Here is a 288,358-nt window from a genome sequence, read left to right on the forward strand (position 1 = left end):
GCAATTATTGGTACTACCACAGCTATTGGATCAAGTACCCTACTACTATTTACATCACACGGACAAGTTAAAATTCTTCAAGGTTTTTTTGAAACTTAACGCACATTGAGAAAAATCAAACAAGTGGTACACATTATTAAATTCACAAAAAATAGCATAAACAGGATCAATTCTACCGTAGTTCGTCCGTCTGAAATTCAGTCTCAAGAACTCTCTGGATCTTAGGAATACAACTGGCACGTTCAGATTGATCTGCTCTAGAAGTGGCGGTAAATCGATGTTTCCGAGCAATAGTTTGGCCGCAAATAAAGCTCTGGCTGAGTTGCGACGACGCTGTAAGGTCTCCACTCCGAATAAACGACAGCGATCCTCATACGGTGGCAGGCGTGTTGGGTCACTCCACGGAAGCAATCGTAAACCAAATCTTACGAACCGAGATTGGATAGCCTCAATTCTATTTATCCAGCAGCTTGCATAAGGGCACCATACTACTGATCCTATTTCCAAACTTGAACGAACAAGTGCGTAATATAGCGATCGCAGACAGTAGGGGTCCCGGAAACCACTGGCGGCTCTTTTAATGAAACCTAAGTTCCTGTTAGGCTGGTAAACGGCTGAATAATGCGTACCGTCGGTGCCTTGTGCACGTGTAGGCATAAAATAGACCCTACAGTGGTTCATAGCCTCTTATTCAGCAACTCCTATTCCTACCGCCTCGTGGTACCAGCCGGGATACGAGCAACTTTGGTGGAGATCGGGTAACCAACCCCGGTGGAAGCCAAGGTCGTATGCTGACAGGAAAGGAGGGCTCTTTCGAGCTTTGTTGGCCCTCCGGCGAAACAGGGGGTTGGTGTAGCAGGCTTTGCAAGCCGTCACCACGAAAAATACTAAAGCATGGAACGAAGAACAAATATATTCTTACTGGAACAATCGGAATAGACCCACGCCACGAAAAAGGACTATGGAGAATCAAGGTCCGATTCTTCAACATAAGCATCATCAACGTGCACAGCCCTCACCTCAGAAGTACCGATGACGACAAGGATGAATTCTACGCGCAGTTGGAGAGTGAATACGACCGCTGCCCAAAACATGATATCAAGATCGTCATCGGGGATTTCAATGCTCAGGTTGGCCAGGAGGCGGAATACAAACCGGTTATTGGAAGGTTCAGTGCACACCAGCGAACCAATGAAATGGGCCTAAGACTTATCGACTATGCCGCCTCCAAGAATATGGCCGTACGTAGTACCTTTTTCCAGCACAGAATCCACCATAAGTACACCTGGAGGTCACCAAATCAGACAGAATCACAAATCGACCACGTTCTGATAGATGGTCGGCACTTCTCAGACATTATCGACGTCAGATCCTATCGAAGCGCTAACGTTGACTCGGACCACTACCTAGTGATGGTTAAGATGCGCCCAAGACTCTCCGTTGTGAACAACATTCGGTACCGATGCCAGCCTCGGTTAGATCTCGCGCGGCTGAAGCAGCCAGACGTCGTCGCAAACTACGCGCATTCACTCGAAGCTGCACTGCCGCTAGAGGACGAGCTGGACGAAGCCCCTCTCGAGGACTGTTGGAACACTATCAAAACAGCCATGAGCAGTGTAGCGGAGAGCTCCATCGGGCATGGGGCCCGGAATCAGCGGAACGATTGATTTGACGATGAATGTAGGAGGGTGATGGATGAGGAGAACGCTGCGCGGGCGGCCAAGATGCGCAGTGCCACACGTCAAAACGTGGAAAGACACAAACAAAAGAAGATGTAGGGAAACCAAATCTTTCGGGAGAAAAAGCGCAACCTGGAAGAGAATATGCAGAGTTGGAGCGGCTGCATCGTTCTCAGGAAACGCGGAAGTTTTACCAGAAACTGAACGGATCCCGCAAAGGCTTTGTGCCGCGAGCCGAAATGTGTCGGGATAAGACTGGCAGTATTCTGACGGACGATCGTGAGGTGACGGATAGGTGGAAGCAGCACTTCGACGAACACCTGAATGGCTCCCAGGCGGAGAACCATGGCGGCGGGGAAAACGATTTCGACGGTGCAACAAACGGGGAAGAGGTGCCAACCCATCATGCAGCTTGCAACGGGGAAGTTAAGGAGGCCATCATGCAGCTAAGGAACAACAAGTCAGCTGGAAAAGATGGCATCGGAGCGGAGCTTATTAAAATGGGACCAGAAAAGCTGGCCGTTTGTCTGCACCAACTAATTGTTAGAATTTGGGATACGGAACAGCTACCGGAGGAGTGGAAAGATGGGGTTATCTGCCCGATCTACAAAAAGGGCGACAAGTTGGACTGTGAGAACTATCGAGCGATCACCGTTCTCAATGCCGCTTTTAAAGTGCTGTCCCAAATCATTTTCCGCCGTCTATCACCAATTGCGAATAGATTTGTGGGAACTTATCAAGCCGGCTTCGTCGAAGGTCGGTCTACAACGGATCAAATATTTACACTGCGGCAAATCCTCCAAAAGGGCCGTGAATACAGAGTTCCCACGCATCATTTATTCGTTGACTTCAAAGCCGCATATGATACCATCGACCGGAAAGAGCTATGGAAAATCATGGACGAGAACAGCTTCCCCAGGAAGCTCATCAAACAGATTAAATCTACGATGGATGGTACGCAGTGCTGTGTTCGGATTTCGGGTGGATTGTCAAGTTCATTCGAATCACATAGAGGGCTTCGTCAAGGTGATGATCTTTCATGCCTGCTGTTCAACATAGCGCTACAAGGTGTTATGAACCGAGCGGATATCAACACGCGGGGCACGATATTCAACAAATCTAGTCAATTCGTCTGCTTTGCCGATGACATGGATATTATCGGCAGAACATCTGTGGCGGTGGCTGATAACACATTTTGTTATTGAGCAGATATTTTAAACAGTGGTTGTAAGATGAGTTTAATAACTGATTTTGGTATCATAACTTATTTTGACCTTAAAATGACTTTCGATATATTTCATAAAACTTTTTTTCATTGATTAAAGAGATTTTAGATTATAAATATTTTATAAAATGATTTTTTTAATATCTCATATGCTACTGCATTTGTTATTCAATACCTTAATAATACTAAAATATGTTATTCTAAACTCTGAATACAGTCATGTTATTGCTTTGTTATTCAAATAACACAAGTAGTTATTCTTTTGGCCTTAAAGGAGCAAAATTTTGATATTATGTTTTGTTATTTTACCAACTATGTCAGCCAAATCTGCCATTTCTGACAGCGTATTTTTTCTTCCGAGGGGCTCTTGAATATAGTTCATTCAAGTGTTGAAAATAATTTATATAGAAAATATTAAACTTAATTGAATGGAACACAATTACATCATATCGTTTTCCGATCCCTTATGAACTTGACCCTCCTATTTTTAGCATCACGGTGGAACAGTTAAAAAGCCAATATATATTAACATTGTAGCATGAAATTCAGCTATTTACTTGTTAAACAATCTAGAACTAGATTTCAACAATAAAAAGATGAGGTTCCACTTTGATTCTGTATTTAATATAAGCGTATATTTTTATAAACCTTTCTGCGACGATTTCGACAAAAACAATCGATATATCCCTCGGTTTTGACATCTCAGCCCAATTAACGACAGTCTTTCACTAAACGGGCTAAGAGCTTAGTGCAATTAGCGAAAGTTGACTGTATATTAAAAAAAGTTTGAAAGTTGAAGTTTGAATTTGAAGTTTGAAAAGTTCGCAAACACAATTTGCCTATAAAATTCATTTATTATGTTTCGAAATGACAAAACATTCATCAAAGGTATGCATGTTTTTTTACCTGATATGGAAATGAAAATGGTTTATGCAAAATTCATGCCCAATTTTCAATTAGCATTGCTCAACGTGTGTGTGCAACAAATGTGTGTCGGCATTTGGCAATAGAATTTTTGCAGCTTTGCAATTAGAAGCACCGTTGGGATGCAAAACTTCCTTGCTGTGATTTTTTAAAACACGAAGATCGATAGAAGCGCAGGATGCCGAAAACCTTGAACAATGATTCGGTTTTCTCGGAAGGATGATGATTTCCTCATTTCGCAAGCAAGCGAAAGAAAATAAGGACTTAGGCTCGGTGTGTGTATTGTAAAAGAGGAGAGAAAGAAAAAACATAACAGAACAAAAACAAAGTCCCGCTCGCTCGGTTCGGTCACTGATGATGGCAAACAAGTAAATTTTGAGAAATAGGCTGTTTTTGTTTTTGTTTTTGTTTTTTTTTTCTTTTTTTAAACATTTCGTCTCATCTTTGGATCAATGTAAGATAAGACGTAATTTGCATCTGCTTTAGAAAGTTGCATTGCCGGGTTAACGGGCACAGTGTGTATAAAGCTTTGCCATGCATTTTACGTTGATTAAGTTGAAAGATATATCGCTCTATTGTGCAAAATTGATGTAGACGAAACAGAAGCGGATCATGTTGAAAACAATCTGGCAGTTTTTGTGCACTGATGCCAAAACGTTGGCTTTAGTTTTCGCGTATCTCTTACTGTGCTGTGACTGTGAGTATTGTGCGTTCAGATAAAAAGTCTCTTTACGTCGCTGTTAACCTGGTAACTTTGCTTACTTCCGACGTCAGTTTTTATTTTCTGCCAACATTGGTACGGAACTGTCAAGCAAAAAGATCAACATTGCATCATATTTGGATAACTGTTTCTTTTGCGGATAGTTATGGAAAAATTAATAAGGTAATTAATGTTCATTATATTTATGTGCATGTAAATTATTCAATTGCAGAAACTCCTGTGAGAACAATAACGGTGATGAATATTTTGATTGCGAAGAACTCACCGATGAATATGGATTTAACATTCTCAGTGATGAAAATAATGCATCGCAGGAGAATTTCAGGCATGTTTATAGTTTCACGGCAATATTTTTTCAACGCTTTTACAAGAGCCAATTACGTCCAAAGGAATGGACTAGAAATAATGTTTGTGGAGTTACAGTCACTAACATCGTCGATTGTTTGTGAAATATCGGAAAGGAAAAAATTGAACGACAGGTTGAGTTTAATAATGAGGTTCCCAAATGGTCGGAAAATGTAATCCCCACAACAAATGAAGCAAACGAATTCATTACATTGCAAGATACTACCAAAAAAAGTTTTACACAATAGATTCTCTCGCTGCTAGAATCTGGAAAGCTAGAGGGTGGAAAGATAAAACTACGGATTTATGTTTATGTTTGGTCGCTCAATGTTGAAACTAATACTCAATATCAAGCCGTATTCTTCAGCAGCATAGACGGGGTGGCTCGTGCTGTTTCAAGCACTCGTCTCCATTCAACTCGGTCTTGGGCAACTCGTCGCCAATTTCCTAGTCGTCTCAGAAGTCGCAAATCGCTTTCGACCTGGTCGAGCCATTGTGCACGTTGGGCCCCCTGTTCCTGGTGCCGGTGGGGTTGTTGAAGAGGACTATTTTCGTCGCACAGTTGTCCGGCCCACCGTAGCCTGCTAACTTTCGCTAGATGTACGATGGGAGTCTCCCCAAGCAGCGCCTGTAGCTCGTGATTCATACGCCTCCGCCACTCTCCGCTTTCAGTTTGTACTCCGCCAAATATCGTCCGCAGCACTTTCCGCTCAAACACGGCAAGGGCGCGTATGTCCTCCGTAAGCAGCGTCACGGCTTCAAGTCCATAAAGAACTACCGGTCTAATAATGGTTTTGTACATTGTTAGCTTCGTGCGGCGGCGTATGCTTCCTGATCGTAGCGTTTTACGAAGGGCAAAGTAGGCCCGATTTCCCGCTTGGATGCGCCGCTGGATCTCTTTATTAGTGTTGTTGTCCGCGGTCACCAGCGATCCCAAATACACGAACTCTTCTACCACTTCTAGTTCGTCGCCGTCAACGGTTACCGTCCGTGGGAGGCGCGCATTTGTTTCCTTTGAGCCTCTTCCTTTCATGTATTTGGTCTTCGACACATTTATTTTTAGCCCAATTCTCCTAGACTCCGCAGTCTGGCGTAGATTGCCTCCGCCGTCGCAAAGTTCCTGGCAATGATATCGAAGTCATCTGCAAAGCCTAGAAGTTGGCTACTCTTGGTAAAAATCGTGCCTCGTTTCGATGCCCGCTCGTCGGATCACCCCCTCAAGAGCGATGTTGAACAGCATGCAGAATAGACCGTCACCTTGTCTCAACCCTCGTCGCGTCTCGAAGGGACTCGAGAGTGTCCCAGAGATGCGTACGAAACACATCACTCGATCCAATGTAGCTCTGATCAGTCGCGTCAGATTGTCCGGAAAACCGTATTCGTGCATTATCTGCCATAGCTTGTCTCGATCGACTGTATCGTATGCTGCTTTGAAATCAATAAAGATGTGATGCGTGGGCACGTTGTACTCCCGACATTTCTGCAAGATCTGTTGGATAGTAAAAATTTGGTCCGCAGTTGCGCGAGCCCCCATGAAACCCGCCTGATAATTCCCTACGAAACCTTGTGCTATCGGTGACAGCCGGCGTAACAGGATCTGGGAGAGTACCTTGTAGGCGGCGTTTACCAGCGTAATACCGCGATAGTTGCAGCAGTCTAGCCGATCACCCTTTTTGTAGATGGGACAAACCACTCTTTCCATCCATTCCTCCGGTACCGCGAAATAACCCAGTGTAGAGCCTTTGCTAGAGTTTCTCCGCCATGTTTATAAAGCTCTGCCGGTAGGCGGTCCTTCCCAGCGACTTTATTGGTCTTCAGCAGCCTGATTTCTCCTTTGACTTCTTGGAGATCAGGTGCTAGGACATCACTATCTTCCATGGGCGCTCCTAGGTTAATTTCCGTTCCGCCTCCTTCTGCGACTTCGCCATTGAGGTGTTCATCGAAGAACTGCTTCCACCAGTCGACCACCTCGCGCTCGTTTGTAATTAGATTCCCTCCCTCGTCCCTACACATGTCAGGTTTCGGTGTGTAGCCCTTCCGAGTTTGGTTCACCTTCTCATAAAACTTGCGCGTGTCATTAGCTCGGAATAGTTGCTCTAATTCTTCACGATCTCTGTCCTCCTTTTGGCGCTTTTTTCTCCTCGGGATCGTGGTCAACTGGTTCCTAGCTCGTCGGTACTTGGTCAGGTTCTCTCTAGTGGCAATACTTAGATAATTTTTCCAAGTATTTTTTTTCTCCTCCGCCGCTTGTTGGCATTCCCCATCAAACCAATCATTTTGTGTACTCCGAGGCTCAATACCTAGTGCCGCGGTAGCGGCCTCTCCGATGGCCGAGCGTATTCTGCCCCAACCGTCTTCGAGGTTTGAAGCACCTAACTCCTCGGAAGAAGGCAGTGCCTCATTCAGTACTCGCGCGTAGTTCTCGTCAGCTTGTGGGTTATCTAGCTGCCTGATGTTTAGCCGAGGAGGGCGGCTTTGACGTGTCCGGTATACGGTGGACAGCTTTGAGCGCACATGTACTGCTACTAGGTAATGGTCAGAATCAATATCCGCACCCCGACGGGAGCGTACGTTCGTGATGTTAGAGAAAAACCGGCCCTCTATGAGAACGTGGTCAATTTGGTTCATTGTACGTTGGTCAGGTGATCTCCAGGTGGCTTTGTGGATATCCTTGCGCGGGAAAAAGGTGCTTCGGATCACCAGGCCTCGGGAAGCTGCGAAGTTTATACATCGTTGGCCGTTATCGTTTGTGTCGGTGTGCAGGCTATGGGGTCCTACCACCGGTCTATACATTTCTTCCCTACCGACCTGAGCGTTCATATCCCCGATGACGATCTTGATGTCCCGTGACGAGCAGCTGTCGTACGTTGCCTCCAGCCTCGCGTAGAACGCTTCTTTCTCATCGTCGGGTCTACCTTCGTGCGGGCAGTGCACGTTAATGATGCTATAATTGAAGAAACGGCCCTTTATCCTCAATACACACATTCTCTCGTTAATTGCCTTCCAATCACTCACGCGATCCTGCATTCCGCCCAGCACTACAAAGCCCGTTCCCAGTTCGTTGGTAGCGCCACCGCTCTGGTAAAACTGGGCCTTTCCGCCACGGATCTTCCATACCTTCTCTCCTTTGCGACAGATTTCCTGCAGAGCTACGATGCCGAGTTTGCGGGGTTCCAGCTGTTCAATCAGCACCCGCTCGCAACCTGCGAAATTTAGCGATCTGCAGCTCCAAGTCCCGTGTCTCCATTCGTCGTCCTTATTCCGTCGCCTAGGTTGATGCCGAATATTCCGCTTCGAATATGCTTGAATGTTGTTAGTTTAAGTTTATTTAGGTGTGTAGCCGTACTGGGGCAACACTACCGAGTCTCATGATGGGCAGCCCCATCTTATAGCGCCGAGATTCATTATACCTCCTTCGCGGTTAGTATACGACCTTAGTTTCCACCGGGGTTGGTTACCCGATCTCCGCTAAGGTTGCTCGTATTCCGACTGGTACCACCAGGAGGTCGGGATCGGAATTGCTGGATACACGGAGAATAAAAATGTAGTTTCAACCATATTTATGGTTGTTTTACGCACAAACAAAAATTTCGTTTTGTTTCAAACTGAAATGTACGATTGAAATAAAAATATTTATTGTTACATCAATGTTAACTTCACATTTGAAAATACTTTACTTTTAATTCAAAACTGTTATTTACTTGATTCAAACAGAATCTCTTTTGGAAACAACAATATTTTCAGGTTGTTATAAAAATATTTTATTGAGGCTTAAAGCAACAATCATTTTGTTTGAAACAAACTGGAGCTTTTTCGCTCCGTGTAAGAGGCTAACGATCACTATGGGGTCTATATTCCGCATTATCCAGCCGTTTACCAACCAAGCCGTATTACGTGAGTTTATTTCCTCAAAGAACGTTGACAGAGCTGGAGCGCATTCAGTAAGCGATGATACTGTCTTAGCGGATGAACTACGAATCATCTGGAAGGACATTATAGTTCATGGTTTTTGTGGGCAAATTTTATTCATCCATCGCCGGCACACAAGCGGAATGAAAGGAAAAAGTCTACAACTCCACCATTGCAATTATCCAAATAATTTCGATGGATCGCAACAACTGAGCCAAGTCGGTTGGAGGCCGTGCATTGAGGGCTGATTGTGGCGCAACATAACAATAGTGGATGGCTGAGAAAAATAGGAAACGTGAAGCAGGTTATATCCAATACTAGAAAGTTGTTGGATGGAGCCTTGAGGAAAATAGAAGATTCGAAGCAACAAGATTTGGAGGATCAGTTGGAACCGAACTATTTAATTCCATAAAATTAGCTGGTCGACCGGAGGAAACCGAACTAAGCCGTAATCTTGCAGACACGGTTACTGATTGTGAGGATGTAGATCACCAATAATGAACCAGTTTTCACTATTCCATAGTTCTAAAATCACTCATTCAATTCGTTAAATTCTTTATTGCGTTTTACAAGATTATCTTGCCTTAATGTTTAAATCTAAGTTCGTTATATCCTGCTGTAATTGTTTTCTGGCATAAATATACCACCCAAAAAATAACCGCAATGCTCAAAGATTTTTGATCCTGAATATATTCTGAACCGGTGAATAGCATCACAAACATGTGGAAGTATTGGAGAACCTTCTCGATGTTCCTTTCTCAAACATCGCCTAATGTTCCCAAATATTATTTCAATGGGGTTGAAAAAAGGGCAATATGGTGGTAAAAAAATCCCTACGAAAAACTGAACCTTGTCGTGGTGTAGGGCTTTTTGACTAATCAGTAAATGAACAGCGGTTACGTTTAATTCTGAATGTGGGTATATACTATAATACATTTGTGAATTCAAGTGGGCGTCGGGGTAAAAATTACCAAATGTGATTGTTGAGCTGTTCATAAAGTGCCTTTATTCTGATTAAGAATAGGGCCAGCAAGGGGATCTCTGACAACTAGTGTTATTTAAACCAACCTCTTGGTTACCCTAAATCTATATAAAAAACGCCTGGAAACTATATGGATTGGGCCGGCTAGGAGCTTGATGTTGCTAGGGTATGGTGAGCGAACCCACCAGATCCAGTTGGTTCCAGAACAGGAGCCTACAACTAATTCAACTGATGACTAATGCGTAAAAAAAAACAAACATCCGCCCCTCTGGGACCGGTTGGGTTTGTCCCATGAAGTGGGTCATCGAGTTATTCAACAGCCGTTTGTGTCTTGGTTATGGATGAGGCATATACTGCCACTTTTCGCGTAACCGTCAGATTTTCTATGGAGTTCCCTATATAAATGACTTAATCGCATTTAACATATTTTTTTCTTAACAGAAATGTTAGTTAGAAGGTAAAGGTAAGCAAAAGTGAAAAGTACCTGACACACAACGAAACAAGTATTAAAACCGGCTATGGGGCGAATGCAATACAACAACGGAGCAGTAACAGTAAGAAAAATACCCGGAGATGGACATTGCCTTTTTGCAGCTATAGTGCATCAACTACATCGAGAAGAGATCGGCACTGATCAACACTATAGAAGAGTTGAAGTTATGAGGAAACAAGTAGTCGAACACATACGCGTCAACATGGACGATTTCAAAGCAACATTGCTTGATAGCGGAATGACTCATCTGGGATCGGATCCAGAATCGAGGATCTCAATCTTCCTTCAAAGGCTTGAGGAAACAAATGAATGGGGTGGAGAAGAGTCTATAGCGGCAACAGCTCAGCTACTGAATAAGAAAATAGAAGTGTACTACGAAGCAGGACCAGTAATTTCATTCAATCGACCGGGGCAGCGACAGGGGCGATCAGACTGACATACCGTTCCACTGGCATGAAATCGCGTTAGACGATAAGGAATCATTATGACAGCATAATACAAAGACTAAACACAATCAACAATGAAACTACCCTGGAACAGACTCCAGATTCAGGGGAAAGACATAACTTGACCCCCCCTGTACCACGAATCAGCGACTTGCAGAGAAACTGTCGCACTAACGCTACACAAATCAGCAATATATCTGGTATCCAATCCGTCAACTCCGCGCCACCAGTAAATCAAGATAGCAATAATTTCGTAATCTTATCCTGGAACGCGCATGGCTGTTCGGAAATAGAAAAGCAAGAAGCAATGGACCGCCACTTTAGTCAAAACGGATGCATCATAGTGGCGCTACAGGAAACGAGAATTGCAGAATGTACAATGGAAACATCTAACTACACTCAACCCCCGCTAATATGAAAAACAGCTCGTTCAGATAGGGCGAGTTAATTTTTAATCTGAATATTTGGTAACTCTGTTAATTTTCACACACGCGCAAGACGCGCACCCTATGAACTTGTTGTTTTGATTTGACGAAAACAAACGTTTTGAAAACATTTCAAACATGCGCGAATTCTAAAGGTTCGGTTTGTAGAAGACGAAATTGGCTCAGCAGTTTCGACTAAAATGGTCTAGAGATGAGGCTGGAGAGAGGTAAGTTGCATATGAGCTATATTGCCAAAGCTCCTGAGCAAGAGGAAACGCATTAAGATTTTTTGCTTTTTTTTAATTTACCGGTCAACTTTAACGTCAATTGTGTGTGACGCTTGATCGGTTTTTAATGTGAACGCATTCATACCACCGGGGTACAGATTAAAAATGTTCAGATTAAAGAAGGTCATTCCAACGGGGGTACACGGTACTATTGGTATAATGTTAATAGCAACAACGAGAAACGAGTCCACGTCGGGGGAGGGACAGCAATTCTTGTGAATAAGTCCATACAGAAGCAAAATAAATTTAAAAAGATTAGTGATAACTCATGCTCGTATCTCTGCGAAGTCTTCGGTCAATAAGTTTTAATCATCTCGTCTTACATAAGGACCGAAAGTCAAGTAGAAAGCCGCGAATTTTCCTTCTTATTTATTTGGTTAACCTTCCAGCGTCCATCGAGAAAAACACAATAATCGTCGAGGATTTGAATGCCCGTATTGGAAAGAAGGGCCTGACAACCGAAGATGGAACAGTCATCCGTAACAGCTTATTCCATGACTATTGCAATGCGAACGGAACAGGTCTGAAAACCTTCCTTCATGCGCTTCAGCTCAAGGAGTACCTCACTTTCAGCACGTCACCCTCAGTTATTACAACCTGGTGCAATGGCAAAACAAGTTCACAGCTGGACCATGTAATCATGAGCAAAATGGATTTCATGAAACTCCCGACTATTCGAGCTTACTACTTGATGGAAATAAAAAGTGACCATAAAATGATCGAATGCACACTACAAAAGGATGGAAGATCCATACCAAAACATCCAAGAGGTAACCAGCCAAAGAGGATCAAATTCGACTTGGAATTGTTGAAAAACAATGAGGAAATTCGGGGTAAATTCCAAGACTCAGTAAACAGAAACCTGGCAAGATCTCCGGAATCACTCGATATGGATAGTAATTGGAGCAACATCCAAACGGCCGTCTATGGAGCAACCAAATCAGTACTGCGTCGAAAAAGTATCTGGAAGCTCACCAGCGACAGCTAGCGGATAGAGATAACCCCTTACTGAGATCAGAAGCTAATAAAGCCAGACGGGAGAAGAAACAAGCATACGTAGATCATTTTAACGACAAAGTAAACGCTTTCCTGTCGGAAACTGACTCAGAAAATCCGCTAGCCCAAATGACCAAAACATTTAGGTTCATAAAAAGCCACCGGCAGAGAAAGAGCAACAACAACAAGAGGCGTTACATTCCAATACAAAAGTGGTGCCAAAAAATAAAAGAATCGTCTGACAACCACTCAAATTTCCAAATCAGCATGTTCCCGGAAGACGATGGTCGAGATGCAGGACCAGAGCCCACGACAAACGAAATCAATACCATTATCTGGGAATCGAGAAATAATTGCGCACCAGGGCTGGACAATCTTCATGACGAATTTCTGAAATACGGTACGGAAGAACTGCTAAACAGAATTACGAAATTAGTAAAAGAAGTGTTCAGATCGAATACCGTACCGAAAAAGTGGACGGAGACAGTCCAAATACCAATTCCGAAAATTCCCAACGCGCAGAGTATTGACGACTATAGGTGCATCACTCTATGCCCGAGCCTCTATAAGATCTACTCAAAAATTTTGCTAAATCGCCTTAGGGAACAAATTGATCCCATTCCAGCTTACCAAATGGCGTTTCAGCACAAACGCAGTGCCTCGGACCAGATTTTTTTTCTGCGATGAATATTGGATGAAAGGTGGAGAAAAGGCTGCAAAACAATACTTGTTGCACTGGACCTGAAACAAGCGTTCGATAAGCTGGACATTTCAAAAGCTGGAATGATACTGCTAGAAATGGGGGCTTCCAAAGCACTAGTAAACCGGATCATTGCCGCGTGTCTCCACGAACTCCGAGAACTCCAGTAATCAAAAAAAACGAAAGGGGTGAAGCAAGGCTGCCCGCTCAGTCCGCAGCTTTTCATTCTGATGTTGCATCATGTGATCATGACAATAAAAGAGTTCATGCCGGAACTCAAACTAACGCACGAAGCTACTATCAAACTTCCATGCATTTTGGGATACGCGGACGACCTGCTGCTGATCTGCAATAAAGAAGGCGACATAGAAAAGTTACTGGCGATTCTAGTACCGATGCTACATTCGATAGGGCTGGAAATCAACGTTAAAAAAACTAAACTACTATACAGGGATCCGGAGCTCACCAATAATACCGGTCCTGAGAAGATGGTAAAGATAGGCAAATATGAATTACCACTGGTCACGAATTTAAGGTACTTAGGTGCGCAAATAACGAGTAGCCTAACAAGAGGTGCCACCACATCGGGGAGAATCCAAAAAACTCAAAAAGCTTTCCACCTTCTGTACTCATTTCTCAGGGAACATCCTCTTAAGTGGTCAGTAGTGTCGAAACTCTACCATTGCTTAATCACACCGGTGGTCACAAACTCCATGAAAGTAGCGACGATCATTAAGAAGAATCGGGATGCATTGCGGAACATGGAGAACGAAATGCTCATCACTCTCCTTGGGCTTAGCGCAGATAAGGATAGCAACGTCCAGGTCGGAAGACAAAACGAATCAGAATGAAAATACGGAAGGTCCGACGCCGGACAGGCCTAGCTCGGAAAACCCGGAAAACGAAAGACCAAATGGAACCATGAACAATGAAAACGAGGATAATTCATCATTAGCACCGAGCTACTCGGGGGCCACACAATCAACAATAAAATCCGTATAGCTAGGCTCAACTTCTATGGCCACATAATCAGAAGCGAGCACATGGGGATTTCAAACACGGCTTTAGAGTTCAAAATTGTTCAACACTGACCCCATCCAATTAAACATATCATATAGTATAATAGTCATGCCTACCCCCCAATGCCCTCGCATCTACACTTAGACTAAGTTTATAATAACATCTCACTTACATTTTATTTTCTCTCTCTTTACATATAACCCATATCTATCCGGGGAGGAACGACGGAGTATGACTTAACGACCTACATTAGAAGAGAAACTGAAGAACAACGACAAATTCAGGTGGGGTGAGGAAGCACAGGAGTATCAGGTAAACCCTACAAGGTTAAAGGTAAGAGAAGGTAAAGTACTTCAGCGAGATCGTAGCAGCAATATATGCAAGAGTTCAAACAAACGCTAGAATTATTAGAAAGTGCAATAATTCTAAAAAGAAGGAAATTATGTTAAAATCAGTATCACCAATTTAAAGCCCAAATGTGTTTCCGACTCTTAAACAAGAAGGAAGAGTCATCCCACTACAGTAAACTTATTTTATTTTTGAAACCTATCTAAAGACAGTACTGGCCAACCAGTGTTCAACCGGCCAACATAGGCTAGTCCGTCTGGAGTACTGCTCTGCAAGATAGAAGTTAAAATTTAGTTTTTGGGTTGAACCTTGAAAATCAAGCTGCCAGGCAGCTCCAACTCAACACCCCACAAAAAAATGGTGGTAAAAAATCGATCGCCGAACGATCGTAGGTAACGTACAATATTGGCATCGCAATGGATTCTCGTACCATCAAGAATCCAAATAGAATGGGCACCTGGATATGTTTGCACCTTCTTGTTATTCAGGGCAAACTTCCGACAGCAATCGAAAAAAAAATTCTATTGAAGTGCCCTCTGTCCAGAAGCTTTCTATCAATCCACTAACGCCGAGAAAACGGCTGGTAAACGGCTTGGTAATGCGTACCATCGGTGCTTTGTGCACTAGACATAAAATAGACCCCACAGTGGTTCACAGCCTCTTACCAAGCAACTCCTACCCCTACCTCCTCGTGGTACCAGCCGGAATACGAGCAATCTCGGTGGAAATCGGGTAACCAACCCCGGTGGAAACCAAGGTCGTATGCTGACAGGGGAGGAGGGCTCCTTCGAGCTACGTTGGCCCTCCGGCGATACTGTGGGGTTGGTTGCGGGCTTTGCAAGCCGAACCACTAAAATAACCAAAGCAATGGACTCCGTAAGTAATAATAATAACTCTAATCGGAACAATCGGCAAAGACCCAGGCGACGAAAACGGACTAACGATTAGAAATTAGGAACATGGAAGTGTCGGTCTCTAAATTTCCTCGGAAGTACTCACGTGCTTTCTAAAGAAGTGAAGAGCCGCAAATTCGACATCGTAGCGCTGCAGGAGGTATGCTGGAAAGGAACGATGGTACGTACGTATAGAGATGGTCATACCATCTAGCAGAGCTGCGGCAATACACACGAGCTGGGCACAGTTTTTATAGTGATGGGCGAGATGCAGAAGCGGGTGATCGGGTGGTGGCCGATCAACCCCCGAATGTGCAGATTAAGAATCAAGGGCCGATTCTTCAATATAAGCATAATTAACGTGCACAGCCCTCACCTCGGAAGTACCGATGATGACAAAGAGACAAAGACGAATTCTACGCGCAGCTGGAGCGTAAATACGACCGCTGTCATGTCTTGGGCAGCGTCAAAATTATCATCGGGGACTGCAATGCTCAGGTTGGTCAGGAGGAGGAATTCAAACCGGTGATAGGACAGTTCAGCGCCCACCCGCAAACGAACGAAAACGGCCTAAGACTTGTCGACTTCGCCGCCTCCAAGAACATGGCCATACGTAGTACCTTCTTCCAGCATAACCTCTACCATCGGTACACCTGGAGATCACCCAACCAGACAGAATCACAAATCGACCACGTTCTGATAGATGGTCGGCACTTTCCAGACATTATCGACGTCAGAACCTATCCAAGCGCTAACATTGATTCGGATCACTACCTAGTGATGGTAAGGATACGTCAAAAACTATCTGTTGTGAACAACATACGATACCGCCGCCCGCCACGGTATAATCTAGCGCGACTGAAGCAACCGGAGGTCGCCGAAAACTACGTGTTATCTCTCGAAACCGCGCTGCCGGAAGAGGGTGAGCTGGATGAAGCCCCTCTTGAGGACTGTTGGAATGCCGTGAAAACAGCCATTAACAGCGTAGCGGAGAACGTCCTAGGCAGTGTGGCACCGAATCGACGTAACGAATGGTTTGACGAGGAATGCCAGCAGATATTGGCTGAGAAGAACGCAGCGCGGGTACAAATGCTGCGTAGAGCCACCCGTCAGAATGTGGAGCCATACAAACAGAAGCGGAGGCAGCAAACCCGACTCTTCAAGGAGAAGAAGCGCCACCAAGAGGAGAAGGAGTGCGAAGAACTCGAACAGCTGTACCGCTTTCACGACACACGGAAGTTCTATCAGAGACTCAACGGATCTCGCTCAAAGGCTTCGTGCCGCAGGCCGAAATGTGCAGAGATAAAGAAGGAGGTATCTTGACTGACGACCGTGCGGTGATCGAAAGGTGGAAGCTGCACTATGATGAACACCTGAATGGCGTGCAGGCGGAAGACCATGATAGCGGAGGAAGTGACCACATTGGTGCAGCAAGCGACGAAGATGTGCCACCCCCATCGATAAGGGAAGTTAAAGAAGCCATCCAGCGGCTGAAGAACAACAAAGCAGCGGGAAAGGATGGCATTGGAGCGGAACTTATTAAAATGGTCCCGGACAAGTTGGCCGGCTATCTGCATCAACTGATTGTCAAGATTTGGGATACGGAACGACTACCGGAGGAGTGGAAAGACGGGGTTATCTGCCTTATCTACAAGAAAGGTGATAAGCTGGATTGTGAGAACTACCGAGCAATCACTATCCTGAATGCCGCCTACAAAGTGCTGTCCCAAGTCCTCTTTCATCGACTATCGCCAATAGCCAATAGATTTGTGGGAAGTTACCAGGCCGGCTTCAAGGAGGGTCGGTCTACAACGGACCGAATCTTCACCCTGCGGCAGATCCTTCAGAAGTGCCGCGAATTCCGAGTCCCCACGCACCACCTGTTCATCGATTTCAAAGCCGCATATGATAGCGTAAACCGACAAGAGCTATGGAAAATTTTGAACGAAAACGGCTTTCCGGGTAAGCTTACTAGACTTATCATGGCTACGATGGATGGGATCCTGTGCTGTGTGAGAATCTCGGGTGGATTGTCGGACCCATTCGAATCTTGCAGGGGACTTCGACAAGGAGAAGGTCTTTCCTGCCTGCCATTCAACATTGCGCTTGAAGGTGTTATAAGGCGAGCGGCGATCGAAATGCGGGGCACGATTTTCAATAAATCCAGTCAATTTATCTGCTTTGCTGATGACGTGGATGCTGTCGGCAAAACATTTGAGGCGGTGGAAGATCAGTACACCAGACTGAAACGCGAAGCAGAGAAGATTGGATTGAAGATAAATACGTCTAAAACGAAGTATATGCTGGCGGGCGGGACCGAGCGCGACAGGGCCCGCTTGGGCAGTACCGTGGTAATCGACGGGAATGAGTTCGAGGTAGTCGACGAGTTCGTATACCTTGGCTCACTGGCAACAGAGGAAAACAATACCAGCCGTGAGATTAAAAGACGTATTATCAGCGGAAGTCGGGCCTACTACGGACTCCACAAACACTTGTGGTCGAACCATTTGAGCCCCCGTACAAAGTGCACACTGTACAAAACGCTAATTAGACCGGTTGTCCTCTACGGGCACGAAACGTGGACACTGCTAGAAGAGGACCTACGAGCACTCGGAGTTTTCGAACGGCGGGTGCTGAGAACCATCTTTGGCGGAGTGCAAGAGAACGGTGTATGGAGGCGAAGACTGAACCACGAGCTCGCGTGTCTCTACGGCGAACCAAGTATGCAGAAAGTGGTTAAAGCTGGACGGATACGTTGGGCAGGACATGTTGCTAGAATGCCGGACAACTATCCAGCAAAAATGGTTTTCGCATCAAATCCGGTAGGAACAAGACGAAGAGGGGCACAGCGAGCGAGATGGCAAGACCAGGTGGAGCGAGAAAACAAAAAAACATCCAAGAAAACAAGATTGCTAAGATCCCAGGGTACGGACATATCAGATATCACGAACGAATCTCGTAATTTCATTATCCCAAATTTGTATGGCTCTTCGTTCAATACATTTCCACGTCATTCCTGCCTCATGTAGGATGATGCATAACGATGACATACTAATGGTGATGGCAAACTTGATATTAAATCTCTGCTTTGCTTCTTCTAAAAACCGTTCAGGTTCCCGTTGGTAAAGCTCGACAAGCCATTGCCTCATCTCAGTACTGAACTTCTTGTAAACCTGCAAACGTTGTTTTCGTTTGTATACCCCATTGTGTTCATATTTAGTTATCCAATGGTCTATAGTAGGGGGACATTTTCCATATATTCCAGCAAGTTCATTTCTGGTAATTTCCAAAAAGTAATAGCCATAGAGCACATGATAAACAGTGTTGGGTGAAGCATGCTGATGGTGTACTGTTTGTCTGATCACATTGGCCATACCAAATCCTTGATAAAAATGTAAAACAAAATTTAAACATGAGATAAATTATTCTATCACAACTGCAGAATAATGTTATGTTTTGCCACTGATTGTCAAAATCAAGTTTGACAAAAAGGTCGGAAGTAATCTGAAACGTCGGCAGTCAGACTTCCGAACTCCAATTTAGTACTGGCGACACAATATTTCTAAAGAGAACCAGTATTAGTCTTTGCGTTCATCTACCGTTAGTCATGGCGTTCTACTCCTACTGCAACTTGACTAGTGACTCCGTTCGATGTCCTTGAATTGCAATCCCTAATGATTAAAATATTTTCTAACAGCGAATTCATAAATTAACCTGGGATCGTGGTACCTCAAACCCGAAATTTATTAACTATACGAGCAGTTTGACAGATCGACCCGTAAACCGTAATGCTAGACAGTTTTAACCTGCAAATGCAGTTTTAACCTGCAAATGTCAGTTTAACCAAGATGCAATCTCGGTTAACGAGAAATTAGCAGTCATTAACTTTTCGTCGGAAAGCCCAATTTCGGAAACAATTTTTGGGTTCAACAGCGGGGTTCTATTTGTACAAATGTATATACTGCATTCTTCTTGCCAATCTGAACACATCGAATATACTTTCATGAACAGAATTTTCGCTTCAAACAAAAAAACTGCTTTTGAAATTGACAGAATCGATGACTGCTAGTTTCACCTTAATTTATGAACGGTTTGACAGCACTTCGATTAAAACTGACTGCTAATCGACCTGAGCCAGGTTAATTTATGAATTCGCTATAAGATATTCTTACGCAAAACCCAAAGCACCAAAAGTGTACTTGCATAAAACAAGTCAAGTGACGTAAATACATTTGTAAACAATCTGTTCATCAACAGAAATAGACGTAGTTACGTTACATATCTCAACTGAATACAAGAAAACGCTATTTATCAACAGCAACCCAATCTTACCAATTCTGCCGCCACAACAGCGGTTGACAAACGCCAAAAAATACTCACCCCAAGAAATCAGCTCTCTCTATTTAGATGTCGCCTAGAAAGTAAGTATAGAAAACTTCTTATCACGCAACACGAACAGGTGAACGAACTGCAGCCAAACCGTCGATAAATTGGAATTTTGGAAGTCACCTTTTTTCCGAACGAGCGAGAAAAAATGCTCCACTTACTGACGTTTGGTTGTCAAAGTGCCGGTGCGGTGCTGACATGCTAGAGGTCGTTAACCACAGCACAGATTGTTGCTGTGGCTGTGATTGCTGGCTGCAGATGTTCTGTTTACCCGTTTACCTCTACCAGCGCAGCGCGGCCAGCCAGCCCAAAAATCAAGATTGGGAAAGTGGAATGCGCGTCTTTCGATGTGTTAAAGTAATTAACTTCGTCATGTTTCACCGGATCCGTTTAGCGGCGATAATTCACTTGCCAAACCACTATCACTTTGGCTTTGCTTTGCAAGCCCCCCCCCCCCAAGGGTTGCATCAATTTGGCACTAAGAAAGGAATTGGATACGTTTTAGCGTACGTATAGGACAGAGCAGAAAAAATCCGGATAACTTTTGTTGTTCGCTTTGCTAGCGGCTGATGCTTATTTTTTAATCATTTCTTTCTCAAAATAGTTTTACTTTAGTTTTTTATTACAGCTACCAAACACTTTGTCGCCGTAAGTTTTTTTTTGTTTCTTCTGGTTTCTTGTTTTTCGATTACAAATTTTTCGACGACGAGAATCACTTGTAATTTAATTAGCAAAAATAAGAACCATACAAAATAGGAACCAAAAACCGGTCTGTTTTTTGTTGTTTTGTTGTTTTGTTTTTTCTTGTGGAACTTTTTGTCGTTCGTTCCCTCTATAGCGGTGACACCGAGCAAAGGGAAAAGAAGGCAAGCCCGCCATCCTTGTACTACGTGTTTAAACTCTCTATTTTAAGGTAGATATTCTTTGTTGCCGTCCTAAGCAGATAATCGATATTTATAGTATGGAGATTAGAATGCGTGTAGTTCAAAGTCGTCAGGGCTATTGAGTATTTTCACGTTCTTTTATAGATATTTTTTGGTATAATATATAGAGTTATATTTTCAATTCTTTTGCGTTTCTATCTGGTTTGTATAGTATGCATCATTTTTTTTTATTTGCCTAAAAGTTTATCCTCAACTGCGGGTACTGGTTAACAGCTACAATCGGTACAGTAAAACATGGCAGGTACGTTTCAAAATATAGACTGGCTCCCCTGTTATTCTTTTTTTTTTTTGACTGTGTTACGTGTTATTTTGTTGATCAGTTTTGTTTGTCTATTTTTTTTCTTGTTTTTATATACGTTACAATTTTCAGTGGAGATTTGAGAACCTGAGCTTGAGGCATGCTTTGGTTTTTTACTATAATTATATGAATATTTATGTTCTTTTTTTCGGAAATCTCCTCTATCGGATGACGGTTACAATCTATCCCTTTGCTGATATTCTGTTGTGGTTAATTTATATAAAACATATTCCTGTTAGCAAACGTATTCATCTGTTGCTAACGCCATCTCATAATGACAGTATAAAATAAAGTTGTATAACACCCAGTTTATTGCATTGATAGGATTGTTATTTGTTTTGGCTTTTTTGGTGACGCAAACAAAAATAAAATAAAGACATTCCATTCCAGTACAATATTCATACAGCACCTTTTTATATCAAATTGGTCGCACACACAATTTGTTTTTAATAACTTTTACACCTCAAATAAGAGTTTCGTTAAATAAGCGACCTCCCTCCCCCTCCTAAAACGAGGGCATCTTTTCCTCTTGACCCTCAACAACGGTAGTCGTCCAATCCAATTGTTCCAAACCTCAAAAGTTTAACGCTCTGTGTCCAATCCAAATTGCCGTTCTAATGCTTTGCCTTGCCGACCCGCGTCCAGTCCAATTTGGTGGTTTTGACAAATGTTCAAAGGGAAATAAAAAAAACAAACCTGGAACTGGACGCCGAGCCGACATACACAGAGTTGCAGCAAAAAAATTTAGCCCACTCCAAAGGTAATCACTTTTTTTTCCAACATCAGTGCTTCTATTTGCTATAGTGTGCTATACTAATCGGCCAATTTATTCATTGCTATGTTAATTATTATTTGTGTTTTTCTTTGCGTTTTTTTTTACAAAATACATTTTCATCTGATTAGTTTGAAATTGTTTCTTTTTTTCTCACTTTCTCCAAGATAAAATAAATCCTAAATTTGTTTCCTATAGAGGTGTATAATATAGCTTGCCGCAGCTGCTAGCTGTTTTCTCTGCAAGCGGCCACTTTAAATACGCGTTAGAGCAGCATAGAATGTGTTCACGTTTCTGTCTATGTTTTTTTTATTGTACATGATACCTTGAATCGTTACTAGGAAGTATGTTTAAGTTTTTTCTTAGGTTTTGCAATTCCAAGCGAGATATATGTTTACTGATGGTTTGTTTGTGCAAGTTTGCCACTATTTTACTGTAATTTAAGATGGATTTCCGCTTATGTTTCAGTGTTCTAGTATTAATATGGTGTGCTTCGCAAAAAAAAACTTTATAAAGAAAATCTGAACAACGACGTTTCTATTCGTGACCTTGCTCCCAAAAACATTACTCTATCATAACAAATATTTTCAGATGCAACACAAATCATAAACTATTCGTTAACATTTTCTAACATAATTTCACCATTTATATTGATTAAATTCATCGGGTAATGCTCAATAAGCATTAATTCAAAAAAGTAAGTTACCAAAAACTTTCAAAAATTGGAATTGGTGTGTAGAAAAAGGTTTGGATAAGACTGCGAACCATTTGACGAAATTATTTAACTTTCAGATTCAAGATTCAACCGATTCAACCCTTCCGTTGAAAATAGCCCCTCAAACTCTAAAGCATAACTATTTTGATAGTTCGACAGTAGTTCCAAAACAAGAGATTGCACACGCAGGTAAGAAGAAAACGCCAACAGTCTTTATACTGCAGAATTAAGTATTCTTCTTTACCTTAGCATTTATTTTCATTATAGAGTCCAATAACTATTCATCTGTCAAATATGAAGTGGGTCAAAAGGCACAACATAAACTGAATTTAATTACTCAAGGGGCTTGATTTTAAACTACTAGTAGGTACAGATTTTTCTGACTATCCAAAGCGCTTTTTTATCTTAAATCAGCAGAGAAGCACCCCTTGGCATGAATGAAAAAGAAACAAAACATATGCGTAAAGCTTGATGTAAAGAACATACAGTACCGATACAGCAACTCCTATCCCTACATCCTTGGGGTACCAGCCGGGATACGAGCAACCTTGCTGAACCGGGTAACCAAACTCGGTGGAAACCAACGTCTTATACTGACAGGGAAGGAGAGCCCTTTCGAGCTACTCTGGTCATCTGACGATACAGCGGAATTAGTTGCGGGTCTTGAAGCCAGCGTCACTAAAAAACCAAGGATCTAAACAATTAGCAAAGACCCAGGCGACAAAAAGGGACCAACGATTGGAAATTTGGTCCATGTTCCTGTCGGTCTCTGAATTTCCTCCAAAGTACTCATGTGCTTTATGCAGAAGGGAAGAGTCGCAAGTTCGACATCGTAGCACTGTGGGAGGTATGCTGAAAAGGAAAGATAGTATACACTATCATATGTCAGAGATGGCCATACCATCTACCAGAGCTTCAGCAATTCACATGAGCTGGGCACAACTATTATAGTCCTGGGCAAAATACAGAAACGTGGTGATCCTTTCCAGTATCCAGCATAACCTCCACCATCGGTACACCTGGAGACCATTCAACCAGACGGAATCACAAATCGACAACGTTTTGATAGATGGTCGGCATTATCGGTACCGGCGTCGCCGAAAACTACACGTTATTGTTCGAAGCCACGGTACCGGAAGAGACTGAGCTGGATGAAGTCCCTATTGAGGGCTGATGAAAGGATTTTGAAACAGCCATTGACAGCGCAGCGGAGAAAGGTCGTGAGGTCGTGTGGCACCGAAGCGACATAACAGACAGAAAACTGTGCAGTTTAAAGCAGCATTACAATGAACACGTGAATGGCGTGCAGGCGGAAGAGCGTGATAGTGGAAGAAGTGACTTCATTGGTGCAGCAAACAACGGGGATATTCCACCCTCTTCGATAAGCTAAGTAAAGAAGGCATCCAATGACTGAAGAACAGCAAAGCAGCAGAAAAGGATGGCATTGAAGCGGAACTTATCAAAATGGGCCCGGACAAGTTGGCCAGCCGTTTGCATCAATTGATTGGCAAGATTTGCAATACAGAACGACTACCGAAGAAGTGGAAGAACGGGATTATTTGCCCTATCTACAAAAAAAGGTGATAAGCTGGATTGTCAGAACTATCCTAAACGCCGCCTACAAAGTTCATTCTCAAATAATCTTCCATCGGCTGTCGCCAATAGCCAATAGATTCGTGGGAAGTTATCAGGCCGGTTGCACGGAGGGTCAGTCTACATCGTACCAACACTTCACAACCTGCAGCAGATCCTCTAAAGGTGCCGTGAATTCCAAGTCGCCACGTACCACCTGTTCATTGATTTCAAAGCCGCATATGACAGTGGAAAATTCTGGACGAAAGTGGGTAAGCTTACTAGAGGATGCTGTCGGCAGGACATTTGAGACGGTGGAAGATCAGTACACCAGACTAAAACTTAGGCTTAGGCGCGCTTAGGCAGTACCGTGGTAATCAACGGAGTTGAGTTTGAGGTAGTCGACGAGTTCATATACCTTGACTCACTTGCAACAAAGGACAACAATACCAGCCGTGAGATTGAAATGCGTATTATCAGCGGAAGCCTGGTCTACTACGGACTCCACAAACACTTACGGTCGAACAATCTGAGCCCCCGTATAAGTGCACGCACTGGGTGCGTGACGAATTTTTGTAGTAAATTTCAAAAAACAATTTCTCATGCTTGCGAAACAATATTCAAATATATCTGGCAGCACTGAATAGCTTATACTGTTGAGTGTCAGATATAAAGCTTTCCAGTTATGTGTGTATTACTGCTTGAAAATGAGGCAAACAACAACAGTAAACAAAAGAGATGCATTCCTTTGTCACCAAGGTACAGAATGAATGTCGTCTTCCGCAGGCTTAAATACCAGCAAATTTTCAAAATATGTGCTTGAATTTGGAACAGGATGGACAATTTGACTGAAATATGTGCTCTGCAGTGTGGCAAACGGAGAAACACAACTAGTAATCGCTATTTTGCGGTTTGTTCCTCCAGCATCAGCTGTTCCCCAAAATGAGGTAAACATCATGTATATACACGCGTATTTCGTGTTCGCTAGTGTGGGTGCTTGATCTGTCAGAAAGCTCTATAAACAAACACTGTCGAGTCAACTGAAAGATGTCGAAAAAAGAAAAATCGGTCAGCCGTCGTCGTCTTATTGCGCGCCGAAGCAATCGTAAAGGAGATAGTTCGGTCGGTAAGTGTCGGAAAGAACAGTATACACTGGACCCCCGTTCGTTTGAACGATTCCTCATGCAAACTAACGGGGTTAGTTTTCAATTTAAACAACTGGTAACTCTACATATGCAGGAACTTGTGTGATCTGGTCGCCCTGCTCTTTGTTATTGTTTTGGTGGTTTGATTCAGTTGGAAGTTGGAAGCAGCGAATATTTCATTCTCCGATCGGATTTCTAACATAATCGTTGGGAAAACGCAATGTGAAACAGAATAAACACGCTAGATCAGGACAAACAAATCGCGTTTATGCGCATAGTCTGCATAAGCAAATGATGTCATGTTGAGAATGACATTTGAACCATTTTTAATTTGCACGTTATGCAAACCAACGGGGTGCAAATTAAAAAGTGTTCAGATTAAAAGCGGTCAAACGAACGGGGGTCCACGGTACTATATGAAGAAGGCTTGGGAAAGTGATAAGCTACCCTACACACCTGCCCGGAAGGCATACAAGTGCCGTTCCATTACCACTGAATGGAACAGGGTCAAAAAAGTGGAAAGAATGATTTAAAAGAATCCAGCGAGGTCAATGAGGTTCAAGGCTCGGGAAATCGGGTGTTCGGACTTCTCAACCCGGCGAGTAATGGTCAAAAACCTTGGTTATTAGTCGTATGCACTACGCAGAGGTTAAATCATGAAAAAACTGGAGAGGGCGATATAAAGCAAAGTAAAGCAAGGCTACATGCTAGATGCTACATTCCGTTATCGAAAGTTGACCTTCTGTTTTTTATACGATAGACTCTAACAGCCAGCTGTTAGAGTACCGGACACTTGCGGGGCCAGTGCTACGATCCTATTGACTCTAATAGCCTAACAGCCAGCCGAGATTCAAACATACGATGACTAGCTTATTAGACCTGCATCCTACCTCGATGCCAACTGGGAGGCTAATGCCTCCGTATTTCTCTGAACAAGGATTAAAAGTAACAGCCGATGTATACCTGAAGGTTCTGAAGGATGTTCTTGTCCCGTGTCCCGTAGATGAAGGCAGTTGCTGCTGGCCGTCATTTCATCTTCCAACAAGACGGAGCACCTGTTCATAATGCCAACAAAACACAAAAATGGCTTGCTGAAAATGTTCCGGAGTTTTGGGAGAAGGGAATTTGCCCACCATAGCAGTCCCGATATCAATCCTTTGGATTATTTTCTGTGGGGCGCCGTCGAGCGGCATACCAATAGGACGCCTCACACCACGCTTAGGTTGCTCACAGCTAAGATCATCGAGGTAATGGCGTCTATGGATCGAAACATGGTGAAACGTGTATGCGGCAGTTTCCGGAAGCGTCTATCAACAGTCATTGAAAAGGATCGCGATTTTATCGCGATGTTACGAAAGAAAATAAACCATATACTGCAAAAATTCTTCGCGCTAGAACACTGCTAAAAAAGCTCGAGCATCTCTACAGCAAACCCAATATTCAGAAAGTGGTTATAGCTGGACGGATACGTTGGTCAGGACAGTTTGCTAGAATGCCGGACAACCAACATGCAAAAATGGTTTTCGCATCGAATCCGGTAGGAAGCAGACGAAGAGGAGCACAGCGAGTGAGGTGGCAAGACCAGGTGGAGCGAAATCTGGCGAGCACTGGGTGCTAGGACCGAATTAGATGGAGAAATTAGGCTACGCAGGCCTTGTCATAAGACGTTAGACCAACTAAGTAGGTAAGTAAGGTTATGTTTGAATAACCGTGGTTCTTTTTGAAGAACCGGTCATTTGAACACTCCTTGTGAACCGGTTCATTTGAACGGCCGTTTGCCCATCCCTGATAGTGGTGGGTAAAACGGCTCTTTTGTGTGAGCGGCTCCGAACCGTTTGCTGCTGCGAACCGATTCAAATGAGCGGCTCATGGTTCACGGTTCGCTTGTCCGCCAAGATGGCAGTTCTATAAATTACAATTCACGAATCAAACTTCGTGTCACTTTCGGGTACGCTTAAAGAATCGTGGTTATTTTTCAAGAGCCGTTCTTTTGAACGCTCTCTCTTGTGAGCCGTTCGTCCCTTTCCAATGAAGGATACATCGTTCAGATTAGGCGAATTCATTTTTGATCTGAATATTTGATAACTCTTCATTTTCTCATGTGCGCCATGTTTGACCATATGACCCTGTTTGACCATATGAATTTGTTGTTTTGATTTGACGAAAACTAACGTTTTGAAAATGTATCAAGTATGCGCGAACTTTCAACGTCCGGATTGTAGCAGATAGGAAATTTGCTTGGTAATTCGGCTAAAACGACTTATTTTAGGTGCTTGAGAGAGGTAAGTTGCATAAGGAGCAAGATGGGTTCGTCCACGGCGGTTCTTCGTCTACTTTCCCGATATGTAAAATGGAAAAACAGCATTAGAACCAACTTTGATGCAAATTACATTTAAACTATTACTTGGTATTAATATTTAGGAATGCCTCTTCAAAATTGACGAAAAGACAATCTAAGAATACCATTATTTTTCACTATATATAAGTCCTGGTGGTTTTCCTACCTGTTTTTGAATATGACGAAAAGAATCTGCTGGACATCTATTTAGCACGTCACGCAAATTTTGAACAAAATCAAATCCCCCTCTCCCCCTTATCACATTTTTCAAATATTCTAGACCCCCCTGAAAAAGTACGTCACATGGCGACACCCCCTCCATCATAACAAAAAAAATAGGTTCCTACCTTATTTCAAAAGCTCTCAAAACTCTTCTCTCGTTTTTATCCATTTTGTTCCCTCCACATCACTACTACTAAGCTGTATGAATTGCACAAACGGAATGGATATCAACAGTGTTTTAATCCTTAATGGATTGCCTCACACTTTTTCCAGGTAATAAGCTGAAACTTTCCGGAATGTTTTGTTTTAGATCAACTAAGAAAAGCACGCAAAAATGTATTTTTAAATTTGTCCCTGTGCCCCGCAACTGTACGCTGACAAAATGCAAGCGCAAGGACCTCCAGGGGGGTGGGGGGATGATATGCAGTTTTATGTAGCTTTATCGTTCCCGAGAGGTTATAACCTTATAACATTAGATTCGCATCCAGAAATACTCTCATTGACGTTCTCGCTTTCATCGGTTTCGCCTTTGCCTTCCGAAGGCAAAGTTACTAGTTTGAGCTGACTGAAAATTAGCAAGACCTGTTATGTTTCCAAGGCTGTAATTTCGTTATATGAAGCTTTGAGTAAAAACAGGTCGATAAACATCGACTCCCCCCCCCCCCCCCTCCCTCCCAACTCTCTATTTTCATTTAATTTATTTACACTTTTTGTGGGAGTTGGATAACTCTTGCGTGCGACTCAAATCTGCACAGATTTTTGTCCATCATAGACGAAAGAAATCTCGCATATCACGAAGTGCTGTTTTCGTATGACAAACTCCCGCATGAAAAATTATTTCACTAAGAAATGTAAGAAAGGTAAACCAGGTGAACGACTTGATAGTAGGATAGTTCCAATAGAAAGATAGAATCGATCCAATCAAATTAAGGGGGGACCCTGCTCTGGAAGACCGAAAGATAATAGATTTTCGTAAAAAAAATTCAGATGCTAGAATTATAGTTAAGTGTTGGGGTATTTTGGTTATTGGTTAAGGTATATTTGAAGATATATTTTGTATTTTTTGGATACCAAAATAGTGATTGTTATGCTGGTGGCAGGTGGGCGCGTGAATGCCCTCTAGAAAATAGTTCGTTGCTGGTGGGACGTGCCGGGAACCAACGGAGTATCGTAGAATGGATATCAAGGATGATTTCGAAGGTTATGTTAATACCTAAATTGTTACGTAGCGGTTTTTGAAAATTCGAAAAATTACCAAAATGGCGGTAATTTTTCCAAAAGAAAGGTGTTTTTTATCAAAACTCGCCAATTGAAAGCTCATAAAAAATTAAAAAATTGAGATATCAAAAAACGGCTACGTAACAATTTAGATAATTCATTTTCACATGCTAAAAATTTTTTTTAGCCAAATCGGTCCACTAGATTCTGAGATACACGTACCGCCAGCTAAAGAAACATGGTTTTGGGGCAAACGCGTTCGAAGTTTTGTACAGCAATGGACTTCGCTTGAGGTGACTCCACAATATTTGCCGTAAGTTTTCAATGACATCAGATATCAAAAAATACATTTGGCATAACATTTCTAAAGGTGTCAGTTTGTCTGTGGTGTAAGCATCTCGAACATGCAAAAAAATAAAATTCGATTTTTCCGACTTTCGAGAGTAGGGTCCCCCCTTAAGCATAAGCATTCGATGCGCTGAATTTCACGATATACGAAGAATATTAAGATATTTCTAGTAATTTCACAGCTTACACTATAAAAACTGCCATTAAATAACTTTTCTTTCACTTAATTCCCATAATACGAACCAGTTGCGATGGCGGCGGCGGCGATTTCCATTATAGTTACTATATATAGTAACTATAATTTCCATCAGCTGGAAACTGAAAAAATTCGGCTTTTTAAGCTCCCTGTTGTTCGTTTCAGGCAGGACAGCAAACAGCACTTCATTTTGGATGGAAAACAGCACAAATTTAAACGCTACAAACGAAAAATAAATCGAATTGAACGAAACAAACAAACACAAGAAACCGCGGACACTTTTCACACTTTTTTTCTAAACACGCTGCGCGGCCGCGAGCGTTTGTTTACATTTATGACAGTGTCGCCAGCTTTGTTAATTGCAAGACCTAATCTAATTTCACGAATTTCACGACGGTCTAACGGATCTAACGGAGGCAACTTATCTAATTTGAGGATTTTTTGATTAAAATGCAAAATTTGATGTAGATTTAATGAATGCAAGATTTAATAAAATGCAAAATTTGATGTTGATTTCATTTTAGCTTATGCTAAGAAACGACGTTGTTCGGATTTTTTTTAAAGCACAACCTTCAGAAAAATTTAAAATACGGTAATCACTAGGAATCGCTAAGAACTAAAGTAAACACATTTACGCACATAACGAATAAGGCTGCAAATTGCACTGTAAACCAAACCAATGCCTGCCTGCCTGCTAGGAGTGGGTGCGAACAAAGTGAATAGGGGAACTGTGGGTAAGACGAACAGGTTAAGAAGAACATCTAATATAATACAGAGAACTTATGATTTACAAAACCTAAATACAGTTTACTTCAATTCAATATATTGTTTTCAAAAGCAGCTAGTAAAATATTTAACAAAAATTGTAAATAAAATTACCTATTTTTTCAATGCAGACGTTACTTAAAAAGGTATTAAATCGAAATACTTCATGTTATGGGTAACATTTTAGAATTAAACCACTCAAAAATCTTCATTTTGATGGCAAAAAAGTTACATCCAAAAGCAGAATCACTTCCAATTTTCAGTTTTTCTGTACTTTATCAAAATTTGAAAGTACTAAATGATGATGAGAACGTTCAGAAATCATGAGAAAGTAAGCTGGTTGGATGCCCATCAAAACATTTACGAATTTAAATGCTTAACTGGTAGAATCAACTACCTGTCCGTCTTACCCACCCTGTTCGTCTTACCCTCAGTTCCCCAACAACGAACAGCGGAGAAAATAAATTCAAACTAAGCGGAAAAACTATAACCCGGCTCAGCAGGCAGGCGCAGGACCGTGATGAACAAACGAAAGAAAGAGGTAGGTGGCAAGCAGAAGGTAAAAACAATAAGACGAGGAAATCCATCTTCGGATGAGAACAAAATAAAGGCTTTCTGAATGTGTAAACTCTAAGAAATAGAAAAAATAAGCGGATTTTTTTTCAGGTTGTTTTTTAATATTTTATATCAATTATGCAGCTCACTGCAACGTATGTATATTGAAACTTAACTCAAATTAATCGAAAAAAAATTAAAGATTACAGATAATCCTTAGCATTGGTTATGTTTTCTTTCTTTTTTTCTTGCTTTAATCACCTTCGTCATATTTACAGAGTTGTATTTGTTCTCTAGCTTATAGTAGTATAGTAATAGTAGCAGTAGACAAATGCGCTTCGGCGAGATATAATTTGCAATCAATTTGTTTGTAGTAATTATTATATACTATCACTATCACTAGTATCAATGTCAAAAAAAAAGAAAACTATGTGAGAAACAATAATTAACGATGACAAATAAATCGGTTCCAGGGTAGTCTATATTTACAAAATTCAATTTCATCATTTAACTCTTTTCACAATGTCCTTAAAGTAGTTCATTCTAGCAGCGAAAAAAAAAATTAATTAGAACTATATAAAACCATACACAGTAGTGAAACATTTTGCGCGGGCTAATAGATCTTGTCCTATTAACATTAGATGCAAATCGGGTGGTCAATAATAGGAAGTCAAGCTTTCCCGGCCCCCTGCCCTCTCTGACGACGGGTGGGGTTGGCGGGAAACTCAAGAAACGAGTAAAGAAAAAATAATCTGGGTATCATCTACCCATTATGTTCAAAGTTAAGTATCATCAGCGTATTTCATGGCTCTGCTGTTGTGTGTTCATCGTAATTCACCATCTCTTGTTGTTGTGTTCACTTTTTAAACTTTTCCTTTAAGATTATATAGTAGGTATCTACCGTCTAAATTTGTTTTCTATATACAGTACTATTCAAACTAATCCTAGGAAACGTTCATAGTTCTTGTGTAATGTCTATAATATATAGTTAATTGCTTTAAAAGCGTTTCATTGTTTTCGGTGTTTTTTTTTACTTTTCAATAGAAATGTTCAAAATCTATAGTTATACAATTAATAAAGTAATAATAGTTCAACTCTAGTAAATCAATAAGCTTGCCATTTAACCGTTCGCTTACTATATTATATCATATTTTATATATCAACTTTAACTGCTGTGTAGCTTGAGAGTTAGGAAATTCACTTTGATCAAGAAAAAGTACACTCAAAATGAAAAAAAAACAACGAAAAAAAAGAGGAAACCAAACTAGAGAAGATTAAGTGCAGTAACAAGCGGCAAGCGAGAGTTTGATAAATGCACTGGATAGTAGTTTCGATAAATGCCATTGACAATTGTTTTGGTTTTTCTCTTTACCAATCGATCGAGATTGTGAGTGTGTGTGTGTGTTTGTGCTGACAACTCTTTTTTGCTCTTCCTCACTTTCCGTTCTGATAGCAACGAAGCTCAGTGAGGGAGGGTGTTCGTGTGAGGGGTGTATGGAAGGGATGAAAAGTTAGCTACGTACTTACGTTAGCACGCGAAGAGTAAATACTATCGGAGTTCGGAGCGCTTCACTTGCTGCTTGAGAAGCTTGAGAGCGCACAAACACGTTTCGAAATGAACTTCTTCAGGATCTCGCTTGCCCGGAATCCCCGCCGTTTGCGTCCTCGAGGATTCTGCTAATCTTCTGCTGTTCTGTTATTTTGCTTCTGTTTATGCTTCTCTTTTTGATTTGATGGTTTATATGAAAAGATTGGCTTTTATCAAAGTAAAATGATGAAAAACTGGACAGCTTTCGACGGTATGCCGAAAATGCCGGAACTCAATCGCTAAATCTATCTAGGGAAGTTTGCTTACGCATACACGACGACGCCTTGGCTCTTTCACTCACTGGTTCTTCACCGGTACGTTTTTGCTTTAACTTTATGCGTTATACTCTTTCGCTCCCTCGCACGTTCATTCCGTTCGTCTCAGTCTGGCTGTAGCGTGTTTATTGGCACCTGGGTTGAATGTTGTCGCATCATGTCGCACTTAAATCTGAAATCACATTTGTTTCCACACGTCCTCCTCAAATCCGTTCGTCCGTCCGACCGTCCGTCCTTTGGGAACTTTTTCTTTACTCCATCGACCGCCGCTGCGAATGCAGTGAAGTTCTCAGTTGCCGCACTCGTGCGTATAACCGCTGCTGCTGTTTTCGCAGTGCGTTGAGCTGTTCCTGTTCGCGATTGAGCCGCTGACAGAGGTTGGCCGCCTCCCGGAGAATGTTCACCTTCGGAGCTCGCTCCTTTTCCCGCAGGGTCGGGATCTGTCGTTTAAGCTCTTCGAACAGATTCTTCAAACCGATCCGCCGCTGGCGTTCCATGTCATTGTGAAGGTTACGTTTCTCGAGGGTTTCCAGCTCTTCGGAGGAATCGGAAATGGGTTTCTTACCGGGGATGCGTTGCTTTTTGTTGCGATGCTGATGATGGTGCCGACTTTTTCCGCTGCCCGAGCGGTGTTCCTCCTTGCTGGGTCGCTTGCGCGAGTTCCCACCTATACTGGACGAGTGGCCGGGCAGGGGCGTGTTGGTGCCAGAGATTGTCGTCGACGAGGCGGGCGTCAAATAGTTCGGTGACATGTAGGATGAAGTGGCGTACTTGCTGGGACTGCTGGTGTGCGAACTGCCACCGCTAGAATGATGTTCGTTTGCCAAGTCATCGTCGCTGTGCCGCCGCCGGTGGTGCTGCGTACCAGAAACCTGCTGCTGCTGCTGCTGTTGCTTGCGGGCAATTTTGTGCGCCACCCGATTCTGCAGGGCGCGACGATCACGCGCCGTCGGATTCGTCGGCAGATTTTTCTCGCCTATCGAGACAACGTCGATTTCTTCCTCTGCAAAAAAAAGAGAGAAAAAAACATTAAGGTGATTGACTATTCGTTTCTTCTTGCAATCGGAAAGTCACACGCAGCCACAGCATCAGCCACACAATCATGGCGCGCGCACAAGCGTAAACATTCTCACATCCGGTCAGTAATACACACAGTCTATTTGATTCATTTCTCATACAGGAAACCGCAAAGGAAAAATTTTCCCACCGCAGCGCAGCTGGTTGGCCAGCCAACCGACTTGACCTTGGACCTCAGCTCAATTCATATCAGCGAATGGAACACGCAGAATTCCCCCTCACTCGAAAGGCCCTTTATCAACACCGCACGGATCCCGGAGCGTTTCGACAATGTCAAGAGATTATTCGAATTGTCTTATCACTCCCCCCGGCCTGGTCAGTGTGTGTAAACGAGCGCGTTTCAATCAGTTGTAGTTGCTGACTGACGAAAAATCCAATTTAATCCATCCATCCAGAATAGTGAATGGAATCTTTGTTAGATTGTTACCACTGCTCTTATCAGAAGTGTAAAATTGTCACAGTTTGACGAGGTTACGTGACAAAGTAGATTAAGATAAGCAACTTTAATTAATTTGACAAGTTTTTGTGAATAAAGTTTTAGTTTTAGTGGAATTTAGTATCATTTTAATCTCTTTTATCGTACAAGTCAGAATTTTATCGCAAGGTAAGCACTTAGGATCGAAACCGTTGACTGTTCTTTTTGTTGGATTGAGCAAGCCGTTCCCAGAGGCCGCCAAAATGTGAAGCAGATAGGGAATAATTGATTGTTCACTCTGTATTAGAACAAACGAACTTCAACTTTGGCTTTTCGTCGTGGAAAACTCGCAGTAATAAGGCGTCAGGCGCAGTAATATGGTAGCAAATACCATAACCACTAGAATCGATTCCGGTTCCAAAGAGAGCTTCCGGAGAAAAATGGGTCACATTGTCCTCAAATTTTTGCCCATAGCTTTTGAATGAAATGTCCGATTGAGAGACAATTCAACATTGCAATTCAACATAACCTATTGGACCTAGCGGGTAAAATTACAAAACACAAACACACAAGGTGATGACCCGCCGGAGGCGGTACATCGATGCCTAATTTCCCATCTGCAACCAACAAACGCAACACCAAACTTCAACGGGAAGAAAAGCGAGTCATTGACCCAAATTGTGTCAGTCCGGATCGGGGTGGCGGTACCGGTGGCGCGGGCCAAAAACGACGCGAGTTGGTCGACGTGGATTTTGCACCGTCGAGAGTGCAATCACACCATTCTCGCTCGCCGGCCCGCAGTCGGTCGGTCGGTGTGAAGTGAAAGGCACCCAAGCCGGATTCCATCCGACGACGGTACGTACGACAAAAGCAGCCACAGGGTGTGCGCGTGTTTACCACCCTGCTGCTGTCCCTGCTGCTGCCCGGGCCTGCCATCAGAATTTTTGTCGTCGTGCAGGGAAAAAGAACATCTCGGCGAAAAGGCACAACCGCTCTGTGTTGATGGTGGTGGCACGCGGAGAGTACGCAAAGCGGCGAACCAACAAACCAAAACATACTCCACAAAAAAAAAACAGTGACCACAGCAGCAGGTGAAACCGCGTCCGTCGCCGTCACCTTGCGCTGCCATCATCTCTCCCGTCCCGTGTGTATATTTTATCCGTGATCCTCTCCCTTCACACAGTTTCTATTTTGGTTCTCTCGATTCATCACAACTTTGAAAGTCGAAAAGTGTTCCCATTGATCGATGAAAGGAGAAAAAATTAAATCACTTTCCCAAACTGCATATACCAAAAACTAAACAAGTAGGCGACAACGACGCTGGGCTGCTGGTAATGGCGACTGTGACTTTAGAAAGTAGTTCAACTTTAATCCCCCACGTTCGTTCGTTCGGCAAAACGCTGGAGTGGGAATATTAATAAATCAAGCCGCCTGGCTGGCAATTTCTCTACACCCTTTCCCTTCGATGCGATCTGCATCGAACAGGCCCCAACATTCCGATCAAATTGCTCCAATTTCTTCACCGTTTGCCATTGCGCGCGGCAAGCAGTGCCCGGTTGGTGGTGTATTCGCACACCCAATCCGGACGAAAAGAAATTTAAACAAAAAAACCCAGTCCGATTGCGTGTGCGGTCGCCGGCCACCACCTCCGCGGTCTCTCTGCCGCTCTCTCTCAGTCCCTCCACCCGACCCGTGACCCGTCCGGGTAAGGCAGTAAGCGAAAGAGCAGGAGGAGCAGCACGCAAGTCGGCCTTTAAATATACATTTTCCGCCTAGCAACAGCGCGCGCGATGCGAAATTCTGCGCTTTTTCGTTTCGCATTTCTCGTTGAACTCCGTCGTTCCTCTTACACACGAAATTTGCGAACGACCCAACCTATACAACAAACCGACGATGCCGCACGCTTACTCACACACACAAGCGCCCGGCGGAGTGTAGCCGTTTTTTGGCAAACTCTCCGAAAAACAAACCGGTACCAAACAGATTCGCACTGTCCGTCGTCGACTCAACACTCGGCACAACCACTGTCCGCGCGCCGTTGCGCACTTGCTGCTACTCTACTATGCTACCAACAAACGCCACCAACGACGAAGCTGTGCTGCTGTGAGCTGAGGTCGATGAATTATTACGCCAAATTTCGCGAGTGCATGCATGCAGTGACTGGCAGGCTGGCGGCTGTTCGACTGTCACAGCGCACTGCACACACGCGAGCAATTTGCATTGGACTCTTCCTCATGGAACTAAATTAGGGGGGGGGGGGTAATTTTCGCCTCCTCCGAATCAGTATTCAATAAACATTATCAAATTTCAGCAGAAGAAATTCTGGAACAAGTTATTTAGTTATTTACGACACATCACGAAATTCCCCGGAATCTCTCACTCTGGCAGCGCTGATTTCATCCGCCCCGTGCTGTGGCTGTGATGCTGCGCGTGAGAAGCAGAGTAAAAACCCTCTTTTGCTCTTGGGAGAGAGCGAGGGAGAGAATCCGTCACTGTCGTCAGGACGCAGCCAACGTCAATTGAACCGGTCCGTGGCCCGATAGGGCGCGCGGAGCCAGCGGTGCGACGGCGAAAAAAACTTGTTTTCTGAGCCAGTCAGTGGTGTGCTGTGGTGTTGTACCACGCCTCACCTCTTCTCTTTGATGACGGGCGATCGACGGACCGCCACGTAGAAACGGGAACTTTGGCTGCAATTGCTGACTATAGCACAGACCGATGAGGACGACGACGACCACGGACGGAGGCGAGTGAAGGCGCGACTGGTGGCGGACTTGACAAATATGCCAAGAATTTCTAGCCACTCGTACGGTATCTCTGCAATGGTGGTTCGTTCTCTGTGTAGTGGTGCCTGACTGTCCACGTGACAGTCTAGCCGCCGTGTTTCTTGCGGTGTGTGATTACAGCTAAACAGAATGACTAACTAAAAACCGACCGATGGCGCGGCAAATGATGGCGGTTTGGTGCACGTGAAAGGAGCGAAATAAAAAGAATAGTTCACTACGTGGCACCGCAGCACCGCCGAGAACCCGTTTTCTGTCCAAGACCCCCTTATTATTACCGGAGGTTCAGATTGAAAAGGCGTCTAACGACGACGACGAATGGCGTTTCTTAGAATTTCAATTTCGTCAGCAGCTGCTCGCATGCGAAAAAAGGTATGTAAATTTTTCGGTAAACAGCTGCCAACAGCGACGACGGCGACGACACGACAAAAACGCCGTACTGTCGGTGCTCCATGTGACCGATGTCAAGGCCGTGGTACGATTGCCTATTCCACTATTGCATAAAATTTAAATTTTTAATTGACCTCGCACGACACACCGAAACAAAGCGCTGCCACCGCTAGATTCGCGGGGAGCGCGGACAGCCGAAAATAAACGTTAGCTGCTACTACACTTCTGCTCGAAAGAGCTCTATTAGTTGAGCCCACACTTGCGGTGAGGATGCTTTGTTCGCTGTGGGACATTCGGTTGTCTGGAGATTTTAATGGAGCTTAATAGTCGCAGACTTAAACTCAGACAAAACAGACAAATTTGCAGAGCAAAAATAAGCACACAAATACGTCGTTAGTGATTGCATCACACACAGGGTGCTGTGGTGTTGGATAGGGTTTTTTTTTTCTAACCACTCAGTTCAGTTGCGCGCCGTCTTGGAACAAGGACAGGGCGCGGTTATGGGCGATCGTTTCTGATTGATAATGAAGAAAAAATACTAACCAGCTGCTTTCAAAGCAGCACAAGTCGAGCAAAGTGAAAGCTGTCTGGAGGTTGAATTTTATGCTCAATAATCTGTGTGCACACCAACCAACAGTGAGCAAAGGCCAGTTGGACAAAAAGAAACCGATCACACCGATTAGTTCCTCCAATATAAAATGCCACTTGAGAAAATCTGTTGCGGCCGGAAAATGCGACCTTGATTTTTCCACCAAATCAACTGCGCGCTTGGAAAACAGGTTTGTCCTGGGAACCGGTTGTGTGTGCGGATTGCTGGAGAGCAGGGAGTTTGCTTTCACACCAAACGCGAAGCCGCCAAACTAGAGGGTCGCGAAAACAATAACGACGAGATTGTGGCCATCGAACTTTCCCATCCTTTCTAGGACGAGGGGACGTAGCGCGCAGACAGACAGACAGTTGCGACACGAGAGTTCGTGCAATTTTGCTAACCTCCACCATATTTATTAAAATGTTCCCGAATGCACACCAACATTTCCTCGGTGGACAGCGACGAACCGGTTCCGGTGACAGAAGCGGCAAGATGCTGCTTTTTGTTGTCTGGAGACGCCCTAATCCAGCAAGAGAGAGAGCAAAAAAAAAACATTCCACAACTGATTCTACTGCATTGCCCCAACCCGTGGGATCTTTCCGGTAACCAGAGAAGGATGAGTCAGACACGAGACATGTTTCCCTGCCGCAATCCGCAAGGTCTCTCCCGAATCTGCGTCTTTCGGTCACTCCCATCAACCAACCGAGTGCAGATGTATTATTACACCAACTTGTGAAATAATCATTCCCGCAGTTTACTACTACTGCTACTATTTTACCACTACCAGTGGCGGGAATCTAACACACCGCGGTGGGGTTTTCCCTGTAAACTCATCAGCATAGGAGAAAAAAAAACTGTCGAAGGTCGAATGAGTCCTTGGGACTGCCACCCATCATCCTAGAGAAATCACCAGTATATAACCCCCATCCCGTCGTCGTCCTGAGCTTAGCCAAAAGCTCTCTCCTCTCCCGGTCCTAGTACAAGGCTATCCGCCCGAAAAAAAGGGCGTCGGGAGTAATGAACTCCAAACCGGTGTGACCTTGGATGTCGCACACGCACTTCGGTAATAAAACCTTTATCCTTCCTCTTCATCCATCAAAGCATTATTATGCCCATCATAAAAATGGCTCAGCCACTGTGTATAAACCAAGAGCCACAACGTTTTACGACTTTTCCTAAGAAAATTACTTTTACTCGCTCGATAACGGGACACAGCCTGCCACAGCAGCAGCGAGAAAATTTTCCATATTTTAACTTTTCCCGCCAACGCACTTTCGCGCGCGCACACACAGGCAATTTCCGCCGACGACGGAGATGATGGTCCGCGTTTATTGACCGTCGGCGACGGCAGCCGGATTTCACAACGTACTTACTATCACACTGCAGCAGGGATGCGTGTGCGCATGACACTCGCTGTTCGGTTCTCTCAATTTCCACCGAACCGCGCCTTGTGACGTCACGCTGGATTTTCTCTACGATGCATAGGGACGGGGGGAGCAGAAGAAGCTGGCAGCAGGGGAGCATATGAAAAAGTAGCCCGAATGGGGAGCAGTATCGATTTTTCCACCGAACATACTCGTAGGTACAAGCTAAAGCCGCGTCGTATAGGGAATGATAGTCGACAGATGGAGAGGACAGGGGGGATCGACCCCCCCGGAAGCGCACGACATACACGACGACGACGACGACGACGACGACAACGACTACGTTGGGTGGCGGCTAGCTGGCTGAGTAGAAGCAGCGCACCGGAAGTACGGAAATGGGAGTGATGATAGTGCGTCTGTGCTGCTGCTGCTGCTGCTGCAGGGTCGTCCATAACGGCAAGGCGGAATCGTCTGTGTCCGATGTGGAAACCCGACAGGAGAGATATATAACTTCTTGTGCTAGGTAATGGCGTGATACGACGCGGTAGTGATGAAGAGAAAAAAGGAAAAAGGACGCCACCGGCAGCCGAGCCCAGGGAGGGAAGAGTTGAGCAACGGAATATCTGCATTGATTTTTTTTTGCTCTGCACAGCAACGATGCTTTAACTATTTATTTGGTAATGTAGTTTTCAAAAATTTTAGGAAATTATTATGGACAATTGTCCGTAGAAACGTAACAAAATTGAAATCATTTTGATTAGTTTATCGCAGCTTTTCGTCCAGAAATTTTCCCATTACTTTTCTAGCAAGCTTTACCTTAGGGACATCTGTTAAGTGCACCCCACCCAATATTGTCCACAAAAACTGGCAAAAAAGATGATTTTCAGGAAGGATTTTTCGCACTCACATCCATTCACTTCGAATTAGATTAAGCAAAAAAAAGGCTTAGAAAGGGTAGCAAAACTTACCGGAATCGGAGGGTGTATCGACGCCGAGCTCGTTTACGCTACAACTGTAGCGGTTCTTCGGTCTGGTGTAGCTGTGATCGCCGACGTGCGTGCCCTGGTGGTACTCGTACGCGGAGGATGATACTGGCGAGGAGGACGACGAAGAGGGGCTCATCTCCTGATGGTGAGCATGGGTGTAGCCGCCGGGCAGTAGATCGCCACCGTTACGGCCGCCTCCGCCTCCCTCACCACTACACCAACTGCTGCTGCCGTTGACATCGGACTCGGTTTCGCTATCCTGGCCGTCTTCCTTCAGCTCTTCCAGATCGTTCAGCAGGTCGGTAAGGGAGCCTATTTCGCTAGAGGCACGCGTTAGGTGTAAGCTGTCGCTACTGTCCTCTAGTTCTTCCTTGATCATGTTGATGATTCGGTGCGAAGACGCTTCGTCATTATGATGCCCATGATGAGCGTAAGGACGCGAGCTGCATCGATTGGTCAGCCGAAATTGATTGGAACCGATCGTACAGGTGGCCAGATCAATGTTATGCTTGAACTCCGGTGGATCGTCGTCCAAACTAAGCGGAGTGTCCGGTCGTGTATGCAGTGCCAACGGACCTTCCCGTTCCCGCAGGAAGTCTGTGGTTGAAATTGTTGGAACTCGACTGATTTGCTGCTGTTGCGGTTTGCTGCGGGGGTTTATCAGTAGTGATCGTCCCGCAGGAATCTGCGCTGTCTGAGCTTTGAATGGAGCTACTTTTTGTGTAACATTGTTGTTAATATTCAGAACCGAGCTGTTCGTCAAGATGGGCTTTTGTTGCGTAGCAGCGACATTACTGTTCAAACTGGCAGCCGCAACGGCTGTGACTGTGTTGAAATTCCCCGTTCCGACCGCAGGCGACTGCTCCTGAGCGTTGTCTGTGTTATTTGTACTATTGTTGTTCATTCGGCCGCCCATTTTTCCCGGGTGGCTCTGGTCGGCGCACGATCCGGACCACATGCAGTCGTGGTTCCGAATCTGCTGCTTAGAGGAAATCAGCTGCTCTTCCCAGCCGAATCCGTTGCTGTAGCTCTGCTCAAGCTCTGAGGCTTCGACGTTTAGGAATTCCAACGTCGGAAAATCCATCAGTTTGAAATCGAGACCGATTTCGCCCTCCAAATCGACCGAATCATCCCAGAAGGGCTCTGGTTTCTTGGCCAAAATCATTTTTACGTTCAGTTAAAAACTTGATTTACTTAAATCTGCTAAGCGTTTGTGTTTTTTTTATTTTACTTAAATGCTAAGTGCTGCCCGGCTGCTTAGCAGAGAGCACGCTTCTACGTTTGCGGGTGTACTTCTTTTGGGTTCACTTTATCACAATCCGGTCTGTAATCTGTATCACTTAATTAGTCTGCTGAGCTTGCAGACGCGTTTTTTTCTGCAAAGAAAAAAGAAACAAAGTTTAAAATTAAAAATTTGTAATTCGAATACTATTTCATAAAGTAGGTATCATAAGAGAAATTTAATCTTATCAGCGACAGCAGTGTGTACAAGATTTCATCCCATACGTCAAAATAGTGGGGTAAATTGGAGCATTGATAAAAAATTGAACAACCCGACAGTTCGACCTCGTTTCGATTCGTTTTTATTCCTCTGTGCCGCCGGCGGCGTTATCAACCGTTCGCATATTTTCGTATAGGTATAAGCAGAGCCTTGGTCACGCTCACACGCTCTTTATCTGTTAATCAAAATCTTCAATTAGGAAAGTCATGCTGAACAAAAAAAGAAACCGAAGCAATGAAGGAGGCGCGCGATGGTGGCAAGAAGAAGGATCTGTTTCCCACACCGTCATTTCACTCTGCGGGGGATTTGGCCGGACGGTGACAAGACAGCGAACTGCCGCTGCCGCCGCAGCGGTGGCAAGCTGAACGGGGCGAGAAATATGGATGTTTATACCGGCTTTTTCAGTCTCTCTTTTGAGTTTTGTGACCGAGCCGAGCAGTCACTGCTGCCGGGGCGGCTGCTGCTGGTGCTGCTAGTGCCATTAATCATTACAAATACACACTCGCACATGCATCGGGCTGGCCTCGTCTAATGCGGGCATGCGACCGCGAGTTGCAATAATAAATAGATTATGTTATTATCATTAACTTTGTACTCTCTGACTGACGGAGATTTGATTGGCAGCGAGAGGAAACGACGCCCCAGGCGGCATTGGCTGGTCTAATCGGTTGATTCGCTGCGCGAAATGAGGTCGAAAAATCTGCAATTTCATCCGAATAGTGCTGGTGGTAGTATCACAGTTGTAGTAATAGCCTACTACGAGCGCGATTCCGCCGCTACCACCGCTGACGCAAGCAATTTATTATATAACACAACCAGCCGCCGGCGGCGCTAGCGTTGGCGGCGTGTATTTCATCGATTTCCCTTTTGCTCTTTCGGGTGGCATGCGTTCCGTTCCGTTCGGAGGAAAAATTGGACGCCTCTGTCCTCGCCCACACAGTTCCTGCCGTCTTCCGGAACGAACCCAAATTCGAATGAATTGCAGCAGCAGCAAAGCAGCAAATGAAAGAGTCTCTTTGCTACCATACAAGGCAACAAGACGGGCCGGCTCCGCCGCAGTCCTAGTCAGTCGGTCGGTCGACCGGGTGTGGGACAACCATAGGTTAATCCTTTTTCGATGCTCGATGCATCGTACCATATGGTGCATGGTGCCTTTGGCACGCCGCACAATTCGCAAAGATGAGCATTTTTTGGGTCAACTGGCAGTCCAAGTGGTTAATAAACTAGCTGGGTAGCTCGCCACAGCAAAATGATGAAAACCAACAGGCTAAGGTTTTGTTTGAGCCGATCGGTAATATTACGGCACGCCCTGTTTTCTACTAATGTGAAATGTGAGTTAATAAAAATCTTATTTTTTTATTTTCATTTGCAAAATTACTTTGTTTGACATTGAGATAACAAATAAAATTAAACATAAGCATATTTGCTTCATTTTCTGCATTCCTTTTGTATTCCTACACATTTCTGATAAAGAAACAGATATGTCTGGTTCGTTTTTGCCAAAAAGAAATCCGTTTGTTTGGTTGCAGGTAAAGACAAAAGACATTCGGTGTCTGCATTGTATTCCAGCAAACTTATTTCTTTGAAAAAATGTATGCTTATCTTAATAACTAAAACTATAGATTTTTGACTTTCAGTTAACTGTGTAGAAATTTTTACAGTTTCCGAAAAAAAAACATAAAAAATAGTATCTTTAATTTAACCATCATTTAAAAAAACTTTCAGTTTTATTCGAAGGCTTTTCTTGAAAATACTAGTTAGAATATCTTTGATTTAGCACTACAATGATTGAGATTGATTCAGCGGATCAAAAATTATGAATTTTAAAATTTCCCAAAGACAAAATTAAAGCACTTTTGAATTCCAATCAGACACATTGAACACATTTTCACAAAATTGCTGGTCTATTATTCATGCTAGTCATAAAATCATATCTTCACGTCCTTTAGAACACATTTGTTAAAAGTGATTAGTATTTTGCCAACTATTTTATGCTTCCAAAATCAAACATTTTAACTAGAAATAAACTCGACGTATCAGTCCTGCTCTATTTGTTCTGTTCCATTGTCGTAACGAGATTCCCCAAAAAAAAATTTTAGAAAATTCTAATCATAAATTAAAATATTAGTGACTTAGTAGTCAAACCGTGTACAATTTGGTCGTTCTTGCTTGAGAAGTTTAGAAATCGTGACAAAAATTACTCCAAAGATGTTTTCAATTAAATTTTCAAACGCGAAAAGAGGGTAAGTTACTTTAAACAAGCTCGTGCTTCCTTGCAAATGTACCGAAAGTGACAAAAATAAGACATACCGTAGCATTTTGACACTTACAGTAATTTTTCAATAGCGGGCATTCGAAAATCAAAAAATTTGATTTGTGATCGACTGGTGTAAAACTCAATCAGAAAGTCGCTCAAAACATGACACCAATTTTAATGACGCTTGTTTGGAAAAAAAAACTTTCTACCTGAGACAGGTAGTTCTCCAAAGTCAAGAGCCAAAAGTGTTTGGTAGTTCATAGGACCCCGAAAAAATCATCAAATAAACTTGAAAGCAGCAAAAAAAATAATTTGAGGCTGATATTACCGGGAGTCACAAACTATGGATTATAGACACATTATAACACCACTGCAATTGTCAAAAAAATTATTAGGAAAAAAGTTTCACTTTAACATTGGCATCGCAGCATCCACTTATAAGCACTAAAATTCAAATCCAAAAAACTAAGGAAAAAAATATACGCACTGTGTCTTAATAATTGAAAATGTCAGTAGACCTATTTTTCATCGATAAAAAAAACTCATTTCGTCACCACTAACACCATTCTAGGCAACCAACAATTCCGTTCCTGCCGCCCACTCGATCAATTTAAGCCGCCCCAACACAAAACACAACCGACCGACCAGGTTTCAATTACACGCAGCACCCCCTGCTGACCTATCTGTTTATGTGGGGGAGCCTTCCTTCATTGACCATAAAAAAAACTAAATTAAGCCCTTTAGCTTACCTTAGACACTGGTTTAGTGTTCTCCTTGACGATGATCAATAGCCGCTGCTAGGCCTCAGCATCAATAGCTTGCTTATCCTTCTGCTGCTGCTGTTTGCTGCTGCTCCTGCAATCTATGCTACGCGGGCTGAATCAACAGTGCACTCGCGGGGTTCGTTTTTCACCACAAACCACCAACAAACGAACGACCAACGACAACAGGATTCGCTGAACACTGTGTTCCACTTCCTCTCGGTACTATTGTTTCGCCCGAATACGAAGTTTACGAATATTTTTCACACACTTAATTTTTCGCGGTCGCTCAGACGACAGTCACTTTTGGCTCGAACCGTACGGAACGATTGAGCAGAACGACCCTATTACGGTACAGTTAGTCGGTATTGTTCGATCTTTTGTTCGAGTTCTCCTCACCACAAAACAAGGCTGCTTCTGCTTCTGCTGCTGCTTTTTGTGACGAGAGTGTATCTGTAGCAATCTATTGTTTATCTTCGTGCGCTGATGCCCGAATCGCCGCAGTGTAGATAACTCAATTATTGATGATGATCCTCTACAACAAGTACTGATAGGCTGTGAAGGTATTCTTACCGGCATGACACCCTCGCACGATCAGGCTGCAAATTATATCCCCAAGCGCGCCCGCCCTTTCTGCTTTGTCTGGTATTGTTTTGCGCGGCCGGTACTTGGTCACTTTTGTGTTTGTCAGTTTAATTGTTATAGCACTTTTGACATTTATTTTTTTCACTTATTACAAAATCGAAACACCAAGGTCACACAGTAGACGTAAGCCAGAACTGTTAGTTTCTCCAACTTCGCTGCTGTTTTTGCCACTGGTGCTGTGTTGCAAGATGAAGATTTCTTCTGTAAATCTTCCCACTAAAACACTGCTCCGAGTAAACCGACTTTCATTTGCCACTGTTGGTACAAAACCGAAGGAGGTTAATTCCATCAAGAGAAGAAATCACTGCTTCCTTATTCGATTTCGAAAAAAAGCAGCTTAGCTTTTTTCCCTTTTCTTTTTTTCTATTCTCAAAAGGCGGGTAGAAATTCCCGGCCGGCGAGAAGCAAAATCCACGCACTAAACAGTAAAACGCGTGCTATTCAGATGCTGTCTGAAAAGACACTGAGCTGCTAGTTGGTGACTTGGTCGCACCGAGACTGGCTTCTTGTTTCCTCGCTGCTCCGCCGCTGCTGCTGACTGCTAGAGTGCTAGCTGCTAGCTAGCTTCTTTTACCGATCAAAGCTTACTTGAATTCAATCTTGTTTGGTTTTATACAAACCAAACACACTCACACTTAACTACCTACACTACAGCCGAGACGTTTATTCTGCTTCCTACCTCGCGCACGGTTTACTCTCTTTCGCTTTGAACCACCTTCTCACGAGAAAAAAAAACACTTGGCCGCGATGCTTTTGCAATGGTATGCGTGTGGTAATGATGAACGGTATAGAAGAAAAAACGCGACGAGCAAGCGAGAAAAAAGCCCACCACTCTGGCGCACTGTTCCCGTAGCAATGAAAGCGAAGGACCAAGCGACAGTATATTTTACGCCGATTCGCTCGCAGTCGCAGTCCCGTCCCGTAGTCAGTTCAGTTGTCACGCGACGCAAGACCGTCTCCCAAAAATTTTGTCTTCCTCTCGCACAATCTAGCTCTACAGACTACAGCACAGCCTTGGTGATTCACCGTAAAACGATGACGCTACGCAATCCACCACACCAGTTTCCACGTCGATCGGTTCAATCCAACCGTGTGTAAACTACTATTTTTCTGTAGTAGTAGTAGTAGTAGTAGTAGTAGTGGTTTAGTATAGTACCAATTAGATTGCCTTTTTTCATACCATATTGCGAGCGCCCCATAAAATCTACTCAATCTATTATCGTTTCTTTTCTTATAACCCTATACCCGTGTATGTTATCATCATAATCCCGTGATAGCGATCGCCGCGAACTGGAGATGGAGACGCCGGGCCACTGTTGCCGGGTGCTGCTGGCTAGTTTCTCACGTTACCAACACAACAAATCGTCACGCGCGCCACGCTGCTCTCGCTTATTCCCTACCCACTCACTCTTTCTATACAAACCGAACACTCTGTTGATGTTGTGTGTACCGACCGAGCCGAGTATGCCGGCATTTTGGTATATATTTATATTGAAGTACATAACAGCAAGCGGGACGTGGCGTGGCGTGGAAAGCTCGCGTGTAATTCAAGAACCTATACTATTGCATACCTACCAACAAAAGATAGCAACGAAAAGAGCTTTTCCAACTGTTCAGTTAGTAAACGTACGTACAAACCAAGGCACTGATCAATGGAAAGAACGTCTGGAAGGAAGAAGGGTAACGGGTATTCAGCTAGCGCGTGTGTAACCTGAAACGAGTTTGTATTGGATTGCCTTATATACAAACATAAATAATAACACACGTGTACAGTATTCTGACCCTGCTCCACTCGCTTCGTGGAGCAGCTCACTTCTGGGTTGTGGTGTTCTTCAAACGTAGAACAAGCTACCGTACCGTGGAAGGTGGAAGAGGTGAGTCTGATTCTCTCTTCTAGCCAGCACAGTTGGCGCTAAAAATCTTTCCGTAAGTGCACCTCAATTGGCACAATGGGCTAAAATAAGGCCATTGCAAATTTATTGTTAAAGTTTTTGCCACTGCTTGGAAATTTGGTTGCAAAATCGGGGGGCAAAAAATAATTTGTAGGATATACTTCAAAAATTTTTGACGTAGGACTACGTCTTACGGCAAGTTTTGAGATAGGGTGTCATTCCAAAAAATCGAAAAATGCGAGCGTCACGAAAAATGAAAGGTTTTGAGCGCTAATAGCTCAACGGTTTTCCAATAGATTTTCAATATTCTTACACCAATCGATCGGAAAATCTTCTAAGAATTGACCAAAATGAAGAAAAGTATCAATTCTTGATGTTGAACTATTGAAAAATTGAAAAATAATGAACCTATGTTTTACCAGAATTCTCGCTTCGTGATTGGTTGGAAGATTCTTTGCATTGATCTAAACCTATACAAATTTGATATCTGTGCTTGGGAAGTAAGCCAAAACAAGTGACCATGTTTCCTCATTTCAACAAGATTTCTTAATCTTAACACCGCGGTTAAACCTAGACCATTTTGATGTCCTTGCTTGAGAAGTACGCCAGAGACAAAGCCTCCTCGTGCCAACAGATTTCTTACGAACGCGATTAAACCTAGTCCAATTTGATGTCTGTGTTAGGGAAGTGTGCCAGAAAAAACGACACAAGTTCGTTGTCCCAACAGATCGCAAAATATTTACTGCGACACGATTTAACCTCGGCGAATTTGATATCTGTGTTGGAAAAATGTGCTACAGCTGTAGTGTTCGGTTATAATAGGACTCTGTATGAATACGCATGCTTGCCGTTTCATTAGAAGTATAGTGAAAAGATGTGCTGTTGATAAAATAAGATTGAATTGGTAAAATCTCTTCAACGATGGGTAATAAAAACAATCTTTAATTTCAGTAAGGTAGCAGGAAAGCAATAGTTTGTGTTCTTGATTTTGTTAAATTGTTTTCAAATGCACAATCTTTTGAGAATTCAACGTATGCAATGTTACTACTTTGATAAATGTTACATATAACGCATGTAGCATGTATATATGTTGCATATAGCATGTATACATGAAGAATCGAATGATTACAAGCATGAATACATGTTACTATCACTACAAAGAGACTTACGTAGTCCTGCGTCACCTATATATGCGGTCGTGTCTTGTACACAACCCCTCTGATTTTTTAGAGAATCAATTCCCTGTGGGCTCTACAGCGTGAAAAACTCTAAAAATGAGTGTACGATTGGAGTTAATGCTTCTAAAACGAAACAGAAATGGAAATTCGAACAATGAAATTTATGAAAATCGGCAAAAAAAATTCTTTTATTTTTGTCTTTCGTTTTGTAGGTTTTTGCAAATAATAACGTCTATATGAAAAGCAAGAATAGATTTAGTTTTCACTTTAAACATTTCACATTTAAACTTTAGTAAAAATGCTTAAAATATATATTTTTGTGGTCGAATAAAAAAATATCTTAGTTGTTTTTCGCCCACCCCCCCTTCAGGGGCCCAACGCCGGAAGAACAAAAACTTTATAAAATATTTGTAATTGCCTACTCTTTTTTCGAGTTCTTTTGGCGATAAAACCCACAGATACCTAAGGCCATTGTAAATAATTTCAAAAGTTTTTGTCACCCCCCCCCCCCTCCTTGGAAATTGGCTTGAAAAATCGAGGGACAAAAAAATAACTTGTAAGATACGAGTTAATTTTTGCCTTTCTACTATTCAAATATGTAGTATAAAGGTATAGAAATCACTTGGAAAACCGGAAATGGAAAAAAGGTCCTGCGGGCCGAATGTCATATACCATTCGACTCAGTTTCGAAAACTGAGCATTTTCTCTCTCTCTGTGTGTGTGTGTGTGTGTGTGTGTGTGTGTGTGTGTGTGTGTGTGTGTGTGTGTGTGTGTGTGTGTGTGTGTGTGTGTGTGTGTGTGTGTGTGTGTGTGTGTGTGTGTGTGTGTGTGTGTGTGTGTGTGTGTGTGTGTGTGTGTGTGTGTGTGTGTGTGTGTGTGTGTGTGTGTGTGTGTGTGTGTGTGTGTGTGTGTGTGTGTGTGTGTGTGTGTGTGTGTGTGTGTGTGTGTGTGTGTGTGTGTGTGTGTGTGTGTGTGTGTGTGTGTGTGTGTGTGTGTGTGTGTGTGTGTGTGTGTGTGTGTGTGTGTGTGTGTGTGTGTGTGTGTGTGTGTGTGTGTGTGTGTGTGTGTGTGTGTGTGTGTGTGTGTGTGTGTGTGTGTGTGTGTGTGTGTGTGTGTGTGTGTGTGTGTGTGTGTGTGTGTGTGTGTGTGTGTGTGTGTGTGTGTGTGTGTGTGTGTGTGTGTGTGTGTGTGTGTGTGTAACGCTTTTAATCTCACTCACTTTTCTCGGAGATGGCTGGACCGATTTTAATGTTCTTAGTGTCAAATGAAAGGTCTAGGTGTCCCATAGGTCTTTGTTGAATTTCATACTGATCGGACTTTTAGTTCAAAAGTTATGTATAAAAATACGAAAAATATGGGACTTCATTATCTCATAGATCGCTTAACCGATTTGAACAAAATTGATTGCATATGAAAGAGGAGTCTTGCAAACCCTTAACTTCCAAATTTCATGACGATTGGACTTGTAGTTTGAAAGTTACATAAAGAAATGTGAAAAATAGTATTTAAAACATATTTTTGTAACATATAAGCATCAATTCAATGAAAAACATCACACATTTTATTATTATTTGAAAATTACTGCTGAGATCTATCAAACGAAACCGAGTTATTTAAAATCGGACGGTTCATTCAAAAGTTATTCAAACTTTAACACTTAAGCACCGTATATTAAACCGTTAAAACGTGTGAAATCAAAACATATCAATCAAATGTTGATTGTATTCAATATGTGTGATGTATGTGTGCGTGTATGTATGTATGTATGTATGTATGTGTGTATGTGATGACAATTTGCAATGAAATTCAAGAAAAGTGAGAAACATGTCAATTGTCTGAAGTTTTTGAAGCCTCTTAGTGGAATACGAACTCTGAAATTAAAGAAAAGAAAAAATTTTTACCGACTAAATTCCACTATTTAATATTTATTCGCGACAGATACGTATACGCTTTGAAATAAGACACTGATGAAGCCTGCACGTCGTAGACGAACTACGTGTCTGTTGCAAATAAATATTAAATAGTGGGATTCAATCGAAAAGTTTTTTTCTTTTCTTTGATTTCACATTTCAATTGTCATTTTCTTCACTTGCACTTGCATCATAACCCTCTAACCTCATTCTAACCCTCTAACATTGTAAAAACGATGCGATCAAGCTAATCAAGTCTATCTTTTCATGAAAGTACATTCAAAAGAAGCTTAAATTTTGATTTTCATGCAAAAATTATTATCTGAAAGAGCGCCAGCTAAGAAAAAGTTCAATTTCTCTTTTTCATATCTAATGCTCTATTCAGTTGTTTTTTCTAATTCAGATATATTGCAAAATTGAAGTGAAGCAAACTAATAGTAGAATTTTGAGATTAATTAATTTGTTGTCGATATCCTTTTTCTTCAAAAGCGAAGTATAATAATAATTTTTATGAACTCTTGTTTTTCAAAGATGCTAACTTTTGAACGCATGGTATTAATATCAAAATATAAAAAAATCTACTATGAACCATATTTCATATTGTCAATTCAAAACAAGTTTCGTATGTGGCTCTGAAGCCCGAAAGTTAAGGCCGACCGATTATAAAACTAAATAAGGTGTTCATCAAGTAACATAAATGACGCTTAAAAGTATTTACGCACCCAAGGAAAGAAAATATAATTGTTCTACGCAATACGTTGTGAATTTCACTGGCAAATAAGGATTTTGAGTAATACGGAACGGATATTTAAAAAAATAGTCAAGTTAATTATAGATGTTCCTGAGAAATTAAATAATGATTATTGTGGCAGTAGAAAGGCTAGGTCACGCCGCTACGTGGATTAATTCGGGTTTTTTTTTTTTCATAAAATCAATTGTCTGTGGGTTCTACAGCCTGAAAAATGAGTGTACAAGTTGAGTTAATGCCTCTAGCACGAAACAGAAATGAAAATTCGAACAACGGAATTTCCGATAATCGGCCGAAAAATTTTTCTTTCGTTTTTGTCTTTTTTCGTAGATTTTCGCATGGAAAATAATAACGTATACCTATATTAAGAGCAAGAATAGATTTGGTTTTCACGTTAAAACTTCAAGTAAAAATGCCTGAAATCAATTTTTTTTGCTCGAATAAAAAAATCTCTGTTTTTTTCGCCCCCCCCTTCAGTGACCTAACACCGGAAGGACAAAAACTTTATAAAATATTTGTAATGGCCTAATTGATTTTATACAAAAAAAATTTACTCAAGCTTAACAATTTTTTTGTCCCCTGATTTTTAGATCCAATTTTGAAGAACGGGGGGACAAAAACTTTAAAAATAATTTGCAATGCCTATATTGATTTCATAAACCATATCATATACCTGACTGGGAGCGTGTCGCGCCAAATGGCCAACATAAAGGGTGTCCCACATCATATTGCACCACAAAAGAAGCGCTGTAGAAAATTACCCATTGGCTATTTTCTCTTGAAAATTTTTGTAGAAGTAGTTTAGAGTGTATTGTTTACATTGTATTTTTATCGCGGTCAGTTTTTCGAAAATTGGAAAAAATGGTGTCACCCGAAAAGCAACGGTGAATTTATTTTGCACAAACGCGTGGAAAATCCTCAACTCTCTCATCATGGATGATGAGACTTACCCCAAGTAACAATTCTAAAGCAACTTGGTTTTACTTGAATTTTATAAAGGTTTTAATGCGGTATTAATCATTCCCTCTGGGTTTATTGTGGTATTGCGTAGTACCAAGAGGATACGAGTCCAAATACACATCGCTAGCTAGAAAACCATAATAAAACTGTTAATAAAGCAAATTTATTGTGGTTGCTTATATTATCACGTTAAAACTTGCTGGCTACACCACGTCTCTTATAAAGTTACGATAAGTGTGGCGCAGCAATACAAAATTGCGCACCAACCAAAATTGATCTTATCGCGGTTACTTGTCAAACCAGAATAAATCTGTTAGTTTTATAGAGCTATTAAAATGGTAACACCCTGACCAGACAGTTTTTTGCTGCTATTATGATGCTATACCAAAGTTCAACACCAAAAACATTTTTTATGCGAAACCATATTGCCATATTCTAGTATTTTGTTTTAACTCGCAAACTACAATTCATCAAAGCAAAGTGTTTTGCAGAAAGAAAGTTATTGTCAATCGGTTTTCCTGTCAGAGGAAGTAACTAAAATGATTTTGCTAGAAATTGAGATTGACTAACCGAATATTTTCAATTTGTTAAAACAACCAGTTTTCGAAAATTGCAAAATTTCAGCGGCGCGCTGATTTTATCGACCTATCATATCAATATGCACGATGAAATTAAATGCGCACATGCTGCATACCAACGAAATTGCTTAAAATTTAATAGATATTCTATGGGATATTTTATTCTGGTCGCTATAAACCAAATCGTTTGGTATGATCTGTCAGTAAATCTTAAACTTTTCTGCTCACGGATGTATTTTCAAGTTGACAAAGCTAGCGAACTTAGTTAGCTTTTGCCAGAAAAGCGAAAAGCTTTTTTAAATTATGGCGATTGCTGTCAAGCAGCGAAAGCTTAACCGGTTTTATTGCTGCTTTCAGTAGAGCGTGATACGACTACTTGAGCTTATAACCTTAAGAAAACATTCTGAAGAGTTGGCCACTTGGTCAGAAAGCAGTTTTATAGCGGTCATCAGAAAGTTCTGGTGGAGCTCATAGTTTTATTAGCATTTTTATGAAGTTGGTCATGAAGACCACTATATAAACGTAATAAAACATGGAATTGTTACTTGGGACGTCAAGGCGTACTTCCGGCAGCTCCCGGGGCTACCCTACTTCACCGCCCAGCACAAGCGTGATATTCGGGAGGAAGTTAGGATGCAGGAAGTTTCAAAATATGCCAAGAAATGCATGATTTGGCAAGCGATATGCTCATGTGGCAAACGGAGTGCTCCGTTCGTGACTACCGGGACTGTAAATGGACAGATCTACCTCAAGGAATGTCTACAAAAGCATCTGCCTTCTCTGTTGAAGCAACACGAGGGTCCTACGATCTTCTGGCCGGATCTAGCTTCGTGCCACTACTCAAAAGATGTCCTGGAGTGGTACGAAGCCAACGTTACTTTCGTATTCAAGGACATGAAATTTTAAACCCGTAGAGCTTCAAAATCTCAGTAAACTCAACGTCACGGAGATATACCGAGACAAAGTTAACGGTTCACATGCGTTGTACAAAATACAACAGCGCGAGTAACGGAGAGTTAAAAAAGCATACGATTCCGTACCACACTCGTATCTCATTAGGGTACTGGAATTGCATAAAATAGACGGTGACATCATCAGGTTAACGAAGCACGCAATGAAAATGCAACAGTGCAACAGTGTTGCGGTCCCAGAACTCTCAGCATAAAAAAGGGGAATCTTCCAAGGTGACACCTTTAGTCCTCTATGTTTTGGCCTTGCGATGAACCCCCTTAGCAGAACACTCAACCGAACCAGCTATGGCTACAAATTGACGAGTGGGACAACGAAAACAAAAATTACCCATGCCTTCTACATGGACGATTTGAAGCTGATTGCGCCATTGCGGATTTATAGGCGATCGAACGAGCATTACGAGTATCGTTAACAAAACACCATTCACATCACCCTAAATCGGCCACCGAAAGAATCACCTTACCACGTATTGAAAGAGGAATAGGTCTAATTGATCTGTCAGGCACTTTGCGCCTCACGGATCCAACAGTTGCGGAGATATTTTATAGAAAACCAGAGCCGTCATGAAATATACCACACTGTTTGCAAGGCAGACCACGGGTTCAGCGCCCTGCATCTAGCGGAACGTGATTATCAGCTGAACTGCGTTCTTAAAACAGACCCAAAAAAAGATCGCAACGTGGACGCAAAAAGAGCTGCATGGGACGCACCCCCATCAGTTAGAACAATCACACATAGACAAAGCAGCATCAAATACGTGGTTGGTGAGAGGTAATGTTTTTTCGGAGACAGAAGCACTCATGGTAGCCATCCAGGACCGGGTTATTGCAACGAAGTCGATTGAGCATGTTATTGAAGGCAGGCCAGGCATCAGCGGAAACAGCCTACCTCAATCGCCACAATACAGTTTCCAAGATTGTGCACCAACAACTTGCTTTGATGCACAACTTGGTAGACTGCTACGTACCCCACTACAAATACCTGCCCCACCCAGTCCTCTGACTGTGTAAAGCTGTACTGGGATCACGGATGTGCCAATGCTACACAGAAATTGGGCCGTACCAGGACCAGATTTCGTGCACAATATTTGGTATGAAAAGTTCTCTGCAATCCATGGGCGGATGGCAGAACGCTTCAACATGGTACTAAGAAACTCCCAGGAGCTACCAGAATTCATCACTAAAGGGGTGACCTATCTTCTACCCAAAGATCGGAATACGACTAATCCCGCTAAATACAGGCCAATAACATGTCTTTCAAGCCTGTACAAGGTGTTTTCGTCGGTAATCTACCGCACTGTCTGTGAAGCAGACCACGAATTTAGCGCTCTGCATCTGGCGCAGGAGCATTACCAGCTGAACTGCGACCTAAAAACCGTACCAGAAAAGGTCGAAACGTGGAAAGCAAAGGAACTACATGGGACGCGCCCCTTGAATTAGAGCAAGCGCATGTAGACAAAGTGGCATCGAATGCGTGGTTGGTGCGAGGTGATCTCTTTTCGGAGGCGGAAGGCCTCATGGTAGCCATTCAGGATCGGGTTATTACGACGAAGAACTACCGCAGGTACATATTGCACAAAGATATAGAAGACCGTTGTCGAAAGTGCAATTCAGTGGGGGAAACGATCGAGCATGTGATTGCAGGCTGTCCAGCCTTAGCCGAAACGACTTATCTTGGACGCCACAATGCAGTTGCCAAGATTGTGACTTGAAGCACAACTGTTACGTACCCTACTATAAGTACCTGCCCAGCCCGGTTCTGGAAAATAGCTGCATAAAGTTGTACTGGGATCGTGAGATTATTACGGACGTCCTGATACGTGCCAATCGTCCCGATGTTGTGATCTACTACAAAAGGAGGAAGCACGTTACCCTCATAGACATCGCTGTACCGCTGGGTCGCAATGTCCAGTCAACATTCTCGGCCAAAATAACGAAGTACCACGACTTGGCCGAGGAGCTAAAGCAGATGTGGCACCTTGAGGACGTACGTATAGTTCCGGTGGTCATCTCAGCCACCGGAGTAGGGCTCTGTAGTCTACAACGTTCCCTGGAAGAGCTGGAACTGCAAAGAAATTTGTACCACACCACAATTAAACACAACTGAAGCAGACGTAACAAAAAAAAAATGTGAATGAGAACCACAGAGCCTAACCCCTCTTGGCATAAAGAAGCCCGAGGGTAGGTGAAAGTTTCCGGCATTTTTGCTGAGAAGTGCCAAAACTCAATAATAAAAAATAATAATGGACGTATCAGGCGGGGTTTATGGGGGCCCGTGCTACTACGGATCAAATTTTTATTATCCGACAAATCTTCCAGAAATGCCGAGAGTGCAACGTGACCACGCATCATATTTTCGTGGATTTCAGGGCAGCATACGATACAGTTAAACGAGAACAACTATTGCAGATAATGCACGAGTACGGTTTTCCGGACAAAATGACGCGGCTGATCAAAGCTACTCTGGAGCGAGTGATGTGCTACGTGCGCGTTTCTGGTACACTCTCGAGTCCTTTCGAATCGCGCAGAAGGTTGCGGCAAGGGGACGGACTGTCCTGTATGTTATTCAATATCGCTATTGACGGTGTGATCCGGCGAGCGGGCATCGAAACGAGAGGAATGATCTTCAGCAAGAGTAGCCAACTTCTAGCCTTCGCAGACGACCACGACATCATTACTAGCAACCTTGGGACGGCGGAGGCAATCAGTGCCATACAAATTACAAATCAATGCGTCGAAAACCAAATATATGGTAGGAAGAGGCTCCAGAGAAAGCAACGTTTACCTCCCACGGACAGTGACTATTGATGGCGATGAACTGCAAGTGGTTGATGAGATCATATATCTGGGATCTCTGGTCCCCGCCGACAATAATACGAGTAATGAGATCCAACGACGCATTCAAACTGGAAATCGAGTCTACTTTTCTCTCCGCAAGACGCTTCGATCTAGGAGCGTACGCCGCCGCACAAAACTGACGATGTACAAAACGCTAATCAGACCGGTAGTCCTCTACGGACTTGAGATAGTAATTTTGCTTATGGAAGACATACGTGCACTATCCGTATTTTAACGAATGGTGTTGCGGACTATTTTTGGCGGAGTACAAACGGAAAGCGGAGTGTGACGGAGGCGTATGAATCACGAGCTACAGGCACTGCTTGGAGAGATTCCCATCGTACACCTGGCGAATGAAGAGACTACGGTGGGCCGGCCATGTCGCAAGGATGCCAGACGACTGTGCAGTGAAATCCGTTCTCTTCAAGAGTCCCGCCATCGTGCTAAATGGCTCGACCAGGTTGAAGCCGACTTGCGTGTGTCGAGACGCGCAACAAACTCGCGACGAGTAGCCCAGGACCGCAAGTACAATGGAGAGGATTCTTTGATACGGCAAGAGCTAGCCTGGTTCTTGGCTGCTAAAGTAAGTAGTAATAATGAACGCTACAGAAGAGGATGAAGAAGTTTTTTGTATCTTCTAGTTCGAAAACAGACACTGATGAAGACTGTAAGTTGTAGGCGAAGTACGTATCTGTCGTGAATAAAATTAATGGTGGAATTCAAACGTAAAGTTTTCTTTAATTTTAATCTTAGTATTACTTAGTATTACTTACTAAGAGACTCAACAAGCTTCAGAAGATGTCTTGAAAAATTTTCTATCATCGTGGAAAATTATAATTTGCTCACCAAAGCTGACATTGTGACTTTTCTATATCACAAGAATAGCATATTTTTCCCAGTGTGCAAGGCTTTGCTAACATTCCAGGTATCGTAAATCTTGCAATCCTATGCCTGCAACGACTGAACCTAAAATCGGTAGCTACCTGTAACTAAAATATTTCCATCGGTTAGAAGAAAACTAAAACTTTAGGTAGTTATGAGGAACTAAACGATTTTTTAAAATAATCTCTACCTATCTGACTGAACATAAAATTGAATTTGGGTTTTGAGATTTCAACTATGGATCTACTTGCGGTCCCCCAATTTACCGCAAGCGAAAGCTCTACGGTCAACTAACACACGCAAGCACTGACACCGCCTTGGCATAAATTGGCCCGATGTATGCGTAGCTATATTCGGCCGGACCAAGAGATTGTACGAAGGAAAAAAGAAAGAGAGCTTCTTGCTTGCTTCTCCACTCCCTGAACTTCATAAGCAGATGCCGGCACATGAACAGTGCGGCCAGCTCGGCTGATGATTCGACAGTAAAAAATGTTGGATTCTTTCATTTACGATTGTTTTTAAACTAGGTAAGAAACAGCAGCAAGAATACTTTTATTAAATTTTATTATTTTTAAAGCCCGCAGTTTTGACACTTGTGCGCATGATGGATCTAAAAGTTTTGAACAAAGAGAGAAACAGTCCCAGACTACGTACACATCTCCAACCGGTTGCCTGCCTGGGCTGTTCAATCTTCGGTATGCTGTATGCTGTATGCTGCTGCCACGGTCAACCAGGCGGCATTTGCTCTGTGGTGTCTTGTATGTGTGCTCCATTCCGTACAATCTAATCTATGCTCGCTTGAAGCAAAGCGAGTAAAGATTCGGAGCGAGCATTAGAAAAGCATATCTAGGTAAAAAAGATTAAAGTTACTGCTGCTACTAGAGATGCTGCTGCTGCTGTTGCTGCATCTCTCAAACATCAAGAGTCGCGGCGGCCTTCACTCACGGAACTGTGCTGCGTTCCCCGTTTCGTTCGTCTAATCGCTTTTAGCCGGCGAAAAAGTGAAGGGCAACTCTCCGACTCCAACTCCATCGCTGTCTCGAATGTTTACCGTTCGCATCCCAACAGGTAATTTTGCACTTCGCTTCACATGCATTGGCTTGGCACACACGAATAGGCTCGGAAAAAGATCAGTGCCAGATACTTGTACCTACTACCTAACAGGCGCTTTTTTACAACGATGAATGCAGAAAATAAAAGTTTGCCGAAAGTTCGGTATGTCCCAATGGATTGTTTTCTTCTGTTAGAGCTGCCTTCAAATTACTTTTAGTGTATAATAAATTATACAGTTCTAAAATTACTTCAAAACATATGCTGGGTGCGTTTAAAAGTACCTATCTCATTTTAATATACAATTAAAAAACACTTGAAATTTTTTTCAACATGAAACTTTCGTCATTTGACTGTCCAACATCGCAAATCGGAGTTTGCTATTGAAAAATTGTTTCCTGACTTGGGCACGTCCATCTGGTTTCCGGTGATAACTATATGTCGTCAGATGAAGATCATGATGAATAAAAAAATATAATCGTACAATTAAGGACAGTGGCCAAACAAGGAATGCACCCTCGGGCAGCCGCTTCGGCTTTATTGGCGATCGCATTAATAATTAGAATAACACGTACAGAACAATCCCATGCAATAGTAGAGCTACCCTTCTGTAATGATGGAGATATGCTAGTAATTACACATACTCTTTACCACCCTTTTTGGTTTACCAACAGGCAGCGCACATCAGGGAGTCTCATCCTTTCTGAAGTTCAAAAACTGGTGCTGTACCTATGTTTTAGGTACCTTCCCACACCGTACCTGTAGAAATCATAATTTATCCGTTGCCCTGCCTGCCTGTTCAACTCAGAAAACTGAATCTATTTGTCTTCGCTCATAATCATCAACCACATGCCTGAAACGAAAAATGACAACCCGCTACTGCTGCTACTGTTTGAAAAAAAAAATAATTTAATCCTGATCATTTAAACTCTTCCACAAGCTGCCGACAATTGATAGAACCTTCAAAATAGTAACACCGCCTATCGGGTCTAGCAAGCCAATTAACGTCGGCCACGGACGGAAGTTACGGACCGCATTAGCACAAAAGACGGAGAGGGGAGTTTCCCGAATGTACAAAACAAAATATGATCCATAATTCGTCGACTACCATCGATTGATCAACCACGAACGATTCACGGTAGGTAGCACCCGCCGGCCAAACTATGGCGCAACCATCATCCTCATGCACGCCCAATATGAACTAATTTGGAGCCTATACCGGCGCAGCGCCAGCGGAGCGAAGATCTACCGCTGCAGATAGTGACGGACAAACGGCAAGTGAATTACCGAGCCGAAACTGAACTCCTAAGGTAGGAGGAGATATTAAGCAAGATAAGGAGCAAATTTATCACTAAAAAAGTGAGCACTGAGTTCATCGATGCCGAAAAGTAAGAGGTGTATTTTTCATGAGCAATTTATGATATTGTCTATTCACCCGGTTTTGGATTAGGTCAAAGGGACGAACCGAAACGGCTCGACAATTTTTTTTTCGGTGGGTATGCGATTTCTGGTCCAATGTCCAATAGAAAAAATCTTGTTACCATTAGTATGAGTCACACAATATGCGGTCAATTTCGGTAACCATTCTTGAGAGTAAATAATTTGGTCGTTTTTCATGTTTTTTGGTAATTCATATGTCCAAACTAAAGAGTTGCAATTGGATTTGTACGATTCAAATACGATTTCAAAAGGCTTCATTTACCTTTTATCATGGTTATTAGTACATTTCGGACTCGATTATTCGGGGATTCGATTATCCGGGAGAAAAAAACGTTTATTTTAATGATTTATTTCAAGGTTCAAACACGAATCGCTGATTTCTGGAATTTTAAAAGCAGTTTTTATGCTCAAAACAAAAGATATGTTCGCGAAATTTTTTTATTGTGTTTTTTGCGTCTGTCAGAAGATGATACATTTTCGTGAACATATGTTATTTAGAGCATAAAAATCGCATTTGAAATACCAGAAATCGGTGATTCGCGTTTGAACCTTAAACACAAATGTCATAGTTTTCACGTTAGATAATCATTCTAGCATGACAAATACTGATTCACCTCCCTAAAGGTATGAAATTCCTTGCAGATAATGGTATCAATTTTTGATTTTTAAATTGTGATTTATAATTCATCATCATTATCACAATCATCATCATCGTCATTAAAATTCACCATCCTTAACAAAATCATTATCATCATCATCATCATCAAAATCATCATCATCACGATCAACCATCGTCATCATCATCAGTGAAAAAAAAATCAAATAAGGAATTTTCTAATTTTAGGTCAAAAATAGAAAGCATTTATGAATCCTAAAAGTAAAAACGCGGCATACAAAAAAAAATTTGAACCAAAAATAAAACACATCAATGAAGAAAAATGGTAAGAAAAGAATTTTCTAGCTTAAGGGAGATTTAAAGGGTGTCCCACATCAAATTGCACCACGGAAGAAACGCTGTAGAAAATTACCCATTGGGTATTTTCTCTTGAAAATTTGGGTAGAAGTAGTTTAGTAGTTTACACACTATTTTTATAGCGGTCGGCTTTTCGAAAATTGGAAAAAATGGCGTCATCCGAAAAGCAACGTCGCCAATTTATTTTGCGCAAGCACCTGGAAAATCCCCAACTCTCTCATCACGAATGATGAGACTTACGTCAAGACGGACTTCCGGCAGCTTCGGGGCTACTGAACTTCACCGCCTAGCACAAGTTTGATGTTCCGGAACAAGTAAGGATGCAGAAACTTTCAAAGTTTGCCAAGAAATACATGATTTGGCAATCGATCTGCTCATGTGGCAAACAGAGTGCGCCGTTCGTGACTACCGGGACTGTAAAGGGCAGATCTTCCTCAAGGAGTGTCTACAGAAGCGTCTGCTTGCTCTGTTGATGCAACGCGAGGGCCCTATGATCTTCTGGTCGGATTTAGCTTTGTGCCATTGTTCAAAAAGTGTCCTGGAGTGGTACGAAGCTACGGGGTCACTTTCGTTCCTAATGACATGAACCCTCCCAACGCACCGGAACTAAGGCCCATCGAAAAATACTAGGCTATTATCAAGCAGACATTACGAAACATTCCAAGAAGGTCAAACCTGAGGAAGACAAGAAGAAAAAGTGGGTTTCCGTACAGATGAAGCTGCTGCCAGGTTGTACAAAACTTTTCCAGTGGAGTTAAGCGTAAGGTGCAAGCATACGGTTATGGTATTGAAGTTAAATAAAATAAATATGGGTCATTCCACGTGAAGTGTTCGAGCCCCGTGTAATCGACCTTCACGAATTTGAACCAAATTTCGCCAAATTGTTCGTTTTCGGTCAGAAAGCAAAAATCGAAAATTTGGTGCCTATCGGACATTCCCTCGATTAACGGGAGCTCCTACATTTTTAAGAAAAATACCCTTTTTTGTCAAAACCTCCTATTTTCTTTTGCTTATATCTCCGCAAACATTGGGTTTAGAAAGACACTATTTTCACATTTTTAAAGGAAATTACCCAAGAAAAAAGAAATTAAAATTTTTGGGATAAAATTGTCTTCATTGAGAAAAAAATGTAAATTTAGTTTTCAAATTGAGTTTAAAAATGTTTGACAGCACTGGTGCTCAAAAATAATATCTCTTTAGAATTCCTTGGATGATTTCCTATAAAAATGTGAAAATAGTGTCTTTTTAAGCTTAATATTTCCGGAGATATAAGCAAAATAAAAAAGGGTTTTGACAAAATCGGGTATTTTAAATGGAGGCGCGCTCCCATTAATCGAAGGAATGTTCGATCCGTACCAAATTTTGGATTTTTACTTTCTGGCCGAAAACGAACAATCTGGCAAAATTTGATTCAAATCCGTGAAGCTCGATTACACGTTTGAACTTTTTCTCAGTTACTTGGCATGGAATGACCCATATGCCAAAAGCTTATTAATGGCTATATTGTGTTGTCTGAAAGTTTTAAAAGAATCGGTCAGTTAGGTAAGTTTCTACAGCGTTTCTTCTGTGGTGCAATTTGATGTGGGACACCCTTTAATCAATACTAGAAATAGATTTATGACACCTACAAGTCATAAAATATGACACTCAAGAAAAGTTTTTAGTACCAAAAATATGATTCGATTATCCGGGTTGAAAATAAAAGTTAACACCCGGATAATCGAGTCCGGGCTGTATAGCCGCACCGCTACGTAACATTAGTTAGATGAATTGTTCTGACATTGTGAAACTTAATATTTTTTGAAACGATGGTTCTATAATTGATGAAGGGACGGTAGGGGAAAGATTGGACAAAAGGTAGGAGTCAAAATGACTACTTGTCAAGCGTAGCTACCAATATCCCCCCCCCCTCCTTCCTTTCCGCTCTTCCCCTCCTTCACCAAAAAATTTTCATTTCTTTCCCCTACCGTCCCTTCTTCAATTGTAGAACCATCGTTTCAAAAAAATATTAACAAGCAAATGGAACCAAATTTAGCATGTAAGTGGTTTTGTAGGCAAGATTTTTTTCTATGGTGAATTGAGACCCCTCTCCCCTTTAGAAAGCGAGTTATGACCCATCTCCCCTTTAAGAGGGTGGGCTTCCATACAAATGAAATGCAAATTTCCTCTCATCGCGAGAACTAATCAAGCAAATGGAACCAAATTTGGCATATGGAAATTTTAGATGGCAGAAATTTGGCATGTGGGGCTTTTAGGGGGCAGACATTTTTTCTATGATGAATTAAGACCCCTCCCCTGTTTAGGATGGGGGCTCCCATACAAATGAAATTCAAATTTCCTTATAACTTGAGAACTAATCAAGCAAATGGAACCAAATTTGGCATGTGGGAGATTTTGGAGTCTTGAATTTATTTTATGATAGAGACCTCTCAACCCTGTGGTAGGGGGATATGGACTCTCATACAAATAAAACAGAAATTTTTGCGAAACTCAAAATCTAATCGAACTCGAGAAATTCAAGACTCTTCCATAAAACATTAGTCAATAACAAGACCACAAAAACTATCTATAGTAACACTAGATCATTCAGGACGAGACGGCCGCGAGTGTTGCCGGCGACCCGCCGTCGGAAGCGCCACCCACTGGGGGGAGGCAACTCCCCGCAGAAATCACTACTGTCTAGGTTTATTTGTTTTCCTAGGTCTACCTGGGTTTCCTGGAACGAGCGGCAGCGAGTAAGGAGAGGATCGCGAAATGGTACTTTCCACAAAAAAGTTTTCCGTGAAATGGTACATTCCGCTTAAGGTTTTTCGCAAAATGATATTCGGCGAAATTTTGTACAATCATGGCGAATATTACTATCCACTATCTGGACCTGGAATGCTTTCATAGTTACGTAACTGCCAAAATGAATCATCTAAGGTTGAACTCCTCAGAAACTTGCGAAGCTCGAGATTGTGACAAAGATCATCCGATATTCATGATTTATGTACAACACAGGTTAATTTGTGGCAATACGAAGTTTGTCGGGTGAGCTACTGTGTTACCTGATTCATAACGAATATACGTTATATAAGGGGGAGGGTCTCGTAACTCACAAACTTTGTGGTTTTTCGTTTAATTGATCATAAATTCGAATAGAGTATGCAAATATCAACTATATAACATAAGAAATTACATGTTTACTCCAAAAATAAAAGCATGAGAGATTTTAGAATTTCGGAAATAGGGGTGCGTTATGAGTCAGGTCAGGCTTCCCGAGGCCTGGTGATCCGAAGTACCTTTTTCCCGCGCAAGGATATCCACAAAGCCACCTGGAGATCACCTGACCAACGTACAATGAACCAAATTGACCACGTTCTCATAGAGGGCCGGTTCTTCTCTAACATCACGAACGTACGCTCCCGTCGGGGTGCGGATATTGATTCTGACCATTACCTAGTAGCAGTACATGTGCGCTCAAAGCTGTCCACCGTATACCGGACACGTCAAAGCCGCCCTCCTCGGCTGAACATCAGGCAGCTAGATAACCCACAAGCTGCCGAGAACTACGCGCGAGTACTGAATGAGGCACTGCCTTCTTCCGAGGAGTTAGGTGCTTCAAACCTCGAAGACGGTTGGGGCAGAATACGCTCGGCCATCGGAGAGGCCGCTACCGCGGCACTAGGTATTGAGCCTCGGAGTACACAAAATGATTGGTTTGATGGGGAATGCCAACAAGCGGTGGAGGAGAAAAAAAACGCTTGGAAAAATTATCTAAGTATTGCCACTAGAGAGAACCTGGCCAAGTACCGACGAGCTAGGAACCAGTTGACCACGATCCTGAGGAGAAAAAAGCGCCAAAAGGAGGACAGAGATCGTGAAGAATTAGAACAACTATTCCAAGCTAATGACACGCGCAAGTTTTATGAGAAGGTGAACCAAACTCGGAAGGGCTACACACCGAAACCTGACATGTGTAGGGACGAGGGAGGGAATCTAATTACAAACGAGCGCGAGGTGGTCGACAGGTGGAAGCAGTTCTTCGATGAACACCTCAATGGCGAAGTCGCAGAAGGAGGCGGAACGGAAATTAACCTAGGAGCGCCCATGGAAGATAGTGATGTCCTAGCACCTGATCTCCAAGAAGTCAAACGAGAAATCAGGTTGCTGAAGACCAATAAAGCCGCTGGGAAGGACCGCCTACCGGCAGAGCTTTATAAACATGGCGGGGAAACGCTAGCAAAGGCTCTACACTGGGTTATTTCGAGGATTTGGGAGGAGGAAAAGCTACCGGAGGAATGGATGGAAGGAGTGGTTTGTCCCATCTACAAAAAGGGTGATCGGCTAGACTGCTGCAACTATCGTGGTATTACGTTGGTAAACGCCGCCTACAAGGTACTCTCCCAGATCCTGTTACGCCGGCTGTCACCGATAGCACAAGGTTTCGTAGGGAATTATCAGGCGGGTTTCATGGGGGCTCGCGCAACTACGGACCAAATGTTTACTATTCGACAGATCTTGCAGAAATGTCGGGAGTACAACGTGCCCACGCATCACATCTTTATCGATTTCAAAGCAGCATACGATACAGTCGATCGAGACAAGCTATGGCAGATAATGCACGAATACGGTTTTCCGGACAAACTGACGCGACTGATCAGAGCTACATTGGATCGAGTGATGTGTTTCGTACGCATCTCTGGGACACTCTCGAGTCCCTTCGAGACGCGACGAGGGTTGAGACAAGGTGACGGTCTATCCTGCATGCTGTTCAACATCGCTCTTGAGGGGGTGATCCGACGAGCGGGCATTGAAACGAGAGGCACGATTTTTACCAAGAGTAGCCAACTTCTAGGCTTTGCAGATGACTTCGATATCATAGCCAGGAACTTTGCGACGGCGGAGGCAATCTACGCCAGACTGAAAGCGGAGTCTAGGAGAATTGGGCTAAAAATAAATGCGTCGAAGACCAAATACATGAAAGGAAGAGGCTCAAAGGAAACAAATGCGCGCCTCCCACGGACGGTAACCGTTGACGGCGACGAACTAGAAGTGGTAGAAGAGTTCGTGTATTTGGGATCGCTGGTGACCGCGGACAACAACACTAGTAAGGAGATCCAGCGGCGCATCCAAGCGGGAAATCGGGCCTACTTTGCCCTTCGTAAAACGCTACGATCCGGAAGCATACGCCGCCGCACGAAGCTAACAATGTACAAAACCATTATTAGACCGGTAGTTCTTTATGGACTTGAAGCCGTGACGCTGCTTACGGAGGACATACGCGCCCTTGCCGTGTTTGAGCGGAAAGTGCTGCGGACGATATTTGGCGGAGTACAAACTGAAAGCGGAGAGTGGCGGAGGCGTATGAATCACGAGCTACAGGCACTGCTTGGGGAGATTCCCATCGTACATCTAGCGAAAGTTAGCAGGCTACGGTGGGCCGGACACGTCGTAAGGATGCCGGACGACAGTGCGACGAAAACGGTCCTCTTCAACAACCCCACCGGCACCAGGAACAGGGGGGCCCAACGTGCACGATGGCTCGACCAGGTCGAAAGCGATTTGCGACTTCTGAGACGACTAGGAAATTGGCGACGAGTGGCCCAAGACCGAGTTGAATGGAGACGAGTGCTTGAAACAGCACGAGCCACCCCGGCTCTATGCTGCTGAAGAAGAAGAAGTATGAGTCAGGTAACACAGTAGTCGCTTATAAAAATTTGGTTTCAAGATTTCACTAGAGTAATTTTCTCCGCGGTTTCTCAACTTTCGATACATGGACGACATAACTGTATACGGTAGGTCTACAGTGAAGCAATTTTAGTGACTTGGCAGTGCAACTTAGTAAACAAAATGACAGTTAAATATGTCATAGACGATGCACATAATTTCACTGTGGAGAACTCCAGAGAAACTCTGCGAATCCTTTTTGCTGATAGATTAAGCAACTTTCGGATTCTTCTCTATAAAAATCAAAAAATTCAAACCAGGTATAACAATACACAGATTGTCAAACTATAAACAAATATCCTAAAGACGCGGAATGAATATTTAGTTGCTATTGACCATCATCCAATGGTTAATAAATGAAAAGGAAAATTGAAATATGTTCCATTTTATTACCAAACCTTCCAACTAATGGCGTTAAAATCATATTCCAGTTTATCACCTTAAAAGTCGTAAAACTTTCACATCTCTCTCTCGACACTTTTCTGCTTCTTGATAAGATTATTTGTCTAGTTATAGTGTCATTTAGCCCGAAACACAAGCGCAATTTGCTAAGGTTTACATTTTTCTACCCAAGTGCAATAATAGTGTACAGGCCGTTTTCGGCAACTTTGGAAAGGAAAAATTAAAGCGAAATAAGCAACAATGGGTGTTCCCACCGCCCGGACCGGAGGATCATAAATGTCATTCTCACATTTTCATTTGATCGAAATCCAGCAGGCAAAACTATATTCTCTAGGTTTTCTCTTTAGTTAACTCAACACCGGTGATCTTTGTGATGCTTCTGAAAATGCGGAAATGAGGTACCTACAGAATGACAAGTGCAACGAATTTCTTCGTTTCACTTTGAGGTTTTTCGCAGTCGGGTAGCAGACGGTTCCAGGTAGTTCATTCTAAAATTTTCTAGGTAGACAGAAAAAAAGGATAGAAAATTCTGCAACTTTTAAAGGAACTTCAAAACAAAAACAAATTTTGTTATAATAAAAGATATCTCCGTAACATTTTAATGGAACTCGGTCAGACAACTGACAACGAATGGCGTAAACAAAACAACCGGATAAAAGATGATTACAATAACCGTGATGACTACTACACAACGCCACCATCACTGGACTGGGATGCTGCACAAAACCTACCCAGCAAACCGCCACCATATGCAGCGGCCCCGTTCGAGTGGCCGCCAATTTGACGGCTCCAATCATTCATAGGAAGATTTTCGCTGATGCACCCAAGTTAGTTGGGAATTCGCGCGCGCGCGCACACGCAAAGCAAAAGTGCACCATCAGTCTCAGAACAGAACTGCATTCATTGACCTCGAGAGCGAGCGGTTTGGCTTGTGTTACCGCAAATGACGACGACGACGACGACGACGATGACGGTGATGATGTATGTTGATGAAAATACTTGCCGGCCGGTACTTTTTGCAGTAGGATTTTTTGTTTTATTCTTCAATATATGTAATATAGATTCAGCCACCAGCGCAGGGTTTCGGGAGAGCGGTGTCGAGGGCGCTGCTGGTTGTGAATGCTTGGAATCGAGAAGTATTCACAACTGTGCTGGTATTTATTTTTGCGGTAGGCTGACCCGGAAAAAACGTAAAAACGCAAACAAACGTTTGCATTTGTACTACTGCAATTACTACTGCCTTTACTAGTACCAACACTGCCAAAGAGCACGATGCATTCAGGCCGTATGTGTCATCGTTCACTACGTGGATAATTTTTTACGATATTCATTTGCTGTCACATGCGGTGTAACGTGGTTGCAATGAACGACGCGGATGATGATGATGGTGTGGCAGTTTTGCGGTTTACACGTAGACAGTTCTACCTCATACCGATAGGTTTGTTTTTTATAGGTTTTGTTTTTATCTCTTCTTTATTTCGCTGTGTTGTGTGACAAATGAAGTTTTATGTTTAGACTCCGCAATATAAAGGACGGAACTCATTGTCGGAATGAGCAATTCTACGGGAAATCTTCCTAAAAAAAGCAGGAATTTTAAGTAAATATTTCTGATTTGAACTAAACTTTACCTACATATGGTTTTGTTAGACGAAAATATGCATCTTTCACAGATATTGGCATCATTCTTTTGACGTAGGACTACATCTTTCAGGAAGGTAGCTGGTATAGGGTGTCATTCCAAAAAATCTTTCTCGAAAAGTGGTCAGGTTTTGAACGTTAATAGTTTAGTGGTTTCCCGAACGATTTTCAATATTCTTACACCAATCGATTGGGAAATCTTCTAAGAATTGGCCCAAATGAAGAAAAGTATGGATTCTTGATGTTGAACTATTGAAAAATTGAAAATAATGAACCTATGTTTTACCAGAATTCTCGCTTCGTGATTGGTTGGAAGATTCTTTACGATGATCTAAACCTATACCAATTTGATATCTGTGCTTGGGAAGTAAGCCAAAACAAGTGACAAAGTTCTCTCATTTCAACAAGATTTCTTAACACCGCGGTTAAACCTAGACCATTTTGATGTCCTTGCTTGGGAAGTACGCCAGAAAGAGTGACAAAGCCCCTTCGTGCCAGCAGATTTCTTACGAACGCGATTAAACCTAGTCCGATTTGATGTCTGTGTAAGGAAGGTGTGCCATAAAAAATGACACAAGTTCGTTGTCCCAATAGATAGCAAATTCTTTACTGCGAGACGATTGAACCTAGGCGCATTTGATATCTGTGTTGGAAAAATGTGCTACAGCTGTAGTTGTTGGTTATAATATGACTCTGTATGAATACGCATGCTTGCCGTTTCATTAGAAGTGTAGTGAAAAGATGTGCTGTTGATAAAATATCCCTTCAACGTGGGGAACCATGGGCAATAAAAACAATCTTTAATTTCTGTAAGGTAGCAGAAAAGCAATAGTTCTTGATTTTGTTAAATTGTTTCCAAATGCACATAGAAATAACTCTGAAATCTATTGAGGACTGAACGTATGCAATGTTACTGCTTTGGCAAATGTTACATACAACGCATGTAGCATGTATATATGTTGCCATGTATGGATACATGCTACTTACGTAGTCCTACGTCACCTATATATGCGGTCGTGTCTTGTACACGACCCCTCTGATTTTTTCTTTTGATTGGAGCGGCTCACGGCAGTGTTTGATCATGAACTGGTTTGAAAGTTTCGGCACTAAAGCTAAGATGACATCACGAGGCTCTAGTAAGGCAACCCACCTTACTACGAACCTTCGATCCGGAACATTTGGCATTGACAAAGGTGACGAAATAAATAACTGCAGATCGCTGTGATTCGTGGGTGGCTGCCCTGACAATTAGAGCCCGCGAGAGTTAGGCATGGTAGCACTGTACTGTCGCAAATGCAAGAGTGGAGTAGAGGATCCGTGGCGGCAAGGTCCAGGTCGGTTGGGAAGCAATGTATAGACCGGTAATAAGGCTCTACCTTCCACTCTGTGTGGAGCCCGATGCTATAACCCTCGAAGACGGATGAAGCAGAATACCCTCGGTGAACGCAGCATACGCTAGGAGAAAAAAAAGCTTTTAAAAACTATCTAAGTATTGCCGCGAAGGAGAATTTGGCCAAATATCGACCACGATTCTGAGGAGGAATAGGCGCCAGAAGGAGAAGAGAAATCGTGAAGAGCTCGTGAACAACTATTCCGAGCTAATGAGATGCACAAGTTCTATGAGAAGATGAACCAGTCTCGTAAAGGTTACACACCGAAGACTGATACGTGTAGGGACGAGGATGGAAACCTGGTCATAAACGAGCGCGGGTGGTCAACAGGTGGAAGTAGTTCTTCGATGAGCATGTCAATGGCGATTTCACAGAAGGAGGTGCAATGGAAGTTAATCTAGGAGTATCTGCCAATAAGTACATCCATGTACTTCGTTTTGCCAACAGGTTTCCATCCTTCTCATTGCACATTACTGGCACCGGTATGCTCTTATTCGCCGTACTGTTGACTATTTTATAAAAACTCCTCGCGTCCTTCCTGACAAAACAACCTTCTGCCTCACTGAGCACATGTTCCTGGCACTCACACTTACGACACCGATGGGTTCTTTTCTCTGCTGCTCGTAGCTCTTTATATCGTTCTCTGTTTTGACGTGTAGCCGCAGTGAGCATACGATTCTTCTCATCTGTCGCTCTTCAACACTCAACACAACAACATCAAATCAACCTTTTCTTGGTCGGCTTGTTCCGGTACCCAGTACCTCAGTGGCTGTGCTTTTTAACACATCATGGACCCGCCGCCACCTCGCATCCAAAGGGTCTTCACTCATTTGTTGTTCAATTCTCTCATCAAGCTTCTGGGCATATTCTGTGGCTAGGGGTCAGCCCGGCGTAGTGGTTAGCATTCACGCTCCTCACGCCGAGGACCCGGACTCAAATCCCAACCCCGCAGAAGTCACGAATGACCCAAGCTGTTAAAGTGACTATAATCTTACAAAAAAAAATATTCTGTGGCCACGCCTTGCACCGGTAGTCGCTGGATGTTCAGCCGCATAGTTCTCTGTCTTCTGGAATTTGTTACTCTTGACAGCCTAGCGCAAATCTTACATATCACTAGGCAATGATCAGAGTCGATATTAGGCCCTCTGAAGGACCTGACATCTATGACATCAGAAAAGTGTCGGCCATCAATCAAGACATGGTCAATTTTGGGCACGTTTCACCATTCGGCTGTCTCCAGGTGTACTTTCGAGTATTTCGACGTGCCAAGTAGGTGCTACAGATTGCCATACGTCTCACCGCAGCGAAGTTCATCAACGTCTGGCCATTATCATTGGTCGTCGAGTGAAGGCTCTCTTTCCCAATGATTGAGCGGAAAACTCTTTCCTTCCGATCTGTGCATTCGCATCGCCGATGATGATTTTGACGTCATGTTTTGGGCACTCTCTATATGATTTATCAAGGGATTCATAAAACGATTCCTTCACATCATCGGGTTTGTCGTTCGTTGAAGCGTATGTACTGATCAAGCTATAGTTGAAGCACTTGCCCTTGATCCTCAACAGCAGCTACGGTCACTCAACGACTTCCATCAAATGACTCGTTTCTTATGCTTGCTCAGTACCATAAACCCAACGCCTGTCTCTGCTCTTTCGTCGCCACTGTAGTAGATATGCTACTTGAACGAAGCTTCAGCTGTTGGACCAGCTACCCGGAATTCCTGTTCTCCTGAGCCACGCCATCTTACTTCTTGGAGGCCAGCCATCTCAACGTTGACTTTGTGCAGTTCTCGAGCAAGTAGGCCAGCTTGTGCAGGCTCCAACAAGGTTCTGATGTTCCAAGTACCGAGTTTCCAATCAGAGCCCATTAAACATTGCCGTGTCTTATGCCGATTGTTGTTTGTAGGTTGTTCACTAGACCGCCTTACCAGGGCTGCGCTACCTAACCTCACAGACGGGGCTGCCACCTTAGGTGTAGCTGACGAGACACAGCATTTCGAAACTCTACCGCTCCTCTGGCGCACAGACGCTGTTTGGGCCGCTCTCTCTGGAGAACAAACTCCAGAGTGCAGAGGGCTAAGGCGCTTATGGCGGCGCCTACTCGCCTTCAAAAAGCCGTTAGGGGAGACTTGTAGAGCCCACTACGCATCTCCCGGCCCTAACGAGCTCCGAAGTACAAGGTTGCTGGCAGAGAGAGTGGAAGTCTGAATGACGTAGGATCTGTGGTGCAAATAGACGGGGAACGGTACGAGGTTTCCGACGAATTCACATATCTGGGAACTCTTGTAGCATGCGACAACGATATCACTCGAGATGTGAAGAGACGTATTGGTGCTGCAAATAGGACTTTCTACGCACTCCGTAATCAGCTAAACCCACGAAGTTTACGGATGCCTTCAAAATTAGCTATGTACAAAACATTACTATTGACGGTGGCCGTCTACCGTCATGAGTCATGAATGTTGCCAGAAGCAGATCGGCGTATACTTGGTGTATTTCAACGTAAAACTTTACGGTCACTACTTGGCGGCAAGAACGGAACACGGCGAATAGCGTAGACGCATGATCCACGAGTTGTACGAGGTGTAAAAATATGATGACATTGCACAGTGGTCCAGAAACGAAAGTTAAGTGGAAACTTACTTTTGCGGCTAAGCGTTTTATAATAGCTCCCTACAATGTTCAGCAAAGTTGTCCAACTCTAAAAGACAATTAATGCGAAATCAACGACTAAGTTCCAGTTTGGCTTGTAAACACATAATCCATAATAACTTTTTATAAGAAAGAGATAGGAGGATAACTTCTTCGACAAAGTTGTAGCTAAAGATTATATAAGTAACTTTGCCAAAGACATAGTAGGCATATTTTTAGGCGTTTCTAACTTACAGGGTGTTTTACAACAAGACCTCTCAAAAATCACTTTTTCGCTGATTTCTGCAAATGCAGTGGTTTTATTGCATCATAATGTTTTACAAAGTTGGTTATCTTATCAAAAGACATATTTTTGTAGAACATTGTATGTTGAAAACTCATACGTATAACGAGTTCTAACGTTTTTCCTGTGTTTTTTTAGTCTTTTTTGGAATAGAATATCTCAAAAAGGGGCAAACGAAAAAAATCAAACTTGGCCGTTTCTGAAAGCTTGGAGTTTTATCTCAAGCATATGTGAAAATAAAAAACTGGTTTTTTCTCTAACTCGAGTAATTTCAATTTAATTATTTCATGTTTGACCATTTTCTACTATGCAGTATTTTCCAATATCTTCTTGAAGACGATTGAAGTGAACATGTCAATAGTAATGTGTATCACACATAGGGTTGGTGATAAAGGTAACTAAAATACGTCTGTATCCTTCGAAGTGTAACAAGAGATAACTTTATTAATATCGTTACATAATGATTAACCCGATGGTAACTCATTTAATCGATCGCGTTTTGTACCCGAACCTAACAGTGTCGTTAAAAGGTATTTGGACACGACAGTCCTCCATCCTTTAAGCTGTTTGATTGTAGACAAATTTATTCATTTTTTCCTAAATTTATAAAATATTTTTTTATCAAATAAAAACTCGAGACCTAATCATTATCAATAGGCGAAAACCTTAAAATTCCTTCGAAATGTATATGCTAATGATATTTAATATTATATACAAATTACCGTGCATTTTTATGATAATTCTAACAGGTAAGCAATCATTATCAATTAGAGAATTCGAAAGTATGACCTTCATACTAAAAATAATACGATGGTATATGCCTAAACTAGTAAATCATTATTATGCCGGTATATACGTCGACGATCTATTTGAACTGGGACCATTCTGCAGTCGTTTCTTCCTCAAGCGCTCGGACCTTCTAATGCCTGTAATTAGATTATTAGATTGTGTATTATCCGTTCTCCGACGAGAACGGTTGGAAGAGGTTTCATTTGGAATTTCTAATAGACTCGGTTCTTCTTCATCCTCCCGCCCTCTTTTTAAATTAATATATACCATTTTTCTGTTGACTGATTTTTCTTTTTCTTGTATTCTTAGCTGATCCCGATGAGCGGATAAAATGTGTCCATTAACCGATACTTGAAAAACATTTAGTGATAACCTCTTCTCAAATTTTGCTTCTAACCATCTTTCTGCGTCTTTAATTCTATGGTTTCTGTACCACAGTTTATCGCCGGGTGTTAAATTTCGAAATTTATCTATGCGATCAACTTTGGGATTTAATACTTGCGCTGAATCGGTAGGACTAGAAACCAGATAATTTTTGTAGTAGTTTTTAGGATTTATAAGATCCAAGAGAATTTTTGGTTTAAACGACAAAATGTGCTCTGCTGGAGAAATTCCTGTTTTCGTCAGGCAGCCATTTCTATAATTAATGAGGAAATAGTCAATCTGCTCTTCAACACTTAAAGGCTTCATTTGTGATTCCAACAAAAACTTCTTTAGCACTTCCTTAACAGTACGCACACACCGTTCTGCTTGCCCGTTGCTCGCAGGATGATAAGGTGGACTTTTCATAACGTTTATTCCTTGTCTTTGCATAAAACTGACAAATTCAGAAGAATTAAATGGTGGTCCCCCATCCGTTACAAGCACATCTGGGAGTCCAAAACGAGCAAACACAGTAATAAATTGTTTTATTACTTTCTGTGAGTCAGTACCATATTTCATATAGCTGAGTTCCAACCATTTTGAGTAGCTATCTACTATTAGCAAAAATATCTTTTCCCCAAAATGAAAGAAATCGGCATGCACCCTAGAGAATGGTCGACTTGTAGGTATCCACGAAGAATCTGTAGCGTTTTTCGGTGTTACCAATGTACGGTTACATATTTCGCAGTGTTTTACAAAACGTTCTATATCAACGTTTATGCCATACCAAAAAACTGTTCGGCGTGCTAGCTGTTTGATCTTAACGATACCGTCATGATTTGAATGTAAAAGCGTGAGAGTGTTTTGTTGTAGAGATTTTGGCACAACTACTCTATTGCGAAACAATAAACAACCCTCAGAAAGTTCAAATTCGTGGGCTTGTGCTTTAACATTCCTCAAATTACGTTCCACGTGATTCGGCCATCCGTGAGAAAGAAAACCTATTATTTTTGAAAGAAAATTATCTTTTACTGTTTCACTCGCAATGAGTTTGAAATCCATAGGCATCTCTTTAGAAAAATTTAGACTATTTACCTGATCTTTATCAAGATCTTGCGGAACTGTGTGAGAAAGAGGAAAGCGGGAGCAGAAATCTGCATTTCCCATTCGGTTCGAAGGCCTATACCGTATTTCATAATTGTAAATTGATAATTCCATAATATATCGCTGCAAACGTGTTACGAATATCGAATTCTTTCCTTCTCTACCAAATATCCCTAGAAGAGGTTTGTGGTCAGTATAAATTACAAAATGTTGACCATACAGGTATTTATGGAATTTTTTTATACAACAAACTACTGCCAGGGCCTCGAGATGTAAAATGGGATATTTCCGCTGTGCGTCAGTTAAGGTGAATGAAGCGAAAGAAATCGGTTTTTCTAAACCATTCACTTCATGTGCCAGCACACCCCCCAGCCCGTATCCGCAAGCATCAGTAACAACAATAATTTCTTTACTGGGGTCAAAATATTCAAGCACTGTTGGTTGCAATAAATATTGTTTGCATTTTTCAAACTGTTCATCGCATGTAGCGTCCCAATTAAATTGGACTTCTTTCTTCAGAAGATTGTAGAAACAAGCAAGCCTAGTTGAAAGATTCGGAATAAATTTGTTATAAAAATTTATTAGTCCAAGAAATGCTTTTAATTCACTGGGGTTCTTTGGAGCTTTCGCTTTGGAAATAGTATCAATTTTATCTGGCGATGGCAGCAAACCGTCTTTGCTAATAATATGACCCAAAAAGGGTAGTTGCTCCACAAAAAATTGGCATTTATTTAATTTTACTTTGATATTTGCCTCTTTTAACCGATTTAATACCAGGTAAAGCTTTTTCTTACAGTCTTCGAAACTAAAGCCAGCTACCAGTACGTCATCTAAGTAGCAAGACACTCCATCGATGCCTTGAAGTACTTGGTCCATGACCTGCTGGAAAATAGCTGCAGACGACGCAGCACCTTGCGGCAGCCTATTATAGGTGTAAAGTCCTTTAATCGTATTTATTGTCATGTACTTTTTAGATCTATCTGACAGCTCTAATTGAGTATAGGCTCCAGCTAAATCTAGCGAACAAAATATCTTGCTTCCTGCTAGTGTGGCAAAAATGTCTTGAGCTAGTGGGAGCGGGTAAGTATTCTGTATAAGAAGCTTATTAATTGAAACTTTGCAATCAATACATAATCGTATATCGTTATCTTTTTTTACTACTGCAATTACAGGGGAGGCCCATTCGCTCGCTTTTATCGGGGTTATAATACCATTATCTTCCAAATAATCTAAATGAGCAACTACCTTGTTCTTCATACGAAGTGGCACAGTGTAGGCTTTTTTGAAAATCGGTCGATTTTCCTTTAATATAAGTTCACCTTGAAACCCCAAAATAGCCTTGGAAAAATCTTTGTTAAAAACAGTATCAAATTTTTGTTTAATTTCGTCAATTGTGTTTTGTTTTTCATTGTTTGATTTTAAATTGTTTACTGCAGCCGAATTTTGAAAATTTGACTGCCAATTCTCAAAAAAGACATCAAGCCAATCGCGACCAATTAATGGAGCGAAAAGACTTTTCCCTTCCAACACAATAAGCGTTACTTTTCCTATTTTATTATTAAGTGAAACTTCAACATATATATAGCCCAATATGTTTAACCTAGTACCATCTACCACTGATAATTTTCTATTACATTTCAAAAGCGTCAAATATTTAAAATACATATTGTAAATTGGTTCACTTATTACGGAAACTGCTGAGCCTGTATCAACTTCCATACGAAAACCTCTGCCATTTATTAAAACATTAATAAAAACAGGATCATTTACCTTAATTCCAGCGGTAATCGTCATGCATTCCAGATCATCCTCAGAGTCACTTGTCTGGGCTCGGTCAATACGCTTAAAGTTTGAACTCGTTGACGGAGATTCCACAGAATCGTCCAAGAACCGAACCGACTGCCGTGATCGCTGCAGCTTAAAACAATTCTTACGTACATGTCCACGCATCTTACAAAAACTGCATAGCACGTTTCCATTCCGCCAACTCTGTCTGGATGATGAACGACTACGATTCCGTTGTGGATACGGATATTCATCACGTTGCCATCTGTCAGGAAAATTGTCCCTTTTATCTCCTCTATATTCTCGTGATCTATGCTGGAACTGATCTCGCCGACTACGTTCTCCTAATCTATCAATTGCACTAACTCTTTCAGTTGGTTGATCCAATAGCAGAGATCTCTTTGCCAATTGTTCTCTTGCAATTAAAACGCGCTCAGTTTCTTGCAAGCTGGGTTCATCTTCTTCCATTAACCTGTCTCGTGACTTTTTGTCACACGTTCCAAATACTAAACGATCTCTAACTAACATGTCCTTCAGTTCGCCAAAACCACAGTTTTCTGCAAGCAATTTTACATCCAAGATGAAATCCTCAGCATTTTCATCTTTTCGCTGACTCCGTTCGTAGAACATTGCTTTCCAAATCATCATTCCGTCCGTTTTATCGAATCTCGTTTTTAGTCGTAGAATAATATCATTGTACTGCAGTGTATCTAAGTTGGTTCCCGGATAAAGTTTTTTTAACTCAGCGAATACAGCTGCACCACTAACCGTTATAAAAAGCGATTTGCGATTGGCAACTGGGACGTTATTATAGTTGAATACATACTGTAAACGCTCTGCGTAATCGCTGAAAGACGTTCCTGGCACGTACGGTTCAACCGATCCAATGAAAGTAGTCATACTGTTTAGTATTAACTATTTTTTCCAAAACGAGTCCTGATATGAGCAAACGAAAGTGAGTTAGCAACCAGTATTGATTGTTCTATTCAACAAAGTGATGACGCACTTAACCAGACAACGGTCGTCGATGCAAATTGCTCGAATCGACTTATTGTAACTATTGTAACCGGTACTCAAAGACAGATTATAGAGATTTGGTTAAGTCAAGCCACTCACTTCTCACAAATGGTAGCTTTCACTGTACAAAAGTTGATGATGAATCCTATTATAATAGCAGACAATAGATTGATAATGCCGATATGTAAAACGTGATGGCTTTCAATCTATATTCAATATATTATCTGTATTAATTTGATATGGTTTCCATATGCTTTCTTTTGCCACCAAGATAAGGAAAGTTTTATCCGACTTACAATTTTTCCTACGTTCTTCGTGTTTGAAGTAGCGCGCTCAAAAGGTATCCTGCAGCGGCTCAGAAACCGATCAGAAACACACGTGTCCAACGATTTACAGTTTCAATCCTTAGCAAACCAATCGGCTTAGCGAAATAGCACACTTTAAAACAAAATTTAAACCACTATTAAAAAAAACTTGACTTAATCTTCACTTCGCGGGTTCTTAAAATTCTCGTCGCCACTAATGTGTATCACACATAGGGTTGGTGATAAAGGTAACTAAAATACGTCTGTATCCTTCGAAGTGTAACAAGAGATAACTTTATTAATATCGTTACATAATGATTAACCCGATGGTAACTCATTTAATCGATCGCGTTTTGTACCCGAACCTAACAGTGTCGTTAAAAGGTATTTGGACACGACAAATAGTAAAAAAGAAATTTGTCGTGTCTTGACACAATTTCTTCTGATTGTCACGTAAAATAGTCTTCGAACTCCAGATATGACATCAGTTTTCTATCAGCACCAGCTGTTTTTGATAAATATCTATCTTTCAATTTTCATTATTTTGCAAATATGCTCAATCTACCATCAATAATGTTTTAAAATTAATTTTCAATAAAAAAGCAACAAATATTGGTTATTTCATACGTAATATTGTTAACTGTTATTTTAGTTTTATGCCATTTTTTAATAGCAGGTAAGTATATCAAAACAGGCAAAGAGGTAAAAGAGAAAAAAACCTATAGATCCTTTTCGAACTTCAACCACCTTATATCAGTATATCGTTGATTTGGAAAAAAGCGTAGTCATTTATTTGAGAGATTCAATAAATGTTTTGTTTTCGAAATATTTTATTATTGTTAGCAATATAATAATTTATTATATTAATAATTGGTTTGCGCTTGGTGGAAGCTCCAGAGTACGTGTACAATAAGAACGATTTTGTATTGCAATGACTGGATCGGACGACAGCAGGAGGCGTTTGAACACATCCTCCAAATTCGCAATCCGGTTAAATTTTCTGACGTGAAATTCCCTGAACTTACAAATACATTTATTTTGCGCTTCCTGTACCTCTTCGCTTCATAACCCTATGAGTTGTGCGGTGCCGTGGCCTTAATAATATCTGCGCCGTGTACTAACATTATATAGCTAATATGGAATTGAAAGGGAAATAATCTCCTAAACTACCGAATTACTTTCACGAACATTTTAGATACTAATTTAAAATAACAGTAACGGTACCCTCAAATCTTTTGACAAAAAACTCCAGGACTCTAATAGGATTTGCTTGAAAATGTTCCTCCTTTTTTACTACGATCATAGTCATGTTCCTGTTCCTGAATACGTATAAGACATCAATTTTGAAGACTTCTCAGCTTTCTGACACTAAAGTAATTTAAAAGATTACTTTAGACTAGAATCAGAAATGTCAATATAAAATTTAATTTCATGTGCATATATCCAAATGAAGATTTCCATGACTATTTGTAAAATAATGAAAATTGTAAGATAGATATTTATCAAAAACAGCTGGTGCTGAGCTCCATTTGCAGAGAGGACGATACGACAGTGATTATTTGAAATCCAGGATAACTGCTAACCAGAGTACAGTAGTTCTGTGGAGACCAAGGCCCTTCACTCTAAACCACCGTCGAACCAACTACGCGCGCAATGAACCAGCCTGCCACTGTATGCAGCTAATGAACAATTTTAGAAACATACTAAACTTAAACATGTCGTCTGATACTATTAAGAAAAAACTTTCTGACTATTTCTGAGAGGTCAATTTCATGTACACTAATACCACTGCATTTTATATTGTTTTGTATTTGGTATTATAATTTATATTTATATGTATGGATTGGATGACGGGCGAAGTCCATATATCTTGACAATAAACAATTGTAAAAACTACCGTTATAAAAACTTATTTGATGAATATTTCAGCAGTGGTTCGAAAACTAGCACAAGGTCAAAAAACTATATCTCTAAACTTATCCGGAGTTCGAAGACTATTTTACGTGGCAATCAGAAGAAATTGTGTCATGGTACGACAAATTTCTTTTTTACTATTTACATGTTCAAGAAGATATTAGAAAATACTGCATAGTAGAAAATGGTCAAACATGAAATAATTAAACTGAAATTACTCGAGTTAGAGAAAAAACCAGTTTTTTATTTTCACATATGTTTGAGATAAAACTCCAAGCTTTCAGAAACGGCCAAGTTTGATTTTTTTCGTTTGCCCCTTTTTGAGATACTCTATTCCAAAAAAGACTAAAAAAAACACAGGAAAAACGTTAGAACTCGTTATACGTATGAGTTTTCAACATACAATGTTCTACAAAAATATGTCTTTTGATAAGATAACCAACTTTGCAAGACATTATGATGCAATAAAACCATTGCATTTGCAGAAATCAGCGAAAAAGTGATTTTTGAGAGGTCTTTTTATAAAACACCATGTAAGTTAGAAACGCCTAGAACTACGCCTACTATGTCTTTGGCAAAGTTACTTATATAATCTTTGGCTACAACTTTGTCGAAGAAGTTATCCTCCTATCTCTTTCTTATAAAAAGTTATTACGGATTATGTGTTCACAAGCCAAACTGGAACTTAGTCGTTGATTTCGCATTAATTGTCTATTAGAGTTGTACAACTTTGCTGAACATTGTGGGGAGCTATTTTGAACCACAAAAAACTTTCCACTTAATTTTCGCTGCTGGACCACTGTGCATTGTGAAGCTGATCAGGCGCCGGCGTTACAGTGTGCTGAACATGTAACCCGAGTGACAAAAGAAAGGTCAGCGAAAATAGTGTTCATCAGAGAACCCGGGCGAGAGGGGTCAGCCCCGGCGTAGTGGTTAGCATTCACGCCTCTCACGCCGTGGACCCGAGTTCAAATCCCAACTCCGCAGAAGTCACGAATGACCCAAAATTGGTTAAAGTGACTATAATCGCTGTGTGCGATCGAGCAAGATGCACGGGCAGCAGGAGTGCAGGGTGACTGGAGACTAGCAGCCCAAAACCGAGAATCCTGGAAATCACTAATACATTCGGCTAGGATCCGCTAATATTGATTATCGGCCATTAAAGTAAAGTAAAGTAAGTATATGCCAATATAACAGCATCCGCACTCCTGATCACGAAAAGACTGACAAGAAATCGGTCAGCTAAATAGGCTAATAGCATCGCCGCGCTGGAGAGGACCGTCTACAGGCATAACTCTACAAATATGGGAAGAAACTACTAATAACAGGGTTCCACTGGATAATTTAAAGGATTTGGAAGAAAGGGAAACTACCGCAGGAGTGGATCGAAGGTGAGGTTTGTCCTATCTACAAAAAGAGCCTGCGATACATCATTCGTGCCTGGTGGCCTGATAATTGGATATCCAATGAGGAACTCCATCGTCGGTGTCATCAACGGCCGATAGCCACAGAAATTCGTGAACGTAGGTGAAAGTGGATCGGACACACCTTGAGGAAAGGAGCGAATGAGGTTTGCAGAGAAGCACTCGACTGGAATCCACAAGGACAGCGTAGAAGAGGCAGACCCAGAGGCTCATGGCGACGGAGCTTAGCCAACGACATCCGGGCTGTAGACGAGAACCTGTCCTGGCGATAGGTAAAAGCCATGGCGGGTAACCGTCAGCAGTGGAGATCTCTCATTTCCTCCCTTTGTTCTGCCGGACCAGCGGACATGGACACATAAGTAAGTAAGTAAGTAAGTATCTTTTTACTAACCTAACTCGTGTCATAGTTCCACTTGTTAGAGCGACACAGTTGCGACTCGATCTGGCGGCATTTCTTCGCCCTTCGCCGCTTTGGTTGCCACCGCGGAGAATGTTCCAAGCTCGTCCCCGACGTAGTCACGGACTCTCACGTGCGTTTTCTTTACACCGAACCGAGTTACGAAAGACCGAATTATTGCGCGTACTATTCTGCCAACTGACGTTTAGCCTCCCCATTACACACTCTTTTCGACATTGCACCATTCCGGTGCTACAAGAATTAAGCCCGAATATCACTGGCCAATTTACCCCTTGGTTTCCCAATCGTCATACCATGGACGTGCTCTACGATAGGAGTCTTCCCTCCTTTTTTCACTTGATCTGCACGATTTTCTGTGACAATGTGCAGAGAACGGTTCTTCGGAGGATTTTAGCACTTCACTTCATTTTGCGAAAGGAAACGAAAAATAAGTTTTTTCGTAGTCTTTCTTTTCACTTACCTGTTCCCTCTTTGGGAGCTACATGCGCCTTTTGCTTTACCGAGCCGGGCCGGGCAAATTTAGTTCTCGGGGTGTTCTATCGCCGAAATTACCCACGTGCTTGCGATGCGAATAGCCTGTGGAATGGCCTTCTCTACCGTGGCTATCGTGATCAACCGCACTCGCGTTTTTTGTTCCGCGAAAACGAAACGTGAACCGGATCTTCAGGAGCTTTTCACTGACCCGCATTTATGTTGTTTCCCGAAAGAAAAGCACGCCACGAAGTCCGTAGGATAGACCGAATTTATCGAGATCTTTTTCCGGAAAGGTTTTCTATCGTTTTGACGTGGGACTACGTCTTACGGCAAGTTTTGAGATAGGGTGTCATTCCAAAAAATCGAAAAATGCGAGCGTCACGAAAAATGAAAGGTTTTGAGCGCTAATAGCTCAACGGTTTTCCAATAGATTTTCAATATTCTTACACCAATCGATCGGAAAATCTTCTAAGAATTGACCAAAATGAAGAAAACTATCAATTCTTGATGTTGAACTATTGAAAAATTGAAAATAATGAACCTATGTTTTACCAGAATTCTCGCTTCGTGATTGGTTGGAAGATTCTTTGCATTGATCTAAACCTATACAAATTTGATATCTGTGCTTGGGAAGTAAGCCAAAACAAGTGACCATGTTTCCTCATTTCAACAAGATTTCTTAACACCGCGGTTAAACCTAGACCATTTTGATGTCCTTGCTAGAGAGTACGCCAGAAAGAGTGACAAAGCCTCCTCGTGCCAACAGATTTCTTACGAACGCGATTAAACGTAGTCCAATTTGATGTCTGTGTCAGGGAAGTGTGCCAGAAAAAACGACACAAGTTCGTTGTCCCAACAGATCGCAAAATATTTACTGCGACACGATTAAACCTCGGCGAATTTGATATCTGTGTTGGAAAAATGTGCTACAGCTGTAGTGTTCGGTTATAATAGGACTCTGTATGAATACGCATGCTTGTCGTTTCATTAGAGTAAGGTAGCAGGAAAGCAATAGTTTGTGTTCTTGATTTTGTTAAATTGTTTTCAAATGCACAATCTTTTGAGAATTCAACGTATGCAATGTTACTACTTTGATAAATGTTACATATAACGCATGTAGCATATATATATGTTGCATATAGCATGTATACATGAAGAATCGAATGATTACAAGCATGAATACATGTTACTATCACTACAAAGAGACTTACGTAGTCCTGCGTCACCTATATATGCGGTCGTGTCTTGTACACAACCCCTCTGATTTTTTACCATTTCTCTCTTCCATCAGTCCTGCACGTGACGAAACTACGTCCTCTTCGATCGAGGTTCAAAGAACAAGATAACAAGAACGCGTCCGGTCCAATGGAAGCTTCCCTCGACGATTTTCCCTCAATTTTCTTCAAAATTTTACGGTCATCTGGCGACAAACACAGACCGTCCGATTCAATGAGTATTATCGTTACAAAGTATATGCTGGCCAGTGGAACCAACGCCGACCGACGCCGCTTGGGCAGTAGTATAAGGAACGACGCCGATGAGTTCGAGGTAGTCGACGAATTTGTCTACCTTGGCTCACTGATAACGGCGGACAATGATACCAGCCGTGATATTCGGAGGCGTATTATCAGCGGAAGTCGTGCTTACTGTGGGCTTCACAAGTAATTGCGGTCGAGCAGACTAAGTCCCCGTACAAAGTGCACCCTGTACAAAACGCTTATTAGACCGGTTGTTCTCTCTCTGAAACATGGACAATGCTCGAGGAGGATCTGCGAGTGCTCGGAGCTTTCGAACCACGAGTGCTAAGAACGATCTTCGGCGGCGTACAGTAGAACGGAGTATGGAGGCGGAGGATGGACCATGAACTCGCACAGCTCTATGGTAAACCTAGTATCCAGAGGATGGCTAAAGCTGGACGGATGCGATGGGCAGGGCATGTTGCAAGAATGCCGAACAACTACCCTGCAAAGATGGTGTTCGCCCCAAATCCGGTAGGAACAAGACGACCAGGAGCGTAGCGAGCAAGATGGTTAGACCAGGCGGAGCTGGCGCGACATCTGGTGGAGAGTACACGATGTCCGACAAACTGGAGAGAGGTAGCCCACAATCGAGTTAACTGGAGAGTAAGTAAGTAAGTAAGTAAGTAAGTAAGTAAGTAAGCAAGCAAGTAAGTAAGTAAGTAAGTAAGTAAGTAGGTAAGTAAGTAAGTAAGTAAGTAAGTAAGTAAGTAAGTAAGTAAGTAAGTAAATACAGATATAATGCAAAAATCTTTAGTTTGGAATCGACATCCGCCAAAACCTGTTGCACCATCTTAGAATAAGTTTTAAGAAGCTGCAAATTACTTCTACTTTTCATAATTCATAAACCAAAAGAGTAAATATTTCATCCTCATTTGGTGGTCAAAAACAAAGGTAAAGGTTTAATTAACTAAGAGAAGTTCCAACTTTGTCATTTACCTGTTTCATGTAGAAATGCTCAAATAAATGTTATCGAACAACGCAAAAAAAACATATTTTTTTTATCTCCAGAAAGAAAAGTCAATCAACATTGGCGCTTTAAGTGGCACGTCAGCGAAACTAGTTGACATTTATCTCCGGGCGATCGAGTATTGCCGAGTCGCTTGGCAACACACGACACGATCGATCGGTCGGCAGAGTAGGCCTGTATTTAAATCACCAATTTTCCGCGCTGCGATTTTCGGCTGTCCGTGTCCCCCACCGTCGTCGTCGTCGTCGTCGTCGTCTCCAGGTTAGTAAACTTTTAGCCGGAGATAGCGACAGGTTATTATCAATTCGGCCAGTATGCAGTAACAACCCTCCGAAAATGAGCCGAGGAAAAAAAATAACGCGGATGTTCCTGTTGTTCTCTTTCTCCTTTCGCGCAAAGTGAATGTAGTTTTTCCAGTTCTACCGCCGAGGGGATGACGAGAGACGGGTCGCTGCTGAACAAGTTGATCTTAGGAATGAAAACAATACGACTCGCGTCGATATAGCCGCCCAGCTGGCAGTAGGAGTAATTCGAAACAACACTGGTGCGTCGGCTAAACTTGACGAAAAGTCCACCAGTCGACCGAATGGGTGGTGTGTCAAAGGCGGGTGCATACATGGTAATAACCTCCTATGCTCGTACTCAATTTGGAATCCACGGAGCTTGTTGGGTGGCTTGATTTTTCGATATAATAACAAGCGGTTCCTTTGGAATGTAAGTTAAAAAAATCGACACGACATAAAACAAGCCGGTTTCGAGAGATACCGATATCGCCGGTGTGCAAGAAAGGAGCAGAAACGTGTCCAATTGTGTGGCAAATTTGTACGGGCCAATCGGGCCCCGTTGCAGCAGTCGATAAAAAGCCATTCACAAAAAGATAAATTAAAACAACGCTACGTTGCAAACTTAGCTGCCGTCGCAGCAATTTGACTTAACGAGTGCAAAATGGCGCGAAATTGGCGGCATCCGTTATGAGTTGTTTCAACCTGTTCGCTGCTGTTGCCTGCGCCGCCGGTTGGAGAAGCCTGCACCATATTTGAACCAGTCGGGGTCAGCTCGAAGTTTACGAGGTGAAAGATCCTTCGCCCGGGAACGGGAAATTGGGTCATTGTGGGGTGCCGGCACTGAATAATTTAACCCCAAATAGCAGCGATGACTGATTATGGTTTCCAGCGGGGACTTGGCTTGGTCACTGCTGCGGTTGTTGCTGTTATCAAACAAGTTCTCTTCTTTAATTGCCACGCAAAACCTTCTACAAGTCGTCGGCAACATTATCAGTCCCGCGTTACAACTGCAGCCGATGATGCATGGATGCCATGGTTGCGAAATAATGCATGTGTGCATTTACGAGCACACACAGCAAATATAAACAACTCGAGCCGGTAGCGGCCGGTATATTCTTGGCCTGCCCCTCTCATCACCAACCCTGCGGCGCTCAGCGCGTTTTCATTAATGTCTAATTGTATTTATACACACACACACACACGTAGATGACGCACAAACACAAACTTACAGCAAGCAGTGTTTTATGATATCAAACAAGTCAGCAAGCTAGTCGGACTTCAACTTTGTATACGTCGTACGCCGTCGGTTATTGTTTAACTTCTCCGCGCCGCGCCGCGTCGCGTCATTAGCCGCCTAGTCGCTAGCCACCACCACCAGCCGGGTCAGATGCCGTACCGTACCGGTGCACGACGCCAAACTCCAACTGTGCGGGTTCCACCAGCAGCAGCGCAGCACACCCGAGATAGCGCGAGCAAAATTGCATACTGCCACGATTGACACCGATAAATGCGGTGCACATTGCTGCGGCTTTGACCTCGATCTATCATATCGATCGTGCGAAAGTCGATGGTTTGTGTTGACATTTCCTCTCTAGTCACCGTAACTATTGAGAAAATTATCTGTTCACAGTGCCGGAGTGTAACCCTGGATTTGGCAACTGCTGCTGAGCTGAGAGCTCGTAGACTGTGAAGATACAGCTTACTGACCTCATCGCGCCGCAGTCTGGCTGCTGCCGCACAATTCCTGTTCCGGGTCTTGGCCCGAGTCGAAATAGTCGAGTGTGAAAAGTACTTACGTACTACTACTTTTTAACCATTGCAGCAGCAAGAAGATTTATTCACTTTTAGAGTGGTTGTTTTCCTCGGATCCTCTTTCCAGTTTCTATATATGTATACAAGAAGCGCAGAAGATTACATTTCCATGTTTTTCGATTCACAGCTTTTTTTGCTGCCGTCCTGTTGCTATCGTCAGGTTGTTCCGGGTTATGCCAGAAAACAGCAATAAATCTTTCGGTATCGTGCTACGTTAACAAAGTTTCGGGTTTGGAGGAATGAACTTCGAAAGGGTGCATGTTTTGACAAAACATTCAATAATCAGAGTTTGCAAAACTACGACAGCTCGTTCTCGGAAATAGCTTAAACAGGTTGTATGCATGGTTGTATGCCCAATATTCGTGGTTTGCGATGGCGTTGTTGGCCCCGAAACTACAGAAAAGATTTGATTACTTTTGTGTTTTTCTTTTACGTCTGAACGCATGTGTTGAACGTGATTATTAGCGATGTTATATGATATGCAACGGGGTTATTAGCAATGTTGCAAATCGAGCGAGCAGCAAACGATGCCCACTCTTACGCGAGCCAGTGTGACAAGCAAAGCATCCAACGCTTATTTCACTAGAGAAAGCGTACGACGAACCACTGCTGCATACATTCTGCTACCTACACACTTGCGAGCGCAGAGCCTCGTAACGGAGATAAGCCAATGCCAATTGCTCGTGAGCGCGAGCGGTATACGGCCGCCAGGACAGTTTTTGCTTCACTTCTTCGTTTCCTCTTCACTTTATCCACCTCACGGCCTGGCTCACAAACACGGGTAAGAATAGTAGCACTCTCGAGCGTTGCGGCATCAACTGCTGGATTGCTGTGCGAGCAAAAGCAACGATTGTGGATACTAGTTAAACACACACTGGCACAGACACGTCGCGGTGCTCTTGCAACACTGGTAAATAGTGCTTTTCGTGGAACTCACATTTTTAGATGGTTTGGATTGACACCCTGCCTTCCCATTAGACATATTTCAAGGGGTGTGGGGGGGGGGGGGGGTCGGTAGCTACAAGGTTACCGAGCCTGCCGCGTGGGATCAAATTTTAGTACAATCAGACCATTCGATGTTAAGTGATTTTAGCATGGGTTTATTCTCAGGCCCCTCTGCATATTTCCTTCTTACTGAATTCTGCATTTACCAACGAAGAAGCCTACTGTCAGGGCAAACTATAAGAAAGGTACTTGCTCGAGGTGTGAATGAAGCCTCTTGTCCAAGGAAAAAATATAACTAGTCTCCGCACTTATTGGCTCTAGAGAGCGAGATTGGTTGAAAAGTAGTAGAAACGATAAAAGAAAAAATAGGACGAACACACCGACAGATAAATACGGATAATATCTTCAAGAACTGTGCAGATACGTTATGTGCACCCTTAACCGCAATTTGCAACTTGTCGCTGAGTCAATCATCATTCCCAGATGCCTGGAAGGAATCATTTTTGTTTCCTGTGTTTAAGAAAGGCGATCGCACAGCTGTGGAAAACTACCGAGGAATTACCTCTTTATGTGCAGGATCGCTACGGAGACTTTCGTAAATAAGCTTCTATTTCAGGAAGTAAAGTGTAATATCTCCTGTGACCAGCATGGATTTTTTCCAGGACGGTCGACCACCACAAATCTCACAGTGATCACATCATTCTGCATCCAGAACATGGAAAACGGCACTCAAATAGATACTATTTACACAGACTTGAAGGCAACCTTTGACCGTGTGGACCATGATTTGCTTCTGGCGAAGTAAAACGGATGGGTGCGGTACCGACCTTTGTAGACTGGCCGAGGTCATATCTTGTTAACCGGCGTCTTTTTGTGAGACTGGGCAGCACACTTTCGAATCAACTTTCTAATCGATCTGGTGTTCCGCAAGGTAGCAATCTTGGTCCTTTACTGTTTTCACTGTTTTTCAATTATGTATGCGCTGTGTTACCTCGAGGATGCAGAGTTTTGTATGCAGATGATTTGAAGATCTTCCTCAGTGTAAAGTCTAATGAAGATTGTCGTGAGCTTCGAATAGCTTATACAGGTATTTGGTCGTCCAGATTGGAAGCCATCCAGCGTAGATTCGTTCGATACACGCTTAAATGTCATCCATGGAGAAACACATTCGATCTACCTCCGTATCAAGACCGCTGTCGTTTGTTGCATATGGATACTTTGGAAAGACGACGGAAAATTGGAAGAGTCCTCTTCATTAGAAAGGTTTTAGTCGGCGAATTAGATTGCCCAGCGACCCTGGCTCAAATCAACATCAGTGCCATCCCAAGTTTTCTACGAAACAGAGAGTTTCTTCGACTGGACTTTAGACGCACCGAATATGGCCAGAATGAACCCATTCGTGTTTTGTGTTGTTTGTTTAACAGTGTATACAATTATTTTGATTTCCGTGTTTCATGTAGTAAATTTAAAGAACAACTGCTGCTCTCAAGAGCCTTCAATTAAGGGGACATAAACGACTAAAATTTTTGGAAAAATCATTATTTTTTTATTTCAGATTTTGATTCTGCAGTCTTTTCTGCTTATTTTGATACTAATTTTGTAATGATCCGGCCACGGGAAGTGGCCGAAAAACGATCATACACATAAGCATTTCAGTGCGGCGTGGAACATTAGCGGAATAAAACGAATAAACGGCGTGGAACTTCAGCAGAATAAAACGCCGCTCCTGTAAAATCACGGTTTTCAAACTTTATGTACCTTTTTCTCGGAAACTACGCAACGTATTGGACCAAACTTTTTGTTTTGTTTTGTTGGTAGTAGTTTGGCAAAGGCTTTTATAACTTTTGAGGTTTGTAAACGAAACACAGCCAGAGAAAAAGGAAGCCTGCAAGTCGTAGGCGAAATACGTATCTGTCAAGAATAAAATATACATAGTAGAATTAAATTGGATAAGTTTTCTTTTTATTTAATTTCCAAGTCACAGAAGGCCGAATCACGAAAGGCCAAATCACGAATAGCCGAATCACGAAAGGCCGAATTTTTTCGGAACGCCCAAATAACTATTCAAAAAAAAACCTGATTTGGCAAGTAGTTAACAAATAACTTTAATCAAACAAAAAAACAAAATAAGCAACACAACTTTTTACTATAGAGTAAAGATGATTGATAGTTCTTTGTTCTCCTTAGCGCAAATGAACTTCGTTTATGATAATGTGTGAGACCTATTTACCGTGTTAGTAGCAAATGTTTCCTAGATGATTTAGGAAGAGACGGCCGCAGGTCGCGAGTGTGCGCCGGTGAGCCGCCGTCGAAAGCGCCGGCCACTGCGGCGGAGCAGCCCCCCTGCAGAAACCACTTCTATTTAGGTGCATGCATTTTCCTAGGTTTACTGACTAGTAGGGATTATCCCTTGATTAAGCGATCGCTCCGAGCGAGCGATAGCGAGTAAGGACAGCTTGTAACCCACGTTTTTGCAGGTTGAAGGCCGCGAATATTTTCGGCCGAATATGACGTTTGGCCTTTTGTTATTCGGCGGTTTGTGATTCGGCCATTAGGTATATTATGCCATATGTAATCTCGGCCGTTCGTGATTCGGCCATTTGTGTTTCGGCCATTCGTAGGTAATCCATAGCACCATTCATTGTGAATTTGTGATAGATTGATTCGAAGTATAATTGTCTTTCAACTATCATGTGGGATGTGGACAACCAGTTAAAATATCAATCAGCTAACGTCCTCTAAATCTTGCTAGTTTCTTTCGACACTCTAGTTTACAGTTATTTGCATACTTAACAGAAATACAATTGAAACTATGCCAAGAATTGCAAAGAATTAACTGACGCAAAGCAGTAAATTAAACGTTCAAAAACTATTCTCGGATAAGACAGTCACTTATTTTGCTGCCTTTGAGAATTGCTGCGTCACGTCACATGCCCACATCTCCCTTCAGCCCTGTTTCCGTGTAAGACAACAGTTCTAAACAAATACTTGCAGTACATATACCCGAGCAGGAGCAAAATAATATCAAAATGTGTTATTGGAAATCGAATAACTCATATCAAAATTGTGGTCTTGTTTTGGCTGACATAGTTGGTAAAATAACAAAAAATAATATCAAAATTTTGCTTCTTTAAGGCCAAAAGAATAACTGCTTGTGTTATTTGAATAACAAAGCAATAACATAACTGTATTCAGAGTTTAGAATAACATATATTAGTATTATTAAGGTATTGAATAACAAATCCAGTAGTATATGAGATATTAAAAATTATTTTATAAAGTATTTATAATCTAAAATCTCTTTAATCAATAAAAAAATATATCGCATGTCATTTTAAGGCCAAAATAAGATATGATAACAAAATCAGTTATTAAACTCATCTTACAACCACCGTTTTAAATATCTACTCAATAACTAAATGTGTTATCAATGTATCTCCATATCTATTCAATAACAAAATATACCATTATAACACAGTTTGATATTGTTTTTATATTATTTTGCTCTTCGCTCCTGCTCGGGTACAGATACAATCCTGCACAACGAAAGAATGATCGCTCACTTTTCTGTGACGTATCACTTTCAGGGCATCAAATTGGACTAGAATCAATGTTTAAAGATAAAATCAGTCACAGAAAAGGGGTGGTATTACATTTTAACGAAATTGTTTACTTTCAGGACATCAAATTGGACTAGGTTAAATGTTCTAACGATAAAATCAGTCGAAGAAAAGGGGTGGTTTTGCACTCTGGCGTACCTCCCAAGCACAGATATCACAGTTTTGTTACTTTTTTTTGTAAAAGGAAACCATACTAAACAGATGGTGTGTTTAACTGTCGTCTCTGCCTGTGAAGTGAGGTAATCACGAAGAGAATGTATGAGGAAATTTGACGTTGAAGCTTTTCGGTAATTTTCACTGTTTATTGCTAATTGCTACATCTATTATCAATTGATTGGTATTCAAATCATCCAAATCCATTCATAATATGCAGAGCTATTGGCGTTCAAAATCTTTCATTTTCTTCGTGACGCTAGCATTTTTTGATTTGTTGGAACTACTCTCTGTACCAGCTTCCTTGCTGCGAGACGTAGTGCCACGTCAAAAAAGACGTATTTCCACATGGAAATCAAACAGCAAAGAATGCAAAACTGATGCGACGATAACGGACTATGGGCAGAAAACTCGGGACACGGAACTGCTGATCCGTTAACTCCCAAGGCAGTACAGGAGAGCATTGAAGAGCTGCAAGTTCGCCGTCGTTGCGCTACGGGAGGTGTACTGGAAGGATTCAAAACGTGCGTATGTACGGTCAGAGAAATAGTCATACCATCTACAAGACAGGCGATGATAGATATGAGCTACAGGCTACAGCTTTCATAGATACGGAAACGAGTGATTGGGTGGTCAACCTTTGAATGCGAGATTAAGAATCGGGGGCCGGTTTTCCCGCATAAGCATCATCAGCATGCTCAGCTCCCACCTCGAGAAATCTCAATCGTGAGGGAATTGGAGCATGTTTACGAACACAGCCCAAGATATGACATGAAGATCGTCATCGGGGATTTCAACAACCAGATCGATAAAAGGAGGAATACAATACAAACCGATTCTCAGACATAACTAACGTACTATACATTATTCCTATGGTTAAGTCGTAGTTGGAGCAACTATGTTCATCAGACCATGTCGTAAGGCGGACAGTCAATTGAATAAAATAAAACGGAGCGTCTTTCGGAATTTTTATATATGCTAATATGAATCTAAATACATAAATGACCACATATTGTCACTGTGATATTCAAGCTCGAGGTTTAAGATTGATATTTATTCCTATTGAGACTCTCCCCATCATCCCAAGCAACAATGTGAGTTTTATTGTACTCTTATGGTGGTTTTCATGACCAATTTTGGTCTTAAATGCCTTCAAAACAGTGTAATAAAAGCCAAATTGTTACTTGGGATGTATATTATCTTAGACGTATTTATGGCTAGTCCAACCCACTTTTTTTGTTTTTCAACCTGTCAATATCCTGCTCTGGAAACTTGGTTGAGACCGGTAATCTATAGTCTTCTACGTGTGCTTCTAGGCATATTGTCATATTGCCATATTACTTTAGTATCAACCTTGAAGGACTTTCATTTTTATATTCTCGTAGTGTAGGTTGCAGTCAAACAAGACCCCATGAAAGTCCAGATACTTGTATCTAGTCGAATGGAAAGAAAAATTCCAAAGTATTTGTTGCCCCTGTAAAGTCAATAGAAGATGTCTTGGAGATGAACTCCAAGAACGCAGAACAGATTAACGCGTCCAATAACAGCTCCCTTGATCCGGTAATTAAATGCGATAGTCACATTACAGCGCAGAGCTTATCCGGAAACCAGTAGAATAGCAATGTCGTTAAAGTATAAGTAGAATAGCAAAGGCCCCAGGTTGCTGCCATGTGGAACACTAGCAGTATTACACGTGCACGTGAAACTGTGGAGTCCTGCTTGACACAGTAAAGTGCGGTCTGAAAGATATAAGCTCAACCATCAAGTTACTCTATCAGATACATCCAGTTTAGAGAGCTTATACAATACCATTTTCGATGATTTACTATGCCGACAGGAGCCTTAGTATCTGTGCACACAACCTTAATTTGAGTTCCAGCTTCAATCTGCGAGATGTAGTAGTAAATTCCATCAAGTTAGCCGACACTAAACGACGCGGTAAAAAACCTTACTGGTCTACTGATATACAGTTTCTGAAATTGTTGAGAATTACACTATTAACGATGATTTCAAAAAGCTTTGATCCATCAGAAGCAGAAAGACCGGTGGTATGTAGTTACTTACGTCTTGCTCTTCCCTTTTTTACTACAGGAAACATGTGGAATTGTTTCCACAGTGCTATAAACTTCCGTTGCTCAAATGATTTGGTAAAAATCCGAATGAGGAATACGGCAAGAGCAATAGCGCAGTGACAGTGACATCGATGTTGGAGCAACTGTTTGGTTATGTTGAGCAGACGAACACTAAGTGATCAACCTAGTGGAAATAAAGTTGGACAGAGTCTTGCTATAAGTTCGAAATCTTAAAAAAGAAATAAAACTAATAAATTTATCAATGTTCAGCGATTTACATGTAGTTTATATGGTAACGACAGCGGTAAAAGGCAATTAAATTCGTGACTATTTATCATGTAACTCAACGGATCCCTCAATTAAAGGTAATCAATTTTCACTTCAACTCGAATAAAATCAACAGTATCGAACAAACCGGTTTGTACCGCGACAATAGGTGCTAGTACTTAGAAGTTTCCCACCTAATGGTTAGCTCTTAGAACGATTTGTTTATACTGCTGTTCGGTGCGATTTAATTCTACGAAGGGTGCATCGTCAACCGGAGAACAAGAGAGGGGGAGGGCGGACTTGCGGGTGTGAAGTTATGGCAACAATCGTGTACAAATAATTGGAACTTAACTTTACATCATCCAGTTATCGGCGCGGTGAAATCTTACTGATTCATGAGATTTGTCGATTATTAAGGTTGTTGAACAAAATGCAACATCCCGATGGAGCGTGATCAAGTTCTCATTTATGGTTTAAATAAGATCAACGTTGATAGCGTTCAATAAGTATAGAGTAGTGGTCCTCGACTTCAATCAATTAGCCTTCTCCGTAACAGAGAATATTTATAGTGTTTTTAATTATCCGTGCACAGTTACTACCGGTTACAACATTACTAGTGATTTATTAAGGAAACACACACGGTCACAAGCAATCCTGTGGAGGAAGACAATGCTAATTACTATGTGAAATGAATTACTTCAAACAATGTAGAGACTTTTGGCGCCATTCCCGCCCGCCCCAGTGAAAACCGGTTAGAACCGGTAAATATGTTTTTCCCCGAAAGTGAACTGAATCTTATGGATGATTCAACTCCGCCTATAGTTAGTGGCAGCTGCAGTGTTTTGCAGCGACAGTTGCGAAATTAAATCATCTCCCGGCCGGCGGAGCGACTGACCGGGTGGAGCGACTGATTGGTGGATGGAACGACGGGTTAGCAATCGCAACAGGACCACAGACCGGACACGCCTAACGGTTTCTTCGATATGTGGGATTCTAGGACGTAACACTGGTTTTGGTTTGTTAATCACATGATGATATGTCACCAGTGAGTCGATTTGTTATGACTGAACTTTGCAACGATAATGTTTTGAGCATAGCAGGATACACGTACATTACTGTTCGTGAAAGCGTTTTCAGTTTTTTTTTGTAACGAGCAACTAACTATTAAGAGAAAAGATATTAAAAAGAAAAGAAGATATGCTTTCGAGTCGCCAATGAATCATAAATGAGCAGCAAGTTTATGGGAATGGAAAACAACGGTTGTAGAATTTAAAATCCAAACAAATATTTTATGGGTAAATTAAACTGAGTAAATTACTTTATTTTTCAAACAATGCTGCTCAGTAACACATTACATTTTGTAGCTTTTTAATTACTATGTTTTACCAGATCAATATATCAAACTTCTCATCTACTATTCGTATTTTAAAGGGAAAATTTTAATAAATCGCCCGTTTAGGAAATTGCAAAATTTCTGCTCATCTTACATTCTACTATTCATATTCAAGTTGAGATCACGTTACGTAGTACTGTCATTATTTAGGTGAAATTATTTCTCGTTTCACTTGCTCTCTCTCTCTCTTTCATACAAAACCGGTTCAAAAAGTACCTTGGCCATGGTAGTCCGCTCGAGCGCTTGGGTTGAGTTTGATGAGTTAATATTTCTGGAAAGAAAATAAAACAAAAAAGTACAATTAAAACTATGTGCTAGAATTGCTAGCAGTGTGAAAATTTCATGAATTGTTCGTTCTAACTGATTGAATTTAAAACAATAAAACACATAGAGCACGTGTGGGTATTTTCGGCCTATTAAATAGTAGCTTGAACAATATTCATGAATTACGTTGAAACTATATTTATTTGAGACAAGATTTTTATGCCAACTGGTTGGATAACTTTTACTGAATATCTGAGTGCATTTTGGTCTTAATAAAACGCTTTCAAATTTGAGTTATGGTCGCGAGAAATTATGAAGTTGCGGGGGCTTATTTCGGCATGCGGCACCTATTGTGGTGTCGGTGTGGTTGGAATTTCCAACAGGATGAACGCGCCTATATGGTACAAACTATAACAGTTATAAAGGAATCCTCCAAATAACTCAATGGATGGTGCTGCGCGTGCACCCACCATAATTTCTAAGTTTCGCAATTAACAATAAAGCTGATTTTTGGCATATTATTGGGGCTTATGAAAGGCTTATCGCCTATCTGAAATAAGCTATCTCTATTTGAAGAAACCTGAGAAATTGCGATGAACAAACAGCACCACCCAAGGGCCTATTCGGTGGATTGCTGTACTTCAACAGCTGGTGTTTTTCAAGTGCAGCCAGCATACCGGCAATACAATTAATTTAGTATGGATTTTTACTCAATATGTTAGAAGCGTTCTTGACGCCTCCACCTCGCACATTGGTCAGTTTGTTTAGGCTGGAATTAACAACAGAGATGAATTTTCAGCTAGTGAATGAAAATTAATTTATATTTTCATATCAGAGGAGAATTTTGGCGTACCTCTTTGATAAAAAAGTAGAATTGTCCTGTGATACTGTATTGACAGCTGTTTATTTTCTGGAATAAGTACACGTGAACATATTTGTGTGTTTTCCAAACCATCATCGAGAGCGGATACAGCGACTGCTTCTATTTCGGCCTTATTACGTGCTAGTGGAGAAACAATACTTATTATATCTATTGAATACAAATCAGACAACTATTTACATTTTTGTGAAAGTAGTTATAACACATAAAAGCATATGAGTGCTACATACTTTTCAATATTGTTAAATAGCGGCAAAGTTTTTACTTGGAAAAGCGCTGCTAAGAAAAGGAATGTAGGCTGAATTAAGAAGCATGCTGAAAATACTCTGCGATCCCCTAGTTTGACCGTTATTAGTTATTTCAATATTGATATTGGGTTTGTGAACGACTGGTGAACGATTGGATAGATAAATCCCATAGTGGTCCTTAACCTCTTACCCAGCAACTCCAATCCCTACCTCCTCATAGCACCAGCCGGAATACTTCAGCGAAGATCGGATAACCAACGCCGGTGCAAACTAAAGTCGAATAGCGACAGGGAAGGAGGCACCTATGCGAACGCTGAGTTTAGCAATGAGGAATAACTTTGTTAGCCTTGAACGTCTGTCAGGGACGGCTCTTGGTAGCTTGACGATTCTTCAACCAATTGCAATTGCAATACTCTAGGTTATGAGCGGCGCACGACAGCGTGTGATCCGGAGCGGTCGGCTGAACTAAAATATGTGTAGTCTCGGAACTACACCTAAGATGGCAGCGTCATCACGAGACTCAGTAGCGTGGCTCTAGCAAGGCAGCCTACGATAACCTTTCCAACTACGTACAATCAAGGAAATTCGAGTCAAATAATTAGGCATGGACAAAGGAGACGAAATAAGGACATGGAATGCTTGGTACCTGAAACTGCACATTGCTGAATTTCATAGTTAGCCACAGAGTGCTGCTCGATCAGTTAGAATCCCGAAAGCTAAGCATCTTGGCATTGCAAAAGATCTGACAAAAGGCAAAGGCGAGAAGTTTTGGAGGTATCGCGGTGGCATGGCCCAATTTTACCAGCTTGGAACGGGGTTTGTAGTGATAGGCTGAATGCAGGATCGCATGACGAACTGGAAGGCGATCAAGGAGAGGATGTGCATGGTAAGGTTCTTCAACTACACCATTATAAACGTACACTGCATACGAAGGTAGACCCAACGACGAGAAGGAAGCGTTCAATGCACAGCTGGAGGCAACGTACGATAGCTGTTCGCCACGGGACTTCAAGATTGTCATTGGAGACGGAGATATGAACGCCCAGATCGACAGGGAAGCAATGTATGGACTGGTGATCGGGCCCCATAGTCTGCACAACGACACGAACGATAACGGTCAGCGATGCATCAACTTTGCGGCGTCTCGAGGCCTGCGAATCAAAAGCATTTTCCTTCCTCGCAAAGATATCCACAAAGCCACCTGGTATATGCCTCGCGAGAAAGCCGCCCTCCTCGCTTAAACATTCGGCAATTAAGCAACGCGCAAGTTCAGAAACTCTCCCATAATCTGTGGAACTAAGTGCTACGAATCTCGAGAACGGATAGAGCAGGATACGCTCGGTGGTTTCCCAAGCAGCAGTGTGAGTTTTATTGTACTTTTATGGCGGTTTTCATGACCAATTTTGGTTTTAAATGCCATCATAAGAGTGCAATAAAACCTAATTTGTTACTTGGGCTATGAGTTCGCAACCGCGACATTGGGTGAAGAAACCTCTAGTGCCCGAAATGATTGGGTTAACGGCGTACGCCAACAAGCGATGAAGAAAACAAAAAAGAGCTCGGAAACGCCATCTAAACATCTCCACGAGGGAGAATTTAGTCAAGTATCAACGAGCGCGGAATGAGTTGACCACGATCCTGAGGACGAAAAAGTGCCAGAAAGAGGACAGAAATCATGAAGAGCTAGAATAACTATTCCGGCAAGTATTGAGACGCGCAAGTTCTATGAGAAGGTGAACCAATCTAGTAACGAATACAAACCGAAGACTGATATGGGTAGGGATTAGCAGAGAAACCTGGTCACAAACGAGTGCGAGGTGATCGACAAGTGAAAGCATTTTTTCGATGGGCGTCTCAATGGCGATATAACAGAAGGAGAACAGAACGGAAGTTAACCTAGCAGTGCCTTCAAACGGTAACGCCGTGCTGGCTTCAGATAGCGAAGAGATCTGACGGGAAATCGGTTAGCTGAAGAACAATAGAGTAGCCGGCAAGGACAGACTCCAGACAGAACTCTACAAAAATGACAAACAATTCCTGGCAACGACATTTCACCGGATAGTTTTAAGGATTTCGGAGGAGGAGACCCCGCCGGAGCTCGGAGGAATAAATCGTCTTTCATCCCATCTGTGAAAAGGGCGATAGGTTCGATTGCTGTAATTACCGCAACATTACTCTAATCAACGCCGCCTACAAGGTGTTCTTATAGATTTTGTTGTATCATCTATACGTCATCATTCTCCAATGGCGAAAAAATTTGTAGGGCAGTATCAGGCGGGCTATATGGGGGTCTGTACTATTGCGGATCAAATTTTCCTCTCCAGCAAATCCTGCAGAAATAGGGGACTACAACATGCTCACGTATAATTTTGTGGATTTCTGGGCAGCATACGATACAGTTGAGCGCGAAAGGTTATAGCCGACAATGCCCGAAAACGGTTTTTCGGACCACCTGACGCGTCTGATTAAAGCTACCTTGGAGCCAGTGATGTGCTAGGTGCGTTGAGTCCATTCGAATCGCGCAGAGGGTTGCAGCAAGGGGATGGATTGTCATGAATTTTATTTGCTACCATTGAGGGTGTGATCCGACTAACGGGTATCAACACGAGAGGAACGATCTTCAGCAAAACTGGTCAACTCTTAGCCTTCGCAGACGACCTCGATATCATTACTGGAAACCTTAGGACGGCGGAGCGTTACGCCAGCCTAAAAACGGAGACTAGGAGGATTGGGATACGAATCAATATGTCGGCGATGGACTCGAAGTGGTTGATGAGTTCATATATTTGGGATCACGATAACACTACGATTAAGGAGATTCAACGACGCATTCAAACTGGAAGTTGAGCCTACTTTCCCTCCGTTCCGGATTCGCAGCTTTACCGGTATCAGCAATGTCTAGATCTGCTATCGTCGCAACTGACTTGCATATAACTCCCAGAACAGTTTGAACCTCTGCTTGCCTGATACGCCCATCCCATCCAGGTATCACCTTCTGTATTCTTCGTTGCATCCATCGGTTTCCTAGTTCTTCGTCCATGATCAATACAACATCACCTTCTTGCACCGATCGCACATCAGCGATCCATTTCGTTCTGTGTGTTATTGTTGGCAAATATTCACCCAAAACCGGTCTAACATATATTGGCACTGCTTACCGTTAATGGCTGTTCAGGTTGTTTTAGAACCGCTAGAACTGAGTAGAATAAAATGATTAGCCGTAAGAGCTTCACACTGCGGCGGTTCCAATGGAATGAACGGCATTCACCATCAACTCGGCTTCACAAAGAACTGTCCGGAAAATTTCTTCAGATGGCGTTAGTAACTGATTTAATGATTTCATTGCTGACTTAACGGATCTCACTATTCCCTCCCACGCTCCGCCCATGTGAGAACCTGTGTGATGTGTAACCTTCCAGTTGGCCTCGAGATAAGACTCTGGTCTAATAAGCCAGTCGTCGTATGTTCGAATCTCGGCTGGGAGAGGCTGTTAGAGTCAATAGGATCGTAGCACTGACCGCGCACTGTCCTGTATTCTAACAACTGGTTGCGAAGTCTGTCGTATGAAAGCCCATTATTAATCGCCTTGATCTGATCTGCAAGCTCCCGAGTAGCATCTACAAAGTTGGGCCCCTTATCCAAGAAGATCTGTAGAGGCACACCTTGTCGTGCTACAGTTCTTCTAATGGCCAGCATGCATGATTCCGTATTTCTCTGATCGCTAGGTACGTAAAAAATGCCACCCAACGTTTGGGCAGCTTTCGGCCTATTTTAATCATAAATGGATCAAAATAATCCATCCATCGCGACGTGACCGCACACTGGGATTTACGCGTTCCTCAGGCAGAGCTGTTGAACTAGTGGCTTAGTCTTTGGTATTGCGCACCATTTGCATTGTTTTGCGACGTTTTTAACTGTTGAAGTCCAGAAATGTGAAATTTCTGCCGCATTTCATTCACAACTGTTTGTGTGTTTTTATGACTATACTTCCGATGCTTCCAGTCGATAATCAGCTTCGTTCTGGTGCGATGCTTTGGAAGAATGATTGGGTATTTCGCATCTTACGTCGCGTATGGTGAATTTTGAATTCTTCCTGACATCCGAACAATTTTATCGTTGTCCAAAAAGGATGCAAGCTTTCTTAGGGGACTGCTCGGCTCCAATTTGATTACTGTTGCATCCGTTGTATGCAGCAGCTTCCCCAGTACAACAATTTCATCCGGATATTCCTCAGCTTGAGCCTCTCGCCAAAGCGTTCGCTCCGCACGTTCAAAATCTTCGCTAAACAACAACGCTTTTTCAGGAAATGCTTTGCTATTCCTATCCCTTCTACAGCTGACGATAAAATGATATACTCGTACGTAGACCACAGAACGCAATAGTCGCTCCCACTTGGAAAATCTTGAATTTTGGAAAACCGATGAATGTAAACTGGACGAAGTTCTTCTGAAATCTCGATAGGATCTTGCGGTTCTTCCGTGGGCCAAAACTCGTCCGATTGCACAATGGGCAAAAACGAGCTCGTAATCCCAAGAATTAGAAACCGCTGGTTTTGAATCTTACAAGATACCTATTCCTATGTAAAAAATGCAGGAAATCGATTGGTGATGGTTTCATCCTGGGCAGACTTCGAGAAGTGGTCCATTTTACCCTATTACCTCCAAAAATAGTGATAAATGCTAATTAAACAGTATAAAAACTTATTTGCCGCTAAGGAAATGAACTCAAATAGCTTCCAAACAAGCGGCTTCTAATTCTTGGGATTGCGAGCTCATTTTTGCCCATTGCGGATTGGTAGAGAAATTTTGATGCCTCGAACCACTGAGCAGTCGACGGTAACTCTGGGCCTTTATTCCACTTAGTGGCATCGTCTGCTACATTCTGTTTTCCTGGAACGAATTTCCATTCTCCTACGCTGCACAGTGGTTCAAACAGCGAAATACGTGATCGTGTGATATTGCGCCAAAACGTGAAGTTTTTCGCATGTAGTGTCTTTAGGAACATTTCTTGGAATAATAAGCCCCTTCTTGTGAGAGAAATCTTTGGGTGATTGATTCCCTTAGAAGTGAGATACGAAATTTATTTTCTCATATATTCGAGATACAGGTGTGGTACTTTCGGCAAAGTTGTTGTAAATATTAATACAAACAACTTTGTCAAAGACACCATACTTGTATCTCTTCATGGAAATTATCTATGAAGCGTTATTCGTGGACAAACCCTATAAATAGGCATAGGTAAGTTATTTGGAAGCTTTCCTCTTATTAATTGCGTCAAATAATTTTAAGTCTACATTCATTTTCGACTCGAAAATAGGCGAAAAATTGCTGGTAACATAACTTGTTAGAAAGAGATTGTCAACGTAAACAAAATGGCGCTTATTGCATCCGAAGTACAGTTTAATTGTTCTGTAAATATGACTGAGATGGATTTTTAAAACAAATATAACTTTTGAGGATACAAACGGATACAGTCAATTGACACTTGCTTTTACAGGGTTTTTGTTGTACTTTTAGGTAGGAGTTGTTTGATCTGCCACCATTTGCCACCTTGGGAAATATTTAAGCTCAAAGAAGTACTATTTTTCACCAAAAAAGCTCAAAATCTCCGAAATTTTGAAAAATAACATATAATAATGTTCTACAGAAACGTTGATTTTAGCAAGATAAACAACTTTCTAGAACACTATGAACACGTCAAAATTGACCAGAATAAGTCAGGGTTTAAAAACTGTTTTAAAGGGTTTGTCCACGAATAACGCTTAATAGATAATTTCCATGAAGAGATACAAGTATGGTGTCTTTGACAAAGTTGTTTGTATTAATATTTACAACAACTTTGCCGAAAGTACCACACCTGTATCTCGAATATATGAGAAAATAAATTTCGAATCTCACTTCTAAGGGAATCAATCACCCAAATATTTCTGTCACAAGAAGAGGCTTATTATACCAAGAAATGTTCCTAAAGACACTACATGCGAAAAGCTTCACGTTTCGGCGCAATATCACACGATCACGTATTTCGCCTTTTGAACCACTGTGCGCTGGTTTCCTCTAAGATTTCTCCAACTCTAACAGTCACATACTGACGGTATTTTCTAGTATCCAAGCGAATCCATGACAGAACGGTACCGGAACCGCTCCATATGATACAATTTCACACACTATTTTGTTCTGTTTGTCCACCGATAAATCTTTCTGCGATTCTAAACTTCCTGCTCCAATGCTTCTAAGCACTTTCTTGGAATTCGACATCCAGTTTCTAATTTGCTACTTCGCTTTAGCGTGCACGCTTTCACCCAGGTTTCACCTCGGTAGCTAACTGGATTATTTCTTCCTCCGTATCACGACTATCCAAATAATCGTCTACGTAGTGATTTTCCACGACAGCTACTTCTGCGTCGGGAAACTGCTTACTCCATTCTTCTGCATTTTTGTTCTTCAAATCCTGTATAGCACATGGAGAAAAGGTGGAACAGATAATTGCCGAACAATATAAAACTAGAAATGTTCTCTAACAATAAACTATGACTGAGTGTTAATAACGATTTCATTCATAATAACTATTCTTAATAGCATAGCAGTATCATGATCGAAAATGTAATGTTTGCTAGCCCGCGGGCCACCATTCCTACTTACTATTATTCCCCAAAAAACGATACCTTTCTACTTTTTATTCAAATTGGAATGATGATGGAACATAGCAAAGCGAAAGGACAAGTTCACGAAACCGCTATCGTGAGCTTGAAACCGAAGCGCTCGCTGGCACGAAAGTGGCTGGCCCCCGTGGCAGCAGGCTCTTTGTGGGAATATAAACAATCCATTCGCGTTAAACGGTAGGAGAGCCGGTAATGCCAGCCGAAGCAACAGCCGTCGCAGACCTTTCCAAGCAACAAGAACCCTTTTCTCTTAACACCACGCAGCCTCTTCCTGTCATTGCGCATATACGTCGTACCTGAGAGGGCAGGGCTGACGACGATGATGCTTTCCCAAAGTTCATTACTCAAGTTCAAGGACATCGTGCTTCTGCCACAACACAGTCATGATGCCGCCGTCGTCATCGTCTAGCTGGGAAAAGTTGATCCACAATAAGTGACTATAGTCACACACATCCAGCCGGTAATCAGACCCAGGCTAAGCCAAACCGAACCCTTCTCTCTTCGTCCCGTGGGATGCCCAGCTCGTCCAACGTTCTTGTCACCGTCGTCGTCGTCATAATCATCGTCATCGGTCCCGTCGACGGTTGATTCGAAAACTTTCCCTTTCTTTTCTTCGCATTCCCTTCGATGGTAAGAGTCGCGATTCGTTGTTTACTGCGATTGAATCCTTCCAGCTAGGCAGCAAATTTTCCAAAAGCAGCAGAAGTGCTCCCAGCGAAATTACGACTCGTCCTTTACGCGCCCGTCTACTCTAATGCGGCTTCGGACGGTTTTACCCGCGGACTCGTACGCCCCACTTTGCTTCCAGACGGTATCATGGAGTGGCGGTTTGAGTCGGCAGTTGAAATATATTCAATTTGATTGTTTGCACTCACATTTACCCTGTGGGTATTCTTGCTTCAATCTTCCCCCACCCCATTAAATCCTGACATCCCTTGCAGAGACGGTGCCCTACGAGCGCGCTAGATCCCCTAGCTCTCGCAAGAAGGAGTTCGGAAAGAAAAGGATTCCCGTTTCTTTATTGTTTGCAACGCGAGCCCGAACCATTCATTATAATTTTATTGTTATTCGTCGAATCGGTTTCCGGCAAACCAGCCTCTTTCCTACTGACACTGGCAGCAGTAGCCTGGCTAGCTGGCTGGCAGGCAGGCAGCCAGGGCGCGCTCAAATAGTCGCAGCAGACGACAATCAAAACGACGCAATTTTTCTTCATCCAATGGGTAATGTGGCGAGGTGAGGAATGACGCTGTGCTAAGTTCAAGGATTTAATGCGAAGTAAACTTCAGGTGTCGAAGGGATTTTTATTCCTTCGGTCGGTTTCTCGAGGGGGAGTTGATCTTGTTTCACTCGCAGTCTGTTTTTTTGGTCAATGCGTTGCAATGGAATTTCGATCGTCTTCTTTACAGCAGCATTGCTCATTTTTTTCAACGAGACTCTTCATTTGCGTTTATTTAAATTTACCATCGTCCGTTTCTGTAATCACCAACCCTATCGTCCCCACGTTTCCCCACAGAATATGTAGGCAAAATTTGTTTTTATCAAGCGTTGAACCTAAATATTTTAACTGCTGGACTTTTAACATTAACGTTGCTCTGTTTCAAACTATAGTCGTAAAATTTTAACTAGCCCTGTTACATCGTCAAATCGTACGCAAAATTCCTCGTCTTCAATAAATTGATACTATATCGAACTATTTTGCATCGTTATTTCGTTTGGCAGATTTCACAACTAGGCATGCATGCATGCATATATTGATGCACTTGTATGCTCGGCTCAGTCATTTTCCCAATTATCTTACAAATGAAAGTAAAAACATATTCTAGCAGCAAATAAGATGAGTGAAGTGTTAGGGTGATTTTTTTGGATTGAGTTATGTTGGAGGACACCAAAATAATTGGCTAGGTTTACTAGGTGCCCGATTTTTTTTATTTAGAGTGGTTTTAACCCAAAGGGTCATTCACCAATTTAGGTGCCTGATATATTATTGCCAGGTACCTGACAACACGGTAATTGGCATGGTGCATAAAAGAAAATAATCTAAGATATTTTCAGCTTTCAGTGCGTAAAATTTATAAGGAAATGGATGTTGGATAACCGGACATGCCCACAAATTACGCACACCCAATTTCCCAACGAAAATGATAGGAAATTGAATCGCCTAGGAAAACGATTGCTCCAGAATTGATATTGCGCCAAAGAAATTCATGTTGGCCTAGAAAATCGATATTTCCTCAGTATTTCCCAAGGTATTTTCCCAAGAATCAGTATTTCCTCAGGAAAACCGATGTTTCCCCAGGAAACCGATATTTTTCCAAGAAGCTGATGTTTTCTAAAAAAGTCGATAACTCTCCTAAAAATCGCGGAAAAGAGCGGACATTCGCAAATGGGTAAAAAATGAGTAATTTTTTAAGGGTGGTGTCCAACAAGTGGCACCCAGTGTCGCCAGCGCTAAGTGTTGTTTACAAGATCACTCTCTTCACGATTCTCACTTGGTACTGTCGTTCGCTCGCGTTTTGTTTTCGCTCTTACGCTGGGTGCATATTAGCTGTTGAAGTGTGTTGCCGAAACGCTCTTTGTGACAAAATTGGAACATTGAGCACATAGTGTGAGTGAATAACAGCCCTGGTAACGGCAATTTTTGATTCGGTCTCATTTGCTATTTCGTCCAGTTGAGTTTCGGCCATTCGTATGTAATCTGATTCATGCCATATGTAATGCACTTTTAAACTGAGTTGATTAGACTGTTTCCAAGCTAACGGCAGATTGCCTAACGTCCGTTATGCCTACCATACATTATGTCTTCGGCACATCCATTTGGTCCCTAATAGTCCCTGTAATTCTACCACAAGAGATCCAAGTGCTGATTATGCCTATCGTCCATTATGCATACCGTCCATTATGCATTTCATCCATTATGCCTATCACCTATTATGCCTAACGTCCATTATCCCTAACGTATTCATGCCTAACGTCCTTATGCCTAATGGGGTACACCCGAAAAAAGCTTTTTTATTTTTTTTATAGCTCGTTAAGGGATAGAGATTCACATTAGAAACGCACAAACGCGTAATTTTTGAAGCATAGTGTCTTTGGAGAAGTTTAATAATAAAATATAGCGCAACTTTTTGCACTATTAAGGTGACCGTGAATTCACCTATTAGGGTGAAACACACTTTTGTTTTTTTGAATGAGGCCATTACAAATATTTTATAAAGTTTTTGTCCTTCCGGTGTTGGGCCACTGAAAGGGGGGGGTAAAAAAAACGAGATTTTTTTAATCGAGCTAAAAAATGGATTTGAGGCATTTTTACTTGAAGTTTAAACATGAAAACCAAATCTATTCTTGCTTTTAATATATACGTTATTATTTTCCATGCGAAAATCTACGAAAAAAGATAAAAACGAAAGAAAAAATTTTCGGCCGATTTTCGGAAACTCAGCTGTTCGAATTTTCATTTCTGTTTCGTGCTAGAGGCATTAACTCGACTCGTACACTCATTTTTCGAGTTTTTCAGGCTGTAGAACCCACAGACAATTGATTTTATGGAAAAAAAAATAAACTCATATCCAACAAATTCACAGGTCTGCATCAAAAAAACTGCCTAGGATTTTTCAACTGATTCTTATAGATTTTTGTCCGCTGAATTCAGAAATAATAATAAAAATTGTCCATCACGTCACGTTTTCATGCAATACTTGTTGAATAATCTTGAAAGTTGGTTTTAAATATAAAGCAGTAGAAATATCCCGGATGTAATCTATATTAAAAAAAAAACTAATTTTTACACCAGAATTGTATTTATTAATCTAAACCCTTCCATATTTTGGAAGAAAGCCATATATGATGGAGAAACTACGGTGAATATTATTTTAAACCAGATTTGGTGCGCACAAATACACCCACTCGACTGTATTGCCTTATAGAAGCAAATTCGGAAAAAAAGTCATATATGAAACATTTGTAGAGCTGATTGCAATCTACAATCTACAATCTTTCTGACTTGAGTATTCCATTATTTTTTGTATTTACGCAGTAATAATGTTGCAACTTTATCCATAGCGCAAACAAACGTTCTATTTATATAACAAGATTTAAAGGCCGTTTCTATTATAAATGGAACAAATAATGCACTACTCTATTCAGCAAAATTGTAGATTATATTCAGTTCTACAAATGCTTCATACATGTTTTTTACAGATTTTGCTTCTGTGAGGCAGTTGAATGTGCGTAAGTGAGCGTACGTGAGTATAGTAACCCTGTGTTGAAGACAAAAATAAATAGTAAAGATAAAATATTTCAGCCCAGTAGTATTTTTTTCTGTGTTTATTAGATAAAAATTTACAAAAATAATCAAAAAGAAGGTTTTTTATGACGAATCTGTGATAATAATTTTCCACCTAATTTGTGACTTTTCCATATAAGAAGCATAATTTGCAAAAAATCTGTTCGTGATGGAGAAAAACGGAAATCAGCTTTGGATTCAGCACCCCCAAAAACATATAATTCACCTAAAATATCTCATGCATCTAAAAAAATAATTTTTTCTGCAGACCTGTGTTATTTTTTTGCCCCTCGATTTTTCAAGCCAATTTCCAAGGGGGGGGGGGCGGTGTGACAAAAACTTTTGAAATTATTTGCAATGGCCGAATTAAAAAAAAAAGTCCCGCCTAATCTTACATCGTGTACAAGATGCTAAGTTGCAAGATTGGGCGGGTGATATATGGGAAGTAACAAATTCTACAACTCTTAAAAATGGCCTCAAATTTGCAAATGATGACCGATTTGGCTGAAATTTTGACCAAAGTCTTAGGATTGAATATAAAACAAGTGATGTTGAGCTTAGGAATATGGGTCATTTTTAAGGTCACTTGAAAGACCCCTAAAGTGAGAATTTTTTTAATTTTTTAGTTAAATTTCATATTTAATTAAAAAAATTTCGTCTAACTTTTGTAGAACCATAGTGAATATATATATATATACTAGCTGACCCGACAAACTTCGTATTGCCACAAATTAACCTGTGTTGTACATAAATCATGAATCTCGGATGATCTTTGTCACTTCTCGAGTTTTGCAAGCCCCCCAGTGGGCGGCGCTTCCGACGGCGGGTCACCGGCAACACTCGCGACCGGCTCGTCCTGAATGATCTAGTGTTACTATAGATAGTTTTTGTGGTCTTGTTATTGATTAATGTTTTATGGAAGAGTCTCGAATTTCTCGAGTTGGATTAGTTTTTGAGTTTCGCAAAAATTTCTGTTTTATTTGTATGAGAGTCCATATCCCCCTACCACAGGGGTGAGAGGTCTCTAACTATCATAAAATAAATTCAAGACTCAAAAATCTCCTACATGCTAAATTTGGTTCCATTTGCTTGATTAGTACTCAAATTATAAGGAAATTTGTATTTCATTTGTATGGGAGCCCACCCTCTTAAAAGGGAAAGGGGTCGTAATACACCACAGAAAAAAAATTCTGCCATCTAAAACTCTCACATGCCAAATTTGGTTCCATTTGCTTGATTAGTTCTAAAGTTATGAGCAAATTTGTATTTCGTTTGAATGGGAGCCCCCCCCCCCTCCTAAAAAGGTAAGAAGTCCTAATTCATCATGGGAAAAATGGTTGCCTCCAAAAACACCCACATGCCAAATATGGTTCCATTTGCTTGATTAGTTCTCGAATTATGAGGAAATTTGTATTTCATTTGTGTAGAAGCCCCCCCTCTTGAAGTGTGGAAGGATCCTAATTCGCCGTAGAAAATATTTTTGCCTCCAAAAACCTCCACATGCCGAATTTGGTTCTATTTGCTTGATTAGTTCTCGAGTTATGGGGAAATTTGTATTTCATTTGTATTGGAGCCCCCCCTCCTAATGTGGGAAGAGGTCCAAATTCATCACAGAAAAAATTCTTGCCTCCAAAAACACCTACACGCCAAATTTGGTTCCATTTGCTGGATTAGTTCTCGAGTTATGAGGAAATTTGTATTTCATTTGTACAGGAGCCCCTCCTCTTAAAGTGGGAAGGGGTCCTAATTCACCATAGAAAATTTTCTTGCTCTCGAAAACCTTCACATGCAAATTTGGTTGCATTTGCTTGATTAATTCTCGAGTTATGAGGAAATTTGTATGGAAGTCCCCCCCTCTTAAAGGGGAGAGGAGTTATAATTCCTCTTATAAAGAGGGGAGAGGTCTCAATTCACCATAGAATAAATTCTTGTCACCAAAAAAAAACACCCACATGCCAAATGTTGTTCTATTTGCTTGATTAGTTCTCGAGTTAGGAGGAAATTGGTATTTCATTTGTACAGGAACCCCCCCTCTTAGAGTGGGGAGGGTTCCTAATTCACCGTAGAAAATTTTCTTGCCCTCGAAAACCTTCACATGCCAAAGTTGGTTCCATTTGCTTGATTAGTTCTCGAGTTATGAGGAAATTTGTATGGAAGCCCCCCCTCTTAAAGGGGAGAGGAGTAACAATTCCCCTTATAAAGAGGGAGGGGTCTCAATTTACCATAGAATAAATTCTTGTCACCGAAAACACCCACATGCCAAATTTGGTTCTATTTGCTTGATTAGTTCTCGAGTTATGAGGAAATTTGTATTTCATTTGTATAGGAGCCCCCTCTCCTAAAGTGGGGAGAGGTTCTTATTCATCATAGAAAACATTCTTGCCTCCAAAAACACCTACATGCCAAATTTGGTTCCATTTGCTGGATTAGCTCTCGAGTTATAAGGAAATTTGTATTTCGTTTGTATAGGAGCCCCCCCCCCTCTTAAAGTGGGGAGGGGTCGCAATTCATCATAGAAAAAAATTTTGTCTTCAAAAACACACTCATGCCAAATTTGGTTCCATTTGCTTGATTTGTTCTCGAGTTATGAGGAAATTGGTATTTCATTTGTACAGGAGCCCCCCCTCTTAAAGTGAGGAGGGGTCCTAATTCAACATAGAAAATTTTCTTGCCCTCGAAAACCTTCGCATGCCAAATTTGGTTCCATTTGCTTGATTAGTTCTCGAGTTATGAGGAAATTTGTATGGAAACCCCCCCTCTTAAAGGGGAGAGGAGTTATAATTCCCCTTATAAAGAGGGGAGGGGTCTCAAATTACCCTAGAATAAATTCTTGTCACCGAAAACACCCACATGCCAAATTTGGTTCTATTTGCTTGATTAGTTCTCGAGTTATGCAGAAATTTGTGTTTATTTTGTATGGGAGCCCCCCCTCTTAGTGGGGGGAGGGGTCTCTAACCATCACTAAAACCTTTCCTGGCCCCAAAAACCTCTACATGCAAATTTTCACGCCGATTGGTTCAGTAGTTTTTGATTCTATAAGGAACACAGGACAGACAGACAGACAGACAGAAATCCTTCTTTATAGGTATAGATATCCTGAAAGCTTATCCTCTAAGCTTTCCAAAAATGTATAAAAAACTTAAAATTGCTTGGAAAATTATTGAGTTATTCATGATAGTATGTGTACACCTAGCCAAATTTTGGGGGTGTTAGGAAGAATGTGTTTTTACGATGTACTAGGTGTGACTAACAACGTACACTAGGTCACTTGCAAAGTAAGGTACCCCGGGGCAAGTGGGAATACGGGGTAAGTGGTAACGAAGCTCATAACTCTCTTCAACCTCATTTTCTCCAACCGAACCTTTCTAGAAAAGAAAGATACAACTCAAACGCATGTATTAAAATTATAGATTATTTATAACAGGCATTCCAAACTTCAAAATTGGACTTTAAATTTGAGTGTTATTTTCAATTTGCGTTGTAAGTTTGACGCACCTTTCTATAATTGATATTTTGGCCACAGGCTTTACGTAAAAGTACATGTTTTTCTGACAGTAGGTAAACATAATGAGTGTATTAACAAATTGTACCCGAAAACTAGTTGTTTAATTTGACAAACGGCATTAAAAAAATGGGTCGAAATAAGGTCGGCATTTCAAAGCACCCGGGGCAAGTGGGACTTATTAAAAATAAAGTGTTTCAGCACAAAACTTCCTGTCTTAATACATTTTTTAGATGAACTACCGAGCATTTTCAGTTCAATTACATAATATTTATGCCAATAAAGCTTTAAAATAAAACCGAAAAGGACTAAACCAGGGGGGCCCAAAAAAGAAGCCCATATGCACAGCTTGTGAGGGAACAAACAGTTTGGTCACATTTTGGTTACACCTAAACGATGTTAATTGAATTTGGAAAGGCAAATTTGACATAATTAAGCAAATCTGCAACTGGAATTGAAACAATAAAGTGTTGTGGTTATTATAACGTAGCTCTACCGAGTTGGGCATGGTAGAACAAACAGATCATAATCGTATTTTTGAGCTATTAAACAATGTTTAATCCTAAATTACATCTCGCAAGAATTGGATACAACGACATGTTCAACTACATTTCATTACAATAATGCTTTACAGCGTAAATGCTCACGATCTGTGTTTTATATTAATTATAAAGTCGCCCGTTGTGATCTGATTTTGTTACGCTATTTTTGAATGAACCCTTCGTACAAATATTGTTTTTGATTGCTTCTTGCAATGCTTTAACATTGCTGTATATTAACTTACACAATTTATTATTATTTTATGCTTTTAATCAAATTTGAATATAGGTCCCACTTGCCCCGGTAAATGGGACCTATCGCCATAATTTTGAAAATTCTCCTCCAGATTCATTTCATGTAAATTGAAAAGCCTTTTTCGTAATTAATCCTTCGAAATGATACCACTGAAGAGTTTCTGCGCTGAAAGAATTTTGAAATAATCATAGATATAAAAAACACAGTGGAATAAACCCAAACTATGCATTTTTTGCATGTCCCACTTGCCCCGGTGTACCTTATATTAAAAAAATTTTTTTTGGCACACCGTGTTATCTGGGAAATTGATATTACGCCTTGGAGTTTACGCCCGCTGGACTATGGTTCACAGGTACATTAGTACCAGTGAACCACATGCCCTGGCGGGTGTTGTGGGTTCGAATCCGGTTATAATCTCTGATTATAGCTTGGTTCGACCCATGCACCTTCCAGCATTGGACAAAAGTTAGAAGTCACCACGACTACTTTGTTAAGGGGACATGGACGACAAGAAATTTTGGAAAAATTATAATTTTTTTATTTCAGATTTTGATTCTGCAATCTTTCCGGCTTATTTTGATACTAAATTTGTAATGATCCGACCACGGAAAGTGGCCGAAAAACGATCATACACATAAGCATTCCAGTGCGGCGTGGAACAACTTCGGCGGAATAAAACGCCGCTCCTGAAAAATCATGATTTTTAAACTTTATGTACCTTTTTCTCAGAAACTACACAACGTATTGGAATAAACTTTTTTTTGTTTTGTTGGTAGTAACTTGGCAAAGACTTTTATAACTTTTCAGTTTCGTAAACAAAACACAGCTTGAGAAAAACGAAAAAAAAGGAAAATAGATTGAAAAATAAAATTTTGTACTCTTTTTCTTTTTTCTCTAAATTCTCAAAATTTTTAGTCGTTCATGTCCCCCTAACCGTAGCTACTAATACCCGCCCCCCCTCTTACCTTTCCGCTCTTTCTCCATCATTATAAAAATTTTCATTACTTTCTTCTACCGTCTCTTCGTCAATTGTAAAATTGTAAAAGAACTACCGTTCCAAAAATTTTTAGTTATTTATATATGCCGGACTACATTTCAAAGTCAAGACAAAAAACACGTGGGTGGTCTAACCAAGTTTTAGTTAAATCCAATCTATTTACAGGTAGAATCATTTAAGAGTGTAGAAAAACAACGAGTGCACGGTTTCACTGAAAAGCAGAAGGTTGCAAGAGTCCTGCGGCTCAAGCGGCACGATGATTGTGAAATTCTGTTTCCAGACAAAAACATGTTTTTGCCACAGGATCACCAATCCTGTCAACAATCAACAAAACGACTGGATATATGCAGCACAGCTTTCTGATGTTCTTCGGAACACACTGGGTGTTTAAAAGTTCAATGTTTCCATGGTGATGCTATCAACCTGGTGTTAAAATCAATTTTGAATCCATTTACCATTTGCTTCCCATCGTCAAATAATACTACAACCATACTGCTTCCAACAAGATTCTGCACCGTCTCACCAGGTGAAAGTTACACGGGCTTGGTGTGGTGGACACTTTCCCGTATTTTACTTCTTCGAAAGAGCAGCCTGCTTCTTTGCTTGATTTGAATCCTCTTGACTTCTATGCAAAGGGCCATAAGCTAGACAAACTAGGTAGCACAAAAAGATTGACTGTGGATACGTTCAAGTAACGTTTAGAGAAGATTTGGGATGAAACGTCTTATTTTTGTGACCATTTTAACTTACTGACAGCTATTACTACTCACCCTGTATATTTCCACGGGAAACTGATATTTCACCAAGGAATCGATATTGCCCTGGGAACGGATTGTCCCAGGAACGTTGGACCCCTTTTTTCCTGGGTGAACTCATTACTGCGACCAGTATAGTTGATCTATTGTGATATCGCCCGGGTGTTTGCTGTATGACCTGCACTGCATTTCTTTTTGCTATAATCGCACACACAAATTGGGGTTTACCCTTCCTTCGAAACTTGATCTACTTTACCCAATTATTCCTCACTACCAGTACTATCCCATATTATAGCCGTCCGAGGACTCATTCGTTTCTCTGACCAGTACACTTAACTATAGGAGGAACTTTTGCACTGTCAAGAGTGGATAAATTTAGAATTCAGCATGAAGGAAAAGTAAATGAGGTGGGGAGGAGACCTGAGAATAAACCCATGCCTGAGTCACTTGACATCGAATGGCTTGATTCCCCTATTACTAAGATTCGAACCCACGACCACTCACTTGTCAAAGCAGACTCGCTAACCTAGCGGCTACGGAGCCCCCCTACGTTGGACCCCTGGTGCCGGTGGTGTTCTTGAAGAGAACGGATTTCACTGCACAGTTGTTCGGCATCCTTGCGACGTGGCTGGCCAACCGTAGTCTCCCAACTTTCGCCAGGTGTCCGCTTTCCGTTTGTACTTCGCTTATAGTCCGCAACACCTTTCGTTCGAATACAGCAAGTGCACGTATGTCCTACGTAGGCAAACTTACTGTCTGAAGTTCGTAGAAAACTACCAGTCTGATTAGCGTTTTGTACGTAACCAGCTTTATGCGACGGCGTACGCTCATTGATCGAAACGTCTTGTGGAGGGAAATATATAGGCTCGAGTCGCCATTTTCTCTCTATTAGTGCAAGTACCAGTGTAATGCCAGTAGCGTTAATTTCGCTGCCAAAACGATGGAAACACTGCGCAATTTCGTCGATAGGCGCAAGCTAGCCGTTAACCTGGCTGGAGGATTGGATCCGGCTTCTATGTCCAACTCAGATACATTCCAAATTCCATCTGGTACCGCAAGGCAGTGTGCTAGGTTCTCTGAACTTCAACATGTTTGAGAATGATTTCTATCTGTTGATTTCCTCGTTTAAATTATCTTTTGCTGACATTCTAAAGAACTTTCGCGGCATATCTTCCAACATCGATTACGAGTTTCTGCAGATGGATTTAGAAGCTGTGCTAATTTGGTGGGGTAACAACGGAAGGCGCGGCAAAAATCCTGTGTTGAGAATGATTACCTCGACTTTGAGTGAGCAGAACCTTTTTCAAATAGAATAAGATCAGACTAAACTTAATTTATGGTCCTCATGTTTCCAGACCTGATGGACGGCTGGATGGATGGATGGAAGCGATTTTTTTTTCATCGCTGAGATTTACACAAATAAATATTTAATCTCAGAATCATGCAAGAAAACTATTTTTTCAAATCCAACCGTGTATTATGATTGAGACGAGAGAGCATACCATACCAAACCAGCCGCTTCAAAGTTCTGATTTAATCAGAACCCAGAAAAAAACAACAATCTCAGTTTCAAATGGATAATTTCGTCTCGGGCAAGAGGATTCAACGCCGAAAGCAAAAAATATATATATGTACCTCTATTCCAAGAGCCATAAGTCTTAATTGAAAGTTCGAGAGCTACGTAGTGTCTCCGTGCGTCAGATTCATTCTTTCTTCGTTTTCAGTAAACCATCAGCCAGGCTGTGTCAGCTTCAGGGTTTGCCCTGGCAAGGCTGCAAGACGGCGATTACAAAAATGGAACTGCAGAGTGAGATAGCTTCTGCGTTGTTAGCTGCAACAGGCAGCCCGACAGGCAGGCAGATCGGACGAAAGTGCACCACATACATTAGTTGTTTATTTTTAGCCTAAAATGGTTATCTTGTTAATCGAATCTTACCGGTCTACGACAGTCTCGACGTTAGAAGAGATGCTTCAAAAGACCGGTGCATTTACTCGACAGAAAGGGCGGGAAACAAAAGATAGCGAATCTGCGATGATTTGTTCTTTTTCCTGGTACCTGCGCAGGGATGGATAAAAGGTTGAAGGGTTGTCAGTGCATTTGACAAAATACCGATAGCAGTAAGATAAATCGCAAAAATTCGTCGAATAGCTACAGCAAACAGTGAGATGACAAGCTTATCCCAGTTTATCTTTGACATGGTTGTTGCGATTATGTTTCATTGTGGTCTAGTAACTGTCTGGCAGGTTCTTCGTTCATCAGCATTGCCACAAATAAAATTATTTCTCGGTAAGGGGACATCTAAACTGCTTCATTTTACCGATTTTTTCAAAATTAGACACACTTTTCCAATAAAAATGCAAATTTATCTCTGGATCGTGTTACACCGCAAAACACCATTTTCACCGATTGACATAATTACCGGCGTCTAGCCGGACAGAGAAATTGCGTGCCATCAACCGATCCCGAAACTCGGAATGTATTTCACCTAAAACGAAGAACGAGAAACCCAACCCGACCGACGCTCCTTTTCCTTTTGCCGTCGTCGTCGTCTTTGTAGCCGGGAGTTTATCACCGACCGCATCGTTTATGGTAACCATTTTCCTCCCCGCGGGCTCTCCGGACTCGGGAGCATGCTGCCAATATAACTTTTACGAGCGTCTGGCTTTCGATTCTCCACCGAACCGACCGACCGACCGACCGGAATGTACGTCGTTGGTCTGCTCGAGAAGTTCGCACTTCTGCACCGGGTGGGAACCGTCGTCGTAAGTTCGTTCCGAAACATTCGCGCGCGCACTTACTCACATACACATACACACTCACATGGGTACACCACTTTCGTGCATTGACGAGTTCGACGCACTCTGATCCCAGTTCCCAGTTGGTCTAGACCGTCTCCGGTGATGGAAGTTAAACTCCTGTCCTGTCCCCGGTCTGTTGTCGTCTTATCGCAAATTGAAGCGAGAAAAATTGGCTTCAATTAATTGCAACTGTCTAATCAGATGACAGTCAAGTCAAGTCAAGTAGTTCGGTAATGTCTCTTTAATTGAGTAGTTGTCAAATCAGCCTTTCTCAACAAGAAAGGACATTTCGCTTTTTCTACTTCAACCGAATGGCTGGGAACTAGAGCCAGGCAGTGAATTTGAGCACAGCATTACAATCAATTTTGGAGTGCAGCCCTGCAACGACCGAAAACTATCGAAGCGAACATCTGACAGTCATATTCACACATTCAATTTCCCTTCCATACCAGGAAATCATGACTCGTGACTATTGGTCTAGTCCATTAGATCTATCATGGGAGCCGTTCTAGGTTCTTTGTCGCGCAAAATGTGCGTCAATGACTTCCGGTTGTTCCTACTCCAACCGCTGTTGGTACTCGTGTGCAATACACATAGACATGCAGCGTACAAAGATTAGAGATCACACTTCCGACAATAAGGTAAATCTTCGAAACGAACTATGTCGTGTGAAAGTCCTACTTTCGGCATATTAAGAATAGCTCCCCCTTTCAGGCTAAAATTTCAACCCTTTTTATGATTGCCAAAAAGAACTACACTAGAATCTCTTTTTACGTCCATTCATTTTACGTGATATCGTTTTACGTCCACTTTTTTACGTCCGAAATTTGAATTAACGTAATCTCGTTTTACGTCCGAAATTTGAAGTAACGGCCTCTAGTTTTACGTCCAAAGTTTGAATTAACGTCCTCTTATTTTACGTCCAAAATTTGAATTAACGTCCTATCGTTTTACATTCAAAATTTGAATTAACGTACTCTTGTTTGATTCACGTCCGAAATTTGAATTAACGTCATCTTGTTTTACGTCCGAAATTTAAATTAACTTCCTCTTATTTTACGTGCGAAATTTGAATTAACATCCTCTCGTTTTATGTCCAAAATTCGATTTAACGTTCTCTCGTTATATGTACAAAATTTGAATTAACGTTCTCTAGTTTCACTTCCGAAATTGCATTGACGTCCTCTTTTTTCGTCCGAAATTTGAATTAAGTTCATTCGTTTTACGTCTAAAATTTGAATTAACGTCTTTTCGTTTTACGTCTGAAATTTGAATTAACGTCTTCTCGTTTTACGTCTCAAATTTGAATTAACGACCTCTCGTTTAACGTCCAAAATTTGATTTAACGTTCTCTCGTTATATGTCCAAAATTTGGATTAACGTTCTCTAGTTTTACGTCCGCAATTTGCATTGACGTCCTCTTTTTTAGACCGAAATTTGAATTAAGTCCTCTCGTTTTACGTCCAAAATTTGAATTAATATCTTCTCGTTTTACGTTTGAAATTTGAATTACCGCCTTCTCGTTTTACGTCTAAAATTTGAATCAACGTCCTCTCGTTTTACGTCCGAAATTTGAATTAACGTCCTTTCGTTTTCGGAAGTAAAGGGAAATTTGAGTGTACCAGAATTACTTACCAATAACTTACAACATTCCTTATATACATTCCAGAAATCGATTGAATGTGGAAAACAAAACTTTTATCACCTGTCTTTAATTTTGTGTGGAATAATTCAACTCTACTACCACTTTTTACTATTCTTTGCATAAAATATCAACAGTTTATGATGATAGCATTTTATAGTTTTTGAGAAATAAACAAAATTTTCGATAATGCAATGGGGACACATGGTTTTTTTTCCTAACTGCATGGAAACTGGAATGTTTTGGGCAAGGGAAAATAAAAACTGTTTATTTTCTTGCCAGAAATGTCCTTAATTTCAAGAACAAATACCAAGCCTTTCCATCGCATTATCGGAACTTGATTTCTTAAAAAAAAATAAGACCACTTGGTGGATTAGTAATGAATTTGTCATTTGCGATGGAAATCGACACGTCTTTGGAACATAACTCAACTGCTTGGTAATGCTGCGTTAGTTGTTGGCCTATATTGGTAAAATGGACGATACTTGAGGTCATTCTAACTCAGAAAAGGCCACTCCAAGCGTCAGCTTGGCTGTAGGCACAAGGTTACCGAGTCTGCTTTGACAAGCGAGTGTTCTTGAGTACGAATCTTAGTAGAATTAGACCATTTGATGTTAAGTGTCTTTAGCATGGGTTTATTTCCAGGTCCTTCCACATCCTGCCTTCAGACTAAATACCAAAAAAAAGCAAAGCCAGGTGCTACTAAATACCACATATACCAATAATGAAGCCTCTTGCCCGAGTTATTTGAATGCAAGTTTTAAGAATGGTACTGGGTCAAGTTGCATAATGAAGCCTCTTGTCCTTGGGTAAATTATAACTAGCCTTTCCATCTCTTATTGGTTAAAAAAGAAGTAAACCGCACAAAAGGAAAAAAACAGAGTATTCATTCTACAGCGTTACTGCAAAAAGAACGAAATGCGGAATACAGAAAAAACACCTGGAGAATGTCACAATAGATCAATATACTAAGCGCAGCGATAATGTCCATACAAAAAAAAGCATCAAATGAAATGGAATGAGTTTACAAGATTTATACAAAATCTAGGAGCACTTTTAAATTTTAATACACGTCGCTTTTTACGCGAAGGATACGTCCCGCGTAAAAAAACCACGTAAATTTCGAAATTCGCGTAAAAACACGCGTAAATTCCGAAATTTGCGTAAAAAAACCGCGTAAATTCCAAAATTCACGTAAATAAAAAATAAAAAGCGACTTCAGCGTACATCTTTTTTTCACAGAATTGCTGAGTAAGCAGTATTAAGTTGTAATTGAGTAAAGTGTAAAGCAAAGCCTGTTACATTCCGTTTTCGAAACTTAACGGAACGGAACTGAATTGGATAGTATCAAAACGTCGAGCTTGCTCTTTTTCACCATCGCCAGTGCGGTTTTATTGCAGAGTTATTTGAGTTTTGGTAAACCCTAATCCAACGAGGTCTTTTATTGCAGTTTGAATGCGTCGTTAAGTCTTCTTACTCCCCTTCCCAGTTCACCACAGTTAATAGTCACTTCCGTGGCAGGTGAATGATGTTTTCTCTGGAGCCTCTTCTAACTATACATTTGGTTTCTAACGCACTGATTTGCAACACAAACTTCCTAGCCTTCATTTTTAGTTTAGAATAGATTGCTTCCGCCGTCTCAAGATTACTAGTAATGATGTCGAGGTCATCTGCGAAGGCTGGAATTTGACAACTTTTGCCGAAGGTCGTTCTTCTCGTATCGCCGGACAATGCCTTCAATAGTGATGTTAAATAACATACAGGACAGTTCATCCTCTTGCTACAACCTTCTTGCAATTCAAAAGGACTCGAGAGTGCCCCCGAAACACGCACGTAGCACTTCGCTCGTTCCAGGGTACCTTTGATTAACTGTGTCAGTTTGTCAGGAAACTCGTTCTCGTACATTATCTGCCATATCTGTTCACGCTCGACTGTATCGTATGCTGCATTGAAAACTACGAAAGTATGATGCGTAGGCACGTTGTACTTCCGACATTTCTGGACGATTTGTCGGAGCGTGAAAATTTGATCCGAAGTAGCACGGGCCCCCATACATATAGTCCGCTTGATACTGCCGTGCAAAATCTTTAGCTATTGGGAATGCTGCCCTACGAAATCTCCAGCTATTGAGAATACACTAACAAACATCCACTTTTTTGATAGTTTCTCCTACTACCAAACCCATGAAACTATCCAGGGAAGTGCCGTTACTAGAGGTTCTTGGCCATTTTCGTTGAGTTCTGCTGGAAGTTGGTCGTTTCTTGCGGGTCTATTTTTCTTCAGCTGACCGATTTCCCGCTGCATCTCTTCGAGATCGTAACCCGGCACGCTGTTATCGTTTGTAGGCACTCCTACAAACTCTCATCGTCCCTACACATATCAGGCTTTGGTGTGTGTTCATTACGAGATTGATTCACCTACTCATTGAACTTGCGCCTGGAATAGTTGTTCTAGCTCTTCACGATCGGAATTCGGATACACACCTGGACCTGGAGGTATCCAAATTCAGACTCTAGTCCTCAGGTCATGTTCGATTATGTCTTCATTGACGATCGACACTCTTCGGATATCATCGATGTACGACCTTTTGAGGAACCAAACATCGATTCTGACCACTGACCACTTGTCGTGCGTAAGATTCACACAAGGTTGTCGAACGCGGCGAAGGCTGGCACCGAGAGGACGCTGCGTTTCGTTATCCAGAGGTAGACGGCCGAGGACGTGGCAATGAAATGCGCTAAAAAGATTGATCAACGAAGTGCAGAATAGCAGGAAGAAAGGAAAGAAAATATAAGTAGACTGTCGAGGAACCTACAAGGTGTAAGGAGCACTTCCACACGCTGTCGAATTGAGAAGTAAGCACAGAGATCAGCCTGAATAGGATAAGAATTGTGCGCGATGGCTGTGGAGTTACCAACATATGAGGAAGTTAAGAAGGCAATCAGTGATCTGAACAACGGTAACGCTACGGGAAGGATGCCGGAGGGCTGGTTGGACGGCCTCGTTTGCCCTAGTATTAAAAAACAATATCGACTTGAGTGTAAAAACCTACGAAGCATTACACTGCGCAATTCGTATCCCGTTCTGTAGACTGAGTCCGTTATCGGAGCCCGTCGGAGTCCGTCAGCGAGTATCAAGCTGGATTTCATGAGGGACGTAGACAGCTTGCAGACTCATCATCTGTTTGTGGATTTTAAAGCGATGTACGATTTAGTCAAGCGAAATGAGCTGTGGCAAATAATGCTAGGGTATGGTTTCCGATAAAACTAGTTAAGATGATTCGTGCGACGCTGGATGGGTCAAAAGCATGCAAAAGATGACGTCGATATTTTCGGAGTTAACCGTAGATCAGTGGATGAGATCTTTGACCTTAAATTGGAAGCCTCGAGACTGGGCTTATCAATAACACTACAGAAACGAAGCACATGGTTGCTGGCAACGATCGTAAATATCCAAATGGTATTGGGGCCGAGCAAAGCAAAGCAAAGCCATGGGTATTAAACGTCCTTAAGAACTTGACCCTTCTTTTTCGACAGACTTCGGAGTCGGCAGCAGATTCTTAGAATATTTGCCTTCTAAGAATCTGCTCGGGGCTAGTGCAAAGATCCTATTAACTCTATAGCGGCACCGCTCAGTCGAGATTCGAACATACGACGACTGGCTTGTTAGATCAGCATCGTACCCCGTAGCTAACTGGGTGAGTATTGGGGATGCGGTGGAGTTGGATGGGGAACGATATGAGGTAGTGGAGCAATTCATATACCTTGGTGCGCTCGTGACATCAGATAGTGATGCAAGCCGCAAAATACGGACGGACGGAGTTGATTGACGAGTGCTTAGGGTTTTTGAGCGTAAAAATAAAAGTGGCCAGGGATATGAACCACGAACTGTGCTCATGGTTTTATGATAAGCAAGAACAATAGATTTTTCTTTCATTTTGCTATCCATTCTTTCATATTTCTTAGATTTTTAGGGATGGCCCAACCCATACAGCATGGTCCGACTTTGGCAACAGTTATGTTAAGCTCCGGAAGATAGGCATACGGAATTTAGGTTTAATGGATGTTAAACCATTATGCCTAACATATGTATACCTAGGGTACAGCTGTCAAAAATCGATATTTGATGCCAATTAGAGATCCAAGACAGCGGATGTTTATTACATATTTTCTTATTAAGAAGCTTTTCGGAATAAAGGTGCCTGTAAAACGTAAAAAATGGATCTTTAATCTTTAATGTTATTTTGAAAGTCAAGATTGTGGATAGTTATTCAATACTTTGCATTAAAAGCCCTGTGATAGTAATAATTTATTTCTCTGAAAGTTTAGAACTGAAGATGAAAACTGGTCCCGTACCTTACCTAATTTACATAATCTACAGTAAGAAGCAACTGAGAAAACAAGCAGTTAACTGAAAGCTGTTAATTCATCATCTACTTTAGGTGCATAACTGTCCGGTTGTAAGTACATTACTGTTACTACATCATTTAAGCTGGCAAAAGGAAAGTAAGAATATAATTTTTCATTAACAATTTATTCCCGTTATTAAGGAGCATAGCACAGTGAATTTTATTCGGCCGCACCACACATTCATATAATGAACAAACAAACAAACAAAAAACACTGCCCAAGACGAGAAATACTCGTACCCACGATAAACCGTAGTTTTATTGTGCATCATCAGACATGTGTAATAACATAGTGCGACAGCACATTTCCTTTCATTTTTTGCTCATAACGTTCGTTCTTCGCGTAAATACTGCCTTTGCTGCTGCTGGGCACTTTTTTAGATTCCTACTTAGGCATCTATTTGATGTCCTTCTCTACCGGCGAGGCCCCACCAATGCAATGCTAAAAATTCCAAAGGGTGTAATTAACGATAATGGACCTTGGGTGCATTTTTTTGTTAATTTGCTGAAAATATTTTTATTTTCATTGAGAAAGGTACATTTAAAATGGTACATAAGACTTTTTTTCATTTCAAGTAATTGGTAGGGGCGAAATTTTATGCTAATAAAAATCATGCAACGAACAGAATGACGACAACAGTGTCCCCAATAATGTCATGGTACAGTGTTACAATTGCCTGTTTTACTTCATGTTAATTCGGCAGAGGGGCGAAACAAGGGAAACTTTCCGCAACTTTTACGTTATCACAATAGAAATGCCAATTGAGAGTAGTGCAGCCAGTTGGAAAAAAACCGCCATTTAGTTTTTTTTTCAAAAAAAAAACGAAATTATCTTCCTAGCAACCCTTTAATATTTGAAGCCATATGAAATCTGTTAAAACTCTATAACTAGTATAGTAATTTCTCCATTCGCAATAATGCGTGCTTTCCATTCGCAGTGAAATTCAACTAGGGTAAAGAACTAGTTTTAAGCAGTCTAAGCGGGTCACTGATTGTTTTACCTTATTACAAGCGATGGGTTGACTAAGTGGGGGATATCAGCATACCAATCTTCTTGCTATCTTTAGTTCTTCAAGCTGTTACCATTGGAAGACACTATTCTTGAGCTAAACTTCTGATTTTTCGCTTTAAAAGTTGGAGCAGCGGAACTAATTTTGAACAGACCGAACCCATTTTCACCCGCAAGGTGCTTTTTTAAGCAATCCTGAAATCTGAATTTTTTTACGTCCCCTTAAAAAATCCCTCGAACTTTTCCCCCTATTCAGTAAGTTCGCGTTCCTATCCGCGACCTACTAATCGGCATCTGATGCGTAATCGGCATAGCCTATCGGCATAGATGCGTAAAATGCCATCTGTCTAAATTGTTTATCGGGGCATACACTCACCGCACCGTTCGGCAAACGGTATTCGTCGTCTCTTTTATTCTCTGGTGTTCTTAAGGGAAACTGCGAGTTTGACGTCTCACTCGCTGTTCATAAGGATGGCGGGAGAACAAAAGAGGTAAACATATAGCAGTACAAACGATCCGACTCAGAACAGTGTTGTCAAAGCAAATAACATTGAAACACATCGTTGCTTTATTAAATCACTGAGAAAATCTTCGAAAATTATTGAAAAAGCTGTCTTTTGTGTTGTTTTTAATAAAGAAAAATTAATTATGAACATACATTTCTCTTGAAAGTATTGAACCACGTTTTCACCATAGGAGGTTTCAGTTAATTTCAAACTTAAAATTCTTATTTCCAGAACCGAAACAGTGTCTTGGCAACACGATAGCTCATCAGTTGCGCTGCAGCTGCTGCTAGTGGTGAACAGGTTCCGTCAATTCAGAATTTGTTTTCAGTTTTGTTAGAAAATAATAAAACTTTTGGCTAGTGACAAAGCCTTAGATAATAGAAAAAAAGAGAGTGAATAATATGGTATGTGACAATTGAGTGCTTGACTTTCAGAGTGGTTGTAATCAGTGCTGAAAATTTGATGAATTCGTTAGTAGCGAGGTGGCGATTGCTGAAGAGCAGCTGAAAAATGTACGTTTTTGAACAACAATTTTTAATTCATCATATTTCTTGTCGGAAACCCAGTAAATTGTGTTTGTGTGAATCAAATGTATGGTTAAGTGATTTGTGAAGATGATCCTATCAAAAGATTTTGAAAATATGAATAAAAAAGTGCATTTTCGGATCATTTATGTTCAACTGATTAAAATAGGTAACACTGCTTAACTCGTTCCTTACCCTATGTGGTTGTCATGTACTGCTACCAGCTATTAGACATAGAGAAAATAAATTCGCTGGGTAGATATTACACCGTTTTTTAAGCTTGAAAATTTGCAGTAATTTGCCTTTCAGCCAGAATTGAAAGGTCATGGAAATTATCAATGTTAGTTACCTTAAAGTAGTCTCTTTAAACAATTGCTGAATTGTTAGCGCAATTGTTAGCAATCACTGGCGGATCCCCTATCAGTTGACAAATTCAGGTTGTTGCAATATTCTGATCCATACCAAAAAGCTCGTCGCAGCCGGGAGGTATCGGTTGTTATCATTATTTCTTATTGCGAAGGTTCTTTTTTGCCTTTGCATCAACAGCTACATAAAAGCATCCGTTGCGAAAATCTTCAGGAGAGAAGAGGGGAGGTTTGTGATAAAACTTCTCTACATATCTTGTCTCGATTGGTGGGTTAGAAAGGAAGAATGTCAGTACAGGGCCCACACGGGTATCAAATTCACCGTCTTAATGGATTCTGACGCGGCGGTAACCATTTCGGTGTATTGTTTTTTTTGTTGCCTTCGGTGCAGACGCAAATATTCGGACTGGCTGACTGACTGAGACTGACTAAGACTTTGATTTTCAGACAGACAGTGCGATTACAGGACAGGATTGCCTCTAGCACTCGAGATTATATAGAGAGCACCGACATTCCCGTATCTAAACTTTTTACGTATATTGTGGTTTTGCACGATGCGTCAAGCATGCGGCAACCTTCCTAGTGATTCAAGAAACAAATTTATGCTACTGCTGCATTCTGTGATTGCTATATGTCTGCGAAGAAAATTAGGTTCCATGCGAATTTCGCCAGAGTACTCTGGCTGGCAGTACCGTTTGAATCACTGAAAATCGCAACGCAACGCGAATGATTTGCTGCTACGCAACCAAATTACAATCACCCGTCGAAGCTGATAACGTTGAAAGGAACCATCCACCGCCTTCAAAATTAAGCTCTTATCAGGAAACCAGGGAACTCCCACTGAGTAATTTAAAATTGTGGAATGTGTTTAGTTTAGCTCCTTCACGCGATCAACATCATGTTGAATATAGATTCATAAGTGTACAAAAGTATTTTAACACTTCAATAGCATACATTAATATAATTATAATAATAACAATTTATGATTCCTTGTATTTTCACTTACTTGTTTTTATAGAGGGTACAGATCCTCGTTATCTGAAATAGGAATAAACAAACAGAAATACGTTTTAAATTAGCTTCATGAAAATATTATAGCGTAACAGTAAAACAACTGTCATTAAATATAGTTTTTTCTTGTAGATGTCGGGTTAAATAACAATCAAAACATGAACCCTAAAAAGGGCGCAAAACCGCTGTAAAAAAATAAAACTCTAATATTATATAAAACAGAGATCAAATTTTATATCTTATTAAAGTTCTATCATACCTTCTTATTATAGTCTAATCCCTCCTTTCAAATGCATAGTTTGATTTATAACGTTAATCTGAAAGAATGTTCGTGCGAAAGTTGAAAAAGTCATAAAAACTAAGAGCAAACCTGAGCACTAGAGAATTGATTCGGAATTTGAGTTTAAAAATTTGCATTTTGAATCTAAACATCTGAATTTTGGATTTAAAAATTATAGTTACAATTTCGATCCTTAAATTTTAAATGTTGATTTTGTCCAAATTTCAATTTCCAATTTTAGAATATCATATTTAAAATTTTATTTGCTAAGTACTTTCTATATTTTCACTCTTTTGTTTTCCCTTTTTTCAGTTTTGTATTTTTTGTTATTATTTCTTGTTTTCTTTGCGTTATACTCTCTATATTTCAATTACTCTTTACTTTTATAGATCTGGTTTTCAGTTTTCTATTTTTACCTTATATTTTCTATTCCATTTTCACTCTTCTCTTATACTCAACACTGAATTTTTTATATTTGGTTTTTATTTTATGTTTATCATTCCTTATTTTATAATCTTCATTCGTTCTACACTTTTATAAATCCTTTACTAAACTTCAATTCTCTATTTTTCTGCTGATTTTATTCTTTATTTCAAAAGTCTGCGGCTCGTTCGCCTTTTTCTATATTCCTTTTTTTCTGTTTTCTTTCGACAGTCTTTAATAAAGTTTCCAGCTTTAAGTTTCTTTTTTATACTTTATATTTTCTATCCTCCATTGACTGTCTATTCTCTTTCACGGCTTTTCAAATTCGTATTTTTATATTTCCACTAGCTGACCCGAAAAACTTCGTATTGCCACAAATTAAACTGTGTTGTACATAAATCGTGAATCTCGGATGACCTTTGTCACAATCTTGAGTTTTGCAAGCTTCTGGGGAGTTCATGGGTGTTTTAATATACAAATTTTCCTCATAGTAAAGTAGAAAACAACTCCCCTCATTGCTTAGCCTGATAAAATAAAGCGGATAGCATTTAAATATTCGCCATCATTACAAACCATTTCGCCGAAAACCATTTTGCGGAACACCAATTCTCGGTTGACCATAACGCGGAATATACAGTTTCGCAGAATACCATTTCGCGAAAAACCTTACGCGGGATGTACCATTTCATGGTAAATCTTTTCGTAGAAAGTACCATTTCGCAGGGGTGACCCAACTGAAGGAAAATAATAGAGGTCAGTAGATCTAGGAAAATAAATAAACCTAGATAGAGGTAATCTCTACGGGGAGCTGCCCCCTGCAGTGGCCGGCGCTTCCGACGGCAGGTCGCCGGTAACACTCGCGGCCTGTGGCCGTCTCGCGCTGAATTATCTAATATTACTATTGATAGTTTTTCGTGGTCTTGTAATTGATTAACGTTTTATGAAAGAGTCTAAAATTTCTCGAGTTCGATTAGTTTTTTAGTTACGCAAAAATTTCTGTTTTATTTGTATTAGAGTCCTTATCCCCCTACCACAGGGGTGAGGGGTCTCAAACCATCATTAAAAAAAATCCTGCATCCAAGACCCCCCACATACCAAATTTGGTTCCATTTGCTTGATTAGTTCTGGATGAGGATTATTATGAGGAAATTTGTATTTCATTTGTATGGGAGCCCCCCTCCTAAAAAGGTAAGGGGCCTATTTCATCATCTTAAAAAAAATTCATGCCTCCAAAAACACCCACATGCCAAATATGGTTCCATTTAATTAATTAGTTCTCTAGTTATGAGGAAATTTGTATTTCATTTGTTTAGGAGCCCCTCCTCCTAAAGTGGGGAGAGGTTTCAATTAACCATAGAAAAAATTCTTGTCTTTAAAAACACTCACATGTCAAATTTGGTTCCATTTGCTTGATTAGTTCTCGAGTTATGAGGAACTTTGTATTTCATTTGTATGGAAGCCCCCCCTATTAAAAGGGAGAGGGGTCATTATTCCCCTCCTAAAGAGGGAAGGAGTCTCAATTCACCATAGAAAAAAATTGCCTTCAAAAACACCCACATGCTAAATTTGGTTCCATTTGCTTGATTAGTTCTAGAGTTATGAGGAAATTTGTGTTACATTTGTTTGGGAGCCTCCCCTCTTAGTGGGGGGAGGGGTCTCTCACCATCATAAGAATCTTCCCTGGCCCCATAAACCCCTATATGCATATTTTCACGCCGATCGGTTCAGTAGTTTTCGATTCTATAAGGAACATACGGACAGACAGACAGACAGACAGAAATCCATTTTTATAGGTATAGATTTTATTACTTTATAATATTTAGTCGTCAAACTCTGTAATTTTATCTTAATTTAAACTCTCTCTCTCTCTCTAATTTTATCTATCTTTCTATCTATCTATCTATGTATACCTATAAAAATGAATTTCTGTCTGTCTGTATGTATGTTTCTTATAGCCTCGGAAACTACTGAACCGATCGGCGTGAAAATTTGTATGCAGGGGTTTCTGGGGTCGGGAAAGGTTCTTATGATAGTTAGAAATTCCTCCTGCCTGTACGAGGGGGGGGGGGGGTCACACACAAATGAAACGCAAATTTCTGCATAACTCGAGAGCTAATTAGGCAAATGAAACTAAACTTAGCATGTGAGAGTTTCCGGAAACAGATTTTTTCTCCCCCTCTAAAAGGGGGGCTCGCATACAATTTAAACACAAATTTCCTGCTAAATCCAGAACTAATCAAGCAAATGGAGCCAAATTTGGTATGTGACGATTCTGGAAGGCAGGAACTTTTTCTATGGTGGTTTGAGACCTCTTCCCCCCTCTAAGAGGGAGGCACCCATACAAATGAAACACAAATTTCTGCATAACTTGAAAACTAATCAAACAAATTAAACCAAACTTAGCATGTGGGAGTTTCTGGAGGCAGAAATGTTTTCTGCGGTGGTTCGAGACCTCTCCCCCTCTAATAGGGGGGTTCTCATATAAATGAAATACAAATTTCCTCATAACTCCAGAATTAATCCAGCCAATGGAACTAAATTTGGCATGTGGGGGTTTTTGGAGTCAAGATTTCTTTCTATGGTGGTTTAAGACTTCTCCCCTCTTTGAGAGGGGGATTACCATACAAATGAAATACAAATTTCTACATAATTCGAGAACTTTTTTTCTATGGTGGTTTCAGACCCCTCCCCCTCTAATAGGGGCTCTCATACAAATGAAACACAAATTTCTTAAACAAGTAAATGGAACCATGGCATGTGAGGGTTTTTGAGGCCAGGATATTTGTCTATGGTGGTTTAAAACCGGTCCCCCCTCTGGGAAGAGGGGCTCTCATACAAATGAAACACAAATTTCTGCCTAACTCAAAAACTAATCGAACTCGAGAAATTTTAGACTCTTCCATAAAATACCAAAAACTACCTTTAGTATCACTAGATGAATCAGGGCAAGACGGCTGTAGGCCGCGAAGATCGAAAGCCCCGACCACTGCGGGGGCAGCTTTCCCGCAGAAATCACCTCTGTCTAGGTTTCTTTGTTTTCCTAGGTCTGCTGGCCTCTATTATTTTCCTTAAATTTCACAATCTGAACGAGCGAGTAAGGAACTGTGATCCGTTCCTCGAAATCCGCGAAATGGTACTTTTCACGAAAAGGTTTATCTTCTTTTCTGTAGTTACCATAATTTACTTTTTATTACAATGTGTTATTCCTAGGTTTTATTTCCTTTTTAATTTCGGTTTTAAATTCCGTTTTTCTCTGTTTTTATTCTGAACAGATTTTTTCTCGCTTTTTAATTTTGTTTTTTTTACCTTTTATTTCCAATCTTTATTTTATAATCTTTATTCTCTATTCATCATTGTATTTTCTGTTCTCTCTTCACACTACCAATTATTTATGCTTTTTGTATTTTATTTAATTTTTGATATTTTTATTTCTATTTTTCATTTCATATTCACTTCATATATTATATTCTACATTCATTCTTCACAGGAAAGAATAATCCCTATTCTCTATCAGCTGTTTTTAATTCTTTATTTTCTTTTGACAAATTTTACGCCAAGTTCTTACTGGTAAAAAGGTATTTTAGCATTTCCGAAAATTATAGCACCTACAAAAAATGTCCTACGAGTGACTTTTAGAAAATATTCAGAATTTTCATAAAAAAAGCATTTTAAAAACTAATAATCAATCTTTTCTGAAGATAGATAATTATATGGAGTACACGTCTTCCATACATAGCAAAATGGTCAAATTGAAGGGAAAAAAGTTTTCCTAACAAAAATTTTTTCAAGCCCTTACCGGAAAAAATGGGACTTCAGTATTTCCTAGTTTTCGAGTAATATTTTTTATAAAAAATAAGAGAAAAAACTGCGCCTTTCCAAAAGTTAATCTATAGACCAATTTCGGAAAAACTAAGTATGAAAAGTTGCTTATTTAGATGAACTCTTTACACACACAAAGTTTCATTGAATTCTGAGAAGGTGCTGCCAACTCCATAGACGAGTCTATTATCCGTCTATTGCTTTATCGTCTATTTTCCCTTCGTAGTTTATAAATTTATTTTTTCTATTTTCTAATTTGTAGTTTTTATTCTCTGTTTGCTGTTTATTTAATTTCGATTTATTCTTTTATATTTACTCTCTACTTTTACTCTCTTTTTTAAATTATCTGGCTTGTAATAAGTCTTCGCTTAAGAGTCTTAATCTGTTATGTTCATTACCTTCTATTTCTGATTTGCTATTTTATTTTTAAATTCTTTATTTTCTGTTGTATTTTCTTTTGTCCATTTTCTATTTTCAACTTTCAATTTTCAAATATTTAAACTACATATTTTAAATTAAATCTTCTTTGTATTGTTGTCTTCTTGTTTTTAAATACAATTCTCTTGTTTTTGTATTTTTTATGTTCTATTCTTTATTTTAGATTTTCTTTTCTTTCTTCACTGTTATCTATTATTTACACTTAGGTTTTCTCGGCTCATGCAAACGATTAACCATTAAAGTCGATAACAACGTCTAATGTTATCTATTTTCTATTCACTATTTGTTAACTTCTAATATTATTTTCTTTCATTTTTTAACACAATCAAATTTTTAATCTGCTGTTGCCCATTTTTATTTTCTCTTTTACATTGTCTTTTTTATATAACAATTTTTATTTCTATATGCTATTTTCTGCTTGTTTTTTATATTTTTTTCGTGTTTTTTTTTATTTTCATGTTTTGCATTCTGAGGTTTGAATTGCGTTTTTCATAATAAGTATTTTAAATTTCATATTTAGCCATAGCCATAACCCGCGTGCGTTGCCTCACGTCTAACTGAGAGCGAATTAGAGGTACGCAACCTAATTTGCAATCATTTCGGCGAAAATACACTTTTTTGATGTAATAATCACTAGATTCACTATAACAGAGATAACCGGTATATATGACCAAAACACCTAAATGTACCTCTAACGCTATGTAACTCTACGAGTTGGCACTACGTTACTGATGCTTGTCTTTAATGGTGGTGGTACACCAAAAAGCTTGCTGCTAACGATGGCGCCAACTGATTGCCGTTGTTTCTACCGCACTAACCGAGTAAATAATTATCTATCATGTGCGCGGCAGAATCAAGGGTAGCCAATCAAAAACAATACTCTCGCTGAGTAAGTGTGTGGAGAATGGTAAAATTGGAAGAGCACAACAAAACTAGATAGTAGACTACTTAATAGCTGGGTGGCGCAGTGGTATAATGGAATTACACCTAACCGGCAATCGAAAGCTACGGGTTAGAATCTCACCTGCCGGTTCCTCACTCAATATTTTTTGTCTGTATATCGAAAAATTATCAGTTCAAAAAATTTCCTATTTTCAATGTTTGGCATTTGCAGATGAAAATAAAACATCATGCGTCTGCGTTGAACTGTCACAACTTGTTTCGTAAAAAAATGTATGTCAAACGCAAAAAAAAACAGAACTTTTGAAATGTTATATAACAAACCTAGTTTCTATAAAAATATAAAAACTTTTTGTTCCAGAAATTATAAACCCAATTAAAAAATTTTTCGCGGAAGCCTATCAAATTACTTTTTGTTTATTACCAACATTATTAAAATCAGATCAGTCATTCAAAGATTATATATTTTTAAAGAGGAGGTATGAAGCCAAAAATTGGTAAAAATGGTAATGCACCAAATAAAAAAAATGAACCAGTACACATAGTGCTTTTTTCATGGAATTGCCATATTATCATCTGCCTAGGTGGCGCCTCCTGACATGGAATGCGCCAGCTATCTGATAAGAGCTATTATCTAAAGTTTAGTGCACCGCCGCACTTTACGTTGATGATCATGCATTTCTTCATCCTTTCTTGCGCAATCATTGAAAATTCGAATTTGTTTCCCAGAATTTGTTTCTAACTGGCTTGTGGATTTAATATGTTGCCTCTAGTTCAACGCACCATTTGTAGGTATATGGTTGACACTTCAAAAAATAGAATCGTGTCATTTTCTTTGGCACTTCTACACACCTGGTAGCAATCCGTTTTACAGAGTCTAATGCAGTCTAATATTCTTAAGAATACAAAAGCCATGTTTCTTGTCGTCATCATCGGGTAGTTGCCGCCAAAGAATGGTATGGCGACGGTGGACAACTGTTCAAGCAGTTCTTTTTAGCGAAGAAATCCTGCTGCGGTCCTGTTTTGTTGCTTTTTAAGACTGTAAAGCCGAAAGAAACTCCATTGAGTTGTCATTATCTCCGCACAGTAGTTTTCCGTCTGCGACTTCATTGGTCTTACTATGTGCTTCCTGTAATAATAATTCATACCTCCCTTATGTAGACCGGTGTTCAATGACACCTACAACAGGACTCAACACACCTCAAGTTTGGGTGCTAAATTTTCAACCACTTGCAGTGACATAATCGAGATTGGTGCCACCGATAACAGGCTGATAACGTTGTCCAGGGTTGTCGCTGTGGAATTATATCGGAGCTTTACCAGTAGTTTTTCAGTGGGTAAATAAGTTTAACGTGATTTCAGTCTTACCCACTCAAACGACCAATTAGGACGTCTATCCTAAATAATAATAAATTCGTCATTCTCTACTTGTGCGGCTGTCGAACAAGATAAGTTACTAAAAATAAACTTGACAGTGGCCTCGAGTCATATCAACATTATAGTATGGGTTTGACAACGAGTCGTTACTCTGCAAAAACAAACTGATAAACATGTTTTAAATAATGTATAACCTAAAGCATTATAATAGGCCTTGGTGCTTTAAATTAAGCTATATCTAAAGATTATCGGCTTCATGGCCAACCCAAAGTTTACTCAAAAATCGAAAACCGATGTAGATATTCGCTGTGAGCCATGCATCAAAATCGTTTCGAATTCTTGGCAAATGATATCAACTCGCTTCGCAGAATTTCGTAACCTAGTGCAAACCAGTACACCCAGTCGGTAGTGACGAAGCGGTATATGAGTAAGCTGCATCCACAAACTGCATGCACCAGTGAGTGCAGTGGTGAAATACACGGCGGCGTCTGTCGGATGTAAATATAATAGATAGTGCCAGTGGGGCGTTACCCTGACTAAGCGTAATGTTGGCAATCTTTGTCTTCGATTGCGGAATCAAACGCAATTGTTATTGTTGGTTATTTTTTTGGATTCCAATAAACATTATATAAATACAATTAGCAGGAGAATGGTTTAACATGAAATTTTTGGAAATCCATATCTTAGCTGTGAATCTGTTACAAAAATTATAATCATTACAAAGATACACGAAATTTTGAATGTTCGAAAAATCCCGTCCCCATGACATAACTATAGTAATATTAGTCATGTGGAAACTTGAAAAGTCGGCAACACTGTTAAGAAAAACTTTATTATAAATTGTTTAGGCACATCCGCAAGTGCAAAGTGCCTTTACATTGGAAGCTCAGGCTTCCAAGAAAATATAATTTTTCTCTTGATTTTAAATGAGAAATTGAGAGTCGTTTGCTTCAAAACGGCGTTTCTCATGATCGGCACGGAGTGTCCAGTAGTAATGAGTGGCTTTTATGTACAAAAAAAGTCTGTATAATACAATGGTGTTGAAAATATTGAGGTTCATTCGTACTCATTGGAATTCAATCTATTTAAATCAAAATTCAATCTAAGTCAATCTAAACTGAATCCAAATTCAAGTCCAAGTCCATTCCAAATCGGTTTATTCTCAGGCCCCTCATTTTGCCCTTCCTTAATGCTGCATTCTATGTTATCCCGATAAGGCCTATTGACAGTGCAAAATGAGACCCTTATAGTTAAATGCACTGGTGTGCAGTGCCAGGGATGGCTATAATTGGGGACAGCGCTATCATGTGGAACAAGGTGGGTAAAGTAGAGAAAGCATTGAAAGAAGGGTAAAACCCAATTACACACAAGCACGCATGAAATTCAATAAGCATATCGCTCACTCAATAGCGATTATAGCAAATAAATGCAGTGCAGGTCATACAGCAAACACCCGGGCGATATCACAATAGATCTAACTATACTGGTCGCAGTGATGAGTCCATACAAAAAAAAAAAAAAATACATCCATTACCGCAATAGATCAAAATGATGGTCGCAGTGGTCTAACCTTTCGACAAAAAACTACATACATTCCAAATTCAACAAAGTGAGTACACATGTACCCAGTAAAACAGATTGCGATGAATTTTTGGTTGATCAATTAAGGGTTAAAATCCAACCCAAAATCCAATCCGACTCTTTTCTATGATGAATTGGGACCCCTCCCCGTTTTAGGAGGGGGGGATCCTATACACATGAAATACAAATTTCCTCATAACTGAATAACTAATCAAGCAAATGGAACAAAATTTGGCATGTGAAAGTTTTCGAGGGCAAGAATATTTTCTATGGTAAATAAGGACCCCTCCCCACTTTAAGAGGGGGGGCTCCTATACAAACGAAAAACAAATTTCCTCATAACTCGAGAACTAATCAAGCAAATGGAACAAAATTTGGCACGTGGGTGTTTTTGGAGACAAATTTTTTTTCTATGATATGATGAATTGGGACCGCACCCCACTTTAGGAAGGGGGGCTCCTATACAAATGAAATACAAATTTCCTCATAACTCGAGAATTAATCAAGCAAATGGAACCAAATTTGGCATGTGAAAGCTTTCTAGGGCATGAATATTTTCTATGGCGAATTAGAACCCCTACCCACTTTAAGAGGGGGGGCTCCTATACAAACGAAATACAAATTTCCTCATAACTCAAGAACTAATTAAGCAAATGGAACCAAATTTGGCACGTGGGTGTTTTTGGAGACAACAATTTTTTCTATGATGAATTGGGACCCCTACCCACTTTAGGAGGGGGGGCTCCTATACAAATGAAATTCAAATTTCCTCATAACTCGAGAACTAATCAAGCAAATAGAACCAAATTTGGCATGTGGTGGTTTCTGGAGGCAAAAATATTTTCTATGGTGAATTAGGACCCCTTCCCACTTTAAGAGGGGGTGCTTCTACACAAATGAAATACAAATTTCCTCATAATTCGAGAACTAATCAAGCAAATGGAACCATATTTGGCATGTGGGTGTTTTTGGAGGCAACCATTGTTTCTATGATGAATTAGGACCCCTTACCTTTTTAAGAGGGGGGGCTCTCATACAAACGAAATACAAATTTCCTCATAACTCTAGAACTAATCAAGCAAATGGAACCAAATTTATCATGTGGGTGTTTTTGTAGGCAAGAATATTTTCTATGGTATATTTTCTATGGATTTCCCCACTTTAAGAGTGGGGGGACCTCCTATACAAATGAAATACAAATTTCCTCATAACTCGAGAACTAATCAAGCAAATGGAACCAAATTTGACATGTAAGTGGGTTTGGACGCAAGATTTTTTTCTATGGTGAATTGAGACCCCTCTCTTCTTTAGAAAGCAAGTTATGGCCCATCTCCCCTTTAAGAGGGTGGGCTTCCATACAAATGAAATGCAAATTTCCTCTTATCTCGAGAACTAATCAATCAAATTTGGCATGTGGGAGTTTTAGATGGCAGAAATTTTTTCTATGGTGAATTACGACCCCTTCCCCTTTTAAGAGGGGAGCTCCCATACAAATGAAATACAAATTTCCTTATAACTTGAGAACTAATCAAGCAAATGGAACCAAATTTGGCATGTGGGAGATTTTGGAGTCTTGAATTTATTTTACGATAGTTAGAGACCTTTCACCCCTGTGGTAGGGGGATATGGACTCTCATACAAATAAAACAGACATTTTTGCGAAACTCAAAAACTAATCCAACTCGAGAAATTCGAGACTCTTCCATAAAACATTAGTCAATACAAGACCACAAAAACTATCTATAGTAACACTAGATCATTCAGGACGAGACGGTCGCGAGTGTTGCCGGTGACCCACCGTCGGAAGCGCCGCCCACTGGGGGGCTTGCAAAACTCGAGATTGTGACAAAGATCATCCGAGATTCATGATTTGTGTACAACACAGGTTAATTTGTGGCAATACGAAGTTTGTCGGGTCAGCTAGTACCATATAAAATCAATCTAATCAAATTTTACCCATAATCCGATCCAAATGGAATCCAAATCCCATCCAAACTGAACCCAAACCCATTCCAATTTTAATTTAAATCTAATCTAAATCTAGTCTAAAGTCCAATCCACGTCCAATTCTGAACCCAAACCAAATAGTAGTCCAAATCCGATCCAAATCCAATAGGTTCCGGACGAAATCTTATATATAAAAATGGATTTCTGTCTGTCTGTCGGGATGTTCCTTATAGGATCGAAAACTACTGAACCTATCGGCGTGAAAATTTGCATGTAGGGGTTTTTGGGGCCAGGGAAGGTTCTTATGATGGTTATAGATTCCTACCCCCACTAAGAGGGGGGGGGGCTCCCGTACAAATGAAATACAAACTTCTGCACTAATCAAGCAAATGGAACAAAATTTGGCATGTGGGTGTTTTTGGAGGCAAGAATTTTTTCTATGATGAATTAGGATCCCTTACCTTTTTAGGAGGGGAGGTTCCCATATAATCAATACTAATCAAGCAAATGGAACAAAATTTGGCATGTGGGTGTTTTTGGAGGCAAGAATTTTTTCTATGATGAATTAGGATCCCTTACCTTTTTAGGAGGGCCTTTTTCCCTTCCTGAGTATCCTCCCCTCTTTAGGAGGGGAATAATAACCCTTCTACCCTTTAAGAGGGGGGGCTTCCATATAAATGAAATTCAAATTTCCTATGAAATGATACATACCGCGGATGATTTTTCGCGAAATGGTATTCTGCGAAACTCTGTATTCCGCGTTATGGTCAACGGAGAATTGATGTTCGGCGAAATGGTTTGTAATGATGGCGAATATTTAAATTCTATTCACTTTATTTTATCAGGCTAAGCAATGGGGGAGTTGTTTTCTACTTTACTGTGAGGAAAATTTGTATATTACAACACCCATGAACTCCTCAGAAACTTTTAAAACTCGAGATTGTGACAAAGGTCATCCGAGATTCGCGATTTATGTACAACACAGTTTAATTTGTGGCAATAGGAAGTTTGTCGGGTCAGCTAGTACAATATAAAATCAAAATCTGCGCCAATTTTAATTTAAATCCAATCCAAATAAATCCAAATTCAATCCAGAGTTAATCCAAATGCAATAAAAATCAAATTCAACTGTAAAACAAGGATTGTTTTCACCCAATCTAAATTCAATTCAAAACCAAATCCATATTCCAATAATATTTGAATCCACCCGAAATCTCATCTGAAATCCAATCTATGGACCACTCCACGTCAAGTGACCGAGAAAAAGTTCAAACGTGTGCTTGATCTTCACGGAGTTGAACCAAATTTTGCCAGATTGTTCGTTTTCGGTTAGAAAGTTAAAAATCCAAAATTTGGTGCCGGCTGGGAGCACCTCCATTTTTAAAGGAAATACCCATTTTGGTTAAATCTTCTTATTTTCTTTTGCTTATATCTCCGGAAAGGTTAGGTTTAGAAAGACACTATTTTCACATTTTCAAAGGAAATTACGCAAGGAGTTCGAAAAAGATATTATATGATTTGGTTTTAATCACCGTGCACTTATGTGAATGTATTCAAATTGATCACGATCGGTGAAACCGATCTCACCGATCGTGATCAATTTGAATACATTCACAAAAAAGATATTATTTTAGGGGACCAGTGCTGCCAAATAGTTTTAAACTCTATTTGAAAACTAAATTTACATTGTTCTCTTAATGAGTACAATTTGATCTAAAAAATTCCAACTTCATCGTGTTTCGCAGATTTTTTTACGTAAGAATCACTGGTCGCTTCGAAGAGTTCTTTGCCGATCCCGAGATATAGCGCAAGCAAGTAAGCCCCTATTTTTTAAGTGAAACTAAGAGTAAAATTACTTTTTCTTGAAGCAGTGATTCTCTATGCAACGTAAAAATACTTTGCCATATCGTAGAAGCATGTATACAGTATATAATGAAGTATACAGTATAAGTATGAAGTATAACAGTATTGCTAACTTTGCAGTTTTTCGTTTGGATGATTATACTAAATGAGACAATAGCACCCAACGTTTACGCTACTGACGCAAGCTTAAGGCAAACAGCCGCCGTTGCTGTGTGAAGACATTCTGCTATCTACACACTCCCGAACACACAGCCTCGTAACGGTTTTCTGCATAGCCCACTTGCGAGGCAAAAAACTCGTGAGAAACCAGCTAAATACATCCGCGAGCCGCTATCCCTCACGCGCTGCGATTCAGATATCGCACAACTTTTTCTTTTCTTCTTCATCTTCGTCTTCGATTCTACTCACGGACAGGAGTGCGAGGCCTCGCGAGTGATCGATATCAGCCACTCGGGCTGCAATGACGAGCGAGAGCGACGACCTTGGCCGCTAGCTAAATACACTCTTTCAAAAACTCATCGCAGTGCTTGAATAAATAGGAGCTAGAGTCCGAAAGGGCGAAAGAGCTTAAGCCGATGTGTTCGTTAGGTCTTGAAATACTCGAACGAATTCTCCGTTTCAATTGTAACTTCAAGATTACCAATATAACATATTCTAGAAGAAAATCTCTAAAGTTTCTTAAACGGGAAAAATTTTTACGTCAAAAACGGCAAAATATAGAAAACACAAAGAAGCTTTCGGTTGCAGTAGTTTTCAATTATTTTTAATTAGCCGGAACTCAGAAGTTCAAGGTCTAACTCGACCGAATGCAAATGAATTTATTTTCTGTTATTGTTTGTTTAACGGTTACGAATTTTTGAAACAAGCGATATCCAACGAAAAAAATTTCCTAAAATTTTCTGCGAAAATAGGGGGCCCTGATTCACACTATTACAATTATTTTTGTAAAAATGTAAGGTTGTTAAGTTAACACATGGAATGGCTTGAATATCAATTATATCGATAAGGATATAATAAATTTCACCAGAAGATATTTAAAAAAATTATAAAATCTTAAAATTGCTGCCAAATACTGGGGTCAAATTAACTCAGCTATTGCAAATACACGAAGCGGTTGAGAAATAGTTTCGACCGCACCATGTAATCCTCGAGAAGCCGCGTCGCAAGCGCCATTGCCAACTTCTAGCTGGACGAGCAAGCTAGTAGAGTGGAGATTCGTTAAGGGACTTTGGCCATTCTTTTCCGGGTTGCCCTTAGTGCGCGAGACAAGCGCAGTGGCTAATGGTCTGGCAAATGGCCAGAGGGAAATTTTGCCAAAACCTATCATCAAGCCAACGTTGGCGTTCGCGGCGGCGCTAGCCAGCTCTACTTTAGTGAGCACCAGCAGCAGCCATGGCAGTTTGTGCATGTCAGCATTCATTACGGTTCACTATCCCCTGTTCCGTCAGCCAGACACGTAGATCTGGATTAGAAGAAAGATGACGAAGCCGACGGCTTTGGAGAACGGCTTACTACACATAAAGTTATAAATAAATTTTAGTGTGAATTTTCCCTGACTTTGTTCGGAAAGCGTTACGTTATTCATCGCGTCATCGTCCGGTGGTGTTATTACCGTGTGGCCACAAGTGGCCGTTAGATCGTGTGTTCCTGGTAAACCAACAATATAAATTGTCGGCTTTGGCGGTCGTCATGTGACTGCATCTGCTAATATCACAAGGACAATTTGAACAGCATTGCATCTCTGGGGATGACGTACCAAACGATTAGCGTCGTGCGGCGGACACCTTGAAATGACATTCAACCAAAAAAGCAAAGCCTTGGATATAAACAACTTTAAGGCTTGACCTTTCTAAATCGACACACTTTGCAGCTGGTTATTAGAGTACACGACAATTAGGGGCTAGTGCAACGATCCTACTGACTCTCTAGCAGCATCCCCCAGTCCAGATTCAAACGTACAACGACTGGCTTGTTAGACCAGCATCGTACCTTGACACCAACTGGGTGGTTGTCTTTCAACCAAAGACACGAAATATTCTCCCTTTTGAGGAACATAAAAGATTCATAGGTACTGCCGTGTCTAGACACTTGAAAATGGTGCAACTCCGACCCTTCGAAAGCATGTTTTGGCCTGGAACAATCAACTAATCGTAAGATGGCGGATCAATTTTTACGCAATTAATTTGCTTGTGGCAAAAATACTGATGGATTAGCTGAACAACTTCGGACTTCCGGGCTCGGACGTGGGTTCGGGTCATATGAATTTTTTTATGCAATTAATTTTATAAGGAAGACGGGTCCACGTGTTGTTTTGAAATGGGATATAAAATTAGACTTGAAAGTGAACTTGACATTAGATTATAATTTAAATTTAAATCCAAACTTGAACTTGAACAATACCCGTTTTCTTCATTTGAACAACTTGGACAGTTCCCCTTTTGTACTCTGCCAGCCATTTGTAAATCTGTCTTCTTCTCGGTAATCTCTAAATAGATACAAAGCCTTTTTTACGTTTTTGACCCTACGCCTTGTTCATAACCACCCTATTCCCCGTTTCAGAAATCCAGCCCCTTATATAACTGCTATCGTTCCAACTGCAAGAGAAATGCACCTGTTTACCCATTTAAACCTTCCTGCCCCCTTGTAACAGACCGTCTCCCTGTTTTGTCAACCCCCCTGCACTAAATTTTTCATATCAAAAAACATGTGTTGGATAAACGACGTTCATTGTAGAACCGTCCAGACGTTCCGGAATTACGGTGCAACATACATCCATACTCACGTTCCTCATCCCCCCTGTTGGCTCCTTCCCAGTCAGGTGCCCTTTCTACTACGTAATTAATTATGCATCGACTTACTCTATGAAAATGCCTATTACGGAAACAAAACAAAGGTTTTGTTTTCCATGTATTCCTCCTCGGTGGAAATCCACTCTTTTCTCAAAGTCACTTGCACAACTGCAATTCCAAGCAGCACACTTTTCGCACTTTTGGTTGCAGAAACTTATTTATGACTGAAATTAGTCATAAATGAATCGGGCATAACTGGTTTGTAACAACTGCGCTAGTAGGGATCGGTCTAAATGCAAAAGAATCGGAACCCCTTTTACTTATACCATCCCTGCGCTGATTCTTTTATGTTAAGGACTACGTGCGCCAAGTTCGATGAAGAACCGTCCAGACATTCCGTCCGTCCGAGCAATCAACTAGTATATACAAAAGTGAACGTGAATTCGTATGTATGTTCCGTCATAACTCCAGAACTCCTTGACCGTTCTCCACCAAACTTAGCACACATGTTCCTTGACATAATGAAATCAGCAGCGGGGGATACCCGACTAACTAGGTACCCGAGTGTTTTACTAACTAATTGGGAGAAAACAACAAGATTAAGTATTAGGCTACCAAATATTGCGGGTGGTGGTAGTTTAGTTAGTAAAACACTCGAGTCCCAACCGAGAGAGTGTGAGTACGAACCTCACCTACCATTACCTCGATATATTTTTGCCTAAATCGACATTTTCCAGTTCACCCAATTAATCATTCTTTGAATCAGACACTTCCTCCCTTTTCAAAATAGGAAAATTTAGTTCAAATTATACTTTGAATGAAATTGGACTCAAATTGATTTTGAATCTTGAAATTGGGCCTAAAATTAGAGGTGGAATCGCACTTGTAGTTGGACCTTAAATCGTACATGAGATTGGACTTTTATTCGAACTTGAAATTCGACTTGGAATAAATCTGTCTGGAAAAACTACTTGAAATGAGACTTGAATTCGGACATGCAGTTTGGCTGAAAATGAACCTGAAATTTAAAATGCATTTGAAATTGAATCTAAGCGCCCAGTTACGATGCTGGTCTAACAAGCCAGTCATCCATCGTACGTTCGAAACTCGGCTAGGCGGTGGAAAACCCCCACATGTCAAATTTGGTTTCATTTGCTTGATTAGTTCTCTAGTTATACGGAAATTTGTATTTCATTTGTATGGGAGCCCCTCCCCCATCTTTTAGAAGAAGGAGGGGTCTCAGTGCACCATAGAAAAAATTCTTGCCTCCTAAAACACTCACATGCGAAAATTTGGTATCATTCGCTTGATTAGCTGTCGAGATATGAGGAAATCTGTATTTCATTTGTATAGGAGCCCCCCCTCTTAAATGGGGGAGGGGTCATAATTCGCCATAGAAAAAATTCCAGCCTCCTAACACTCCCACATGCCAAATTTGGTTCCATTTGCATTTCCATTTATTTAGTTACAAACGTAGCAAAGCGTGGGCAAAAACGAGAGAAAAAACGGACGCAATTAAGATACGGCCTGCAGGCTTATAAAATACAGGTGATCTTATGTAAAACTTTCCGGAGAATCGCATGTTGCACACCCCTTTCCTGTTGGTCATCGGGAAGTGCCCCATTCTGCACATTTTCCCCTATTTTTAATATTTTTCACCCTTATTGGATTATTCCAAGCAAGGTTTTGAGAAAACAAACTACAAAAATCTAATAATTTTGTGTAAAAAAGTCTGCAGAATCGAATAGGGAATTCGGACCTGAAATTCGACTTAAATTGTACTTAAAAATGTACCTGAAATTGGACTCAAAATGAACTTGAAAATGTTGAACTTGGAATCTGCTTGGAAATTAAATTTCTAGATGTTTAACTAGAAACTGGACTTGAAATTCGACTTGAAATTGGATTTAAAACTGCGCTTCAAATAGAATTTCAAATTTTAAAATTGGACTTCGAATCGAAGTTAAAATTGGACTTGAAATCGAACAAGGAGTTGGACTCAAATTGTACTTGAAATTAGACTTAAAATAAAGCATGAAACTCAAGCGATAAGGCTTGTTCGCAACAAAATCTGGACACCTCAATTTTGCAATAAAACATATTTGCTAAAAGTTTAATACATGAAACAATTTTATATCATTTATGTGTGTATCATTAATAATTATCAAACAAATTACCGTTACTTATTTCGTCTGCATGAAAAATTGGCGAACTTTGAAGTTTACACTTGCCATGAGGGTCAGTGCAGACTTGTTGGCAACCAATTTAGCTTCGTTTGTCCAAGATTTTCGAAATTTATCTATAGTTGTTGCTTGTTGTTTGTGCTGGGACAGCTCTCTCTTCACCAAAGCTCAATACCGCTCGATGGGGCGTAACTTTGGACAGTTAGGTGGATTCGCATCCTTCGGTACAATATGGACTCCATTAGCATCATACCATTCCAAAACATCTTTGGCGTAGTGACAGGATGCCAAATCAGGCCAAAACAGCGAGGGCACATCATGGCTGTGTAGGAACGGTAACAATCGTTTCTGCAGGCGTTCTTCACGGTATATTTCCTTGTTAACCGTTCCCGTAGTGATGTAACTTTTGCTTGCTCGACCACAGCTGTATATGGACTGCCATACTAAATATTTTTTGGGGAACTTGGCTTTCTTCTTTGTTCTAAAATGCTCCGCAACGCCATTCCGTTTCATGGCAGTGTAAAAAGACATACCAGACCAGGAAGCTGTTTAAAGTCTTCTAGGACATACGTTTCATCGTCCATTATAACGCATGGAAACTTCGTTAAATACTCCCGATAAAGCTTACAAGCGCGTGTTTTGGCCGTCGTAGTTTGCTTATCATTACGGTTTGACACAGTCCTCACCTTGGTACGTACAGAAAGATCTGGTCTCCTCCGTAATATTTGTTTTACCTTCGCATCCTTGTGATGGTTCCTCAGATCCGTTTTTGTTCCACTTCCCTTCTGCCTAGCTGTTGTCAAGCGAGTATCGAACGATTTTAAAACACTGTGAACAATGCTTGGAGGAAATCCAGCTTGGAGGAGTTTTCTTAACGAGGGATCCGGATTTTCATTGCGACCGCACACAATTGCTTTTCGCACCTGCTCTTCTTTCGATGCCATTTTACGCTGAGCGCTTGTTATATAAACAAGTGTTACATTTTCAGAAAGAACAGACATACGTCTACCACTCTGCAAAATAGTTCACTCATTGTTAATGTCTTTCCGAAGCTGTGTGTGTTTAGGGGTGTCCAAATTTTGTCGCGAACAAGTCTTACAAGGAAAACGGTTCTTCGAAAATGCACCCCAAACCTGGCCGTAAATGCATTGTAAGGACACCGGAAGCCATGAGTAGTATTTTTTTATCTGTCAGCCCACGGACATGACTACTGAACTGCTGACAATGTTTGTCTTTCTCAGTTTTCGCTCATGAATTGCAGTGCAAAATGACTGCTCGACTAACCTAAAAATTGTCAGTTAATTTTCTTGCTCGTCATTGATATTTAAGATCTAAAAGTTTAGTGTTTTAAACTGCTTAAGTGATTCGCACGAATCTTTGGTTTTGGCAATACATTTCATCTGTACTAGAAACAGCAAAGTATGAGCAGTATATTGCATAAATTCAGGCGTATTGCATAAATTGAATTTCAGATTTCCAAGCACTGCACAGTGGTCCAAACAGCGAAATACGTGATCGTGTGATATTGCGCCGAAACGTGAAGTTTTTGGCATGTTCTAGAAAGTTGTTTATCTTGCTAAAATCAACGTTTTGTAGAACATTATTATACGTTATTTTCTGAAGTTTCGGAGATTTCGAGCATTTTTTGTAAAAAAATATTACTTCTTTGAGTTTTAATATTTCTCAAGGTGGCAAATGGTGGCAGATCAAACAACTCCTACTTAAAAGTACAACAAAATACCTGTAAAAGCAAGTGTCAATTGCCAAATGTTCGATGTTCTGACCCGCCACATAAGGGAGGCAGGCATAGTTATTAAGTTATTTGGAAGCTTTTCACTTATTAATTGCGTCAAATAATTTTAAGCCTACATTCATTTTCGACTCGAAAATAGGTGAAAAAATTGCTGGTAACTTAACTTATTAGAAAAAGATTGTCAACGTAAACAAAATGGCGTTTATTACATCCGAAATACATTTTAATTGTTTTGTAAACATAACTGAGGTGTTTTTTTAAAACAACTATAACTTTTGAGGATACAAACAGATACAGACAACTGACACTTGCTTTTACAGGTATTTTGTTGTACTTTTAAGTAGGAGCTGTTTCATCTGCCACCATTAGGCACCATGACAAATATTAAAGCTCAAAGAAGTACTATTTTTCACCGAAAATGCTCAAAATCTCCGAAACTTACGAAAAACTTACAAAAAATAACGTTTAATAATGTTCTACAAAAACGTCGATTTTAGCAAGATAAACAACTTTCTAGAACACTATGAACACGTAAAAATTGACCAGAATAAGTCAGGGTTTAAAAACTGTTTTAAATGGTTTGTCCACGAATAACGCTTCATACAATATTTCCATGAAGAGATACAAGTATGGTGTCTTTGACAAAGTTGTTTATATTATTATTTACCACAACTTTGCCGAAAGCACCAAACCTGTATCTCGAATATACGAGAAAATAAATTTCGTATCTCACTTTTAAGGGAATTAATCACCCAAAGATTTCTCTCACAAGAAGGGGCTTGTTATAGCAAGAAATGTTTTTGTTTTTGTTTTGTTTGCTTATAGTAACTTTAACAGCTTGGGTCATTCGTGACTTCTGCGGGATTGGGATTTGAATCCGGGTCCTCGGAGTGAGAGGCGTGAATGCTAACCACTACACCAGGATTGACCCCTACCAAGAAATGTTCCTAAAGACACTACATGCGAAAAACTTCACGTTTCGGCGCAATATCACACGATCGCGTATTTCGCGGTTTGGACCACTGTGCACTGGTTAAAAGGTTCCGGAAATTTTCTAAGGTGATGGTATAGGGATGTTTCTCTAAAACTTTGAAGGATCCATTGCTGTTCATTGAACTGGGTTTGAAATTAATGCTAAATATTACATCGATAATATTTTGAAGAATCATTTGCTTCGCATCGTCAAAACACGCTGCATCATACTGCTTTTAACAAGATTCTGCACCGTCTCTCCAGGCGAAAGCTACACACAGGCTTGGTGTGATGACAATTTTCCGTAATTTATTTCTTCGAAAGAGTGGCCTTCCTATTCACCTGATTTTAATCCTCTCGACTCTTATTGATAGGATGTAATCCTAGCCAAATTAGAAAGCACCAAAGGATTCACTGTGGATACTTTCCAGCAACATTTGAAGAAGATTTGGGGTGAAATACCTCACGATATCGGGCGTGCCAGCTGGTAATTAAAGCACGAAAGAGAAGGATTTAAATTAAACTTATTGACAAATGTCATGAATATACTCAATACGAAATGCACTAAAAATTAAAATTCATGCAAGCGTTTTATTTTCGTGATCATCTACTTCACTGACAGTTTTTACTACTCAGCCTATAACTTCAATTAGAAGCTGAGGTTTAAACCACGTAATCTGCCGAAATAATGGTCACAATACCGACCTTTAATCCACCCGTAAGGCAGTTCAATTTCATCCGACAGCTCGAACATATCTGGCCAACTTTATAGCATGGGAAAACCCTGCAATAATCGACGAAATTCATGCGCACAGTTGAACGGAATGTTCTACATTCGATTAGATAGTCTAAAAATACCAATCAGATCCGACCGACGCACCCCGCACGTTCCAAATTAGTTAATCTCTCAAGGCTGCAAAGTCTAGCGGCGTCGACCGATAAATTATCAACTGACAGATTTCATAAATTTCGGACGCCGCTCAAGGTGGCAGGATTGATATTTTTTTAATTCGCATATTAAAATGTTAAATATTGTTCTACCCACATCGAACCTAGCAACAATGTGGTACACACGAAGGTCTCTAATTCATGTGACTTTACAGAAGCTCTGCTGTCGTTCGAATAAAAACTTGCGCCAAATAAAAAAAAATGCTAGTCTAAACCGACGTGAAACAAATTTGCAAATTAATTTGGCCCCGCCATCGTTCTGACCCGCCACATAATTTATACGATACGGGAGCGACGGCCTGTGGCTGTGCTGTGCTGGTGGTGGTGCGCGCCCGCCACAATAGCGCTCTCTGTTCAATTTGGCGGGAAAGTAAAAACTTTCGATAATCATCACGAGTGAATATGACGTTGTTGTAGTAGCAAAAATTGACGACGATAGCGACGACAACGACGGCGACCACACAGTATGGAGACGCCAGGTCTGTTTTTAATCTGCTTATTTTTTTTCTCTTCAAGGACGACTTGATCGCGACGACCGACGCGATGGTGGCGAAATTGTGCTACCGATTGAAATACCACCCACCCATGGTGGCACCAGCAGCAGCAGCAGTGGAAAGGATGGGCTGAGTGGTCTATAAATAACCTGCAACAAGAGCAGTCGGTGGTTTATTTTTGCAACATGATCGGCGATATTAAATCGCAACCAGGAAGCTCCACCGTCTGGGCCGACCGACGACGAGGTGGGCGTTGAAATGTTGCATGAAATTCTTTTAGATGCCGCTGTGGGAATTAAAGAAAATGTATGGCATTTCCTCTAACTCATATTTTATTTGAGTAAGGCTTTACAAAGTCTAAATATTCTTGATTTAATTCAGCTTGGTTTAAACCATGGCATTTCCCTAACCATTAGTAGATTAGTAGGTTCGTAAGATTTTTTCAGGTTGCTTTCTCATTTCTTTACCCTTGTTAAAAAAAATTTGTCGAGTTTAACTATAAGCTCATGAGTATAAAGTAAGAAATTATCTAATACAATTACTAGAAAATTGCACCTTATCTCGTCAAATGTCCCTTCACTACCGCAGCCACCAGCAGTTGAACTTCAACGATAAGATTCTACATCTATATGCGATTAACACATTCCTCAGGGTAACTTTCCCACGACAACCGCCGAGCTGAGGCTCGTGTCCACCTCCTCTAACACGCTCTGGTCATGTGGGCGGCTACAAACTGCGACGCTTCTAAGAGTTCGCAACAAAGTGTCAATCTTCGCGTACAACACGACGACGCCATCCATACATTGTAGCCTGTTGCTTGATCCGATTCTCCGATTATCAGCCCAATGCAGTGGCAGTGGCAAGTGCTCACATCTTGTCCCTTGTCCTACTAACAAACTAACTAACGTACCACCACAAGTTGTTATTCGAAAACACCGGAAAAAACCAAACTCAGCTTGCAACGGACTGGTTGAGTTGCATAGTTGATAAATTGAAACCGGCTCGTGCATGTAATAAAAATGCACTCCTGCTTCAAGCGCTGCTGTTTACAATTACAACGGCTTGGTTCCCATCGCACGTGTAGCGACTTCACAGGAGGAAGTAACTGAAATGGAAACCTATAGGTACGTGACTTTCGCTGGAAATGGGTCCGAAATTTAGGAATATCACAGGTACACGCTGTATCCTAGAAGGAACGCCAGACCGTGCGTTTCCATTCTTTTTTGTGCTCACCCAAACTTGACACTTTCAGTTTGGTTTCTGATCAATGTTCTAGTCAATCGATTATAAATTCTGACCGATTCGCAAGTAATCTGACAACGTTTATGTGATTTATTGTGGAATTAACCTATACCTCACTGGTATATCCGGAAGCAAAAAATCCCTAAGATAATGAAAACTTCAACGATGATGATTAACACCTTAAAACCATTGACGTGTCCAGGGTGGAAAAATCATTCACACTGGCTATCGGCTAACTGTTTGGTCTCCCCCTCCCCTTCGGATCGATTTTGAATACGCTTGCGAGACTACCGGCAGTGGCGCAATATAGACTGGATTGGGTGCGCATGCACAAGTATGTAACTTAATTTGACCGAGCTCGATTGATAAGATAAACATTGATACGGCCAGACGACCAAGAAGTGACGCCGTACTACCGGGTGCTGTGGGCTGAGGTTCAGAATTCTTCTCTACTAACTGTTTTTTTGCAATTCATCAAATTTATAGAAAAATTGCAATAGTATGCTTAGAAATGATTTTTATTTTAATTGAAAATAGTTGAAATAAAACTATTATGAGGAGGAAATGTGAAAATATTGTATCTTACGTCCTATTTCTTGAAACGACTCAACTGACTTAGGCATTCTTATATCCTACTAGCTGACCCGACAAACTTCGTATTGCCACAAATTAAACTGTGTTGTACATAAATCGTGAATCTCGGATGACCTTTGCCACAATCTCGAGTTTTGCAAGTTTCTGAGGAGTTCATGGGTGTTTTAATATACAAATTATCCTCACAGTAAAGTAGAAAACAACGCCCCCAACTTCTAGAGTTATGAGAAAATTTGTATTTCATTTGTATAGGAGCCCCCCCCTCCTAAAGCAGGGAGAGGTTTCAATTCACCATAGAAAACATTCTTGTCTCCAAACATACCCACATGTCAAATTTTGTTCCATTTGCTTGATTAGTTCTCGAGTTATGAGGAAATTTGTATTTCATTTGTATGGGAGCCCTCCCTCCTAAAAAGGTAAGGGGTCCTAATTCATCATAGAAAAAATTCATGCCTCCAAAAACACCCACATGCCAAATATGGTTCCATTTGATTAGTTAGTTCTCGAGTTATGAGGAAATTTGTATTTCATTTGAATAGGAGCCCCCCCCCCCTCCTAAAGTTGGTAGAAGTTTCAATTTACCATAGAAAAAATTCTTGTCTCCAAAAACACCCACATGTCAAATTTGGTTCCATATGCTTGATTAGTTGTGGAGTTATGAGGAAATTTGTATTTCATTTGTATAGGAGCCCCCCCTTCTCCTCAAGTGGGGAGGGGTCCTAATTCACCATAGAAAAAATTCTTGTGTGTGTGTGTGTGTGATACAATCCATCGCCCGCTGACCGGCAGCGCTTTTATGTAAAAAAATTACTTGCATCTTTTAGTTAGAAAGTTTGTCTTCCTAAATGCAAATAATTTTAGTCCTGGCGATAGAAGGTGATAGCTCTATTGTTCATCCAACGACCCATTTCTAGAATGCCTGGATATACACGCACATTTCGAAGCCGGCTTCATAAACAATAAGCCCCGCATGGATACTTTTACATATCCACACTTCCAGAATAATTTTCATTATTCTGGCGCGTATTTAATTTGACAAAATCATAGTTATAATTTGAAACAAGCAGCATGCGAAGCTGATTTGAAATAGTTCTCTTCCATACATATACCGTTTAAGTTCTATTTTGGAGATATTGCATTAAACACGAAATTTCATTCATTCAAATTATCCGCTTTTATAATTTTAATCAAAATACAGCCGAAGAGAACATTTCAGTTGCTCAGCTACACATTTCAAAACTCTGCTTAATTATTTTAATTTTCATGCATAACAGCATCATCTGTACCGTAGCGCCACCTACATGTCAAACGAAACCCATATTCGTCAATAAACATCGAAAACATTCACCATAGAAAAAATTCTTGGCTCCTAAAACACCCACATGTAAAATTTTGTTCCATTCGCTTGGTTAGTTCTCGCGTTATGCAGAAATTTGTGTTTCATTTGTATGGGGACCGCCCTCTTAATGGGGGGAGGGGTCTCTAACCATCATAAGAACCTTCCCTGGCCCCAAAAACCCCTATATGCAAATTTTCACGCCGATCGGTTCAGTAGTTTTCGTTTCTAAAAGGAACATACGGACAAACAGACAGAAATCCATTTTTTAGGCATAGATTTGTATGGGAGCCTCCCCTCTTAGTGGGGGGAGGGGACTTTTGCCATCAAGAGAACCTTCCGTAGCCCCAAAAACCCCTACATGCAAATTTTCACGCCGATCGGTTCAGTAGTTTTCGATTCTAAAAGGAACATACGGACAGACAGACAGAAATCCTCTTTTATAGGTATAGATAGTAGGATCTTAGTAGCAAATACAAGCTTGATATTGTTTTGAAGCTATTTGACGAAACTCGTACACATCGAGCTTGAGCTTGACACGTTATCATAGAAGATGTGTTTCAATGGACACGCGTGATACAAAGTAATAACAAAGTATTAAATAACGAAATTCGTGAACGTAGGTGAAAATGTGATCGGGCATACTTTGAGGAAAGCAGTGAACGAGGTCTACAGAAAAGCACTCGACTGGAATCCACAAGGACAGCGTAGAAGAGGCAGACCCAGAGACTCATGGCGACGCCGCTTAGCCAACAACATCCGGGCTGTAGACGAGAACCTGTCCTGGCGACTGGTAAAAGCCATGGCGGGTAATCGTTAGCAGTGGAGATCTCTGATTTCATCCCTTTGTTCTGCCGGACCGGTGGACATGGACAAATAGGTAAGTAAGTAAGTAAGTAAATAGCGAAATTGAGAAAAATAGGTACAGATTAGATTCGATGTTAAGGTTCCAAGGTTTCTAGTAATGATGTCAAGGTCGTCTGCGAAGGCTACGACTTGGCTACTTTTGCCGAAAATCGTTCCTCTTACTTCGATGTCCGTTCGCCGGATCACACTATCAATAACGATGTTAAATAACACACAGGATGCGATTCGAAAGGAATCGAGAGTGCCGCCGAAACACATACGTAGTATATTACTTCCTCCAGCTCTTGATTAGCCGCGTTAATTTGTCCGGGAAACCGTTCGCGTGCATTAACCGTTGCATGCGTACTCGACTGTATCGTATGCTGTCTTAAAACCACGAAAATAAGAGGTGTGGACACGGTGCATACTCCCGATATTTCTGGAGAAAATGTCGGAAAATGGAAATGTGATCCGTAGCTCCGGTCTAGCTCTTCACGATCTCTGTCCTTCTTCTGACACTGTTGGTCACAGCGAAAAAGAATCAACTTTAAGTAGTGTGTATTCCTTCCTACGTCTACGTCGAGAACCGCCAGAGATACCGCTGGTCACTCATAGATACCACCGGATGCGGTCTGTACTATTGCCCTTCTCACCTGTCCGTCTGGAGCCGGACACTTGGCGATGACTCGACCTTCAGACCAACAATTTAGGGGAAGCTTCGGAACAACATTGATTACCAAATCTCCGATCATAATCGGACTCATCACAGTGAACCACTTGGTCCTACGGGTAATCGTAAGCAGATAGTCTCGAGTTCACTGCCAGCACCTGTTGGTGGTTGGTGGTGGTTTGTTGGTGAATGTTGTTCAAAGAGCTAGAGTTTGCAATGTTCTCGATTTCTACCAAATCTTTTTCTTTCGAGGTTCTGCTTTTTACGCTGCGGATTAAACGTTCCCATGCTCCATCTATGTGAGGTGTGATGGGAGGATTGAAAGACCATTCCGTGTTGCTCGAGATGAACTCGCTCTTCGGGGTGTTGTGGTCGACTTTCTCTGTTGCGTTCTGCTACTCCTTACTAGTAGCTCGAATAAGTTGCCCGATCACTGTGTAGATCATCGCAGAAATTCCTCTCCTAGCCATGATTTTTGGGATATCCATAACGCAGGATTCAGTAGTCAGTATGTAAGCCATCTGCGGGTGAATGGCACGAGTGGTTAAGCAAGTGGCGATTACCCCCCATCGTTTGTCTATACGCCATCTACTTGACACCGAAATAATCAACTTCCATGTGCGTAAAAAGTCGACTCTCGACTGAACGCGACCAGCCGAGCTGGAGTAAGATCACCCATTGCTGGAGGATGTGGCTTAGCGAGAAGGATTTTGCAGGGCTGACAGTCTTTCCGGATTTAACGATACGCTGCTTTCAGTCAAGGAATACGGTAGTATTGGAGTATTGGAGTGCACCGCCCTGGTAAAATTGGACCTTGCCACCACGGATCTTCCACATCTTCTCTGCTTTGCGACAGATCTTTTACAGTGCCACGATGCTAAACTGTCGGAGTTCTAACTGATCGATCGCCGAGTTGGATCGATCGAGTTGGATTTTGTTGATTTTTCTTAGTAGAAAGTTTTAACGGGAAATTAGCAGTCATTAACTTTTCGTCGTAGAGCCCAATTTCGGAAGCAGTTTTTGGGTCCAAAAGCGGGATTCTATTTTTAAAAAGGTAAATACTGCATTCTTCTTGCCAATCTGAACACAGCGAATATATTTCCAAGAACAGAATTTTTCTTTCAAACAAAAAAACTTTGAAATTGGTAGAATCGATAACGACTAATTTCACCTTAACAAGGGCCACGCTCAGTGATGGTAAAAAGTCAAAATCTCAAAACTCATCAAAAATCAAAATCAACTGTGAATCATGTCAACTGGATCCTATGCAGAAAAACTCGCACGTGAGTTTTTCTGTTTTCATAGCAAGAAGTACAAAACTCACACTTATTTCTTCCCACTTGATCACGTTCTGCTTTGCTTCAACTGCTACCCGGGGCTATGCACATATACATACAAATTCGTTGTTGAACAGCATAGGCATTCTGTCCTGCGAAACGTAGCTGTGAGTGAGCGTGAGAGAACGAATTTCTAAATAAATCGCAAAGTTAAACTGCAACACACATTTAAATTACATGTTTATCTAATTCCTATTAGGCTTTTACTTTTTAGTTAAGAAAATGTCGGTTCCCGCGAAGGAAAAATGTAAAATCCACCAATATATTTGCCATCTTAATTCATGAATGTGTGCGACATTTTTCACTGCTGATGTATTCACTGACGGCAGATTCCCTTTCGCACTCTGGTTCGGTTCTGGTATGAAATGATGCGGAAGAATTAAGCAAAATGCTTACAGCGGAATTTGGTACACATCGCATAGCTACAGAGACATTGCGTTTGCGTATAACAGCGAGACAAATTCATATGTGAGTTTGGCGCTTGTGATCAAGGTTGAAATTTTATGTGCTTGACATCTCATTGAGCTTTTGCTGCTACAAATTTCTCAGCACTGGTCACGCTACCAAGTCTCGTGATGGGGCTGCCATCTTGGGTGATGCCGAAATAACACATTTCGTAATTTGTAAAGTGAAGTATCTGGTGATTGATTAGATCGACCGAAAATTTCGTTATATGGGCCGAAAATATATTGGATCGTTCAATGGCAGGTGGGGCTAGCATCCACGGTCTTTCGGTTGGTACTCAAATGTATTGCTGACTAAACTACTACCGCGCCCTTATACAGTGGTAGACATTTGTTTAGTCGCACCTGATAAAATAAAAGAAACTGAACCAACTCAAATTCGCCCGAAAATATCCAAGTGGGGAAATATTGTGCTTTCCCACGCCAGAAGTCTGATAATTGATATTGGCACGATCTGAGATATTGTATTACAGCAATATAATGCATCGATCCATGTTTCCATGTAATCCAAGGCATGGTTATCTAAGCAATACCTTACGCTACTTGATTGGCCAGTCTCTAATCCCGATAGCAATTCTATAATAAAGAACCTTGGGGCAGGGCTGGGATAATCTACGTAGCAGTCAACAGTTTGGCAGCTTTTTCAGCCTTAAGTCAGAAATTAGGGAGGGCTGATATAAAATGGGCAAGGCATGGAAGCAAGCATTTGAAATTTTCAAGAACATTTAATTTTTCGATCAAATTTGGAGGTGCGGTTAAACGATTGTCTACCCTATTTTCACATAATTAGGTTATTTTCCTAATAAAAAGTGAGTACGAATCATTTTATATGAATTAATTTTATAGAAATAAACAACACATGCCTTTTGAAAGCAAAATGGAGCAATGGATTATTTTATTTCAGTAAACATAAAGGAAAAATAGCGTACGACTAATATCTCGAGTAGCAACTCAGAGATTAAAAAAGAGAAAACTTTCTATTTAACGACAAAGATTGAAGAGCTAGAATCATTCCGGGCTAGTGACACACCCAAGATCTAGGAGAAGCTGAACAAATCTTGTAAAGGTACCCCATAGAAACCTGATATGCGGTGGAGGGGAGTAGAGAGCAAAGTAGCAAAATTTCCTCGTATTTCAGAGAAGTAACCCAGGTAACCAATAAACATTAACAGTAAACAGTTTGTTATGATTCAGGTATTAATAAGAGGCAGTTTAGTTATAATTTTTGATTTTTTAACCACGTACGGAGGCTAATTTATACCAACGGTTGTTATAATATGATGAAATATATCAAATTAATAACAACTGTTGTTAGAAAATTTGATAACCAAATAACAAGATCTGTTATAATTTTGTTAGGTCCTCCTGAACCGGTAGATGCTCGCTAAATAATAAATAAGTAAGTCAAACATTTCGGTCAACAGGAGCGCCGTCGCAGTACAGTTTTTTGACGTAGGACTACGTCTTTTTGGAATACAGCTGGTATAGGGGGTCATTCCCCAAAAATGTCAGCGTAACGCAAAATGATGGATTTTGGACTTTTAACTTATCGGTTTTCCGAAATATTTCCAATATTTTTGCGCCAATCGATCGGAAAATATTCTACGCGTCGACTCCAAACATGGATAAAAATGAAATTCTTTGCTTCGTGGTCGATTGAAAAAGTGACAAAATTCCCTCGTCCCAACAACATTTAAAGTTAGACCAATTTGATGTCTGTGCTAGAGAAGTACGCCATTATCTGTGATGGGTTATTTGTTTTTCCAAATTTACTTATGATATTGCAAAGTCTTTTTCCATTAGCAATATAATTGGACTTACCAATATAATTGGTAAGTCGAAATTTAGGAAGCTGATACTAAAATTTATTGTCTATCGGCAATTACTATCAAATGCTTTTATTGATGACATATAGTATGATAATTATGAATAGAATAATAACCTGCATAATATGATATCCTAGTGCTTCGATGTTTTAATACCCAGACAAAAAAGTTTTTGAATTAGATCACATCATGCAATAGAACATTTAATTGTTAATTTATCACCAAAAATTATGACATGATGACCCTCCACTATACTTATAACAGGTGTTGTACAAATGGAATCGTATCATTCGTATCGTATACATTCTGTCCCTTTTGTGTATCAATATCAAACTGTTAACAGCTTGTTTCTTTTCGAATTATGACATACATTTATTAAAGAACCAGGCGGATATCCATAATTACCAAATCCTTAATATTGCGTGTTTGCAGGTGCATCAAAACGAAGCTCCAACCACAAAACAAACCACACCATTCGTTGAAAAAAATTAGGGAAATCATTTAATACAATATCCACCGGGCGGCGGTTGTGTCCTTACGCTCACCTGACCCCGCGCACACCGGAACTGCTGCCCGATGAGTAAGCGGTGCATTTTTAATTTCAATTTTCAATTTATTGGCCCCGAATCCCGGTGCACGGAAACATGTAATTAGAAGAAATAAACAAGCCCATTAATAAGGTGCGATTCGGGCCCGACACCGGGCGGTGACTCCCTTAGCTGGCTACCTGCTTCTGCGACCGCCGCTTCTTCACAGGTAGTGGCTCTAGATCCCATAAAGATAGACGAACCATGGTCGGTCGTCGTGGTCGTGGATTAGGCTTTACCGGGAGGCCAGAGCTCTACTAAGATGCAATTGGTCACGGTTTGCTGTGTATGATACGGATGGTGCCTAGCAACAGGCGGGCGCTTCTTCATATGCTTGTCAGGTACGTATGAATTATGACACATTATTACCACACTCTGCGGGTTATATTGACCCGTAGGAATTAATTCTACGTTATTAATAGCAATTCAAACCTAGAGCACATTAAGATCCAAATTACTAAATTTTCTCTCATTTTCGGTTGGTGTAATATAATTTGGTTCGAATATGATAGCCGCTAATGCCTTTAACGGAAAATTATCGTTGCTCGGCAACCGGAAATTGTACAAACTTCTGTGAACCAAGTCCGATAACGACCATTAGCGACGTTATCGGTTGGTTCAACGAATTGCCGTGCAAACCCCCTTGCTGTAATACCATGACGACAAAGCAGCCACAGGTAAATCCACCTCTCTGTGTGTGCCATTGCAAAATATGTACGAAATCATAACTAATCGCAATCTCTGTTGACATTTCCGCAGTTCTCAGCTGGCGACGAAGGCCAGATTGAACCATTGCGTCAATCGCAACCACCAGCCGCCGCAAGTGCGCAAAAAAGCCGAACTAATATTTAATTTATAAGACCCATTCTAAGCTGGCAAAGCCGAGCTATTTGCATGCGCCACTGCACAGAATTCATAGAAAACTGGAGCTTAGCGAAAATTTGTACGGGTTTCTGGAAGTCAAATATTTACCAGAGACTGCATAATGGTGCATTGAGCAACACTGAGCACCAACTAAAACGCAAACGTTGATCAAACATTTGTATTTGAGTTTCGTTGGTTTCGCAATTCGCATCGAAGCTTGAGGCTTGAGAATCTTTACTGTTCAGTGTAGATGGTGAATTTAAAACAATCAATGTAGAACCCCGCTAGCACCAAATCGTACAACAATGTAAGAAAATTATCGTAAATAACTCTTAACAAAATCGGAATCGTAACTAAAGCTTAATAAAGCGCGTCCAAGTTGATTTTTAGTCGTATATAATGACAATAACTGACACACACACGATTTTCAGCACAGAACTGTATAGCAGTATAGCGCAAATCGCGTTTAATCGGATATTATCGTATATAATTACTTATATAGATGCTACGTATATAATTATTTCTCGTCACGTATATCGCCTTCAAAATAGTACGGATATGCCAGTTTTGCGCATCAAATACTATTTATTAGCATGTATATCTGTACGTAATGCTGATTTTTTACTTTTACATATTTACATATAAAAGTGCTAGCTGGAAAAATCTCAAATAAGTCTTCAATTTTGTCCTTTATTTCAACAGTGCAATGAATGGTAAACTCAAAAAATCGAATTGCGGTCGAAACGTTAAGGGCTCATAAAAATTAAAACTGAAGATTACCGTTGATCGCAACCAGGCTCAGAAACAACACAACCATTTCGAGTTACGTTCGAGCTGGGTTCAAGGTGCAAGGGTTCTCGCGCGCACAAAACTACATAGCGTGATTCTTCGAATACTTCGCGCGCAGCACATCCTCGCCAAACCGCCGCGCCGGATCGAAAGTTCGCTGATAAGCGCGCGGTCAAGCAATAATGGGGATGGACTTCGTAATCTTGCTGCACTAGTTTCGAGTAGTGAAATGGACATTTCGACATCAGCCAACGACCGATCTTGAACTTTATAGTGCAACACGTGTGCACGCGGCGGGGCCAGCGATTAGAGCAAACTGATGTGCTAGTTGTATTAAACTATGTGCTGCTTGAGCAAATACATATTCTGCGAGTTCGGTTGATCATGCATGATAAGAAGAAAACGGAAATGTGATTAAATACATTGAAGCAGTTACCTATGAAAATGTAAAGGGAATAATAAAATTAATACAGTCGGAAATATTATTAGTGTTTAGTTTTAAAAATTGTTGTGATATTGCTTATGAGCAAATAAAAAAAAACTAAGCTCCGTGGTTTCTGATCGATAATAAAACAGGTCACTCCTTTTGTATCAATTTACTTGAGTTTACCTCGTCTTGTATCTCCCATATGGAAATGAAAGCATTTATACTGATCTAAAAGCCACTTTCGACCATATCGATCATGGAATATCTTTGAGGTTAGTTATATGGTTGAGCTCCTACCTACGTGGTAGAGTCTTACGTTGTAAGCTCGGTACTCGTATATCTTCGCAATTCACTAATAATTCAGGAGTTCTACAAGGAAGCAATATGGGACCATTACTTTTACTTTTACTTTTACTTTTTCGGCGACAATCCGCTTATCGGATCAATGCCGAATTCAGGAGCCGTCTCCACATTACTCGGTCTTGGGCTGCCACTCTCCAGTCGCCCCTAACACCCGCTGTTCTAGCATCCTCGTCAACAGCGCTCATCCAACGGGTACGGGGTCTGCCTCGAAGTCGTCGGCCTCTGTCGGGTTCTCTGCTAAATATTGTTTTCGCTGGTCTCTCATCCGGCATCCTTGCTACGTGGCCAGCCCACTGTAGCCTGCCGTATTTGAGTCGCTTCACAATATCCGCATCTTTGTACACTTGGTATATTTCATGATTCATGCGCCTGCGCCACACTCCTTCGTCTAATATGCCACCAAGAATTGATCGCAGGATCTTACGCTCGAAAACGCCAAGAGCTCGTCGGTCGCTCTCTTTCAACGTCCACGCTTCGTGGCCGTAGAGTACCACCGGGAGAATTAGCGTCTTATAGAGCGCGAGTTTTGTACGGAGTTGTAGGCTACGGGACCTCAGCTGGCTACGTAATCCGTAGAAGGCCCTGTTGGCAGCCGCTATCCGCCTTTTTACTTCCCGGCTCACATCGTTGTCACATGACACTAACGTACCAAGGTAAACAAATTCGTCGACCACTTCAAAAGTATCTCCATCTATCACCACCGCAGTTCCAACACCCGAAGGGCTACCACGCTCTCTACCAGCCACCATATACTTTGTTTTGGTAGAATTTATGATAAGCCCTATCCTCGCAGCTTCCTCCTTAAGATGCGTGTACGCATGGGACCATTATTGTTCATTTATTTATTTATTTAATTCCATTTGGCCGGCCGCCAGCACAGCTAGGGCTATATGGGCCGTCTGTTGATTATATCTAGATACAATATTATACATTATAATTTTCGAGTACCTAACCTAATAATAATAGAATAATTTTTTTTACATATTTACATTTTTTGATAGTTGTTTTTGAATCAAAGTAAATTAATTAGTTAGTTATGTTTATATAAGATCATACAAATCAATCTCTTTCATATATCGAAATACATTTTTAATATTTGCTAGATTATCTTTAAGAGTATCAACACCTTGAATAGATATTTTTTTTCTAATGGCTGAATATTTAGAACAATGGTTGAATATATGCTTGACAGATATTATTTGTTTACAGGAATCACAAATTGGAGGGTCTTCTCTAGTATATTTAGACATTAGATGGGAATGCGTATAGTTAGTGTGACCTAATCGTAATCTAGTCAAAACTACCGCGTCTCTTTTTCCAAGTGAATTTACACAAGGCCAATGGGACGTTGAATCCCGAATTTGTCGATATTTGTTGTCTGTAGTGTTAATCCATTTATCTTCCCATACTTGAGACACTATAAATTTCGAGTAGTTCTTAAAATCTTTTGCCAATATCTCGCCCTCTGGAATGGGTTGGAGCAATGCTTCTTTTGCCGCATTGTCTGCAGTTTCATTTCCATGAATGCCGATATGACTCGGTACAAAATAGAATTTAATTAGTTTGGACTTTTGGTGGCATTTAAAAACATTATTGTTCATGCTGTTTTTAACGACATTGAAATGGAACAAAATTTGGCAGGTGGGTGTTTTTGGAGACAAGAATGTTTTTGATGGTGAATTGAAACCTGTCCCCTCTTAAGAAGGGGAATTATGACTCCTCTCCCCTTTAAGAGGGGGGCTTCCATACAAATGAATTACAAATTTCCTCATAACTCGAGAACTAATCAAGCAAATGGAACCAAATTTGGTATGTGAAGGTTTTCGGAGGCAAGAATTTTTTCTATGGTGAATTAGGACCCCTCCTCACTTTAGGAGGGGGGCTCCTATACAAATGAAATACAAATTTTCTCATAACTCGAGAACTATTCAATCAAATGGAACCATATTTGGCATGTGGGTGTTTTTAGAGGCAAGAATTTTTTCTATGATGAATTAAGACCCCTTACCTTTTTAGGAGAGAGGAGCTCCTATACAAATGAAATACAAATTTCCTCATAACTCCAGAACTAATCAAGCAAATGGAACCAAATTTAGCATGTGGGTGTTTTTGTAGGCATTTTTTTTCTATGGTGAATGGAGACCCCTCCCCTCTTCAGGAGAGGAATTATGACCCCTCTCCCCTTTAAGAGGGGGGAAGGCTTCCATACAAATGAAATACAAATTTCTTCATAACTGGAGAACTAATCAAACAAATGGAACCAAATTTGGCATGTGAAGGTTTTTGGAGGCAAGAAATTTTTCTATGGTGAATTAGGACCCCTCCCCACTTTAGGAGGGGGGCTCCTATACAAATGAAATACAAATTTCCTCGTAATTCGAGAACTAATCAATCAATTGAAACCATATCTGGCATGTGAATGTTTTTGGAGGCAAGATTTTTTTCTATGATGACCCCTATTAGAACCCCTTAACTTTGTAGGAGGGGGGCTCCCATAAAAATGAAATACAAGTTTCCTCATAACTCCAGAACTAATCAAGCAAATGGAACCAAATTTAGCATGTTGGTGTTTTTGCAGGCAAATTTTGTTTCTATGGTGAATTGAGACCCCTCCTCTCATTAGGAGGGGAATTATGACCCCTCTCCCCTTCAATAGTGGGGGCGGCTCCTATACAAATGAAATACAAATATCCTCACTAGAGAACTAATTTGTTTTTGCTTTCAGATCCTGACAATGCTCCGGTGGATTGCTACGTACAGCCGCTGGCTCCAATTTATATCCTGTTTTTACTGATCTTCGTGTTTACCTCTCTTGGTTGGTTGCAAGTTTTGTAAGCCACCACCACAAAAAAAACTAAAGCAATGCACAAAGAACAAGGAAATTTGGACTGGAACAATCGGACCCACGCGATCAAAAAGCACTATGGATTGGAAACTCGGGACGTAAAACTGTCAATCTCTCAACTTCCAAGGAAGCACTCAAGTGCTCTCCGACGTATTGAAGAGTCGTAAGTCCGACGTCTAAGCGCTGCAGGAAGTGTGCTGGAAGAGCTTAACGGTACGTACATTCAGAGATGGACATAACATCCTCCAGAGCTGCGGCAAGTCACACGAGCTGAGTACAGCTTGCATAGTGCTAGGCGAAACGCGGAAACGTGTGATTGTGTGATGGCCAATCAATCCTCGAATGCGCAGGTTGAGAATCATGCATCGGGTCGATTCTTCAACATAAGCATCCACATCGTGCACAGCCCTCACCGCAGAAATACCGATGACGACAAGGATGAATTCTACGCGCAGTTGGAGAGTGAATACAACCACTGCTCAAAACATGATATTAAGATCGTCATCGGGGATTTCAGTGCTCAGGTTGACCTGAAGGAGGAACACAAACCGGTGATTGGAGGATTCAGCGCACACCAGCTGACCAATGAAATGGGCCTAAGATTTATCTATTTTGCCGCCACCAAGAACATATCCATCAAAACAGCCATCGGCATTGTAGCGGAGGACTCCATCGTGCATGTGGCGCGGAATCAGCGTAACGATTGGTTTCACAGTGAATGTAGGAGGGTGGTAGATGAGGTGAACTACAGTGCCACATGTCGGAACGTGGAAAGACACAAACAGAAGAAGATGCAGCGAACCCAAAAAACGCTACTTGGAAGAGCAGGAATATACAGAGTTGGAGCAGCTGCATCGTTCTCAGGAAACGTGAAAGTTCTACAAGAACTGAGCGGATCCCGTAAAGGCTTTGTGTCGCGAGCCGACATTTGTCGATATAAGAATTACAGTATTTTGACGGACGATCGTGAGGTGACGAAAATATGAAAGCAGCACTTCGACGAACACCTGAATGGCGCCCAGGCGAAGAACCATGGCGGAGGGGAAAGCGATTTCGAAGGTGCAACAAACGAGGAAGAGGTACCAGTCCTAAATATAGGCGAAGTTAAGGAGGCCATCATGCAGCTAAAGAACAAAAAATCAGCTGGGAAAGATGGCATCGGAGAGGAGCTAATTAAAATGGGACCAAAAAAGCTGGCCGTTTGTATGCACCGGCTAATTGTTAGAATTTGGGATACGGAACTGCTACCGGAGCAGTGGAAAGATGGGGTTATCTGCCCGATCTAGAAAAAGGGCGACAAGTTGCCGCCTACAAAGTGCTGTCCCAAATCATTTTCTCCGACTATCATCAATTGCGAACAGATTTGTGGGAACTTATCAAGCCGGCTTCGTCGAAGGTCGGTCTACAACGGATCAAATATTTACATTGCGAAAGATTTTTCAAAAGGGCCGTGAATACAGAGTTCCCACACACTATTTGTTCATTGATTTCAAAGCCGCATTTGATACTCATCAAACTGATTCAATCTACGATGAATGGTACATAGTGCTGCGTTTGGATTAACGGTGGATTGTCAACACTCGGGGCATGATCTTCAACAAATCTAGTCAATTCGTTTGGTTTGCCGATTACTATGAGCTTCACAAGCAATTGCGGTCGAGCAGACTAAGTCCCCGTACAAAGTGTATCCTGTACAAGACGTTTATTAGACCGGTTGTTCTCTAGGGCAGTCTCGGAGTATTCGAAAAACAAATGCTAAGAATGATCTTCGGCGGCGTACAGGAGAACGAAGTATGGAGGCGGAGCTCTATGGCGACCCCAGTATTGAAAAGGTAGCTAAAGCTGGACGAATACGGTGGGCAGAGCATGTTGCAAGAATGTCGAACAACTACCCGGCAAAGATGGTAGGAACAAGATGACGAGGAGCGCAGCGAACAAGATGGTTAGACCACCATCTAAGATGGTGGAGTGAGATCTGGTGGAGAGTATTCGGTGTCCCACAACCGAGTTAACTAAAAAAAACCTTGCTCAACAGGCTAGGACGGCAAGCCACTTAAATTAGTAGTGATTTTTGTAAGGTAACAGAACAGCAGTTGTTTTTGAGTTTATTACCTTGTTTCCAAATGCAGATCTTCGACAAGGCAACTATGATGTCTCGTGGTTTGGTTTTAAATATCTTTACGTAGCGTATCTTTAAAAGCGCGCGATTTAAATCTACAAATCCAATACATTCGTAAAATATCAACACTGAAGGCTGTTTCCCTCATACTACTGGACTGTAAACAGTAAGTTTGGAAAACGTGAATACCCAGAGATTGAGATTTCCTCCGTTGGGCTTAAGAAAACGTTTATTTTTTTCTCTTTTGAAAGGCAGAAGGAAAAGTTAGTTCATTTATTTGCTCTGAATACTCACAAACTTCGTTTAGGATATTGGATCCCAATATTCATTCAGGTACATTTTTTTGTGTTAACTATTTCAACCAGTAGCGCGAATCTTCTTCGGTAATTAACATTCCACTCCATTCTTCATTAACAACCACAAATTAGACCGTCCAAATTAGACGGACCCATATTTGACGCAGGACGATTTGTGTTCCATCATTCAAAATATTTAAAGAATGGAATTCATAGATTGTTGCAGGTAGATATATCGAATTGCAGCATACACTTTGACCTAATAATGTTAAAAACTTTAACAGAAACCTATACAAAGGTTCGCAGTTCAACATTCAATGTTAAGGGGAGGGACTGTACCTATAGGTGGTGCGCTGGTTTCTTGAGACAAAGACCCTTCTATTTTTTTTTTGTCAGGTCAGTCAATGAATTAGTACGCTAGTTCTGTATACACGATTGACACTCACAATATTGTGAAAAGTAAACTGTCACAGTCATAAGTTTTAAAATAGATAGTACGAGTTACTGTGAACTGTAACTCATGGTGGCCCGACTTTAACGACATCACCCTATACATATTATAAGCGAAAACAAAATAATGAATGGAAATTTTTTTCCTTCCTTTATGCAAATCGCAACCAAAACAGCTGCCATAATCGACAACAAGGAAACATTCAGGAGCCATGCAATGCAAACGGTAGAAAAACAACAAAACCATGAACCGTCATTTATGTATATGAATGCTAGACGAATTACTTCGGGTTTACTGCCGTTGCGTCAGGAATTAAACTAAATCAAAAAATTTCTACCGAAACCGTCAATAATCTAAATCCAACAGATTATTATTATTTGCCTGGCCCTGGAAACAAACGCGTTTCCCACTAGAGCTCGACCGCGCATTAGCGGCCTAGCTAGGAGGGACGTGTTTTAGTGACCTACTTTTGCTCGTAAAATCTCCTCTGACTGCCTGCCTGCCTTCCTATTTTTATCGATTTCGGTAAATCGCCATTATCGTTTCCATTTGCTTCCTTGACTTCCATTAGACCGACCGCTCGCAGTAATAAACAAATGAGATCAGCCGGCAAAACACACAGCACAGCATATGCCGGCATTCTGACAGGATGTAAACAATGCTGCGTTGTTACGCTGACCGCTACCAAAGACCAGCATACCTACAATCAAGTGTCAGAATTGTAAACAAAAAATTAAGATTCGAATGCCATCGCATAGATTATCGAGAGAAAAAATAGCTCATACCTGTCTCGATCAAAACAACAAAAGTCAGGTGTTGAAGAACGCCACAGATGTAAATACATTACAATGCTATCACGAGTAGTCTGCGTGAATCGTGTGCTGTGCCCTTCACAGCGGAAGAAATTGATGTTTTGTTCGGATTTTCATTTATTTTTTTATATTCTTATTTTTTCCGCGCCGGTAGCCAGCGAACGTAAAAGATTTTTAACCCATTATCTGGGTATGGGTAGACGGGAATAATAGGAATGGCGCTTTAGTCAGACGTAGTATTTATATGTGTAGGGGTGTAGGTAATTTCACCACTTGCGTAATTATATGGCCGAAATTACGACAAATCGCCCACGACCTTCGTGGGTCGCCATCCATATGACTGCCGAGTCGATTGCTGTTTGTTTACAAGTGTGTTTGACCCTGGTTGTTTTACGGCAGATAACTACTATACACTTAGTAAACCGAATTCATTCGTTTGTTTTGCGTCGTTTTATTCACCGGTCGGTTAGTGGATGAATAAGCGTTACTGTTTTGATACTGTGAAGTGGACTAGTGCCGAGGTTGGTTCGAAACGCGCAGTTACAATCTGCGTCGTCGGAATTTTACAACGAATTGCACTCCCTTGTTTACTAATAGCTGTTCAGCGAACTGCGCGGAAATTCGTTTGGGAACGCAGTATGGCCGATGACCTTCAAATCGGATCCACAATGGGCTGTACGTATCGAAATTCTGGTTCCTAAAGAAAGTTTGCCTCGGATATCGACTGACTGTGAGAAAAATATACCTATATGGAATAAATTTGATGTTTACAGGAAACGATTGGATTTTCTTTCGGGTTCATAGCGAGTGCAAGCTCGTGTTTAAATATTTTTATCCAATAATAAATTTTGCGTGTATGCTAATGAACTCATCGTATGAAAATGTGAGATCATTTGTGATATACTTGGGATAGTGAGGGGTGGGTTGGAATGGGATATCACGTTGCTATAAGATAATAAATAGAGTAAGCATTTGATTACGTTCCGCTACTTCCGTGCCAAGTATACAAAAGTATATCGCAATAAACTGGGAACCAGTTTATAGTGGGAGCCCATAATAACAGGACTCAAAACTGTTCATCCCTCTGGAGAGTATTTTCGTAGATGTTGTAGTCAATAATTGTGCTACGGATGCGATGGAACATGATTATCGCACATTTTCTTTAAGGCGATACCGAAAGTGGCTAACGTTATTGTGTTAGTGCGACAAACACTGTACTGTACATCTCATGTGTTCGTTAAAACCTAAACGTTTATTTGAATATTGCATTAGTATTGGTAACATATGTCAAATAGCGGAGCTTGCAAAAATAAACACACCTGATCCGCAGCCAACCGCACCGATTACAAACATCCCGAAATATGGTTTGTTTCCTTTATCAAGGCATCCCGATTCAATCAAGATTAACAGCAGCAACTGAATAATGCGTAGGATCACTAGGATGTCTAATTAATCCGCTTGCATCGGATTGCGTTTTTGATTCCTGCGTTTGCGTTTTGTTTGTTTACTTCACTCTAAGCTCATCGATGCGCTGAAAGTTGAAAGCTCTTTAAAAGCTCATTGATGTGACGAAAGTTTGATACTGTGTTGCTGCTTTTTCGGAAACCGCTAGTACAATGAAATATGTGCGCAACAAAATATCTATTAACTAATTCCAAATTATACATTGGCCGCTTTTGTGAACACGTAATGATCGATATGATTAGTTAAATTTATTTTCCACTAGCAATTATGTTTTTCTGAGCGTAAAGCAGATCGATGAATGGAATGACAAGTTTTAGGAAATTATAACAGCACTGGAAGCACTGATTCTGTGGCGAAAGCGTGCTCTGCCAATACAGATGCATTTTTAAGGTGCAAAAAAATACATGCTTCGAACGGTAGCCATTTATCCAGCCATCTTTGAGCCACTTTCGGTTTCCCCTTAAATAACTACAATCAAATCTTACGACCAATGACAATCGTGTATATAGCGTAGGTTAAGATACAGTTTGAGATCGTCAAAAAGCATGGATCCGGTTTCAAATTGAACAATTACGTCGTTTAAATATAAGATGAAGAGCAGGGAATCAAAATATCGTTGTTCATACACAGAAATAACCGACAAAAACGAAGAGCGATCAACTAATTATTCTCTGCCTATAAAACAAACATACGTAGCAACCAGAATGTATCACGATAACAAAATAATAGGACAAATGAATGTCCCTTAACACCACTCAGAAGGTCAACTTTCGATGCGAATATATTTTGAAACACACTCACTCTCACAAACGCTTGTTGTTAGTGATGCAGATATACAATAAAATATGTCATTGTCGTAAGTCGGCTGGTTAAAGACAAAAATTTATCAGCAACTTGAATAAAAAGACAGCAAAAAACTTAAGAAAAAATCTAACTTGCTTTGACCTAAAGTCTGGCGTACAAAAGTTACCAATGTTACCTTGGTAACTATCAAACACTGCCGCTGCCGACACAGTGTGACATGATTAGGAATGCTTTTGTTGCGTACAATACGTATTGCACACAGCAGTTTGTCTTTTCACAGGCAACAGTATAGTTGTCATGAAAAATCTGTATCCACGATAAACAGCTACGATAAAATGTAATTGTCCTAACCTCCATGCAATAGTGACAAACTTTCATCATACATTGTCGCAACATTTTGAAGTAGGAACAATATCTTTGTCTCTTGAGCGTTCATTATTTTTGATTCCCTGATGAAGAGCAAAGGCCCCATATTACCTCCTTGGGGAACACCAGATGTACTGGTAAACACAAATGAAACGGGAGAGTCCAGTTTGATTCGTAAGACTCTTTTAAGCACTTAATTTTTGTTCAGACTATGTGTCAGATGAAGTAAAGCGATAAATAAATAAATTAACTAATTAATCTTTTTTTGTTTTCTCCCAATACCAAGTAACAATCCGAGTTTTATTGCACTTCAATACAGGGCTGTCCTGCACTCATTGCACCTATTGTGCTAATTTAACTGTGACACCCCAACCAAGCAAAATTTGAAAACAGTAAGTATGGGGCATTTATAGAGTCAATTATTATTCACAAGCTGCTGAACTAACTATTGCTCTATCTTAAGTATTTTTGAATTTTGTCCGAATGACCGAAATCCAAATGGCCGAATTTCAATAACAGTAACAAGAGACCGCAGGAGAAAAGATTGGGTTAAAGGTAAATACGTCTAAAACAAAGTACATGCTGGCCAGCGGAACCGAGGCCGAACGACACCGCTTGGGCAGTAGTATATTGATCGACGGCGATGATTTTGAGGTAGTTGATGAATTTGTCTACCTTGGCTCACTGGTAACAGCGGACAATGATACCAGCCGTGAGATTCGGAGGCGTATTATCAGCGGAAGTCGTGCTTACTATGGGCTCCACAAGCAATTGCGGTCGAGCAGACTAAGTCCCCGTACAAAGTGCACCCTGTACAAGACGCTTATTAGACCGGTTGTTCTCTACGGGCATGAAACATGGACAATGCTCGAGGAGGACCTGCGAGTGCTCGGAGTTTTCGAACGACGAGTGCTAAGAACGATCTTCGGCGGCGTACAGGAGAACGGAGTATGGAGGCGGAGGATGAACCATGAACTCGCACAGCTCTATGGCGAACCCAGTATCCAGAAGGTGGCTAAAGCTGGACGGATGCGATGGGCAGGGCATGTTGCAAGAATGCCGGACAACTACCCTGCAAAGATGGTGTTCGCCTCAAATCCGGTAGGAACAAGACGACCAGGAGCGCAGCGAGCAAGATGGTTAGACCAGGTGGAGCGAGATCTGGCGGAGAGTACTCGGTGTCCGAGGAATTGGAGAGCGGTAGCCCTCAACCGAGTTACATGGAGAAATTTTGTTCAACAGGCTTTGTCTTAGGACGGCAAGCCACCTAAGTTAAGTTAAGTAACAAGAGACCGAATCACGAAAGGCCGAATCACAAATGGCCGAATCACGAAAGGCCAAACTTTTACGGAATGCCTAAATAGCTATTCAATAAAAAACCTGAAAACCGTCGCGCGCTTAATGAGGGGGTTATATGCAGTCTCCTTTTGTCCAGCGCCTCTATGGTTCAAAAGGTACATTAGTACCAGCGAGCCACATGCCCTGGCGGGTGTTGTGGGTTCCAATCCGGTTATAATCTCAGATTATAGCTTGGTTCGACCCACGCAACTTCCAGCATTGGACAAAAGGTAGGAGTCACAACGACTATTTGTGAAGCGTAGCTACTAACAACCCCCCCCCCCCTCTCACCTTTCCGCTCTTTCTCCTTCACTCTACAATTTCATTACTCTCTTCTACAGTCGCTTCGTCATTTGTAAAAGAACTACCGTTTCAAAAAATATTTAAAAACCTGAATTGGCAAGCAGGTAAAAAATAACTTTAATCAAACAAAAAACACAATAAGCAACATAACTATTTGCTATAGAGTATAGATGATTGAAAGTTCTTTCTTCCCCTAAGCGCAAATGATTCACGTTCCTTATAAGGTGCGAGACCTATTTACCGTGTCAGAGCAAATGTTTCCTAGATGATTCAGGGGGAGACGGCCGCAGACCGCGAGTGTGCGTCGGTCACTTCTATTTAGGTGCATGCATTTTCCTAGGTTTACTGACTAGTAGGGATTATCCCTTAGTTAAGTCCGAACGCGCGGCAGCGAGTAAGGACAGCATGTACCCAACGTTTGTGCAGATTGCAGTCCGTTAATATTTTCGGCCGAATATGACGTTCGGCCATTCGTGTTTCGGTCTTTTGTGATTCGGCCATTAGATATGTTATGCCATTTGTTATTTCGGCCATTCATAGGTAATCTGAGGTACAACTTTTGGTCATACAACCCCTTGACAGCAATAAAACTCACTATGTTACTTGGGTAGGGTCGGTACAGTCAATTGAAAAATGTCAATTAATGGTTCTGTTCAGTTGTACTTACATAATCTATGTATGTTGTCAGTTTTGTTACCTGGAATGAAAGTAGAAGAGAAAAATATTAGCATCTAAATAAATGTTTTTTTTTGTTTTGAACTGTGTGAATTATGTGAAAATTGAATTGTTGAGTAATCATTTATTTCCAGAAACCGTGTTTTTTGTTAGCGGAACTTCGTACTGAAAATGTGACTTGAATGAGGTCTGCGATACATGCTTTTTACCATCTGAACTCATATTTGCGTACAAGGACGGAGTTTGTTGGTCCCAAAAAATCATGCATTATTTACCTCACTTGAAGGTAAACTAATCCCAAGCAACAACCAAATTGGCCATAAAAACTTTCATAAGAGTGTAATAAAACTTGGGATTTGATATCCTAGGAGTAAGCCATGATAAAGTTTTATATTATTGGTTTTAAACTTTACTCGGGCAATGATTCCAATGATAGTAACAATCCCAAATCCCACTTTATTATGGTTTTTGTGACCAAAATAATCATAAATACCGTTATAAGACGAGATTAAATCCCAAAGTGCGAACGAAAACACTCGCTATCGATTTTCGTTAGATTTTATCTTAACTCGCTGGACATCTAGCTTTTGCTTACCCCTATGAATCCGACAGATTTGCTGTTCAATGTGCGGGATGGGGGCCAATTCGGACGTTAATAATGTTAGAGCTACTTTTAAACTTTTAATCGATTTGCTTTCTATCAATAAGAGAAATTCAAAATAATTGCTCACACAGGACTGGTTGGTGTGTACTATTATCTGAGTTACCGCCCTTTTTTACACTCTAATAATTCTCTCTCTCTCTGTTATTCTTTTCCCTTTGGTTTCGTTTGATTGCTGCACCGTTTTTTCTTCCTTGTCCACCGTTTGCTCTTATCTCTGTTTCTTCCCTCTTCGTTTTCTGTTCCATTTTTCGCCCTGAGTCCAGATTCTGATTTTGCCTTTTCTGAGTCCTGTTTTTCCTCTTTCCTCTGTCTCGTATTTTGTCGTTTTCTGTTACGTTTTGACTTTTTTCTTTTTTGGTCCTGTTCTCGCCTTTTGACGTCATTCCATAATTTAGATTCTATTAACCGCTCGGTTAGCTTCGAGGTACGATGCTGGTCTAACAAACCAGTCGTCGTATGTTCGAATCGCGGCTAGGCGGCTAGGTGATTAGAGTCAGTAGGATTTTTGCACAGGTCCCGTAACTGTCCTATATACTATCAGCCAGCCGCGCAGTCTGTCGGTAAAGAAAGATCAAGTCTTAGAAAGACGTTTAAGCCCAAGGTTTTGCTTTTTATCGTCACGAAAATATGAAAAATTTTGAATGTTAATAGCTCTAACAATTATGAAAGGATTTTCATGGTTTAAATATCGATCGACTCATAACAGATGTAGAAATTTGGTGATTTCTATTATAATTTTCCTTTTCAATCACGAATGAGTTAAAATTAACGAAAGCTATCAAGATCAAATGACCCCACCATACATTTTCTTCGTGATCGCCTTGCTTCACATGCAGGGATGACATTTAAACACACCAACTGTTTACTGTAATTTTGATTACTTTATTCTTAGAAAAAAAAATGACAAAGCACCCTCGTCCCAACAGGTCGAAGATTCTTTTCGACGTTCAAACTAATACTAATTCAGTATCTGTGCTTGGGAAGTGCGCTAGAAAAAATTAAGTCCTCTCGTTCTAACAAAATTTCTTAGGACGGCGTTAAACCTAGTCCAATTTGATGTCCTGAAAGCGAACAGCAAGTGAGCAACCAAGCCTATCTCACGCCCAGGCCCAGTTGTGAATATATGATGAATATATGGTACTACCACCTGCCTTAGCAGAACATCCGTTCATAGCAATGAGCCTATCATGTCAAAAAGAGTTGAACATATTCAACGATTGGTCATGCTTCCCAACTCTTGTATGAAGGGCCAAAAGGGAATTGGTCGATAAGCAACATCACTTACACGTACCAGGGATTTAGAGAATCTCCTTCCAAGTGCTAAGTCACCTGAGTCAATCGTTGAATAAACCGTCTTAATGCAGAATGACTCCAGCAGGTGGGGAGAAGAGCCCGCTCATTATCCACGATGTGTTGTTAATCGGGCCAAGATTAACCCTAGAAAGTTGACTGTTTCACTCTCCCTAGGCCCACCGCTTCAAACAAGTGCTCTGATGGTCCCTCCCTCTTCCCGATTCTAGTTTATTTATGAAATGTGGTATATATGGGTAAAAATAGAACAATCTCACCAGCAGTCCTTCGAATGGAATAGAGTTGCGTCCTTTTAGTTTCCATAAATGCTTCTAATAATTAATTTGATTTTTCTTCTGGTATCCAATATCCATGTACAGTATTATCAGTACTTGTGGCTTGAGCAGCACGTTCTCCTCATTGAAAGGGAGCTTTGTGCCTCTAAATGTACAGTATTAACACTCGTATTGGCCAAAGTTTTCACTATAAAGCAGTAAATGCTTCATAAGCTAAAACGAAAAAAATAATTAAAATAACTTATATTATGCTTACCAGATCGTGTGGCTCCACCTTCTGCCCAAAACCTCGATTATGAGATCAGGCAGCCGGGAACCACACAGTATCGCACCTCCTAGCTTGGCTACTCAATAGAGCATTACCGGGTATGGCCACGTGGAGGCGCTAGGTAGGGGCTTGGGATAGCTAGAGCTATATTGGACGCTCCTCATTTGCCTTCCCCATTTCATCCCCTCTCACGCCCAGGCCCAGTTGTATCCACAAACTGCTAGAATTTATTCAAAACTGATGTCTTATATGAAAAAGTGGTTGAAGGAATATTCATGCATATGACGTGATGCAGCAATTTTCAAAGTGAGGAAGAATTAGCAACTGTCTGATCAAAAAATTTAATTTGCATGCAATTGTTTATATACTTTCGACTGTATTGCTGTCAAATGTGATAAACAGATAACTAATAAACAGAGTGTCAAAAAGAACTATTAATATGCAGAGGACGTTAGTCAATTGATGATATTTTAACTGTCATAATTCTAACACGTTGATAGTATGTTAGTTGAAAGGCAATTTAGGAAAGAGAAGGAATAAGTTGTGCGTCCGAATGATCAATATTTTAAGCTTTGAGCTAGATCCTTAAATAAGTTGACATTCGTTTTATGCCAGTTACCTAAATGCGCTATCGTCGTCAATCACACCAGAAGAAATGTGATTACAACCTGATGAAACTCTTAGTGGAACTACATAGTCTAAAAACGAATAAAACTGATATATAGAGCACAGGCATTTAGGAAATTTAAACTTGTTTTCTTGTATCAAATTTGTACGAATATTTCAGAGCATTTATTACAAAACAGTAAGATAACAATTTACGTGACCAACATTTGCAACATATCAAGCTTTGTCGAATTGAACCTGTATGCGTATTCCTACGTTCTAGGCACAGAATGGCACTTCTTTCACATCATCAACTCCTTTTCTATCCCGATTTTTGTTTTCGTCCATTCCGTTCTTCCTCTTATTATGTCGTGCTTTTCCTCTTTTTTTTGTCACGTTTTGTTTTTCTTTTCCGTTTTCATATTTTTCTCTCCATTTTTTCTATCTTTTTCTGCCCCGTATTTTCTTTTTTTCTTTTCCTCCTCTTTTATCCCGTTTTTTTCTCCTTTTGTGTATCGTTTTCTCTTTTTCTGTCCAGTTTATCAGCTTTTTCTCATTTGCTTCATGGTTTTTTCTTCACTCAGTATTCTCCCTTTTCTCTTCCATTCTTTTCTTTTCTGCTTTTTTCTTTTTTTAGGTCTCTGTTTCGGACAAGATTTTATTTTCGTTTTTCTATTTTTTATGTCAGTTTTTATTCTTTTCATCGTGTTTCTGCTCTGTTCTATTCAGTGTGTCCAGTTTTTGTCACGTTCTCCTTTTTGCTCTTTTTCATTTTTGCACCTTCTGTCTTATTTGTCCTTTTTTGCTTCTTTTTTGGAGAACACCTCACGAACACTCTGTCATCCCGGGTAGGGTTTTTTTTGTACATCCGAAAAAGAAGTTTTACCCCTTCTCAGTGTTAAAAATTCATGATACAACCATATACAAATGTCACTAACCTGGTAAAAACCTCAGTGCCTCAGTGTATATTTAACAACAGAGTGAGCATCTTTCGATGTTTATACACAAGCGCTCTCTGTTGTCTATTTTACATGCAAAGTTTATTTGCTAGATCTGCATGCTATATTTTTATACATTAATATAATTTTAAACTACAATGATGCTTAACTTAGGCATTCTCTCTAAGCATACGAAAGCAGCAGAAGGGAGCCTGTGTAGTAACCCTACCATATATTTACCGGGGTAAAACAAGCCTTCTGAGAGCGCATAAGCATAGTGGAGAGAACACAAAGCCGCTCTACAACGAACTCACTTTTGTTTACCAACCTTCGCCCTTGGACTTGAAAATTGAACTTGAACCTTGAGAAAGCGATTTTCACATAGAGAACTCGCCTAGGGAAACAGAGTAGGTGGGTTAAATTCCCCGTTTCGGTAGATTAGATTAAGAACCACTGTATGGATAAAAGATACGACAGTTGCTTTCGACCCGTTCTGCCGAATGGCTGGCACCTCATGAAAAATGAGTTTAATTTTATTAATTCTAGTCTTAGGATCGTAGGAGCTTCAGTGGGCCTTGTAACTCACAACTAGTTCGGTCGGACTCTTGTTTACAGGGGCGGCTACGCACCAATGTACTGGAGGAGACTCACTTCCCAGAGCAGAACACACAAAGTAGAGCCTCACATGGTCTGATGGAGCTCAGGCTCAACCAGATTACCTCGGGCTTTTCTCTCCGAAACGTTCGTCCCTCTTAATGAACACGTGTGATGATGGCATTACTCGTCGGACAACAGCACATCTGCTGCCTTGCTTAATATGCCCGCACGGAATGTCTGGAACCATTGTATGTATACGAAAACCTGCCGCTTTGCGCCACGCTACTGAGAACGCGGTGAGGTTCTTTGTAGTTCGTAGCCAAACCCCGATTACCTAGCCGACTAAATACTAGACGACGGTGAATGTCTATTCGAAAATAGTGGTTTCTTGGCTAGCTTAACAAGAGCTCAGGGGGCTAGCTTAACAAGAGCGGTTAAATCACGGACAGCCCCTACTTTAAAGTTAGTATTACAAGATGGCTACCCTTTTCGAAGATTTAGCCGTAACAGAATACAACAGGGAACCGCTTAACAGTCCCAAGCCGTCGTCGAACCTTTTAACTACTCGCGCAATATACAATTATTCCAGACAGACTAACAAATATTCACTGGTGGTCCCAATCCTCTGGTTAAATTCAATTTTATTCGAGAACAGGCAACAACGATCCTCCCTCTTGATCGGTCCAACCATGAATGAATCTTTCGTTGCTCTGTCATCACTCTCTATCCCCTTGTCACACTCTTCCTCTGACGAAACCGGACACAGTGGTGCTGCGCTGATTTGACGGCGAACTAAAATTCACCGAAGCGACGTTAGTCGAGTTTTTTTCAGGATTTGGATTTTTAATGCGGTTTTTTGCCGTCTTTTTTCTGATCTGTTCAATCTTGTTTTTTCTACATCGACTCCTTGCATAGTCTTACATAACTTATTTTTGGCTGGATGACTATTTAACAGGTTTAGTGAATTTAGTATTAGTACATAAATAATGAGCCACAAAATTGTAACGAAAAAAGAAACAAAAATTAATGGAACAAACAATATTTGAATTTTGACTAATCCAGAAAACTATATGCATGCCTTGAACACGTATCGGACATTTTTTGCCGATGTCGTTGGTAAAACCCTACGCACGTAGGGACAGCGATGGCCCCATGCACGTGCGCTTTGCTTATGGAGACTGCTAATTTGTGGTTGTATTAGTGGTTTCCCGGTTTGAAAATCTCTACAACAGCACAGTGGGAAAACCACCAACAGGAACCATAAGACGGGTGTGCGCAAGGGTTTCCAGTAAAGCGAATAAATGTTTAGTTATTAGACATTACTTTTGTAATCATTTACGTCAATACAATATTCAATGGTAATCTTAACTAATAATTGGTAATCATTCATTAAACGTACTAATCTACATTCAGTACTCAACAGTGATGCAACTTTAAAGAGCAGCATGAAAAGAACTGGTTCCAAATGGCTGCCTTGAGGAACACCAGACTTATTAGTAAACATCGATAAAAACCCTGGATCGGAGTTTAATAGGAAGCACACAACCACTGGGTTACGAGTTCAACCGTTCAACCTGTTTCTTGTGCTCCATTTCCGAAATACACATCGATGTACATTTTAGAGCGGACATGAACGACTAAAACTTTTGAAAATTTCATTATTTTTTTATTTCAGATTTTGATTCTGCAGTATTTTCCGCTTATTCTGATACTAATTTTGTAATGATCCGACCACGGGAAGTGGCCGAAAAACGATCATACACGTAAGCATTCTAGTGCGGCGTGGAATAACCTAGACGGAATAAAACGCCGCTCCTGAAAAACTGCGATTTTCAAACTTTATGTACCTTTTGCTCAGAAACTACACAACGTATTGGAACAAACTTTTTTTGTTTTGTTGGTAGGAGCTTGACAAAGACTTTTATAACTTTTTAGCTTTGTAAACGAAACACAACCAGAGAAAAATGAAAAAGAAGACAAAATTTTATTTTTTCAGCGGTCTTTTCTTCTTCTTTTTCGTTTTTCTCAAGCTGTATTTCGTTTACAAAGCTCAAAAGTTATAAAAATCTTTGTCAAGCTCCTACCAACAAAACAAAAAAAAGTTTGTTCCAATACGTTGTGTAGTTTCTGAGCAAAAGGTACATAAAGTTTGAAAATCGCAGTTTTTCAGGAGCGGCGTTTTATTCCGTCTAGGTTATTCCACGCCGCACTGGAATGCTTATGTGTATGATCGTTTTTCGGTCACTTCCTGTGGTCGGATCATTACAAAATTAGTATCAATATAAGCGGAAAAGACTGCAGAATCAAAATCAGAAATGTAAAAATAATGAAATATTTAAAAGTTTTAGTCGTTTATGTCTGTTAAGTTCTCTGTATGAAATAGTTTTGATTAATTTCAGAAATAGAGAACATCGAGCGCAGAGCGCATAAAAATAAAAGAACCAATATAACTTCCCTGAGGTACCATCAAACGTATGAAAACAAAAACCGATTATTTTATCAGGAATGAAGTGTTGACTGCCACCCGCCCATGGATTCATAGTTGACGTAAAAGTCAAAATGACCAAAATGTACTCCCACGTAACAATTTGGATTCTATTATCTCTCTTATGATGACTTTTAAGACCAAAATTTGGTCATGAAAAACAACATAAAAGTACAATAAAACTCACATTATTGCTTGGGCTTTTTCGGTCCCACGTATTCTTAATGTATGTAGTATATATGCCCCATCAGACGTAACAAAATTATAACAAATCATGATATTCTGTTACGACGGTTTTTCTAACATGATTTGTTATAATTTTGGTCTCGTTAGTAGTTAAAATATCAAAAATTCTATCAGAACTTATATGCAGCTGTAGCAAAACATAACAAAATTTGTTATGTTTAGAACAAAATTATACCAAACTTTGTTATAATATATCTATCAGGTTTTGTTATAATTTTGTTAAAATATAGCAAAAACTTCTTTGCCTTTATCTGCTATATTGACATTTTATTTCGACGAAATTGTCAAAAATAGACAACTACTTTCGAGAACATTCACAAATAGCACAGAAAAAAACTTTCATACATTTTCAAAAATTGCTCCTCCTTCAACCGGGATTGAACTCATGACATATCGCATAGAATGCAACCGTCTTATCCCCTATACCAGAACTGCTCTTGAATGTAGGAAGATTAAATGCTTATATGATTTGGCTGATAGCTTATTCGGGGTTGTCAGTTTTTGATTCAAGCTGACTATAAATAGATAAAAAGCGTTCGGTGTTCGATCCAAAGTCGTGATCAAGAAGAAAAAATCGAATCCGTTTAAGGAAGCATAGACTTATTCAATTCTAAAAAATTGAATTTTTTTTATTAATTCATTCGAAAGATTAACATTTTAAGCATATGTGGTTGAAGTCGTTTGGATGAATTTCGAAAATTGACAAAGTTATAGCTATTTGTACTGCGCATGTCTGGAACGATTGCACATCGAATAAAAACTTCAATGCCGTTTTTCTCGAAACCAGGTTTTCAAAGTCGATACCATAAATATCTCAAGAACGGCTCGAGCAATTCTATTGCTTCTTTTTTTGTTTCAAAGCTAACAAAATTATCTAGTGTTTGACTTATCCGTTTTTCGATATTGCATATTATGTATTTTTAGAAATGTTTGAAGTCAATTTTTTCGACTAAAAATCTGATTTTTATGTTTGAATGTCTGTCATTTTGTTATGCGTTCGAATTTAAAAAAAAGGATGGGTCAAACACGAGATAATTTAATACACTTTCATGTCGTTTTGGAATTTTTCATTTCGAATAAGCCCTCGAGCGCCAATCCATGGTACCGCAATTCATGTTTTTTCTGAATGGCGTTTTTCAAGGAGTCGTAGGAGTGGGAGGAAGAGGTTTCCATATAAAAACAACATTGTTAATAATTGTCTAAAGTGCAATGTTTAGCGCGTTATCGAGAAAAAAATATTTGAAATGAGGCAAAAAATATGGTGCAAAAGGTACTATGTCCCCTCAATCCGTGTTGCACCTTTTTAAGAATGTTGCACGATGTGCCATCAAATACATAAGAAAATAAGGCCGTCAAGATTTTTTTGCAATGAGTCTTACGCGTATATTTCAGCTTTCGTGTCTATAGACTTTTCTGCTCATTTTGGCAGGACCTGACTACAGAAAAGATTAAAAACAACTACGAACTTAATCATTCAAATGATGCGTAAAAGAAACTATTTCTCAGTAACTATGTGACTTTGTACTATGACTTTGTGACTATGTAACTTTATAAACAAAACATAAACCGAGAATAAAAGAGATAAGGTTTCATTTTAGATTTCAGTTCCAAGCATCTAGCAATAAAATAAATGTTTCTACTATATGCCATTGTTGTAGCATTGACTAAAAAACTGTTTCTCTCATATATGCAATTCAACAATGACGTTCAAAAATAACTCTTTAGGTTATTTAAGCAAAGACTTCTGTCAATACGTTCTGTAATTTCTGATAATAAAGTACATACGGTTCCCAAAACGTGACTTGACAGGAGCGGCGCGTTCTGCATCGAGTATGTTTTAGATTAGACAATTTCTTAGCAACATGTGAAATGCAACATATAGAATGCGATATGTTGATAGTTCTTGCTTGCAATAATAGTGGAAAGGACCAACCGGCACCAAATTTAGGATTTTTACATTCTGACTTGAAATAAAAAATCTGCCAAATTGGGTCCAAATCCGTGAAGATCGATATATCTCGGATACTCTACTCTAATACGTATTATTTAGATTTTACATTTGCAATAACTTGAGAACGACATAAGAAAAAAGTTTATGAGACATAATTTGTTCAAAATTATGCGTAGAATTTGCGTAAAATTACACGAAGAATTTTATTTTAGCTCTACAAAAAAGCAGCGTAGAGTTGCGGTTCCACCTCGTCATACGTAATCATGATTCACACTTGATTTCGAGTTTTTAAAAGAATTATATCCACAAGTACTCAAGTTTTTGGCACGAGATAATTCTCTCACTTCTTGCATATACAACCATTTAGACAGATAAAATATTTCCAAATTTACATTTTTTACAGGCACAGATGTTCTTGTTCAGCGGCAATTCGTCATACGGAAACTGCATTTTGTCTTGACGAAGTTTTGCTTTCGTCCACCATGGACAGACACAATTGTTAACAAAAATTTATGCATGTATTCGTTATGCCGTGTGCATGAGCTATTCAACTGGCACCAAAACAATGCAAGTAGTTTGAATCAGAGCTTAGATATCGATGTTTTGACTCCGAGTAATCTGCTGATGTGCTGCTGATGCTCTTCGTCATATTCAAAGCGGATAGTAAAACCAAGAGGACTTTTATTTTTGAAAAAATTGTGAAAATAGTGGTTTTCTTTCATTATCTTTTGTCGATTACTAAGGGACAATGCATAAATATTGATGCAAAGTACATATTAGTATGAATGTAATTCACCTCAAAGTTAGTTATATTGCTTGTTTTTCGCGCCTATGTCGGGAAAGTAGATGAAACCATCCAGCACCTTATTTGCAAAGCTTTTGTTTCAGTGTATTTTTTTCTGAAAATGCATAAAATTTACTACAATTTTTCCTTTGACGTCATTTTCATAAAAGAAGTAGTTTTCGAGATAGCATTTTTCAAAAAAAATCTTATTTCTAAATACGCACTTTTTAAAAGTTACTAATGACGAAAAAATATGTTTCATGGAAAATGAATCCGTGCGTGGTTCAATGTATTAGCAAAATTTCGAAATCAAAAATAGTCAAGACAAACCATTACTAGTTGAGCTGGAATTGCTCTATATCAATTTTATAACAAATTTTGATATAATAACAAAATTTGTAATAATTCTGATTGTCTCATTAGTTTGTCTGATCAAAAATATAACAAATTCTGTTATTTCTATCTAATTGAGATATTTTTTGTTATCTTTTTGTTATAATCATTTACTCGGGTGCTCAATACTCAAACAATATTTGTTTATTCGAAAATATTGGAGCAATTTGGGGAAATAGAGCTACCCTGCCAATGGTTTCAATGTTGACATAACTCCTCACATGATCAACTAGCATAGTAACCTGTTTTTAAACAGCTTACCCAAAGCTATAGGAATAAACGTTCAACAATCTGTTTATTCGCATAAACTGGCGTATGCATTTTTTAAGCACAATAAACGAAAAATGAATTATAAAACTCCATCAGCTCTCGTTTTTCTAATAATCTCTACTAAATTGACAGATTATTTGATTGAAAAAGTTCACAGTTCAGACTAGGGTAAGGAACGAGTTAAGCAGTGTCACCTATTTTAATCAGTTGAACATAAATGAGCCGAAAATGCACTTTTTTATTCATATTTCCAAAATCCTTTGATAGGATTATCTTCACAAATCACTTAACCATACATTTGATTCACATAAACACAATTTATTGGGTTTCCGACAAGAAATATGATGAATTAAAAATTGTTGTCCAAAAACGTACATTTTTCAGCTGCTGAAGGCAATCGCCACCTCGCTACTAACGAATACATCACATTTTTCAGCACTGATTACAACCACTCTAAAAGTCAAGCACTCAATTGTCCAAAACCATATTATTCACTCTTTTTTTTTCTATTATCTAAGGCTTTGTCACTAGCCGAAAGTTTTATTATTTTCTAACAAAACTGAAAACAAATTCTGAATTGACGGAACCTGTTCACCAGTAGCAGCAGCTGCAGCACAACTGATGAACTAGCGTGTTGCCAAGACACTGTTTCGGTTCTGGAAATAAGAATTTTAAGTTTGAAATTAACTGAAACCTCCTATGGTGAAAACATGGTTCAATACTTTCAAGAGAAATGTATGTTCATAATTAATTTTTCTTTATTAAAAACAACACAAAAGACAGCTTTTTCAATAATTCTCGAAGATTTTCTCAGTGATTTAATGAAGCAACGATGTGTTTCAATGTTATTTGCTTTGACAACACTGTTCTGAGTCGGATCGTTTGTACTGCTACATGTTTACCTCTTTTGTTCTCCCACCATCCTTATGAACAGCGAGTGAGACGTCAAACTCGCAGTTTCCCATAAGAACACCGGAGAATAAAATAGACGACGAATACCGTTTGCCGAACGGTGCGGTGAGTGTATGCCCCGATAAACAATTTAGACAGATGGCATTTTACGCATCTATGCCGATACGCTATGCCGATTCGCTATGCCGATACGCTATGCCGATTACGCATCAGATGCCGATTAGTAGGTCGCGGATAGGAACGCGTACTTACTGAATAGGAGGAAAAGTTCGAGGGATTTTTTAACGGGACGTAAAAAAAATCAGATTTCAGGATTGCTTAAAAAAGCACCTTGCGGGTGAAAATGGGTTCGGTCTGTTCATAATTAGTTCCGCTGCTCCAACTTTTAAAGCGAAAAATCAAAAGTTTAGCTCAACAATAGTGTCTTCCAATGGTAACAGCTTGAAGAACTAAAGATAGCAAGAAGATTGGTATGCTGATATCCCCTACTTAGTCAACCCATCGCATGTAATAAGGTAAAACAATCAGTGACCCGCTTAGACTGCTTAAAACTAGTTCTTTACCCTATATGGTTTTGAACGTCTTCCACGGTAAAAATGCGTTTTCTCAACAATTATGGTGTTGGTTGTTACATCAACTATGCAACGATGGGCAGTGCAGATAGCATACAAAAACTGCGACATAATCATAATGTCGATCATATCTCTTTTCGAAAACATCAGGAAAACGGTTTCCAGTATATTTTGATATTCTTTCGTACATTTTCTTCAGGTATGCTTAATGTGAAAAATGAAGAACTGAAAATGATGTGAATGTTAATTGTGTAATGTTTCGCAAGGAATAATCGTAATAAACACAAAAAAAGCTAAACACAGATTCGTGCTCCCCTGCAAAGAAATGCTATTGACGCACAGGATGAGTGTAAAAAAAATTCCAGTATGTTCCATACGGGTTAAAACCAGTAGTAATGACATGGTCGGATTTTTCCGCGTTATAAATTAGCTAAGAAGCACGCATCGCTTATCGCTCGGATTAGAGGGTCTCCTTGGATCACCGATTGCTTATCCGCGAGCAGACTAAACACCCAAGGCAACGAGCAGCAGCAGCAAAACGGAACGATTAGACAGACAAAAAAGCGTCCGTCCGACACACACTCGACTCGAAGTGAAACCGACGACGTAAAACGAGTGATCATAAAAAATCATTCATGAAAGAAAAACGCTCTCATCACTATTCCGCACAATATGCAAATGAAAGAATGAATGAATGGGATCGGGTCCTCTTGACCACTCGCACTGCTGTATCGCATTCTCGCTTAGCATGCTAATAAATAATCTGTCCATTTTTTTATTTAATTTTTTTTTTTTTGAATAAGAGTAACGGTTCAAGGACGAGCATACGGTTATCGCTAGGGGCAGCTGTTAATTTTGTCAGATCGCAAGTCTCTCGCCGTTGCCGCCCAAACGCTCTTATCTTTGAAACATGTTCATATGTATATTAGCCGATTAGGCAGTTGTAAATGTGTAATCATCGGGTGCTGCTCGACCGACACACTGGGTTCAGGGTTGCGGAGATCAAACACGAACGGGAAAAAATGCGTCGCTTCAATCTACGCTGACAGTTCCTGGTTTGCGCTGCGAGGCGAGCGAGACCGAGAGGCGAGAGCGAGCGAGCAATTGTAACTTTCATTCCCGTTCTTTCTTTCATTCTGACGCCTGACGCTGCGCTACACCAAGTGAAAGTTTATGTTTATGTTTTTTTTATGACTTTATTGGCAACCCGATGCAGCTTATCTTACAGCATTCCGCCAGCCGGCGTTGATCCGGTGGATTGGGATGCTGTCACGTTTACGCGGCCGAAGTTATCACACCACAGCCGGAGTCTTTTGTTATGATTTTTTTCTTTCCCGTGCACCTCAAAGTAATTTCGTTTGTTTCGATAGTCATTCGGGTTGGCCACCCTTTTAGATTATCCTCAATTTGAGGGCGATTTGGTAGACTTAAGACCATCAAGCTGAACCACCGTCGTCTGTTGGGCTATAATGTACGGCTCTATGTTTACTGTGGTTTCATATGTAAGCAATATCTATTCACGGAAGACGGTGCTTAATAGGGGCATAACAGTTAAACCAATCACACTTATGAGAAGGTTTTAGCCTTTTATAATGTTATCGAGAACAATCGTAACCGATTTATGACTGAAATCATGTGACAGAAATGCGTTTCATCCACTGTATCACTCGATTTCAAATTTAAAAAATCTGATAATCAAAGTAGTATACTAAAATAGTTTAAAACAAATTTTACAATATGCCATGTCGTACCGTCTTTCTGCTACAGTTTAAAGAATTTTAACAACAATAATTACCCCTATTGGCATCCTGATACCAGCTCTGGTCGGCCTTTTTGACTAACTCGTAGACGATGGAAACATTTTTCCATAAATTACAAGCAAGGCAATGAGCGAAAAACGGCATCATACATGTAGTAACGGCATGTGTGTAGTAAAAATCGTGCTTTTATTGTAGTTTTATTGACGCCGAAGTTAACCGACTCGGTTCTCGGTTTTCGGAAGCGGGAAATGATGGTCGGCCTGAAAAATGATTCTCCAAAAATTAACACTTCTAACAGCGAACCATAAAAGTAGTACGAAAATGCACACATTATGCAGCGCATGCATCACACCACCATTTGCACGGTGGTTCATGGTTCGCACGAAACTGCATTTAAAAGGCAATAAACCACACACCGGTTTTGTAACGTGACGTGACTCGCTGCACAAGGGTGTTCCGCACGGCAACTGCATCTATTGGTGATGGTGCTAATGGGTTTCTTAGGTTGTTATCCGCGCGCTTGTCTGGCAGTCCGAAGGTTCATCCTCCTCCGGGTGATGAAGGTGGTGTAGAAATGGACAACCGGCGATCCGACCGACTATCAATGAAGGGTGTGGCGGAACCGCCGTGGTTCGGTTGTCTACCGCGGTTTTCCGATGCGGTGAACCGTATGGATGAGGCCGGGTCGATTGCGTGCCATCATCATTAGCGCGTCGTCGATGGTGTCCGGAACGAACCAGTCGAGAAAGAAGCAAAGGCAGTAGTTTACTGTGCAACACCTGCGAGCTCGTGCTCGAACCGAACCGAACCATAGGAAGACGCAGACCAAGCCGCCGTCGATCCCTAATTAGACATCGGAAATGATCTTGTTACGAATTCTTCGGCTCAGCTCTCCTTTAACCCATTCCCTGGCATGTCCCGGGCGCGCCAGGTGAAGCGAACGCGGGCTCCTCTTGTAGGGATTGTTGTTATTTCTTCTTCTTCCGACAGTAGCCACCAGTGACCCACCGCGCCGCCCCATCCATTGTTTGGGCGCGTAAGGTTTTCTCTTTCGATAAGTAGCCTCAGGGGAGAAATTAATTAATTATCGCAATTATTACTCCTCTATTGGTCCGTTTCAGCTCCTCGCGAGAGGTAGAATAGTAAGAAACAAGTGTCTGGTCATGGTAATCTGTCTGGCGGGATACGGGGGAGCAGCTAGCAGCAAAGCTTTTACATTTTAATGAATGCTTCGGAGCCCATAAAAGCTTCCAGCTACCTATCCGTTTGAGCAAGCAAGCCAGCAAGCTGCGGTTTAGAGCGGCGGTCGTCTTCTAGCTTAGAGTTCCAACCTCGAGTGTGTTCTGTTTAATACCAACGGCTTTTACCCGTAATAATCGACGTTTGTTTATATTTAAGCTGGCTCGTGCTGCATCTTTATCAGAATAAGTGTCCAACTGGGTGCGCCCAAGTAGAACTCCGCACAGGCTGAACCCCGATAGAATGGACCATACAATGTATGGTAAGTGGTACGAGTCGTTCAATTCCCTTGTCGCAAAAAAATTCATATTTATCTCACTGTACTTGTGGAGTTTTTTCACACATTTTGACGTGTCAAGAAATAGAATCTCCAAAATATTTTCGGAGCTGAATTATACTACAATACAATGTCGTTAAGGCGACACAAGTCGCTGTTTGACCGGAAGCTCCAGGATCACATCTCTTATTACCAATGTGTGACCTTTAACCTGTTTTTACTTTAGCTTTACTGTGCGTTTGCTACTGTTGGAAAAATCAACCCACCTCCCCTGTGCTTTATGCAGCTAGAAGGGCGATTGTGGAGTAAAATGGATAACGAAGCATTACCCAGTGAGTGTTTCAGTGAAGTAGTTTTTACCTACTTGCGCCGGTGGATATCTTTGCGTTGTTGGTGTTGCTGGTTGAGAATAAAGGGCCGTTTCTTCAATTATAGCATCATCAACGTGCACTGCACGCACGAAGGTACACCCGACGACGAGAAGGAAGCGTTCTACGCGAGGCTCGAGGTAACGTATAACCACTGCTCACCACGCCACGCCACGACAACAAGATCGTCATCGGGGAAATGAACGCCCAGGTCAGTAGGGAAGAAATGTATAGACCGGTGACAGGATCCAATAGCTTGTACACCGACACGAGCGATAACGACCAACGGTGTATAAACTTCGGAGCTTTTAAAGGCCTGGTGATCCGCCCACACGTGAAAGCCGTCCTCCTCGGTTGAACATCAGACAGCTAGATGACCCGCAATCTGCCGGGAACTACGCGCGAATACTGGGTGAAGTAGCGCTTTCTTCCGAGGAGTTAGATGCTTTAAACCTCGGAGACGGTTGGGGCTTTACAAGCATAGCCGAGAAACGCAGGCAACGACCCTAAACTGGGCTATTTCCCAGATTTGGGTGCATAGAAAGCTACCGGAGGAATGGATAAAAAGAGTGACTTCGAAACCAGAGGGACGATTTTCACCAAGGGTAGCCAACTCCTAGCCTTAGCAGATGATTTTGATATCATAGCCAGGAACTTTGCGATGGCGGAGGCAATCTACATCAGACTGAAAGCGTCTGACTTTCGCCAGATGTACGATGAGAATCGCTCTAAGCTCTGCCTGCAGCTCGTGATTCATACGCCTCCGTCACGCTCGGCTTTCAGTTTGTACACCGTCACCGTATCATTAGTAGAGCCAGAAATCACAGCAACTGAAATAATTGATGGGTCACAAATTTGTGCGTGCATAATATCTGTATTTATGGCAGCTCTGCTTCACGGTATGTTTAGTGTTAAACACAGCTAAACTTACAACTATTCTGAGGCACGAAACTTTTTGGAAATCGGAATAGAAACCAATAATTTATGATAGCAGACAATTCTAGTCTTCTGTCAGTCCACCCAATCACTAGTTTGGGCTTAGTTATGACATGATTCAACTAACGAATTCTGGCGAATTCTGGAATATATAACTTTTGGAATAAACTCGATCTAAATCTGAAAACACTAAAGCGTCTAAAAAACAATCAGTCCAGTGTAGCTGATATCTAAACTACTACTAAATATCATTAAAGTACTGCTTATTTTATTATGTTAAAATAATACCTTTACAAGAACTGAATGTGGAGATGGTTCGATTTCTCATTACCCAAACCCGAAACCCGGACTTATTTTTCTCGCTAAGCCCGAACCCGAATATTTTTTTTTGCCAAACCCGAACCCGACCCGAGCCCGACACCTGGTAAAAGCGTCAAGCCCGAACCCGACGGGTTCGGATTTTTTTCGGGTTTCGGGTCTGAGAACCCGAGACCCGACCATCTCTACTGCATACTCGTGAATTCTGAGAAACGCTCCATTATTTCTGTAGCCAGAATTCGTCAACCTGCGATTTTTAATTATAACCTCCATGGTACTGAAATGCATCGTGTCATTAAGGTGAAGGATTTCAGTCAGTTATCCTTTAGACAGCACATTCGGCTAATTCTATTCCGCATCGCTACTAATTTAATTTCCGCATCGCTAAAGGTTTGCCCAATGTGTATTGTCTCAAGGCATTATACTGATTATATTTTTTGACGTAGGACTACATCTTTGTTTACTATCCACCTTTACCCGTGCGTAATGGCGGCTAGTGGGTAAAACTTTCGGAAAACGTTAGCATGCAACTTTGACAACCTTTTTCGCGTCAAGTTGATATATCCAGCCTTGATTGTTGACGTAGAACTTTCAACCGTACGTGAACGGAGTTCCCAAAAGCAAATAAACATTGTCGAAAAGTGTACCCACTTGCCGCCATTAAGTGCGCGAAAAGGTGGATACTGGGACTGGGTAGCACTTTGTGAAAACGAAAATAGAAGTGCAACGTCTGAATGAAAGGTTTCTGGCCGGTAATAGGGTTTATTTCTAATTCCCGTCGTAGTAAGTAAAGCCATTCTAATTTTCATCATTTGTTGGATGGATTTAATGAATACTCCAAAAGTTCTTGCGCTGATTTAACTAAAACACACTTACCTTCCGATCCGTGCACTTTGAAATCACTGAAAAGCGATTATTGAAGCATATTATTGAAACTACGCAACTCACTTTATTTCTTAAATTCGTCGTACCGTTTCAAAATCCGTCTATCAAAATTTTTCATCGTCCAAACCAAAAATCACACCAATGTTTACGAAGCTAACGCGCATGTATTTGTGTAGGGCGGCATGACGAATGCTATTCTGCAAAATTTCTGCAAGTCAGGCAAGCTTTCCTGGCTGTAGAATCACGACAATGCTTTGTGTGAGTTATTTTCATTTATGAATGACGGAAATTAAAACGATTAGGCGACATTTTCTACTTCTTCGCACGAAAAAAACGTAGGAAATTTGGCTGGTAGAACTTCATTAATGATAAAAATCATTTAAATAGCTCACTTTAATTGATCGCGTATGATAGACAACAAATGAAAATATTAGGGAAAAACTAGTTTTGCATTGTGTGTCATAAAAATGCTGATATTTTTAATATTTTGTGTTGGATAGGACGGGAATAGGCAATTACGACGAAGCAGCAACATACCCTAACTACTAAACTACTGAACGAAACGGAACAATTTATATGTCGTTGGATAGATAAAATGACCAGCAATTGTATAGAGGGGGTAAGAGAGCAATTTTTGTGCGAAGGCGTAAGAGGGGGCTCCTATATGAAGGAAACATTAATTTCCTCATAACACGTTATATTTGCGATGAACGTGCTTTGGCTTTAATGTTATTTGTAACCAATAGCCCTTTTAAAGGTCACAAACGAGTTAAAGTAAGGTTATTGAAGCTACGCATAATAATATTTAATACAATAATCTGTGGACTGGTCATTCGTTACTATTTCAACCTTTATGATGCACACAAGTGATGTTGAAAAGAAATCTCTAAGTCTCAATGGTTGCAGGCGTTGTACTTACTTATGAACCCTCGTCCACGAATGTTCAAAGCCTCCATTGCATTCAATGAAAAATTGAACCTGAATATTCCACTGTTCTCTTTTAAACATTCACTTAAACAATGGCACTCATAGATTCTTATAATATGCAAGAAATGCAGTTTACATTAGTCTTTGATCTAATGATCTGATATAATCCTACGTCACCCTTTCGTACAACCCTTAGAGCTGGATACCTTGTAGTTTTTTATTAATGTTAGTAATTTTTTTTATTAATTTAGTTTTTTGCTGAATTTACATATGTCACATAACACTTGGTAACAAGTTTTATTACGCTCTTATTGGGGTTTTTGTAACCTTTCTGATTTACTGGAACCTCTATAGGTTCGTAATAAAACCTACTGATTCGGAAGGCAGCTTACAGATACATTTGTTTTTTTTTGTGTTTTCAAGAATTAAGGACGGAAAAACTCTTCATTTTTTATATGTTCCAGTGTTTATTTATCCACGATGGAGTGGCTCAATTGTTTCAGCATTATTTCTACCCATTTCTTTGTTCGTTCATCAAAAAGATGAACGTTTACTCGGGGCTTTCACGGTAAATTCTGAAAACTATCATGGTAGTCATGTTACGTAAGAAGTTATCAATTTATTACCGACGTGAGCACCCGCAGCGCAGCGCTGCGCTGAGACGCGGCGTTTTTCCTCTGCGCTCCGTCGGTCGGTAGGTCGGTGGAGGTTCGGGATCGCGTAATGCAAAATGTGCGTGAGTAAATGTAGCTTGTTTTTTTCCTACTCTCCCTTGCCACCTGTTGCAAGAATGTTGCATCAAGTGGTGGCTCGTTCTACGCACCATCTACGACGAAGAACATCTATAATTTACAAGTGCGCACGCGCTGGCTGCAACACCACCAGACGGTTTGACGTTTGCACCAAGTCCGACCGAGTAGCGTCAGGTAGGTACACCGCCTTTCAAGGCTCCCTCATTCAGAGCGTGTGGACTGGCACAGAAGTGCATCTTAAGACCCAACAGACAGTATAACAATATGAACAACTTCATGCTGTATTATTTCACTATATTTTGTATTCTAAGTTCTCAACTTAATTAGTGGACCGCTAGATTAGGTGGAAAATTTAAAAACCACATTAGGGCAATAACCAGCTGCGGATGAGCACACTAATTTATTCTCCCAATTAAACCCAAAAATCCTATGGCATCCTAGCGAGCTAGTTTTCCCCCAGTCCTGGTAGTTAGTACTCAGCCTATATATTATCATGACAAACTACCTTTAAAACTGAACACTCTCCTGCCGACGATTAATTTCCACAAAAAGTAAACTGTGAAACTAAAAACCTCCACGCCACGCACTATGAATGCGAACGAAAATAATCGACCCGTAGCGTAGCAGGGACGACCAATCCCCCGACCAGTGCACACAGTAGAGCAACGGAAAAAAAAATCCACTATAGATTCACATCATTAGTGCTGGCAACCTAACTGCCAAAGCGTCTGACTTTACGGTATAGTAACCAACAGAAGGATCCAATTAAACGATGATTAATTTATGATTACGTACATCCATATATGGTAAAAAAACGAGCGGACCTATAAATTTTGCGCTGAACATTAGTGGAAAGAGCTAGCTGCGAGCAAAAAAAAAAAAACACGCACTTTCTTCGACCCACGGATGGATCTGTTGTCACCCAGATGCGGCACGGCACGACGACCTTAAAGTGTCTGTCCCAAGCTCCGCGTGATGTGAAGCCACGTCTAGAAAATATGTCATAACAAATGATAGTGTTGTTTTTTCTGACTTCCTCGAAGTGCGGCACTCCAGTCGACGAAGTGGTCCGTTGGTCGTTTTCCTGCTCGTTCCTTACCACCATCGTTGTCGTCGCGCTCGTACTCGTACTCGGTCGGACGGTGGGTACGGAATGGATTGAGAAATTACCATCGGCGTAAATGAAGAGCACAGCAAAATTTTCGAGTACTTCTTCCTTCTTGGCTGGATCTCGTCCGCTGCCCGTGACCGGGAGGTTTCCGATTACCAGCCCAGCCACAAACGACGGCTCCTCGCAGCCGATGCCGATGCATACGTGCATAATGGATGGCGATATTTTCCATCAAGCTTTAATTAGAGTACGCTCGGAAGCACTGCTTAATTTCCAATCAAGCGAAACACCTGACTGGGTGGGAGCGATAATAAATAACTAATTTGGCATCTTTCCAAGATTGGCACGTTTGCCAGTACACATGCAGTATGGCTTCTAAGAATGAGCCAGATTTCTACTTCTACAGGGCATTGAGAGAAAATTTGCGACAATGCATTGATTCAGCCTCAGTGCCTCAACAGGAAGTCAGTTGGAAACATATCTTATTTTTCATAGTGTATGCACAAGTACAAGTGTCATTTGTTGGATATAAACACTTCTTTAAGAAAAAGCGTTCGATTATTAATGAATAAACATGAAAGTAAACAAAATCCAGTAATTAGAAGGTCGAAATAGCTAGAATTTCCCTTCATTCTAGGACGCATTTTAGGAAATATCCCTTATTTTGGGGATCATTTGTGTACAAAACGATATATTTCTGTACGATGTTTTCGTGCAAGACTTCAATTTCGAATGTATTGTAACACCTTATACCTGAATAAACGGATGACTCATATGTAGAAGAAAAACCTTTCAAAAACATCATCAGCCGCATTGTACTTGCAAACTAGCACACTCTGTTATGCACATTACATCCCAGCTGTTATGGAGCTCAAAACTGTAACACTCGAGCGTCGCCATGCGACCATGTTAAGAAAAATACTTTTTTGGATGGTGATAAAAAAAAACTAAGACAGCTAATTGAGTTTGATAAATTTCCCATGGAAGGTAATTATATTAGCTTACTTACGCCGCCGCGGCCTTCAGACAGTTAATCGTAACATTCGCCATGGCGGACGAAAACATTCGTGTAGGCATGTTTTAGAGTTCTTCCTTCGTTTTATTTATCAATTCCCTCTCAGTTTTCGTGACAAAATTGTTGGAGTAGATCTTACGCTTCAGGTTTGCCCAGAAATTCTCGATGGGACGCAGCTGAGGGACGTTGGACGGGTTCGCCGACTTCGATATTCAGTCGCTCCATCTCCTTCAACACCGCGTCTTCGCCCTTATGGTATTTTTTGATGAACGACGCAACTTGCGGCAGGCACTTCGTACTATAAATTTCCCCGTTCACGGCCAGTTCGGAGCGAAAGCGGAGCGGTCGTGTGCCATCCAAGATGAGATAGGCCCTTCTTGATCCTTCTTCATCGACAGACTTTGCGACCGAATAATTAGAGTAAAGTACAAATACGGGGCTATATCATACTGACCTAGCACCGCCCAGGCGAGATTCGAAAATACAACGACTGGTTTATCTCGAAAATCTCGAAAATACAACGACTGGAGATATCTCATAAACCAAACAACGTAGAGCAAACATCCATATATATAAGAGCCTTGTCTGTAGCCAAAACGAGGGGCAACATATATTTTCATAGTAACACTCCCACATTAAGCAAAGACTCAAACCAATCATACCACATTGCATCCAAGGCGAGGAGCAAAAGAAAAGTAGTTGCACCTCATTGAGTTACATAGCGTTAGCGATACATAGCGTACCTCCGATTTGCTCTCAATGAAGAACAGAACAGGAAAAAAGAAAAATGAGAAAAAAGAGGAAAAACTATGAAAACTAAGCAAACGAGTACAAAACTAAGGATAAAATGGACAGAAAAAAACAGAACGTGACAAAAAAGGAGGCAGGAGGAAGAATGGAACAGATGAAAAAAAACAAGCTAGAATAGGACTTAACAACTGGGACAGTAAAAAAGAAAAAAGTCGAAAAGTAACAGAAAATAACAAAAGACGAGATTGAAGACAGAGGGAAAACATGACTTGGGAGAGGCAAAATCAGACAAGCAGGTCTCAGGACAAGAAATGGAATATGGGACAGAAGTTAAGTGAAACTAATAAAAACGAGAGAGAGAGAGAGAGAGATCAGTGAGAAAGCTGATTGAGGAAACGAGGGAAATAGTAAAGAGTTCGTATTGAAAACAGCGAGAGATGGAAAACGGGAAAATGGGACAGAAAAGAAATAACAAAGATACAAAAACAGCAAATGCACTCAAGAAACGATAAATGAAGGAAGAAGGAAGCAAGACAAAAGAGGAAAAGGGGAAAAAGAGAGGCAAAACAGATTAAACGTAGCAGAAAAGACGATCAAAAGGTTTATCAAAAGGGGAAAAACCGGATCAACCGAAGACGAAGGAATGTGAAAGAGAGGAGATAAAGACTTAGAAAAAGACAAAAATTGGAAACGAGAAAAGGGAGAAAAAGAAATGAAAAGACGAGAAACGAAGAAAAAACAATAAACGAATGAAAAACAAGAGAAAAAAATTGAAAAAGGAAAATAACTCCCCCCCCCCACTAAGAGGGGGGCTCCCATACAAATCTATGTCTATAAAATGTCTATAAATGTCTATAAAAATGAATTTCTGTCTGTCTGTCCGTATGTTCCTTATAGAATCTAAAACTACTGAACCGATCGGGAATTATGACCCCTCTTCCTTTTAAGAGGGGAGGCTTCCATACAAATGAAATACAAATTTCCTCATAACTCGAGAACTAATCAAGCAAATGGAACCAAATTTGGCATGTGGGTGTTTTTGGAGCCAAAAATTTTTCCAATGGTGTACTGAGACCACTCCCTCCTCTAAGAGGGGGTGGGTCCATACAAATGAAACACAAATTTCGGCATAACTCAAGAATTAAACAAGCAAATAGAACCAAACTTGGCATGTGGGGGATTTTAGAGGCTTGAATTTATTTTATGATGGTTTAAGACCCCTCCCCCCTATGGTAGTGAGGGCGGACTCTCATACAAATGAGACAGAAATTTTTGCGTAGCATAAAAACTAACATAGAACATTATTCAATAACAAGGCCACCAGAAACCATGATTCAGGGCGAGACTGTCGCAGGCCGCGAGTGTTGTCAGTGACCTGCCGTCGAAAGCGCCGACCACCGCGGGGGATTTATATACAGCACAGTTTCGTTTTTGGCAATAAGAAGTTTGTCGGGTCAGCTTGTTTCAAATATAAAGCACAGTCTTGGGCTTAAACCGTCATTAGACATTACCCTTCTTTCTCGGCAGACTTCTGGCTGCGACGGCTGTCTGAGTACAGGAAAATTACGGTTCAAGTGTAACGATCCTACCCCAAGTAGCACACTTTAGGTCGATTTAGTTGTAGCAACCGGATTACGACTGAAATTAGTCATATTTCGGTTACCACAACAACTTTGTAACAACCCTGCTAGTAGGGACTGACTCTATCTGGCTAGCAATCCAATTTCAACATTTCAAATAAAATTTCCAGTCTAGTTTAAAAAATAACTTCAAATTCTCCTTCACATCTAATTTCACGTTCGATTCCAAATAAAAGTGCCAATCCAAATTACTCTTAATGTAAGTCCAATTTCAAGTCCAGGTTTAAGTTCAATTTTTAGTTCAATATAAAGTAAAGTTTCAAATCCATTTTCATCCAAATTCAAGTCTAAGTCATAGGGTATTAAACCTACGTCAAGCCCGACTTCCAGTTCAACTCCAACTCTAATTTCTAGTTCTAGTTCTATTTTTGTGATATGGATATGAAATGAGGAAGGCAACTAGGAAAAAGCGCCCAACATAACTCTAGCCATCCCAAGCCCCTACATAGCGCCTCCACGTGGCCATACTTGGAAATACTTCAATTTGTATAATTGAGTAGCCAAGCTAGGAGGTGCAGGGTCGTGCGGTTTTCAGTTCCTAACCTTACAAATGTAGTTTTAGGTAACCATTAATCCACCCGACTTTATTTTCAAGTATTATATGATTTAAACTAATATTTTTGGCAAACTAATCTATTTTCGGAAAGCGAAATAAGGCGCTATATCCTTGGCCAATTTCAGCCTGGCTTCTGGTCTAAATGCCATTAGTTTATCCCTGAGGGTCCGGAGTATCACTTAACCTGTATAGCCTGTGATACTCCCAACGACTGTAAATAAATCATCTATGTATATGGGAAGCGGTTGGTACGGGAGGTCCACGCTTTCTTCCTTTCCCTTGATTTCAAGAAGTTGAATAGAATTAGGTATTTTTCTGGTTCCATTTAATTCCTTGGAATTCTCTCTACGGTACATGCTGCGCAGTTGGCCTGGCCGTTGATTAGAAAAACGATTGATTCAAGTAATCGTCATTTTCCAGGATGCCTTCAAGAATTGGCTGCGTTAGTGCAAGATTAGATATGATAATCGGCCGATATTTTTGTGATAAGCAATAATATATTCGCCAACCTGCGATTACCGTGACCGGCCCTAATTCTGCGCATTTTTGTTTATATAAGTATTTTTTAACATTGTGCATAACTATGATCATTGCGTTATTTTTTTATAAATGTCTGTTGAATATTACGCCATTATTCACAAATGGGCCATAATATTTGAGAGCGAAATAATTTAACGTGAAACTGAAAGTATTTTATATGGCAGAAAACATCGTCGTTAGCACCAACGCTAAGATTGTCCTGCGAGAAAGTTAACAAATTTATGATCGAAATTCTTTGCAATGATCAAATTACCCAGCATAATTAGAAAGAATAATTAGTTTAAGTCATGTTTTAGACAAAAAGAGTGATTGCATGCATTGCTTTCCTTAGAAAAATGTGATGCAATAATGCGCAGATTTAGGCACAGATTTTTCATTCATGTTCCAAATTCTGCGCAGGAATGTATCCTACGAAGAAAGCGCGAAAGAATACGGAACCTCACCTAAAATGGCTGAGGTATGGAGGCATGAAAATTCAAGTAGAATCTTTAACTTCCATTAATTGGATCCTGTGCTGTGTCTCGGGGTCCGAACCCATGTGCGCCAATTCATGAAACCATGTCTTCTATTTTTTTTAATGTCCAACCTCAAGGAGCTGTCAGAGAATGGAGCAGTGGTATCTGTATGAAAACACAATTTTTGGTATTAGTCTAAAGTGTACTGTTCAGTATGCAGAAAACCCGAATGAATTCCCCCTCACGTTATCGAGAATAAAATATTTAAAATGAAGCAATCAAAATGATAACAATATTCCTTTGCCACCCGGACAGCACAAGAAGGCCGGATCATGGATTTAACTATGGTAAAGGCTAATGTCGGATTTTTTGGTGTGCTTTCAGCATATAAAGACATAAACAGCATGGCAGGAGTATTTATTTTCACTTTTTGGGTGCGCAGGATTAGGAGTAAACATGTGCAGAATTAGGAACATGGGCAAGAAAATGCGCAGAATTAGGCACCGTGGATAAGTTTACAAAACGAAAAATTTACTCAATTGTTGGTCGACTTATAATTCCCATATTTTCCCATATAGACCGTAGCACTACACATTGCTGCTATCCACGTTGTTAATTTAAATCTAGAATACTTAGAATAGCGGAAGAATCATACAAATGTCTTAACTGCGCAGAATATGATACGTTCACGGTACTTCGTTGTTCAGGGCCGAAACATTCTTCTGAAATATCGGGTGCCCCAGCTTTTGTTGATGTTTGGACACACTTGTGGTTAGAACTATTAGGGAGCTCGAATTCGGGGGTAACCAGGTCCAATAGTGTTTTCATTTCTTGCAACGGTTTTCAGCAAGTGACGCATGAAAATTGAACTCACAAATCTTATAAGATGCCTGAAACTTCAATGCGACACCGCACCACCGTGAGCTGCCCAAAACAAGAATTTATTGTTGTAATTAAGGCTAGCAAAGGAATAATGTTCTTGCGAAGGTAGAAGACTACTTCAACGAAACACGATACGAAGAGCTGACTAAGCCGAAAGTTTACCATGAAAATCCATATAAGAAAAAGTTCTAATTTAAGCGAAACACGTATGAAACACCAAAGCGGAAGTTTGGTTTAATTTATCTTAAATAATATTCGCTGTGATAGTTACATATGCATGAATGTTAAGTCCGGTGCTGCAAAGTAATTAAAACACAAAATGGAAATTAGTAAGATGTTAGAATAGCAAATTTAAGAAACGATAAAGAGCATAGTTTATCGTGTTCAACCTATTTTATGATGCCACAAGTGTTAATATTTTCAAAAAAAAGCAACAAATCTTTCAGCGACGTGTAATGTTCAAATAAATGAAACCTTGCCACGTGACGACAGCAAGTTTTACGTAAATGGAAAACTACATCCGCATGTAGGTAGACATATGGAATCAGAAAAGCACCTGTGATAATACAGCACAGGAAGCTAACCCTGAGTTGATGACGAGAAATCTGATAAATAGTGTTCTATTTTTCCATCTTTATTAACTCAGTTTGCTGCTACCTGACACTGAGCTGAAGTATTTTTTTTTTTCATACCAGAGAAAGCAAACTAATATTCAGCCCTCCGATTACAGTCTCAATTTATCAGTCACTGGAAAGTATGGATTACTGTGGAAAATTTACGAACCTGGCGTGCACGTAAGAGACTCGGTTGCGCGCTGTAACATGTACCTACCGACATTGCAACGGTTCACTGCTCTCTAGAGCGCAGCTTATCCCGTAACAGAATGAGTGATAAATTTTGGTCATTACTCATCAGCCCACTTTTCGGGAATTAGCCGAATTGACTTTCATCTTCTCATTTCCACCCACACACGATAGCGCAGCATCGTCGTGTCGCGTACGTCGTGGGAGGGTGAGAATAGAAAAAAGAGGAAAATCTTAAAAGTTAAAATTCGGCCCAGGCCGTAACTAAAGGACGTGATGAACAACACAACGCTAGGATAATTCCCAAGTTCCAACCAAGTATATACGGACGGACTTTCGGCTGTGAAAGATTCGTTTCTTTACGCAGCTGTCATTATGGGGATTATCCAGTCTGCCATCCTGGCGCGACCCGGCGGTGTTGTCTCGGCCCGGAGAGGTTATTTTCAGCTTCAGAGGCCGATTTTCGAAGAAGGATTGAGTGTAAACATCGTCCACAAGAGGAAGGGCCCATTAAATCGTCACTAGAAAGCGAGCAGATGGCTATTGCTTGAGGTCAACTGTTTGCAATTGTAGCGACACCACAAAGTTACAATTGCGGTTTGTTAGCTGACGGGTCGTCGGGTCACTCGAGAGAATCTCAAATAAGCTTTGATAATCAAATCTTAAGATGCGTTCATTAGGCTACCATTGAAGTTAAATTTATTCGATGAATGGTAGCTTAAACTAGAGAAGATAAAGTGTGCCAAATTCCAGCTGTTTATTCATCATTCTTTGTCCGGTTTTTTTTCCAGATTTTTTTTTCCTTAAGCAAATCATAAACGTCAGCAGGCAATTCAAAGCAACCATAATGATGACTAACGATTGGAAAATGAGTTTTCATACCGCTAAAGAAGGAAAGAATGTCAACTTTTTCCGCTTGCTAGTGGGTTGCCGGTCGGTAGCATTGAGGGATTGCGACGAACAAGCGAAAGAAAAAGTCATCAACGTCACCACAAATGACATTTCTCTCAACAACTAGTCAAAGTTAAGGGAATGGTTCATATATAATGCAGAGATGCAGCATGTCGTGTTTGGTTGAACAGACCCCTACTCACACAGGTTTAAGTCCTGTAACAAACTATGCATTCTATCACGTTCGCATGGAAAGTTGGATAAATGTTGAAAAAGAAACTTATTTTAACGATTGACAAAATCTAAACTTAGATGTGCATATTCGCGGTTAAAGAAGTTGTTGATGTTTTCCGGTTTTGGTTCTTATGTAAACACTCACTTCGCCAACGCCAATTGCACTTTTTAAAAAGCAAATTACACATAAAAATAATAACATTCTAAAGTGTTACCTTATCTTTAATGCCGGTTGTCTCTTTAAATGCATGGGTTGTCTGTAAATAGATGAAGAGAGAAAAAAACAATAACAAATCAGTATCAGTTGCCAAAAAGGTTGAACACAACAGAAGCTGTTCCAAATAGAGCAAGACGCCACCGCGCACAGAACTATTTTCGTTTCGACCGTTCTAAGGCGAACGATCTCAGGACGACCCGAAGAACGACGCAACCGTTCGAACGCGTTCTTCGCGCAACAAATTGTTTGGGACGCCTTTCCGCTTTTGTTGTTTCTGTTTTATGCTGATAATTCGAATTTCAACGGTGAAATGCATACTGTTACTGCACATCTGATGCAACCGTAGAATGCGATGTATGTTCTAATTTTAGAGCACAGGAACCAAACAGTATCACAGATCAAAAACAAGAAGTGTCGGTTATACCGGGCAACCGGGTTTGTAGTTTCGTACATTGATGCAAATGTCAACTAATCTAATGAGAGTTGATTTTCCTATGCTTAAACAATCGAAAAAAGTTCGATCATTTTGATAGCACATGATACGTTTTGGCGATAAAACCCGTAGATTTTCGTGTGTGAATCGACACCGTATTTAATGTACGCTTCAGAAGTTGCAAAAATGCAAATGATTAAAAACCGGTTGGTTAATTCATCGTTACAATAATAAATTTAGTGGCAAGTTACTTACTTTGAATTACTTCTTTGGCTTAGTAGTTGTAAAGTACATAAAAATCCTGTTTTGATTTTCAATTCCACCCATCCCAAGCAACAATGTGGGTTTTGTAACACTCTTATGATGGATTTTATGACCAAAATTAGGCATGAAAACCGCAATAAGAGTGTAATAAAACTCACATTGTTACTTGGGATGCCTGGAACGCAAACGTGGATTTTCGTATTATGAAACCATGAATCTAAGAAGCATAGGCGAGCAAATGGTAATTCTTGAGGACTTAAACCTAATTACATACCAAGTGTACAACGAGGAAATCGGATTTTTTGTGAAGAAAACACATGTTTACAGTATTAAAATGAAAAGCTCTATTTTATGCAAAGTATTTTCCATCGATAGCTATACGTTTTTCTCAGCTCTCTGGCAGATTAGGGATGCCACACACGACACGCAAAAAGAATTGTTCCTCTTCCTTAGAAGCCCTTCCTTCCTTAGTTCCTTAGCACTATTTATTAGGCCATTTCCCCACTTTTTTGTCATCCGTCATCCGGTGATACTTGCAACACTTGCAACGCATCGCGTTGATGACAGCCAAATAATATGGAAATTCAAGCAAATACGGATCGGAATATTCGGCATCGACCTAGGCGACAAAACAAGCAGAGGAGCGTTTGGTGCGAAAAATGTTGACTGGGAAAATTTCGATCTGCGGCTAAAAATATTGGGTTAGTTTGTAGCATTCCATCTTTCGCACACATACGCTCCCCCGGTGACGGATATTATTTGTAATATGACTGCCCCTTGCTTCTACCACTGAGAAGACAAAACTAGATCTGAGACGAGTTAATACATGGGTGTGGTTAGTTTAAATGCGTAAAGCGCTCGAGTACTAATCGAGAAATTGTGGTTTGGAGTCCCACTGCCAGAAACTAACCCAATATTTTTAGACGCAGATCGCAATTTTCCCAGTATTCAGTCAACATTTTTCGCACCAAACGCTCCTTTGCTTTAATCAAAATAGAGTTTACGTTTTACCGCGAAAAAAAAAGTCTGTAACAGAAAGACAAAACAAGGACGACGAATGAAAACTCGGCACCTAGATCTGCACTCGGCATCGTAGCTCTGCAGGAAATCTGTCGCAAGGAGAGAAGAGTTGTAAGATCTGCGGTGGAAAGGCCCAGTTTTACCAGTGCGGTGACACTAACAGGGAACGGGCTTTGCAGTTTTGGACAGAATGCAGCATCCCGCGAAAAATTGGAAGGAGATCAACAGGACCATGTGTGAGCATAAAGGACCGTTTCTTCAATTATAGTATTATCAACGTGCACTGCCCATATGAAGGTAGACCCGACGAAGGAAAGGAAGCGTTCTACGCGAGGCTGGAGACAATGTACGACAGCTGCGCGCCACGTGACATCAAGACAAGACCGTCATCGGGGATATCGGGAACACCTTGGGGATGTATAAACCTTTTCCCCACGCAAAGGTATCCACAAAGCCACCTGGAGATCAGCTGAACAATGTATAACGAACCCTAATGATCACGTTCTCATAGATGGCAGGTTCTTCTCTAACATAACCAACACACGCTCCCTACGGGGTGTGAATATTGATTCCCCCGGTAACAATTTGAGTTTTATTACACTCTTATGATGGCATTTAAGACCAAAATTGGTCTTGAAGATCACCATAAAAGTACAATAAAACTCACATTGCTGCTTGGGTCTGATCATCACCTAGTAGCAGTGTATGTGCCCTCAAAACTATAAGCCGTATACCATACACTAATCTAATCTAATCTCACACTAACGCAGCCAATTCTTGAAGGCATCCTGGAAAATGACGATTACTTGAATCAATCATTTGTCTTGTCAACGGCTAGGCCAACTGCGCAGCATGTACCGCAGAGAGAATTCCAAGGAATCAAATGGAACCAGAAAAATACCTAATTCCATTGAACTTCTTGAAATCAATGGGAAGGAAGAAAGCGTGGACCTCCCGTACCAACCGCTTCCCATATATATAGATAGTGATTTATTTACAGTCGTTGGGAGCAAATAAAAGTTAAGTGATACTCCGGACCGTCAGGGATGAACTAATGGCATTTAGACCAGAAGCCAGGCTGCAATTGGCCGAGGATATAGCGCCTTATTTCGCTCTCTGAAAATAGATTAGTTTGCCAAAAATTAGTTTAAATCATATAATATTTGAAAATAAAGTCGTGTGGTTTAATGGTTGCCTAAAACTACATTTGTAAGGTTAGGAACTGAAAACCGGACGACCCCGCACCTCCTAGCTTGGCTACTCAATTATACAAATTGAAGTATTTCCAGGTATGGCCACGTGGAGGCGCTAGGTAGGGGCTTGGGATGACTAGAGCTGTGTTGGACGCTTTTTCTTAGTTGCCTTCCCCATTTCATACCCACTATACCCAAACTATCAACCGTATACCACACACGTCAAAACCGGCTGAACATTAGGCAGCTAGTCAACGCGCAATCTACCGAAGACTACCCACTCACGCATACTGGAGGTACTGCCTTCTACCGAGGAGTTAGGTGCTTAAAACCTCGAAGACGATTTGGAGCAGAATACACATCAGAGAGGTACTAGGTGAAGAGTTCCTGATTAGGGATGCTTTGCCGGGCTATTTTCCAACACCGAATTACCGGGTTTTCTGCGATCAAAAACCGATATTTTCGATATTATTTTGCATGATCAAATAACAACTCAAAAAGCCTGAGTCGCGGGTAAAACTTTAAAGTATACGGCAAACTTAATTTCATGATTGAAGTTTCTGCAGATAACTCAGTTATGTAATTCTTCCAAAGGGAAAACTGCGCCGAAATACCTCACCACTGTTAGCATAGAGCCGAAATGCCAAAGCAGTTGTCTCCATTCAACTAAGCACTCGTCGTCAATTTCCCAGGCGTCTCAGAGGTCACATGTCGCTTTTGATCTGGTCGAGCCATCTTGTACGTCGATCCCACCGGGTGCCGGTGGGGTTATTGAATAGAAACGCTTTTGCCGCACTGTCATTCAGCATCCTTACGACATGTCCAACTCTCCGTAGCTTACTGACTTTAGCTAGATATACGATAGCAATCTCTCCAAGAAGTGTATGTAGCACGTGATTCATAAAACATCTCCGCCATTCTCCGCTTTCAGTTTGTACTCCGCCAAATATCATCGGTAGCATCTTCCGCTCAAACACGACAAGGGCGCGTATTTCCACCGTGAGCTACACATCAAAAATTCAAGTCCGTAAAGAACTACCGGTTAAATAAGGGGTTTGTACATTGTCAGCTTCGTACGGCGGCGTATGCTTCTTGAATAGATAAATAAACGGAGTGCTCTAGAGAAATGTCAGAATACACCACGGAAGAGGAATTCGTTCGGTTGCTAGTACAAACTGGAATAGAAATAACTTTTTGATTAGTTGGAATAGTCTGTTGGTAGAGGTGAGCCAATTCTACAGGCTCCAATAATCGCTTCTAACGTCCCTGTCCGATCTAAGAAGCAAGCATACGCTTTACTGAAGCGATGAGGAATTCAAGAACCAGTCTTGACTGCTGTCGAATTGTTGAACCGGACAAATTGCAAACTCTACGAAGCAGACTGTACCACTCTAGAGCTACTCTCGGAACACCCTTCCGGCATCACACAATTGTTGTTCGAGTTACTAGGTAGAATTTCATACACTTCGAAAAAATCTTGTAATTTTACGTCTTCTGACATGCACATAAATGGAACATCGCAAATCATATAAAATTACGGATTTCAATTTACGTCGAATGTGAGATTCATTTTTTCGTTCTTTGCAGAGAAATTTCGTATATTTCAAGTCATTCGTTCTATAATTAACCACACTATTCGTGATTTAATAACAAATGACTTTGTACTATTCTTCAAGGCATTAAGGATGTTTTTATAACTAATAAAATTTTGCAAGTTTTGACCGGCTCTCGATAGAACTCTCCGAAAATGGCCAAGAACCGTTGCTGGGGTACGTCATTGGATAATTTCAAGTATTTGGGACTATGAGAAACTGCCGGAGGAGGGGATGGACGGTGTGGTTTGTCCCATCTACAAAAAGGGCGATTGGCTCGATTGCTGTAATTACCGTGGCATTACGCTGGCCAATGCCGTCTACAAGGTGCTCTCTCAAATTTTGTTAAGTTGTCTATCCCTTATAGCAAGAGAATTCGTATGGCAGTATCAGACGGGCTTTATGGGGGCTCGTGCTATTATGGATCAAATTTTTACTCTTCGACAAATGCTCCAGAAATTTCGGAACTGTTCGGGCCTACGCATCATATTTTCGTGGGTTTCAAGGCCAGGGGCGTTAAATGTACTGGTTGATGACAAAAATTTGAACACATTTACCATTTTTTCTTGCTACCAGTCGTAACAAGTAGGGATGCTTTACCGGTTTTACCGAAACCGGTTTTACCGGTATTACCGGACTATTTTCCAATACCGAAATACCGGTTTTTCCACGATCAAAAACCGGTATTTTCGGTATTTTTTTGCTTGATCAAATAACAACTCAAGAAGCCAGAATTCCTAGTAAAATTTTTAAAATATGCAAAATTAATTTTATGATTGAATGTTCTACAAATAAGAACTCAATTATGCAACTCCTCCAAAGCAAAAATCCAAAAATACCTCACCGCTGGCTGTCAGCATAGAGCCGGAGTGCCTCGTGCCATTGAATTCAATTCCATTCCATTCAATTCGGTCCACTCCATGGGTCAATTTCCTAGGCATCTCAGAAGTCACAAGTCGGTTTTGATCTGGTCAAGCCATTGTGCACGCCGATCTCACCGGGTGCCGGTGGGGCTGTTGAAGAGAACTGCTTTTGTCGCACTGTCATTCGACATCCTTACAACATGTCCGACACATCGTAGCCTACTGACTTTAGCCAGATGTACGATAGCGATCTCTCCAAGAAGTGTATGTAGCTCGTGATTCATAAAATCCAGTAAAAACTGGAATAGAAATAACTTTTTGATTAGTTAGAATAGCCTGTTGGTAGGGCTAATGGGTTAAGCCGGGCTCCAATCATCACTTCAAATGTCTCTATCCGGTCCAAGAAGCAAGCATTCGCTTTACTTAACCCATTATGTCCTAGCGTATGAAATTTAATACGTGATTTCAATAGATCCCGGGTCATAATGGGTTAAGCGATGAGGAATTCACGAAGAAAGAAGAAATCGTCGCGGTGCTAGAAACAGTCTTGGCTGCTGTTGAATTGCTGTACCGGAAAAATTGAAAAATTAACCGCACTATTCGTGATTTAACATCAAATTACTTCGAAATATTCCTAAAGGTATCAATGATGTTTTCATAGAAAAATTTTGCAAGATTTTATTATTTCAAAAGTCAATAGAATAAATTCAGAAACCGAGCAGGCAAAGGAACCAAATCAACTGGACTTTCAGTTTCAATTTATCATAAATGTCCGTATCTAAGCCGCTTAATGAAAAATCTTAAACAAGGGTTTTCCTATGCCACATATCTAATTAACCGCTGCGAATTGTATTTCCTTTTTCCGCGAACACCGAATAAAGATTCTCTGCCTCCGGAAGTTTTTTCATTAAAATTTGTTCATGTTCAAGAGATGACGCAATAAATTCTCTTCCCGTTATGAAATATTATGTTTTTAAATGAACTAGTCAATTAGTTATGCAAAAAGAAATTGATTACCATTGATTATGGAAAGATCTTCTTCAAATCATCTATTTTTAAATGTGGTTTTCAAGTATTAACTTTTACCGGTTTTTTACCGGTTTTACCGGTATTGCATTTATCAATACCGAAAAACCGGTTTTCAAAATACCCCCCGGTATTGGCATCTCTAGTAACAAGTAACAAGTAACAATTTGAGTTTTATTGCGCTCTCATAAGGGCATTTATGACCAATTTTGGTCACGAAATCTATCATAAGAGTGTAATAAAACCTTCAATGTTACTTGGGACATGTCGCAATGTTACTGGTACACAAGCACCGAAAAGAAATGCACGAACAACGAAAACAACTTTTGTTCTACGTGTCGTACATCTTTCGATATGGTGGAGAAAATGTCACCAGTCTTGGAGACACTTTTTTGTATTCTCTTTTGCTGTTGCGCACGTAAGCCAAACATACATCTTTCCCCCAAACAACACGGCTTTAATTAAGAAGGTTCCTCATACAGCTTATTCTTTATCACTTCTCAACACTATTCCAACTATAACTGTAAGCAAAAAGCGGCAAATGCATGTCATTTCTACACGACATTTTGAACAATGGTTAGCTCACGTACGAAAATGTTTGCTTATTATCATGGACGTATTCGGGCTAGTCTCGACTTTCAGAAGAGATAGGCACTATCGATACAGAAACAGTACAGAGCGATGGTATTGGTAAGACTCTGGCGTGCCATTGCATGCTGGTGAATGTATGGAAAAAGTGTAACCGTTTCTATCTCTGTTCAGGGCAGCATACGATACAGTCGAGCGCGAACAGTTATGGCATGAGTACGGTTTTCCGGACAAACTAACATGGCTGATCAAAGGTATCCTGGAGTGAGTGATGTGTTACGTGCGCGTTTCGGGAACGCTCTCGAGTCGATTCGAATCGCAAGGTTGCGGCAAGGGGATGGACTGTCCTGTATGTTATTCAACATCGCGATGCATCGCCATTGAAGATTTAATCCGGCGATCGGACAACGAAACGAGCGGGTAGGAAGCGGCTCCAGGGAAAACAACATTGACGGAGATGAACTGGAAGTGGTGGATGAGTTCGTATATTTGGGATCTCTGGTCACCGCCGACAATAATACGAGTAAGGGGATTCAGCGACGCATTCAAGAAGGAAGTCAAGTCTATTTTTCCCTCCGCAAAGCGATTCGATCAAGGAGCATACACGGCAGCCGCACAAAGCTGGCTTGTACATCGTCAACGCCTATTAAATCGGTAATTGTCTACGGACCTGAGACTGTAACTTTGCTTACGGAAGACATACGTGCACTTGCCGCATTTGAACGAAAGATGTTGTGGACTCTTTTTGATGGAGTACAAAAGGAAAGCGGAGATTGGCGTAGGCGTATAAACCATGAGTTGCACTCACTATTTGGAAATATTCCCATCGTACACCTGGCATAAGTTGGGAGACTGTGCAGTGAAATCCGTTATATTATGCCCGGCACCAGGAATAGAGAAGCCCAACGTTCTAGATGGCTCGACCAGGTTGAAACCGACTTGCGTGTATCGAGACGAATAGCCCAGAACCGAATACAGTGAAGAGGAATTCTTGATACGGCAAGGGCCACCCCGGCAGCTGGTAGAAGTAAGTAACGTTCAGTATTAACTGTTTCGCCAGGTTCGAGTAGTAAATAAAAGATTAAACCCGACCCAACAAATACAAAGTGTTATGTTTCGCCCATAATGATTTGACCTTGCAACCGATGTTGATGGTTCGCCAATACTTACCCAAGATCTTTGGCGCTCAGGATTCTCGAAAGAAACCTAGATATAATCCAGTAAAGAATTTATCTTCGGAAACTGTGCCTTCAATCGTATGGAAATCGTAATTGCCCACTATTCCGCAATCGGGCGGAATTGAGGGCAGTTGGATGGATTGATGACCTGTTCGAAAAATCCACCCGTTGTTTCGATACCACTGCAATACACTGAAGTCGCTTTTTACGCGGTTTTTTACGCGACTATTTTTACGCGAAATTCGGAATTTACGCGGTTTTTCTTACGCGAATTTCGGAATTTACGCGTTTTTTTATACGCGAATTTCGGAATTTACGCGTTTTTTTACGCGAATTTCGGAATTTATGCGGATGTGCTGAAAACGTCTATTTTTACGCGTAGTGTTGAAATTCAAAAAGTTTTTTTTACGCGAAATTTTGTATTTTTTACGCGAATTTAACGCGGTTTTTTTACGCGAATTTCGGAATATATGCGGTTTTTTACGCGAATTTCGGAATTTACGCGGTTTTGAATTACACGGGACGTATCCTTCGCGTAAAAAGCGACTTGAGTGTACTTAGCCCGCTGGAGTACGGGCAGCGTGCCAAATCAGGTCAAACTTTTACTTCCATTGTGAGCTTCAATGTACGGAAGAGTAGGTTTCTTCAGACACTCTTGCACATTTTGGAATCCATAGTGTTGATTGTCACGAAAACTTGGATTTTTTATGTCCGCAGCTACAAATACTTTTCTTATTCTTTATCGTGTCCTACGCCGATAGAACCAAAGGTTAACACGGAAATCAGCAGAAACAGGACAAGAATTGTGAGCGATGGCCGAGCTGTGGATCAGCCAACAAAGAAGGAGATTTAGAAGGCAGTGAACTGAAAACGAGAAGCCTGCTGAAAAGGACGGTATCGTAGCTGAACTTCTAAAAGTGGAAAGCGAGCGGCTGTACGAAGCAAACCACCCGATTATTGTCAGGATCTGAGATAGAAAAAATACCGGAGAAGTGTTAGGAAGCCCTCATTTGCCCTATCTTCAAAAAAGGACATCGACCCGATTATGAAAACCAATCGATGCATTTTATTGCTCAATGTTGCCTATTAAGTGCTTGCCCGTATACTGTTCTGTAAACTGAGACCGTTAGTGAAGTGCTTCGTCTCCGAGTACCAAGAGTGGTTTTCATGAGGCTCCCTTCACGACGGATCAGATGTCAGACTTTGCGTCAGTTACTAGACAATTTCCGGGAGTACAACTTGCAGATTCATCACCTGTTTGTGGACTTTAAGGCGGCGTACGATTCAGTCAAACGAAATGAGTTGTACCAGATAATGTTTCAACACGGTTTTCCGACAAAATTAATTTCGTTAATTCGTGCGACGATAGAGGGATCAAAATCATGCATCAGAATAGCGAGTAAGCTCCCAGGCGCTACGAAATCTCACATGATTTTTCGTCTTACGACTGACGTTAATCGTCGGAAGCAAACGTAGAGCAGTGGCTTTTAAATGGAAAACAGCGAGATTAGGACTTACCCTTAACACTGCCATAACGAACATTGCTGTTGCTGGCAGGGAACCTAGGAATCCAAATGGTATTGGTGCTGAGGTGAAGTTGGATGGGGAAAGATATGAAGTAGCTTAGGAAATCATATAGGGTATGTTGCTGGTTTGTCGTAATTGCCTATTCCCGTCCTATCCAACACAAATTATTAAAAATATCAGCATTTTATGACACACAATGCAAAACTAGTTATTCCCTAATATTTTAGTTTGTTGTCTATCATACATATCATCATATAATGCTTTTTATCATTAAAGAAGTCCTATCAGCCAAATTTCCTACGTTTTTTCGTGCGACGAAGAAGAAAATGTCGGTTAATCGTTTTAATTTCCGTCATTCATAAATGAAAATAACTCACGCAAGGCATTGTCGTTATTCTACAGCCAGGAAAACTTGCCTGACCTGCAGAAATTTTGCAGAATAACATTTGTCATACCGTCCTACACAAATACATGCGCGTTAGCTTCGTAAACATTGTTGTGATTTTTAGTTCGGACGATGAAAAGTTTGATGGACGGATTTTAAAACGGTACGACGAATTAAGAAATAAAGTAAGTTGCGTAATTTCAATAATATGCTTTAATAATCACTTTTCAGTGCTTTCAAAGTTCACGGATCGGAAGGTAAGTGTATTTTCAGCACAAGAACTTTTGGAGTATTCATTAAATCCATCCGACAAATGATCAAAATTAGAATGGCTTTACTTACTACGACGAGAATTAGAAATAAACCCTACTTTGGTACGCTTGTGACTTGTGACAACGATATAAGCCGCGAAGTGAAATGAAGAATTGCAGCAGCGAATCAGGTTTTCCACGGATTACGTAGCTAGTTGAAGACCCGTAGTTTGCAAATTCGCACAAAATTGGCGTTCTATAGAATACTAATCCTCCCGGTGGCCCTGTATGGACACTAATCATAGTCGCTAAAGGAAGCTGACCCGCAGTATAATGGGAGAACTCGATCGATTGGAGATTGGGAATTGTGGCTTCAACCCTGTCCAGACATATATTTTTCATTCATGTGGCTTTAACCCTGTCCAGACATATATTTCACATATATTTTTAAGATATTCTCTAACGGGTGACAACTAAAATTTTGGAATTTTTTTCTCAAGCTGTCAAAAAAGACAAAGATAGGTGAAGAAGATCTGATCTACCGAAATTAAAGATACATTATCCATTGTTGAAAAAAAATTAGTGTATATTTGAAAACGGTCCGTAATCGCCTGTTCGGCGAAGCTTTCGTTTGACGTCGAAACAGGAGCGTTGTACGGCCGTCATGTCAACTTTACGAATGCATCTCTTGATTCTACCAATCAAAAGCAAAGCCTTGGGCATAAACCGTTTTTAGACATTACCCTTCTTTATCGACAAACCCAATTTCGGATCGATAAACCCAATTGATACCTAAAACAGAGAACTTATTGTTGAAGAAACGAGAAAGAGAACGATGTCCTTCTGCGTCCATAATTTTGGCTGGTCTTCCACTACCTTGCTTGCGAATAGTTGTTGGACATCTTGGGATATGGTAAACAGTCGAAGCCGCAACATATTCGCTTTTTAAATGTTGTACCGTATACTTTTTGCCAAGATTTCTGTGGTAGTTCGTAGAAATGTACAACGCGCTTTCGAAATGCTTCTTTTTTCGACGTCGTTTTAAGCAAAACAAGGCAAGCATAAACAAAATAGAAACTATTGAAGAACTATTTACATACTCTCATTTCTCATTTTTGATTTCGTTTGTTGTGGAGTATAGGGGCCTCGAAAAAATTCCAAAATTTTAGTTGTCACCCGTTATTTACAAAGAATTGTTGGAACACATTCAGCCTATGAACCTAAAACAGGGAACATGACAAATTCTTACTTACTTACTTACTTAGTTGGCCTAACGTCTTATGACAAGGCCTGCGCAGTATAATTTCTCCATCTGTTTCGGTCCATGGCAACTGATCTCCAGTTCCGCGGGCACCCAGTGCTCGCCAGATCTCGCTCCACCTGGTCTTGCCACCTCGCTCGCTGTGCCCCTCTTCGTCTTGTTCCTACCGGATTTGATGCGAAAACCATTTTTGCAGGATAGTTGTCCGGCATTCTAGCAACATGTCCTGCCCAGCGTATCCGTTCAGCTTTAACCACTTTCTGAATACTTGGTTCGCCGTAGAGACGCGCGAGCTCGTGGTTCATTCTTCGCCTCCATACACCGTTCTCTTGCACTCCGCCAAAGATGGTTCTTAGCACCCGCCGTTCGAAAACTCCGAGTGCTCGTAGGTCCTCTTCTAGCAACGTCCACGTTTCGTACCCGTAGAGGACAACCGGTCTAATTAGCGTTTTGTACAGTGTGCACTTTGTACGGGGGCTCAAATTGTTCGACCGCAAGTGTTTGTGGAGTCCGTAGTAGGCCCGACTTCCGCTGATAATACGTCTTTTAATCTCACGGCTGGTATTGTTGTCCTCTGTTGCCAGCGAGCCAAGGTATACGAACTCGTCGACTACCTCGAACTCATCCCCGTCGATTTCCACGGTACTGCCCAAGCGAGCCCTGTCGCGCTCGGTCCCGCCCGCCAGCATATACTTCGTTTTAGACGTATTTATTTGCAATCCAATCTTCTCTGCTTCGCGTTTCAGTCTGGTGTACTGATCTTCCACCGCCTCAAATGTTCTGCCGACAGCATCCACGTCGTCAGCAAAGCAGATGAATTGACTGGATTTATTGAAAATCGTGCCCCGCATTTCGATCGCCGCTCGCCTTATAACACCTTCAAGCGCAATGTTGAATAGCAGGCAGGAAAGACCATCTCCTTGTCGAAGTCCCCTGCGAGATTCGAATGGGTCCGACAATCTACCCGAGATTCTCACACAGCACTGGATCCCATCCATCGTAGCCATGATAAGTCTAGTAAGCTTACCCGGAAAGCCGTTTTCGTCCAAAATTTTCCATAGCTCTTGTCGGTTTACGCTATCATATGCGGCTTTGAAATCGATGAACAGGTGGTGCGTGGGGACTCGGAATTCGCGGCACTTCTGGAGGATCTGCCGCAGGGTGAAGATTTGGTCTGTTGTAGACCGACCCTCCATGAAGCCGGCCTGGTAACTTCCTACAAATCTATTGGCTATTGGCAATAGTCGATGAAAGAGGACTTGGGACAGCACTTTGTAGGCGGCATTCAGGATAGTGATGGCTCGGTAGTTCTCACAATCCAGCTTATCACCTTTCTTGTAGATAGGGCAGATAACCCCGTCTTTCCACTCCTCCGGTAGTCGTTCCGTATCCCAAATCTTGACAATCAATTGATGCAGATAGCCGGCCAACTTGTCCGGGCCCATTTTAATAAGTTCCGCTCCAATGCTATCCTTTCCCGCTGCTTTGTTGTTCTTCAGCCGCTGGATGGCTTCTTTAACTTCCCTTGTCGATGGGGGTGGCACATCTTCGTCGCTTGCTGCACCAATGTGGTCACTTCTTCCGCTATCATGGTCTTCCGCCTGCACGCCATTCAGGTGTTCATCGTAGTGCAGCTTCCACCTTTCGATCACCGCACGGTCGTCAGTCAAGATACCTCCTTCTTTATCTCTGCACATTTCGGCCCGCGGCACGAAGCCTTTGCGAGATCCGTTGAGTCTCTGATATAACTTCCGTGTGTCGTGAAACCGGTACAGCTGTTCGAGTTCTTCGCACTCCTTCTCCTCTTGGTGGCGCTTCTTTTCCTTGAAGAGTCGGGTTTGCTGCCTCCGCTTCTGTTTGTATCGCTCCACATTCTGACGGGTGGCTCTAAGCAGCATTTGTACCCGCGCTGCGTTCTTCTCATCCAATATCTGCTGGCATTCCTCGTCAAAGCATTCGTTACGTCGATTCGATGCCACACTGCGTAGGACTTTCTCCGCTACGCTGTTAATGGCTGTTTTCACGGCATTCCAACAGTCTTCAAGAGGGGCTTCATCCAGCTCTCCCTCTTCCGGCAGCGCGGTTTCGAGAGATAACGCGTAGTTTTCGGCGACCTCCGGTTGCTTCAGTCGCGCTAGATTATACCGTGGCGGGCGGCGGTATCGTATGTTGTTCACAACAGATAGTTTTTGACGTATTCTTACCATCACTAGGTAGTGATCTGAATCAATGTTAGCGCCCGGATAGGTTCTGACGTCGATAATGTCTGAAAAGTGCCGACCATCTATCAGAACGTGGTCGATTTGTGATTCTGTCTGGTTGGGTGATCTGCAGGTGTACCGGTGGTAGAGGTTATGCTGGAAGAAGGTACTACGTATGGCCATGTTCTTGGAGGCGGCGAAGTCGACAAGTCTTAGACCGTTTTCGTTCGTTTGCGGGTGAGCGCTGAACCGTCCAATCACCGGTTTGAATTCCTCCTCCTGACCAACCTGACATCATGTCTTGGGCAGCGGTCGTATTCACGCTCCAACTGCGCGTAGAATTCGTCTTTGTCATCATCGGTACTTCCGAGGTGAGGGCTGTGCACGTTAATTATGCTTATATTGAAGAATCGGCCCTTGATTCTTAATCTGCACATTCGGGGGTTGATCGGCCACCACCCGATCACCCGCTTCTGCATCTCGCCCATCACTATAAAAGCTGTGCCCAGCTCGTGTGTATTGCCGCAGCTCTGGTAGATGGTATGACCATCTCTATACGTACGTACCATCGTTCCTTTCCAGCATACCTCCTGCAGCGCTACGATGTCGAACTTGCGGCTCTTCACTTCTTTAGAAAGCACGTGGGTACTTCCAAGGAAATTTAGAGACCGACAGTTCCATGTTCCTAATTTCCAATCGTTAGTCCGTTTTCGTCGCCTGGGTCTTTGCCGATTGTTCCGATTAGAGTTATTATTATTACTTACGGAGTCCATTGCTTTGGTTTTTTTAGTGGTTCAGGCTTGCAAAGCCCGCAACCAACCCCACTGTATCGCCGGAGGGCCAACGTAGCTCGAAGGAGCCCTCCTCCCCTGTCAGCATACGACCTTGGTTTCCACCGGGGTTGGTTACCCGATCTCCACCGAGGTTGCTCGTATCCCAACTGGTACCACGAGGAGGTTGGGGTAGGAGTTGCTAGGTAAGAGGCTGTGAACCACTATGGGGTCTATTTTATGCCCAGTGCACACGGCACCGATGGTACGCATTACCAAGCCGTTTACCAGCCTATGACAAATTCTTACTTTGTTTAAAATCACAAATGTTCACTCTTCAAATAGATATGGAACTGTTTCCATATGGAGTTTTCTGCTATCAAATGCATAGAAAATTGCAAATCCCAACTGTTTTAGAAGTTCTTCGAAAGAAATTATCATCTAGGTAATGACTTCCGCGTATGCATATTCGAATGAAAATGCTTATGCTTTTCGGGTTTTACTGACTTTTTGAAGCCGACATATTGATCGGACAAAACAAAGAGATAAAAAGAACACAGCAAGCGACCATGAATTTGCAAAAACAAAACACAAAACCAACTGCACTGAGGGGTACAATACTCCATACACAAAAAAAAAGATTGCAATCTGCTGATAGGAGAGCCTACACAAGCAAGTACAAGGTGGTAGTTTTCTGTTATTATTTTGAACACATTTTGTAAAAAAAATTCACCATTAATGAAGATGGACGTGTTGCATTTTGATGCGGGTTTTCATTAATACGCCAAAAACCTCACACTGAGAGGGAACGAATATCCATTAGGTCGGCGTCCTTGTGGTTGCGATTTTTGGCGCGATTAGGGACATTACTGCCGATGGGCGTTGTGTGCTCATTGATCATCAGCTGCTGATTAGCTGGCAAAATAATGCGAAGCACGACTACTTGCTGTGGAAAAATAAGAAACAAAACCATAGTAGACTGTTGCAAAGTAGGCTAGAGCTGTTTCGCTGCCGACAGAAATATTACTTTTCATTTTCAACTGTTCGACTTGACCAGCAGCCATCGAAAGCCGGATAGAATATTGGGTTACACGAGGACAGTCGAACGACCTGCTGTGCTGAACAGAACGAAACAGAACAGAAGCCACTGCTGGGGCTTCTTGCTCCGTTTTCTTACCGCACCGTTCCAAATTACGAGTTGTTCAACATGTAAATGTTATTGTAAATGGTTTGGAAAAGAATTCCGACCTCTCGTAACATGCTCCACTTCTGGACTTTGTCTGCCAGGAATGGATCGATACTTATATTCAAATCCTATAATGGAAATAATGGTGAAACCGTTGTCTACTCGACAGGCAGACGGATGGCCCCTTTTGGGTAACGCGATATGTTTGTGTGAAAGAGGCAAATCAAAGGAAAACACTCGAAGATTTAATACTTGTTCAACAAGTCGTAAATTCACAGCTTGTTCGAGTCGCATCACACTCCGAATTTTGCCGAATATTCTTCCACCTTTCGGACGAAATAAATTGAGCGATTCACTATGGTCCCTGTGGGCATCTTTTTTCGGTGAAAACCTATGATTTTACGACATTTTGAGACACCTTTTCGTTTGCTACCTTCAACTGTTCGAATTCGGCAGAACAAACTGCCGGTTCATCAACCAAGGTACATCCCGGCAGGATATCACTCGAGATTGTGGTCCTTTTCTGTCGGCTTTGGACAATATTTTTTTTCTTCTGTCATTTCCTTCTCCTTCGGACAGGGAAAACTGAGCGCACGAGCCGGCACCTGTCACCATTATATTGCTGTAAATTACTCTCCCACAGGCCAAAAACGGGCGAGAAGTTGGCGGGGTATTTTGTTGTGGCATTGAAAAGCATCCCGGCGGAGCCTCTGGATTTAAAAATCATTTCAGAGGATTTTTATCGGAAATATAACAATACAAATGTTGATTTTTTATTCTTTCTGAAATGCAGTCAGCCAGCGCAGCGCGGCGAATCCAACAAAACCCAAAAAAGCACCATCTGTCTCAACCAATTCTAACCACCGTTCCGTATGACAGACAATTGGACGTGTTTTAATTGAACACTCGCACAGCTCTGCTGTCTTCTGCAACGTCATTAATCATTTTCTTCGCCAATTTCTCCCATTTCACGATCCCTGTAGAAACTATAACTGACCGTATGTTTGCGCGCTGTCGAATGCACTGTACTGTCTTCGATAGTATCAATACCAAGTTGAGGTTGCAACAATTAGCCTCCCCTAGTATGAATGTATAGGAGTTGCATCTCGAAGGTACGCCCAACGAATGTGTCATAAACGCGGCAATTTGCCATCTGACAATTCAGATGCTCGATGTTTTGTTTTTCTTCGAACAACGGCTATGACGATGTCGTCGACGACGACGTCGCGATGGTCCTCCAGGGGACAATTTTGTTCGATCACATATCGTGATATGTGCGTACCTACCGTATATAGGCTATCCCGAAATAGCAAATAAATGCTGTGGCCCCGCTTGGCAAGGGCAAGAAGAGAGATTTATTGTGGCCCCGGGAAGCGGTGGTGATTGGCGTGCTTTCTCCATTAGGAGGCAATTATTTGGCGTTGTTCGGTAAGGTGAGCACGGCCAGGGCGCAGGGCAGCAGGGTGGGTAAAATACGAACATTTTCGGTTGATGCTTCTCCCTTGGGGCGGGGACATGTGCCGCTGTGCTTTCTTGCTGATATTGTGGCTTGCTTTTAGTGTCACATTTTGATTAAAATTATGATTTAGTGACGATGATTTGCTTTCCCGAAAATAGACGAATTACACTGGGTAGCTGCAGTTGTAAGGAACGTGCCCATTGAACCACAAGTACTGATACTGCATGATGCTTTTTCAAATCACTGCTTACTTACTCACTTCATTGGTCAGCGCGGTCTGCATAACATATTCCTTTAGGTAGAACTTGGTCCATGGCTGCTAGTTTATAGTATCATAATCTGGTCGACTACAGAAGCACTCTCGATCACAGTGAAGACAGATTCGCAATGCGCATAGGCAAGAGCGATGTCACGAGTCCGATCAGGCGCGATAAATCGCATAAAAACAAGGCTCGGTCATGCAGCGCAACTGACATTGAGATCTGCTCGAAACAGTCCCAACCCGGTAAGAATAGTTGGACGGACGTCGTCCGACACAAGCGTAACTCTTGCTTGCGTCTGTCCGACGTCGCACGACAAATTCTTACTGGGAATCCTTGTTGTCTATTACAGTCGCTTTTAATCTCGGTTAGGACGATGATATCATCGCTCAGATCGGAAATGGCTAAACGATAGTCAGAGAGGCGAGAATTCATGCCGCATACATTTTGGTAGAGGATCGCATGCTGTCTTTGATCTGGTAGCTCGCGGGAGATAACGATCTTCAACGAATCGGTAGTTTTGCGACGTCCATGGAAGGCAGGAGCGTTAGCGTCTAATGGCCTAGAAACGCAGCACGTAGGACCGGGGCGACTGTTGGACGCTGGCAGGAAAGGCGTGACTACGGCAGGGGGTCAGGAGTTCCTAAAATGCTAGAATCAGTGCGTCCCGGTAACTGGCGGTGTAAACGTGGAGCTGGAGCAGAATCGTAGGTCCGTTGTACCTAGGCAGACTCCATTTGCGAAGAGCCCGGTTCGATATTGGTGGATGAAAAAAAAATCGCCAACCGAAATTACCTCTACACGAGGAGTTGTCATCAACGATTGAGTGGTAGGCAGAGCCCAATGACGTTTGGAATTGGAGTTGTCAAATTCCCGGAAAGCAATCTCGATATTTTTTATCCAAACCAATTTTGAAGAAGATGAAGTTCAACGCATTTGGGTCGGCATCCTTCTTCAGTAGAGGAATCACGTTGATAGAGTAAGTAGTCCCTAACCAATTCTGTAACGGCCTCGGACTTTACGCTAGGGTGGAATCGAGACATGTCAAGCCGAAGGAGCTCCATTGGCTTAGGGACAGTTGGTATAGTTAGTGATGTGGTGGGCTTGGTACAGATGAGAGCCGGCAAATTGGTCTTCGCACGTTCTTAACGGCGACTTTTCAGTGGAGGTTCTCTTACTATTCTATAAGATAGCGGCGTCCATGCTGTCTCGGTGATCTTCTTAGAAGGCTGCAGTATTTGTTCACTGTTGCCCGAAAAAGCTTCTTTAAACTTACTAATGACTTCGAGGTGGTTGTCTTCAATTGAAGAAACAACTGAGCTTAGTGATGACATGACCGCTTTAAAGCGGACCATTTTCATAAGCTTTACACATTCATCACACATACAAAGAAGGTGTTTCCGCTGACGCAGAACTTTCATGAAGGCAGCATTCATTTAAGCACATGATTTAGTTGCAGAAACCCATGCACGTGATGTGATCACCATCACCTTGAACCGGCGTAGCACATTGGTCCTGATATTTTGCTACAGACAGTACAGATACATTGCTACAGATAGTAGCTGTCTGCTCGAACAGAAAGTCTTTTTACGTTTGCGTTTCGTCGGCGGTTAATGAGGATCGACTTCTTCGGCGTTTCAGTGACGGCTAATCTAAACCGACTTCAGCTGACGTTCCGGTGGCGGTAAAACTGGCGATGACGATTGCGATTGGAAATCGAATCTGAATTTACTATAGATATATCACAAAACGATATGAAAGCAAAAACTTGCCGATAACGTGGAAAAATATAGAAGCAATATGATACCAAACATTCACCGTAGGATACACTGAGCAGAAATCTCGCAATTTCGCAGACATTCCAAAGGCACACCAGGTCTTCCCGATCCGTGCCTCTATATCAATCTTAGAAGTTGGTGCGATTGTCAGTGTTCACTACCACAAACGTAGTCTTAGACTGCTTCCTAGGAGCTCTCGAAGGGGTCATCTGACTTGCTCTGCGGATCGATTCGGCGTATTATAATAATATGTGTTTGTTGATGAAGCCATCGGTTCGATATACGGTTAGACTGCATTTCGACGCCAATTCATTGAGGGTCTCGATACACGCATGTTGGGCCTTTCTATTCCTGGTGCTGGAGGGGTTCTTGAAGAGAACGGATTTCACTGCATAGTCGTCCAGCATCCTTGCGACGTGGTCAACCCATCGTAGTCTCCCAGCTTTCGCCAGGTGTACGATGCATGGAAATTTCCAAGTAGTGCCTGCAACTCGTGGTTCATGCACCTACGCCATACTCAGCTATCCGTGTATACTCCGTCAAAACTAGACCGGAACACCTTTCATTCAAGTACGGCAAGTGCACGTCTTACTTCAGCAAAGTTACTTTGTAAGTTACCATTACCAGTTACCATTGTAACCGAGACGCCGAAAGCACCCTCCGTCTTTCAACGACAACCCCAGTAGTGTTGACTACCAACGGTTTGAGAAGCACTCCCGTACTAGCTACCTACATCTCCCCCCGCCTTATTGCTGCAAGCCCCTTGCCGAGTACTACCGAACCGCGGACGACCGACGACTCGTTACCACGAAACCGAGTGAACGCGCCACTGACTATTTACTATCAGAACGCCGGCGGAATGCGCACGAAGACAAATGACTTTTACTTAACAACTGCTTCTAGTGACTATGATGTTATAGTAGTCACCGAAACGTGGCTTCGGAATGACGTGAAAAATGCTGAGCTGTCATCTAACTATAATATCTTCCGCTGCGATCGCAGCCACGCTTCTAGTCACTTACAAAGAGGCGGTGGAACGTTGATCGCTGTTAAGAAATCTGTCTCCAGTACTCCCGTACGCCTAGGTGATTGTGACGCGCTCGAGCAAGTCGAGCAAGCAGAAAATAAGGATGTTCTTCGCAGGCTCGAGGCAGACTATGACGAATGTGTATCTTCTTCCTTTCGTGAGTACTTTTCTAGAATTGAAGATGATGTTAAGTCGGATCCGTCCTCTTTCTGGCGATTTTTCAAAAATAGAAAGCTACTCAGTCGGTACCACAAGATATGTCCTTCGAAGGCAAAACGAGTAACGACGTCGAAGGCTCGGTCGAACTCTTGGCTACTTTTTTCAAATCCGTTTACAATGATAACTCTCCGGTTGCTTCCTTGGTTCTTTGCCTTCGTACGATATACACATGCCACGCCCAACATTTACCGCATCACAAGTCACCAGCACATTAAAGTCTCTTGACCCGTCCAAAGGTCCAGGATCGGATAGGCTACCTCCCGGATTTGTTCGTTGTTGCACCGATGTGCTTGGACCACCGCTCTGTCGAATATATAACTTGTCGATCTCGGAGAGCGTCTTTCCAGAGACATGGAAATTATCTGCTGTTACACCTATTCTAAAAGCTGAAAACGCCCACGACGTCAAAAATTACCGACCGATTTCGATTCTCTGTTGTCTGGCGAAAACTCTCGAGCTTCTGATACACGATAAACTGTATTCTGCGGCAAAACCCATCATAAGTGAATATCAGCATGGCTTCATGAAAAACCGCTCTACTACCACAAATCTCATGACATACACTAGCGCGCTCAACTCAAGTTTGGAGAAGCGATGTCAAGTAGACAGTATCTACGTGGATTTCGCCAAAGCTTTTGACAAAGTGCCCCACGAACTAACACTGACAAAGTTTGAAAAGCTAGGTTTTCCTCACTGGCTCATCTCGTGGCTGAAGTCAAATTTAATTAATAGATCTGCCGTTGTGAAATTGGGATCAGTTGTGGCAGGCTGTTTTTTAACACCATCCGGCGTGCCACAAGGCAGTCACCTCGGTCCTCTAATTTTCATCTTGTTCGTGAATGACTTAGCCACCGAATTAACTCGCATCATCTTATGTACGCCGACGACTTGAAGATATACCGAACCGTCAGCTCGTTGGTCGATTGCGCTGTTTTGCAGCAAGACATTGACATCGTAGTCAGTTGGTGTACCGTCAATGGAATGGAGATGAACGCAACGAAGTGCAAGGTAATAAGTTTTACTAAAGCACGGACGCCGCTAAAATACGATTACAGAGTAAACAGTTTCAGCATGGATCGAGTTACGTCGATCAAAGACTTGGGTGTGATAATGAACTACAAACTATGTTTTAACGAACACATACATGCGACAACTTCTAAGGCTTTTGCCATGCTTGGATTTATCCGCCGTAATGCACGAGAATTCCGTGATGTGTATGCATTGAAGACGCTGTACTGCTCACTCGTACGAAGCGTTCTCGAATATGCAGTTCAAATCTGGGCACCTTTCCATGCAACTCAGAATGCTCGTATTGAAAGAGTACAGCGTTGTTTCATTCTTTTCGCGCTACGGCGACTGCCTTGGAGTGAGCCGCAAGGATTACCATCGTACGAACAGAGATGCCTACTAATAAGATTAGAGCTTTTGCAGCAACGTCGCATATATCTCCAACGAATGTTTGCTTTTGACATAGTGAACAACCAAATTGACTGCCCAGACCTATTGCGATTGGCAAACTTTTCCGTTCCGGCCCGACGATCTCGACAACGTCTGCTGTTTCTCACTGTAAGACATAGAACTGTATTTGGATAAAACCATCCACTTGAGAAATGTTTCAGTTTGTTAAATAATCTGAGTGTAGTTTTCGATTTTCACGTAACCAGAGACCGTTTCAGAGTAAGCATTAGACAACTAACATAGATCATAAGCATCCAGTCTGTACAGTTTTAACTGAAGATGTAGTAAAATAAATAAATAAAATACAGTCTCCGAAGAGTCCGAAGTCCGAAGAGGACTGCCGGTCAGATTAGCAATAGCGATGTTAAATTATATACAGAACAGTCCATCCACTTGTCGCAACCTTCTGGGCGATTCGAAAGGATTCGAAAGTGCACCCGAAACACGCACGTACCAATTTGTCCGGAATACCGTTGTTGTGTATTATCTGCCATAGCTGTTCGCGCTGGACTGCATCGTATGCTGTCTTGAAATTTACAAAAATATTACGTGTGGACACGTTGTACTCCCGTGGTTTCTGGAGGGTTTCGCGGGGAGTAAAAATTTGATCCGTAGTAGCACGGGCCCCCAAAGGGCCTACCTGGTACTGCCAAACACATTTTCTTGCTATTAGGGATAGACGAGATAACCAAATCTGGGAGAGCACCTTGTAGGCGGCGTTGACCACCCTTTTTGTAGATGGGACAAACCACACCATCCACTCCTCCGATAGTTTCTCCTCCTTCCAAATCCTTGAAATTATCAAGCGACGTACCGTTACTAGCGGTCCTGGGCCATTTTTATAGTGTTCTGCCGAGAGTTGGTCCTTTCCGGCGGCTCTATTAGTCTTCAGCTGACCGATTTCTCGCCGGATCTTCGAAATCGGGAGCCGGCATGCTTTTATCGTTTGTAGGCAATCCTAGGTTAATTTCCGGTGCATCTCTTTCTGTTAAATCGCCGTTGAATAGCACATCGATTGAGCCTGAAACCTTCTTTTTTTCAGCGGCGCTTCCTTATTAAGTATTCTCAGTGAAATTTTCCAGAAGATATCGACTGCCATGTCTATATTTTCTTCGTTTGGAAATAAATTTATTTTGCTAATCATTGCTATTGAGTCTCTGCTTTGTCCTCTCATAACACGGTGTTAGACGGAAAAAATACTTCTCAAATGACCTAGTGTACGTTGTTAGTCACACCTAGTACATCATAAAAACACATTTGAAATCTTCCAGCACCCCCAAAATTTCAAGTTATTGTAAAAAAACGTTTTTTGGCTAGGTGTACACATACTATCATGAATAACTCAATATTTTTTCAAGCAATTTCAAGTGTTTTATACATTTTTGGAAAGTTTAGAGGACAAGCTTTCAGAATATATACACATTCACTATGGTTCTACAAAAGTTAGACGAGATTTTTTCAATTAAATATGAAATTTAACTACAAAAATGAAATTTTTCTCACTTTAGGGGTCCTTAAAGTGACCTTAAAAATGACCCACAATCCTGAGCTCAACATCACTTGTTTTATATTCAATCCTAAGACTTTGGTCAAAACTTCAACCAAATCGGTCAACATTTGCAAATTTGAGACCATTTTTAAGAGTTGTAGATTTGTTGCTTCTCATATATCACCCACCTAATCTTACATCGTGTACAAGATGCTCAGTTGTAAGATTAGGCGGGTGTGATTAGGTGTGACTAACAACGTACACTAGGTCACTTGCAAAGTATATTAAAAAAAAATTTTTTGTCACACCGTGTAATTTGCGGACTGTACGGTAAATAACGGAGTGCAGTAGACCGCACAACGATGGCCTAGCTAAATGTACTGACTAGATCTCTGTCAACATTGTCTCTAATTAACTTTTTGTCAAAAAATGTCACAGTATCTGTGACATTCGATTGAACCTCTTTCATTCAAGCAGTTACATCGTCAAGATACTACCGTTCTATTCTATAAATACCCGCAAACGATACTATTCTTGTGTTGTAATCTTCATTAAAGTAACAGTGCCTAGTGAAAACAATCCGTGATACATAGTTGGACTTTCTAAATGCCACCGCTGCGTCGTTCGTCGAGTTCTTTCGCTAGCACGACCGCAAACAGTAACTAGGGGCTAGCCATCTATATGTGGCCAAAAATAACTATGACCGTAGCGGAAAGCATCGGAGTCAATCTTAAGAATGTCAGTGAATACAGACAGAAAACTAAACCGCCAAAGCCGCTCGGTCGTACATTTTCTGCAAACGAAACAGTAAAACAAAAATCTTACGAGCAAACCACACCATCCATCATTGCCCGATTCCTCTACTGCTGTACAGAAGATAACAACCCTCTAATCGGCCTTTATTCCGGTCGTTTCGACACGGTTCCACCCGCGCAGAATGGGAAAGTCGCCAATTACCGACCTGACTGGCGATCAGATGCGCTGACCGAACCTGTCAGGGAGCGTTCATTTTTCATGTGCCCCTTGGTCGGCGGTCGTTTAAAAACAAAATCTTCAGCCTCAAACTTTTCACTGTTTCGCCATGTGGTCGGTCACCAGGAAGTTTCCGCGTCGAGCGTGGAATGCATTTTCTGTCTCACCTTGGCCTCCGGAGCACCGAACGAGAGCGGCACATTAATTATCCTTAATTAATCCGAGAGATGCACTACTTTGCACGGCCACTGGAAAGGAAATTGCAGACTGCAGGAAGCAACCTTCTCTCTCCCTTTTTTTAGGTCTTACTTTTTTCACTTGACTTCTTGATAGTTTTTCTGTGGTGCACAGCACAGCAATAACCCATGATTTGACGATAAAAAAAACCCTCAGCGAATACCGGAGACGACAAAAGGGTCTCAGGATAAACGCCACTTTCGCTCGGACTTTTCTTACAAGTACGGCGACAGGTAGGTTGCACATGTCACAGACTATATTCGTGAAGTCCCGGGGAGGGCAATAAGTCAAAACTATTATTTACGACCCACAATCCACAGGGTGGCTGGCTAGCTAGCTGGCAGGCTGGTGCTGCGGTAGTTTATTCAGGAATAGATTTCGAACCTGATAAACACCGCCGCCGCCGCCGCCGTCGCCGGCAGCCAATGCGCTTTCTTTCTCATCATGTCATCGTGCAGGAAGCTTCTGTTTCGCTTATCTTTATAGGTTAATTGGGTGCATAACTGCGCGTGGATCGTAAATTATTAGAGTGGCTCTTCAACTCAACAATAGTCAGATAATCTAATTTCCTGCACTTGTAAAGCGTAAGCGAACTGACAAACACAAAAAGGAAACTCTCAGAGGATCATCCGGCACAACAGCTGTCAGCGGGGAAGCGATTTTTGCCACCCATAAAAAAGCCAACCGAAAAGTTCCTGCTGCTGGTGGTAAAATTGCCAAATGCTTTCGGTGTCTATAAATGACAGGTGGACGGTGAATAGCTTATTTAGGATAATTCATTATAAAAAAATAAAGCGATGGATTGTCTAATTTCCTCGAAGCAAGAGGATAGAGTAATTAAATATCCGAATATTAGACCCCGAACATTGTTAGGGGAAGACGGGGTAAGACGGCCACCCTAAGCGAATAAATTGCTAGCATAAAATGTGTACGAAAATTCACATTTTCTTGTTCCACACATGGAAAAGCATTCATTTATCTACCATTAAAAATTATATAAAGAATAAATTAGTTTATTTTTCCGTGATTTTTCATCAATTTTCGAAACGTCTAAAAATTACTCGTTCACAACCAGGCGGGGTAAGAAGGACCACCAAAAGGGGTAAGACGGACCATGGCGGAGTAAGGCGGATTGTGGCAGATTTGAAGGTTTCTTTGAGTTGTAAACACAATTTCAATATTATTAACTAAGTAAGAACAAGTTCTTAAGGGGTTTTTAGGTACATGCTAAAAGAAGGTATAGTTTAATTTAGACACCTGCTAAAGAAGGAACTTTACTACTAGTTCAATTTTGAAAATAAGAGTAGACGTTATTTTACTCCACTGGTTTTTATTTACTCTTTTCTTAGCGTTATTTTTGTTGATTTGTCAGCAGGACGTTTACTCTTCGAATACCATTAACTTTAGGTGAAGGTAAAGAAGGCAACGTTAAGTGAATTGGAATCATCGAATTTTGATTCCGTTAGATCCAAATTTACATTGATTGTGTTATTCGAATAGCACTTGTTGGCTTATGGCTTCTTTTGACGTGGGAGGATCTGTGTTAGACAGGATGATCTCAGATTCAGGGATAATTTTTATTACAGGAGTACTCTATTTCGAAAAAGACACTGATGAAGCCTGCAAGTCGTAAACGAAATGCGTATCTGTCAGAATAATAAAATAGTTAGTCAAATTTAACAGGAAAAACGTTGGTTTTTCATTCAATATTTTTAAAATCTATTAAGACACTAAACAGAAGAACTTTAAGCAGTTATGAGCACTATGACGTATGGCCCTTTTACCCCGTGAAAAATGGCCCGTCTTACCCCTAGCTAACAATTTACATTATTTTGCTTTTATCTCTCAATCCGTACTATTTTATATACATTTTCCGCCACACGCAGAACAAGAATTGCCCAATTAAAGTCAGTGGTAAGAGAAACGCCAAAATATTTAGCTTTATTTTTTGCTGAAAAACCTTAAATTTGTTGCTGCTGAAATTATATCGCATGAAGACACTGCGAACGAAAAGTTTGTTTTGATTCTAGTTTTGACGTTGGATACGGCCGAGTGCCACAGGTTGTCTCGAAAGTGTTTAGATAGGCTAATAAATAAAACATACTGGGGCATGTGCACAAAATTTAAGGATTTCTTGACGAAATCGATGTGGTCCCTCTTACCCCGCCGGGCCTTCTTACCCCTTGTTCCCCTACATAATTGAGGCACCTGCCAGAATGAAGACGCTGCAATTTACTACAGTCAAAATCTTAATCGTTTTGCGGGGAGAAAAATTACAGAAAGTTTTCCATGTTTTTTCTAGACTCCCTAAATTTTATTGTGCTTTGTTTTGGTGAGCTTACATTTCATAATGAGTTGCAATTCGAAAAATTTAAATCCAAACCGAGCAGAAGATAACGTTCACGATAAGGAGGAAGATTCCCTGGGTCACAAAGGCAAACACTCCAAGGAACAATATGAACGGCAAGGGCCCCATATTGCTTCCTTGAGGAACACCAGACTTATTTGTAAACACAGATGAAACAGTAGATTCTAACTTGACTTGCAAAACTCTATTGCGTAAATATGATTCAAGCCAAGCCAATAGTTGCTCTGAGGCTCCCCATCGATGCCATTTCCGTAGAAGGATGCGATGATCGATCCGGTCGAATGCAGCTTTTATGTCAGTGAAAACTGTAAACTACGTCGACTTGTGCTTTTTCTTCAAGTTGCGTGATGTAGAAGGAGGTAAAGTCGAGTAGGTTGGTGGAAACCGATCGGCCAGCCATGAACCCGTGCTGGTAGGCTGATGTATGGTATGATTGAGCATGGCAGTGCTCACAATAATTTCCTAAAGCTTGGAAGCTGCAGACATGCTGGTGATTCCTCTGAAATTCATAACATTCCAACGATATAAAAATGGATTTCTGTCCATCTGTCTTTCTGTCTGTCTGTATGTTCCTTATGGACACGGAAACTATTGAATCGATCAGCGTAAAATTTTGCACGCAAGAGTTTTTGGGGCCGGGAAAGGTTCATATGATAGTTAGAGAGCCCTCCCTCCCGTAAAACGTAAGACTCCCAGACACATGAAACACAAATTCCGGCATAACTCGAGAACTAATCGAGGGAATGGAACCAACTTTGGCAGGTGGGGGTTTTTAGAGGCAGTATTTTTTCCATGGTGTATTGAGACCCCTTTCCCATCTAAGAGGGGGTGGGCATCCATAGAAATCAAATACAAATTTCTTCATAACTCGAGAACTAATCAAGCAAATGGAACCAAATTTGGCATGTGGGGGTTATTGAAGGTAGGATTTTTTTCTATGGTGAATTAGAACCCCTGCCTTCTTTAAGACGGTCCCATACAAATTTGCAGTTTACATTAGTCTTTGACCTTATGATCTGATATAGTCCTACGTCACCCTTTCGTATAACCCTTAGGGCTGTATACCTTGTAGTTTTTTTTCTGGTTTTTCCAATCCTGGCTTTACTTTCCAATTTGGTAGCTAAATGGTGCACAGCAAAAAAAGCAAATTAATGTTTTAGAGTTAGACCAACGTGAACTCAGCTTTCTAGCTATCGAACATCTCTACTTCCTCGTGGTGCCACTGAGGGTACCGTGACCGCACATAATTGCGATCAGCTCCTAATTCCGATCACTCAACCTAAATGGTTAATTTTTAGAAAATTGTGCCAAAATCTGTAATGAAAGAGTATGCTTAGTAATTGTGCTATGTGTTTATGTGTCAGTTGTTGAAAAATGACTGCCTGTGGGGCACCATGCACTTCAAAATAAATTAAATTCGACAGGCAGAAGCAAAAAACGCCATCAAAATGTATTTTCTTAGCCGAAGTGCTAAGCGCACGATCAAATTTGCTAAGATCATAGGAGCGTGAAAACATATTACCTTCTTCGGTATTCTATGATAACTAATAGATACAAGCATATATAACCGTTTTGTATCAAATTTGGCTGAAAAAATGCTGAATTTGCGGAATTTATTCTATTAAAGTAATTGATCGGAATTATGAACATAATTTTTTTTTCTGCTTCTAATTCCGATCACTATATCAAAGTTATAAACTGGCAAAATGCAAGCTAACGAAGTTACTATTTGGATTTTAGGATTGATTGCAACATGATAACATGGCAGGATTATCGAAATTTTTTGACGTAGGACTATTTGGCGTTAAGCCACCGTCACGAAAGAATGAAAAGTTTTGAACGCTAATAGCTCTTCCAATTTAAAACGGATTTTGATCATAAACGATGCAGCAATTGTATGGCTTTCTTGAAAAGATTGTTTGCCAATCGCTAAATAGTGAAAATTAACGAAAGCTTTCAAGCTAAAAATTCTCCATACATTTTCCGTATGATAGTCTTGCTTCCCAGGCACGGACGACCATTACACACACCAAGCTTGTGGCTGATTAGCATAAGCAAGCATAAGCATAGGCACAAGCATAGGATTCCGCCCGTGTGCTGCTACTCCGTTATTGACCAGGACCGATGAAAATTGCAAAATGATGGCTGGAAAAAGCATGCTTAGGACAGCGCACTGTTCCTTTTTGTGCAACCTTATCAGATCCCTGCGTGCTGATCAATACAGACGCCGATCACGTCCGAATGCGGGTCCTGGTGGGATGGGAAGGAATGTTAGTCCAATACTTGTTGCTAATAAAGACAAGGGAATTCTCTGCATCTTCACAAGCATCAAGCTTGTGGCTGCTGCTGGTTCAAGACAAAGAAGCAAAATAAACTTGCGTGTTTTTTGTTTCCTACAGAGCACAGTATAGCCTAGGTGCTACATTCCGATTTGATGGAATTTTGACCTTCTGTTTTTATACGACAGACTTCGTAGCCTGTAAGAATACGGGACAATTGTGCTACAAATCCTTTGACTCTTTCAGTCGAGATTCGAACATGTGACGTCTAGCTTCCTGATCAGATGATTCTAGCAAAAATCTTACTGAATTGTTGCTCAAGTTCATATTTCTATCAAACTTTGTTATAAATGTTTCTACCAAGATTCTATCTTGTTCTGTTACTTATAAAGCGCTTTGTCACAATTTGATTATACAGCAAGACAGAATACTGATTTTTGTTACTCATATGGATATAAACTAGATAAAATTATATCATAATCTATACCTACAAAAAAGGATTTCTGTCTGTCTGTCTGTCCCTATGTTCCTTATAGAATCGACAACTACTGAACCGATCGGCGTGAAAGTTTGCATATAGGGGTTTTTGGGGCCAGGGAAGGTTCTTATGACGGTTAGAGACCCCTCCTCCCACTAGGAGGGGGGCTCCCATACAAATGAAACACAAATTTCTGCATAACTCGAGAATTAATCAAGCAAATGGAACAAAATTTTACATGTGGGTGTTTTTGGAGACAAGAATTTTTTCTATGGTGAATTGAGACCCCTTACCTTTTTAAGAGGAGGGGCTCCCATACAAATGAAATACAAATTTCTGCATAACTCGAGAACTAATCAAGCAAATGAAACCAAATTTAGCATGTGGGTGTTTTTGTAGGCAATTTTTTTTCTATGGTGAATTGAAACCTCTCCCCACTTTAGTTGAGGGGGCTCCTATACAAATGAAATACAAATTTCCTCATAACTCGAGAATTAATTAATCAAATGGAACCATATTTGGCATGTGGGTGTTTTTGGAGGCATGATTTTTTTCTATGATGAATAAGGACCCCTTACCTTTTTTGGAGGAGGGGCTCCCAAACAAATGAAATACAAATTTCCTCATAACTCGAAAAGTAATCAAGCAAATGGAACCAAATTTGGCATGTGGGGGGTTTTGGAGGCAGGATTTTTTTTAATGATGGTTTGACACCCCTCACCCCTGTGGTAGGGGGATAAGCACTATCATACAAATAAAACAGAAATTTTTGCGTAACTCAAAAACTAATCGAATTCGAGAAATTTTTGACTTTTTCATAAAACATTAATCAATAACAAGACCACCAAAAACTATCAATAGTAACATTAGATAATTCAGCGCGAGGCGGCCACAGGCCGCGAGTGTTGCCGGCGACCTGCCGTCGGATTCGCCGGCCACTGCGGGGAGACAGTCCCCCGTAGAGATCACCTCTATCTAGGTTTATTTATTTTCCTAGATCTACTGACCTCTATTACGTTCCATCAGTTGGGTCACCCCTGCGAAATTGTACTTTCTACGAAAAGATTTTCCGTGAAATGGTACATCCCGCGTAAGGTTTTTCGCGAAATGGTATTCTGCGAAATTCTCTATTCCACGTTATGGTCAACCAAGAATTGGTGTTCTGCAAAAAGGTATTCGGCGAAATGGTTTGTAATGATGGCGAATATTTAAATGCTATCCGCTTTATTTTATCAGGCTAAGCATTGGGGGAGTTGTTTTCTACTTTACTGTGAGAAAAAATTGTATATTAAAACACCCATGAACTCCCCAGAAACTTGCAAAACTCAAGATTGCGAGAAAGGTCATCCGAGATTCACGATTTATGTACAACACAGTTTAATTTGTGGCAATACGAAGTTTGTCGGTTCAGTTAGTTTGATATATTTGTGATATGCCTTGAGCAAATTTTGTTACAACTTTAGTGATTTCAACTGCTAACGAGACCAAGTTTATAACAAAACGCAAAGGAGACTTTGTTATAAAATACTTATTATCTAGAACTCATCCTGTTATAAATTTGATATATTCATTTGAGCGGGTTATTAAACCAGTGCCGTACCTCCAAGCCAACTGAAAGGCTCAGACGTTTTGCTTTTCTAACGCTGCAAACAGCGCAGTATGAACTATCTTATTAATGCGTGTTCTTTTAATATAACAATAACATATTATTTTGAGGACTTAAGTTTTCTCCTATAACTTTGTTAATAGCTGGATGCGTGAGGCAAATTTCTATACTGAAATACTCCGACTTTGGCACTGGTAAAAGTATTCGTTTTTGATATCACAAAATAGCTCGCCTTCCATAAATATGGTACAGCAAGATATTATTATTATATTGTTTATTTTTTCTCACTTTACGCTATTTTACGCTACACATGTACCAATATGCTGTAAAAAGTTTTCTTTAATATTCCAGGTTTCTTCGTGAAAACCAGCCTCACGTAGTTCTACGCCAACTACGCAGTCATGTCTGGAACACAACCTTTCTGATTTGATTTTTACTATTATTTATGATCAAAGCTTTATGAAAATGTCGAAGTGACCTAATGTTATTGTAATTGTGACAGTTGAACAAAGATAAAAGAAGTGGAAAGTTTTATAATCCGCTTGCCGATCTTTTGAGTACACAAATTTTATGAATATTAAGCTAATGATAATAACGATCATTAACGCAAGCAGAAGACGACTGGTAGGGGGATTGTCGTCAAACTACATAAAAGCAACACATTTCAGATCCATATGGTACGAGTTGACAAAAGTTTTTTGCTTTAACAGTTCATCATGACGTGATCGGAATTAGATACACCTGTGATCGGAATTAGAATCACCCCTTATAATTGATGATCGGAATTAGATGCACTGATGCATCATACTAAGATGCATTTTTTTAACTTTCGGTAAATAATTTAGGCATTTTAGTATTTTTCCATGAAACATAATTGAAAATACTAGCTAAAGACACATACTGTGTTAATAAATATCAAAGCTATATTTTTCAGTAGGGACTCAAATAAGAATCATGCCTTAGGTGATCGGAATTACGTGCTTTCACGGTACTTACTTTCTACTACTGCAGCTCTTGCCATATCTAGAATTCCTGTCCTCTGTACTCGGTTCTAGGCTATTCGTCGCCAATTCGTTGACCGTCGTGAGTTCGTGACACACGCCTGTTGGTTTCATCCTAGTCGAGACATTCAGCACGTTGGGCCCATCTATCCCTAGTTTTGGTGGGGTTCTTGAAGTCGCCCGGCATCCTTGCGACGTGGCTGGCCCACCGTAGTCTCCTAACTTTTGCCAGGTATACGATGCCTGGGAATCTCTCCAAGTAGTACCTGTAGCTCGTGGTTCAACGGCCTACGCCATTCTCCGCTTCCCATTTGTGTTCCGCCAAAAAAAGTCCAAACATCTTTCGTTCATACACGGCAAATAAGCAGTCTTTAACAGTCTCAAGGCCGTAGAGGACTTTCGGTATGATTAGCGTTTCATACATTTCATTTCAGATTTGTGCGGCGAAAACAAAATTTTTTTGTCGAGCAACATGTGAAAATAGATTCTCAGGAGACAGGAATGTCTCCTCTCTTACGCTTATCACGGCATACCAATTTAATTTTTCCTAATCAATAGTTAGCTAGTAACGACAGCAACAGTTTCATGCTAAATTAATCCGTTCAAGTGCATTTGCATCGCTATGATAAGCGGAAGAGAGGAAACACGCAGAGAATCTCTCACTTGCACATAAACCGTTTTCACGAATTGGTCAAAATTTTATTCTTCATCAAGCAATTTGAAGCGGCAGTGACTACAGTCAAATTGATGTCTGTGCTAGTAAAACACCTCGCTTTCTTGGTAAATGTGCTGAAACTGACAAAACTAAGCCATGTTAGTATTTTGATTGCATTCTTTTATCTTCCCATAAGACATAGCAGCACGTCAAAGGTAATATCTTCGTATATTTTGCTCACTATTTACTATCGCTGTTTTGCGGATAACGAAACCTCAAGAAAATTACGCCGTTTTTCGGAGTCTTGAAACTTAACATAGAACTAGTTTACGAGATCATAACTTATCCCGATAAGATCGATTGATATTTTTCCTAGAAAGTCACTTATTTTCTTTTGTAATAGCTCGTTTCAGTGGCCAAAACATAATGGTTTTGCTTTTTGACAGCTAAAATGGAATATACCTGATTTCAAATTAAACAAAATAAAAGTAGTCCTTAAATAAACACCCATAAAAATAAAAGTAAAGCTGAAATTGAATTAACAGCTCTAAATAATAAAATAAAACAAATGTAAATACGATGAACAAAATTTAAGTACATCGATATAAATTCAATATGCATTATATTGCTTTACCTCCATTTTCAAATGGTAATACCTTTCGATCCTCTCCGAATAATACCTACAATAGTTGTAAAAGGCACCTTTCGAGTGGTGCAACGGAGAGGAAAGGCATCGACGAATTTATTTTGCATCTGTTTCCCGAGTCGGTTTGATTTACGGCTTTTTATGGCCGCGTGCCGAAAGCAAACATCAATAAAGCCATAGCACTTGGAAGGATATCGAAACCATTAACTAACCTTAGCTGGCCTCTAAGGGAGATCCAAAGCTGTAGGAAACTGGCATGGCAGGTGATTTCTTTATATGTTCAATAGCGAAAGAAAATGGGGAAACACAATAAATACTAACCTAACCGTATTTATAACCAATGAATCAAGTACAAAAACTGCATCGTATCGGCGTTATTCTTTTGAAATTCAGTAAAACATAAGCGTTGAATCCTCCCGTTGACCGAGTAAAGGAATAACAACAAAGTTTGAACACCATTCTATCTGTTAGAAAGACATCACCAGGGATTTGCGCTAGTGTTCCTACTCCGTGCAAGTCATTGTAACGATTTCAGCCACCCAAACCGGATTCCAACGGAACGATAACGGCTCAGTTTATCTCGATAAGCTAGACTTTCGGATAAAACAATAACAAAACTGGTGACGCCTAATAAACGACGACGATGGAAGCTTGCTAACGCGTTCCTTTTATTGTTTTTTGTTTTTGTTTTTCCACAACCCAGGGCATCCTCGTCCATTCTGTGGCTGATTTTAAACCGCGTCTGCGGATGGCGGAAGAACGACGCTCTGAGGAAGTGAGGTATAAACAAACATATTTGCAGAAATAAATGCTTCCAACAACAGTGGAGAAGCGGAAGCGGGTTCGTTCCGCACCCAACCGACAACGGGCGGCGGGCGAGCGGTAAGGCTGGCAAGCCGACAGAAATGAGTGTTCTGTCTGCGATGCATTCTCGTATACCTAGCGCATCACCGCAAATTGCAAACCTCAACGGTTGCTTTTGTAGCCGAGGTCGGGAGTCATTGATGCGTTCAGTGCGCCTGCTGCAGTTTGCAGGACTCATTGCGCACCCGTCGGTCTGTGCACGGCAAACTAGATCCAGCCAATATGGTATTCCACATTAAGGGTAAAAGTGTTCTTTAGAAGAAAGGCACGACGGTGGTGCCCAACATTACTGCACTTGCCGGACTTCGCAGCCAACCGCTCGATTCCGGCACGGAATGATGGCTGTTGGACTAAATTTACAGGCCCTTACTGAGCTCGGGGTTGCGCAACGGCAGCCAATGGATGTGTTACACCTTCGGTTGCTCTATTTTCTCGCACTAGTTTGTTAATTATTTGATCTATCAACGCGCAAAGTTCGACACGACTCGTCTATTGCGCTCTGGGAGGGTCATGAGCCGCTGCTGTTGGTGCAAAGAAGCGGCTATTTTAAGCCGAGGAGCCACGTTACGCACTGTCGCCGACCAGTAGCTCTGTGCGTTGAACGGAGACGGGGAGCACTTAGATCTGACGGGAAGGCAACGGACGGCAACGACGAATTTGACGCTTTCATTTAGTGCAATGCTCCTTTTGCTGTCCGAAAATAGCCTTCCTGGCTAAACTACTGTCGGCCGTTTCTTGAGCAAATCGGAAGACAACGAAGAAGCAGCGCGCAGTTGGAGTCAGTTTCTATTTAATTTTGTTATCAGCACTGTCGTGTCGCACCGAGGAGGTTACGGGTCTAGACTACAGCCGGAATAGTTTCTTTTATGCGTAACTGAAGCTACGCGGTAGACGCTTTCCAACAAAATTCAACGCAACGGTTGCTATCCGAAGCGGCTCTCCACTCGCCGGCCTCGTTGGAGGTCGCACAACTGATAAGCACAGAAACCGGCCATGTCCACGGGAGATCATTTGTTAGGTCCATAGACTAGCGCAACCGGGCAGCGGAGGTTATTAGGCCAATCTTTTTTGTACATATGCTAATGTATCTATTTTTTCACAGGCAAAAAATCAAGCCTATGATAATAGTTCGCTCCGAGTTGTTGAATATGCAAGTTTAATCGTTTTGCTAAACGTACTAAACGCACGACCTTTGTCGATCTTTATCGGTTGCAAAATATAACTTTTGATTTTGACAAATTCCTTTCCAACCTCCATCCAATGAGAGATTCCTTTCTAACCTTAAAACATATATTACTAAATTGTAAATCCAAGATCAGGAGACTTTCAGTATTAAAACATTTAATAAATCATAGTTCAACGTTGGCGCACCAAAGTGTCACAATATGTTTCAGACCCATTTTGCAAATCGTACCGTGAATTCGGATGAAATTGATCACTTTTTTACCTTTGTTATACTATATAACAAAGGTTTAGAAATTGGTCGAAAAACACGAAATTGATCCGAGGCCCATAGGGCCGAATCACATATACCAATCGATAGAGCTTGACGAACTGAGCAATGTCTGTGTGTGTGTGTGTGTGTGTGTATGTGTGTGTGTGTATGTGTGTATGTGTGTATGTGTGTGTGTGCAGCTCATTTTCTATCGCCTGTTTCTCGAATATGGCTGAACCGATTTGATCGCTTTTACTTTTGTTTGAAAGGTATTATTGTCTAGTATATCACTATTGAATTGCTTTGCGGTCCGACGATTCGTTTAAAAGTTATAAGCAAAAATGTGAAAACTACGTGACACGCGTTTCTCCTGAACTAGGCAACCAATTTTAACGATCTTAGTACCAAACGAAAGCTCTTGCTGTTACTAAACTTTTTACCAAGTTTTATTGAAAACGGACAAGCAGTTTAAAAGTTAGCCTTAAAAAACCATTTTTGATAAGGTTTAAATGATCGCCTGTTTCTCAGAGATGGCCAAACCGATTTATGCGCTATAAGTTTTATTTGGCAGGTAATATAGCCGGATAGATCACTATTGAATGGTTTTTGGATTGGACGTTTAATTTGAAAGTTATGAGCAATCGTATACACCACACCAAAATTAACAATAATTTATAATGATTTTAGCCAAGATAATTTACCTATTACCTGTTTTAATTATTTTAATATCAAACGAGAGGTTTAGACACTACGAATATATATGCAAAATTTCATAAGAATTGGTTTTACCGGTCAAAAGATATCAATCCTCGAACGCTCGCGCCAACTTTTGCAACACAGTTACTCGCGCGCACAATAGCCCAAAACCAAAGAAAACGTGCACACTAGAGTTTTGACTAGGAAAACTTGTTTTTAAGTTTATCGAACCTTCGGAAGAGTTTCTTGAAATTGAATGCTCTATCATCTGGTGCAATTTAAATTTGGATTAATCCCCCTAAAAGTGAAAAAAAAATTTTTTTCAGTTTCAATATAACACATTGATATGTTCTGCAAAGTTTTAGAGCCTATTATTACAAGAAATTTTGCTGAAGACTGTAACCTGAGATAGAAGCGAAGACAGAGAAATCCTATTTATTGTTTCTGTATTTGTAAAATCAGTTTTTCTATTTTAGCTCTTTTTGTAATTGTTGTATGACTTTTTCATGTGTTACAAAGTTATACAAATAGTAAAAATACACAACTTTGCTGAAAATAGTATACCTCTATGTTTGCTTGTTTAGGAACTGTAGAACTTTGATTATAAAAATACCCTGATTTTAACCCCGAATTACTCGACTACCAACTGACGGATACATTTTAAACATTTTACATTTGCTGATTGTTTTGCTACATACAGACATCATTTTTCCATATGAAGTAATGTGAAAAAAATTCCAGTTTGGGGCCAATAGCGGTACACCGTACACCTCACATGCTGCTTGCTTCGTTTCTGTGCTCTCGGTTTATGCTGATCTATTTTCCTAACAATTTAAAGTATTATTGTATTGAATAATTCAGACATTTTGCTGAACATTTTTTTGAAGAATATACGTTAGTTAAACACCGATTGGTAAATATGGCATTCAAAAACCTACACATGTTATTCAGAATACAACAGCGTGAGTAACCGAAGGTTAATAAAAATTGATGAATTTTTTTCAAGAAAACCTTATTGATGCATAGTTATGCATAGTTCAAAAACCTATAAACTAGACCTTTACTACGCAATGTATATGTTAAAGAATAATATTTCTTCTTACAACTTACTTTTACTTGCACTTACCCACATTAGTAACAACTTACTCAGCAATTTCATGAGAAAAAGAACTATCAAAATTTGTAAGTGCTACTATTTTGTTCAAATTTTGTAAGCTTATTCAATTTCCAAAATTTTTATGTAAACCAACGCACAATGCAACGTTAACTAATAGATGAATTATGTTCCGAAGACATGTCGATTTCTATCTCATATAGCAAGTAAGACCGTATAACAAAGGTTCCTTTCACCACTGGGTGGATTAAATCAGGTTTTTTAAATAACTGATTAGAACATAATGGACCGACTTTTGCATAATTTGTGCGATAATGGCTTATGGCAAATAAATTTCGATTACGAAGTTGCCGAGTAGGTGTATAAAAGTCCAGTTTTGATAAAAGTGTTGCTGAGTGGATATGCTGCGAAACGATATCGTTTACAAATAAGACCATTGCATATTTACGACGCTCTTTTAATGATTGTATATCTATAAGCATGCAACGTGCTTCGTATGATGGAAAAGGAAATGTTGTCCAACCTAATTTACGAAGGGCATATAAGAGAAATTGTTTTTGTACTGATTCTATTCTCTCTTCGTGCGTGATGGAAAAAGGTGACCATACAATGCTGCAGTATTCCAGTATTGACCTCACATAGGCAACGTATAATGTTTTGATTGTGTATGGATGCAAAAAATTGTAGCTAAAACGTTTAATGAAACCTAGCATGTTATTTGCCTTGTGTATTATTGCGTTATAATGGTCGACAAAATTTAGCTTGGAGTCTAAGATAATTCCTAAATCCCTAACTTTTTCACATTTTTCTACTGTTTGATTTCCTAATCTGATTGAGACTTCTGGTGAAGTTCTTTTTCTGGTAAATGTTATTAGATTGCATTTTTTACATTAAGTTCTAATAGGCTTTTTTTACACCATGTGTAGAATATGTGTATTTTATTCTGGAATACATTGATGTCTTCTTCATTTTTACTTCCAAAAAGAGCTTCATGTCATCGGCATATATTAGCACTTTAAGTTTCTTGAGAATGAAGGAAATGTCGTTTACATACAAAATGAAAAGAAGAGGTCCCAAATGAGAGCCTTGAGGGACCCCAGAAGTGACTTGAATTGGATTCGAGTTCTTTCCGTTAAATTTAATTATTTGTTGGCGATTAGATAAATATGATTCAAGCCATTTCAGGAGCCCTGGTTGAATTCCAATTTTTTGCAATTTGAAAAGCAGCATTGGTATGTCAATGCGATCAAATGCTTTGCTAAAGTCCGTATAAAGTGCTTCTATATGGTTTCCATTATCCATTGCATTCAATGAATACTCAATAAATTCCAGTAAATTTGTCGTAGTCGAGCGTCCTTTGAAGAAACCGTGTTGCATTTCTGTAATTCTGTTTTTAATTTGCAGGAATAATTTTTCATTAATAATTGCTTCGAAAAGTTTTGGAATGCAAGAGATTATGGCAATGCCACGATAATTACGTACGTCAGATTTCCGACCTGATTTAAAGATAGGTACTAGAAAAGAGCTTTTCCATATTTTTGGAAAGATTCCGGATTCCAGTGATAAGTTAACAAGCCAAAACAAAGGAGCTGTAAACTCCATTGCAAGATTTTTTATGAAAACTGGACGGATTCCGTCGGGTCCAGGTCCTTTTGAGGCATCTAAATTTTTTAAGGCCTGCAAAGTGTCCTGGGCATGAAGTTGGTTAACACCTATGTCCACTGAAAATTCCGGATAAAATGCAAAATAGTCGCTATCGCGATCTTCTTCAGAAAATGCATAAATTTTTTGAAAAAAATTTGCAAAGACATTACAAATCTTTTCCGAGTTATCCCCAACACTTTCATCAAGATGCATTATGGATGAAAAGTTGTCAGATTTTAGTTTGGTTTTCACGTAATTGAAGAAGTTTTTAGGACTGGACTTTATTTCAAGTTCAATTTTTGAGTTGTACTCTTCAAATGCATTGCTGATTGCTAAATTAAGCTGGTTGCATATGTCACAGTCACACAGAAGTCTTCGTAAATATTTGTGAGCTGAAAGTCTAGATAGCAATTTTGTTGGTTTTTAATTTTATTAATTTGGTTCAGACCCAAATTAGCAGTTTTGTCAAAAATGAACTGCAAGGTTTCATTTTCCCCAACGATTGGAAGTAAGATACATTCATTTTCAGAGTCCGAAATGAAGTCTGCATGGCGTTGATTGAAGACTCCATAGATGTGAACTTTAATCTCAGGAGACAGTTGTGATAAGATTTGTTCGGCAATTTGGAAAAATGCTTCGTAAGACGATTTATGAGCATGGTCTGGAGGAAAACACACTGAGGCAAATACATGTGTTTCACCTGCTATACGTGATTTCACCCAGACATGCTCAAATTCTTTAAATTTTGTTGTCATTATAATTTCAGAATTGAAATTAGACGACAAAGCTATGAGGACCCCGCCACCCGACTTCTTTTGAGACTCAAGAAAATTTCTGTCGTCTCGGAATACGTTAAAGGCACTTTTGAAAAATTCTTTACTTTTTACGCTTGCGTCCCAGCTTGTTTCAGTTGCCAGAATAATAGAAAAGAATGAACTTTGTAAATTTTTATAGATTTGTTTCATTTTTGCTGGACTTTTCATGCTATTGAAATTTTGACAATAAATTAAAATTTCAGTCGCATCCTGTCTTAGTGAAGAAATTAATGGAAGTGGGTCTGGGTCGGTTGAAGAAATAATTAAATTAGTTACCTCTTTCTCATCGAAAGGAGTCGTTACTTCCGAAAATTCTGACTGGAAATTCGTACCGGATTGTTGAATTTGTCGGCGCTTTCCCTTGCGCGTTGCAGATACTGAATTCGCTGGTTCTGGAGATGCCGCCGGTAAGATTCCAAGTCGTCAGATGGTCCAAGCCGCCTGTTTCGGTACTCCAAGTTCCTCATGCACCTCTATAAAGATTTTCAGAAGATTCTGCGCCGCGACGGGTAGTCCTTCAGATACTAAGTTCATTTTTATGCTGGTGTTCGTCATAGCTTCGTAGCAGAACGCTGGTTCCTTGTCGTACATGTAAGCCAGGTAAAGGCGAACGAGATACATAATTCTCGGATCTCGCAGTCGCGCCTTCAGGAACCGTCCGTCTCCGCCAGCTGATTGTTGCGTTAAGCTGACGATAGGTGGGAGCATTGGGTCGAGTGTCCAGGTGCGTGTTGGGTGCGCTTGCAAAGGTGGTGCAGTGCTATTTTCTGCTGGTGATGACTCAGTTTCAGTGTGTAATGTGTGGTAGCCTGTGCGGCAAGGATTTAGGGTTTCACCCTTTTGAAAGTTAATGAACTTTTGTACTGAAAGACCTGCAATTGGGTGGTCTGTGGTTGATGGTGGACCAGCAAATTGTAATTTCGCGGTGGCCAGTAACTGTTTATCCGAACCAGCTGCCGAAAGGTCTTTGTCTAAAGGTCGAAGTGCTGAATTGGCTTTGACGTTCGTTTTGAATATGTTTGCATTGGAACTGCTGCTGCTACTGTTGACGATGTTATTGTTGTTGTTGCTGTTGCCGGGTCTAGAGTTACAGTTATAACTGTCTACCGTGTGTGTATTACTTCTGAGCCTTTGTGTGCTATTGACCGACAAGGTCTTCTGCTGGTTCCTTTTCCGTTGTTTACGCCTGCGTCTAGCTTTGTCTTCCTTTTTTGACGTAGGACTACGTCTTACGCAAGTTTCGAGATAGGGTGTCATTCCAAAAAATCGAAAAATGCGAGCGTCACGAAAAATGAAAGGTTTTGAGCGCTAATAGCTCAGCGGTTTTCCGATCGATTTTCAATATTCTTACACCAATCGATCGGAAAATCTAAGAATTGACCCAAATGAAGAAAAGTATGGATTCTTGATGTTGAACTATTGAAAAATTGAAAATAATGAACCTATGTTTTACTAGAATTCTCGCTTCCTGATTGGTTGGAAGATTCTTTACGATGATCTAAACCTATACCAATTTGATATCTGTGCTTGGAAAGTAAGCCGAAACAAGTGACAAAGTTTCCTCATTTCAACAAGATTTCTTAACACCGCGGTTCAACCTAGACCATTTTGATGTCCTTGCTTGGGAAGTACGCCAGAGAGAGTGACAAAGCCCCCTCGAACAGATTTCTTACGAACGCGATTAAACCTAGTCCAATCTGATGTCTGTGTTAGGGAAGTGTGCCAGAAAAAATGACACAAGTTCGTTGTCCCAACAGATCGCAAATTCTTTACTGCGAGACGATTAAACCTCGGTGAATTTGATATCTGTGTTGGAAAAATGTGCTACAGCTGTAGTGTTCGGTTATAATACGACTCTGTATGAATACGCATGCTTGCCGTTTCATTAGAAGTGTAGTGAAAAGATGTGCTGTTGATAAAATAGGATTGAATTGGTAAAATCCCTTCAACGTGGGAAACCGTGGATAATAAAAACAATCTTTAATTTCAGTAAGGTAGCAGGAAAGTAATAGTTTGTGTTCTTGATTTTGTTAAATTGTTTTCAAATTCACAATCTTTTGAGAATTGAACGTATGCAATGTTACTACTTTGATAAACGTTACATACAACGCATGTAGCATGTATATATGTTGCATATAGCATGCATACATGAAGAATCGAATGATTACAAGCATGAATACATGCTACTATCACTACAAAGAGACTTACGTAGTCCTGCGTCACCTATATATGCGGTCGTGTCTTGTACACAACCTCTCTGATTTTTCCTGTAGACGACGGGAGCGCTGCTTGGAATCGTATGAACTCCAATCCGGCCTCCAGTGTCTTTTGTTTCCAATAAAGCGCCAGGCGGAGTTTGGTTCTTTGATTTAAGACGATAGTGCTATCAAATCTTGTGCTTTGCCAGCATTAAACTAGCGAATAGCGTGCAGTATAAAATCTGGCGTAATCAAGAATACCCTGCATATGGGCAACAATATCGCATATAGGTAACTAGTAGAAAATGAAGCAGTCGGTCCTACATTAGCATGGTTGATGCATCTGCTGTATTAATATGAACGATAAAAAGGATATTAATTCTTCTGATATACGGGAGCTTGCCTGTTAAGGTTAAATGTGTAGTTGCATTTCGCTATGTAACTATAAACTGATCTTTTGCACTCTCGTACAGCTGCCATACGGAACGTTTGTGGAAATTTGTGTAAAGCATTGTCTGTCTTTTGCACTCTTTTATAAATCTCTAATCTGTTTCACAAACAGAACAAACTTTCACAGGTGGCAATACCATTTCGCAATCATAGTGATTTAGAAATCAACGTCGTCTCAGTCCATGATGTTAGCAATCGTTTTGTTTTTTGAAAGGCTCATTGAAACCATTTCTATTACATTATTTTATTCATGGAAAGTATCAAAGCACATAAAACCTAAAACTAAAAAAAGAAGAAAACTTATCCAATTTAATTCTACTATGTATGTAATATTTTTGTAATAATTTCGAAGACGCTCCAAAAACTTCAGTCAATCAAAGCACAGCCAGATAATTAGAGAACCGAATTAGTTCTATTAAAACTTCCTTTAGCAACGAAATTTTAAGTTAACGGAAAGGAGTTTTATCAGGCATGTTGAAAATTGCGATTCGATCAAAGTAGTAAATGTTAAAAACCAAGACATTTACAAGATAAATCTAGTTGAAATCCAAATGAATCTGATCTTCAACTCAATCTTTATATGAATGGATGCATATTCGGTTTTATGAAACAGTATAAACGTAGAATAAGAGTAGAGTTTGTTGCTCGTTGGTCCCTGGTGATCAATTTCGCCCGAATCGATGGTTTTTGTAGAATGTATCAGTCGGTGATAATTTTTGTTCCATAGAACAATTTGTATATCATAAATCATATGTGCATCATTTTTGTATTCTTTTTGCGTCTGTTCGACATCTGTAGAATTCTTGTGTTATTTTCATGTCGATATTGTAGCATTTTTTCATTATTTTTTGTCATTTTTGTATTATTTTAGTGCTATTTTGGGTTATTGACCCGACAAACTTCGTATTGCCAAAAATGAAACTGTGCTGTACATAAATCCTGGAGGCTACCCCCCCTCCCCCAATGACCGGCGCTTCCGACAGCAGGTCGCTGACAACATTCGCGGCCTGTGGCCATCTCGCTCTGAATCATCTAGTGTGACTATAGGTAGTTTCTAGTGGCCTTGTTATTGACTAATGTTTTATGCAAGAGTCTAAAATTTCTCGAATTTGATATTGGTTTTTAAGTTACGCAAAAATTTCTGTTTCATTTGTATGAGAGTCCGCCCTCACTACCACAGGGGTGAGGGGTCTCAAACCATCAGAAAATAAATTCATGCCTCTAAAATCCCCCACATGCCAAATTTGGTTCCATTTGCCTGATTAGTTCTCAAGTTATAACGAAATTTGTGTTTCATTTGTATGGGAGCCCCCCTCTTAGAGGAGGGAGAGGTCTCAGTACACCATACGAAAAATTTTTGGCTCCAAAAACCCCCACATGCCAAATTTGGTTCAATTTGCTTGATTAGTTCTCGAATTTTAAGCAAATTTGTATTTCATTTGTATGCCCCCCCTTATAGGTGAGATGGGTCATAATTCCCCTCCTAAAGAGGGGAGGGGTCTCAACTCACCATAGAAAAAAAATTTGCTTCCAAAAACACCCACATGCCAAATTTGGTTCCATTTGCTTGATTAGATCTAGAGTTAAGAGGAAATTTGTATTTCATTTGTATGGTAGCCCCGCCTCCTAAAAAGGGAAGGGGTCTTAATTCATAAAAAAGATTCTTGCCTTCAAAAACCCGCACATGCCGAATTTAGTTCTATTTGATCAGTTTGATTAGTCCTCGAGTTATAAGAAAATTTGTATTTCATTTGTATAGGAGTCCCCTCCTAAACAGGGGAGGGTTCCTAATTCACCATAGAAAAAAGTTCTTGGCTCCAAAAACCTTCACATGCCAAATTTGGTTCCATTTGCTTGATTAGTTCTGGAGTTATTAAGAAATTTGTATTTCATTTGCATGGGAGCCCTCCCTCATAAAAAGGGAAGGGTCCTAGTGCATTATAGAAAAAGTTCTAGCCTCCAAAAAGCCCCATATGGCAAATTTGGTTTCATTTGATTGATTAGTTCTCGAGTTATGAAGAAATTTGTATTTCAATGGTATTGGAAGCTCCTCTCCCACCCTTTTAAAAGGGGGACGGGTCATAATTCCCTTCCTAAAGAGGTAAAGGGTTTTAATTCACTATAGAAAAAAAACCTGCCTCCAGAAACACCCACATGCTAAATTGATTCCATTTGCGCGATTAGTTCTCGAGTTATGCAGAAATTTGTGTTGCATTTGTATGACAGAACACCCTCTTAGTGGGGGAGGGGTCTCTTACCAGCACAAGAACCTTCCCGGCCCCAAAAACCCATTCACGCCGATCGGTTCAGTAGTTTTCGATTCTATAAGGAACATACGGACAGATAGACAGAAATCCATTTTTATAGGTATAGATTTGCATGGAAGCCCCCCTCTTAGTGGGGGAGGTGTCTCTAACAATCATAAGAACCTTGTCCGGCCCCAAGAACCCCTACATGCAAATTTTCACGCCGATCGGTTCAGTAGTTTTCGATTCTATAAGGAACATACGAGACAGAAATCCATTTTTATAGGTATAGATATTCTGTAGTTATCAAGTTTTCTTGAACTCATCCAACTTCATGATTGCCCACACATTTACCCAACGAGAGTATTATTTGTTCGACTAGCTTTGTTTCTGTTTTACTAGCGGATAGGCTGTTTACATATTACTTTTACATTGTCGTTGTTAAGTTATTTCTCCGTCATTCTTTATGTCACTTTTTTGTATCATTTTGGTGTTATACTTGTATTACCCCAGTACCGTTTTTGTCATTTATGTCATGAAATAACGATCTTTTATTTCATGTTTTTTCTTATGGAGCACGATTCAAAATGGCATACTGAAACAATTTGAATTTTAGGTAAAAAACCCACTAGTTTTTTATAACACACTTTTGTATTATTTTAGTACCGTTTCTATGTCAGTTTTTTGGCCATTTCTGTGTAAGTTTTTGTGTTTATTTTGGAGCCCATTTTTGAAATTAAACGAACAGTAAAATTTTATTTAGGCCATTGCAAATAATTTTCAAAGTTTTTGTCACCACCCCGCCCCCCCCCCCTTGGCTTGAAAAATCGGGGGGCAAAAAAATAATTTGTAGGACACGAGTTAAATTTTTTTATAAAAACAATCGTCTGTGGGTCTATAGCCTGAAAAACTCGAAAATTGAGTAACTCGTTCACTTCTAGCACGAAATAGAAATGAGAATTCAAACAGTGAAATTTCCGAAAATCGGCCAACAAATTTTTCTTTCGTTTTTGTCTTTTTTTTCGTAGATTTTTGCATGGAAAATAATAACGTATATATTAAAAGCAAGAATAGATTTGGTTTTCGCGTTTTAACTTTAAGTAAAAATGCCTAAAATCCATATTTTTTGTGCTCGAATAAAAAATTTCTTTGTTTTTTTGCGCCCCATCCCCCCCTTCAGTGGCCCAACACCGGTGGGACGAAAACTTTTTAAAATATTTGTAATGGCCTTAATATTCTCTATTATTTAAAGTTAAATAGTATAGTTTTACACAATTTATCTCCAATTGGGAGCGACGCGCTTTTAGTACACATATTTATTTTATGTAACTTTTATTTCAGATTTGTACTTACAGTGTCGGAGGGCTAAGGGATCTCAAGTAAATTCGCTTATAGCTAGCTCACAGATTGTTAGCTTTGCTGTGTAAAATTCATGGATTTACAAATGATTCGAAAAATCCCATCACCTTACTACTCACTCTACTTTTGTGGCGGAAATAAATCTGCTCTCTTGCACTTTTCAGCTGCGACAAAACTATGCTTTTCAAATATCAATCTTCAGTTCCAGTTTTAATAATTTCTATTTTCAATTCTAACTATCTAAGTTTTTTTTTCTTTAACGTCAACCAAAGTCATATCCATTATACTACCTACCACTGTCTTAATGTTTGTGTAGCAATCAGCTATAGTAACAGGTGTATCGGTACCACAACTTATTATTATTCCCCGACTTTTTCTCTAGTAAAGGTACTCGTTTTTGGCAATGTGAAAGCTCATCCAGCAAAACTGTGGATAAAACTGACCACCTTATATTCAACTTAAGCACACAAATATTCATGATTTTATGTTAAACCTGAACAACCTAGGTCTAGCGTATTGTGTTTAGTAATAGTTTAAATTATTTAGGAAAAACACGATATTGTGTTCACACTATTTATTTTTTACGATATATAAGCTGTAGATGGGTCAAAGTCGGGCAAAAAATGATCTTATGCAAAATTTTATAGCAAAAACCGGACCTATCCCATGTCAACCATGGGATCGTGCTTTTAACACAACCTTTTTATTTTTATTTTTTTGTTTTCTTCCAACTAACGAAATAAGCTTTATTGCACTCCTATGATGGTATATATTGCTGCCTATGGAAAAGCGTCAATTTATAGTTCTGTTAAGTTATACTTACATAATAATCTATATAAGTACTCAGTTTTGTTACCTGGAATGAGAGAAGAAAACGAAAATATTAACATCAAAATAATTGTTTAGTTTTGTTGGGAAATTGATGGATTACGTAAACATTTAACTATTAAGTGTCCCTGTCAGTGGTCGAAGAAATTGACAATCCTGCATAAAGGCGAATATAAAGCGCATTCAACGCATATAATTCTACCCCTGGTAGTATTTTTTTATATATCAGCCCATAGACAAGTCTACTGAATTGCAGACAATGTTTCTCTTTCTCAGTTTGCTGCCCTTTAAAACAATTCATTCATAAATTGCAGTACTGAATGATTGCTCGACTAATTTTTCATACAATTTTCTTGCTTGCTCTAGACTGATATTTTAGATCTCTAAATTTAGTTTTCTAAACTGCCAGCTTTTTAAAATCAACCAAGGCCTGGCTGAATGAAATTAATTAAAATTGCGGAGCGATATTTACGTTTGCTGTAATATCGTCTATGATATCGATGTTGTCCGCAAATCCTAGGAGCATCTGACATTTTGTAATGATGGGACCTGTTCATCGAATAGCACCTTTAAATGCAATGTTGAACATCAAATTCGACAGCCCGTAACCTTGCTTCAAACCATCTAACGTCACAAACGAGTTCCATGTCTCACCCGCTATTCTGACGATTGATTTTGGACCATCAAGGATAGCACATCCTAATCAGTTTTGTTGGGAAACCATGGTCAAGCACACAGCTTATTTCGTTCAACTTAATCGTACGCCGCCTTCAAGTCTATAAACGAATGGTGACTTTGCAAGTTGAATTCCCGGAATTTATCGAGAATTTGTCGCAAGGTAAACATTTGGTCTGTCGAGGGGCGTCCCTCTCAAAAACCGTACTGGTATTCGTTAACAAAGGTTTTCTGCAACGGCCTCAGTCTGAGAAACAGAATGCGGAAGAGAAATTTGTATGCAGATTTGCGGAGAGTAGTGCCTCGATAATTGCTGCCTTCGATTTGATGTCCCTTTTTTGTAAATACGATGGATGGTTCACAGTGCTGTCTTCGGATTTCGGGTGGATTGTCAAGTTCATTCGAATCACACAGAGGGCTTCGTCAAGGTGATGGTCTGAACAGTACACCAGACTAAAGCGCGAAGCAGAAAAGATTGGGTTAAATACGTCTAAAACAAAGTGCATGCTGGTCAGCGGAACCGAGGCCGAACGACACCACTTGGGCAGTAGTATACTGATCGACGGCGATGAGTTTGAGGTAGTCGATGAATTTGTCTACCTTGGCTCACTGGTAACGGCGGACAATGATACCAGCCGTGAGATTCGGAGGCGTATTATCAGCGGAAGTCGTGCTTACTATGGGCTCCACAAGCAATTACGGTCGAGCAGACGAAGTCCCCGTACAAAGTACACCCTGTACAAGACGCTTATTAGACCGGTTGTTCTCTACGGGCATGAAACATGGACAATGCTCGAGGAGGACCTGCGAGTGCTCGGAATTTTCGAACGACGAGTGCTAAGAACGATCTTCGGCGGCGTACAGGAAAACGGAGTATGGAGGCGGAGGATGAACCATGAACTCGTACAGATCTATGGCGAACCCAGTATCCAGAAGGTGGCTAAAGCTTGACGGATACGATGGGCAGGGCATGTTGCAAGAATGCCGGACAACTACCCTGCAAAGATGGTGTTCGCCTCAAATCCGGTAGGAACAAGACGACCAGGAGCGCAGCGAGCAAGATGGTTAGACCAGGTGGAGCGAGATCTGGCGGAGAGTACTCGGTGTCCGAGGAATTGGAGAGCGGTAGCCCTCAACCGAGTTACATGGAGAAACTTTATTCAACAGCCTTTGTCTTAGGACGGCAAGCCACCTAAGTAAGTAAGTTTTTGTAAATAGTGCATATGAGACCTTCCAACCAGTTCGTAGGTAGTTCTTCCCCAGTCCATACCGCACAGCTGTTGGTTCCCGACTTTTGAAAGATCGGCGGGGAAGCCATCCGTTCCTGCTGCTATGACCAGTTTCAGTTCCCAGTTTTTTAACCTCGTCCAACGTTGATGGATCCACTGCCTGTTATCTTGTTTGTGTTGACAGCTTCCCATTCAACACTGCATCAAAATGTTGTTTCCAACGCCTGGCCGAACTTCCGGTAGTAAGATTTCCCTCCTTGCCGTTCCACATAACAGGAGTTGGCACGGTCCGGTTCCTGGTTCCGCTGATCGTTTTAGAGAAACTTCTCGTATCGTGCCTCTGGAAGTAATTTTCCACCTCCACAAGTACGCGATCCCAGTGCAAGCGTTTCTTACGACGGTGAAGTCTCTTTGTCGGCAGCACCACCCGAGCAGAAGCGATATCAAACTGTGTTAAAATGGTATATTTTGTTATTGAATAGATATGGAGATACAGTGATAACACATTTTGTTATTGAGTAGATATATAAAACAGTGGTCGTAAGATGAGTTTAATAACTTATTTTGTTATCATATCTCATTTTGGCCTTAAAATGACATTCGATATATTTCATTTTTTATTGATTAAAGAGATTTTAGATTATAAATATTTTATAAAATGATTTTTTAACATCTCATATTCTACTGCATTTGTTATTCAATACCTTAATAATACTAAAATATGTTATTCCAAACTCTGAATACAGTTATGTTATTGCTTTGTTATTCAAATAACACAAGTAGTTATTCTTTTGGCCCTAAAGGAGTAAAATTTTGATATTATTTTTTGTTATTTTACCAACTATGTCAGCCAAAAGAAGACCAAATTTTGATATAAGTTATTCGATTTCCAATAACACATTTTGATATCATTTTGCTTTTCGCTCCTGTTCGGGTAGCTTTTCGGTATCTCTCTTCGCTCTTTGATGGTATATTGATCGCATCGTGAATGTGCTTCCACTGTTCGTTCAGGTTCTCTCCAAGTTGTTCACCGATCCACTGCTCAGTTTTCCGAGAGTACTCTGTATGGTCTTGTTCAGTCTTACCATCCTCGTTGGTCTCATTTTGAGTATGTTAGACAATGTGGCGAGAATCTTACTTATTACGAGATAGTGGTCCGAGAGGAAGTTTGGCCCCCGGAAAGACCGCACGTCTGGCCATCAATCAGAATGTGGTCAATCGAAGAGTAGGCCTTCCCATTAGATTGTTTTCAGATATGCTACCGAATGTTCTGTCGTACAAAATAGGTACTACGGATAGTTATTCCTGTAACTGCAGCGAAATTGATTGCCGTTTGCGTTAGAAAGGAGGCTTTCTCAGTCAGTAACGAGGCGAAAGAACTCTTCGGGTCCGACTTGTGCATTTGAATCCCCGATGACTATCTTTAGGTTATGTTCTGGGCACTAACCATATGTCCTTGTCATTCCAAGGGTTTGTAGTACGTCGGCGCGTACCTATTTATCAGGCTGTAGTTAAAGAATTTGCGATTAATCCTCAACAGGCACAGCTGGTCATTAATGGGCCTCCAGCCAATGACTTGCTTCATTTACTTTCCATGTAATACGAATTCGACTCCGTACATAAGCTTACATGGTACATAAGCTTAAGGTTTTGTGGAGTCAGTAGTAAGCACGACTTCCGGCAAAAATACGTCTGCGTATTTCTGTACCGCAGTTGTTATCCGACGTTGTCAACGACCCGAGCTATACAAATTCGTCCACCACCTCGAACTCGTCCCCTTCGACTACCACACTATTGCCAATGTGAGCTCGATCGTGCTCAGTTTCTCCTGCTAACAGATACTTGGTTTTAGACGTATTCACCATTAATCCAACCTTTACCTCTTCACGTTTCAGTTTGGTATACTGCTCAGCAACCGCCAGAAACGTCCTTCCGACAATGTCTACGTCGTCAGCGAAACGGATAAATTGGCTATATTTATTGAAGATCGTGCCCGCTTTAAAACCCGCATGTTTCATAACACTTAGCGCGCTGTTGAAAAGGATACAGGAAATACCAATGCCTTGTCGAAGTCACCTGCGTATATCAAACAGGTTTGATAACACGCTCGATATCCTCACACAGCACTGTACTTGTACACCATCCATCGTGGCCTTAATCAGTCTTGTCAGCTTCCCGAGAAAGCCGCTTTTGTCCATTACTTTCCATAGCTCTTCACGGCGGCCTTGAAATCTTTGAATAGATGTTGCGTAGAGACTTGGTATTCCGAGGTTGGAAGGGCAACGATGCACGATGCACTGACGACGGGACGCGTTATCCAACCATTTAGCTACCCACCAACAATGTTTAATTGTAACTTATTACTGACTAGAAGAATTCAGATAAAGTTTTCGATGCCAAAATTAACGATGGCTATGCTGTCGAAAAGCTGATTAACAACAACGTGCCTATAAGTGATTGATTTACCGCTAATACTAACGCCTGGGATGTATCGTCTGTGTTTGGGAACTTGCGAAATCGTGTAGAAGGCAACTTCTAATGGATGACATGTGCAGATGTGAATGTGTATGTGGATGCGGGCAAAAAAGGTGACATTTTGTGAACATTTGTTTATGTGTTTTTCTAACGCAACAGAGAAATGTGGTGAAATAATTTTCGACTGGTTAGATCAGCGTAAAATAGTAAATTAAACAAATCATTTTCTTGCAATTTCAAGTGACCAGATTACCGGTTGTTTACGTTTAGCATTTTCCAAGTTCGTACACGTATGAACCTACTAGCACCTTTTTACCATTAACAATTGAAATAAACTGAGTCTCTACGTTTCCAAAATTAAGTAGGCGCTAATTGGCTATATACCACTGTGGCAAAGATCTTAAGATGGACAGATGGAGAGGTAATTGAGAGTTAATATATTCAAGTACTTAGAAGCGTATGTTAATTAGAAGCTCTGTTTTTTTGCGAGCGTGAGGCGATAAAAGAAGTTCCCTGTGAAGTGTTATGATCAACTATTTAAAATTTTGGTCGAAAAATACCGTAAAATAAGTTACCCAGTCGAGTCAAGTGACGGTTAAACCTCCAACAATAATGTCAGTTAAACTCAGTAAATAAATTTATGACAGCATCATGTTCATACAAAAGTTGAAACTTGGAATATTTCCTGAATATCTTATGATATAACCTACAATAGTAAAAGAATTAGTACGGTATTTTGTGTTACGATCACGAAATAGATAAAGGAAAAAGTAGTTCCTTTACACAGACAAAGCATTTAAAAACAGATCGACGTGTATGTCTTGCATTTAAGCTATGGAATATGGTGTTTTGACACCAAACTAATTAATCGTTCGCAATTGCCAAAAAGCCCCTATCGTCGAAAACGGCAACAGGTGCTTCGGGTGCAGACCATCGGTTAATAATTTTCGAGAAAAAGTTTACCCTTTTTCTTCTGCGGTCACCATCACCGGGAGCTGTGAACACCGTTAAACCGTGAATAACCGCAGAAGCCTACTCGGTTGGTACATTGGCAGATAGTCGATACGGTTCGACCGAGTCAAGCTCCCTCTCGAACGTTCCCTTTGGGTTTGTTTGGTTTTTTTTGCTCCTTCATATTCGGTTAGTTTGTCTCGAGCATTATGTTTTCCGATAAGATTACGTAACAATTTGGGAGTAACATCGAAAAACGTAAATCAAGTCCCCGACCAAATGCGACTGAACGTGCGCGCAGGGGGAAAAGGTGCATACAAACAGAAAATAAATCGAGAACAAAACAAACGCCATTTCAACTTAAGATTGTTCCCCCTGCGCAAGAAAAACAGTGAAATGACAACACGGGGGAAAAGTGAATTAGGTCTAACAGGTGCGATCATCATCCGAAGCTGCCAAGCCTGATGTCGTCGCCGACGCGGGGGCTACGCTCGGAAAATGAATTGAAACGAGCAGAAAAATTTACGATCTGTGGCTTTTAGAGAGTAATGACGCTGCTTGCCAGCCAGGCTGATGCCAGTCAATTATTATGTAGATATTGCTTTGAATCATTGCTTGGCTACAGAGTGAGTGTGTAGGCGGCAATTTTCCCTCTCTCCACATGCACGCACTCATCATCACAACCCACACCGTCGCGACGTGATGCTATGTTTTATCCTAGGGAGAACAGAAGGAAGATTTTCACGATGCATTGCGGCGTCATCATAGTCTCACAGACGGTGACAGCAGCCAGGGCCTCAATGTCGGAGGTTACTCAGAGGGTTAGATCGGGTGAATCGAGAACATTAGACTGCAAAGAGTTATTACTACTAGGTGGAAAATAATGAACCCTTTGATTGTGTATTTTGACAGTTCCGCCCAGTCGAAGCTAATGGGAGGATATTAATTTTCGGTAGACCAGAGAGACGACTAGCAGCTGGCATTAATAAGGGTAATCGCAACTGAAAGCCTATTTGCTTGATACGAAAACACGTCGAAGAACTGCTCTTAGTATCAGGGAAAAATAAAGTTCACAGGATTCAAAGTAGAAATCCTGATTGGTTTTTTGAAAATTGCATCAGTACAAAATTTTACTAGAACTCAAATAAGAAACAAAAAAAAAACAAAACAACACAAACTGCCACCATTATCAACCATCTATCGTGCCGATTTAACACGGAACAGGCCCCTTCTCCGCTCCGATAGTGTAAACAAACAAACGAAAGTGATTCAACAGCACACACAAACTTCGCTTTGATCGTAAACCGATTCGATAATAGAGTGAATACCTGCAAGTGCACTTTCGCTACTATTAACCTTTTCCCCCATGCCATCGGCAACACCGCCAGCCATTCATCCGCCACAATTCAGCACAATGAATGGACAATGCAGTCTAGGGAGTCTAGAGTTCAGACAGTTCTGTCTGAATGGACGGCACGGCAAAGGCGGGGGGCGGCAGATCAATTGGTTCCGCTGATCCAATTGGATGCGGACATCATCGCGCGACCGTTCTATAGAACGCAATCTCTGTACCGAAGTCTACTGTTGTACACTTTGATAACAATGGCTGGTATTGGGATAGAGGTAATAAGGTTTCCGTTTTTATCGTCCTCCCGATTGGGTCCGTTTGTGTTCAGTTGTCCGTGCCAGGATGAGCAGTACCCAAGTAATAGATGAAGAAAGTTCGACTGACTGTGGGAAAGTTAGTTAGTTGAAAGCGAATTTTTATCGTCTGAGACGAAGCCGATTATTTTTATGTTATTTACCTGAACCATGCTCCGGTTGGTGCTAGCAGTAGAGTTCGTTCGTCCTGATCGGTGTTTCTCTCGAGACAGATTGAGTCATAATATTTTACAGGAAAAGGTACGCTTTTTGAGCAGTCTTTTATTTGCGCATTCCTCAGTTTCTATCCAGAATCTATCTAAGAAAAGGTACTGATCCGGTGGTAAATGATTAGAATATTCAGGCGGCATAGCAATTCGCTACGAAAAATTTGTGAAACGGAATTAGTTTTGTAAATTTTTACGAGCATCATGTCATAATAAATAAAAATAAACTGATTGATAGTAACTCTTAACTTGTTTAGTGTTTGATTAGTTTCAGTAAATATTAAACGACAGGCTGCAAAACTTTGAAAGTTTAATTTAAAGTAGACAAGAAGGCGTAGACAGTTAAGAATTCTTAAAGTCTGGTTCTGATTAGTTACCAATTTTACTTAGACTAAAATTCGTAAAGTTTTGTTAAGAAGCACCATTTTATCTATTTCGTAATGTCAGTGAGAAAAAAGTATGGAGGTCTGTGCCTAGGAGAACAAAGCAGGGGTTCAAGTAGAACTACAAATGCGGGTACAATTCGACAATGCTTGACAATTTGAAAATGTTCAGCAGTTTGTTAGGCAAATTCTTGCAGTATATGGATGCAATCGTTTCACTTTCAGAGCATCAAATTGGACTAGATTAAAGATTGGTTGGTTGAACAAAATTGTTTCCGCGTGGTGAATTGCAACTGGTTAAAACCATATTAAAATAAAAAAATTGTTTACACTCAGGACTCGTAAATGGCTGGATAATGGGTAACATCGGTACCTCGCATACCTGCAGTTAAAAAATAGACTCCACAGTGGTCATTAGCCTCTTGTCCAGCAACTCCTCTCCCTACCTCCTCGTGGTAGGTACCAGCCGGAATACGAGCAACCTTGGTGGAGATCGGGTAACCAACCCCGGTGGAAGCTAAGGTCGTATACCGGCAGGGAAGGAGGCACTCATGCATCTGCTGAGTGTTGGCAAAAAAACAGCCTTGCCAGCCGTGAGCGCCTGACTCCAGGTTAGGGGCAACTCGCGACGGCGATTCCACTGCACGGTGATTCGCCGTTTCCGTACCAGGTATGCGGCTGTATCCCAGGTTAGGGGCGGCATACAACAGCGACGCTGTGTCCCGCCAACTATACCCAAGACAGCAGCCCTGTCCGCGAGACTAGGCCTCGCAGCCCCAGTAAGGCAGTATGCTTAAACAACTTTCGCTAGGAGAAATTCAGGAAAGGAACTACAACCGGATAATCGGCATGGACCCAGGCAAAGGATCCTGTTTCTCAGACTGAGGCCGCTGCAGGAAACCTTTGTTGGCGAATACCAGTGCGGTTTTCGAGAGGGACGCTCCACGACGGACCAAATGTTCACCTTGCGACCTCGATGAATTCCGGGAATTCAACTTGCAGACTCATCAGTTGTTTATAGATTTCAAGGCGGCGTACGATTCAGTAAAACGAAGGCAGATTATGCTTGAACATGGTTTTCCAACAAAACTGATTATGCTGATACGTGCTACCCCTTGATGGTTCAAAATCAAGCGTCAGGATAGCGGGTGAGACATCGGACTCGTTTGTGACGTTAGATGGTTTGAAGCAAGGTGACGGTCTATCGAACTTGCTGTTCAACATTGCATTGGAAGGTGCTATTCGAAAGGCCGGCGTGCACTTTCCACCTAGTGTGGTAGTCGACACTAGGCGACCGGCTATATTGCTGTAATTACCGCCTACAAGGTGCTCTCCCAAATTTTGTTGCGTCGTCTATCCTCAATAGCAAGACGGGCGGGCTTTATGGGGGCCCGTGCTACTACGGATAAAATTTTTACTCTCCGAGAAATCCTCCAGAAATGTCGAGAATATAACGTGCCCTCGTATCATATTTTCGTGGATTTCAGAGCAGCATACGATATAGCTAAACGCAAACAGCTATGGCAGATAATGCACGAGTACGGTTTTCCGGACAAACCAACCCGGCTGATCAAAGCTATCCTGGAGCGAGTGATGTGCTACGTGCGCGTTTTTGGGGACACTCTCAAGTCCTTTCGAATCGCCTAGAGGGTTACGGCAAGTGTCCTGTTATTCAATATCGCTATTGAATGTGTGATCCGGCGAGCGGGTATCGAAACAAGAGGTACGATCTTTAGCAAGAGTATAGCCATCTCCTAGCCTTCGCAGACGACCTCGACTTAATTACTAGAAACCTTGGGATGGCGGAGCCAATCTACGTTAGACTAAAAACGGAGGCTAGGAGGATAGGGTTCCAAATCAATGCGTCAAAAACCAAATATATGGCAGGATGAGGCTCCAGAGAAAGCAACGTTCGCCTCCCACGGAGAGTGACTATTGACGGCGATGAACTGAAAGTGGTTGATGAATTCGTATATTTTCGCCGACAATAATACGAGTAAGGAGAGTCAACGACGCATTCAAGCTGAAAATCGAGCCTACTTTTCCCTCCGCAAGACGCTTCGATCAAGGAGCATACGCCGCCGCACAAAGCTGACGATGTACAAAACGCCAATCAGATCGGTAGTTTTCTACGGACTTGAGGCTGTAACTTTGCTTACGGAAGACATACGTGCCCGTATTTGAACGAAAAGTGTTACGGACTACTTTTGGCGGAGTACAAACGGATTGCGGAGTGACGTAGGCTTATGAACCACGAGTTGCAGGCATTATTTGGAGAGAGTCCCATTGTACACCTGGTGAAAGTTGGGAGACTACGGAGGGCCGGCCACCTCGCAAGGATGCTGGATGACTGTGCAATGGAATCCGTTCTCTTCAAGAAACCCACCGGCATCAGGAATAGAGGGGTCCAACGTGCTAGATGGCTCGACGAGGTTGCGTGTGTCGAGATTCGTCAACGAATTGGCGACGGGTAATCCAGTGCCGAGTACAATGGAGAGGAATTCTTGCCAAGAGCCACTCCGGCTCTGGGCTGATAAAGGAAGTAAGCAAGGTATCGTCTGCAAAAAAAATAATATCGCACAAATGTAAAACGTGGCTCATGTCATTAATATACATTAGAAACAAAAGTGGCCCTAATATACTTCCCTGGAGTATACCACGATTATTTCCCACTGGACTAGATACAGTAATTTAAAGCAGTCCTTCCAGATCTATCAGTCAAATAACATTCAAACCACTCTATTGCGCTTGGTTGTTCTCAACTATAAGAGCCTTGCAATTTTTTCAAAAGCTCATTCAGGATCCAAGAAAACAGCAACTTGTGTTTTGCTGCTCTAAGTAGTCTTTTCATTTTGCTAATACCAAGTTCAATGCGATTTCACAAAAATGACATTCTCGGTAACCCAATCGTTCCGGAATCAACAAGGAATTCCCATTCAAATATTCCAGCAGCTGACGTTTAACAGCAAGTTATAGATTTTTTTTTCTAAAGTTTGTAACTTGTTGATGGGAGGAAACTCTTCGTTCTAGCAACTTTTTGAATCGCAACAACCAACGACTCTTTTCACACTTGAGGAAAGTGCCCAGTTTGCAACGATTCATTAATCAGGATCAGCAAAGTGTGACCATTGCAGGGACATAAAAGCAATCTTGAATAACTCAAACATTCACGTTATCTACTCTAGCCGTTCTTCTTAATATTTCTAAGTTAAGAAATGTAATTGGGTGCAAACTTTTAAATCCACAATTAACTAACTTAACTTGGCTTTCATCAGGTCCATCGACCAATTCAATGGACTGATTGATCAAGAAAACACTATCGACGAAATAATCATTAAACTTAGACGCAAGTACTAGTTCTGACTCTTCTAACGTGCCATTAAACCGCGGTTTGCAATTACAAGGTTTTATCATTGATTTTAATATTTTTCATAATACTTTGTTGTTGCTTCAATGCCGATTAATGTTCCTCAAGATATATTCACTACGAATTATCTTAATTTCTTGCGAATATTATTGTTTAATCTTCTATACCTATAAAAATGGATTTCTGTCTGCATGTCTGTCGGGATGTTCCTTATAGAATCGAAAACTACTGAACCAATCAGCGTGAAAATTTGCATGTAGAGATTTTTGGGACCAGGGAAGGTTCTTATGATGGTTAGAGGCCCCTCCTCCCACTAAGAGGGGGGGCTCCCATACAAATGAAACACAAATTTCTGCATAACTAGAGAACTAATCAAGCAAATGGAACAAAATTCGGCATGTGGGTGTTTTTGGAGACAAGAATTTTTCCTATGGTGAATTGAGACCCCTCCCCTCTTTAGAAAGAGAATTATGAGTCCTCTCCCCTTAAAGAGGGAGGGTTTCCATACAAATGAAATACAATTTTTCTCATAACTCATAACTAATCAAGCAAATGGAACCAAATTTGGCATGTGAAGGTTTTTGGAGGCAAATTTTTTTTCTATGGTGAATTGGGACCCCTCCCCACTTTAGGAGGGGGGCTCCCATACAAATGAAATACAAATTTCCTCATAACTCCAGAACTAATCAAGCAAATGGAACCAAATTTAGCATGTGGATGTTTTTGTAGGCTTTTTTTCTATGGTGATTTCAGACCCCTCCCCTCTTTAGGAGTGGAACTATGACCCCTCCCCCTTTCAATAGGGAAGGGGGGCTCCTATACAAATATTCTCATAACTAGAGAACTAATCAAGCAAATGGAACCAAATTTGGCATGTGGGGGGTTTTGGAGCAAGAATTTTATTTATGATGGTTTGAGACCTCTCACCCCTCTGGTAGGGGGATAAGGACTCTCATACAAATAAAACATACAAAGAATTTTTTGCGTAACTCAAAAACTAATCAAACTCGAGAAATTTTAGACTCTTTCATAAAACATTAGTCAATAACAAGATCACCAGAAACTATCAATAGTGACATCAGATGATTCAGGGCGAGACGGGACAGGCCGTGAGTGTTGCCGGCGACCTGCCGTCGGAAACCCCGGCCAGTGCGGGGGGCAGCCCCCGTAGAGATCTCCTCTATCTAGGTTTATTTATTTTCCTAGAACTACTGACCTCTATTATTTTCCTTCAGTTGGGTCACGCCTGCGAAATGGTACTTTCTACGAAAAGATTTTCCGTGAAATGGTACATCTCGCGTAAGGTTTTTCGCGAAATGGTATTCTGCGAAACTCTATATTCCGCGTTATGGTCAACCGAGAATTGGTGTTCCGCAAAATAGTATTCGGCAAAATGGTTTGTAAGGATGGCGAATATTTAAATGCTGCCCGCCTTATTTTATCAGGCTAAGCAATGGGGGGAGTTGTTTTCTATTTTACTGTGAGAAAAATTTGTGTATTAAAACACCCATGAACTCCTCAGAAACTTGCAAAACTCAAGATTGTGATAAAGGTCATCCGAGATTCAGGACTTATGTACAACACAGTTTTATTTGTGGCAATACGAAGTTTGTCGGGTCAGCTAGTATTATATATAAATATTAGATCTATGAAACATTTTGTACCATTTCTCTCACGTTTTAAGCGCATGAGATCCAAATTGTATCAACTGTTCGAGTTTCTGTTCAACTAATTTAGTAGCACACGTTTTCAAAGTATTTGTAAGAACGGCTGCAGATCCATCTGAATTGCCGACCGCGAGCGGAAAATCTACGCTTCTCTCAACGAGACAGACGAAACAGCTTGTTTATTGCTACTACGACTTATGAAAGTAGCTTGTGTTTCCTAAGCATTTAAAATCAAACTATTTTTACAACTGGCTTACAACTCTATCGTCTGACTACATACAATTAAAATAAATTTGGATATTGTCGGCAATAAGATACACCATTTATTGATTTTGAAGGTAAACTACTGATAGACAACAAGAACAGTAAAAGGCCTAAAACAGACCCTTGCGGAGCGCCAGAACTAATTTGCAACAAAGACAAAAGCGATCATTACACATAACATTCTGAAACGAACGAATCATGATAACGTTTCCTTCCCAGGCCGAGAACTCAACCAATAACATCACAACCACTAAGTATAGTGGTTTTTTTACTAGGTCTAGAATGATAACCGGATTGCTTTTTTTGAATGCCAGGGTATTGGGTTAATAGGCCACTGCAACAGTCTTTATGATCGTCTTTTGTGGCAGGGATTGCTTAGGGGAAAGTAGATAGTTTTCTGGAACGGAAGATTTGATTTGACCCCTTGACCGCCCGTTCGAATGCTTTAGACAACACAATTAAACTACTTGTTAGTCTGAGATGTTTCAGTGAACAGTATGATTTTTTCTTCCTTATAGGATTTTTGATTAAATTGCAGTCTTTCGAACTGAATAAATGTCTCAGAAGTTTAATTATCAAAAAAAGGATTAATTTGACGAACACCAACAAAGCCCTTGACCAAAGAAATATTTGTAATACGTTGTGAGTACCTGAATTATAACTAATGATATTGTAGTTAAAAACGATGTAAGAGATAATCCGTAGAAATGTTAGCCTAAAACGACAAATAAATCTTTTCATTCGAAATGCGCATGACCAAATGCTATTCCAATTTAGAATTAGGATTGTCTATTGAAAGTTTTTCGTATTCGTTATTTTTGATATCTCTTCTGGCACACTTTATTGCTTGCATTAAAACACAATTGTTCCTGTGCAAGAAACATGTTCAAAATTATGCTGATAACCTTTGCGTTTAAAGCCGTTTAAAGTTCCCAAATTTCCTTTAGTATTGAACACGGCTGATGACAGTGTGATAATTGATACACAGTAAGTTACCCGTCGGAGGGTAAATACAATTTCACAATGGGGTCGTAAATTTGACGGTGCTATCTTTTCCGATTTCGGATCTCGTGCGGTCAATGTTTGAACAGCGATGTCGGGTACCGTGTGTAACCGGAAGTGAGCTAGACTCCCTTCCACGGGTTGATAAGCCCTTCGTTTCGTTGCTTCTTCGCAGCCTATCACCGTCGGAGGAAAATTTCCCATTGAATTCATAATTGGACAGCTATCGGGATGGTGTAATTTACAACCCCAGAGCACCGGGATTGACCCGCTATCGTGTGCATGCATCGAAGCATAGCTGGATTATTATTTGCTTATTGATAAGCGGCTCAGCATATAGAGTCTAACCCAAAACGACGACACTCGTTCGGACGCTAAGCCCGGAACCGGCATTGCGGTCAATCACTTCACGGCTGCAGAGACGACGATGGATATATTGTCAAATTCGTATGTCAACCACCCGCAGCTTTCCGTTTTGGATTTTACCGGCATCGTTCTATTTACCTTCCGCTATCTAGTAAACGTCCGTGTTCTTTCTCTCTCTCTAAACGCTATCGTTTAGTTGTCGTCGTCATCACTAGCCGGCACGAAGAGAAACGATCCAGAACAAAACGGAAATCGATTGGAACCGATTGGCGAATCTTAGCTTCTTGCTGCAAACTGATTTTGGATGAAAGAAAGGAAAGAAGGAACGAATTCAGCAGGGAGCCCAAACCATGCGGCGGTGCCGATGAATCGAAGCGATTGTCAGTGGGACCATCAGGAGGGGGCACTTGCGTGATTAATATCTGACCTTGTGACTTCTGTCTATGACCAAAATCCCGCATGAATGGCACAGGAACCCCCGGTGAGAACGAGAGTACATAATGGTCCACATTAGATTAAAGTAGGCGTTGACTGGAAATTCGCAAAAATCGCTGCCTGTAACGAATGCGCTTGATAAATGATATTCCCTATTCGATGTTTACTTTATGCATTTCAATAGAAAATTCTATCTTCGAATCCGGTAGATCTGTACGCATCAGCAATGTGTGATGGTCATTTGTCAATTGGCACGTCCACAATGAAATTGAACCATTCGCTTGTTTTGGTCAATCGCCGGACGCCGCTTTGATTGATCGATAGTGTCGTGAGGAATCATGTACACCGTAATTGCGGCAGAATGACGACAGAACATGATAAATGAAGGCAGTTGTTGTAGGTATGATACAGATGCAAACCAATACCTTTCATGGCTTTCATAGTGGCCGCTACCAGTTCCATTGAAACATTGCTAGTTGCAAAGAAATGGCAGTGCTATAAATTCAAAAAGACAAATGGGATGTTATAAGCTTGGAGAGATATTCCCGTGATCATAATATGCACCAACTAACGCTGGAGATTTTCATTAGAACTAGATTTCATATTTTCCAATAAAATAAAATGAAAGATCCGATGACGACTTCTACGGGTAATTTACTTAAACGAATTTATAAACAAAGCATCCAATTAGGATGAAAACAAGCAAAAGTTTAATCAAAATGAAAATAGCAGAAATCATCTTGGTGAGCTTTCGAAAAAAGTTGACCAAATTTCAAAGCTAAAATTATAACTGTATGAGGTGTGAAAAAATATCACAACAAGTCAATGTTACGGAATTATTACCTTCAGTCAGCTTGCTCCGAGACCAGTTTCTCAGTACTACTTTTACCCAACAACAACAACAACAGTTCATTATCCTACCCGCATTCGGTCGCGGTCACGGCAAAAAGGAACACCAGCAGGATGACGAAAACCTGCAGCAACAGCGCAGCAGCAGCTGCTGCTGCAGTGAATTCTGCACGAAAAGAAAATTGCAGTGCAACAGCTCTTTCGCTCTCCCCTTCGAGTACAATCCCCACGAGCAACCCTGCTCTCCACACTCCAGAAACGGATGTTTTTGTTTTGGGCCATTTTTTTCACCATTCACCAAATGATGCCGTTTTTTTTCTTTATTTTTATGACTTTTTTGCTTTGTTTACAATTTTCGAATCGAACGCCGGACGGACGCCATGTGCAACATCACGTTGACGTTGCACTTTTTCACCTCGGTCCCGGGAGGCCTCGTTAATTGCAAAGCCCTGCGTTGGACCGGCGTTGCTGTTCGAAATAAATGAAGCCACCAGCATGAGAGAGGATGATGCATGCGGGATGCGAAAGTCGTGATGATCGCGAACCCGCCAACCTGGCTTGTCGATTTAATTCAAACAGGTTCTGGTTGGAAATATTGATAGGGCATCAGTGCAACAGCTGCCGGGATTTAAAACCGGCAGCAGGTGTTTCCGGACGCGGTCGAAACTCGGCTGGTGAAGCAGAATTTGTTTTGGCCGCGCTAAGCTTTGCGAGAGTTGTCACGTTTCACGTAATCATCGTCATATCAGGACACAGGTTCAAATGTAACAACTTTGCAGATATTGCAACTATGTATTTCAACTGCATTGCAATGGAAAGGAAAAACGTTCTCGAATAACTGACGACGGCCACGGCAACTGGATCCACAAACTGCAGGTTCAGGCATTTGCTGCCGGTGAAACCGCGCGGGGCACGAAGAGGTTATCAGAGATAGGTTCCACACGAGCAGCGGAATTTGCTTACGCTCGCGCGTGCAAGCGGCGATAGCGATCCGCCATGGCTTGACCGCTAAACCGATACAAGTTGCCAGTGTGCAACAGGCCAGCAACTAGTGGCTGACTGAGGATGTGTTGAATTTTTTTTTTTCGCGCCCGAATGCACTGTCGAGTGAAGCCGATTTCAATGTCAAATTTCATGATGGTCATCGAATTCCTCCGAACGAAATAAAATGCAGTGTCAAATCTGGGGTTAACGACGCAAAGCTGGCGCGGTGGCGACACATTCCCAGCCTGGAATCGAATACGATTTCGAAGTATCGAAATGGACAATATTTGTGTAGCATCGAAAGCACAATTGGTGGAAGCCAGGAACGCTTCGGTGTCACAATGCATTTAACTTGAAACGGAACTTTAAACGGCTTGATTTCATCCACTAAGCAAAAGTGAAGAACTGGAGAGCGAAGAATTTGTAATTCAATGCAAATTAGCCAGTACTTTAGAAAATTATCCATTGCAATGGAAAAACAATTAGTTATTTATTTATTTATTTCATAATGACTAATGTCTAATATCTACATGAAGTCTAATTACTATAAAAGATCGGAGGTTTTTTATTTCAGCAAACACTTATGCGATGGCTTTTATCGAAATTGAATAACTCTTCCACTTTTAAAACGGTTCTAATACATGGTAACTGGTTCATTGTATCCAAAAACAGTACGGAAAATGATATTTACAGTAGGCCAATAGAATGCAGAGTCCGTTGTGAAGCACGAAAATCCAGCTGTGCCTAAAGCCTGGGAGAATCGATAACGATGACGTAAAGCTAAATCACCCAGCCAGCATCATCAACATGAAATATATAGCCGTGAGCAACACAAGTGAAAGTTTTGCTGTCAGATCATCCTGATCAGTTTGATTTTGTGATTAGCGAACATAATGAAATATCCGAGTAAAGAGTAAATAATACATTTTTTTTGGCATTTTCCGTAGTTGTGCAGCACATGCGCTTTAAATTTTATCCGGCATATCGGAATAATAAGTGACTAAAATTAGCAAGTCATTAAAATTTTGCAATTTTTGAAAACTAGTTACTAAAACTTTGTGTAAACAAAATAATATATTCAATCAGTCAATCTTAGTTTCTAACAAAATCATTCTAGTTGAACAAGTATGTACAACTACAAAGTTGTACGAATAGTAAAAATACACAACTTTTCTGAATATAGTATACCTCTATCTTTGCTTGAACTGTTGAACTTTTAATGTCAAAAATACCACAATTTTGATCACGAAATATTCGGCTTCTGGATTTAAGAGCTTTTATCATCTAGTTTCCGAACAACTTTGTTTAATTTACGGCCATGGGTTGTCGAGTAATTCGGGGTATTTTTGACTGTAATAGATTTACAGTTCCTAAATCAGGAAAGACAGAGGTATACTATATTCAGCAAAATTGTGTATTTTTACTATTTATACAACTTTGTAGAACATAAAAACGTAATACAACAATTACAAAAAATGCTAAGATAGCAAAACTGATTTCAACGATTGATTTATGGGTAACTAGCTGACCCGACAAACTTCGTATTGCCACACATTAACCTGTGTTGTACATAAATCATGAATCTCGGATGATCTTTGTCACAATCTCGAGTTTTGCAAGTTTCTGAGCAGTTCAACCTTAAAAATTTCTGCCATCTAAAATTCCCACAAGCCAAATTTGGTTCCATTGGCTTGATTAGTACTCAAATTATAAGTAAATTTGTATTTCATTTGTATGGGAGCCCCCCTCTTAAAAGGGAAAGGGGTCGTAATTCACCATAGAAAAAATTTCTGCCATCTAAAACTCCCACATGTCAAATTTGGTTCCATTTACTTGATTAGTTCTCGAGATAAGAGGAAATTTGCATTTCATTTGTATGGAAGCCCACCCTCTTAAAGGGTAGATGGGTCATAACTCGCTTTCTAAAGAGGAAAGGGCCTCAATTCACCATAGAAAAAACCTTGCCTCCAAAACCACTTATATGTCAAATTTGGTTCCATTTGCTTGTTTAGTTCTCGAGTTATGAGGGAATTTGTTTTTCATTTGTATAGGAGCCCCCCTCCTAAAGTGGGGAGGGGTCCTAATTCACCATAGAAAATATTCTTGCCTACAAAAACCTCCACATGCCAAATTTGGTTCTATTTGCTTGATTAGTTCTCGAGTTATGAGGAAATTTGTATTTCGTTTGTATAGGAGCCCCCCCTCCCCCTCCTAAAAAGGTAAGAAGTCCTAATTCATCATGGAAAAAATGGCTGCCTTCAAAAACACCCACATGATAAATATGGTTTTATTTGCTTGTTTAGTTCTCGAATTATGAGGAAATTTGTATTTCATTTGTGTAGAAGCCCCCCCTCTTAAAGTGGGGAGGGGTCCTAATTCACCATAGAAAATATTTTTGCCTCCAAAAACCTCCACATGCCAAATTTGGTTCTATTTGCTTGATTAGTTCTCGAGTTATGAGGAAATTTGTATTTCATTTGTACAGGAGCCCCCCCTCTTAAAGTGGGGAGGGGTCCTAATTCACTATAGAAAATTTTCTTGCCCTCGAAAACCTTCACATGCCAAATTTGGTTCCATTTGCTTGATTAGTTCTCGAGTTATGAGGAAATTTGTATGGAAGCCCCCCTCTTAAGGGGAAGAGGAGTTGTAATTTTCCTTATAAAGAGGGGAAGGGTTTCAATTTACCATAGAATAAATTCTTGTCACCGAAAACACCCACATGCCAAATTTTGTTCTATTTGCTTGATTAGTTCTCGAGTTATGCAGAAATTTGTGTTTCATTTGTATTATAGCCCCCCCCTCCCTCTTAGAGGGGGGAGGGGTCTCTAACCACCACTAAAACCTTTCCTGGCCCCAAAAATCTCTACATGCAAATTTTCACGCCGATTGGTTCAGTAGTTTTCGATTCTATAAGGAACATACGGACGGACAGACAGACAGACAGACAGAAATCCTTTTTATAGGTATAGACTAGCTGACCCGACAAACTTCGTATTGCCACAAATTAACCTGTGTTGTACATAAATCATGAATCTCGGATGATCTTTGTCACAATCTCGAGTTTTGCAAGCCCCCCAGTGGGCGGCGCTTCCGACGGCGGGTCACCGGCAACACTCGCGACCGTCTCGTTCTGAATGATCTAGTGTTACTATAGATAGTTTTTGTGGTCTTGTATTGACTAATGTTTTATGGAAGAGTCTCGAATTTCTCGAGTTCGATTAGTTTTTGAGTTTCGCAAAAATTTCTGTTTTATTTGTATGAGAGTCCATATCCCCCTACCACAGGGGTGAGAGATCTCTAACTATCATAAAATAAATTCAAGATTCCAAAATCTCCCACATGCCAAATTTGGTTCCATTTGCTTGATTAATTCTCAAGTTATAAGGAAATTTGAATTTCATTTGTATGGGAGCGCCCCTCTTAAAAGGGGAAGGGGTCGTAATTCACCATAGAAAAAATTTCTGCCATCTAAAACTCCCACATGCCAAATTTGGTTCCATTTGATTGATTAGTTCTCGAGATAAGAGGAAATTTGCATTTCATTTGTATGGAAGCCCACCCTCTTAAAGAGGAGATGGGCCATAACTCGCTTTTTAAAGAAGAGAGGGGTCTCAATTCACCATAGAAAAAAATTTGACCACTTACATGTCAAATTTGGTTCCATTTGCTTGATTAGTTCTCGAGTTATGAGGAAATTTGTTTTTCATTTGTATAGGAGCCCCCCCTCTTAAAGTGGGGAAATCCATAGAAAATATACCATAGAAAATATTCTTGCCTACAAAAACACCCACATGATAAATTTGGTTCCATTTGCTTGATTAGTTCTAGAGTTATGAGGAAATTTGTATTTCGTTTGTATGAGAGCCCCCCCTCTTAAAAAGGTAAGGGGTCCTAATTCATCATAGAAAAAATGGTTGCCTCCAAAAACACCCACATGCCAAATATGGTTCCATTTGCTTGATTAGTTCTCGAATTATGAGGAAATTTGTATTTCATTTGTGTAGAAGCACCCACTCTTAAAGTTGGGAGGGGTCCTAATTCACCATAGAAAATATTTTTGCCTCCAGAAACCTCCACATGCCAAATTTGGTTCTATTTGCTTGATTAGTTCTCGAGTTATGAGGAAATTTGAATTTCATTTGTATAGGAGCCCCCCTCCTAAAGTGGGGAGGGGTCCCAATTCATCATAAAAAAAAATTTTGTCTCCAAAAACACCCACGTGCCAAATTTGGTTCCATTTGCTTGATTAGTTCTCGAGTTATGAGGAAATTTGTATTTCGTTTGTATAGGAGCCCCCCTCTTAAAGTTGGGAGGGGTCCTAATTCACCATAGAAAATATTCTTGCCCTCGAAAACTTTCACATGCCAAATTTGGTTCCATTTGCTTGATTAATTCTCGAGTTATGAGGAAATTTGCATTTCATTTGTATAGGAGCCCCCCTTCCTAAAGTGGGGAGGGGTCCCAATTCATCATAGAAAAAAAATTTGTCTCCAAAAACACCCACGTGCCAAATTTTGTTACATTTGCTTGATTAGTTCTCGAGTTATGAGGAAATTTGTATCTCGTTTGTATAGGAGCCCCCCCTCTTAAAGTGGGGAGGGGTCCTTATTTACCATAGAAAATATTCTTGCCCTCGAAAACTTTCACATGCCAAATTTTGTTCCATTTGCTTGATTAGTTCTTCAGTTATGAGGAAATTTGTATTTCATGTGTATGGGATCCCCCCTCCTAAAACGGGGAGGGGTCCCAATTCATCATAGAAAAAATTTTTGTCTCCAAAAACACCCACATGCCAAATTTGGTTCCATTTGCTTAATTACTTCTCGAGTTATGAGGAAAATTGTGTTTCTTTGGTACAGGAGCCCCCCCTCTTAAAGTGGGGAGGGGTCCTAATTTACTATAGAAAATATTCTTGCCCTCGAAAACCTTCACATGCCAAATTTGGTTCCATTTGCTTGATTAGTTCTCGAGTTATGAAGAAATTTGTATGGAAGCCCCCCCTTTTAAAGAGGAGAGGAGTTATAATACCCCTTATAAAGAGGGGCGGGCTCTTAATTTACCATAGAATAAATTCTTGTCACCGAAAACACCCACATGCCAAATTTTGTTCTATTTGCTTGATTAGTTGTCGAGTTATGCAGAAATTTGTGTTTCATTTGTATGGGAGCCCCCCCTCTTAGTGGGGGGAGGGGTTTCTAACCATCACTAAAACCTTTCCTGGCCCCAAAAAACCTCTACATGCATATTTTCATGCCGATTGGTTCAGTAGTTTTCGATTCTATAAGGAACATACGGACAGACAGACAGACAGACAGACAGACAGACAGACAGAAATCCTTCTTTATAGGTATAGATTTCATCTCAAATGTACACAAAAATCGGAAAAATTGGATCCGACCATCAGCGATTTCAACCAAAGTTGGCATAATTGTTCATTCCGACCCTACAACCAATTTCCCAAAGTTTTATGCCGATTGATCAATCCCCCTAGCAGTGGCGCTACTTTATTTTTTTCAGATTTTCAAAAAAAGTCATTTTTCCAGTTCAAATATCTCTGAAACAGTTTGATGTGAAGACATGGCAATATACTTTTTCTATGGATTTTTGGCCGCGCAATCGAATGATGCTATCAGTTTTTATCTAATTTGTTAAAGTAATGCATTTTTTGCAATGCAATATGCTCAAAATGTTCGCCAGAAAATTCTACATAAGAATCACTTAACTAGAAAAAACAATATTGGTAGTTTGGGAGATATGGCGTTTTGAATATCTGGGGCATGCGTAATTTTAACTGAATTGTTAGCGAAAGTATGTTTAAACACGTCTACCTGAAACTTCCGGACATTTTCAAGGCTAAATAATGTATTTTAATGAAAAAGATGCATTTTAAACATAGAAGCTACATAATAAATTTTGATGTTCTGGATACTTTTACATATATTTAAATAAAAGTAATAAATTCGTACAAATTTTTATAGTTTTATTATTTAAGTTTGCTAGTTATTTGAGCGATATAATGCATTGTTATGTCGACTAATGTGGTATTTCACTCCCGTGAAAATTTAGCCTTGAAAATGTCCGGAAGTTTCAGGTAGACGTGTTTAAACATACTTTCGCTAACAATTCAGTTAAAGTTACGCATGCCCCAGATATTCAAAACGCCATATCTCCCAAACTACCAATATTGTTTTTCCTAGTTAAGTGATTCTTATGTAGAATTTTCTGGCGAACATTTTGAGCATATTTATTTGAAAATAAAATTAGGGGTGTTTTGAGATATTCGCATTTTTCGTTTTAAATTGCAAAAAAATGTATGACTTTAACAAATTAGATAAAAACTGATAACATCATTCGATTGCGCGGCCAAAAATACATAGAAAAAGTATATTGCGATGTCTTCACATCAAACTGTTTCAGAGATATTTGTACCCGAAAAATGACTTTTTTTGAAAACCTGTAAAAAAGGAAGTAGTGCCACTGCTAGGAAGATTGATCAATCGGCATAATATCTTGGGAAATTGGTTGTGGGGTCGGAATGAACAATTATGCCAACTTTGGTTGAAATCACTGATGGTCGAATCCAAACCTTGTGTACGTTTGAGATGGAATGACCCTTATAAGAAATAGGATTTTTCTACCTTCGCTTAAGCGATAGAAGGTCACTGCCTTTAGCAAAATTTCTTTTAATATGCTCTAAAATTTTGCAGAACACACCAATGTGTTGTATTAAAACTGAAGAAAGATAAATTTTTCATTTCACTTTTAGGGGATTACTCAAAATTTGAACTTCACTCTTCCAAAGGTTCAATAAACCTAAAACCAAGTTTTCCCACTCAAAATTCAATGCATACGTTTAGACCCCTGAGCAATGCTCCCATATTACTACCTTGCGGAACACCTGAGGTGGATTTATTGGCGGATTGCGAAGAATACAGGAACCAAGCTTCACGCGCAGTACCCTGTCGGGCAAGTACGAGCTGCGCTATTGCACTAGTTGATGAAATATACCGAGCCGGAAAAGTTTACGCAACAATATTGTATGATCAATCCGATCAAAAGCTGCTTTCAGCTTTGTGTAGATTACGTTCACTTGTTTCTTATTCTTACGAACTACAGGTCGCGGTAAATTCCATTAAATTCGTGCAAACCAGGCATGTACCTAACCATGTTGAGACAACATCATTCCGCTAACGATTATTTCAAACAGTTTTGATGCGCAGATAGCCTAATAGCTCCGCGATAGATTCTTACGTTTCTACGGTCGCCGTGCACGCTTCCAAATATTCGGAAATTTACCTTGTTCGAAAGATTGGTTGAAAATAATGCGCAAAGAAACGACCAATGGCACAATACGCCGATTTAAAACCACAGCTGAAATGCCATCAGGCCTCGCGGAGAAAGAATGCTTCAGTTTTTTTCCAGCGGTTATTACCAACTCCGTAGTAATCTCAAACACACTTAAGTCGACCATATTAGCTGACACGTATGAAGCATCAGCAGATCAGAGGTCATTTTATCGGCTATTATTTTTACCTCGAGCCAGTCGTCGTATATTTGAATCCCGATTGAGAGAGGCTGTTAGAGTCAATAGGATCGTAGGCTGGCCCTGCAATTATCCTGTATTCTAACAGCTGGCTGCGAAGTCTGTCGTATAAATATAGAAGGTCAAGTTTCAATAACGGAATGTGGTACCTATGCTTTGCATATTTTCGGCCGAATATGACATTCGGACATTCGTGTTTCGACCATTTGTGCTTCGTCCATTTGTGTTTCGGCCATTTGTGTTTTGACCAATCGCAGGTAATCCCCATACACTATCGCCTACGTAAACCATGCACTCGTGTCTACCCTTTTAATTTTTCGTATTTTGAATACCATTTTCTAGGCTTCAACTACTTACTTTAGTGGCGAAGATCCATTTATCGATCCTGCGCTGAAAGAATTATGGTTCTCCAGTACTGTCGGTCGTGAACTGCCGTTCTTTAATTCCCTCGAACACCAACTGAACGTGTATCATCCTCGAAAGCGGACATCCATCGGGTGCGAGGTCTGGCTCGAAGTCTACGACCTCTTCCTGGTTCTGAGCTGAGAATAGTTTTGGCTACTCTCTCGTCGGGCATTCGGGTCACGTGCTCAGTTTACCGCAACCTGCCACATTGTAGGGTATTGTCGTTATCATCACGATTTTACAGTTTCTATAACTTATGATATCTATGATACAACCATTGTAAAACTTCTTACTGTGATAACTAACTTTTAACAATATTGTGAGCTTCAACCGTGTATTCAAAACACTAAATCTTACAAAAAAAGTTTTCCAGGCGCAATGAACTTTTCTTCAAGAAATGATTTAGTTTAGTTTAGTTTATTTATTTATAACACGTAACATAAGACAAAATGTCTTTTTCCGTTACATTGATCTTAACAATAGAACAAGCGACACTGAATTTAAACTACGTACTCAATAAAACAATTTCTAGCAATTTAAGAGCTCTATACATTTCTTCTTGAAACCTATATGCGATTCTTCTAGGGTCATATCATTTGGCAAGGAATTCCAATGAACTAGTCCTCTAACAAAAAACGTTTTTCCATACTTTGATGTTCTAAATCGTGGTAGTGTATATTTTCTAGAGCGTGTACTCCTTAGCGGTTGCAATTTTGTATATAAGTATTCAGGTTGTTTACACTTTATTAGATTGTGCATGAATAAACAAGAGCGCATTTTACCAAAGTTTTTAAAAGGACAACCAATTAATCTGCTTTGAAGATGTGAAACACTTGCATATCGGTTACAGTTGAAGACGTATCGTGCGCATGCATTCAAAGCTACCCGTAGTCTATTTAGTGAGAATGCAGATGCTTCATCGACCAAGAAATCACATGATATGAAGTAAGGAAGAATTAAGGTTTTGAAAAGTTTAATTTTTGTTTCAGTACCGAAAAGCGAAGAAGTTACATATAGTCTACGCAAACATGAATAGATTTTCCCACATTGTTGCTGGAGATATTTATCCCATTCGAGATTAGACTGAATTAACATTCCTAGGCTGGTTGCATTATCGACAAACTCTAGATTTACAAAGTTCAGTTGTAATACTGGTTTTAATGAATTTTGATGAGCATTATTTGTTAAAAACATAGCTTGAGTTTTTTGGGGATTCAACGTCAGCATATTTCTTTTAGACCAATCAAAAACTCTCTGCAGATCACTGTTAATTTTGATGGAAGCATCAAGAGAACTTTTGTCGGCGCACTCAAAATAAAGCTGTACATCGTCAGCGAAAATGTGTATTTTGCAGTAGTGAAGCACACTTGGGAGATCGTTTATGTAGAGAGAGAAAAAGATTGGTCCAAGAATTGAACCTTGAGGCACTCCAGAGACAATTGGGATAAATTGGGAATATTCTCCATTATTGAAGACTGCTTGAGTGCGCTCACTCAAATAGGAGTTTACCAAATTTGCAGCGTGTCTTGAAAATCCAAACGATGACGTCAATTTATTGCACAGCATTTTATGCGACACTGTATCGAAGGCTTTGGAGAAGTCTAGAAGAACCAGCACAACAGGTCTACCATTATCGATTATTAAACCAATGTCATCTAGGACTTTCAGCATTGCAGTTTTTGTACTGTGTTTCTTACGATAACCAGACTGGTAGCAATTTAGCATATTATATCGTTCGATATAACTGCCAATGTGTGTTTTAATAATTTTTTCAAAAACTTTTGACAAAGCACACAAAATGCTTATGGGGCGCAGATTTTTCAGAGAATTTACATTGGATTTTTTCTTAATAGGGATTATCTTACTTCTTTTCCACTCTTTAGGAAATACGCTGGTAGTAACAATAGCGTTGAACAAATGCGTTACTGGTTTAATAATCAAAGGACAAATAGCTTTCAAAAATTTCAAAGGTAACGAATCAAGTCCCACTGCATTTGATTTAATGGAGTACATACAGTTTATAACATCGATTTCACAAATATGACCGAAGTAAAACAATTCACGATCGTATGTATTGTTATTAGCCTGTGGTTCTTCTACTGGACTTGTAGGTTGACTAAAATTAGCAGAGAATGAAACATTGATTTCATCAGCAGTATAATCATTGGTAGCATTTGTTTTGGAAGATCCTACACCGAATAATTTAAGAGTTTTCCACAGTTCTTTTGGCGATTGCATAGGGTCCAAACGAGTCACGAAATAACTTTGTTTCGCTGTACGTACAAGTTTTGTAACTTTGTTACGTGCTGCTTTGAAAGCATTATTGTCGATAGAACTTTTACTGGTTTTCCATTTTTTGAAGAGTAAATCCCGGTCTACGATTGCTTTACTAATCGTATGATTGAACCAAGGATTTGCCTTCAGTTTGGGTGAGAAAGAGCGGATAGCAACAAATTCATTATGCAACTCCAACATTGATGAGTTGAAAAAGTCTAGCAGAAAGTCTGAGTTATTACTGCGATAAAAATTTGTCCAGTCAATCAAATTGAATGCTTCCATGAAAACTTCATTTGGAATACTATTATAATCACGATAGTGGATTTCAACTGCTGCGGGTTGATACTCAAAGTCTAAAGAAGCAAAAATCAAATCATGGTTCGATAATACTGGTACTTCAATTTGATTGAAACGCAAAACTTTAGATTTATCATTGGTCAAGAACAAATCGAGTTGAGATGCTCCATTTTGATGAAAAAAGGTTGGTTCAGTACCCAAGCTAAACACAGAATGTGTCTCCATCCAATTTTCCATACGGCGAGTATTCGTTGAACTGCGATCAAATAGGTTCGTATTGAAGTCACCTACTAAAAATATCTGATCATATTTGCACCCAAAGAACGAGAAAAGATCATCCAAGCACTCAGTGCAATCAACTCCTGGGGGATTGTACAGCGCTATGAAAAGAAATTTTTCGTTAGATAACAAAATCTCGGTTGCTATAAACTCTGTACAGGGTACACCAGGTTCATTTTTGGACGTCTCCAAAACCTTAAACTTCAGTCCATTCTTTAACAACATCATTACGCCCCCTCCCAACCTTCCAACTCTATCGTGCCTAATTGCGTTGTACCCATTAATCGATACAATTGAATCGTCAACTTTGTCATTCAACCAAGTTTCGCTCACACAAACAATGTCTACGTTGCTCACATTCACTATTTGGCGCAGTTCATCTAGTTTACATAACTTCCTTGCACATATGCTTTGACTATTAACGCAGCAAACGGACAACTTTCCTTGGTATAAAGCAGATTTCATCACCGTACCAGCTACACACCAATTTGATGAGGTGCTAATATCTGCGTTAATAGACATGATAGGAATAAAAATGATTTACAGTAACGAGAGAAATGTGTATGAGTACAGACTTAGCAAATAGATTACAAATGTTCTTCTAACAAATTGTTTTTTTTTCTGTTACAATGCAAATAATTACAACTTTCAAAGAAGGAAAATAAGAAAAATGTCGCCAGTATTTCCTATAACAATTTCATTATTCTTTCATAAAACATTAATCGGCGGAATCAGCATCAGCAGCAGCAACAATCCCAGTAAAAGCGGCTAGTCAAATCAGCTGATTGAGTTCGCTCTCCGACGACACAGCTATATCTTTCTCCGTGGAACTTCTCTTGACAAAAATGACTCCGTGACGAGAAAAAACACCATGCAGCTTTCCATCTTTTTTAAGCCGTAGAGCTTTCGATCGTAGATCACGCATTGCCGGACTCAAATTTTCGTTGATATAGATGCGCTTATTTACGGAGAATCCGATGTCGAGAAGCGACAGCTTCCGAGAACGTAGGTACCGTGAGTAAAATTCATCTCGTTGAACTGTGATGGCAAACTGAATAAGCACCATGTAAACTGTCCCAGCAGACGGCATGCCTTTTGAGAGTCGACGAATGTCTACAAGCGGTAGCTTATTTTCCTCATACCCCAAGCTGCGGCACCATGAGTGAAAATATTTCATCAGGTCTTCACCAGCGACGAATGGTATCCCACTAACGATAAGATCATTTGATCTCTGCGACTGTTCCAAAGCCACCGACATTTGAATTTTATTCCTCTCGATCTTTTCGGTTAGATTGTTTATTGATCGACTGTGCTCCTTACGAAGCTTTTCGAAGTCGGCTGCAATCTCAGATTTGAGACTGCTGAGAGATTCTCCAAGCTTATTGAAATCATCTCTCGTGATCTTTTGGAATGATTCGAGCTGAGACCGCATAATACTGGCAAGCTCAGAAACACTCATGTCGGTAGATTTAGAGACTGAGTTACTGCGCAACTTCTTGTTCATAGTTTCGTCCGTCATTGCGGATCACCGACACTTAACAACCACAACTAAAAACTGCTCGAATCACAATCAATTGTCCACAGATTTCTTTTCTGGGATTCTAATTTGGCGGAATAATTCAACTAAATATAGCACTTAATCGTTGAAATTTTTCTCGTATCGAACGGTCCCGTGTGTAACGGTACTAAAACTTGCACTTAAGATATTACTGGCGATTTAAAACTCAGGAAGTAATGATCGTTGCACTATTTACATCAGAACGACAAATTCTACGTGCGCTTCATTCTACAATCAATTACAAATTTATGAAATGCAATTATCGAGATAAATTTTGAAAATGTATGAAGTGTGTTGTGCTGCACTCGAAGACTATAGAAAAATCCCCTCCAATAAGGTGTTTGGGAAGGCTAAGGTGAAATACAAAAAAGGGCTATTTGTAAAGGTCGGGCCACTTGAGTAGTCATGGTTGGGCCCCCATAATTTTAAGCGCAGAAGCGCAATAATCGCTGGAGAATGTCAGTCACGTAAACTATGATGAAATAAAGCAAAATTAGTACGATAAAACCTAGATTTTTGTTGTTTTTTTCATTGTAGTTGTACACTTCGGCAAAGGCGATTGTAGCAATATTGATTTTACAAGATCGCCAAAATTTCGCAAAAATGCAATTAAAAACAGGGTATTTGTAGCTATATGAGCCGTTTTTAACGGAATTCATTCTTTTCATGTCTCTATATAGAATTTCAATACGTATGTCTTAGATTTTTTGTGGTGGCCCAACCTGTACAACATGGCCATTTTTTGTCTTCACGTAAATGCCTATAACTTTATTATTTTTCAAGCAATCAGTTCAAAATTTTCCGGAAATATACCTTATTCTTAGACCTTTGCAACGTGTATTTAGATTTCCAAAATCTATTTTGAAACGAAAGTTATGGGCGAATTCCAAAACGCGGCCCAACCACGACGACACTCCCCTACTACCTTCACTATATCAGCTCGCTTGTGTACTTGATACAGCTTGTGGTTCATGCATTTGCGCTATACTCCATTGTCCATTTTGCCAACAAGTATAGATCACAGAATTTTGCACTCAAAATCCTCAAATTCTCGTCGATCAGCTTCCTTTTGCGCCCATGACTCATGCCCGCAAAAGAAGGATTAGTGTTCTGTAGAGCGCCAGTTTTGGGCGCATTTGCGGGACTACGGCTGGTTACGTATTCCTTAGAACTCCCGATTTGTCGTTTTACTTCACGGCATACATCGTTGTTACATCCAAGGTATATGAATTCTACCACTACTTCATATCATTCCCCATCCAGCTTCACCTTGGCACCAACACCATTTGGATCCCCACGTTCCTTGTCAGCAACCATGTACTTCATCATGACTCAACACATGGAAAAAACCCCACTTTCATTCATGTAATCCTCCGATTTGACCTCCTTGGGATGCATAATAGTTCAATATTTTTCGATGGACCTTAGTTCCGGTGCGTTAGGGGGGGTTCATGTCCTTCGGTACGAAAGGAACCCCGTTGACTTTGTACCACGCCTGAATAGTGGCACGAAGCTAGATCCGACCAGAATTTCGTAGGGCCCTCGTAATTCTTCAACGGATGAAGCAGACGCTTCTCGAGCAGGAGCGAAGAGCAAAATAATATCAAAATGTGTTATTGGAAATCGAATAACTCATATCAAAATTTGGTCTTGTATTGGCTGACATAGTTGGTAAAAAACAAAATATAATATCAAAATTTTACTTCTTCAAGGCCAAAAGAATAACTACTTGTGTTATTTGAATAACAAAACAATAACATGACTATATTCAGAGTTTGGAATAACATAATTTAGTATTATTAAGGTATTGAATAACAAATGCAGTAGTATACGAGATATTAAAAAATTATTTTATAAAATAGTTATAATCTAAAATCTCTTTAATCAATAAAAAATTTGTATGAAATATATCGAATGTCATTTTAAGGCCAAAATAAGATATGATAACAAAATCAGTTGTTAAACTCATCTTACAACCACTGTTTTAAATATCTACTCAATAACAAAATGTGTTATCAATGTATCTCCATATCTATTCAATAACAAAATATACCATTATAACACAGTTTGATATTGTTTTTATATTATTTTGCTCTTCGCTCCTGCTCGGGTTATGTGGAGACACTCCTTGAGGTAGATCCGCCCGTTTGTAGTCCCGGTAGTCACGAATGGCGCACTCCGTTTACCCCATGAGCAGATCGCTTACCAAATCATGTATTTCTTGGCAAACTTCAAAGTTTCTGCTTCCTCATTTCTTCCGGAACATCAAACTTGTGCTGGGCGGAACATCAAACTTGTGCTGGGCGAAACATCAAACTTGTGCTGGAAGCTGCCGATTCACAGTTGAGTGCACGAGTTTTTTTCGATGTCCCGATAAGATAGTTGAGGATTTTCCAAGTGGTTGCGCAAAATCAATTTGCGACGATGCTTTTCGGGCGACGCCATTTTTACCAATTTTTGAAAAACTGGCAGCGATAAATATACAGTGTAAACAATACACCCTAAACTACTTCTACTTAAATTTTCAAGAGAGAATACCGATTGGGTAATTTTTTACAGCGTTTTTTCCATGATTTGATGTGGGACACCCTTTATTTTCATGGAATTTAGGGCAGAATACCCCGCATAGAAATGCATAACGAATATTAATGTAAAAACATTACGGTTACTATGAATTTTACTGTTTACAACACTTTATGCTGTAACTTCACTTTTCATATTAATGTAAAAACTTTACGAATACAATGAATTTTATTGTTTACTACACTTTATGCTGTAACTTCACTGTACCGTTCTTGGAAAATTTTTCATATAATTCGGCAACAATGCAAATTGTTTAGAAGCAGGAAATAATCTCTATCTAAGGTCCAATCCTTGGCAGGTTGAGTTATTTGTAGACACAAATTGTGTCTCTTCCTCCGTCTACTGTAGAAACCACCGATCGAGAAGTTTAATCTAATTCGTTTTACTGACGGGACGACGACATTATGCAGGCGCTTGCGACTTACTTGTTCGTCTGTCAACATATTAGCCGCGATTCTTAACGCGGGTGTTCGGGAAAACCCGAATAAAAATGTATAGCAAAAAAACATTAAATTTCACTGGTAGAAATGCATAACGAATATTAATGTAAAAACAGTACAGTTACTATGAATTTTACTGTTTACAACACTTTATGCTGTAACTTCACTGTACCGTTCTTAGAAATTTTTTCATATTAATGTAAAAACTTTACGATTACAATGAATTTTACTGTTTGCAACACTTTATGCTGTAACTTCACTGTACCGTTCTTGGAAAATTTTTCATATAATTCGGCAACAATGCAAATTGTTTCGAAGCAGGAAATAATCTATCTAAGGTCCAATCCTTGGCAGGTTGAGTTATTTGTAGACACAAATTGTGTCTCTTCCTCCGTCTACTGTAGAAACCGACGAGCCAGAAGTTTAATCTAATTCGTTTTACTGACGGGACGACGACTTTATGCAGGCGCTTGCGACTTACTTGTTCGTCTGTCAACATATTAGCCGCGATTCTTAACGCGGGTGCTCGGGGAAAGACTGCGTTCCTATGGAATAGACTAACCTCGTTGTGTACGTCTTGACATCGAATGAGGTGTCAGGCATATAATTAAGTTTTTATAACGGTAGATTTTCACCTTTATTCTTGTTTACGGCCGGATCCTGCATTCGTACGAATAGTTTGCTTCGAATGAATCGGGAAGCACTATTCTCATATTCGTATGAGCAAAAGGAAGGGGCGTTCGAACGTTCGAATTGATTCGAACGAAAACAAGAATACGAATCGAATGTCATTCGAACGAAAACAAGAATAAGGGTGTTTACAATTGACAGAGGGAACGATAGAAGACAGTAATGAAATAAAGAGTCGATAGGATCTAACAGATAGAGATAAGGCGTAAATTGGAAAAAGTGGAATTTGTTTAAGTAGGTGTACTGACCTCTAATACTTTCCTAATATGAGCGATGAATGCGAATCGAAAATCATAATAGTTCGACGCCTATCAAATTCATTGTAATCATACCTTTTCAAAAACATGAAATACCGTAATTAATCAGCCGGTTTTATTTTGTCCTAATAATCCGAAAGCCTACAATTTTTTTTGCAGAACTTATCTTAAATTTCATTGTAACTTCGTTGTAAAACAGTGTAAAACTTATAGTGAATGTACCACAAATTTTACTGTTTTTGGTTTTTATTTGTATGGGAAAAAGCCGAAAAATTTAGTGTTACATCACTTAATCACCCCCTTATTCGCTGTAAAATTGGCGGTTTCCATTAAAATTTACTGTGAAAACAGCGATATTCATGGTAACTTCAGTGTAACTTTTACAAAGATTTTCACTGTTTCAATGTGGTTTTTCGAAGTTTTTCAATGTTTGTAACAGTGAAATTTAATGTTTTTTTGCTATACATTTTTATTCGGGACGACACAGTCCTATGCAAAGTGGTCCAAACAGCGAAATACGTGATCGTTTGATGTAGCACCGAAATGTGTTGTTTTTAGCATATTGTACCTTCAGGAACATTTCTTGGTATAACAAGCCCTTCTTGCGAGAGAAATCTTTGGGTGATTAATTCCCTTGAAAGTGAGATACGAAATTTATTTTCTCGTACATTCGAGATACAGGTTTGGTACTTTCGGCAAAGTTGTGGTAAATATTAATGCAAATAACTTTGTCAAATGTACCATACTTGTATCTCTTAATGGAAATTATCTGTAAAGCGTAATTCGAGGACAACCCCTTCAAAACAGTTTTTAAGCCCTGACTTATTCTGATCAACTTTTACGTGTTCATAGTGTTCTAGTAAGTTGTTTAATAAATAATAAATTTCGTATCTCACTTTTAAGGGAATTAATCAGCCAAAGATTTCTCCCACAAGAAGGGGCTTGTTATACCAAGAAATGTTCCTGAAGGTACAATATGCGAAAAACAACACGTTTCAACAACAGTTTGGACCACTGTGCTATGGCAGAAAACCGTTTTCCAGACAAACTGTCGTACCTGATCAAAGCCACCCTGGAGTGAGTGCTGTGTTATGTGCGTCGGGGGCACTCTCGAGTCCTTTCGAATCGTGCAAAGTGTTAAGATAAGGTGATGGACCTTCCTGTATGTTTTTATATATCGCTATTGAAGGTGTGATCCGGCGAGCGGACATCGAAACGAGAGGAACGATCTTTAAACTCCAACTTCTGGTCATCGCAGACGATCTCCACATCATCATTAGAAACTTGGGGAAACTTGGGAATTTAGGCCAAAACAAAAACGGAGGCTAGGACGATTGTGTTAAAAATCAATGTGTCGTAAACCAAACGTATGATAAGAAGAGGCTCCATAGCAGATAACGCTTGCCTCCCATGATCAGTGACTGTTGACGGCGATGAACTTGAAGTGGTTGATGAGTTCATATATTTGGGATCACTGCCGGCATTCCTGACAATAATACGCACATGGAGATTGAACGACGCAAACAAACTGGAAGTCGAGCCTGCTTTTTTCTCCGTGCGACATTGAAGTCAAGAAGCACGGATTTACGGAGTGTGTCGTTGCTTACGGAAGATACGACTCAAAGTGTTTTCCTAATATCTGAAGGTACCCCGGATTCAGCATTTTTGGGTCGAGCAGCACGTTCCTCACAATCATGTGGAAGATTTGTGCCTCACCCCGGAAGGTACAAGTACGCGGCCCAAGAACTTTTGGTTTAAGTGATAAGCCACCCAGAACCCATGTACTCAAAAACTCGGATATCTTCACAATTCACAATGTTTTCAATAAAACGATTATTTATACAGTACATTTCCAACATTTCCAAGGTCCAGCCCTCATGTAATTATTCGAGTTAGTTTGAACAGTTTTGCAACGCTATCCGACTTTATTCGTCCGAAGTCAGCTGTGTTTATTTTTTATAAATTGTATACTTTTCCGTGTACAGTACACCAAGTACTGTACCACACCGAGCGGACATTGCAACTAATTTTGCTTATCAGTCCATCTTGAGAGCAAGCAAACAGGAACAAATCAGCATAGAACTCCTAGCAGAGTCATTCGACTTTTTTGTGGTCGGTTGTTGGACTGGTTTCACAGTTTGTCAAACCGTTTTGTAAACCAACTGCGAAGTTGGTCGTTTAAACCAGAAAACCTCAAGCGTTTTCTCACCGAGAGGAATTAAGAAAGGTTAACCTAATACACATGCTAGCAATAAAACTGAATTCCGCGTGTACCGCCCAAGGACTGACTGACTGTGGCACGTCACAAATCAATCGAAATGTGAATGAAACCTCTCAGGGTCATCATCGTACGCTTATGGCTGGCCGGTTGCGCAACCAGCAGAGCCCCGTTGATAAGCCGCACGGTATCATCTGCCTCACTTATTAGTGCTATGCCAAGTAGCATTTATGGGAGCGATCCACATATACGGTACACGGAATACGGAATGGGTGCGTTATCGATAGCCATGATCTGGTTTTAAAAAATTATGTTTCTTACAATCAAAATTAGCGGAAATGATTTTGTGTTGGAACGGATTTGTTCTGAAAATTAAAATACATTCAAATGTCATCTAAAATTTTGAATAATAACAAAAACTTAAGCACCATTAAAACCGTTCTAGGGTGAATTGAGGGATCGGAATCAGTTTTGGGTGTAGAGAAAGATAGACGGAACGATTCGTTGTAGAAGCTGTAAAAATGGCGCGAAGGACTTCTTGTGTTGCTGTGGCGCCATCGGGCGCGCTGATTCAGTGCGCCCTATTACCAATTGCGAATGTAAACAGTTGATAAAGCATCGCGTTACGCTAACTTTGTAATACAATATCCCATTATCAACGATTATATGGGCAGCGAGTAAGCGTTTGCGTAACGCTTTTCGTTGTCAAGGAAGTCGACGGTGATCGAAAGGGCGTGGCGTTGATCTTTTGGTCCATTCGAATGTAAGTTTTACAGTTAGTAGTTATTTCGTAGATTATAATGCTAGTAATTGTACCGAAAAAGCGGAAGTTGGCGCTTTGTACGCTTTCATTGAGACTAAGTCATGCCGCACATTATTTAGAAATAAGGAAACTTTCAACAACAGCCACTCGAAACACTTTGAGTGACCGCCTGACGCCACTCAATCGCGTGCAAAGCGCCGTTTGTTTGTGTTTCATTGATACACCGGTCTAACTTTTTAAAATGCAGAATCTATTGACTTTCGCTAAGTGTGCCAATCATTGAAAATTAATTAGAACGATTAGCCCTTCGACAAGCTGTGGCTTTGTTGCTACAGGTGTGTGTTGCGAAATGCGCAATCGGAAAGGACAGGCGACGGCCGAACCGTTCTGATCATGGATGTTGCAACTAACTTTACCTTCACATCGGCGGCAATTATAAATAGTCGGAAAAAATATAATCTGCATTTGTTGAATGTTTTGCCAGTTCACTGTTGACGTGTTAACTGCCACAGAAAAAATACTGTCTAGTCCAGTGTGCCCATCATTGAGCTGGGCAAACCAGCTAAAGGCGATAATACACTACTGAATAATTAATTAATTTGAGCACGGTTTTGTCCGTCCAAGTTATTATATTCTAACATGCAGATATGATATTGGGAATGACGAAAATCCAATCCAAGTTCCACGGTCGTAATTATTTTTCGCCTTTATGACTGCAGTAAGCGAAAACCCGAGGGGAAATGTTCGTCGGTCATTCGAACGCTGCTTTCCGGAGCTGTCGCAACCGCACGCATTTCCAATAAGTCGCATCTGCCGAGATGGAAGGACTTGAAAATCGCCAAATCATGTCACGTTCCTATCGTTCGAAATGTTTAGTCTTAGTAAGCTACTGCAAAATGTGCAGTATTTTCAATACTTTCCAATAAAAAAGGCATTATTTATTATTTATGGCTCGTCACTCTTTCACTCTCTATCCGCATTGCTTCCACACTCAGTGCGTTTTGATTTCGCTTATTACGCTTATTTCACTTTTACTGCGTTACAATTGGGACGATCCCCTTTCTAGGAACGTACACATTAAAAAAGGACTTTCGAAAATAAAACTACGGAGGGGACTACACATGCTTTGCTGGATTACGTGGTAATAGAAATGGGGAAAAACGAAAGCGATTTCCCAATACGGTCATAAAGTGTGTATCCCGGGGGAAAGGATGTTTCCTAGTGTTTAGCATTTCATTATAATAACTCAACCGTACGCCAACGACAAATACTGAGCACATATTCGTTCAAGGTTATACGATCCATGGGTTCCCTTCACCACTAGAGTAATTTTAAATAGTGAAATACCATGTGTAAGTTTTAGAGACCATTCGATCCTAATGTAATCGATGTGATACGTAACGTGTGCTGAGAGGACAATTTAAGTGTTCAGTTTTGCATTTTTCATTTCAAAGGATCGTGCATCCAAAAGGAACGAAATGAATCCGATTGTACGAACCCGAATCTGTCTATCTATATGCATAAAAATGAATTTCTGTCTGTCTGTCTGTATGTTACTTACAGACTCGGAAACTACTAAACTGATCGGCGTAAAAATTTGTATTCAGGATTTTTTTTGGGGCCGGGGAAGCTTCTTATGATGGTTTGAGACCCCTTCCTCCTCTGGCAGGAGGGCTCCCATACAAATGCAACGCAAATTTCGTCATAACTCGAGAATTAATTAAACAAATGGAACTAAATTTGGCATGTGGGGGTTTTTGGAGGCAAGAATGTTTTCTATGGTGGTTTGAGACCCCTCCGCTCGGTGAGAGGGGGGGCTCCTAAACAAATGAATCACAAACTTCTGCATAACTCGAGAACTAATCAAGGAAATGGACACAAATTTGATATATGGGGGTTTTGGAAGCACAAATTTTTTCTATGGTAATTTGAGACCCCTTCCCTCTCTAAGAAGGAGGACTCTAATACAAATGGAACACAAATTTCCTCATAAATGGAGAACTAATCTACCAAATGTAACCAAATTTGGCACATGAAGGGTTTTGGGAGGCAGAAATTTTTTCTATGGTGGTTTGAAGCCCCTCCCCTCTCTGAAAGGGAGGGCTCCCAAACAAATGAATCACAAACTTCTGCATAACTCAAGAACTAATCAAGCAAATTGACCCAAATTTGATAATGGGGGGTTTGGAGGCAGAAATTTTTTCTATGGTAGTTTGAGGCCCCTTCCTCCTCTAAGAGGGGGGGGGGGGCTCCCACACAAATGAAACACAAATTTCCTCATAAAACGAGAACTAATCAAGCAAATGGAACCAAATTTGGCATGTGGGGTTTTTGTATGCAGATTTTCTTCTATGGCGGTTCGAACCTACACCCCCCCCCCGCCCCCCGTCCCTCCCATGCAAATGAAACACATAATTCTGCATAACTCGAGAACTAATCAAGAAAATTGAACCAAATTTAACATACGGGAGTTTTTAGAGGCAGAATTTTTTTGTATGATGGTTTAAAACCCTCAGAGAGAAGAGAGGGGGAGGGCTCCAATACATATGAATCACAAATTTCTGCATAACTCGGGAACTAATCAGTAATAGTGACAAATTTGACATATGAGACAGACATTATTTCTATGATGGTTTAAGATGCATCCCGCTCTAAGAGGGGGGGGAGGGCTCTCATACAAATGAAACACAAATTTCCCCGGCCCAAGGCCGCGCGAGTTGCCGGCTACCCACCGTCGGAAGCGCCAGCCGCAGTCGCGGATCAACCCCCCCACAGAAATCTCTCCTGTTTATTTATTATCCTAGGTCTACTGAAATCTAGTACTTTCCGCGAAAACGTTTTCCATGAAATGGTAACATGCCGCGTAAAGCTCCATTCTTCTTTCCCATGTACTGCGTCGAGTTTTTGCGGGTGTGTATTTAGCTATCAGCCACGGTTGTCAGTCTGGCTCGTCATTGCTACCCAGCAGTCGATACATCAACGCTCGCGAGCGACTGCACTCTTGCCAGTATGTATAAAATAAGGCATAAGAAGACGTTCAGGGAAAAGAAAGCAAAATCAATAGTATCTGTATACTAGCGTGCCATTTGCGCTCACAAGCTATTGATTTTGGCATTCCACGCGAGCGGACTGTGCAGAAAGACGGTACGAAGCTGTGCGCTCGAGAGTGTGTAAATAGAAGAATGAATGCATAGATTGTACCTGCGGTTGTTTGTCGACGTCAGGTTGCTTCAGCCGTACGAAATTTAACCAAAGCTAAAATGGGTACTAAATGTTGTTTACAACGATGAATTTTTAGCGCATCTTAAGACCATCACCAATTAGTGGTTCAAGTTCAAGTCAACGGTAGTGCTTCGACAGGTCATCAGACGTCAATGATGTCTGAGAAATGCCGAAAGTCAATCAAAACATGGACGATCCGTGTTTCTGCGTGATTCGGTGACGTCCAGGTGTACTTGTGTAAGAGTTTGTGCTGGAACAAGCTACTATGCACGGTCTTGTTCTTGTAGGCTGAGTTGATAACCAGTTTTCGCTGGTCAGCTCGGGTGAGCTAAACCCTCCAGTCATCGGATTTTACTCTTCCTCCCTGACGTGGGTGTTCAAATCTTTAATAGCTTCAATAGGGTCGTCGTCGTCGTCTCAAAAGTCGTAAATCACTTTCAACCTGGTCAATCCATTTTGCGCGTTGAGTACCCTGATCCTGGTCCCGGTGGGGTTATTGAAGTGCTGTCGTCCGGCATCCTTACAACGTGTTGTCCGGGCCCATTGTAGCCTACCGACTTTCGCTAGATGTATGATGGGAATCTCTCCAAACAGAGCATGTAGTTAGTAATGCATACGCCTTCGCCACTCTCCGCTTTCAGCTTGTGCTCCACCAAATATCGTCCGCAGTAACTTCTGCTCGAACATGACAAAGGCGCGTTTGTCATCCGTGAGCAGTGTCACGGCTTCAAGTCCATAATGGACTCCTGGTCTAATAAGGGTTTTATCAGGGTCAGCTTCGTACGGTGATTTGTTTTTGGATCGTAGCGTTTTGTTGTTGTTATCCGCGATCACCAGCGATACACACGAATACACGAACTCATCTACCACTTCTAGTAAACCGCCACCGTCAACGATTACCGTCCGTGGGCGTTTGTTTCCTTTGAGCCTCTTCCTTTCATGTATTTGGCCTTTGATGCATTTATTTTAAACCCAATCCTTATTGATTCCACTTTCAGTCTGGAGTAGATTGCCTCCGCCGTCGCAAGTTTCCTGGCTATAATATCAAAGTCATCTACAAAAACTTATGAATTGGCTACCCTTGATGAAAATCATGCCACTCATTTCGATGCTCGCTCGTCGGATCACCGCTTCAAGAGCGATGTTGAACATCATGCAGGATAAATCGTCACGTTGTCTCAATCCTCGCCGCGTCTCGAAGGTACTCGAGTGTGTCCCTGATATGCACACGGAACAGGTCACTTAATCCAATGCAGCTCTGATCAGTCGCCTTAGTTTATCCAGAAAACCTTGTTCGTGCATTATCTGCCATAGCTGATCTCGATCGACTGTATCGTATGCTGCTTTGAAATCAATAAAGATATGATGTGTGGGCACGTTGTGCTCCCGTAATTTCTGCAAGATCTTCAAAAAGATATTTATTAAATTTCTCTTGCTTCGTCTATTGCTTTATTTAATTAATTCTTTTTTCATTTGATGGCATTCGTTATGAACTCAATTAGAAGATCGATTAGAGGAAGCAAATTTTTATCGAGAAAACGGCAATTTTTGTTTGTTTATTTTAGTCTGTTTAGGCTATTCTGCATGTTTAATGGCCCTTATCTGTAGGATAATATGAATGCCACAGGGCTAAATTTACTTTTAATATCTGAAGATCGAAGGTTTCAACTTAAAAATAAAATCAATAATTGGATGACTATGTAAAGTTATCACAACTACCATGACTTAAAGAACCGAAAATCGTAGGACAAATATTTTCACATTTCAGATGAGTTTTCTTAAGAATTCAGAGAAAATATTTTCTACGAATTTATTCAAAACTCTAAAGTTGACAAAATATTAAATGCAGTTAAATGCAGTTAGATCTAGAAAACTTATACTAAGCTGAATAAAATTTAAAATAGATAATGTACCAAAAACAGTTATTGTTAAATATTGATATTAGTAAGATTACAAAGATAAGATTAATTACAAATTCAAATAGAATTGAGACAAGCCTAATTTAAAAATTTTGATGAAAAATAATGGCAGTATTGTGAATACTGATTAGCAATTGCAGAATCGCTTAGCCACTCTCTTTGTTGTGCCATTTCATTTATTCAGTAAAACGTTCAAGAAATTTCCAATTCGAGTGCTGTACCCCGGCAACCAGAATCAACAAACGCTTCAGTGGCCTGCGAATTTAAATAAACTTCGTTCATCCCTGCTCATTGATAGCCAGCCAGGACCTCGAACGTTCAACAAAAGCAGAACACGAACACCGTACGGTAAGGAATCGAACAAAAATATTGCACAAAGCATTCCCATGCATACCTG

The 288,358-nt window shown here is 40.7% G+C and overlaps 1 protein-coding gene and 1 pseudogene across 2 annotated transcripts; both read right to left on the reverse strand.

Annotated features, from left to right (window-relative positions):
* Nucleotides 1-14,342: 14,342 nt before the first annotated feature.
* On the reverse strand, nucleotides 14,343-18,767 carry LOC128746105 (uncharacterized; annotated as a pseudogene).
* A 12,214-nt stretch (nucleotides 18,768-30,981) lies between these two features.
* LOC128732582 (myc protein) lies at nucleotides 30,982-199,718 on the reverse strand. 2 transcript variants are annotated; one of them, XM_053825865.1, is made up of 5 exons: nucleotides 199,675-199,718; nucleotides 126,259-126,290; nucleotides 95,832-95,886; nucleotides 40,314-41,707; nucleotides 30,982-33,733 (listed from the first exon to the last, which is right to left on the reverse strand). In XM_053825865.1, exons 4-5 carry the CDS (start codon nucleotides 41,494-41,496, stop codon nucleotides 32,982-32,984), a joined length of 1,935 nt encoding a protein of 644 aa, XP_053681840.1. In that variant the 5' UTR covers nucleotides 41,497-41,707; nucleotides 95,832-95,886; nucleotides 126,259-126,290; nucleotides 199,675-199,718; the 3' UTR covers nucleotides 30,982-32,981. The 2 variants fall into 2 exon arrangements, with proteins under 2 accessions (XP_053681840.1, XP_053681839.1); XM_053825864.1 differs by lacking the exons at nucleotides 95,832-95,886; nucleotides 126,259-126,290; nucleotides 199,675-199,718 and adding an exon at nucleotides 44,839-46,326.
* Nucleotides 199,719-288,358: the final 88,640 nt, after the last annotated feature.

The sequence above is a fragment of the Sabethes cyaneus genome, chromosome 1 (genome assembly GCF_943734655.1).
Source record: "Sabethes cyaneus chromosome 1, idSabCyanKW18_F2, whole genome shotgun sequence".
Classification (NCBI taxonomy): Eukaryota; Metazoa; Arthropoda; class Insecta; order Diptera; family Culicidae; genus Sabethes; species Sabethes cyaneus.

What these genes read in the sequence shown, in the direction of transcription:
- LOC128732582 (XM_053825865.1), bottom strand. Translation starts at nt 41,496, where the DNA reads ATGATTTTGGCCAAGAAACCAGAGCCCTTCTGGGATGATTCGGTCGAT. An exon ending in CGATACACCCTCCGATTCCG is followed by an intron (nt 33,734 to 40,313) that starts GTAAGTTTTGCT and finishes TTTTTTTTGCAG; the next exon opens with AGGAAGAAATCGACGTTGTC.